The following is a 248,636-nucleotide window of genomic DNA, read 5'->3' on the forward strand; positions in this document are numbered from 1 at the left end:
CTTATAAAATATCTTTATAACTACGCAACGAATTTTTATGCGGTTTTTAATAGATGGAGTGATTCAAGAGGAAGGTTTATATGTTTACTTAGCACCCATACGAAGTCGGGGCGAGTCGCTAGTTTCAAATATAGCAAAGAATTTAAGAGAAACCGCTTTTTCGGTTGTCGGTGTTACCTATAAATATTAGACAAAATATTTTAACAATGAATGCTCATAAATAGCGCTAGACGAAGAAACGTTCGATAGAACACGTTACCATTTGCATTTTCATGCAATAGATCATTTTATTGTGTCTTGCAGTGATGAATTGTGCTTCCTAACAATGTGGGATTAACTAGTTTACTGGACATAATGTAACAGTTTTACAAGTGACTTGGTTTTTGCTTAGCTACGTGAATTACGTGATATCGTTAGATGTACGGCTTTTAGACCTTTTCGCTGTAACTTTTTGCGATCTTGTTCACTTTTCGATGGCGGTTCGAGAGGTGCTCGATCTTTTGTGCACGTAGCTCGGGCCCGGCCCCTTCAGCTGAAACTCTTTGATCTTTCGTGCGTGACTAAGCATTGATTAGGAAAATGTCTGCAAGTCCCGACGTGTCAACGCTCGGGGTGAAAGCTGAAATGTTGCTGACGAGAACATGAACGAGATGCGATTATTGGAATGTTTTAACCACGATTTCTAGTTCATGGGAAATAATATTTTTGTTGAATGGCGAAAATATAACTACATTGCATGTTATTCAGTAAATTGAGACATTATAACAATGATACAATCAGTTTTATGTAGCAAATAATAGGAGTGGGTAATTATGACTTGTTATGTATTTTTGACAAAAACAGAGCTAATTATTGATTAAATATAAATATAATTAGTAGGGCTGCGCAATAACAGATTTTTTTATATTACTTATTTTATGTTGTTTTATGTAGTTTTATGTGATGGGAAGGATGATGGATGAACTACGGGTCGTAGTCGTAACGAGGGGTCATCGTCGGCATTCTTACCCCTCGGCCAGAGCAGGCCCAGCAGCAGCAGCAGGCCCGCGGGCGCCGCCAACAGCGAGCGGCGCGCCCGCCACCCCATGTCAGCGCCGCGAGGGGGCCGCGCCGCGCGCCGCCGCCGCCGCCGCCGCCGCCCCGCCGCGCCGCGCCATCACCCGCCCGACCGCGCGACACCGACCCCCGCCTCCCTTTGCCGCACTCCCGCCTATTCGGAATCGAAAACGATCGTTTTAAAAATCAATCCTACGGTTTTCATATATCGACGATTCACGACCGCTCGCCGACGGCAACGCGTGCCGTCCGATCCTCGAGCATCGCCGACCGCCGCGCGTACTTGGTTCGAGTCACGGCGCGTATTTGAGCATTGTTGTTCAGCGGAGTGCGGCCGACCGTGGGGCAGCGGAGCCGCCGGTGTGCGGACTGGCGGAGGCGCCGCGGGCGCGCAGCCGCGCCGCCGCCCATTCACGCGCCGCCCGCCCTCGCCCGCCCGCCCGCCGCCCGCCGCCGCCCGCCGCCGCGCGCGGCTCCTCTCGCCGACCTTCGTCTCGCTCGCGGGCTCACGCGGCCGCGGTCTTCGGCCCGAGCCCGCACCCGCACCGATCACATCCCCGTCCCCCGCACCGCCGAACTCCGCCACTGCCTATTATTATGCTAATTATTTGGCCCTTTTCAAAATTTGCCTACCTCTCATTTTTCACTTTTGCTTGAAAAACGTTTAGAACAGCGTAAGATAACGCGTAAATGAATATTAATTAGGAGACAAATTGTCTTTTGCATCTCGTTTGTTCAAAATTGCACTAGTTTATACCCTTACCTACCTTACCTTATCACAACTTATCGAACTACATTCATACATTTTGTTAATTATGTCATTGCGTTGTGTTAATTGATGTAACAATTTATTCGTTAATACCTACATAGGCTTTAGCGGAAAATTTCTGAAATTACTTCAGACTCATACGAAATAGTAGGATGATCAGAGAGCATTTCAGTCAGTACTATTTCATCGCGCATTTTACGAGTGTGTGTAGAGCTCGTACGGAGGCTTTACACTGTTAATATTACTGCGCCCATTTTGTAGGTCGAGGACCGTGATGGGTTTTCGAAATCTAGCGATTAGAGGCTCAAGTATTGTGTGGTTGTTCAGCGGAGGCTGCGGGGATGCCGGGCCGCGCGGGGATGCTGCGCGCCGGCGATCAATGAGGGTGCTCTGCGCCCCCCTCTCCTCCGCTGAGCCCGCATACTCTACGTACCAGACACCCACGAATTTTCGAACTCGATCCTCGACCTCTGTAGGTGTCAGCTAACGAGGCGAATGATATTTGATAGCACATCCTTGGTAAGGGCTAGACCCGTAGCTCATCATTTCAGCGCAGCCGTCACTTCGACTTGATCCTCAATTTCATATTTCACTCAAGGTTTTCCGTAGTGAAAATATCAGCGATAGACCGTGTGCTGGGGATAGGATAAGTGTTTNAAAGTGTTTGATGTACTTTACTGATATTATTTTTCAAGCAGTCATGTTTGTGCATGAATATTGATTGCTTGATACAAATTTAGAAAATGATGTTAGGTTATACGTAGTTTTTACAAACCTGAAAGACTCAAAACAACTAAACTACAAAGAATAAAACTGCTCAAACTAGCATCTGCCCTCAGCTGTATCAAAATTTCCACCAGAACTTGAATCCCGCTACATTAACATTACATCATCTAACTAAAATACATAAAAACTATATCGCAATTGAAAACAAAGTAAAGATAGAAAGGTAAGTTAAGTTTGCAAAATTAAAGTCTATCGCGAACTCACAAACCATTTGCGGCTGCTCATGCATGCCGTGGCTAATGTTCTAGAACTGCTAATAAAGATTACCCACTCATTACCGTTCATACTTTCCACACCCGATATGATAACACCAATTAGAACACTTTTTGCTGACTGTGACCACCGATAACACAGTTTCTACTTTCGGAAGAAGAAACTCTATTATGTCACGCAGATTTTACCAGGAAAGAGTATAAAAAAGAGAAATGATATGATCAATTTATCTTGAAGGACTTAATCCAATCTAGACATGCCATTATCGCTATTGTCATTAAGAAATAGAGCCCTTTTAAGCTCGTCTCTAAAATGTGTGCGATTATTCACTTTCGGCAAAGTGTACGTGTCACATGAATAAATAATGAAGCGTTATTTAATGACAAAAGTAGACACTTTGGCACATCATTAATTAAACCACAGCAATAGAGGGAACAATACTGTTCTCGGAGACCACGCTCTAGTTCTGTCTTTATTAGGCGCTGGATGTGTTTGGTAAATGGCAAATGTGTTCAGAACCGGGAAGTTTGCGAAACTCGGAGAAAGCGCCCAAGGAGCGCCGTTGAATGGCGCACTAAGAACAAAAGCGGTTCATTTGCTAGAAACTAGGCGAAATAATGAACGTCCTATACCAGAGTGAAATGTCAAAAGTAAAGGTTAAAAGTTACGAGTGCACGGGCGCGGTTTCAATAGACTGCTGAGTACCCGCCGCATTTGTAGTGCCATATGCCAACGTGCCGCTAGGCGTTATCCGAACTAGGCTGTCTCTAAATGCAAGAAAAGCCCATACACACGGCGCAAAATGCTAATGTGTTCATTGACTGCAGGTAGTTGGAATTTACTGCTGGCTCAAACACCTTCACGACCCAAACTTTCTCGATTGTATTGCAGCTTTGATGTTACTGTCATAAAACACATATGTTTTACGAGTTTATTATTTATTTAAAATTGATTTGCACAGAATGGGGCAAAGGCGAACTTAATAGCATCTGGTGTTCTCTTCCAGTTGACCATTGGGCTAAGCCGATAATTTAAAGTAGGCGGTGCATAGAGGTTTAATGTATAAAGCCATTTGATATCTAATGTTAGGTAAACAAACATACATTTTATAAATTAAACTTGCATTAAGTAGGTATGTATGAAAGTACATTATATCTAAATTATAATTCGTGATTAAGACGAAATCTCGCCGAAAACGTTGAAGCTGCGGAAGTCATCAAAACGCTATTCATATCGACCGCGTCTACCTCATTAATGGGTACACTAATGTCCCGTTATGTTGACAAAATCGAGTGGACAGCCGCATAACGAGAGTCGTTTGTTTATTGTTTTTCTTAAATGCTGGCTGAGGTTATCGTGATCGCGAAACACTAGCGCGGGCGTCACGGCGTCGCGTGACCACTCAATGGCTGGCTGCAAATTGCACATTACACGCGGCGTTCGGCCTGCAAGCGACCATTAATGCATTCCTGCAGATTACTTCATAGCGAGCCGAGCATACAATCTGTTACAGTTTTTACAGTCCTGCGAAATTACTTCAAGATTCCTATCTATCTGACCGACCAGACTATACTACCCATTGTAAAATTCAGTTGCATAATAGGCACCCCAATGACCTACTTGCTTGCTTCATTGAATTGTATTTTACGACGGATTGTAAACTATACTAAAATTAAAATAAATATCTATTGAAAACAACATCCAAACTGAAAAACATCAATGACTAAAACAAATTTTGTGGGAAATACGGAAAATTCATCCACTTCACGCATCAAGGGTATATTTTCCTCTATTACTTTATTGCACTGTATAGAGTAACGGATGCCTCCATTCCATCTCTCCTATGAAATAGGAATGCGCTATGGCGAGAACTATAAAACCAATACGTTTCCTAGAATGGGAAGGGTTTCGTAATCAATATTGCATGGGCAAAAAATATTACAGTTTGCTTTAGAGGCGACATAAGCTGTGAGGAGGGCAGCACTGATTACTTATTGATGACTGCGGGACCACCGACCCTCGGCCGTTGATAAATCTGGATCGAAAATTGTGTCACTGTAAAAGTCATATAACCTTTATTTTCCTAAACGAAATTATTTCAGGAATGTGTTTTTAGGTCACCCACTGCATTGGCTAGCGATTTGGCCGTCGATGCCGTTGGATTTTAAATTGGAGCTGAAATTTGGCCGGCATTTATTTTTGACTAGTAAAACCTGCCGTTTTGCTCTCTTTTAAAAGTATTCAACTTATCTACGTTTGTAAAAAAATAAGAAATGAAACGGTGACTGCATTTACTGCACCATCAAAACTAAACTACTAACAAACGTATCTTAACAGCATCAGGCTGTAAAGTTATCTCATGTTACTATAAAAAAACCCAATCAAAATATAACTAACATTAGTACAAGTAAGTACTTATCCCATTTATTTATTTATTTATTTATTTATTTTCCATATAAATACACACAGTAAACATTAATATTTTCTGCCAAACTGTGACACAGTTTGTCGGCAGCAGTTCTCACAATACTGTTATTACATAGCCTCTAAATAACATTATACGTATAGGTACAGACGACGGCACGCCAAGTAAAACACTTAGGTTGAATTGCACCACCCCACCCCAATCGCGACCACAACAACCGGTGCCTTCTATATGGAGTTTGACAGACCCTTGACGTTTGTATTTCAGTCAACAGCTGAACACGATACTTTAAAGATTAATAGGTAGGTAACAATTAATTTTATAACGGCGAAAGCAAATGTAAGTACCTACATTAAAGGAAACAATATAACGTTAATTCCAAGAAACAGTTACCAAAGTTAAGAATATATCTTAAAACGAACGAAGATATTATAATGATTATAAGTTATACCTATAATCTCTAAGCATCACGATTCAATAATTCTACCTAAATATGAAAAATAAATATGTAATTCTTAAATTGTTACGTGATCACGATCAAGCAATAAAGAGTAATTTTATAATATTCAAAGGAAAGCTTTCTCTATTAGAGATTAGGCTTACAGTCACTACCGAAGGGTTTAAGTTCCATGTAATTTTATGGTTTAATGCAAAGTAGCCGCGTTCCGCGTCACGTATTTAATTGAAATGGAAATAAGATTATTAAGTTATCTAAATATTTGTTGCAATAAGTCACGTGTACTTAGAATGGTCGATAAGTTCAAATTTTATTGCTTTAACGATTTTTTTCATCATCACAATATTAAGTTATATTCAGATATATGCTAATTGATACAGCTAATATGACAAGGAAAATCATAAAATGTAGGTTTTAAGTTTTAAAGTTTATAAAAGTCCATGAAATGTCCTTTTTACAAGCGTCTTGTAATGAGAGCATCAACTTCAAGGGAAAATGCCAGCGGTAAAAAATCAGGCCTCTGAATATTTTCCACATGTAAGAACGTGGGTAAAGCCACCAACCCACCTTACCTATTTGTTCCTGGCTCAATAGATCCTTATCGATTTTGGCGTCATTTTCAAGCTTGATTAGTGCGAAAGTCAACGATTCTGGTGATATACGACGAAGATAATACATTTTCTCTTGGAAATGTTTATATTAAGGCGTTACATTTATGTTCCTTATTAAAATCGATCAGTTATTTTATTGAGTAAGACTTTTCAAAGTAATTTCAAGTCAAGATACTAGGTATATGTACCTATATGAAATAAATAGGAAGGAATGAAATAATGAAATAATTCAAAAAAAGTACCTATTTATTTGTAAGAAAAATCATATGAATTACACAAACCATTCAAATACCACGAAAATTATTAGGTATAGTAGGTATGTAGAGTTTTTTAGTTGTTCTTCATATGTTTCAGAAATGATTAGGTATGGCAAACATTGGAAGATCAATGCGACTTTCATTTTGAAGTATTGATAATCGACACAGACGCTGAAAACATATATTTAATGTTTATGTTTCCTTTAGGTAGTTTGAAAAAAATCACCGTTTAGGCAAGAATCAAAGACTAACATTTCAGTGTTAATTGTATGTTACAGATATCCTTTTCTAGGTTTGGGTTGAATATAGGTAGGTAGGTAAGTGAATTTTGCTTATTATACGTAAAGTCATTTCTTCAATCATCTCAAATTACTGTAGTTGAGTTAACAACGCAGTAACAGGTTCATAAAATGAATGTTTAACACCATGGCTTGGTGCATGAGTTTGCAAGAAACATTTCCATTTCGAAAGCGATCAATACGGACCGTATTTTACCCTAGTCATTTGTGTCATTTTACGTACAATATGCACATCGCAAAACCTTGCCATAAGTGTGCATGTGTACTTAAAACAGATTCCAAGAACAAAAATATTAATGTGCAAAAAAAAATGAATAATGAAAAAGGATCTCTATCTTTCTGTTTGGCTTAAACAATGCTATGGTTTGTTAACTAGGTATGTCAAAAAAAAAACGAAGCAAAATTTATTATCGAGGACCGCCGTAGCGAAAGTTTTATGGATCGACAGCGGATACCGCAGAACAAGATAAGCAATATGATAGAATCTATGATCGGTCACGATCGCCGACGACCGACGTCACACTTCATAAAAATCATAGACGGACCGTAATTTTGAATAATTGTAATTGGCAAAACTATGCGAAAGTACGATTCTTTCTGTATTTGATCATATTATTTATGAGCTATGAATATTTCAACTTTCTTCCCGATTGTAAGCTTTCGTTAAGGAAAAGTGCGAAGAGTAATTGCAATAAAAAACTAATTAACCAAAAAGGATAGAGCCTAAAAAGTGATTATGTAGTTTCAAATAGTTAACTACTAAACCAAATAGGGATAAATAAATACGATGTAACACACACTAGAGCTGTGTTGCATGTGTTGTTTCCAGTAAATATCAGGGCATAACTTGAGCTATGTCGTACGTAGAGAGCTAAAGCTTGTCGTAGCCTTACAGAGGTAACTGGGCGAGGCTCGGCGCCCGGTAAGGCAGCCGGCGATTTTCATTAACCTGAAATGAGAAAAATGCAGCTGTCGACGCATTCGTCCCTCAGATACGAGCGTGGAGACGAACGCGTTTGGGATATTAGAAGTTTTCCACTAACGCTCGACAGTGATGGATGACGAATTCGATTTCGAATGTTACTTAGTCTTCTTCTGTCACATTAATATTTCATCTAATTCTAAATGCTTTATTATATTCTCGTAGCTATGTACCAGTGAGATTAGAAAAAAAAGTATAAATGCTGTTGTGAAGTTGAAAATATGCCGCGATGATAATTATATCTCATCTTGTAGTGAAAACATAATAGCAAATAACATTAATAATGTAGGTATTTACATACGTCACATTTTATGTAACAGAGTGTATTGTAATTATTCGACATTATTTTACACGCTGTTATAAGTATGATTTGTATGCGTTCACGTAAGAAATTATAAACACTAATTTAATCAGATGCTAATAAAGAAAGCAATATCGGTAAAAACATGACAAAGTGCATATCGTATATCAGCTTTAAAATTAAATGCACGTAAATTGACTAAAGATAACTTTAATGTGACAGTAATAATATTAATTCGAGTTAATTTTATATAAAGACGTTTTACTCGGTACGTTTATTGAATGACAGACAGCGTCTGTATTTAGTTGTAATGCAATTATTCGTATCTATACAATTTTGTACTATGAGTGAGTATTGTATAATTGAATTATGGATTGAATAGATGATGGTCTAGCATGACAAGAAGGAAAAGTGGCTTCAAACTTTATCGTTTGTGTTATCTGAACGCCGAGAATTGGCAGGTATGCACTTTCACCGTCTTTCAGCCCGTCAACACCTCGTTCCTGGAAAGTTCTCAGTCGCCGCGATGTAGGTGCGGCACGAAGCCTACCAGATAGGTATTATAGCGTTACGGAATTACCTAATTCAATTAGAATTGCCGGGCTGGCTTCGCTCTCAGCTTAACAGCCGCCAGTCGAGCACGTACGCGGCAACGTTGACAAACGGAGCAGTCGGAAAACGGCCGCGAAGATCTAGGTATCACAGATTTTTCTAGCGTCAGTGGCATAGAAATGTGAAACTTTCTTGTAGTTCGAATGCGGCACGGTGTCAAGTGCGTTTATAGGCAACATTGTGGCAGGGCGATCGGCGCGGTGAGAGTGCGGCCCGGTTGCGACCGGTCGGCCCCACCGCTGCGCGCGCGCACACGCCGCTGTGCGCCGCCGACGTCGCGACGCTCGCTCGCGCTGCGCCCGTACACCCGGTCGCGCATCCCACTCAACGTTGCAATCGCGCTTTTCTGTTGACGGAACGTTACGAAAACTATCTTGTGAAAGACAATACAAAAGTATGCTTTGAATCAGTGCCGGTCCTAAATGTAGCTTAGTGGTGAATTAAACGAGAGTTGTAAACGATTTTCTGCTCGGAATCCTGGTGAGTGGAATTTTAATCTTTGCTTGCGACCTTACGATGGGATTTGTTGTGTCACGACGTAAACAATGTATGAGCGCAAGGTGCCATTATGCGGGTTTCTCGTAAAGCGGGGTAAGGTCAGCGGCGCGCGTGGTATGCGAGGAGATTAGGGGCGTCCCGGAGTCCCGCGCTCGCCCGAATGCCCGCTCGCGCCCTAGCGCGTGTGTATCCGACCCCTTTTCCAGTTTTCCGCCCGCCTTTGCACTGCAACTAACGTTCTTTTAGCGATTATGCGCTTGAACTAGTATTTGCTTTGCTATATTGGCATACTTGTTAACATTTATTTAGGGACACCTTTACACGATGTTTGGGGAAATTAAAGCTTACTCAAAGCTAAATTTAATAAACTGTGAAAAGGTTTGTTTGTTTTTAAAAGTCTTTAAGTAAAGTGACTAAATAATTATTGCTTACCTGTTTTAAATCATCAAATTAATGAAGTCATTTAAGTGTTTTTACAGGTTTAATGACTAAACGCTTTTTACATTAATCTTATTTCACAATATTTAGGTTTATTGATTACTAAAACGCTAGATAAGTACCAATTCTTCAATAATTATAAAACCAAGAATTGATTTGCTACCATTCTCAATGACATAAGTGCGAAATATTTAAGTTTATTATCAGTTGAATGATCAGGGAAACACTTGTGAGCTGATTTATCAAGTACGAGTAATTAATAGTTGTCTAGCAGTGCGAACTTCAACAATGAAGTCATCCCGCGTCCACTCATTCTCACAGCTCAGTTTGTTTACTTGTTATACTTTGATATATTCAATCATGATTCCGCCGGGACTCTCACAACGTTGACATTTCCCACACAATAAATATTATCAGTAGTCGATCGCGTTTGCGTCTGCAAGTAAAGTGAAAGCATTGATCCCACAAATTGTGCTTCGGCTATGTACCTTTGTTGCCATAATTAGACGATTTAAATTAGATAATCATTGAATTTAGATGTAGGAACTTTCTTTTCTATCGTTAAATTGATTGATAAACGTTTACGTGCAATAAAAAGTTCAAAATTTACTTTCTCTGTAATTTACGGCGTCAAGATAAATACAAACATTTTAAGTAAGTGGTCTTGTTTTGGTTTGTGGTGTAGGCAATAGCACCTAACATTAATTTCACACAAAAAACGCAACACACGTTAAATACTTATCTGCCTAATTTTTTCACAAAAGAATTAGATTTTGAGATGACAAATTGGCGAACATTTTTTGTTAATTAATGAAAAATTTCATTTATTTTCTTTTCAAATTGAAGATAAGAATTTTGATTATTATGGCCCATGTCTGAAATAAAAGTAAGTATTTTATTTCATTTAGGTATTTCAAAGTTAACAATATTTTAAAATTTTCTCGCCTTTGTAATGATAATTGCTGCAAAAACAATAATAATGTTTTATTTTTATACTGACTGAGACTGGAGATATTCTCTAATGTCAGTCTTCAGAGTATTTTCCACGAAATGTTTTAATTACAAAGAAAAACAAGGATAGAATGTAATTGTTTATGTAGATTTAAAGACGTCACGTTTTGTACAACGAATAATGCGTTTCGAATTCATTGATAATACTACATCAGTCGTTAAAGACTGGTTATCGGGGCCGGAGAAGATTTTGAATTATATCAGTCTGCTAACAAGATTTTTGATGCTGGTAGCTTTGGGTGATTTAAGCTCGCTAGACACAGATTATCGTGGGATGTTAACCTCTAGAGGCGTCCGCGTCCCTCTGATGTCATATGCAAACGATGTCGCCGCCCACCACACTTCGCGATAGTATAATGGTCATTTACATTTTAGTGATCTTCTGCATATCAGCCATGAATGAGATCATTAACATTACAATAAAAATGTAACGGTACTTTTAAACGAATGTTTTAACGTACTAATTAGGTAATAATGCCACATGCTACATAGATACCTTCATGAAAATTCAGCAATACGACAAACAACTTTTTAAGAAACAATATTTTGATTGGTGCCCTGACTTTATTTACTTTGGCACAGCCTTTTAAATATTGCGTTTAATTCTCAGTGCAATATACCTGTTAAATTGCAATACTATTGCTAAGTTACCTTGAATTAATGTTGACTGTTAATTTGGTAAGTAGGTATAGTTTCTATATAAAATGGCGACATTCCAATATTGTAATGGGTTTTACTGTTTAAATAAAGTTATTTTATTTAAAAAACCTTTTAAAGGCTTAATATTTTATGTCTTAGATTGGATGTTTTTGTAGACACAATTTAATTTTGCATAGCTACTTCCTAAATTCGTGGGCGCCATTGCTCAGCAGGACGCCATCTTATTAAATTTTCACTTTGAAAATTATTTTACCGAACATCGCGATGATATTTAAGATAACTGAAGAATGCCATATTAAAAAATATGTCGAACTTTTCGTTTACTTGCTCGTCAATAAATTATTCAGTACAAACTTGAATAACGTACTACAAGTATGAATTTTTGAAGTAGGTACTACTTAACATACCAATTACCTATGACAAGTGGGACAGTAGCCAACAGTAAAATGTTTCGCAATTAATTGTTAATTTCTTCTCAAAGAATCAATTACAAAGAGATCCGCCTTAACCTTTTATAAAATTCATGCGAAATAAAAGTCATTTCGGAGCTCATTTTGGATATCTGGGGTCGCGATCAGTGACTATCGTTGTTACGCCTCCCTGCGCGCTGTTTTCGGCGACACACATCTAGATAGCGTCCGGGACACTCGCCTTTTGCGGCCGACTCTTCACCGAAAGAGAAGATTTTATCCGACTTATTTCAATTTCGTGTACGATAACTTTGAAAGGGGGCGCTCGTGATAAACTGTGAGGTACTGTGTTCCGCCGTTCGCCGTTTGTGACGCGCTGACTCGCCGGGCCGCTATGTAAATGTCGCGTGCCGATGGAGTCATAGGTTCGAAAGTCAATACATATAAATTGCAAAATTGTGTAGAAAATGATTTTACATAATACGGATAACGGAACATGGAAGTGTTTTCGCAATCTTTAAAAATAGAATTCAAGAACCGAGATTATTCATAAATGCATCTGTGGGTAATAAACTGAGGATTCCGCCAACAAAATGCTATATTATTAAATATATCCGAGTTTCAGATTAAATATACAGTCTAGGAATACAAATATACTTTATTTAGATTAATACTGAAATTAATCTCGACTTAAAATTTACATCAGTGCAAACTCCTCATGAGTTAAAGCTCAAAACAAGATTAAAGCCTTTTTTGTTGGAATCAATTGAATCATTATTTAATATTAATTTAAAGTTGAGTGTCACTTAATAATTGCTTATAAGTTTTCTTGCTCTTGCTATAAATAACTTACAAGCTCACTCAACTTTGGAGTGCTAACTTCAGGCATTTTTCAGAACAAAGTAACTTACCATTCAAAATTTTACTATTTAAACATGGATGCAAAACAAACGTAACGTTGCTTGCAAATGCAATGCTTAGCTTATCAAAGAGTGGAACAATAAATAAGGCGAGCAATGTCGGCGGCAACGGCTGTTACCATACCGCTTGCACAAGTTGCCTAATTAGATGTTCCACTACGATTGGCTTCTGTTTACTACAAATATTGCTTTGTAACTGGCGTGGTCCTGTTTGTTTTCACGCGGCGGTTGCGCACCAACCGGTCATCGGCAAAACATTTGCACGCGGCTACGGCTTGCTAAAGGTTTTGCTTAGTTATACGTGTAGGAGGTTTCTTAGCTGGCACTAGATAGATTGACTAGTGGGCACCTATAGAAGGTTTTGTGAGCGAACATACCTATCCTGAAATATGAATAACCGCAGACTGCATCCAGTGTGATAATTCCTTTAAATTAGATTATTAGTACCTACTAGGTCCATCCTTAATCCCTAATCATGACGAAGTTGCTCTCCTTATGCAAGGAAAAGGGTATTGATAGGACCTATACCTCCATACATAGCTATACCTATTACGAATTGAGCCCGCAAACGCCACCTCGATTTTATGGCCAGTTCGGCACTGCGTGTGATTTCTAAGCCACGATACGGTAATACCACCTGTGCAAGGATGTCATGAACCTCATTTAGTACTCTGTAAACACCTTAGCTCGTAATTTTCAATAATATATATATGTACATGCCTGATATCTCTATCTTCTACAGACGTGCATTTTGTTATTAAATATTTGCACATTGATTTTATCTATGCCGGTCACCGGTACTGGTGTCGGAGGCTTTGAACTTCATTTGTTATTAAATACATAATCTTGATTAAAGATAGCACGTTATTAAGAACAATCTTGCAGTTTTACTGATAAGCCCGCTTGCATGACTGATAAAATGATAACCTGAGTGGCCTACAGAACAGATAAAACTTATTTGGGAAATACGGACGGATCCTTTTGTCAGAGTCGGTTTTTAGAACGAATGTTATGTGTAGTAGAAACAAATAAAAAGTAAATAAACAACGCACAAGTTTGAAGATTGCGTGATTGTCATGTGTATTAAAAATCTCAAGAAAGTGAGTGTTGCAAACTAAATGGTTTTTTTTAAATTTAAGACTGAATGTAAGTTTAATTACCCTTACCACATTGATTGAAGTTATGTTTTCGGTATATANTGTTAGGTACATAGTGTTTTCTAATTAACGCTTCTGTGATAGTTTTCGTCGTGGTTACTCGTAGTAAGGAGGTGTTTCCGGGTTTGTTTTTCGCTTTCGATATCGCAGGCTTGAATGGGTTTAGCTGATCATTAAAAAATAAGATTTTATGGTTAGTAGGGCACATAATAAGTCATTCCCTGTAATTGTTGCAGAAGAAATTCAGTGTGGTGAGCTAATTGGAATTAAACGATTGTTTATGTTTATTTTACATAAAACAATAGTCGGTATACAAACAAAATCGTAACTCTACAGGTGCTATACTACCTACTTAGATACCTACTTGCTACATTCATAACTGTTTACAAATGTCAAAACAAAAGGTGGATATTACACTTCACCCAGATGTGCACAAACTGAATAATTGCTTATTCTTATTCTAAGTTTAATAACACAATTATGATGCCAGATTACAGCGGGGAGCACATTGAATATTCGTATACCGTTAATATGACTATATGAATGGTTTTATTTATGATATGTCCGATGATGATATGTAACGGTGTTTTAATTATTATTCGCGATAGGGTAAGATGATTGTGTTAGTGATGTACGCCTATTTATAATGTTTTTTCAAATCAATATAAGGATGAGCTCTACAATTCATCGCATTTTGTTAGGTAGGTTAGGTTAGGTTAGGTTAGTGCTACTTTAACGTACAGAGGCAACGATATTAATAACCTATATGTAAAATCAGTCGAACAAATATGGTCAGTTCAAGGGAAAATAAGAGTGTTTCACAATATTAAAATAAAAGGATGTTGTTGATGTTAATACATTTCATGTTTATTGAGAACCCTGCCTTTGCATATTTATGGCACATTCACTTTTGCTCCGTACGCAAACTCATCGTTTATAATTTTCGTGTAATTAAGAATGTGTGTTCAATAAACATGACCTCACTCATTTTAGTAGGTTACGGAGTAAAGATTCAAATTAAAGATACGGCCGAACAATACTGAGCGATGGGGCAACCGCTCTTTGTTTACTTCTTCTCAATACCATACGTCAAATTCTATCAGACATTTGGATGCTTCACGTCCTTATGGTAGAGTCGTTAGTGGTACCGTACTTACTGCGTTTATCATAGTTCTTAATAGTGACTAAAATTGAAAAATAGCCTCGTCTAGTCCGCTTGCATCTGCATTAAGTACTGTTAGGCGTTTATGTCATCTATGATGCAGCGTCGGGTTCCGCGAATTTAGTCGGTGAGTACTTAACGCGAAAATTGTCGAGAGCCGTGAGAATGAGTGGCCCTTCGGAACGGGACCCGGGAGTAACGGGCCGGGCCGCAGCCCCGGGCGATATGCTAATGCGCCGGCTCCGCGGACGCCGAGACTGCCTCTGGTGCTACTAACCCACATCTCGCCACGCCGTGATGCGACTGTTTGTGGTCAACGCGTTCCCAAACACGCTTGTTATACTTTCATATCGATCGACGAAAGTTCTCAATGACCGTAAGTAAGATGTAGGCGTACGGCCATCGGCGACTAAAAATGATAGTTATTATTTTAACTATTTTATTATTGTAAATAGATACGCTACCAAAAACGTACCGAGCGATGGTCATCGCCCCAAATCTGTGTCCGTTTTTATTAGTTTCCAGAAATTGATTACATTATGGTCGAATTATATCCAATTATTTTCGTGGACGTGAGGCCATATTTGGCGGAGTACGATTGTCCCAGAATAACGGCGAGCGTTTCCGATATTGGCTCATCTCGAAATGTTCAAGTGCAGTGCAACGGTGAAAGAGAGAGGCCGTGCGCAGTCCTCGCGTGCCGCTCGTCGCGGGCGCAACTTCAACTATTATTGCATTTTTCTTACGCAATCTCATGAATATTTTTTTTGTCTACAGATAGCGAGCCTAAAACGGATTGCAGTCCATTGAAACGCGCCGGAGCGCGTTTCTCGCGGGATGGCGACGGACGTGGTGGCTGAGGACTTTGTCACCATAGTTCCGGTAGGCGAGGGCCGGCCAGTGCCTAAGGAAAACACCTTCGTCACGGTACTCACAGTGGGTGCCGCTGCAGGGGCGGCGGAGGTCGTGGTGAGAAGATCACGCGGGGAACGTCTTGGTCTTGGTCTTAAATTTGAAGGTGGTTCAGCGGCCGCCGAAAAAGTGCGAAGGCTATTGGTACAGTCATGCGCTGAAGATAGTCCTGCTGCTAATGCTGTTACGCCTTGGGGCAAACTGATACCTGGTGATGAAATACTAGCTATAGATGGCGTATCAGTTTCTGAGTTAACAAGAATAGATTGCGTTAGACGACTTAAAGATTCTGACGAGTCACTGACTCTTTTGGTGCGACACTTTGAATCTCCGGGAAATACTGAAGTAAATAATTCAGATATTTCAGAAATGGCAACGAATACGAAAGTGGTTACAGAATTAGTAAGACCAACAACGTTACCTCCACCAGTACCTCCTAGAAAACTTGGCAAGAAAAACTCATTTAAGGACAAGCAAACTCTTCAAACTGTAGGAGAACAAAATACTGTAAATAACGATGTACATATACTTGGCGAAAAAGAGCCCACGACTAACGGCCAGCACAATGGAATGACCACAATGACAAAATTATCACGAAAGTCTTCATTTGATAGTCATATCCATCGCCAATCTAAGGAAGGTATTGCTTGCCTAAAGAAGGGATCTCCTGAAGAAGTAAGACGTCTTGTACGTCGATTGTCTGATGGTAAAGCAATGCCTCCAGAAGCTGAAGTCTACATTGATTTATTGTCTACAGAATGGGAGCGATGTCTTCTACTTGCTGATGCCGAATCTGATGATACTGGAAGTTCAATATCAACTGTAGTTGATCGTTTAGGTTCCATGGCAAGTTCTGTAGAAAATAGTATACCCTCTACACCAATCATGCAACCTAAAACAATTGATCTGCAAAAAGTTTTAAACTGTGTAGAAAATATTGACTCAAATATTCTAAAAGATATCACAAGTAGTAAGTTCTTGGAAAAGCAAATAAATAAAGAATTGACAGTATTAGAAAAAATTACGACAGCAAATGGTTTTAATAATCATGAAAACTCAAACCAAGTGTCACAAATTTCAGAAGAACCTATACCATCACCAAAGAAATTACTGCAAAATGACAAGAACAACAACAACACTCTAGTTCAGAATACCAGTCCCGTTGAAGTCACTCATCAATCACAAACAAAAAAGGAAATAAAGATTGAACCGGTAATTGATAAACCTAAGCCGATGCCAAGAAACGCAAAAGTTGAGCGATCGGTCAGTGAAAAAAAGCTAAGACCAATTCCCGTGCCAGAAACTCCGCCGCCTCCTGTACCTGAACCTTTATTGACTCCAACCAAAAAGAATTGCATAGAAACGTGGTTGCAACGTTCTGAAGCTGAAATGAATAACAAAAATATTGAGAAAGTCGAAGAAAACGCTTTGCCTGAAGCCTTACCTCGGCTTATAGATTTTGTGCCTAAGCCACAATTCAAGGAGAGAGAGCCAAATGATGTCCCATTGACGCGGCCGACCACTGCACCACCTCCTCCACCGCCAGCGCCTCCGGTGGAGACCCGGGAAGATGGCTCTGGGGCATCCCTCGACACCATCGGTGAACTGGATGAATCAATCGACGTCACCGATAACGTGTAAGTATTTTTATCAACTTCCTCAAATTATTTAATAGACGTAATAAATTTAAGCCGAAGACTAAACGTTTTTGAAGCGAAACAGTGATTCTAAGAGTAAAAATAAATTCAAACCGCGTTGAAAAATGGACATCGTTGCGCGACAAATCAGGACCGTCAAGGGATTTGTTGCGGTGTGTTCGTCACCGAGTCCGTTTACTTGTTAAAATAAATTCCCGTCATTCCGACGTAACCGACGTAAACCTGACTATCCGTCCCCGCAAACGGTCGTTTCTCTCATAAAGTGTTCCTTGTAGAAACTTTAGTATGGCACACGGTGTTCTTACATAGCCGTAAAGAAAATGATATGGAATATGTCTCTCGTAAACAGAACATAATACTGCATGAAAGCCTTGTTGAATATTTTATGTTTAGAGGATGCTACAGCACAGATTTCAGGTTGTTTGTTTTTCTTTGTAAATTATGCTACACATACGAGTATGTATGTAATGTAAGGTATTATTAAATGAAAGGGATCTCAAAGAGTATTTCGAGTATGATGGTAGACAAGCATAAAATACTTTAAATGTAAAAAAAACATGAACTCTTATTTTTAGGTTCATATGACTAAACTCTACATAATTATTTCAGGATGTGCATATGGGTAATTTTTAGAATGGGTAATTCTTTGTAGCTTCACTAGTAGATCAATCCATAATTGATGTGCAATCAAGAACTCTATTAACATAATTAAGCTATGAACTAATAATCGATAAATAGAATAATCAATGCATTTAATTAAAAACTGCTGTTTTGTAGAGATCCATGATGGACATTATGAGGACGTTGATTATGAGCAAGGGTAGGTAATCGCCCAGTCTCATTTGAAAACATCCATTCAAACTCCAGCTTGTGGTTAGAAATAATCGGCCATTTCTAACGGTGATGGAGCTGATTGGAGCTAATGTGTTCTTGGTTCTCATAGGTAATGCAACTGGGCATCGGCCATCGGGCAGCTTGAGCCAGTAATGAGCTCACCCAGGGGCTAAGTGTGTCAATGTTTTGCTTACTAGGAACTTATTACTCGCCGAAGAAACTCATTTTCCTAGCTTCCATCACTAATACAAGTTGTAGCCGCCTATATAAAGTTCTGCAATTTTAAAAAAAAGTACCTCTAGCTCTACACATTACTGAAGATACGCTTGTGTTTTTCTTGATTTATATATCCAAATCTTTATCAAACTTTAAACACTAGAAATTATTTTAATTAAAGTTGGTAAAAGCGCTCGGGAATTTTCGAAAACTGACTTCACAATAGCTACACATCAGAAAGTATGCAAGACTTGGTAAAACATTTTGAATACAAAGTGCCTAAGCTCCGTTCAGTTTTATAAAAGCATAGCTGCAAGTTTGGCGACCCCTAGCACTTGCGTAACGTCTGACACTCGAAGATTTGGAGAGCAAAAGGTTTACTCATACTCGTACATGTACAGTTCGCTTCTACGCCACTGCGGCATTTTATGGCACGTCGCTTAGATTGATAGATAATGAAGATCTTACTTTAATTCCATACATGGAANACATGGAATAACAATGCATGTTAGTAGTAATATCATAACCGCGTAATTGGAGAGAGAATTGATTCATTATATTTCAATATTAATAAGTTAATTGTTTTGCCAAAACAAGACTTTCTGTGCGCAGCTCAATGCACGCACCAGCTATAGCAAGCTTACTTCAAATCGTATCAATATAACTATGTAATTTAATCAGATTGTGTGTCTGAGCTTTTGATTCAAATTAAACACTGTACAAAGAAAATCGTAAAACAACCTTAAAAATAATAATTAAAAGAACATTGTACCGCCCAATAAACAATAGCTCGCGCCAAATGAGTTTTCGGTTCAAAAGACTAATAACTAATGATAAAAACATCTTCATTGTTTTCTGCAAACAATACATTTACCAGTTGTACAGGAACAACGGGTGTAAACAAAGAAAAGAATATTTTATTCGGAGCGGTGACACACATGGAGAGTTTTCTCTATTTTCATGCAAGTACAGCAACAATGGCGCGGTGCCGCAGCGGGGCGGGGGCGCCATCTGCGCCGCCCTCGTAGCTCGCTGAAAATGCAGCTGTCTGTAGGGCTGGCGGCGAAACACATCAAATATGGATACAAAGTAAAAAACAATTGTTGCCGCCAATAGGTACGTACTGTTNCGTACTACTGACCTATGGCAACGGCTTCATTCGTTTTCAAGACTGAAATTTTTATTTCAGTAAGATACTGTAAACTATTAACCTAAAATACCTTTCTCCCTACGCACGTCATCGTTCTACATAATAATATTATCTTTTTGTAGTACTTATTTATTGAAAGGGAAAATATTTAAATTTTGATGATTGAGGTAATTCTTAAAGGATTGGTATGAAATTCATTTTGAAGAAATGAATACGGGCGAAGAAAGCTACAGTCAAAAGCTTCCTGAATATAGGTAGCTGTTGCCAAATATTTTTTTCATTGAAGAGAAGTTATGCTAATAAATAATACTAAGTACCTACATAACATGTAAAATATGATACGGCACACTTGATACTCCATAATGGTAATTTTTTTGCTGCAGCAAACTCCGGTAATCTGTCTTCTAACACCACTAGTTTAGTAGATAGTTTAACGGCAACGATCATAAATTAAGTCTCTCAATCTCTGTTCCATTTAGATATATGTATTGTGTCGCATGTTAAAAAAAGGATGAAATTAAAAAGGCGAACTGGATTTTCTATGTTAAGATTGAAGGCAAGAAGTAGGTTAAAATATAATAGAGTTTTTAAAAATTAAATGAACTTGGTATCCTGTGCACAGAAACCAATTGAACAGCCCTAGCTTCTATCTTCAAACAAAGTTCGTACGACGATCGATGTTCGTAATCTGGTACCAAAATTTTGGAATAGAAAGGTACCTATATGAAATCAGCATCTATCCACACAGTTGAATATATGGAAATAATGTGTTGTTGCAAGTTTAATAGGCCAAGTAACAATGTTACCGAGAGCGTTCGCGAACAAGCAAGCTATTATTACAATTCCAAAGTATCAAACAGGAGTTATTGACCCTTAACACGTAACAAGTGCGGGCACTGCACGATCTGAACGATTATGTATTGCAAAAGAATATTCATCAGAAACAGAAAATGGTCACGGATTCAGAACATGAAATAGAAAGTCAGTTGCAATCAGTGTTCGCCATGCGGGGCGTCTGTCAATCGACAGTAATATCTTTTTTGGATCGAGCAAGTTTGATCGCCGTAACCTCAGCTGAGGCTCGTAATGACCTGTTATGAAGATCATGACTAGGAAATATTTGATATCAGGCCTCACTCCCGCTTATGGTCATGTGTCGCGAGGTGATTGATGCGTCTGCCTCTTTTTTTCCACCGCGTGATTAACCTACCATCCGAAAATTTTCTTGCAAAACATCAATAAAGCTAGATAAGATGACATATTGAGCAATAAATAGTGTTAATGCCCATCTATTTCAGTTGAACCAGCCAATTCGGTATGATAAATGAATTCCGGTTTTTATATCGATAGAATTAGTGTACCAGTGTAGGCAGGTATACTGTTAGTTTAATCATAAAACAGTAATAGTTTCAAGTGTTAAAATTGCCAACTAAAACTTACATTTAACAAAATTACTATTGACTTGACCTTACTACTAAAAGTTCCTACTACTTTTCTAACTTGGATGTAGCTACGACCACGGCAGTATATACCATTTAGGTAAAAGCGAATTAAAAACTCATAACTCATCATATTCAGGTAGCTCGTTCTCTGGGAAACTAGAAAGTTAAAAGCTAACTTATTTTGCACTGGGAATTGTATGTAGTGAGCGTGCAAAGTTTCATCTTTATGGGTCGACTCTCGTCGGCGAAGACAAATAGAAAATGTATATGCTCACAGATAACCCATACANCTGTATTGTCGATGATACTGAATAAACATTTTTTCTTTTCTTTCTTTCTTCTTTCTTTCTATTTCATAAAACCACTTTCTTGTCATTGAAAATAAAGTGCTAAGTTAAGTGATTAATAAGGCAAATTTATTGAGGATGTGTATCAGACTTATCAGTTTACTTTTACTAAAAGTAAAATTAGGTACTATTCGTGTTCATTAGTCTCTAATATATTTGCATGAACTAGAAAAATCAAATCAGAAAACAGCTATTTGTTTATTAAGAGTAGACCATGCTCCGGGCTATGATAATGACAGGCGTCCTGTTTTACACAAAAGAGCAAAAGTTATCGATTAATCGCTTTCTTCAAGAATGTTCGTAATGATGGTAAAAGCGAGCGGGTTTCGCACATAACATAGGTTAGGCAGTGATACTCGTTCTGTGTTACAGTTCCACTAACTCTTTGCTAACGGCTAATGCATTGGCTGCGGTTTGCTCAAACTTGTTCGCTCGCGCCGCTGCCGTGTGAATACATACTTAACGACTGCATACTAAATTCGACATTTCTAATTGCTCCCGTGTTACACCCACGGAACCAACGGTACTCATTTAACATCCATAATAACTATTATCATTTCTTGCCATCTACATTCAATTGTTTTGTTTATCAAACTCTCTCGCGACAGTCGTCAGAGATTATGAATGAGCACTTGATAGTTGAGAACGCTTTGAATCTTAGGAATGACAAGCCGATATTAGTGACTAAGATAATGTTTCTAAAGATGTTCCATCTAAATTAGAGTGGGGTATTGTTTGAATGGCCCAAATGGGCCAGGAGACTTTCAAGCCACTTGATTCAAGAACACAGTCTTCTGTTTGAATGAAGCTTTTGAATGTATTGTAGGTATATTTTTTATGTGAAACATCGTCAACTTATTTACGTGATTAATATGATACGTTTACGATACGATTTTCTTCTTGAACAATCTTTTAAAAAAGCTTGAATAAAACCGTTGCTTTCCATCTTTGGCATTATAAAAGCTCTCTTTTTAGTTTAAAGTTTCCTAAAAAACACGAATAGGTATAATATAGTTACAGTTACATTTTTGCATCTACATAATTACTTAACAGGTGTTAAAAGTGGAATAAAGCATCTAATGGCATTTTAAGTCTTATTCGAAAGTGCTGTAGCATATTTTGATATCACCGAATTAAAATTTTTGATTGAAGAGGAGGATCGACCTTTTATCTTGTACCGATTATTTTGTCAGTTAATTAGAGTTATGCCTTATTAACATTTGAAATTGTATGAAGTTCATTACAGTATAATCAAGAAATGTGGGCGTAACACACTAGTGATTAATTATAGCTGAAAGATATCTGGTGAATGCGGTTGCATTAATTACCGCAATGCGCTAGTCGTTAGCCAGTTTTAGGCAATCCCTGTAGGACCGGCTACTATATTGTGCCACTAAAGTAGACAAGTGTAATGGCCCCAGAAAACTTTAGTTTAATTACAGTACATTAGTCTCTGGTCATGAAAGCGGACGAAAAGTTTAAAAATAAGAAAATTAAGTAAAGATTTGGATTGATGGTCCAAAGTTTGACAATAACTGATGAAGTCCTTGATCGAGAGAGACATTGTGCCACTATTTTTTGTAATGTTGTAGATATTTTTGTACTGTCTGTGTTAAGTTTTGATTAATTAACAATTAAGGTTAACATTTGCAAAAAGTGAGTGATTAGGCAATCTTCATAAAATTAACATCAATTACTAATAAATGAAGTTGCCAAGGTCGTCGGTTATTTTTTTCCAAATGCATTTTAATGCCATTAATTCAGTTTAAAAGGCATCAGAATCAGGCTATTGACTTAATTCCATTACTAAAAATAAGGAGTTCCTGAGTAACTCTGACGAAAAAGCAAATTCCAAATACTTTAAAAGGCAAACCATACTAAAAAGACTCGAAAATGCTGCAGTAAATGCAGTTGTAAGTTATTTCGTATAACGTAAGGTGTCGTAAATACATGTGACACTAAAAGGAAGATTCCGTTCTCGGAAACAAAAATTTAAATTGGTATTTGGTACAATATTTGCCATGTTTATATGATGTAGTAGAAGTGCGGTGGTATTGCATTTTGCATTATAACTTTGACATTATTTGTAGGTACTACACTTACGATTGCTCCGATCTTGATCGACCTATATGTATCCTGAAAATAATATAAATGTTTATAAAAGGAAACTCGGTAAAAAACAAGCAGAAAGATTAATGTCATTATTTTTAGAAATACTAAATAGCAATCAATTTTAATTTTCTCAAATTAAGAAATGTAACCTAGTAAGTATTTTTTAATGAAGATATTGCTATTTTGCAAGAAACTTGCAAGAGTATTAGTAAGTAATGTACGACATAGGTTAAGGATCTTGTGAAACAACTATGACTGTGACTATGACTCTACTTGTATTTCGATATAACTTACCTAATAAGCAATTGACCGACTTTTCTCAGGTTTTAATAACGTCACAAATGTATTCGTGAAATGACTTTTGAGAATCCGATGTCAGAGGTCATTTTGGGTGTATTGGTTAATCGCCAACTGATCATTAGATATGGATTCGATTATATCACAAGCTCAACCGTCGGGGAATCTTAACGAGCGTTGCCGACTGATTTGCGTCGGTTCTACATTTTGATCATAACCACTTGTTTTTGTGCATAGACGCTGGTAATGTTCACGAAATGACCCACTTAATGGCATCTGAAAGAGAAAACATAACCATTAACGAATGCGGGACAATGGCAATGTGAACTTTCGGTGTTTTCAATCGATGGCTTGATAAAATTTAATACGTGTAATTTAAAGTGAATGATCGTTATACTAATATTGTTCTGTGCCAGAATGCGGCTGGGCGTGGCCGTTGCATTTAACCTATTAGAGCGCGGTTTTGTTTCTTATTAACGTGCAAGTCACTGCGGGCAAGGTGACGAAGCAGTGCTCGAGGTCGCACATTCATGTGTGCTCTGTAACGGGCCATCTTCTTAGTTTTCGAAGCATTCTGTGTGAGTACGCGTTCTAAATTATACGTATACTGTCTCTACATTCGGACAAATCTTTACGAGTAGTTCGTGTTTGATCAATTTCAAAAGCGCTTCTAATGCCGATATTGCTTTCGCAAATGAAACTGCGATTTAATTACACGGAATTTGCACACTCATTTCAGCGATATTTCAAATATAGCCTAAACCTAGAGTTTCTGTCTTGCATCGCCTCGCTCGCTCACAGTCTTGATCAAGAACGATTTCTTGCGGTTGCATGTTAAATCATGGGCGCTCAAAGTTTTAGACGTTATCTTACATTATTGGTGGCTTAGATTATCTGGTATTAAGTAGGTTGACTGGTCTGATCTCCGCGTGTATTGTCGGCTCGGCGATGCTCGGCCGCGGGTAACGGTATATTCGCCGCAGCCATCGGCCCTGCAGCACTCGAGCGATGTCTCTGCAATCCAATACATCTAATACTGTTACTAAATTTATGTTTTCTTTCTATACATACTTTCACTCATGTATGATGATAATCACCAGTATCTATCACTGCAACGATGCCGATATTATTTTCTTAACCACTTAACACACATTTAGCAACGGAATGAAAAACATTATTTGAAACAAAATAACGTGTTTTGTGATTGTAACGATACCAAATTATATCTTTTCATCGTAGAACCGTTATTGATGTTCCTATCTCATTCATTACAAAGATTTAACTGCATTAACTGATGATTGCAATTAAAGTAACTATAATTTTCATTAATCGCCGAAGTGAAAAGATAACGTTATTGCAGAAATGCGGCTGCTAATAACGAAGTAAACTTACTTGAGCATTCGTTTAATTAACGGCAATCGATGTTTTTACAATGTAAGGAATTTCTTAGGGTGTTTGCACATTGGGCGTTTTTAATGCGCGTTTAAAATGGCCTGTCCTATGGTGTTGTCAGAATCTTGTCAAGCGGACGTGCGCTTATGATCCCGAATACCAACCATAAGCCAGATAACGAACATACTGACTGACCCAAATTGGTTCGTGTGGACGTGCATGAAAATGTATATGGGCATTGGGCACTTAAGAGATTGTTTGTTGAAACGAGTACACACCTACTTAAAAGCTTAAAATAATTAACTGTCGTAGAGCTTGCGCTTCAAATGACGCACAGTTTGTATACCGCCTTACACGAGGGCGGAAGTCGCTGGGGGCGCCTTGATCTTCTACAATTTACGTTCCATGTGTGTCACACACTTCAAGAATGTCATAATACAAATTTTCTTTGAATTAGAGACTGTTCCTAATTCCTCGCGGTAGGTATACATTGCTATTGTTATGGAAATAACGCTCTGGCATAAAAACTAGTCACCAGTCAAACAACAATACCTACTGACTAGTAACTGACATTAGGACTTGTATTAATATGTATTAAACTTTTTGCACGTAGTCTACGACCATGTCATTGGTTTCCATAAATAAATCTCTACCGGTTACAACCAGGGTTAGAAGGTAGTATTCATGAATAAAAATTAATTTCTCTACAGTTGTTCTGTTAACTTTTACAACATTGCAATTAAAATGGATACCGTGCGCGTAGATAATGATTGAAAGTTGGCATACAATGCAATGAAAAGCGCGTGGGTATCGTCTGCAAACATTACTCGTCTAGGAAATATCGCGAAGTGACGTTGCGGTGACAATGGCACGTTTGACCCTATTCGCACGCTCGTCCCTGTCTCCATTATCGACTTATTCACTGCCCTGTTTATAACAGGGGCTATTTAGTTATTTACACATTCGGAGTAGCTCAAGCGGCAGGCGGCCGCTAGTGGTAACCCAATTAGTTTATATTCTCGTTCATCTAGCCATTACAGGGGAGCTGTAAAAATCTGATACAACCAGTGTAACAGGCCTAAGGTAGAGCTTGCGGACACAACTTATTGTAATGCAAAAAGTCACTGCCACGTCTTAACATAAATTTAATGCGTCTATTGAAAACAGACAAGTTTATATAAACAAACAGAAATATCTTTATTGCGTTTTAAAATGTTCAGGATTGAAATGTAGAGTGCTCGCGAACGATGTCAAAGAACGTGTAATGCCAAATAAGTTCTAGATTCAAGGTAAAACATGTTGCAAAATATGCAAATTCACATAAATTCTCTCCGCAATAGTCGTCTAGATGTTAACGTAAACCCGTCTCGTATAGTTTATTTGAACGGGTTGTGTAGTTATAAAATTGAGATCAATCTGTATGGCGCATACAAATAAAGCGTGTTCGTTAGTGGCTGCCTTATATTATGTGAGGGCATACGTGTACGGACAGGCTGCAGATAATGAGCCCTGCGCGGTTCTGCGAAGTGTCGCGCTAACGGGACCGCTCGTCCCGGCCGCGCCACCCGCAACCCCCTACGAGACCAGACACCCACGTATTTTATTATCTCATTATATTTGATCGTCATCTCCCACAATTATAGACCAATGCCTTATTTACGACAGAGGCTGCGGCCTAATGAATTCACACATTTAATTACCAGTCCACGAACGGTTAACGTCCAGTTGAAAGGTTTTTTGTAGGTTAATACGATGTCAACTACGAGTCATCGTACAGAGATGATAAATTAGTAAAAAACTTGACCGGCTTCTCGCCAATGTATGGATGTAGAATAATCACATATTAATTACTACAAAACAATATTTGTGTTTGTGTGATGTTCTTTTTATCCAGAGAACAAGACTGTCCAGTCTCTGTGGGAAATAATTCACGGGTTTTTTGTTCTGTGTTTGTGTTGATATAAATAAACTGGTTAGCATACCGAACGCTTTAATGGTGTGCTCGTGTGGGAGGACTCTTCTTATGAATTTAGTCAGTCAATACTAGAGCAAACAAGTTTCTCGATTGCCAACGAAAGGTTTTTAAACTGTTTCTGTCTGCTTAGTTGAACTGTTATTATCTGTTTATGCTAATACGCTGTAATAATTATGTTCGAGCCGGGTTGTTACTCAACCACTCTTATTAAAATGAGCAACGTCGAAATCAATACGTTGATTAAATGAAGGTGAAATCAATTAGTAGTAATAAGTCGAGAGAAATCTATCGAAGCATGCATTGCCTTTCATGGCCTCAAAACTATTGGAACAAAAGGGAAGGTTGCATTTGCACTGGATCGTAAATACCGGTTTTGCTAAAGCTTTAGGTGATCTGGTAGCTCGATGTAACTGAATAGCGACGTGAAGGTTTTCCGGAGAGTGACGGGCGCGGGTCCGTGCGCCGGCGCCGAGGAAAGAGGGCCGCGGGGAGTCACGACGCGCTCCGCCTGGCTAGCCTAGGCCTCGCTACAACTTGCCTTTCGCGGATCGCTTTGTCTTTTTTGCCGATCACAAGTTTCAAGTCTATAAACGCTCGCGAACCACTTTAAAGTCCGATGAGCAACTTGTAGAAGGCCGGTCACTGATTCTAATGTGCCTGAAATAACCTTCGCTATACGAACGATCGATTTGTTAAAAACAGGTTGTGCATCAAGATTTTGGTGAAGCTGTTGACATTCTTAATACTAGCTGCGATGCCGGCGGCGGACCCTGACATTTCGATGAGGCGCCCGATGACCTGCATTCGAAGTTATTCGCTGTAAAATGTTTCCGAATACATTCCATTAATGTTTAGTGCGCATTTTTGTTTTAATTGAATGACTGCTTTGCGCAACGTATGAATTTATCATAGCGATATATCGCTGCCCAGTTTGATTCTAAATTCATATACTACCTGAGAATACTACCTAATTTAATTAACTATTTATTTTAATAGAGATAATTATAAATGATGTACATTTACGGTTGACAAATTAATAACAGTTAACCACAACATGCGTGTGGGCAAGCAGACACAAGACATTAATAACAAATCAATAAATATCTGCTCACGCAGTAGGTATGTCATTTAATAATTAATTATTTCTATTTTTATTGCTAACAGAAAAATATTAAATTTAACTAAACTCAGTAACAACAGTTTTTTCCATAAGAGAAGATGAATATGGACTCATTCTTTGCAGTCACGTCAGCAGAAAGTTAAAGATAAGCCACTCCGTATGTTACCTATGTGATTAAGTGTGTCTGAGCACTTTAATTGTTTATCATAAAAACCGTTTTATAAAATGCATTAGCTGTTGTATGCTACAGTTTTAATAATAACATGATGTGGGATGTCTGTGTGACACAGACCGAGAAATAATTATGTAGGTTTACAAATTGATTTGTCTTTTAATTATGATATCTATTTTGTTCACTAATTACGTGTAGTTGCTTGATGCTTCGTTAATCAACAATTATTTTTATTTTAAGGTAACATTGGTAACACATTTATCATGTTTTATAATATGTATAACACGTGTTTCCTGTAAGGTGTCAAGTCCAAGCCAGGTGAAAGGTGAGGACCACATACCATGTATGTTCTACGATTTTTCGTAGTTTAGAAGTTATCGTTAATTTTGAAACTTTTTAATTTTTTTTTGATCTGATGTCTTATAGGCCATATCAAAAACGCAAATATGCTCATCAAAACGAACAAATATTTGAGAGTTCAATAAAAAACCCAATCAAGTCGCATGCATATCATCGAAGAGCGTTAATTTATATGAGCAGGTTAATTACGAGTTTTGCTGTTTAAAAATTCATCCGATTAATGAGCTCATTTGCCCCCATAAATATGCCATCTAATGAGATCGGAACCCCTTATGTGTGACACGAGTAAATTGATGTGGTTAATGACATGTAATAAGGAGTAATCATTGTCGGACGGAGAAATGCTTAAGACGGTGGCGCTTCAGTAATCGTCGACATTAAAGAAATTGGACACCCAAGAATGTCTGCATAAGCGTCATTTAAGCGTTTATAATGTTCGCATTTTAAACTCACGTAAGCAATATCAGTATTATAATATTTAATGTTTTAATTTTTAAGGAGCGAGTCCAATTAAGTGCAAATAATGTAACTTTTAAATACTTTTCTCACTGAGAAAGTCAACAACTTTAAAGAATAATAAATACATGGGAAATGATTTAAAATAACAATGAAGCCTTACTTCTAATTTATAATAAAATGTTTTGTACAAGTTGTACCAACATAAATGACAAAAAATGTCTGGCAACATTACATTGTTTGATTATAAACACTTTAAATGAAATAATTATCTAATAATTGAATGTTACTGAAACACGGTCATAAAACTAGATATCCTATTTGTTTCTCATTTAGTTAAACTAACTCTACTAATAATTACCAATTAATTGGTTGCACGTGTTTTAGTACAATTAAATAATATTGAAACTATCCACCAATGTAATATTATGTAATAAATATCGATAATTAAGTTTATATAACTTAAGTTATTTTCTTTGAAAAAAAAAAAGATAAATAAAATAGCTTTAAGCCTCATTAGAAGATTCTCGCAAACAACGTTTTTTTCAATTGTCTTTATTTTTCTCTACAATAGTCGGTACTGTGTGCCTACCATGAGTTTACGTTAGGTGTGCTCGCTAGCGACTGCGTAAAAAAATGACATTTAAATGTATGACATATTGTGCAGCGCCCCTAGCGGCTACTTTCAAGAAATAAAATCTTCATAGAATTTTTTGACGTATTCGCTAGCGAGCTCACCTAACGTAAACTCATGGTAGGCACACTGATTGTTATAACAAATACCACACAAATGTACTACACTTTATTCCGCTATTAGTTACTTACTATGAACCTGTCATTTTCTAAGGCCAACTAAACCTGGGATTTTGTGGGGTTAACGATTATGTTCAAAGCTCAGTGGAAGTGCTGAGTAGAGGCGGGTGGCGGTGCACTAATCGTCGTTATTACAGAAATTGGTCACTTAGCTTAAGCTGAATTGCGATAAATCACTAGCTAGCGACGCCGGCCGGTGACGCTTATACAGCTACGCCCTGCAAATAAAGCACTGACGCTAATTTTGTAATTTTACTTATTATGCCATTGAGGTTTACGTTACAGTGAGTCACTAGGCATAATTTAAATGCATAAACAACGTCCGCAAACAATACTTAAGATATAAATCAAATTAAGCTAATTTTAAAGTGTTTATGTTTGAGCGTTAAACTGGCTATTAGTGGCAATTTACTAATTATATTATTATATCTATAGCTCTACTCTAGGCTTAGACCTCACTCGGATCGTAAATCGATATGTGCTAATAATTTATGTAATTTGTTAAGGGCGTGGTGTGGCACAAATTATTTTCTTTCGAGTTTGAGTAGAGTTGATGACGATAAGTGTAAGGACATTTTCACAGGCTACACTTTATAGGTATACATCGTTTATCTGTAGAATTAAATTCGATAGCTCTAATTAATTAATCTAACGTAAGGCAATCACGGTGCAAATATGAAGGTACTAGGTACTTACATAGATTATCTCAGATAATTTTCACCATATTCGTTTGTTATTACGAGTCGAGTTAAATGATTTATCGACATTGAGGATTAAGTACTCAACAATTTAAACCTAATCGAACTAAACTTTTAGATGCTAGAAATGGATTAACATTATCTACAATTATACGAGTTTACCTATTTTTACCCACACCTGCATGTGAAAAAGCAAATACTAAGGTAAATAATTTGATGTGATTTCAAATAAGACCTAAGTTTTTCTGGTACATAAAGCTACTTTCTAAAAAGTTTTATTACAAGTAGGTAGTGTATTTTCTATATTAAATGTCCTTATTATGCAAGTCACGATTATTTACGAAGGCGTTCAATGCCTGTAATTTAGCTAGCACGCCTATTTCCATTATGTAAATTTTATGCAGGTATTTATTACATATTTGCATTTATTTGTTTCAGGAAACCGATTGCGATAGAAAACGAAACGAAAGATAGAAAAACGTTCGAGAGGAGCTTTTGGGAAGGTAAGTGTTTATGCGCTACCGCAACGCTGACTGATGATTATTATTGAGAGTCTGCATTATAAGGCCTACATTATATATATAACACTGGGCTCCATAGTTCAGTAGATGAAAAATAATTATCAAGAGAGATTTTGAGATTACCATAAGTTCTGAGTTCATTTTCTAGGCTGATCACACGGCAGTAGGTAGGTAGGTGTGGTAGTAGTATTGTATGTTTATAAAAGATTACTTCTTGTCCGCAAATAAAATATGATCTCATGCATGTCGGATTATTTATAAATTCTGACGGGTTATGACCTTTATTGTTACAGTTCACATAAATGAAAAATACTCAATCATATAATTGTGGCGAAAAATCTGTCTGGAATATACAGCGATTCTTTAATTAATAAGTATATCACAAATTATAATGAAATATACAGGTACCATGTGGATCTTGTTACACCTGTAAAACTTTGGTTAATTAAAAACTATACATGAAATAATACTAATCCTATAATTACAGTATCCGTCCATGATCATATCGGCGGGTATAACCAACATTTTGATTGGCTGACGTAATTCCAAAGCTGACCACAGATCACATAACTGAGTCAGCTAAGAATGATTTACAGTCAGGAAGGTGTTTTAATATGTATGAAATTAATTTCGCTGAAGTAATATGTATAGTTTCTAAAATTAGGTAGAGTAAGCTACCGCAACTCACAAGGTGGACAAGATGCCCTTATAAAGGTTACAGGAAGGCGCTGCATGCAAGTTAACGAAAGTTTGTGAAAGATTTGGCACAACCTCAATCACAATAAATTATTGTACTTGCTAATCAATTAGTTTCGTTTAAGGTCAAGTGCATCATACTTGCAAATGTGTCGTTAGAATTCCGATAGAGTCGTAGGTTGATAATAATCGTAGTAATCGTGCGCACGCGCCAGTATTAAACGCTTAGCATATGTAATGGTCCCGCCTTGGGAGTCCTAGGGGATATCGAATGCAAATGATTTTATTGTTACCAATTACACATATATTCGTAACGGTTATATTAAAAGTTATATTTAAATGTATTTACGTCAGCCCAGCTTGAGCAGACTTAGGCTGAGTTGCACCACCTTATTTTAACCGTCACAACAACAATAACCGGTGCTATGTATGGAGTTTGACAGATTTTTGACGTTTGTCAAAGTTAAAGTAAGATGGTGCAACTGGTGCAAGTCACCCTTAATAGTATAAATATTTAGGAGTACCTTTCGATTTTGCCCGTCACTTTGCCTTCAGAATTCAAGTATTTACTAAAATTAATTATGCAAATATTCGTATGCACCTGGTTGCAGTTATTTGACCTTGTAATCCTCTTATTTGTAAAAAAGAACCTTATGATTAAAATATTACTGAGAAACGAAACTTCTACCCTTAATATAATTTGCGGGTAAAACTAGTGAAACATGAATCAGCAGGAACACATTTATTCATATTTAATGCTCTTATACGACTTGGATATAACTATGCAAGTATGCAACTCCACGTCTTTGGGAATGTATACTGGTTTCCCATTCTATTTGTGACCATCATTACCTGGTTATGTAATTATACAAATTATATAACTGGATATAAAGACACAATTATATAAGCGGACTTGAAACCGTTACAGCCTTAAAGCACGGAGACGTGCTCGACAGACAGACGACCTGTTTGAAGTTATGATTCCGCTATTAGATGCAGGATGGCCATGGATGGTCTATTACCTTCGAAGTCAATAGGAGAAACCCATAGAATAGGCTACGTACGATTGAACTGATGGTGGCGGTGGACGATGATGACAACCATACATCTAATTATAGGAATACCATATAGTTTGTAATAACTTTAGTCATTAAATCACACCAAGGTACCAGTTGTACTTAATAGCGATAATTATTTAAAAATTGTTAAGAAAAGTTAACCTTGGTGGTTTTATAACTGTGAAATAAACCGTTTTTAATTATCCAATTTTAAAAATGTCCGCGCAAGCGCGTATTAAGGCCATGATTTCCCAAATTGTCGATATTTGACCGNAACTTTAGTCATTAAATGACACCAAGGTACCAGTTGTACTTAATAGCGATAATTATTTAAAAATTGTTAAGAAAAGTTAACCTTGGTGGTTTTATAACTGTGAAATAAACCGTTTTTAATTATCCAATTTTAAAAATGTCCGCGCAAGCGCGTATTAAGGCACGCCTCTGCAAACTTGTTTCGCGGGCACTATTAGAAAAAGCATAATCGTTGCAAAATTATGTTTATGTAAATTTCTTAATAGTCGTCGTGTTGTTGAACCCATGGAGAAATTGGATATTTATCGAATTCCTATCATTTCCATATTATGTATAGTATTATAGCTGTGTTGAAATCCTTGGGTCGTTGTGAAAGTGCACCTTGCATGCGCGGGCGCTGCGGACGTTGGTCGCACCTGCTCATTCTTTGCACATGGCGTAATGCAGTTTCGGCGCAAGCTTGGACTGCATTGCGGGGATGCCTTCGGACTGCTAAGCCTTTGAAGTGCCACGGTCAATTATCTCTCTTCCCTACTTTGTTTCCATAAATATTTTATGAACGCTTGTGGGATGTTACTGAACTCGCTGTGACAGATGTGCGACAGGTAAATTCCTTTGCTCGCTTCCTATTCGCATTACTTGTTCGAATAAATTAAATGTGGATAACCGAAACCAGATTTTAGATTCTGAGACAAAATCTAAACAATCCTTCAATAATATCCGGAGGCTATTAATTAAATAATTAATCAAATCCAAATCTCAGAATAATTTTACCTGAAGCATCATTAAACTCCCACCTAATGGCATATGACAAAAGATCAAGGAATAATACTTTGATTTAATCAATCTTGGATTAAATCATCAAGCTAATTGCTTAAAAATGTGTATTACCTATATGCAACTAAAGTCAAGTCAAATAAAAACTAAAGTCAAGTCAAGTGCAGCTTGAAAAAAATACAGCATTATTTTTGTAAGTTAAAGAAAATGTGACCATGTAGGGCATCGTGCTCGGCCCAACGCGGAACTTACAGGACAATACCTTATTATACCAGCGCGTATAAAGCTTTAAATAAATATTTTGATTGCGCAAAATACCAGTCACTGGGAATGTGAGTGTGTATTTAAATTCTTTGTTTCGCCTGAAACGAAATATTGCAATCATAAAGTGTGCTTACAAATGAATTCCCTCGTGGAAAGTATGCCGGACAGGCTGGCATCCCGACGTCATGACGGCCGCGACCTGTCCATCAGCTTTCATTGTTCGCCCACCGCTTTGAATGCCACGGCATCAATTTCAAACACTCACTTTATGAATCGAAGTCGTTTTACGATTATGTGCATGACTCTCATTCATTTCGATTACCCATGTGGAATCATTTATTGGGTCTTCGTTTGTGAAATCAAGATAATCCTCAAGTCAAAGCATTATTTAAAGTTTATAAAAAGAGTTTTATATTAATTTAAAAATAATGACCGAATAAAACTACACAGCTGAGGATGTGGGCTACATTCCTCGCTGAATGCCTCTGAGCGAGGAGAGCTTGGTTTTACATTTCTATTTTTAGTGTTATTATTATCTAAGTAATTTTACTTTAAATTCCCACGTTTAATGTTCAGCCATCTTTTGAAAGTTGATCACACTTTTTGAACCATAAACATTTAAGGTACCTTTTGTTTGAATGTATTTTTCTTTTACTACCAAACCAAATTCACGTTTTAAAACTTTTTATAATTATTGCAATAATACTAATTACTGCAATAACTTTTTATAATTACTTAGGTAGTAGGTACCTATCAAGAATCTCCGAGAATCATCGAAAATTGACATCCCTTTACATACATGTATTTTGACAGACTTTCTTTATTTGTAGCACAGTTGAATAATCAATGTAGTACAACTATTTCTGAGTAAAAACAATGATTGTAGTTTAATTATACAGGGTGACTGGAACTGAACCCGCCATAGCTAATACGCGTATAGAGGAGGTCATTTGCTACTTATTGAACCTTACTTTCGATGGCTAAAGTTTTATAGTTTAGAAGATATGTCAATTTTTATAAATTTTTCAGATTTTTCCGAAATTGGACCTAAAAACTGCTTAATTTTTTTTTCTCACATGATTTTAACCGATTTTTTTATCTGACACTAATATCGAATAAACTTTTAGTCAAATAAAATAAATTTCAGATCCAGATAATGATTGAATAACTAGTTACGAGCCGCCAAAGTTCAACAAAAGTACAAACAACGATAAAAAATTCAAGTTCGAATTCGATTTGAAAAAAAACTGATACTGATAATGGATTGCCAATGACCTTAAAAAAATCTCTACTTTCTCTTTTTTCCAATGATATATCACACGTAGTAATTAGATATTGAAATTTATTAAAAATTCAAAGTTTATGGAAGAAAATGGAGTAATAATACGAAAATTATCCATACAAAGTTTCTTCAAACATCTCATATTTTCTGCTATACTCCTTTTCATAACTATTTTTGTGTGTTTTTTGAAAAATGAATTTAAAAATAATAATCACATTATGAAGAAAAGAGAATAAAACAATTCAAAATCAACTTTGTATGGATAATTTTTTTATTATTACTCCATTTTCTTCCATAAACTTTGAATTTTTGACAAAGAAGAACGGTCATCTGTGACCCAGGCCCGACAGAAACGAGCCATACCTCAGTTTTTTTGTCATGTCTTAATTAGTTAAATTATATATTTTTTATATTCGAAATCTATGTATAACACCAAAATATTACCCTTTGTTTTTGTTCAGGCGCTATACAAAAACTAATACAAAATGCCTATTTATCACCAAAATTGGTAAATGTATGTACCTAAATGTCTATTACAGCTGCTATGGAATGTATCTAGGTGACCTGGAGATACAGCCGGATTATACAGGGTGGAAACGAGAAGTCACAAAATCCAAAAATTCAATGTTACCAGCTTCCATAATCTATAACCTATTATTGGTACCATTTGAAAGAGCTCGTGAAGCACTTTCAGAATCAGTAACTAGTTTTTCGATATCTTGTATAGTTTAGAAGTAATCGAGTGAGAACACTTATCGTTCCATGTGTATAACAACCCTGTATAAACCGGCTGTATCTCCAGGTCACTTAGATATGTTACTGTAAAAGCTCGAATTGCAGTAAATCCTAAGATATTCCAGTAAAACCTAAGATCTACCAATGTCTAATGGTAAATGTCCCAAAAGGTTTGCGATTCGAACTCTTACCACCATTTCGTTGGTAAATCTTAGGATTTACATTAATGGCACGGTAAATTTTGAAAATGTATTCTACTCTGCCGTCACCACACGGCTAACGGCATTTGTCACCAACCCCTACTCTTCCCGCGGGTGTCGTAAGAGGCGACTTAGGGACTACACATCAAACAGAGAATGGGCAGCAGCGCTCTCTGAAAAACATCAATATTTTAAACTGCGATCTCCAACCCGCCTGCCAAGCGTGGAGATTATGGCAAAACCCTCCACTATAGTGGAGGAGGCTCATAGTCCAGCAGTGGACTGTAAAGGGCTGTTGATGATGATGATGAAATTTTGAAAAACAAAACATGTCATAACGTGCTCAGCGCATCTCATCATCAGAAATTACTTCCATTGAAAAAAATCGAATCTATCTTAATATTGAAGTTGCCCTCTTTGTATTTCTAGTCGCTCACTTAGTAATGTAGTCGCACGGACAGAATTTTAATATCTAAAATGGATTAAACATAACCCACTTTTTGTAAGCTCGTTCTGCATTTGATTATATTAATCAATATTCGTCATTAAGTTAATTTTTCGCTTACTCAAATTCATACCGCTCAAGTTATTAAAACAGTAAGTAGGTATGCCATCATCAGTCGCTAAGTTATTTTTTAGTCGATCGTGCTATAATTCCCCATTAAGAATTACTCATTGTTTTATTCCTAAAACCAACATCTACCAGCTGACAGAGGTAAAACCTAGCATATACTGAATTCGAACGGTAAAAGCTCGAAAAAATCGTCGTATTTTCAGAAATACTTACATTTACCAACTCATGTCGGTAAATCCTAAGACTTACACTTAAATCTTAAGATTAACCGTAGTTCGAGCTTTGACAGTAACAGATACATTCCATAGCAGCTGTAATAGACATTAAGGTACATACATTTACCAATTTTGGTGATAAATAGGCATTTTGTATTAGTTTTTGTATAGCGCCTGAACAAAAACAAAGGGTAATATTTTGGTGTTATACATTGATTTCGAATATAAAAAATATATAATTTAACTAATTAAGACATGACAAAAAAACTGAGGTATGTCTCGTTTCTGTCGGGTCTGGGTTTTTTTTGTATGGGACGTGACCGTTCTTCTTTCAATATCTAATTACAACGTGTAATATGTCATTAGAAAGAAGAGAAGCTAGAGATATTTTTAAGATTATTGGCAATCCATTATCACCATCAATTTTTTTTTAAATCGTTTTCGAAGTAGAAATTTTTATCGTGGTTTGTACTTTTGTTAGACTTTGGCGGCTCGTAACTAGCTATTCAATCATTATCTGGATCAGAAGTTTATTTTATTTGAATAAAGACATATTCGATATTATTATCAAATAAAAAAAAACTGTTGAAATCACGCGAGAAAAAAATTTAAGCAGTTTTTAGGTCAAATTTCGGAAATATCTGAAAAAAGTATAAAAATTGTCATATCTCCTAAACTATAAAACTTTAGTCATAGAAAGTAAGGTTCAGTAATTAGCAAATGACCTCCTCTATACACATATTAGCTATGGCGGCTTCAGTTCCAGTCACCCTGTATATGTTAAATTATGAAAACGGAAACCACAAAAACGTCGGCATCAAGTAGAGAGTTGCTGTCAAAAAGCGCTGATGGTCTTTTACTTATTTGGTCGCCATTTAAAATTGCAAGTCTTGGAATTTCCTTTAAGGATGTAACAAAAACCTTTAAAACGTTCAAGGTAGGGCGGTCTAACCGTCGTACATATAAAGTCGATTATCATAAGCGATGGCAGGAATGGTTGAATCGTTTGACGGATTCCAGGGGGAGCGAATACCTGCACAGGAATTCCAATGGCATTACCTATATGATTTGGGATGATAAACACCATTCACTTTACGAAAGCATCTCAATAAAAAGTCGCACAAACGAGTCCTTGTGCTCATGACGATTCAAGTTTAATAATTATTGCGGCGACAACTCGTTCACATTTTAATCGTTTAATATTTTCTGTTCGTGAATGAACCGGTCATTCACTCAGGTTCTTTCCCAGGAGATGGTAATTAGAAATTCCATCTTCACAGTTTCCGCTATGCTAATATAATTGTATGTGTGAGTTTTTGTAGAAAAAGCTAGACCAGCAAGCGGGTCACCTGGTGGCTGATTTACAGATGCCCATTTTCTATTAGCACTGAACAAACAATTTTGCGTAAAAATCGTCAGATAGGTATTATTATTACTTACGAGTAGGAGGTAGACGAACTTCTAGTATGTGGGATGTGTGTATTGGAGTACCACTTTGTGAGTTCTCATAGCCATAACAATTGATATTCAATAAAATTGTAACAGTTCCACCTAATCTAAGAAAACATTTTATTTGCAACCGAATAAAGTGGTACTTATTACAATAGACTCACAATGGCTTATTTAATTGGCTAAGCTTTGGCTGGCACGACTATTGCGATACCACTTGGATAAGACAAAATTGAGAAGATGGTACTCTTTGGGCAAGAGGTCGTCTCGAGCACAATGCTCTCACAAGTTGTTTTGGTCGGAAATCGGCAGATGATCACGTAACAAAACATTGAAACGTTTTGAATTAATAAAAGCTGCCCGACGACCTTTACAAGATACAAATGTTGTGGTTATGACTGTCTTGTCTTGTTCATATTACGTAAGACATGTCACTGGAGAAAGTTAATTTAGTTTTGAAAGTGAAATCGATTGCACTTTCATTCACTTATCCATTTTATACTTTGGCTATTCGAGCCATCGATTATTCAAAAGATCCCAAAAAGGTGTTGTCAATTTATTCACATCTTCAGACAAAACAATCTTATTTAAGACTCATTAAATTAAATTACTTCAAATTCACGACACGAAACGAATATTGTTATCTACTCCTTTTGAGGAACGGCTATCGATCGAGACAAATGAAATCCAGTCTTAGAAGTTTCCAGTGGCCTAGCTTACGTACCGGTATTTTCTTGTTGCATATATGGACGTTGTTGTATGAGAGTTTAATAAAAGGACGGGAATGTAAAAAAATGTGCAAACAACTCCGCAAACACGTCGGGGCAGTTTAAAGGCCGCGTCCGGATTGCGAGGGGCGGCGGCGGAGGGCGCAGGCAACATTCCAGCCTCCCGCGGCCGCGGCGACGTCACTCCTCTATCTACCTACGTGCAGCTCGCCGCACTACGCGAAGCTTCTTGTTGCTTCATCGCAAAATTCGAAAAGCGCGTCTGAAATTCCGCATACAGATCCCGGATCTTAACTTGGGGAGGACAAAAGTGGCTTTCTCTACATCGGAAGTAGGGCGCGATGAGCATGGCGGGCGCCACGACCCTGACATCTGTGGTGCGCACACCGTCTGCACTGCGCGAGCGCTTACGGTCGCCGCCCCCGACGCCTTTGAGCTAAAAATAACCTAAGATTTACCAATCGACTGCTTACTAAACCTAACCACACAGCATTGAAATTAGAGTACCATCGTTAAGTATGCGTGTTGTAAGGTAGTTCTCTTGGGTTATTTTTGGATTTTGAATGTAAGCTACCATCTTGGTGGACTAGCTGTGGTAGAGTTAGAATTGAGGCTCGGCGAACAGGCGTTTGAAATGGGTGAGGAGAGGGCGCCGCGGCGGGCGGTGGGATGCGGGGGAGCGTCGCGTGCGCAGCTCGGTGTCCGTCCCTGGCTCGGAGCAACGCCCCCGTCAAGGGCGGCGACGCTGCAAATTTCTGCAAGTCCACCGCGACTCAGTGCATCGCGCCCCGCCGCGGCGGCTCCGCGCACGCCGCTCGCTACTCCGCCGTCCACCGAAGCACGCGCACACCACACGCACCGCCCTATGTTAAATAACTGTTATTTCGGTCGTTAATGGACACGTTCCGCATTCTTAACTCGATCCTCTTTTCGCGAACCGGGAGAAACTCCGAATTCGTCTTGCCGGTTAACAAAGTGGACTGCCTTTTGTTCTTGTGATGTTGATTACGTTGTGTTACAGTTTTATTAATGGTACAATGAAAGTATATTTTTTCTCATTGATCAGAAACCAGAACTGGTTTGATAAAACGTATGACAGTGCTGTGATATGAAATAGATAGTCAGTGTGTAATTTTTCATCATGTTGGAGATGAGGAAGTTGCCCAGGCGATCAATGTCTCTTCACGGTTTGTAAACGTTATAAAACTTTTCTATGCTTGATCTATGCTTGACCATGATTAGGTATGTGAAAATCTCCCAAGCACATGGTTAAAGTTATTGGCTTTTGTAGAAGCTACTCGTTAAAAATCACAAATAACAATTACCTATATCTCATTAGGTTTAAAATTGAATATTGTGTAGGTAAAACAATTTTACGGGATGTTTCTTACAATTGAAATCTCGAAATGTTGAAAAGTTTAATTATTTTTCTTTTGTGTTTTACTTTCATTATTAACTTTTGTATGCANTATCTCATTAGGTTAAAAATTGAATATTGTGTAGGTAGAACAATTTTACGGGATGTTTCTTACAATTGAAATCTCGAAATGTTGAAAAGTTTAATTATTTTTCTTTTGTGTTTTACTTTCATTATTAACTTTTGTATGCAACACCACTGTCTCTGTTTTAGACTTAACACATGGCCTTAGAATTTCCGAAGCTTTTTATTTTTATTCGATGAATAAATAGGTAGCTTTATGGTTAAATAGTCGTTCAGAATAGATTTTCCACAAGATTTACCAATAAATGAATGAATTGGAATTCCCAAGACCCCCGATCTCTGATATTTATTTCAGCTTACACAATAATAATTTTACGTTACGTGTACATCGAATATAAATCGTTTATTTGCATACCTATTAGAAGATTGAAATTGGAACGGATGTTGCGAAATTTCTATTTACATTACTTTGCTTCCTGCAGTGATAACATGGCTTTAAAGTTATTGGATTAATACTCAATATTTGTATATTTTATTTTGAATAGTCTTGACATGCCTCAAGTTAGTGGAAAATGTTAAGTTCAGTTTCTGGAGTGCAACTGATCAAACCGATTCAATGTCTTTGTTAGTTAAATTTTTATGACAAAACTGTTCATTTGTTGGAAATTCTGTAGCCTGTCCACGGCCACATGTAAGGCTAAATTTCAGATACACCTGAGCAAATAAAATAAAGCGTGCCATGTCTGAATAAACTTATTGAAGATTACGTACATAGGTACCTACATAATGTACGCAGTTTTAGGAAAAACAGCAGTTGTGTTCAATACTGCTCCAAGTAAGCATTTAGCCTTTGTTTAAATTGTGATGTATTCGCAAAATGTAATAGTGCTAGACACGACATCATACAGTATTGTGAAAATTCGTCATTCCCGTTGTTTGCATCCGATAGAAGAAGAGAAGGAAGGTTATTAGACAAATTAGTTATATCTACTTATTAATATCTCAATCATAGTATTGTGAAAAAGTGTAGTGTAGAGCGGATGGATGATCACTTCTACTTTCAATTATGGTGTTTGTATTTTATCATCCGTTAATTGAGCTAAATGCGTATCTATGCCTCGATGGAATAGATGACGCATCGTTTAAGCTAATATTACGTACATATTGGTCATATGTAATAGGACACGAAATGCATGATTCATTTTATCTCAGTCTCTTTGTTGAAAACCTCTACACAACCTTCGCATAATATTATGACTTCAGGGATGTGACTTGTCATTCTGTGTGATATCATTTCTTAAATCACGTAAAACATCACGTTTTTGCTGGTAAAAAGTTTACAAAAGGTTACTTTTATAAAATCAGACGTCAGCTGACTTTGTAGACATCGCGCAGACACACCATGCGTGCTGATAATAGCTCAAACGTGGTAGCCGCGCCCCGAGAAGTAACCCTGGAGAATTATAGTAATTTAGTTGCTCTCAATATTGCTTGTATATTTAGAAAGATGTTGACATTAAATGTTTGTTTGTTTCAGATCGTATCAACAAAAGTGATGCGGAAGACAAAAGCCTCTCAAATGATGAAACACCATTACCTTCGTGTCCGCGGCAGCCACCCGATGGAGTGGAAACTCCATCAGATGCCGTTGAGAAGATACCTGAACCTCCGACGCGTCTACCGCCACGCCTGACAGCTGGGTGGCCCACTGCCACTGGCACACGATCCCGTTATTCTTATTCATCAAGATCCCAAGATGCAAGGAGTGAAGCAAGTGTTAAGGACAAAATTGCGATGTTCTCAAACGGACGCGCCACTTCTTCAGAACGCTTGGATAAATGTGGAACCTTACCCACACGAGTACTTTCCACTGTGAGAAAAAGTACAGTCGCTTATACAAGCAGCTATCCTGAAGTTTCATCTTTAGACCGACGACTTACAAAGTCACAGGATAATTTGGATGAAACACCTCGATCTTATAAGAAGCAGATATCTGTAGATAGACCTGAAGTCTTAGGTGCCATTGAAAGCACGGGAGCGAGCACCTTCAACATGACAAGAAATAATAAATCTCATCAGGTTGAAAGCAAACCTTTCTTCTATGGGAGTACCACTACGTTACCATCGAGTATAGATACATCATTTAAACAACCAATTTACCATGCACGAAGCATAAGTGATGATAATACAAATGCAAAAACTTCTGTACATAAATCGAATTTAGAGTACTTAATTGAGCAAAGGAAAAAATGCATGTCAAAACTAAAAGATTTAGTGATACCTGAAGTACAAACTCCAATAATCGATTTACCTGAAATTAAAGTTCAAGATACTTTTACGAAGTCATTCCTTGCTAAGCCTAATCAAACTAACATTAGCAACCAAGACAGTAAAGCGAATAACAACACACCGGCAACTGCAAATGAGATAAAATGGAAAGCAAACCTTTTGCCAAACAATCTGCCCAAGTATTCACCCGCGTTTAAACGAAAATCTTTACAGGTGTATACTCCATCCTCACTATCAAAGGAATCTACGCCAGAACGTAAATTTAATGATAAGGTGGACCTTATTAATAAAATGAATACTCATTCATATGTAGCAAAGCCTTTTAGAACGTCGTTTGATGTAAACAGTGAACATGTAAGGTTAGGTTCATCTACGTTACCTTCAAAAACTACATTGCAAAATGTTGGTAATATGCCAAAAAAAGAATATAAAGATATAATGAATTATGTGAGAGATTATAAAAATGTTGAGATTAAAATATGTACAGCTACTGATGTTGTAGATAGTGACAATGATTCTGCAATGAGTTCAACACAGTCTAGCTACAGATCATCAGCATCATCACCCATGCATAATCTTGACACCATTGAATCTGATAGTTCACGTCTCTCTCCAAGAATATCACATTACACGCCTTATTCACTTATCAAAACTGACGCTCCCACTAAGTCTTCGGTAGTTGAGAAGAGTTGTGAGGAATATATGAAGCGAAAAGTCTGTCGATCTGTATCATCTGATACGAATGTATCACTAAGCTCATCAGCAGGATCAGCAGCGACTTCCGGCTCCCAAGCTAGTTGCAGTTCCCTTGAAAGTTCTGTTGCTGACTCAGATAAGAGAAAAGTTTCAAAAACGTATAATATCGATACAATAAATAGGAGAAATATTCTAGCTTCAGCAAAATGTCGAAGTGGTAGAGACGCGAAGCTCAAATCTCCTGTTATTGAAACTAAATTCTCACACGAGTCGTACGACAGGTCTCCAAGTCCGACCGATAAAGTCTCTGATCGCCTTTCTACGCTCACGTCATCAGTGAGTGCCGTATCTAATAAAGGCGAAAATAGACGACGTAACAAAATAATAGCCGAATCTGATTCTGATAGTGATTGTGATATCAGTGTTCGACAAAGAAAGACTGATTTTAAAAATACGAGACTAAAGCGGAATTCAAGTTCAGCAAATAAAGCTAAACCAAACGAGATTAATTCAGAAGCACCGAAAATAGAAGATGGGCCTAAAGTTATATCGGAGAAAATTATAAAGGAAATCAAAAAAGCAGGATTGGACAACTTTAACAGTAAGGTTACTAAGTCAGCAGATAAAATTAATAATGAGCCCATAATTAAGCAGAGTATGACAAAAACGAAGCAAGAAACGATTAAAAAGACTGCAATTATTGACACTCCGATACAAAATAAACAAAATGATGTTGAAAAACCGGTTATATTACCGCAGGATACAAAAGTACATGTAAACAAAAAGAGCGATGTCATTGCTGTTGACAAAATCGACGGCCCAGCAGAAGATATTAAGATACAGACTCATACGATACGACTAAAGCGTGGCGCCGGTACTGGCGTTGGTCTTATTTTAGCTGGTGGAATAGATTGTGAAGCTAAGGACGTTACGGTACGTACATATTTTAATAGTTAACATGTAATTAAGTAAGATATACATATCTTTTATTACCTTATAGTGAATTGCAAAACATTCTGTCACAGTGTCGGTTTGTTATAGCCTAAACGACATGACGTCTTCTTGACTGATAATTAAGCATAATTATTGTTAGCCATGAATAACTAGTTTATTTGTGTACATTGTCATTTGTTATGTATTTACACATTTTATTCTCATTAACTTCTTATTTATGGATTGTAATCATATCATGTTTTAACTACATTATTTTTAGCAAACTGTCCAGCTTAATCTTTCAAACACAATTTGTATGAATACGACACTGTTTCAACCGTCTTTTATTTGTTCATCAAATACATTCGGTACATTACGTCTTATAACACATGCTAACAATACTTTAAATTAAATTACAGGTTCATAGAGTTTTGGCTGATAGCATCGCAGCAAAGGCCGGACTAAAGCGCGGAGCTAAAGTGCGAAGTATCAATGGCTTCGCTATGACTGGAATAACACATGCCCAGTCTGTTACTATACTAAAGGTAATTAATGCCTATAAGTTACGTTATAGTCTAACCACAGTCTTCAGTCCAGTTATTTAGTTACAGATGATCTCATAATAATAACAATCTACTCATGGCTATTTAGATACCGATAATATTACATTGTATGACGGTTCTGCGATTTTAATGTTTTTGATGTTATTTTTCAGGAACAACGTACAGAAGTTGTTATTGAAATAGAGAACGAAACTCAAGAAATCGCAAGAGGAACAGGGTGCGGCTCTGAAAATGGTAATTCATATTAATATTTATATTTATCAAACTTTAAATAATCTGAAAATAATTTTATCCATGCTTATTGAGATTTTATAANGAGATCACTTAACGTTTCCACCCTGTATAGTTTCATTTTTCATTTAGAACACGTTGACGCACCTTTCATTTGTCGATTACTTGATACAATTTATAAGCTATGTACCTACTTAAAATATTATTATATTTTTGTGTATACTCTACACATTTAGTTTACCAACACAATACCTTATATTGTGCGACTTATTTATCTTATACATATTTTCACCTGTATCTACCAAGTTAGGCATCCATATACTACAGGCGTACCTACTATTTACCTACTAGACAAACATTATAGTGGGTCGTGCTCCTGGAGCGGAGTCTAAATGACATTGTCATTGTCATAATAATTAATTTATAATCATTTGACATTCTTATTCTAGCGGAGTCGAAGGTCCGACAAGAGGAGGAGGCTGAGGATAGCGCCGGAGTGGTGTCCGTGGTCTTAGAAAAGGCCGGAGGAGGCGCAGGCCTGGGCTTCGGCCTCGATGGAGGCCGCGACTCGCCGCATGGAGACCGACCGCTCACGATCAAGAAACTGTTTGCAGGTAGATACGCATACTATATTACGTCAGTGTTGGTGGTGCTCTTTGTACACATAATGTACTTTTGCCTACTAAATGTCAATGAAAACTAATGTCCAACGCTATTTTGCAAATAAAGTTTGCTGATTGCTTGCTTTATTTGCGAGAAATCTCTATCTGAGACAAACTTGTAAATTGCAAAATATCTGACTGATAACTTTCTAGTAGGCTATCAGGATCATAACAGGAAGTGATGAAACAGTCCTTTAGACAAGATAAATGTAAAAGTCGTCATTGCTCTAGGTAAATCATGGAGAGATTTATTTTCTATATAATTGATAGGTAACTTGATATTCTTGAAACTTTTCGGTTATTATTATTTGTCGGCCGTTTGGTGTAGTGGTTCAGAACGGACTACTATGCCGAGAGGTCCCGGGTTCGATTCCCGGCCGGGCAGAAATTGAAATGGTGAATTTTAATTTCTGTGACGGGTCTGGGTGTGACTATGTATAATATTTATGTATTTACAAAAAAAAAGTATATAAGTAGTATATCCGTTAAGCTAGCACCCATAACACAAGCATTAAGTTGCTTACTTTGGGGCTAGCTGGCGCTGTGTGAAATTGTCCAAAGATTTATTTATTTATTTATTATAAAACATTAATTTAAAACATGGTTATTAGAATATTTGTTCGCTGTGTATAAGAAAGAGAATATCAGGGGCTCGTGTCTCACCTGAAGCAATGCTCAGATACTTATGGAATCATGCTTAGATATGGAAAATGCTAGCTATCGTTTCTAAGTCGCTCTAAAGTACACGTAGGTACGCAGAAAGCATCAAAATTGGAAAAGCAATATCTACAAAATGACATTCCTATCTGGTCTAGGGAGACTCTACCTCTAAATTACTAAGAATATTAGGTAGGATCTAATAAAATGCACCTGGAATTTTCATCTATTGTGTCTTTAAATGAAATCTTGGAATAATTAACATCATTCAATGTCGTATCTTTTTTGTGCTGCCTAAATCCTGCGAAGAGATGATATAGGTAATAAAATAATTTATTTAGTTTAAATATTAATATCTCGCACATAGCACGACTTTGTTATACGAGTAAATACATAATCGAAAACCATTCTTCAGTTGTTTTTTTTTATGTTTTCTTAAACTTACTTATTGAATTTCAGGAGGTGCCGCCGCCCAGTGTGGTCGAGTGCTGGTAGGTGCGGAGTTGCTTTCGGCGGGCGGGCAATCCATGGAAGGGTTCACCAGAACACAGGCCTGGGCCGCCCTAAAGTCACTCCCCGTCGGCCCCGTCACGCTCGTGCTCCGAAACCCAAAGACCACATAACTTATTCATCAGAAACAACTGACAAACGTGAAGGTTTGATTCAGCTTTTCGACTGCCGAAATTACACGGAACTGTTCCGCCCGCCCACGGCCGAATTAGCCCGGTGACACGTGAACACCTTTCAGAATTTCGTTAACGCTCAGGCTAACAAGAGTCATTTGTTTGCGAATGTTTGCCGAAGGATAAAAAATGTTGATTGCTAACAATGTTCAATTTGGCGAAATGCGAGAGAGGCGGCAAACGCTCCAGTAAATCGCACCTACAGCCTCACTTCGTTAGTCAATAAGGTGCTCGGGTTGGCGCGCTACACCTTGCCTCGAGTAAGTGGAATAAACAAATTGAGACTGAGACTGCGTCTAATCTTTTTGTTGAGTTATTTATAAATTCGTTAGAATTAGTACTAGTCTGGGACAGTAGCTGTTACAGCAGTTAGCTGCAATGACGTAGCGCTGGTACTTAAAGTACACTACGAGTTTCAAAATTTCTTTGATGTAGTTTTGAGTGCCATCTTTTACAAAAATCACTTTTAGATCTGTAATCGAATGCAAGGACATTTTTGTAATTCATAACGAACTACATTAAAGATTATATTGGTCTAATAAATTATTATTTAAATTATAATTCAGAATGCCTTTTACATTCCTTTTCAACCTAATATAATAAAATAATGATACATCTACATAAATAATGTATTCCATGTATACCTAAACATAATATGCAAAATCGTAACGTATAGACTAACAATATATGAACGTATACATACAGATACTTATTTACATTTCATAAATATCTAAATAAGTTTGTGTATAGTGTAATAATAGTCAAAAATACCCTACAATAGTCAAGACATAAAAATAATTGTAAATTGGTGCTATTCGTTACATTAGTGTGGAACATGAATAAAATTTATGTTACACTCTTAACCCTTTAATATATTATTCCTTTGAACGATATTATTGGTAGATATTTTGTTTATGTTTATTCAGTTATTATAAAGACAAATCAATACATAATACTTATACACATAACTTTTTTGAGCTTTCTCAGTGAACTTTGAAGTGAAGTGAAACTAAACTTTGTAGGACTGAAGTAAAAAATATTTGATACATAATGTATTTTTATGCTTGCATACTGTAGGGGAAGAACACATTCAATATTTTTATGCCATGATTAAATTATAAAAAGCCGTATCTTACCATAATATATTTTATCGTATTATTAATCTTAGCCTTTATTTTAATCTGCTATTTATAAGTTGGCAAGTGTAAATATTTGTTTTTTATTATTAGTTTTGTACTAATTCTTGTCATAGTTATAGTCTGTGTATACTTTTAACATCGAGAACATCAACGAAATGTTATTATCTACCTGTTTAATATAAAATATCTGTATTTCTGATTGAAATAAAATATACTCTTTATACATGAACATGGCTGTTCTTATTTTAAAACGAAGGGTAAATAAAAAGATCATCATCATCATCATCATCATCAGGTTATTTGACGATCGTTAGGCGACCACTACCACGAACAGAAACGACCCTCTCTACACTAGATACAAATAGAGGGTTTAGCTTTATGTCACCACTACGTTTTTCAGCCGGATTAGGGAGGCCTGATGTCTATATAAAAAAAAACATTTTTGATTATAAAGCAGTGAGCAGCTTCAGAACAGCATCAGTCTATTCGTATCTCCGATGATCTGAGCTTCGTATGGTCTGCAGAGATACCGCCATGTGGACTTTTCTTCTCGCCTCTTGATTTTCTGTGTTTCTTTCTGTTTGACTTGACTTGACTTATACAGGGTGTTAGGTAAATGGGTATATGAACCGACACTAGCCCATGTTAACATGGGCATATAAATGGTATGGTGAAGTCACAAAATTGATATCTTCATTTTAGTTATTTTAATTTTCATACAAATCGGATTTTATAAAATTTATTTTGTATGAAAATATAAAAAATTAAAATGATGATATCAAATTTCTGACTTCACCATACCATTTATAAGCCTATGTTAACATGGGCTAGTGTCGGCTCATATACCCATTTACCTAACACCCTGTATACACATACGTGACATATTGGTCGTATAAGATTACTTACATAGTAGTGATGTTGATGATGATCCATCCAACCGATTTCGGCCATGGCGACCACTCCGACTCCTAGTTGTCTTGGCGGTGTTGGTGTGCCCGGAGATGGCTTACGTAGTACGGAACCACGGAAGGACACAAAGTTAATCACAATCAAATAAAAAACCTACAAAACTGTTAAGTGCCAATTTATTAATTTATTTAAAGCTATTGTACAGCGTTAGAAGGTTGTTTGTATATTGTGACAAATGCAAAAATATTTTAATGTTAAAATTAACATTAATTTACTACAACCGTAGCACGGATATATAATAGTTTTACATTAGAGACTAAAGAGGCCTACGAAACTACTATCCAAGAGGCGCAACATTGATAGAAATCATATTTTATTTAGTCAGATCTAGGTATATTTATAAAAATAGACAATAATATTAACTGTATGGGGCAGGAAAGTTCTTGAGTGGCGACCACGAGCTGGAAGACGTAGCGTGGGCAGGCCTCCCACTAGGTGGACCGACGATCTGGTGAAGGTCGCGGGAAGTACCTGGATGCAAGCGGCGCAGGACCGGTCTTTGTGGAAATCCTTGGGGGAGGCCTTTGTCCAGCAGTGGACGTCTTTTCGGCTGAAACGAACGAACGAACGATAAACTGTATACCTATGAAATCTTTTAGTAATTTGAGAACATAGTATTACCATGATAAAAGTCGAGATAAAATACGGCATCGCTCGTTTAATTCAATTTTACTTAGTAGCAAAAATATCTTTAAAAAAAGTAATAATTGTACGATTTAATAAGTCAGACAGAATAAAAAATACTTTTATTAACGGCAGCTGCCTGATGTTTTCTAAAATGACCTACAATCTTTACAAGCGTTGTTAATCATCATTATGTTTTTACCTAAACCGTTACCTAAGTACATGTTATTTTAGAAAACGAACTATCAATGGACCTATTTTTAGAAAGATCTGTTTGTGTAAATCATTTAGTGAAATAAACGACTTGGTGCTATCTCTATATCAGAAGATTAGAGATAGCACTTATTAGTTAAAAGATTTGGCTGTTACACAGCTAACTATTGTTTAAATTCTATAAGGAGCCAGTTATATCGATGGGTTAAGTTATTCTTTATATTTCGTTGAACATGTTATTAATGTAACTCAAATCATTTAAAGATACGATGACAGCACTATTTTAATGATAGGTATGTTACTTACATCATTTATCATGACATACGTATTTTTTTAATTGGACTGAGAAACTTGAGTTTTTCCAGCCCTTTAACTAGTTTTCTTTCAAAACTATGCAAAAAATATTTCTTACTGATGAATTCTTACACTCACATTGTTGGACCGCATTCACTTTGCCTTTAATTATCACATTTCTTTGCAAAATTTATAATAATGTCTTCCGAAAATAGTTTTGTTTCAAAATTTTAGTTAAAATTTTGTAAAGTAGTTGCCATTATTTTTTCTCAATTATAGTATAAAAATAGGTCTTTTTAGATTTTTGGTTGTTTGATTTGCCTTTTTATATTGTTGTGCTAAGTTATCAAATAAGTATTGTAAAGGAAATATTAGCATTTGAGAATAGACCAAATATTTATGATGAAATAGTAAATAGTTGGGCCTGGGAGCCAGTAAGATTCTGTTTCATCATTTTGGTGGAATAATGTGAATTCTTATTTGCAACTTGGAAGGTTCTTTAGGAAATTATATTCTATCTTGTTCTCAATTTTATTAATTTTGAAATAGTATTTAGTTCAATAGATAATAATCAGATGAGTTACTTTTTGTATAAGTAGGTACATATTTCAATACTGAATCAAAAAATATTGACAATATTTCAAATGTGTTTCTTCTTGAAATACTTATTGCGTGGACTTATTAAAGGCAGATATTAGTCAAACCGTACATACATCATATAAAAATACAATAAACTATGAAATATAATAATGTTACATTTATCTCTAAAGGACAGTGCCAATCCATGTATGGAAGTTGGACCAAGTGCTGCCCAGAATGAAACTATAGTGCATTTTGTTCCTCAGGCCAATACTAATTTGTAAACCGGAGCGCACTGAAATCTATCCCTGGAGTTAAGAGAAAAAAAGAGTTTTGTTTGGAATTATTTACTTACAAAATATCATCGATGTATACTTACTACCCATAAGATTTCTCGATTTTGGCATTAAATAACACTCGTTATGTTAAACTTAACCGTACTACATCCGTACACCTTACTTTAGAACGACTTCCACATTATTTATAAGCGATCAAGCGCTGTTGCAGTAGTTTGGTTAGTTGACCGAAATTAATTATTTCCAAAATAGAGCAAGAAGTTTTAGCTTACAATAACTTCAATAATCGATTGTAATACACCAATAAAGTGATTTTTCGCGAGGATAGAGAACTAAAACTTCTTGATTCGTTTTGGAAATAATGATTTCTGTCAAGTAACCAAACTATTGCAACAGCGCTAGATCGCTTATAAAGAATGTCTAAGTCGCACTAAAGTAAGGTGTACGGATGCAGTATGGTTAAGTTCAACATAGCGAGTGTTATTTAATGCCAAAATCACGAAATCGTATGCGTAGTACGTATACATCGATGATATTTTGTATGAAAATATTTCAAAACAAAACTCTTTTTTTCTCTTAACACCAGGGATAGATTGCAGTGCGCTTCGGTTTACACATTAGTATTGGTCTGAGGAACAAAATGCACTATGGGTTGATTCTGGGCAGCACTTGGTCCAGACCCTGGCACTATCCTTTCAGACTAAATCTAGGTACGAATATATCTAATAAATACCGACAAATTAGTCTCGTACATATTCATTCTTATCAAAATCTATACATTTTCATTGTTTTTGAATCTTCATATCACAGACTAATTTTAATTTTGTCAAATATGTCATTTCCTTATATTTTCATCATGCTCTTTGATAGGTACCTACCTATTTCTTTTTTAGTTAGAATTTAGTAGTGTTACCATTTTTTTAGGATCTTTGGCACTATATTATTTGTTACACTTGATATAAGTTTAGTCGTCGTCTAAAAGACGAGAAAAGTTACATACAGATCTTAAGTAAGTAAATATTTCTTTTCGGTTTTTGTGTTTTCTATGTGGCAGAGGTGAACTAACCTTTTCAATGGATGATATCTGTTTTTCTCTTTACATTCATAGTCTTTGACCATTAAATATTTTACTATCGGAGCGGGTAATCTAGTTCATCTAGTTGTAGTTTTGGTCAGTCATGTGTGATCGATCAGTAAAAACGACCACTAAATTATGTAGTGGACTATCATACTCGTACACGAAAATTATTTACCTAATGTTTTACAGAAAAGGCAATGTTTCTCCTAATACCGCCATAACTTTATACAACCTTATGTTGCATTAATATCAAGGGCACACCTTAATTACTTTTTAAGCCATTTCAAAATGGTGGCACTGTCTCGACTGCCAATCCTTGGCTTCATTGAACGCGTTAAATATGTCGTGTTACATTTTAATGGTTACAAAGTGGAGTAGTTAGGCGCCTGCGCGGTTTGACCGCAGCAGGCGCAGGGCAGTCAGCGCGCAGGAGACCTCCGAGCCACTCTGAGCAGCACTGGGCCAGCGCGTACGTCCTTGAATAGCCTGATGGCCTCACCGTGTGTCAGGCCTGCAGTGCCACGACCGTTCACTGACACGATCTCGTCACCTGAAATTGATTAAGACTTTTGTTAAATGGGTTCCTAAATAGTTTTCAAGCAGCTCTTGATTTATTACGATTAGTTAACTAAGTTATACCTCTGTACATCTTTCAACAGAAAAGTCTAGTTCAATATTATTTATTTAAAACTTGTATGTATTTAAACTGTACATAAATATCTCTGTTTTGCTCAAGGTTAGCTGGTAGAGAATGACGTATGGCATTAAGCTCGCCTTTTTGTACAGAACATTGTTGTGTGTGCAATAAAGTCTTTAAATAAATAAAATAAATAATAAGGCGGACTTAATGCAATATTACGAGTAAAGTTTTACAAACGTGTAACTTAAAAATTTACAATGTTATTCATATGAATATCAAATGGATATTAAATAAAATAAATAGTATGTTTAAAATTGGTAAGAAACGAAAATGATCGATGCAAAGTGAAAAGCTCCTGAAAAGTTGTTGTAATTAATAGGTAAGTCAATTACGACTACCTTTTATTGTTGTTGCATCAGTTTTTATTGTTTGATACTCATGTCATTAAATTTAATGTGCAACACCATAACTCGTACGTTCTACCATGGTGAAAGGTAACTTAAACGTAAACGTAAGGCTAACAATGCCGTAAACAATTTAATCGAGCTATTTATCTACTGCGAAGTTTTACAGTTACCCAATACCAAATTTGGAACACCATTCGCTGTGTCGATTAGCAAATGTGACATAATGTAACCTTTATGACATATTAATAGCACAAGGGCAGGTGCTACGGTTTGACCTGCGCCGGCTTGCAGCTGCGCGTAACCGCCTTCGAGGAATTTCGCTGCACCTTTCTATCATTAGCGTGCTTGAAAATGCAACTATTGAATAATAAAATATAGACAAAGGATCGTTTTAAGATAAAATTGGTCATGAGATGGATAACGGGACTGGTGGAAAGCTGATTGGTTAAACATTCATGCAATTTAAACATTTACCGTTATGCAATTAAATTACTATAAATAAATTATAATTTTTTAAGGTGAGTGTTACCTTCTCTCAGTAATCCTGATTCAGCTGCCTGCCCATTGTTGAATATAGTCTTTACGAAGATGCCCATGTCACCTCGTGGAGAATCGCGTCCTCCAACTATGCTGAACCCAAGCCCCTTGCCGCCAGCTGACTTAGTAAATCGAACCTGAAACGTAAATATTGCACGTTAGATTATTCCTGTCTATACAGTAGCTTTCATTGTTTTCAGAAACGTTTTCGAATAAAAAGTTAAAGAAGTGTTAGATGCATCACGAAGCGTAACATAACTAGCAATTACCTCAAACGTGTGAGAGTCTCTCGGCTCAGGTGCCGGGGGTCGCTTATTCTGGGTCGTTGACGGCGGCGCAGGCGGCGGTCGTGCAGATCTTGGCGTTGCACTCACGCGAAGCTCCGCTACACAGTTGCGTAACTGTTGCATTGGCTCCTGTCGAGCCTGCACGCGAGGTAGTCGGTACGGCTCTTCCCACAGCCGCTGCGACGCTTCTGATGAAAGGCGGCTGTAACCATTTCTATAAACTGGCACATCTAACTCTACGTTCTCACTATACGGCCTCCTGCTTCTCCCTTCGCTGCTATTCTTTCTCCTTTCAGGGACGTATGTGAAATCAACAACGTCTCTACTTTCATCTTCTTGATTTATCAAAGGCGTCCGCTCCCTAGGCGCAGGAGAACCTTTATTCGCTCTGTAGACGTTTGGGGAGCTACATCGCCTCCTCAATGTTGCAGATTGTCGAGGTGGAGAAGGTGATGCTGGCTGTCGGACAGCTGTCGGGCTAGGAACATAGAATGTAGCTGGCTGCTGCTGGGGCGGTGCTAGCACGTCGTGCGCTGATAACGCTCGCCTCCTCAGCCCTCCACCTAGTTTTCCGAGGGCTCTTAATAAATCAGGTGCACCACTGGTAACGCGGAGGGATGCTGTCGTGTATACTTTTCCTCGGTGTCTGAAAGACAGTTTTGACGGTGGGGCGGGGGAGCAGTGGGGTGGTGGTCTAGGCGGCGAAGGCGAGCATCGTACAGGGCTCGGTTCACGGTTTCCCGAACCAGGGCGTAATCTGGAACATCTGCGCCGTAGTTTCCTCCATCTTTGTGACAGGTTTGCGTTCCAGCTGTCCTCTGAAATAGATAAGATAGATGTTTTAGTCATCGGAACCTGTATTTTTTACTACGAGTAATATTATAAATGCTTAAGTGATTCTTGCTGTCTATTACTTTAATCGTAATCATCATTAACTATTCAGCAACAGAACGTCCAATGCTGAATATAGGCCTGCCCCGATGATTGCAGATTAGATGATAGCCACTTGGAAGCGGCTTGCATCCAGCGGCTGCTAACCTGAGGTTTATTACTTTATAATGGGATTTGTAAAGGATTTTTTTAGATTTTGTGATCAGTGTTTGGATTGTCTCACAAGCAGCAACGAAGTACGAGCAGTGTGCTTACCATGAGTTTACGTTGGGTGAGCTCGCTGGCGAATACGTCAAAAAATTATATGAAGATTTTATTTCTTGAAAGTAGCCGCTAGGGGTGCTGCACTGGCACCATATGTCATACATTTAAATGTCATTTTTTTACGCAGTCGCTAGCGAGCACACCTAACGTAAACTCATGGTAAGCACACAGAAGCCGGTATGAAAATGTAACGTGAGAACCAGGCTTGCATGACTAACATTTGTTTGTCATCGACAACTACATAAGCAAACACTTCCCCACCTTTCTTGTTAGTGTCCGCATCGGAGGCGTAGTCGTGTGTGCGGGCGGGCGGCGCGGGCGGGGACGCGGGCGCGGCGAAGCTGTGCCTCAGCGGCGTCATGCGCAGGAGTCGCGGCCGGTCGCCGCCGCCGCGCGAGCCCCATGCTGGCGCACCCATCTTTTAGGACCTGGAATGATGGAAATTGCATTTATAACTTTAAGCTGCCATTATTATGTAGAAACTAGCGGCCGCCCGCGACTTCGTACGCGTGGATCCCGTTTTACCCCCTTAGGGGTGGAGTTTCGTAAAATCCTTTCTTAGCGGATGCCTACGTCATATCATCTACCTGCATGCCAAATTTCAGCCCGATCGGTCCAGTGGTTTGGGCTGTGCGTTGATAGATCACTATGTCAGTCAGTCAGTCAGTCACCTTTGAGTTTTATTATAGGTATAGATGTAATATTAATTCTTGAGTACAGACCACATCATAATATCAGACTATACACCTAGGTACATTGTTTTACTGTATTGCAAAGTCACACCTATTGCGACTAAATAAAGTTCCACAAGATAACCTTAATATTTCGATGTGCCGTATCGTTCGTAGATAAGGCGAACTTTTTCTCTGCTAGTACACTTTAGGACTTAAAGGTTAGAGCCCGGGATATTGAAAGAAAATAACATCACTCAATAGTTTTAGTATCAGCAAGGCAATTATGTACTCGTAGGACATACTCGTACATAATATTACATCTGTCGTTCAAGAATGCGTAGTTAAAAAAATACTTACTCTTGAATTAATAATTGACCGTCTATCGTTTAATTATTTTAACTACATACCAGTTAGTAGGTAACCGGAATAACCCAATTCTGGTTACAAATTATTCTATCTACCGTAATAAGTTATGTAACGTGCCACAGCAGTTTTTAAATGATATTTACGAGAGACAGCCAATAAACACAATTAATTACAAAATTTATAACCCCTAGTAGAGCGATTTGTGGAATAATTAATTTAAAAGGAGGACACAGTTAAAGTGTATTTTATTTAACTGGTTTTAACGAACCTATCAATTAAATACTGTAATTATTATTTCAGGAAGTATTAATGAACCTATTAAATGTATTTCTTCAAGTTAATTGTGGCTACTTCTTCCAATTAATAAGCCTACTACAAGGTACGATGATAGGTAATATNTAATAAAAAGCTTGTAAAAAGAAATGAGATCCCATCAAAAACAATACTTGTCAAAAAATCCAAGTCTCGCAACTCAGTTGTTATACGGAAAAAAGTTGTGAGATCCATGTAATACCAAGTCCAGGCCAGGAAATCTTTAACGTTTTACATAAATATATTGACTTGGCCATCGCATGAAAACACGTGTAAATTAAATTATTTAGTGCGATGGCCAAGTCAATAATTTATGTAAAATACATAGTGCCTTCGAATGTAGGTGTCTAAACATATTATTATTATATAAAATAATGATTTAATATGCCTAGTTATTTTTATAATTAAAAACCGACTGGGAAATGATTAATAAATTCTTTAACATCCACATCGTTAAAATAATACAGAGTATTCTAGTATATATTACCAATATATTACCAATTAAGAGTACCTACGTACCTACTTGATGGTATATTTAGATACAACTGAATTAATGAATGCTCATATCCTTCAAGCCGTTTAATCTACTTTTCTAAGTCAAAGTGGGCAATGGGAGTTAGGGTACAGAAAAACTAGAGCAGACTATCTTCATAGTGAAGACAGTCTCGAGATAAGACAATACTTACTTACTGGTAGGTAAGTAAGCCTTAACTATACTTATACATTACCGTAATGAATTCTATTAACTTTAAAACAAAAGAAAATAATTAACATAAAACCAAATTCAATTAAGTAAGTCTTCTGTTTTGATAGCCTACTCCTGCGTCATTAAGTGCTAATTACAGCCTGAGCAATAAAGTCAGAAGTAAATAATTAATTAGGTATTGTGAGAGAGTTCAGCATCTACTGGCTGAATTTATTGAACTATGGACTTAAGACTACCATGTATAGAGTACAAACAGTGGCCACGTTTTGCCTCCCACACGGCGTGGGCTTAGGTCGGCAAATAACCAACGTCCGGTGATCAAAGGGCTTTTAATGCATTGCTTTAACCTACCAGCCACTATGTAAGGTTAAGAGGGTCCTTATACATAGTATAAGTCATATATTTTTTACTGCAGGTCGTTACTTTTTATTTGAATGGTGGTTTTAATGCCAATCATGAGTCAAGGTCGGAATATAAGTTCGATGAACAAAAAATCAAGACAGTGCTGTTTTAGATTCTAATCAGTAAATACCTTGTGGTATTGTGTAATTGTATGTAGGCATGATTTAGAAGTTTGTTGTTTTAGAAGTAAGTTTATTAATAATGTAGACTACATTTTTATAGAAATCTGAAAATCCAATTGAGTTGTAACTATAGAAGTTTATCACTACTTCTAGCGGTGCAGCAGCGGCGCGAAGAAATTATTACGTATTAATAATTGCTTAGGTATTAAGAAATATTATTTGCTACAAATTATTATGGTAACAAATTCTCATTGGCGCTTGTCTATAGGCGCATGAGCGCGCTCTGTCTGTACCGTTGCGGATATCCGCCCGAGCGTGTGATTCGCATCGCTCATACTAAGTACTATGTAGAAGTTAGCACATCAAGCTAAACTTAGTTGCATCTTGTGCTGTTATAATAAGAGCTATTTAACATGTAACAGCAAGTAACAGTCTGATGTGCTGTCGACTGTACAATGCAAGAACTACATGTAGGCACCCTTTCTTATCGATTTTTACGCCCGTTAAAACACTTAAACGCTCGCGTGCGCGCGCGCATACTGTAAGGTATCGAATCATTTAATAGTTTTAGCTCGTAATTTCTTGAATAGCCAGTTTGTTGCGGTCTTGACACGAATCACCATAAGTTCATTTGATAGGTAGGTCCAGCTAACGACGGAGGCTATAGGGGTAATGAATGGTTATTAATTTCGTTTGGAGCGTGGATGTACACCGCAGCGACGTTAATCTCTCAGGAGCCGCTAAGCTGGTGCGGATAGGGTTACATGGTTTCGGGTTTCTAAATGGACAGTCGGTTAATTTATGTTGTTGGGGTGAACTTTTAAATTGTTTTTGCCAGATAATAGAGTTTTAACGAAAGGTGGATGGAATGGATCAGAAGAATATACTTTTGTTCCTTTATAAAAATTTCCTTTCCTGTAAAACCCTGGTTTTCCTAAATAAATAAATAAATAAATAAATAAATAAATTATATTTGTTTCATAGATTGATTTTGATCTAGATTTTGCTCAAATTCAAAATATGTATAGTAGGGTTTCTCAGAAACAGCTTTTGGTAAATAATTCTTGTAAAAAATATAAAAATACCTTTATGAACATAATTTCAAACATTTTTCCTCATGAAAATTCTCTATTTCGCTAAATAAAATCTAAATGCTTTTCGTCTCGTGTTACTTATGATGTGATGACTGAAGCAATATTTCCATAAAACTAACATAAATAATAAATACATGGTCACCCTAAAAGTGGACACGAGCAGTAATTAAATTCCGAGACCCTCCGTAGAGGGTGAGTTTATTGCTGATAGACGAGTCTGTGGTCAGACGAAAACATGAGGACATTTTGTTTGTCCCCAAATCGTCCGCATCCGATCTCACTAAATGAGTTTGGTTTAGCAATTCGATTTAGATTAGGAAAGTCGTTGAGAAACACCTACTAGCTGACCCGGCGAACTTAAACTACAATAGGTATAGGTATTTTGTAAGTAATTTACAAATAATTGAATTGCAGTGGAATATTAATTATTTATTAGGTCAATGCATGTAACTTGGGTAAGAATTATTAATTAATCTGGTAGGTAAGTAGAATAATATTTAATTGTCACTAACTATTAAAGCTAAAACAGAAATGCTAAGTAGAGTAGTTCAGAGCACCCAAATATAAACAAACACGTTAATTATTGTGCCTTATTTGGCACTTAAACAATAAGATGTCGACATCTATTATACTCAATTCCAAATTATATTTTTTGGCTGGCCCTCATCATTCATACCATAAAAATTTAACAAAAAAAAGATGTATAGCTTTTTGCAGACATGGACCACTTTCACTTAGCCTTCCTACCTACGTATTTAAAAATATATTTGTGTTATGACTCGTGAGTCATTGTCGATATTTTTCATAACTAGGTTGTAGATACTAGGTATTGGGTTTGATACTAAAATTATTGTTTTGGTATTTAGGTAACAAACTAAACTCTTTCATACGTCTACCCCAGTGCAGAGTTATAGAGGCGGCCCAAAATTTTATCATCATTGTCAGCCTCGTTTTGGATAATAGGTACTCTATTGTATTTGTATGTAGATAGGTATGCACTGCCTAGCTGTAAGAACATACATATTCATAAAGTTAAAATCCACATTGTTGTGCTGCCGCGGAAGTGGCACTGGCTCATCTAGCTGTTAAATCGGAGGTGCCATTAATTTTCAGCGAGAGTCCCGTTGCGGCCGAATTTGGCTTCGACTTTGGTCACTGCTCTTCCGGTGCTGCGTCGGCGCAGGCCAACAAACTGTCGCTACGGTCTAGGAAAATCGTTGTGTTTTAGGCTATTTTGGAAGGTTTTTGCTATTAAAAATGAATGGACTTGTAATTAAACGACAATATAAAGTCTGAAAAAGATTATGTTTTTTGAACCAGTGGTAACAAAGTAATAAGAAAAAGAAAAATTGTATTGTAAAATTTAGTGCTGAATTTTGTTGGTTACATAAAACACTGCAACTTCATGATGTTTGTTATTATTATTGAAATCGGAGTCTAAAGTAGTCGAAAAATAATGATAATAAATGATATTTTTTTAAGAGTGATATATTAAGTCGTTTTTGTCACTTTAAAAGAAAGTGATGTAAAATTCTTGTTCCTACATGTTTATCAATTGGAAAGCGCATTGAATGAGACAGGTTGTACTCCCACGCATCAAAAATAATTATCCTAATTAATTACATGTAGGTGTAAAAAGCAGTGATATCACAATAATTATGTTGTACTCACTTCCTAGAAAAAGCAGTTAGAAGATCTGCCTGATAGTTGATAATGCTTCTAAACAAAAAAGCGCAAAAATGTGAACTTTTATGTAACTGTGTAATAATTAAAATGTGTTTCTCTTATTCCAATGTATTTCTATCCCTGCACTTGGCATATGTTCCCCAAAGTCCAATATGTTGCGATAATATCAAAAGCCGAAACAACAATTGTGAAGGGTGCATTGATTGTTCACAGCGCGCCGCTTTCAGCTCAAGTGGGTACCGATCGCTTGGTATGATCAACCATATTGATTTATTAAAAAATGGTCCACGATATTTTGGACCTTACTGCCGCAAATACAGAGTAGTCGTTGCAAAAAATGGTTCCAATGGGGCAGCTATTAGGCCCAAAACCATTAGCCGTTAGTGGCCCTTCTCATGGAAATTCAAGAGCTGCGGCAAAATAAAAGGACGTGAAGTGGCAAAAAATGCACCATGTATCCGTTACTGATAGTCCAATTAAGAACTTCAAGTAGGACACTTGGCCACTCACGAGGGAACTGTCCGTAGATACTGCACGTTTCCCGGATATCGGGAGATTCAATTATCTTCAACTAGAAGATAGTCTCAAGTTGTCTGGCTTGGTAGAGCAGCATAGCAAAGTTATCAAGATTAACGGCAATACTAACCCCAAGGCGAAAGATCCAAACAGGTGCAGTGAAAAAATTATCTTGCCTACCTGACTCTACAACAATACGCAGCTACTATAACTTTATTTATCTTTAATGGGGTGTGAAATAATCTTCCTTTTTTGTTTATGAGAGAATTCTTGAGAGGTAGAAGTCTTCGTTGTTTTTTAAACATCTTTCATGTTAAAGTAGAGCTTGTTGGGTCATAATTAATTGGACCGCAGACCACCATGTGCACTAACTACGAGCAGTAAGTCACAAGATTACGCAATCTTAGTCATTGTGGTCAGCCGTTTAGTCGCGTTCCTCATCACGCAACGACTGTATGCTTATGCTTAGACGGAGTGCATTGTTAAGGAATTTATGGCGTGAATTGTAACGGGTTCGTGCCCATGTTGCGCCCACACTTATTAACGAAACCGAGATTTATGCGTAACTGCGCGAGCGATAGTGGTACAATAGGCCTTATGGAATGTGACCCATGTCTCGCTCAGACTACATTATGTTAGGCTAGTGCCTTGAACTGTACGGAGGCAGGACCCGGTAGAGCTGTTACGGTATGTGAACGCCAAATTAAAAACAATACCCAGATGTTAAAGTAATTTAATTAGTAACAAATCTTGAGCAAATAATGACCAAGAGAAAAAATAAGAAGTTGTACCAATATCATAGANTTCATAGAGCGTTACAACAATCGAAGATCTGAAACTATGCTTCATCTATCAACTCAATATTATTAGTATTTACATCGATCATTAACCATTCAAGCCAATTACCCTCATGACCCTATGAAAATGTTACGGTGAGATTACAAAGAGATCTTCAGTTGAAATAAGTATTTTCGCAATTTAATTTATATAAAACATAAAACAGGTTTCTAATCGATTATAAATTCTAGAACAACTGTTTCTATGTGTAAATAAACATGATTGGAGCATACATACATGACATACATAAGAGCAGTCGTTTAAAGTAATTAAAGTGCTAATAGGTAATTTAACTCGTAGAAAATGAGTTATTTTTGATATCAGAATTTTAATTAAAAATTATCTCCAAATCTTTAAATACTCTTTTAGGCTGGATTCGACCAAACAAGAGTGAATATTTGATCAGAACAAATCGTCAGTTTTGACATATTTCCCATACTGAAACTGTCAATGTGCCAGTTATACCTGGAGTTATTCTCGGATAAAAGTTTGGACGAATCGGGCCATAATAGTACCTACATATGGCCACTATCACTATGTGTAACACCATAGCATTTCTAAAATATTCCAGTAAGTCACAAATAGGCGAAACGAAAGTGAACATTGTGTGGTCCGTTTTTAGCGCACTCTATTGTAATAACTTCAAGCTTTGAAGCGATCATTGTTTAGTTCTAAACAATTTGGATGCTCGATAATGGTTTTATTTCTACTTTCGTGAAACAAGTAGGACGAGTACGGTACCAGCCATCATGGCAAATCTCAGTTGATAATACTGTTTGCCAGCGAATTAACGAATGCCGCGTTCTAGATCTTAGCTCATCGAACGAATCTGGGAAACTGTTTTGCTGTTTTGCTATTATGATGTCAAACCTCCTTTATTATATTTTTTCCCAAGAGAAATTGCCTGCTCTGGTTCTATTATTCTGTAAAAGCATCGTTCGTTAAAGGCATTTTTTATATTAATGTAAGTTTATCAGAACGCAAGAAATAATTGTTAAGATTTTGAAATAATTGCTTTTAAGGAAAATCAGTCTCAGACAGTCTAGTTTAATAGCACTTCTTATGTTTCATTTGTATGACCTTTAGTTTATGTCCATAGCAGTTCTTATTAGCTTCTGGTTTATAAATAGCTATTGTTTGAAACTTATGAACTCATATATTTACATTAGGTCGAGTTTACGTTCCTGCAATTTATTTAGGTACCGAAAACAATATGAGAACAATGGCTAAAGTAGTCGTGTAGAAATTCCTTATGCCAAAGCATGTACGTAATCGTTGGCAAGCGTTTCTTTAATAAAATTACTTGGTGACTATTATTATAATTCGTTAGTTATATATTACTGGATAATATTTTTCGTACAATAACAATTCATACTTCATTTGTATACTCATAACTCTACCTTGGCTAAGGTAGGTTAGATCTTTATTGAAATCAAAAGAAGTTTCCATCAAGTTTCAGACAATAGCATTTCCAAAACGTTAACTCTCTTATTAAAAGAATTGGAAGTAAGATTTAGTTATAGCTTATGATAAGATTTGAACGGTATTTTTGGAGAATCTGACGTCATAGTGGATAATCGTTATAAATATCTTTTTAATGCATCGTTGATTGAATTAACAACATTAACGTGATCGTTTAATTCTGCATCTAGTGTTTAAGTTCTAACATAACTGCAGAGTAAGGTGGTAATTTCATAGTAATAACGCCATTAAAGACCGCAAATAAAATGGTGGGTAACTGATGGATGATTGACGGAGCCCAGTATCGCCACGCGATGTCGTATGTGGGACACCATTCAAGGTTTCGCAACAGTAAAAGTACGTAATATGGAATTCTTCATGCTTAAACATGATAAACACTGGACACGTGAATCTTATAAAGAAGCCGACGTAATAGTCATGGAGTATATGATTCTACAAGCCTAGTTTTAAGTTAAACTTTAAGGCTGAGTTTTACCACCTTACTTTGACCGTAACTATAACGATAACCGGTGCTTTTTGTATGGAGTTTGGCAGATTTTTGACGTTTGGCAAAAGTTAAAGTAAGATGCGGCAACCTAGCCTAAATATGACTTAATGAACTTCATAATCCTTCTTTCACTGTTTAATCATTCAGAATCCCGTTAGAGTACTACCACTTAACTGTCTGAAAGGTTTAATTTAAAGTAAGTTACAAGAGAAACGGTTGACCAGAAGTGTTTTATCTATCTGCTGTGCTTCCTCACATGCCGGTCCGTTAGTCAAAGACGGCATTGTCTCGTCTTCATTATGTGGCGTGGGAGACCCGGAATACACATCGTTGTTAGCATTTAATACACTATGTACCTTCTCAGACATAGATCAGATACATTAACCATACTTACAGTTAGATCAAGTCTTATAGCTATTTTGAAATATATAAAGTCTAAAGCTGAGTTGCACCATCTAACTTTAACTTTGACAGACGTCAAGTCTAACTCCATACAAAAAGCACCGATGGTAGTTATTGTTACGGTTAAAATAAGCTGGTGCAACTCAGCCTAAGAAGTTTGCTGTCGTAAGGACCGTTTTCCACCAAAATGGAGACGAGACAACAGAAAACGAAATGCGTTATGCGTTAAACAAACCATTGAATCTCGGTATTTTATTAATATTGTCAAGAGTAAATTAACAATATTCTACTGGTAGGAAGCTGTGATGGAAAATGGTCCTAAGTCTTTTCAAAAAGGAGAGCTCTGCGGGTGGACTAGCTCCTATATTATTATTTTTTTAAATTGCATTAATACAACTGGACTTAGTCAAAATATTATTATAGTATGATTGAAAACTAGATATATCAAGTCTGCAGCACGACATACGATAAGTGATACAATTGAACCAAAACGTGATAGGTTGTGAGTCGAAATAAATACACTGTCAGGCGGGCAAGCTGGATTAACATGACAGATCAAGGACTTTTAATATATCTATCGAAGCACGAATAAAAGGAAATGTCTCAGATGAGAATCAAATCTCTGACCTTTTGCTATGCGGGTGACTAAAATCTTCGTAAGCTCAGTGCTGCTAAGTAGGTAATTAGTTTTACCAGCTATTTCATGATATATTTTTAATGTTATTACCGGCTTTTTAAGTCTTTACTGTACTTTTGAAAAGCTGACTTTCTTTGCTTAAGAAATGTGAAAGTATAATTTAAGTTTGGGTCCATTCCAGCGAGTAATAATCATAAATTCGTTGCAAATAAACATGGACCAACTCTACGTATCCTGGCAATTTGTCATTAAAAGAATCGACATAGTGCTTTCAGCTGTTTTGCTCACCTGGAAACATCATATCTATTGCTGTAGCAATACAATTTCTAGAATAGGTAACTACCTAAATAATTCTAAGATTCCGCTTGGTTAATGTAATCAACATCGAAGGAGGTCTCTACCTTGCGTAAAGTACGCCATAAATAGGCTTAGCACATTAATAATTCTGTTACTTTAGTAAGCAATTAGAAAATATGAGGTAGCAATCATAGTTCACAGGTTAACGGATGTGATCTAACGTATGGAGTTCTCTGTTCAATATTCACATCACCTACTTTCTACCCCCAGTTAAGCGTCATTGGCATTGCCAAGCTTTCCACAATGAGAAAAGCATGTACAAAAACTTAGCAGTCAGTAGGTGTTCTTAGTATGTTTAATCCTGTCTACATATTAGCACTTCAAAGGCGACCGTTTAAATTCTTACTTTCGTTTATCGGAACCTGTTTTTAATCTACCACGAAGAGGTCTTTTGAACAAACCGCTTTTTTGGCAGAACTTATCTGAATTCTAGACTCTACCACAATATTTATAGAAATAAATAAAGTTTCAATAAATAAGTCCCGAAATAAATAGGTGTGAACTTATGTTACTTTATTTAATCGAATACAAGTAGTTATGTAAGAATGTTATTTTTATGGAACAAGTCAGTTACGATGCCAATCCCAGTTTCTGGTTTAAAATGATTTTTATTACTATTCATTCGATTAAGTAGGTATATACCCGCCCATCTTGTTATGGCATTGCTTCTAATCCGAAAAGCCCACTCTTCTTCCATGTATGTATAGTATGTATTGTGTCTTTGGTAATGACCTTAGCCGGCCTTTTTTGGAATTACAAGGGGCAGCCCAAACCTCTGAGAAATAACGTTTGGTTCAAGATTTAATCAGTTCGAAGTATTTTCTTTGTTATAAGCTTCGTTATAAGTGGCATAATATTTGTTTTTTTTTTCATAATTGCAATTATATTTAGTTACATTAATAGTTAGCTGGAGTAATCTAACAATAGTTTTGTATTGTTTAAAACGGTAATATGTAATTATCATTGTTCACAGCAAGACCCCGAAACAGCTGCCCCATTTTATTTAATTGTTTTATAACTTGTCTGATAGTGTATATCGTAGGATCTAATTCCCTAAAATTTGCACAACAATGAGTTTCTATAACAATGAATCGGATTAATCGTCTAATGGATTGATGCAAGTAACAATAGTTCCGCGGTATGCATACTGTATAGGTAATAAAGTGAGGGTGTGGGATGAATGTACGACGTTGCCTGTGTCTGCAAAGTTATGAGAACAGTGGGTTAGACAAATATGATCCTTATTTTATTTGGTATAAGATGTCTGGAAAAATTTTGGTGTTGTGGTGCATCAGTCTGCCGGAGTGTGGCGAGCGAGGGTGCACGCCGAGGGGAAGTGAACCCTCGATCGCTGCAACGTTGCAAACGATGTTTTTTTCAACATTTACTTATCACCTTTCCAGATGACTAACTACACAATTACAAATTAAAATCGCGAATGTAATTAGATCACGCCTCTAAAGATATGTTGTTATCATTTCAACCGACTTGCATTTACAACCTAAGTACTCGATAAATGTAGAGCGATATTACAACGGCAAAGAAGTAGTAAATATTACTTAATTTATTTTATTTATTTAGCCAGTGATCAATATTATGTAATAAATTTTCATGCACTGAAAAATATTTTTTATTCTCATCAACAATACATTCGGAATTGTATGTAAGGTAGAGTCAAAGTTTTTCAGAGCTATAAATCAGGCTTAGTTTTTTTATTTACGAGTAAGTAAACTTCCGGTGTAGTTAATTAAATAAATAAAATAGAAATTAAACTGTTGGTCAATTAATTTTAAAACCAGTTAGTTTTGATAGTTAACTACCTGTAAAACAGTGGATCAATTCATCTTTCTGAATATGCAATCGGCTAGCACTTTAGTTCAAAAGTCACGAGCATCTCAGTTTTGGCAATTATCCTTTCACTTCAAATGCACGCACGTATCTTCACCGACTGCACCAAGTTCACAATATCGATCGCGAAGTAACGAATGCACACTCGATCGCTGCCGGCGCGAGCTGCGGCGCACGTTCGGCTCTAGCGAATGTCGAATTAATACTAACATAACCTCAAAATTACGCGCGCTCCGCTCAAGAAATTGTTTATGCTGTCTGTACAACCGTAAATAGGGTTCAGCTGTGAACAGGACAGAAATACAAAAACCCAGTCGAGAGACAAGGACAGAGAAACGTCAAAGGTGCTTGTGGGGCTGACTACAATAAGTTTCTCGTTGACGCGGACGATTCGACGTCAACAGACGTTACAAATTAAAAACAAAAAACTTGTTTTATTTACAAACCTATCTCGTACAGGTTCCGATAGGAACTAGCTGTTGGATAACAGTGGAATGTTTGGGAATTTGGAGGTAATAATGTTAATAAATGAATACGCTACAGCAAATGCATGTTCCACATAAACTTTTGAGATAAGACCATGACTACACGTGCTGCGAATTGGTTACAGTTCAGATGAACCTGCTTATCGGACCGATAACCAATTTTAGTTACAGTAAAATTTGTTTGACAAGTGAATATTTACTTTTCAGTATAGTAATGTGTGCCGTTGTCGAGTAATAAAAAAATAAGCATAAACTTAAGATACACCTTCCTATCACATATGAAGAAAGATAAAAAGCTTCTTCACTGGCATTGGTTTTGTACCTGCGCAACGTCTCCCCGGGGTCCTTCTCCCAATACAAACCATTGAAGCGTGAAGAATGAATGATTTTAAACTGCCGCCTACAAAAAACCTGCTTTAAATTCTCACCACTTCAGTGTCAATGTGTAGTGGTTTCTAATATTGTTCTGCTCCTTTTGTTAAATGCTTTTGTCACAGACCTTTTTATGTGTATTGATTGTGTTATCAATTTTGGTGTTATGTTATTTCATTTTTAATCACGAGAGAAAGTTTTAAATCAGTACGAGTAACATTTCTATTTCACACTCTCCGCAAAATGAAATGTCTGTTTATAGAGCTTTGAAAATATTCTTAAAATATCTTTGAATCTCGATAGTAAAGTCCAATGTGTTGTTACATCTTCAATTACCCGTTTGAATTACCGGCAACGTGTCGCCTCTGGCGCCGCCGTCATCAACTTGAAGAAATCTCTAAAATTATTATAATTATGAAATTGTTCATAGCAATAGTTGTGTATGGCACGTACTCGTACTGAGCGTCTCGTGGCTTCATAAGTGTTCTCACACATACCGATTCCAAGTACTTTCCACTCTGTCATCTCTTCAATTAGCATGGCCGGGCAGGGCTTGTGTAAACTAATATCTATCTCACGTTTATAATCATCAGTTGTGGCGTCCCCAGTTAACAGCCTCTCGTCGCTAACGAACTCAATGAGAGGGCTCGTTGTCCAGTATAGGGTTACCATTCATCCAAAATTGTCTGGACTCCACGTACCTACATTGACGGCCTTTTTGCCTTGCTGAAAAGTACACACTTGATTTTCATTGATACGCTTGAGTAAAGAGTACACGCAACTTATAGTGGTGACTGAAACAGCATGTTTTTTCTGAAATATGAATATTTTTGAGAGGGTGTAACTTTCATAGATGGTAACCCTAAACGAGTAGTAATAGCAGTAATAGGGCGCATAATTTTTTAACAGATTCCTCGCTTGCATGCCGCAACGGCCATTTGCCTTTTCATTAGTGCAATTTGTAAATCAACGCTTACATAACGTGCTTCAGTAAGACCAATAATAATAGTTGCAGACGAATTACGATTTTTGTAAAAGTTAATATGAAATCTCTGCAAGAAATTGGCTCCTCATACAATATTTTTTTTTACATAAATTAGTTATTAGATAATAGACACGCTTGAGTAAATATGTGTAGCTAAACTAGATGTAATATTCACTTGAGAAAATACATTTTTCATGAACTGGTCTTATTACTTTTTAACTAATTCAAGTTGTATAACATAAAAAGTAATGAGCTAGTTAGTCTCAGGGGCCTGCTTTTCAGAAACTCACTCTTGAATTGTCTAGGATTTGTTGTGTTAGCGCTGAAATTGCGTGTATTGATTTATTGTTTTGTGATTTAAATATCTCAAACGAAGGTCTTTGGAGAGTGGGAGAGCTCACCCACGCCCGCACTTTGATGCGGAGTGTGCAAGGCTGGCTTGACCTTATAGTCTACTGCCATTTCTAAGAACTTATAAACCGTCTTGTTAATAATGAATTAATAATTTTTATTTTCATACGATAATTAGGTACTTTATTAAATAAAAAAATATTTAGTACTGTTTAAGTACGATTTGAATCTAAACTAATATTTAGTAGGTAATAAAATAGGTAAAGTTACGAACTGTAGGTTAGTTTGTTTGTAGGAAGTACTGTTTGGAACTACTGAACCGATTTTAAAAATCTTTTACCAGTAGAAAGCTACATTACCTGAGTAAAATAGGCTTCCTGAATGAGTATCTTCATGCGGAATTCTGAAATTCACGCGGCCGTAACTGCGTAAATGGTCACTTAAAGATNCTAATAGATAAAATTTGTCAGCACATTTTCAAATATCTTGACTGAAGAGACTGAAACCTAAAAGGTTAAAGCTTCAGGAAAAGTGTTTTAGGTTAGCAGAATTGTCGCCATGTTGGTAAAAATATTATTGGATCGTAATATTTGTCAAGCAAAGGTGAGCTTGGGGCTGGCTCGGCTAGCGGCGCGTGTTTCCTGCGCCCGGGCATGTCTGGAGGACTGCGCACGCGCGCACGCGTCATGCGTAGAATTCCAATGGCGGCTAGTAAGCTTCTATACAGACCGCTTCCTTATTATATTCTTATACATTCTAATGAAAACTCTAGTTAAAAACGCTTTCTGCACCAATAATTTTGTATTTATTCATTTGGCACAGCTCTACATTTAGGTTAAGTTTAATAATATTTGTTTGAAGCGAAGCAGAAAATTTTTGCAAAAAATTATTACCTAAGTAATTAGTGCTTTAATTGTATTATTAACGCGGTGGTTAACAATGTGGACGTTGTATTTTATAGAAAGGGCTTTTATATAAAGAGCTTTTTACTTTTTCATTAATGCCTTTAAAGCCTAAAAAGCTCATTACATCCGTCTGTTATAAAATACATTTTAATATGATCATTTCTAATCTTGAGAATTATTTAGATTAAGAAAATGAAAGGCTGGGAAATTGTGTCATGTGTTACACATACATAATTATATAAGAGACAGTATTGCCGTATAAGCGTAACGAAGTCGTGACGATTAGATTTTATCACCCTGTATTATGTTGTGGTTTCGTGCCACGATCGGCCCGTGTGGGCGTTCATAACAATTTGTTTTCTTTGGGCCTTTTAACCGTTGTTACGCATTTAAACCCGATAAATATAGGCAAATTAAAAGCAAAAATATGCCTAGTAAAATTTTCGCTAACAACTTCTGACTATGCTTATTTAGTTATTTTCCAAAATACGTGTAAACTTTTATACCTAAGTTCTTGATATTTCTGCACTTACAAAGTTAACAAAATTAATAGACTTAGCTTTGTAATAACATGGTTGTTAGTTGGTTATATACATTACGTTTTTCGTACAAGAGTCATTTAAACTTGAAACAACTCAAACTTTTTATAGACATTTCAAATAAATGTATACGTACTCGTATGTTAAAAAAATAAGTTATCTAAGTACTTTTCCAGCATCAGCCAACGGCTTGAAGGTAGTTTACAATACGCGTTAGCATTCAATAGCGGTATTTCTTACACCTATCGGGGCAACGTTCTGAGCGACATTCTATAGCGTAGACCCCTGCTTTGTTTTAATTCACAGTCGGTTGTTTTGGTTCCGGGCGGGTGCGTTGCTCGGAAGCCGGTGTTCGTGAACAAGCATATGCGCCCCAATGTGCATGCTAGTTTCTGATTGTATATTTTAGGCCACGTGCCTTATAAACAAAACACAATTAATTGCCTGTTTGTGTGTTGTCAGGAGAAAAAAGATTTGAAGTCCGTTAAAAATTTGCTTCATTTTCAATTCAATTTTGTGCTGAAGAGCACGAATGTCGATAGGTAATAATTTCGAAAATGATCACACAAAAAAAAACCTTAATTTTTGTAACAAAGTAATTGTAGAGGATATTTCGGGTTCTCCTCCATTCTTAAGAAAAAATAGAACTTGCTTGAGGTATCATGAGAACTAAATCCAAAAGAGTTCCAAGTGTGCGTTGTCTGGCTATATTTTTAGAACGGCATTAACACTATAATGACACGCACAAAGTGTTACTTCAAAGAGTTCTTTATGTTACTCGAGCTTTCTGCAAACATTGAAGACATGAAAAGTATGGTGTCGACTCATAAGAACACTCGAACACCCACAGTCGTCTCGCTGAGATGGAGACTAGACAAAGGCCATCGAGTAAACATCTCCCGGTAAAAGTTCTACGAATTGGCACGCCCTTTAACATGCGCTCATTATTATTTTTTACATAAGTAGTAATAAATCAGACATAGTTCGTCAAAGCTCTTTGGTTGCGGCTACGCTCTTGTGAATTTCCAAAAGCTACATCCTGAATAAGTAATTCAGTAGAGCGATGAAGCAGTGTAAGAAAGTCAGTTAAAATACATTACATTTGTCAGTTGTTTTTTTTTTCATAAAGTTAACATGTTGTTAAGTTATGAACATACTATTATGAATCATTCGATTTAAGATACCTATGTTTCATTTTTGTCTTCTTTTGTTATAGGTAGGGATAATTTTCCTATGGAAAGAAAGTTTTTTTAAGAATCAGTTCATTTTCTTTCATCTAAGTTAGATCTCTATGTATTATTATTATGACATCATTAAAATTGTTGTAATGAAAAATAGCAGTAGTTAAAATATCTAGATTGTATTAAAAAAAGTTATTGCAGTTAATCGAATTGGTATTTAAACATTGGTACACCATGCTGTCCATGACATAAACTACTGAACTTATAATTGTGTGGCATTTCTGCAAATATATTGCGATGGGAAAAAGCTTAATTTCGTTCACCTTTATAATGGAGTCATTTATAAATGTCTCAAGAAATACTCGTATTTACCTAATAATTACAGAGATTGTACAAGCAATGAAACTGTGTAATCAGTTTTGTTAAGTGTAGCAACTTTTTGGGAACTTTAAATTGAATGGTCAATTTTATCGGTCAGTCATCAGGCCATAAACTTTTGTTGCAAAATCGCAACTATAACTACTACATAAGCTGCTATAAGTTTAGCTTGAAGTGTCCTAGTTTGAACATCTATTGAAACAATTAAGATGACAAATATCAAATCAAATATACAAATTAAGTAAGTAGATAACGTTTTCTCTTATCGAAATGGCCAAACTTTGTATATTTTTAGCGCTCTCAAAATTGGCTAATGCTGTCGCCCTCCAATGGCCTTCTTCAATGTCATTGTCTTTGAAAAAGCAGTCGAGCTCATCCTTGCGAAAAAACAAGACAAACCAAAAGAAAAATGCTTAATTACCTGCTGTGAAACAATGCGTGTACTTAATTTGACGCCTAATTGAAGAAAGGTCAATGTTCCGCCGTGTCAATTGTGATAAATTCTTGGTGCAGTTCTTGATTATGTTTGTGTCAGTTTTATGTGTATGTAAGCATTGTAACTACTCACGAAGTCGTAAGGTACAACCAGTCATGATGTGTACTGTACCGTAGACAGACGAGGCGCGGCTCAAGGCTGCACATTGTTGTGTGACCTTTAGACAAAATTACCTCTATAAGCATAGGGAATAGGATACAATGACTAACCTGAGTGGGAGCGTAGGATGTACCTTATACGTACTTTCTACGAAACTGTCTACATTAATAGCTTCTAATTTAACCTTTAGCTACTGAGGTGGATTTAATTTCACGTAAACACTGACGTGGGGGCCTGAGAGGCCCGTACATATGTGTGCTTATATTTAAAAATATATAATCTTTTTAGGGTTTCATGTTTAATAATTATTAATAGTGGTTATATTTAAATACAATAAAACGATTTTTATGTAAATTATTTGTTAATAAGTAAATACCGTTTTGAAACAATACGTATTTCAATATTTAGAAAACATGTAGCATTTTTAGGCAAAAATCTCATGAAATCATGATTCACAAAGTTAACATGAAAAATATTCATATATTTAACAAATCAACTTAGAATCTTAATTTTCAATAGTCTTTTTAGCTAATGATATATCAGTAATCCTAATATGAAAAAGGGGGAAAAGAATTGCACACACCAAATAGTGCGAATTAAACACAGACTGGATAAACTTGCTTTGCTCAGTGAAGGAAGCCATACATGTTTTTAAAATGTAGATTTCATTTGAATCCTCAAAAGACATGTATGGGACTTGGTTTTATCGTTTAAATCTTGATAGACAGGTACAGGCATATCATTTCCTAACATACGTGCCAAAAACTACTGTTCTTCTATTTTTCGTTAAATGCTGGTTATTTTTACTTCCGAGATACCGCTTTCTCTCGGACGAGGTACTATGGGCTCCATATTATAGATTTTTTCAAATTATTTCAAGAAAAGACGACAACTAAATGAAAACTATAGACAAAAAAAGTTACGCCATTACTGAGGTGGGGGCCTGAGAGGCCCACAAGAAACTTTAAAATTAATTTACCCACTGAAATTGCGCGTGCAATCACGTGCACAGTTGTTGACAGCCTCGGCGCAATGAAACTCGAAGGTACTAAAAGATTCGCGTGTGTCGTTCACGTGGGAGAGGAGAAATTCAACAATTTGACTTTTTCAGGGCCTGAGAGGCCCCCACGTCAGTAGTTAAAGGTTAAAAGTCATATTTTAAATCGACGATGGCAACAGAAATCTTCGTGAAACCAAAGTTTAATTTCGGAGAATTTATCATAAGTGCTGTTATTGATAACTGTTCGATCAAGAAATATAATTTCTTTTACTAAAAAGCAAATTAAACTCGTAATTCATTCGCAATCATGACGCCGCTGATACCTGTCTTCCATAAAATGCCAACTTAATTTCATTTAACTAACTTTGCAAGTCATTCTGCACTGAAAAGAGTTCAACGCTCGCAACAGTCACATCATATTCCAAAACCTTTGTTATAAGAATTTTTGGGCAATCATTACGAACGGTACCGTTGCGGTAGTTCTGATTTACAAAGTGTTTTATCATAATTATTAAAGACTCTACAAGTAATTTTATTGCCGTCGATTTAATTAAAATCGGCAATTTCTATGCAAATGAATTCGTCTTAGCTAAAAACGGCTTTATGTGAACGAGTTTCATACAAAAGCATAGCCATTTCAGTAAATCCAAGCAAGAAAAGGCAGTCCCACGGTTGCTTTGAAACTTAATCTCAGATCTATGAATGATATCATAGCTCTTGATCCGGGTCGCGTTGGCTGAGGCGCCAAATATACTTATCGACTGTTTATTATCTACTGCTCTTTTTGTCTGCACTTTAAACTCGACTAGTTTTAAACAAACTGCCAATCGTAAACTAAATTGGGGCGTTGAAGATAACCATTTAAATATGATTGCGTTAGTTGTATATAGAATGTTGTTTTGTCAAGATTTTTTGTGTTACTTTTAATTATATTTAGAGCAGACAAATAAATAATATATTACACCTGTTGAGAATATACAAATATCGCCCATTTGACATTAAAGAACACCCACATATTATTTGCCTTATTAGATTCTTATTTAAAGTAGCAAAAAATTACCGGCTACTTTGAAGTTTTGAATCAATTAGATTTTGGTGTAACATTATCATTTTCGTCAATAATACTTTTACAACCTCATAATGTGGTAATAAGGACATTATTAGTATTGCTAACACACATCAATCATAAGTTATGTGTCAGTTAGCCAACGGACTAAAGCTAACAACGTTTTTTTTACAGAATTAAAACAACTTGAAGAATTAGCTTCATTATTTATTTTTGAAATAATGATGTCATGTGGTTCGTTAGTTGTTATTGCGTTTTACATTTTGAACTGTAAGTGGATAAGTATTTTGCATTGTACGACATGACAAGAGTTTTCCATTACAGGTGCTGTACGGCGGATACTAACTGTTCCGTGTGAAAGAGGGCAACACCGATACTATAAAGAGTTTTTACAGTCTATTCTCAAAGTGAAGAACTTCGAAAACGTGTGAAATTAACGTTTCGAGTGACATCGCGTGTCTGCTTTTAACAAATAAACTATTTATGTATTTTCATGATCTAATGTAAAGTTACGACCATGTCGACAATGTTATGATGCGAAAGTAGACATACGTACTCAATCAATAAAAAATAAAGTTATGAATCATGCAGGTATATTCTTAACAAGTATGAAAGTCTATAAAGTTATACTTTTGATTTATAGATTTGATTTACACTTAAGTTAAATACGTAGATTCCATGTTGAGACTATATTTACCAGAAACCCCTTGTATAAACCACATGAAAAATAAATACCTAGGTAGGTACTTACTTTGACTTTCACTCTGAAATAATCTCAGTTGCATATAAGTTATCCATAACAAAAAGTTTGTCCTCAAATAGCGATATAAAATCATATTACAGACGGATTATCTTACAATCTCGAACGTGCATAACTACAATGAAGTGAATAGATAATTAATATGAGAAGCGATCGTCAATCAGCCTCGACAACAAATATACAGTTTCAGCATGGGAACGCCTTCGGTTCCAGCTGATTAGCCTCTCCAGTTGCATGTGGATACCGTTACACAACGTGAGTATAACTAAACAATGTAAGAACCACTGTAACACCATAGTTAAATAATAAACACTAGACTTATTAATTCAATACTCTTGTACAATGAGATGTTTTCATACGAGAAAATAATGAATTCGCATAGCCTTGGTTGGAGGCAACAAATATGTTGGTATGAAACAAATCACCACTTTTCATTGCTGAATCATTAAGCTACTGTTAATGTAAACTCACTCTTGTGGGTATAATCATACAGGTAGACCAGGGTGCCTGAGTCTGATTTGGCTCTTTTTCAGTGGATTTGACGACTTATGTGAAACTCATTTTTGATTTTGCCTCCAACTTTATTTTCAGGCTGCTTACAATGTGGATCTTTTAATAAATGTCACACTTATCGCTATATCCACAGAAGGATTTTAAGTGTCACCTAACTCGTAACTAATCAACGACAAAGAAGCCTCTTACACCAAAAATTAGGCAGATTTTAACCACGCTTACATTAAGTATCCATGACAAAAGCAATTAGAGATATAATAAGTGACGCACATGTAGGTACAGACATTAATTAACTACTTCCTGGAGTTTGTATCTCTAACGTACTTATTTGAGCATGACTGAGTGGTCTATATTAGTTTCAACGCCCTGTCAGAAATAACGTAAAAACGCTAAATTGATTGGTATCAAAACATTGAATTTGCACGAGCTGGAGCTCTTTTTATAAAACAATCAGAATTTTATAAATAAGAAGTATTACATTCACTGGTTTGTTTGATTTTTGTTACAGGTAAACAAGTGCAATTTTACAAGGAACACGTTTTGCAGTTAACTCTACATTCTACAAACATGTACGTACAGCTGATGTGTGTAGGTTATGCTACTGCTCTTACACAGCTCAGCCTTATCTTTAGCCTTTATTGTCTCGTCAATTTTACGAAATGACCGTACTTTAGTGTTGTAGCACACATTGCGTAGCCTATTAAGAGCCATGCGACTACAATGGCTGACTTTCACTATTAGTCCGAACACGCACATCTAGGCCGGACGCAGTTTCTGGACCAGAAAGGATGTGTAACGTATTGTTCTTAAGCTTTCGTTTACGTTACACCTTTGGACGTTACATAAATAGGTACTCATAATATGTTTATTAATGAAAGCGGTAATCAAAGTTGCCACAGATGGTGTTATTTTGCCTTACATTTATAAGAAAAATGGTCGATAATTTGAAAACGTTCGAAATATTTGCATAGAAATAAGGTGCTCCAATCCACCAGTGTTTTAAACGATAATTGCTTCCTTCGGAAATTCCTTTTCTTAGTCGTTTTCCTTATGCCTGAGGAACGTGATAAGGTAATTATGCGAAATGATACGCAAAGTTAAGTATATCTACTTACCGACATGTAGGTCGATTTTTATTAGAGTGATATTGCATACCAACAATTTTATTGAGAAAGTTTCGTTGCAATTTTCTTTATCAGTTAGGCAGTTTATATTTTTTTAAAGTGTACTTTCCAGGCTCCAGTGTGAGTTTCATTTTTTTGTCGATGTCCCACCTAAACGTGTTAACACTTTCAAAATGCCGTTTATTCTGTATTTTCAAATTATTCAGTAAGTAACCATGGACTTTCCGTTACATAGGTATATTTCAGTTTCATCATCAACAACACTTTGATCCTTATTATTTTACTGGCTCTCCCGATGAATGGTTATGAAACGATGACCTCACAATACCTTTGGACGAATGATAACCGTGAGTAAACACTTACCATGTTAAAGGTTCCCAGTGACTCAGTTTGTGGTAGGCGATGAGCTTCAGGGAGTGCTGATTGAATACAAATACCTATAGAGACGTTACAACGCTCTACATGACTCATACTTGGGAATGAAAGACGTTATACTACAAAGTCCTATTAAATAAATTAGAAGTTGACTCATCTATTTGCATAGTTTAATTTCCTTAACTAGATTAAAACAACTCGTAATTGTAATTATTTTAGTGACTATACCTACATTAATACTCTACATAGTTGGTAGCGATTCAACGCATTTTGTCCCCGTAAAAAAAAGGTTTATATTTGTGTGATAATTAAGTTAATTAAAATTATTTTTCTTATGATAGAGTCGTTAAATACCTACAAAAGCAAGTTTAACAGGATAACAAAGTAGAACGAATTAATTCTTTCTTAAGCGTGAAGCGCTATCTTTCAGTGTTGTGCTACACTATTTCGTAGCTCGTAGCACAGGTGCCGTAGTTTATCTGTATACAATTCAATTCAAACTAAGTCAAACAGAGGGCGTTGAATAAGTTCTCCTGATCCTCAATAGACAGCGCCACTGTATCAAGCGGCAGTGAACACAGCCGAAGCGAGCTTTTTCTCTCCCACGCAGAGCACAGAATGCTTTAAACCACATTTAATGTCGCTCTAACGAAAGCTTTGCTTTTCATCGCCGAGTGAGTACTGGGCTTACTTTGGAGCTTGTTGAGTAGCGGCATTGGATATGATGTAACAGCGAGAGCCGTGTGTGTGTGTTGTTACTGGTAAGTGGTGTTGTGGACGTGGGACCGGCGGCTGCCGCCGGCCCGCCGGCTGTGCCTCGCCGGCAGTAAGGACGTGTTCGCCGCGGTGACAGGTGCCACGCCGCCCCTGCACGCAAGTTGCGCTCGCGAAACTACCCCATTGTTTATAACACTTGTTGTCTTCGGCGTCCGGTGTTGATATAAAAACCTACTTATTCCCAATTTATTGCTGATAAAAAATGTGAACTTAGTGACGTGAAGTGGTTTAAGTAAATACCGGTTGGTTATGTTGTCAAGTACGACTTAAGTGCGAATTATTTTGTTAATTGACGATGTACACAAATCCCGCATGGATTTCTCTTCAGTGAAACGCTACTGAGATCTCACCTGCAGTTTATATGTAAGTGCCTGTCAGTAAATTCTTCTGTGGTTTGTCTTGATTTGTTTTGATAACGGGTAGAATGTAATTTATGTGTTAAGCGAAGCGTGATGACAGCTTCCACTTATTTTTATCCTGTATCTTAGTAGCATCCAAATAAAAGATGTAACAAGTTACAGAACAGTTGAACTTGGTTTATTTATGTCAAAATCAGTTATGAAATCGACTTCGGTTATAAGTAGGTATGGTCAATGCTAGTATTTATTCTGGGGTATGGTCTAAAAGGTTTTCAATAGCCATCAAAAAATTACTAAAACTTATTTGCTTAACAATTGATTTCATACATTCCAATAAGAAATGTAGAGCTTTAAAAAACGGGTGTCATTTTTTAACAGAACACCTCATCTAAAATTCATCTGTCAAGTTTTTTCTGAAGGGCCTGTCCAAGTTTTCTGGCGGTCCATTAATATGTTTGATGAGTAATACTATTAGGGTCCGTTGTAGCGAGCACAGCCGAGGCCGCGCGGGTTGAACGGCCTGCGCGCGCGCCGCCTTGCATCCAACCGCGACTCTACTCACCTTGGCAATAAACTAATATCGTTCTTTGCATTGTTTTAAACCTGCTTTGGACTTAATGCTCAGTAACGGTGTTACGGTCGACCTGATTTGAGGGCGGCAAGCTTGTCGACAACTCCAATGTTATGAACATTACACAGGTCTGCAATGGTTTTCCTCTTTGAAATCTGAGTAACGTTTTCTATAGTTTCTGATGTGCTGATTACGAGAAAAATAATAAAAAAATCCATCACGTCAGGATTTTTTTATATTGAATATTTAAGATTTAGCTCACAAATGTCTGAGCGCCTACATTTTAAAATTTATAAAACATCATTAAATTACTTTAGTTTTATTTTTTTGTATTTAATTAGTGTAAGGGGACATATAAGTTAATGCAAATCAGTAATTTGTTAATTACTACATAATGAGTATTAGTAATTCGCATGAAATATGTCAAAAAAGGGGTATTTTGGCTTAATTTAGTAATGAGCTCATTCATACATAATGATTGGGTAATATTACTTAATTGTTGCAAATATTATTAGAAAAGGGTGTAATAAAGATAAACCAAAGGGTTTTTGTATAAGTACCCGCACTGATTTATAAAATTAACAGTTGAACTGCGGATCTTGCAACATAAACTTTAAAATGTCATTGTTTAAATTCTCTGAATAGTTTTTGTAATATTTGCGGGAAATTTATGGTGATAAAACAACGAAACAGCATTACAGACTTTGTAAAAAATATTTACGAAAGTTATTTTGGATACGTTTTAAGTAACCAAGACAAAACTTGGACTCCTCATAAAATGTATACGACTTGTTTATTAGAACTTCGCAAGTGGTCAAAAGGACAGAAAAATTGCTTCAAAATCATTTCGCCTATGCTATAGATATGCCTATGCTCCGACTGTAAAGAAATAGTGGCCAAAATGATTACAACTTTTGGTGTAACGGGTTGTAGTATGAGCATTAAACTTCATTTCCTTAATTCGCGCATTGATTACTTCCCGAAAAATTTAGGAGCCGTTAGCGAAGAACAAGGCGAAAGATTTCATCAAGATTTGAAAGAGCTTGAAGTCCGGTATCAAGGCAGATGGAATACTAGCATGATTGCGGACTATTGCTGGTTATTGAAGCGCGATTATCCAAACCGGAAATTTAAGCAAAAATCGCACAATCGAAGCTTCCAGGAAAAAAGGATCAGGTTCCACAAATAAAATTTACATGTAATTATGACTAGTAACAAGTTTTTATTATGTTTTAGTAGTTTTTTCATTTAAAAGTAATGTACTTCTTTAAAGATATATTTTTTTTATGTAAAAACTTGTGATTTTTTTCCTATTTTCAGTCTGTACTTTTTTTGAAAAATCTGGAGGTGATGGAGAAAAACTAAGTACATATTCGTAATCAGCGCACCAAAATACCCTAGAATCAGCTATCAAATCCTAGAGAGGAAGTTATGACCCTCATTTTGCAGGCCTGTGTTATCCGTCATGGTAGCCGACTCTACATGATGTGAATGTAAAGTATAAGCGCTACACGGTATGTAAAGTTACGTTGCCTTTTTATATTAAAGGCGAATAGCCTCGGCTTCGGTGTGCACAAATTATTTGTGGCGGGCTTGTATTAAACCAAACATATTGGACACACTTATTTAACCATTAAGGAAGTTAACTGCAGTTGTTATTTTTTGATAACAAATATTTATTTAGTTAAATATGTTAGATCATGATGAAACTGATTAATACAGGATATATCAGAATAACATACCAATTTACTAATTAAAATTTGTGAGACTTTGGAGAAATTAAACTTTTTGAACTTAAGTCACTGATGTAGGTACCTTTTTACAATTGGTTTAGGGTTAAAATTGTCTTTAGAATTAAGAAAACTTTTTTCAGGTGAAGGGTGATTTTTTTCAATCATTTTCTCAGGTCCGTATTACGAAATAACACAAAACTCGACACAACTCTATTCAACTTATACTTGAGGTTGAATTGCAAAGGAAAGCGTGTCCCTCCCTACATGGCTTAGTGTTTGCGCTTAATAATAATAAGTAATGTCTAGTTTATGGTATGACCCAAAGGGACTCTAAAATATCGCACGGTTTATTGTTTCAGTTGAATAAATAATTTCAATACAAAAATAGTTCATAGACGACCTACGAGTAGTGCATCTCAAATAGTAAAGAAGGTAATAGACTATCTTAACCATAAAGTTAATATTCCTCCTTCGGGAGGAGGAATGTTAACTTTATGATCTTAACACTTATTATTATCCGCAACACTAAATATTAATAAAAATATACTTTTATGAATATGTATGTACGTACAGGTATAAAAAGATTGTCTCAGCAATGCTCCACACGCATACCCGTAAGAATCCTATAAGTTTCTTTCAGATGGAAGACGGTCCCTGGGGACAGCCATCTTTCTTCCTCCCGATCTGCTACTGTCAGTGATAACGAGGCCGATCTCATTTATTAGCTTTCGCTTCAAAACGAGCATTTTTTGTGGAATCTTTTCGGGGATTACTTATTCTTCGAGGTAACTTTCTACCCAATTTTCTGGCTCATTATATTTTTGGCACAAATTAGAATATCTCACGGAGTCAACAGTGAATTGAGTCATACCTCAGATCTGGATTGTGATTAGAAAGTTGGGAGCGATACGACGGACGGAGGGTCAAGTGCCCTCTTGTCGTCGATAGAGATTTGCAAATCTGGGTCCACTCGCCGAGCCACCCACTTCAAACGCTCCTACATCTTTTGTCCCCTGCCATGGAGGTATTTAAAGCCTTTATATTGCTGTTTTATTTAATTCGAAGCATTGAACATTCATTTATTTTAATTTTATACGTACCTTTTCAATTTAAAACTCAATTTTATGCCAATGCTTTCAATATAATTAATATTTTACTAAGTATAACGATAACAATACTAACTCAATAATTTAACTGCAGATGTTCTCTCTAAATTTTAATGACAGCTTTTTCTAAGCTTAAATAAACTATTTTCATGTAATTTGCACTTTTCTTCAGTATTCTTAATACTATATTTTTAATGTTGCCAAAATTATAACAAGATTTTAGTCTCATACAATTCATGGAAAAGAAAATCGATTTCCTTCAATTCATCAATATGCTACTTACATATTTATATCTGTCTAATTCTACTCTACTCTACTCTACTCGCATGTATTAGTGTACGTTTGTTAATGATAATAATTAAATCAATTAACGTCTCTAATCCATATTACCGAACCTCTAATTAATTTGGACACTAACTAAAACAGGTTATATTGGAAGCTGGCTAGCAGTTGTGCTAAGTACTACTAATCTGCATGTGTGTGTCGCCGTGATCACGAATGATCATGATTTCATGAATATTTGCGGGCGGCGGGGCGCGGGCGCGGGCGGCGGCCGAGGACAATAGATCCTTTGTTGCACAATGCCCATTTCCGATTACCAGATTGAATCGTGTCCGTCAAAGCGCTCCCGGTCCAATAATCGCCGGCGCGGAATGGACGTCATTTTTGTATGACGCTATTGTCATGTTCCGAAATCTAACATGAGCTAGTCAAAGCGGGGTCTGCTCCGAGCGGTCCATAACCGCTGAAACAGACAGCGGCAAAGTGGCCGCGTTGACGCGTGATAAAACGAATTATAATTGCCTTCGGTTTATGTATGATTAATAGGTTATTATAGACAATGCAACTATTAATTAACGCGATGAAAGAAATTCACAAAATCGGTAGAAAACTTTTAATCTTTGTACACACACCTACTTAATTAATTTCATTGATAATTAGTTGCGCGTGCCGTCACACAATTACAACAGTAATATTTTGTGAACAGCGATGACAATGCTATTTGAAGCGTCGCAGTTTAGTAGCTGCCTGGCTATATCTTTTGACAATTCTATTGTGAATGCTATCAATATCAATTCAAAGGTTCGTCTCTTCTTCGTGATTATTTTGTATTGCTTGGGGTTGCAGATTGGAGAGCCCGTCAGAACAGTTTGCGGTCAGGAACTTCCAATAGGAATCGAACTAATATAGCGCCGACGCTTCACGCTATAGCACTCCAGAGGCAGACTCTGGGGATTCTCAAAGTTTGGTTGTTATTTAATTTAACCTCTCGTTATGCGGGCGGGTGAGTAACGCGTAGTCTGCGAAACGACGCCCGGCGTACTGTTCATTGTTGCGGAAATTTAGACGAATTTGCGACGATCGCGTTTCATTAAGGGCCGTTTTAGTACGGAAGGAGCGCCGCTTTTAATTCACAAAGAGAGTGCGGTGCTAACGTAAAACAAAGTTTTAGAGGGGTTCTTCGTTAGTTGCTCACTCACAGGTGGAGCGCTGGATCGCGGTGAATATGTTAATTGTGATTACATACTTGAACGTGCAATCTCCGCACGTGCGAACTGACACGTGAAGAAGGGCGGAACTTATTAGTTCTAATCTATTACCGAACGTAAAAGGGAAACACTGACTGACGGCTGCGAGTAGCGAAATCAGGCCAAACGCGTAACATAGAAAGCCTTAATGTTACGAACACTTGATCTTAGGGTAAAAAGAAATCGGAACTGATCCGCTATATTGGATGGTTAATGAACCAGAATTGGGCAGAGAAAGAACAAACCTTAATTAATGACAACACTTACATTTAATTTTGACGTTGTTATGAAAATATTTATTTAGTTTTAAGTTTTAACTGAAAGCTTTTTTTAAGTTTGCTGTTTTTGTAGAATTTAATATCTCGGATTAAGTTTATTAAGTCGTTCCTGAAAGTGGATGGTATTCTAGCTATCTAGGGTCCGAAATACAGATGCTGACAAGGAATTCTGTAGATAGCAAATTGCTACTGAGTTTCAACATTTAATTGAAATTGTAAGCTTCATACCAGTCTACTTGAGAAATGCGCATAATAAAGCTATACTAATCTGTATTTTTAGGCGTCGGTGTTCTTATAGCCAAGTACAATGTAATGCAAAAGTTGTCCTAAAACGATTCCACTCCGGTTTTTAATAGGGCGAAACCGACAAGTCAACTTTTCTCTCCTGCATCTAAATAAAGGCAAGCGGTGGCTTAAACATGGTGGCAACCGGTAAAATGTCACCTTATCTGACTTTCTAGTCACAGGCTGATTGTAGAGAGTGCGGTGCCAAGTTGGACTTTGATAAGATTATTATTCATAACTGTTTCAAATAAATAATTTTGTTTACTACTTTTTTTTTTATCCACAACGAGGAAGCTCTTGGCCTGTATCTCACCTGATGGTAAGTGACGATCAGTGTGCCTACCATGAGTTTACGTTAGGTGAGCTCGCTAGCGAATACGTCAAAAAATTCTATGAAGATTTTATTTCTTGAAAGTAGCCGCTAGTAAGTAGGCGCTGCACAATATGTCATACATTTAAATGTCATTTTTTTACGCAGTCGCTAGCGAGCACACCTAACGTAAACTCATGGTAGGCACACAGGCCGAAAGACTTTCACAAAAACGAGCTTTAGGTTAACTTTATTACGTTAATTTACCCTTTATCCTTTTGCTCGTGCTATTATTCGACTACCTATCTACTTTTTTCAGTGCACAAGCAGAATAATACTTTTTTCTAACTTACATCGTTGAGTCGGATTCCTAGGAAAAATACAATTTAAGTCCTAAGCCACTAAAATCAGATTAAATTATGTATAAGTAAAATCAATATCTCAACTACGTAACAATTCAACAGTTACCTATAGACTTTGCATAAAGCTTTAGCTTCAAGCAAAACCTGACTTCCTGAGACCGAACTTACTTCACACTTTCCAAACTCTGCAAGATCAGTTTCCAGATACTACCAAGTGAGGGCAAAACGTTTGTAATGGTAAACCTGACTTCAGCTTAATGTCCCAGGGAATAATTCAGCACCTACACTATCTGCAATCTTCATACTAAATGTCGCCAAGGGTATGGAAATGATGAAGTGACGCGAGTCGGCGCACGCTTCCATGCACCGTTCATATCTTAATGCGCCTCGCCTCGACTGAGGCGGGCATTATTAAAATTCCATTTAGTGGCGCCTAGATTCGTACTAACGTTAGTTGCCAAACCCTCAGACCGAGGAAAGTGCTTTTCAACACTATTTCGGCAGATATTACCTACATATAGGTAGGTAGGTACTATAATACTATTACAAAGTCCGTAACTGGAATCGCTTTTCATAAATCATGCTGTTTTCGGAAAACGTATCTCTCTCATTCACTTGAAAACACTATGAAAATTGTAACTTTTATTATGTTTTTTCTTTGTTTCTTTGTAGAACGCAACTGTTTGATTACTAATTTAATAGACTGACCGCATCAAGCATTGCAAACAAACCTCAGTGGTTTATGCCAATGCATTTAATTGTAATATGTTTAAGAACTTCCTTTGTAAAATGATAATAAATGAAAAAAAAAAAAACTTAAAACTTAATCGTGACCTTGTCTTATGAAATTAAAACTTTGTAAAACCTAAAGTCCCAAATTATTCATTGAGGACTGTTTTTAATGTCAGTTATTAATTTCATTCATTCAGAGAGCCTTAATATGATGGTGAAACCCTACTTATTATGAGGCAAAAAGTGCACTGGAACTTTTAATTATCGACATCAACGCATCCACATAAAACGACAAGCTCTTAATTTCCTCTTTCCTATGGTTTCCAATGAGAAGTAGCACAGCTTCCCCGCCATAATTAATAAGTCTGCGAGAATACTTATAATTTTTGTCGGCATTGTTATTTTCTATGTCATTGACCCCTTCCCATTACGTGAATAGAATAACAATAGAACTGTGAAACGAGTTCAGATAATTCGAAAATAATAATGATGGTATAATTATTGTACTCTATAATAAACAATACAACGAACTAGTATTATTTCCCATGCGAGTTGAAAAATGTTAAACTGTGGGCGGTGCCGGTGTGTTCGGAGGTGAGCCTTCACATGGGCCGAGGCTCTCCTGATTGCCGCGGGCCGCCGCCGCGGGCTACCTGCCGTAATTTGAGACTCGAAAAATTACTCATAATAATAAATGTACCTACTAATTTCAACAAAAACTGGACCTTTAACTTCTTCGGTGAAGCGGACGGAACCTCGGAGTTGTAGCAGATTATCTCTGACTCACTCACGATTAAGAATAACATTGAAAGCTCCTCAATTGTGAAATATTTTTCCTGTGAAACACACCACTTATGATCTTACCTTTTAAAATTCTAAGCACTTTACACAGTTTAGCAGTGTTGAACGTATGTGCACTCGGATATCGACGATAATATGTCATTCGCAAGCAATTCGCAACCCTGCTTTTTGGCCCGACTCCAGGCAAGCACTCGGATCCAAGTCATCTGTTAACTTTATTTCAGAGCAATAAAATACATTATATCAGGAGTTGAAAAAATGAGCTGCGTATGGTATAATAGAATGTTGGAGGGTTTATTTTGCTCTATATTTCCTAGGAGATTGCGGTTTGGGGATAGTTTTGTTGTAGTAAAGTGGATTAGTGTAGGGGAACCGCAGGATATCATTTCCGTGGTGGCTTGGTACCTGTGTTCGAGAGAATTCTTAGCGGCTGACTTTGCCAAGGCAGCTGTAGGGTGTCGCTAGCGGGTTCGCCGTCTAGAAGCGCGAAAAGTGCGGCTTGTGTTGTGCAAACTTTACGACGTCCGTCCGTCCGCCGAGATATGGCCTCTCGGCTCGGATCAATTTATTCTCTAACGTTTAACATCACACGAGTAGACTCATGTCTACATGCAACTTACGAGCGTGCGTGCAAGTTATGGCCTTATAAAATTTGTGCTGGATCATTTCACTTAATAGAAAAGCGTGTAAATATATATGCTGGAACATATCTTTGTAGTTCCGTAATGTGAAATAATATTAACGCAATAACAATAAAAAATAATTAACAATAACTGTGAGATTATAAGCGTTCCATTTCATTTGTACCAGTTTTCAAGGACCTCCTGCTATCGCTTTTAGTAAAAATTAGGTATTATATTTTTATTTAGCTACGTTTTCATTTATACATAGGTATGAGTACACTGTTCACATTAGAGTGGATATACGTGTATTATGGGATTAAGATGGAAACAAGTTTATATTTACCGGATTATTTAGATAACCACTTTGCGTCTGAAATAATTTATTGATTTGATAAAAATTTAGGGTATCCAATTAAAAAAGTTTCAACATAATATATTGGGATTGGGAATAATTTAGTTTCAAAGCACAAAAAGCTACCGAGCCATTCATGCGTAGAGTTGTTTATTTGTTTGAACTACCAAAAATACCAATAAATACTGATGCCTAAATATTTTTTTTGCTTTTGGTGATGGCCCATATTTGTATTGTAAGTTTGAGTACGATAAGTTGATGACACTTCAAGTTAATAATAAATTACAACAAATATTCTTTGTTACTTTGATGAAAATAAAGCTAAGAAGTTAAACGGGGCTAAAGTGGATAAATGATAAAATAAATAGATAAGGAGAAATAAGTAAATTGTGTGTAAACAAACTGAGTCACACACAATCGTAGTTTCAGCTAGACTAGTACTACGCCGCGCCTACAGGTGATCTCAACCGTCTTTGCGAGCTATTAATAATGTAATAGCATGGATCTAGACACGCACGGGCAATAAACATTATTAACATAGTTTTCTAATTCCATGAATAGTTGGGGACAATTGAGGTTTATTTATACAGGAGAAATAGTGAGGCGCGCGAGCGTCACGAGTCGCGCTCCGCCATTAGTATGCGCCGGCGGCGCGTGACGGCATGCGCGCGCGTCCGCTCGCATCTACACCGCGTATGAGTAACTTAATCTTAATATACTACTAGCCTAAGCCTGAGACTATATCTATAAGGAAAAATTAGGTCTATAGATTTATGTTAAGCAATAAAATTTGGGATAGAAGTGATAGAGTAACATACATAAGTTACTCCAAAACCTTAACGTTTGCTAATTATCTAAAGAATTTGTAACTCCTTTAAACTTAATCAATCAAAATCATTCCTGAATATAGGCAGGTAAAGTTTTTTTAAATCTTTTGAATCGACTCTACTTTTAATATTTTTTTACTTTAGACAGTTAAATTGACCATAATCTTAAAATACAGGTGGTAAAAGTTTGTCAGTCACCATCAAGATTCAAATTGAGAGCATTGTAAAACAACTGGTAGCCCCAGTCCCACCGCCAGCACGGTAATGTCTGACAAGTCAGCTTTTCCACGAAACAACTGCCTACGGTGCAATGATAACATTTCCAAAGAATGTTATTTTTAGACGAGCTGTTGATTCCAATTTATGGCATGGCTACAGATACGAATGTGCTTATCGAAACGAAAAACTTTTACAGTCCACATGAAAAAATAATTACTTACTAAGTACAGATATTTTATTTCGTGACTTGTCAAAGTACAAAAACATTTATATGAAGCTTTCATCATAATTTCTCAACGGGTATGTAAACGCTGGTAATAAGTAATAATTATCTACTTATGATCATTTATAAATGCACATCGAAATTAACTCTATTTAGCTTCAAATTAATTCCGACTTCCAGCTATAAACTTAACGTTTTACTTTTTCCTGTAATATACTCGACAAGCTCGATTATGATTATGATTTTAATCTCTAAACGTCGCGTCCATTAGTTAGCCGACATGTTTCAGCGAGGTAGTTATTATGGCCGCAGGCGACTAATTGTTAAAACTATTGCTCGCTTCCACCTTCGGCCTGTACCTCTAGTACGAAAAACTTTCGAGTTCGTTTCGTTGCGTATTCAAAGTGTCATCGAAAAATTTTGTATGAAAAATTAAACAGCGCCCCCTAGGGCGCCTATAATATAGGGGGCGCTGTTTAATTTTTCATACAAAATTTTTCGATGACACTTTGAATACGCAACGAAACGAACTCGAAAGTTTTTCCTACTAGAGGTACTGATCATCACTTACCATCAGGTGAGATACAGGCCAAGAGCTTCCTCGTTGTGGATAAAAAAAAAAAAAAAAAAACTAGTTAAACATCTTTATTTTATGCTCTGATAATCTTTCACGTATGACTTCGGAAATAAATTAATAGCATATGTTTGCAAGTGCTGCATTCTGATATTAGAAATAGTTGGTTACGCACGTAACGCGTATTCCGTTTGAAACTGACTTGTAGAACCGGAGAAAAACAGGCGAACTTCATTTGTTACTTTCCCGGTTCGTTACTCGATGCATATAGGAAGTGACACACGTGAGAATATGAGTGATTACTGTGAAACGATGTTATCGTGGGTACGAGGCGGGAGCGTGGGCGCTATGCTGTATCTAATTGTAGATAGCTATCTCGCGTGCATCCTCTCGAACAAACAAAGGGAAAAATCGCAACGAGTGAGATTCGAGGGCGACCGCCACGGAGCGCCGCTCGTCGCAGAGCCACGATGTCAATCGCGACTCCTCTTTTTGCTTCCTGCTCAGACAATGACGGGAAAATGTTTTCTACGTGTGGGGACGGGGTCGGAGCGGGGTGTGGGGTCAATAGCGGGAGCACTAATCTCTGCCGGGATCGTTCGGATTAATGGTTCGTACTGCCGTGTCTGTTGTTTGTTTCCTTAAAGTTCTTAGTTTGTCTACTTGTTACAAGGTTCTTGATGCGCTACATTTGTGGTGTTGCGATGCGTTTTCTTTTGTTTCCGCGTGATGTTATTGTTTTACTTTGCGTTTTGTTTTTCCAGGTGGACGTTTTCTGAGCCCAAACTAACGGCTACTTGTTTTGTTTACTTTTGTTCTTGTTTTGTGTGCCTATGATGACCGAGTTTTGTACTTAAAACTTTGCTCTACAAAAGTAATAAGTATAAGTAATTTTTATAAAATATTAAAATAATAAATCTAAGTTATTTCTAACTTAAGTTATTATTAACAACCTCGGTTAAAAAGTGTAAAGTTGTATAATTTTTAGAAAATATTATCGTCCATATTTCGTTAGCTGTCGCGTTAAACAAGTTTTATTTTTATTGTGTTATATGCATGACGTGTATGAAACCCAGCCCAGCTGCGCGGCATGAAAATGAACTAGCTCTTGAAATGAAACTTTTTATCAGCGTCGCGGTGTAATTGAGTAACAAATTGATACATCCCCCGGGAAATCGGTTTTGTAATGAAATAAAAAAGTCTCTCTTAACGTAATTTAACACTGATTGGGTTGTTTTCAATGTTTCTTTTTATTTAGGTATGTTACATTACTGGTAATTGACTGGAAAATAGGCCAAACATTTCGTACAGCTTTCGTCGTCCTGTAGGATAAGTATGAGTTCATTTCGCTGCTAAAGTTCGTAACAATAACAACAAGACATACGAGGTCGTAGCGTCGCGACTCCGTAGTTAGTAACTTTGATACTTATTGTGGCGCTATTTGTGGGCCGGGTTGAGGAACGCAAAATATTGTGTGATATCATGACAAATGAGCATGACGGTGAAAGTGTTGCCTAGTTATTCTACTACATACCTATTTGTTCTTACGTTTTAGAAAAATAATCGTACCTATACGGGATGAAAAGTACGGTAATGTTAAAACAAAACTCAAACAGCGTTTTTAAGTATTTGCTTCATGTGGTTTACAAAAACAGTCACTTTAGTCTACGACCTAATTTTCAATTTGAAGTATGGTCGTGGAATACCTAGTGGAATTTTCTCCTGAATATAACTTCGACAAAAGATAATGTCAAATAATAAAATATTGATTTGAACTCACAGACTACTTTACTACTCTACTTTGTTTTTGTCAACATTTTATTACACAAATACATAATAATTTTGTTTTACGGCTTACATTTATTTAACAGAAATCTTTCATGTAGAAACCGTAAGAACTGGAGTTTCAAAATAAAAAGTTCTCAACCACTTGCAGAAAGTCTAAAAATATTACAGTTTTCAGCTTCGAAATTAAAGCTCGGCATGTGAAATCTCGCTTTAACTAATGTTCGTAGCGACAACTACGAGCGCTTTGAGCCGAGCGTAGCTACACGTTTGATACTTTACGCCCGCAGCTTTGTAAACTGAGCTACTACAAGCAAAAGTTAAATAAATCTAGCCTCGGACAATTAAGTAAGCCTGTTTTATTAATAAAACAAAAACAATTCTATTTTCAATCTCCTAATGTTTTCGTTTTCGTTTAATGTTTCTTTAATGCTAATTTTAGCAAAGCCAAACCTCCCTCGAAGTAATAAAGGGTTTTGCAATTAAGGAAAACGCGGCAAGCCTTTTTCTGTTTGCACACAAACTTTTCTGTTGCTAAATTTATGAAAAGTTACTTGATTGAAAGCCATATAAGTTACCCAGAACTTGAAGTGCTACGTGAAACGTAATGAAATTCTCACAGAAACAAACATTCGCTGGAATTAAAACGAAATTGAATTGTATTCCAGAAAACAGTAGAAACTTTGCCAAGTAAGTAATTACTAGATTAACCTAACAGAATTTGTAACCGCGATTGTAGAATAGTGTTAGTTCACTTTTCTAGATTAGCAATATCTAAATTAGTTACATTAGAGAAGTAACGTGTTTAAACTATAAACTGAAGTAAATATACATTTTTCCCGACTAAAAACTACAATACGCGCGCCTGCTAAAATAAAAAACAGTTGTTAAAGTTTGGTCCAGCAAATCCGCAATCGCGCACAGCGACCAGCGCCCTCTGCACTCATCAAAACACACGAAATGTATTTGACGCAAAAAAGGCTGTAGCAGAATCAAATCCGCCTATTAAAAGGGGCGCTGCTACTAATTAAAATAAAATTGTTAAAACCGACCCTCAATGCTCGCTCACTGAATCTCCCCGGACTAACTTTTAACGAGGATATATTTGGTTTCGACCAACCCTTTGGTGATTTTACTATTGAGTCTGACTGCAAATAACTCAGTAATTGACTTCAAACAACTTCAGGCTTTGTAGAGAGTCAAAGGTAACATACGTATACAGCATACAGCTAGGTATCCAGGAAAATTAGGAGCTTTGGAAATGTGAGAGATTGAGCTCTGTATTTCGGAGCTCGGATTGGTCAAGTTTTAAATTTTCATGACATTGACTCTGTCTGCGAGTTGGAAGTTACATTCATTTATGAATTATAAGTATTTTGTTAATATTTGTAATTTTCAAATGTTTTAACTTCTTTCACTAAAAATAATTGCTTCCAAGTGATTTCGTTGATGAGATTTCTCATTTGATTTTATAGACGTGTGTGTAATGTTTTCTTATTGGATAAAATAAATGTTGTGAACGTCTAATAAAAATAATATTATGCATTAATAAACTTGCATAATAATTCATAACAATACGCACATTTATCAACAAAACTCTTGACTACAAACTATTTATAAAAATAAATTTAACCAAAAAGTTTAAATTTGAAAAAAAAAACAACATTCTAATTTCAAATCTCTTTGTTACAGAGGTCGGCGTCGGTGGTGGGGCGGGCCAGGATGATGGAGTGCCTGTGCCCGGCGCCGCGCACGCTGGCCTGCCGGGTCGTGCTGCTCGACGAACGGGAACTCCTGCACGAGATACAGGTGAGATGTTATCTGTGGTGACGCGTGACGTGCAAAAGAGCGGGAAAATTTTTGCGCGTTTCAATTCACAATATAATAGTGAAACGTTGTTTTCCTTGACAGAAAATTCGGAACGTTTGCCAATTTTGTAGTTAAAATATTTTTTTATTTTCATACAAGTCTCGTAACATTGAATTTTATTAAAGTGAGAGTATTATGATGACGATGACAGTATACTATTAGAAGTGTTACCTACTACATGTGAGCTGAAGAATTACCATTTTTAGGATCGTAAATTATATGCGTGTCATATTTTCATATTAAACAAAAGAAACACTGTGTACGTGAAAACAAAAGGGAAATTCGAGTCAAAGGTACTACTTTTATTCTGGTATAATAAATGCAGGACGTTGTTATTACTTCGTAATTTGTTTACGAGGGAATCCTAAAACAGGTTTTTCCACACTTTTCCTGTGGCCGAGATTGCGAGGGGATTATTTCTAAAATCGACCTGTGCCGTGGCGGCGTGCGGCCGTCCCGGCGGACGGCGATAGCAGTTTTCAATTTTCGCGTATATCTACGAAACAACGGGGTTTTTCTGCGCCTCCCGTCCTTCACATATGAAGTGTTGCTATTCTGAAACGAATTATTTGAAGTACACCCGGGGGCTCAAGGAAGGTCTTTTATATGCGAGGCTCGGGTCCAAGGTGCGGATGAATTCACTGAATCGTACGTCGTCTCTATGAATATTAAATTCTATTTGGCTGGCATTGTCGCCGCGCGGTGAATGTGAGAGTGGCTCACGAGTCGCGTCGCGGCCCGCGACCGATTCTGCCCTCACGTGTCCTTGCTCTTCACATACAGTTATTATAATGTGTACATAATGCTTAAAGCTTATAAACTGGAAATTGATGAATCATTCATTGATTTATTATTCTATTTTTTTTTAAATCCTAATAAGTACTTACATGATCATAAAAATATATTATTAGGCACTTGACATGATATTTACGTTGTGTGCTCTTTCTTTCTTAACAGACTCATCACAGTTACTTTTTAAAGCTTTCGTAATGGTGCTTGTAACTTTTGATGTCGTAAGACATATCTTGTAAATTAGTAATAAAAGTCAGACTTTCATTGCAAAAGTTGTTTGGTAAACACGAAACACAAAACATTTGCTCCGAAAACGCAGAGTGAAAAAAGTTATTCAAAGAACCATCGCAGTAAGATTTAGTTACAGCCTCACTCCCGGCCGTATAATGGTCCTCCGTCGCCGACCTCACACGCAATCTCTATTATCTTGGAAACTCTCGCAAACTTGAAAACACATAAGACTGCCGGCTTCGAACGAATTCCGCAGTTATTCAGATAATACTTGCATAAGTCTCTGTCATAACCGTAAACAACGGAGGAATTTATCCCTGAAATGCTTTTGTTTGGGCCTCCGCGAAGACCCGCGACTTGTTCGTCAAACAAATTCCCAAGATATATGGAGCTAGAATCATCCAATTTGGTTAAAGTGGAAGCGATGAGACTTCGACGTTTCTAGCTAAGTTGTATATAAGATAAATCGCTATCCTCCCCTTACACTTTTCGTATCACAAACGTATATTTGTCTTATATGGATCAACTGCTAACTTTTCTCTATTCACATTGCAGAAATACCAAGATTTATTGTAAAGGAGACGGAATGGAATTATTTTTATTCCTTTTCAACTTTTTATGTTACTTGTTCAAGTAGGTAAATAAAATTGTGATAAACGAATGAATTAGGCCAGTAGTTGCTCCTGATGTAGGACTTTACAGTAAACTTTTTAATGTACGATATTTTTACATACATTTCCTATTTCACAGGCTGCAAAAGGCTTTATTTAAATAGAATATTTAACTGGAAAATATTTTATATGAATTTAAGCGACATAATGTTCAAAGGATTTTATTCCAAACAGGATAAAAAACAGTTTTCAGAAACGGCGAACACCGTAATCGGTGAATTTGTGCTCCCATTACGTTTATTACAGAAAATTATAGATCAGTCCGATCAATGATCTGTTGGCAGGCATTGGCCTTGGTATTTGAATTCAAACGAACTCATACAACGGGACACAGGAATGGAAAATCACGCATATTGTCTTTGTTTTTAAATGAGTCCTTATACTATTTGGGAAAGTGACTGAACAATAGAGATGAAATATCCAGGATTGCAATCGAGGTGTTGAAAGTTACAAAGGGTTTTGTTTCACCTGAATTGTGAGGCGCCTCGACTCTACTTTATTTGGTTCAAATGGAGAATGGGGGAAGGCAAGGAATTGCACAGCAATTTATGGAACGAGCCTAGTGTCGGCGGCAGGAGGTCATTGTGTTGTCGCGGCGGCAAATTGACTCGACAGCATTTCACGGTCTGCTGCGCAGTGCACCTCCTGCTCGTTCTGCTTTATTGATGGCGTCTTCATTGTCCTCGTCCGAGTGCTGCCTCCTTTGTAGCTGCAGCAAATATACGTAATATAATTGGCATCGTATAAAGTGCTTTTTTTAGTTGACAGGTATTGAATCAATATTCATACCCGATTAATTTAGTTTGTCTATATTAATTGATTGTAGAGTCAACAACACTATTGTGTAGTGTATTTTGCATTAAGATATAATTAAAGTCATTTGTCTTAGGTAGGTACCTATGCATTACATCCACCTAATATACGGCAGTGCTTAGCTTGTTGTGTTGTCGTCAATACAAGGTCTGACGATGGTCTAACTAACGAATAACTCATTATAATGTGAAACGTAGAGCGAAAACTTCCCTAGTAGGGATTTTAAAAACGTTTTCTAGAAAAGGACAATAAATTATCCGTATTTGTATGCCGAGCAGTGGACGAGATTAGGTCGAAACAAACGAAAATTCGTACGTTTAATTCTACACCCGCCCAATTAAACCCAAACACATAGGGCAGGATGTCACCACAATTTATTTTTGCTGATCCTATCGCAAAAACAATAATATATGGCTCTGGAAGATTGATTTACAAGCTTTGTAGGCAATAAATTGTAATATGTTGAGGGTAAACAAACAGCACAGCCCTGGCGGCCCGCGGGCGCGTCAGTCGCGTCCCTACATCAACTCTGCCAGATTTTCAAATCGTTTGTTATTTTTCGAGCTGAACGTACGCTGGGAGCAAACAGGCTCTGTTATTAAATCATTTATTATTCAACCCAGCGAACTGTTTCGTAATTTTCCCACAAGCCGAAGGTAGCTCTTAAAGGCGAAAGCTTATTTGGTGATATGCTAGTCTCACGATTTTGTTAATTACGCATCCATTGCCGTACTTTATTCTTGCTCATTCTCGTGAACATTATTATGTATTTTTATTTAAATCAGGGCTAGCTTTTAATGTTACTAAAAGGCATTCATTTAAATAAATAAACAAAAAATAAGTCCTTGGACATTTTACATTGCGCCATTTAGTCTCATAAATAGGAACCTTTTATACATGGAGGAATAAATACTTTACCTAGAAATAGATATTTATAGACACGAATATTGAGTGGGGATCAAACACGCAACTGTTGGCAACAGGCGACCATCGCGTAATTTTTTATCACATGCGAAGGCAAAACTAAATAAAACTGAAGTATTGTATTAACCTGAGATTGGAATTTTAATAAAAGGTTTACGCTATCTCTACAATGTATCAGAGGTTAATGTATCAGAATGTAGACATTTAAAATACTTAACAGTCAATCACTCGCCAAATTAACTGCTTGTGTTCTCAGCGGTTAAATTTCTAGAGAGCATTTATCGCCTCACACGCAGCGGAGGCGCACGCAAGCCCTTCGTGCAGCGCAGCCTCTCATTATGGTGCCACTGCGCATCAGTGCCGACTACTGGTCTTACCAGTCCGCATGCGTGCGAATCCGTCTAATCGAGGAAAGTCGGTTATTCAGAAATGCTAATTGGCGACCGCGTGAGATCGATCCGAATTTTGTTGCTTTCTAACTTTTTTATTTAATTTGAAAGTATAAATAATTTATTTAAAACTTTTTCTCATTATCATTTATTAATTTACGAATGCTTTCAAGCGTGGAATATATTATNTTATTATTATTATCTATGTTAGTATTGATTAGTGTAGTGAATCGATTTTCAAAACGGCCCCCTTTCTTGCGAATGGATGCATTATGCCATATTGTTACAATTGCTAGATCCCCAATTCACTCAATTGAGTAGTTGAGCTTCAATTCACTATGATTATCAAGATGGGCCTATTCGCCTACTAGATTTGATAAATTGGTCTTGTATGATTATATTTGTCATTTTATTTTGTAGGACAACAGCACTGGACAAGCGCTTCTGGACGTGGTTTTCAAACATCTCGACCTTCTGGAAACGGCCTACTTTGGATTACGTTACGTCGACCAGGATAATCAGACTGTAAGTACAAAAGTAGTAAACTAGATTATAATTGAGTTTTACTTATTACTTTAAACTGCATTTTTAATTTGCTGTAAAAGTAACCCTTAAAACTATGGCTGAGTTGCACCACCTAACTTTGAACGTAACAATGACGATAACCGGTGTTTTTTGTATGGAGTTTGACAGATTTTTGATGTTTGTCAAAGTTAAAGTAAGATGGTGCAACTCAGCCTTAGTGTTCAAGAATAGCACCGTAACATTTGACATTCTCTACCAAAATGTCATCTATTTAAAGATCCTACTTTTTATCTCACTTTTAAGAATCACTTTCTCAGAAATACGTATTTAGAGTGAAATCTATTTGACCACTAAAGTAAGAGCTCCAAATAGAAATTCTTCTAAATAAATTGTTTTTTCCGCAGCATTGGCTAGATGCTGGGAAGCGATTACGGCGGCAGCTCAGAGGATCGGACCCTCACACCTTTTACTTCGGTGTCAAGTTCTATGCTGCGGATCCTTGCAAGCTGCTGGAAGAAATCACAAGGTAAACTATGCACATTTATAATGTGATTTAAATAATTCTCAACTTTCAAAGAGGCAGTGACCCCAAAGCGACCATATCTAACAAACCAATAGACAAGTAAATTAAAGTATGTACTAAACCCTTAATCAGATATTATTTGAGAGCTTGACGAAAAAAAGGTATAAGCAACGTCATATACGAGTATTTACTTAAATATTCCATTACATATCATTTGATATGCATTAGTGTTTTACTGAACCAATTTATTGCTTTCTCTTTGTACATCGCGGCCGCCATTAATTATGAAAATGTAATGCTACCTTCACAAACACACATAAACATTTCTTATCCAAAGAAGCAGATCACAAATTTCCTTTGATACAGGGGCACTTACCTAATTAGGTATTTGGTATACTTATTTTCGTCGCTATTCTTGCTATGTTTTTATAAATAAAGAGTAAGTAGGTAGGTACCTAAACCACGTTTAAAACCGCAATCATTACGAAGCCATCAGTGGCTTGAGTTCGTAGACTACGTTTTTGGAGACGTTTTGATAAATTGTAGTATTAACATATTTTCCAATTTCATTTAATCTGTAAGTTTTTATTCAATAAACAATAATTTTATTATATATAAACTTAAAATTACTTAAAAACAAAGTTTCATTTAATTAATTAAAACATTAATAAGTATGTATTTATTTAATCAAGGTTATCGATATCGTTTAATTAACCATGATACTTAAACACGGGCTTAAATGAAAACATATTTTAAATTTATAACCACGAACTGCACGTGGAGGTGAAATTAATAATGGGATTTTATGATTTAAAATAATTTGCAGCTGTTTTATGGATGTGGTTTACATCAAAGCAAGGTGTTACGTGTTGCGGTAATATGTGAGTGCTGTTAACGCATCTAATGCGTCTGTAACATCAATCGTGGGATACATTAATATCTCCCCGGGGGCTGTATAGGTGGCGATAAAACACATCTGTGCTAAAGCTCTACTCAGCACTCCGCTACCCTGTCGATTTCAATTCCTTCCCCTTACGTTTGACACTTATTCGATCTCAACTCGAATATTTCAAGACTTTTTCTGACACATCTGATATTGTCTGAGAAGGAGACGCGTGAATTTACATCAATGTTGCCCGTGTATGCTAAGTGAGCGCTTTATTATCTCAAACTTTGGAACATTTCGCTCAGTGTATCTTCTTTATATATTTTATTGAATTGAGACTGCTAGGAGACATAACATGGAATATTGCGCCGTTTATTATCCACAACAGTATCTGCCATCTGGTTCCAAGTATTCTTCGGTGACATAGTACGGCAATAATGATTTCGATATACGCTTCCCAAGCGCATTTTCGAGTTTTCTGTTATCAGATCGTATCTATAAAGTGTGACGGTAATGTTCAATGTGTTCGTGTTATTTCATGTTACCAAAGCGCTCTTGAAATTCTTTACATTCCAACAAGAGTCGGGATACAGCTGGCAAATAGATGTTCACACATGAAAAGCGCTTGAGCGCTTGGAGAGAGGCTTGCAGGAGTGTTATGTCATGAGAACCGACACCGGCGTCGCGATCACTCCGCAGAACAATAATAAACAGTTGCGTCATTACGAGTACTGGGTACCGCGGGCTTGTGTGCGTGCGTACGTTTGACACATTTGAATACACCAAGCTTTCCGTGCTAAAGGGCATTTATAAACAAAGCAACCACCGTGCAGTTACAGCATTGTTTAATAATGCTACTTTACTGACTTAGTGTAAAACAATACAAACATCGTCGATTCGTTTAAGCTAATGAAGAAATATTGAAAAAAAAACCTTATTAAGATCCCTTTATTATGTAACATGATTAATAATAGAGGTAGATTGCAATACGTTCTATCATAAAGGGTACATTCAGAATGTCGACTCTAGCTTTACATTCAGCAATTTCTTTCAGCTTTATTACAAACTGTTAAATTTCCATGACCATAAAAAGAAGTTAAGCTGTGTGAGAACAAAAGAAGGTCTAGTGCTCTCGCAGTAAACCGTGAGCTCGTAAACCGAGCCAGGTACCTCTGGTGAAATGAATGGGGCCAGCGCCATGCAGCGACGACCTGTCAATGCCTGAATAAAAATCTCCCCAGGAAATTTCATTTTGTACACCGTTTTAATTGGATACACTTTGCAAAATAGGCTTATTCATTTTGTCATTTACAATTCACGGAGCCACGAGCCCGTTAATTTCACTTTATTTTTCGTTTGAAACTTTTACATCAAACTTGTGTTAAAACTCACAACAATAGCCACAATCCACCATCGAAGTCAGTACTAAACTGACTGAATGTTTAAAAAGTTTTCATTATTCTTTATCTTATTATCTTAAGGAAAGACAGGGGAGGAAATGCCGAGATGTTTTATTAAAATTTTGTTATTACGGTGTTGACGCGGGCCGCGCTGCGCCCTCGCGTCCGTACGTCTGCCTTTGCTGAGAGCTACCGTTTAATACTCGTAAATTCTTTGAAACCTTTGCTCTGATGGTTTTTTAATATTTAATTTCCTTTTAAGGGTCTTCCCCTACAATGCTTGTACTAAGAGTATTCGAAGGTTAGAGAAAAATGAGTTAAATAAACGAGCTCTATTTTTCATGGAATTCCTTATTGCACTAAAGGAATGCCTTTTCATAGAAACTCTTTGAGTTCCAAAGATGGGTCTAGACGACTTGCCATTGTCCTTGTCTCTTTAAACATCGTTTGAAACATATTTTATTCAGTTCCCGCTCGTCGTCTTCCGCGTACACGCAAGTGACGCGAGTCAATTTAATTGTAGCACGACTCGTCCCTGTACTTTGCAACATGCATTTAATTTGAAGCAAAATCTTGACGTTGTCGTTGAAAATAAAGTTTTGATGAACATGTTTTTATAATTTAGAATACTAACTTTGCTGCCAATTGGTTGATCTTAAGAATGTTACACGTTATACACGTATCTAACCATTATGTGTACTTCCTTATTGCTTTAGAGCTGAATTTCCATCATTGAATATTGTCTGATTGCTTTATTACCTACCTACCAATTAATTTCAAATATAGAGTACCACGTCTGTCTGACATGAACTAATTTGTGTATTTTTAAGGCAGTTCGCTTCAATCGTGATTTCAAATGCTATTTTTCTAAAATGCTTATAAAATGCATTATAATACTCGTAGTAGATAGATACAGCGTGTTTGGTATTGAGTCATTACATAAAATACAATGTTCGAAAATACTAATTAGGTTAGCTTTTAAGCCAATTTGATACATGTGTATCAAAATTATTAATAACGATTCTGACATAGTTTATTTTGAAAATTAAATGTGTGTAACTTCTGTCCAGGTACCAGTTGTTCCTGCAGCTGAAACAAGATGTGCTGCGCGGGCGTTTGCCCGTGGGCTTCGACCTGGCCGCCGAGCTCGCCGCCTTTGTTCTACAGTGTGAGTACTAATAAACTGCTGGCTGGGTTATGGTTAAAGAAATTTGTTCTCAAAAAAGACAAATAGTCACTTACATGAGAACATCATTTACATGAGTATTCAAATAGATAGTTCAAAACGCTTATTTTATTGTTACGCCTAGTTTATGTACTCATTTAGTGCATTCGTATTATTTTATTTTAATGTTTTAATAACCAACTGCTTAGGTACTTTCTAAAATATGTTGAGCAAGTTTAATTTTAAATCCACTAAATGAGCTTACATTTTTTTATTTCTGAGGGTATTTTATTACCACCATCTTAATTTAAAAAAACTTTAAAAAACGTTAAAAATCTGTCAAACTCCATAAAAAGCACCGTAGCGTTATAATTAAACTGTTTAAGTTAGGTGGTGCAACTCACCCAAAACATAATTAAACAGACAACAATAGGACATTGGCAGTATTCGTCACCTGTGGTTTCCTACACGATTTGATTTTATCAGTGTAGGCTGCTAAAGAGTTAACATGCTGCTTGGTGACCTATGATGGCGCCTGATAAAAATAATGGATAGTGAAAACATACAAAAAAGGTGCGACTAGGTACTTCTGTTTGGTAAATGTCAATATTACCAATTGAATTGAATGGTCAAATGGTAGGTACCTAATAAAATAATATTTAGGTAACTACGAAAAAATATTTTCCAGAAAGCTCTTGATTGTAACAAATCTAATATTCACCAGTTCTCCCATAAAACAATAAAAGGAATTCTCAAATCTATTCTATGAAGTAAATATTGTTTGTTGTATTGGTCCATCTTTCCCCGGAGTAAAGGGAAAATAAATTAGTTCTTGAACTTTTTGCCGGTTCAATCAATATAAGCCGTCAGAAAGTTATTACGGGATTAATTGATTCACATTTTCTTTGTGAAATGTTAATATTCTTTGAGCGGGATTCTTCCACGGAATACTAATTTGAACGAAGGTTAATTGTGAACTGAGCCTTCCATACGTTAATAAGATGGTATGAGTAATAATAAGTAACTAGTCCTTGGAATAAAAGAGCCAACATTTTTGGACCGAGCAGTACAAAATCTGTTCAAATAACCAGCAGCAAAACTGTCGTTTAAACAATGAAACTTATGGCCTTTGGCCATACCCAGCAGTAAAGCCAAACCTAAATATTCCAGTACCTAGTATTTTGGTAAATAAGGACACGGATTAAAGTTGTTCTTTGCTATAATAGCGGCGAAATCCGCAACCGCCATCCGTGCCCAGGGTACAAAGTGGACGCGCGGCCACTCACCCGGCGCTTCCCACTTGGCGCCCGCAACCTTTACACCATTTTCACGTAATAGCCAAGCTATTTTATTAACCTGATTGTAAACGAGAACGTACCCCATACGCCTTTACGGTCAACCCCGTGATAAACGAACTGAATGCGCCAGAATATGCCCAAAATCGACTGCCGGATTTTTATAGGAACATTTCTCACGCGTAATGACGCTAGCATAATATACCTATTTATCAAACGCCGTACGTAAGTAATTTTGAGAATCACCTTGATGGATTGAGGGGACAAAAAATAAACATCGCGTGTGTGATGCTCCGGTAAGACCCGTGATTATTTCGTCGTAAGCTAAGTATTTTTCTAATATATAGTTACAAAAATATAAGATGATGTAGCGCTGCATGAAGTAGGTAAATATTAGGTCCACCTATATGAAAAAAAAATACTCAGGTACGTACATACAACTTTAACATGCGGTTTATGCAACGCTTTTTATCTAGGTAGACACTTTGAGTCAAAAATTAAAAGATAAAATCGCTGGTGGAAGTCAGAAAATCACGGTCGCAACTATGAACCAGTTGCTATCTGCATGAACGTATTCAAATGTAGCATGCACTAATCTAATAACATGGCATTTGCTTCACACAACACGTACTTCAGTGCATGACACAAAGGAAATATCTGCAAAATGTTGTCAACTGTTCGCGTTGCATGTAAAAATCAATTTATTCTATTCAATTTTTAACAAAAAGTGGAAAACGTGAATCTAGCGCATTCGTGGTGAATTTCAATTGTTAGTTTGATTGATATTAAATAAAAAAATAAAGCACAAATTTATTGTCGCGCCACTTTATCATAATTAGGTATAGACATTCTCATTTGTGTTCGAGTAAAAGTTTTGTGTAATTTTTGTATTGTTTCTAATATACAGGGTGTCAGGTAAATGGGTATATGGGCCGACACTAGCCCATGTTAACATAGTCATATAAATGGTATGGTGAAGTCAGAAATTTGATATCATCATTTTAATTTTTTTTAATTTTCATACAAAATTAATTTTATAAAATCCGATTTGTATGAAAAATAAAATAATTAAAATGAAGATATCAATTTTCTGACTTCACCATACCATTTATATGACCATGTTAACATGGGCTTGTGTCGGCTCATATACCCATTTACCTAACACCCTGTATACATAAATATCGGGATATCCACAAATCCAAAGATAAGATGCACCACACCGTTATTCTGTGCCCGCCTATCTTATTGACCTAGAGCTATCCGTACAATCGTACTAGAACGTAATAAAACCAATATTGAACTGCTAGAAGATCTCGTATTTTCTAATTTACTCAATTGGCTTAGTAAATAGCCAGGCGAGTACTTCAGTCGCGTTCAATTCAGCTCGGTAGCAATAGTTAGAGCCATTCTTCTCGGGGCGGCGAGATAGCGCGACGCCATCTCACCGCAAATGCAGCCAAATTATCGCGCATTTCGCTTTTGAATTTCTGCAAACTAAATTATTGAAATTTTGCCTGACATCTGTAACGTAGATATCGGACTGTTTAAAAAGACGAACGAAAAATTCAGCTCTTTGATTTTTAGTATGAATTTTTAATTTACGAGTAAGAATGTTAATTAAGTTCGCCGTACCTACCTACTCTCTTTGAAACTTAAAATTAATTATTTTTATTTCAGTCATCTACATCCATATGTATGACTCAATAAAATTAACGTTGTTTAAAGCGAGTATAGTTCTCATGGTATTGCATGCTTCTATGAAGGTCATTTATTATGCTAGCGTCCAATCAATAACTGACGTGGGGAGTTTGAATTCTGTAAGCTGCAAAATAGGGTTGTAATAAAAAAAGTAAGGGAGGGCAGGAGGGCGGGCCGCGAGGTTGATATCGATGCGTTATTCAGGAGGTAAATGAGCCATCAGCGGCGAGCGTCGTTTGCATCTAATCTCGCTCGCATCAGCGACCCACGACCTAGGGATGTGCGGTACATCAATAAGCGTGTTTTGTTCAAGAGTGGTTTAGTTCCTAAACCAAACAAAAGAAAATGGTGCTTATTAAGTCAACTTTTAGTTACTGCTTAAATTAAAAAGTTACCGCATGCACAACAATGGATTAGCGTACTGAAAGGAGCTGACAACAAAATTGTTTAAATCAAAATATAACAAAGAGCTACTTACTTATTTATTATGCTTATTTCAATTCTAATATTTATTTTTCGTATGCTGTATGTAGACACAGGTCATCTAATTACCTACTGTAAAAAAATAAGAAAATAAGGTTGGTCTGCATATTATTTTCATTATTCAGAAGAATACACAATTCATCCAGACACATAATTATATTCAAATACAAACAATAATAATCACACTTAATTAAAAAGTGGAAAATAATCCCGTTGTCCGTAATCCAATCTTCAAAAGTCAGGACATCCCGCAGCTGTCCCCGGGGACACGGGGCCGCCGCTCGTTTGCTTAGTTAATAGCGTTACGCACTCTAGATGTAGGTATGCGAATTTCATACAAAGATCGGCTTAGAATACAATCAAAGCACCCCATTTTGTATTTAATTCTACGGTTCTACCTGAATAGGCAAAGTAATTCGTGATAGTTTTATGTAGCTACGAATAACTACGAGAAAAAAACGTAGCGAGTGAAACTATTTTGGTATTAATTAAAACTACATGGCATTTTACTATGTTTAGGGTAGGTAGCTGCAGCCTTATTAACTAGCATCATAACAATGGTAGAATTTGATTATCGACTAAATTAGAGTAATCAATTTTGAAGTGTTTGTCAAGGACCAAGGTACAGTCGAAAATTTAGGGTTTAGTTACCATGATAATCAGTTCAAAAATACTTTCTGAGTACAATCTAATTCTTCTAACGTTAAATTTTATGGCATTTAGCTAAGGCTTCTGAATTGAAATTGCCCCGAGAGCTTAGGAGATTGCGGATAATATAATGAGCTGAAACTAATAAGCAAGTCCATAATGAGGCTGTTTTAGATAATATCCTCGAGGGCCCGAAATAATTATCGTTTTCATGTTTACATTACATTTAATTACCTGTTAAAATTTTAACTTTGTTTGGTGCTTATTGTGTAATTTTGTTTGGTTATAAACATAAATATCTATAAAAATAGGTATGAAAACCTGCAATAAATGTAGACATCTACGACAGTGTACAAAAAATAATTTAATGCTACGAGTATTGTACGAATTTGTGTGAAGTATCGTTATTTTGAAGGCGGTTCAAAAAAAAAGGTAAAACTGTGTATCTAATCAAGCGGGAATACGAGTAAACTCAAATAGAATAACGTTCGTAATGCTCGTTTACGTGTATGTGGTAAACTATGATAACAAAATAAAAACTTTTCTCGCTTCTGTAATCATAACTTTTTCGTTAAAACAAACAAAAATATCGACGTTCTTCGTAGTCCTCAATGTGTCATCGGGATTATTTTTAGACCGAATCTCGAAGTTTAGTTATTGCTTTACTTGGAAGTCAAGATTCTTAGAATAACAATATCCATATTAATCTTATTGAATTTATATGTTTGTTTAGGTATGGTTAAAATTCTGAAGTCTATATTGTATTATGTATACCTATTGTTTACCTACTCTTTACTCAGATTTAATCACTTATTATCTTCTTAGAAGCTAATAAGTAATTAAGTAGTAGTATTGTATCTTTGTTCAATTTTAATGATGTTCATACACGCTGAATTAACTACACTTAAAAAGTCATGATAAAGGCATACCATAATAATTCTTAGTCAGTCATCAAGTTCGTTTGTTCCACCAGCACTTAAGTCGTGGTGTACTTTAGTAACACGCTTGTGAACCATAAAAGTGTTTTGCTTTCGCGTGTCGGTAGCGGCCGACGCCTGCAACATTTGTCTGCCAGCCGCGAGCGCGGTTCCCGCCACCACATGATAGATGTTCCTCGCTCTCAGATCATTCACATCTAACGCGAAACAGATTCTACCTCTCACTTGTACCAACACACGAAACGGTTACATATTTGATGGGAACCATCAGCCGATGGATTTCTTTGATGTTCGAAAATAAGTAATAACGTATTCCGATCCTGTTTAAAGTTGATTACATTATGTCTTCACATCGATATTCGTACACCCGTTTTATTACGGCTCTTATTTATCAAAAAACTGAAATGAAAAGCATCGCTGCTTTTTCACGTTAAGGACTACTTAAATGAAGAGTAATTCTGGGAGCTCGTAAAAATTGTGAGGGAGGGAGTTAAAAATATCAGATTTATGAGCGTCCTCAGCCATTATTATCGGAGATTAAACGACACTAATAAATATAAAAGAGGGTGTAAACGTAAGTGTAAAGGGCCCTCGACTTTGACTTTTTAATCATTAAATCTATTTTTTGTGTAGAAAGTTTGTAGTTATAAATTGTTGAGAGAAATAAGCACATCTTGATGTCAACTTCTGTTTGTTTTAGTTACCTACGGTTTAAAGGTAATACTTATACTTAAATAAATAATAGCATCAATATGTTTCACATTTTGTCATCCAATAGGATGGTAAGTAATAACTTTTGACGTTGATAAAGATACAGAAACGAAGGATGTAATAAAAATATAAGTTTCAGCATATTTTCTTCGGCACAATATCAGTGCTACGACGGCGTTAATGTTTCTTACGACATCTCTTGTCACTCTAGACAACCGTGAACGGAACGTCTGGGAGGTCCGAACTTCTTTACGCGTTTATCGATCTGGGTCAAGCAAAGGTTACATTCACATCATTCACTTACGAAGATAGGAATTATTATTTCATCCCAAAATAGTGTCTCAAAATGACTCAAATCAATTTCGTATCCTAAAATAACATGTATGAATCGTAAAGAAAATGCAATAACAAAGGAAAATATCAAAAGCAACTACGAGTACAATTAACTTCTCGCTTCCTTTTTTGCTATTCATATTTAGACGGTGCGGATCGCAAATAAAATTTATCTGCCGCTATAAAAATATCTATCGTGTGAGAATCGGGCCCCAGATGGTGCGATTTCCGTGGACAAAAAAAAGATCTACGATGGGAAATGACTGTCAGCCCCGCGAACGAGAAGTAGTTTTTCAGGATCGTCACTCGACCGTAGGTTGCGTTTTCAATGCTGAACTACTGGTAGATATGTGAACTGGTTTTCTGAAAAGATTATACCTACAACGTACATGTTTCGTTAAAAGACAGTAAAAAATATCATTTAGTAATGTTTGTAAACGTTTCATTGGAACTAAAGATAAGTTTATTTATCACTAACTAGATAAATGAATACTTACGACTCTTTTTTGTTTTCAAGATATTTAAAACTATCATCTATACATATACATATATCATCGTCACACGGAATAGAAAAACAAAACAATTATAAGGTATTGCGTATGCTTTATCTTATTAGACATAGAGCTGACGAGCAATCTATTTCACAATGCAATTACATAGCGGACATCTATGCTAATATCTTTGTGAAGTTTCAGGTGTTGAGTATCAAATTACCGTTATCTTAATTCGGAACCGACACCTTACATGGTTACATCGGCCGTGTTTACGCAAGTTGTTTGTTTAGGACATGTGCCCTCTGTCTTTGCCGAATTAATTGCTATTGTTAAATAGAGGTTTTGTCATAATAGGGTAGCTCGGGTATTTAGTTCAAGATATCTCGGTCGGCTACATGTGTCTAAACAAGTATTTGTTCCAAATACGGACACTCTCCCTCGTTTATTTCTATCTACTGTTTGAACTGCCGCTTCAGCTAAATGAGTTTACCGTGACACGTTTGTTGTGTTTTATTTTTAAGATTAACTGCGTTGCCACGAATCATTTACAGTTGAAGTGCTCTCTACTTTTTAATGTGTTTTGTATGTTACCTATGACATTGATTTTTGTACTTTGAGCTATAAATATTTAAATGAGTGCCCTTATGGGTGCCATAAACTAAAGTAATGCAACTTTTTATTAAGCGTTACATATTTTTTACTATAATACGAAAATAGGTTGTTGAAGCATAAATTAATTTTACAAACTGATGCTGTCTTTCCCGAAAACTATAATCCGGGCCTCTTCAAGGCGAGAGTGAATAAGCACTTACAGGGCAGATATGTACCATCCTAGACTGCATCCCACTTAACATCAGGTGCGATTGTGGTCAAATACATGCCTTGTTATGCATAAAAAAAAACTTGCTCACCATTTGCATTGATTTGGTAGTCATGCATCTAAGTTTTATGTGATGACGTATAGGGAAGCATCATAATAAGTACTTAAATTGTACTTACGTCTTTCAGTTTTGAAACGATTGATTTTCATTCTTTTTGACGATTCTAATGAAAGTTTTCCTTTTATACAGCGGAGTTGGGAGACTACGACCACAGGCGGCACGCGCCGGGCTACGTGTCGGAGTTCCGGCTGCTGGCGCATCAGACGCCCGAGCTGGAGTCCCGCGCAGCTGAAATACACAGGACGCTCACGTGAGTACACAAAGACTTCTATTCTGTTGATAGGCCAATCTATAACATTTGAATGTGTTTTCAGATAATGTCTTAAGGATGTGTTTGTCATAAATTGCGTCCATGCAATGGCATACTACTTATTTACGCTGTTTCATTCTGTTTGTGCAAAAAATAGTAATTCTTCGAACTCGAATTGCACATTCATTCACGTTATTTACATTCAATCATACTTGAACATTGTAATATAACTATTAGCATAATGTTAATGCTATAAAGCAACTTCGCCGATAACTACATCATATCTTACGATTAACGATAGCAAATCTTCATTATAGTCTATTTTAAGTAATAGGTAGGTACAGCAACCGTTCACTGGCCCTGGCTAAGTTTCAAGTGGTGTAAGTTGCCCTGATAATATGTGAATTGAGAGGACACAACCAAGGACTTGCAAACTCACGAGCTCACAATGGCACTTGCCGGTTTGGTAGCCGGCCAAATTTCCAGTAGTGCCTTCAGATCACGTGTGCTTTGATATACTGGATGTCGTGTTTACGTACGGCAGTTGTCTGAAAGGACCCTATTCGGACCGTACGATGTAGAACATGCGACGCATGAGCTATAGATTCATGTTTTGTTCGCTTGTAAGCGGGTCGGACATCCGAACTAGGGGAAATGTTGTGGACAGACAGACGACAGGTAGATTTTAATGCCAACCGAGCGGTTCACTGCACTGCACTGCACGTACGAGTATCAGCGTAATATAATCTCTTTAACGGTGTTTGTGCTCTATGCATTGCAAATAAGTGTATAATAACGATTCAGGTATAATGATGATAACATACTAAGTATCTTTTGCCATAAAAATAATGCGCGATAATATTAGTACTTAACACAACTTTAATAGAATATTCCGTTTTATTCGCTTTTGACGAAAGCCTTAGCCAGACACGTGTGTAGATATAGGTACTAGGTAAGTTTATTCACTCATAAGCTGAAACTCGAAACAAGTATCTGCACATAGCTCACAAGCATCGTCTGAAGAAAGTGAGTTGCAGAAATTAAGCTCTCAAATGTAGCAGTTTCACGCCGTGGCGTTTGCTACGCGGCCGGAAATTAAACTTCGCCGCCTTTCTCGCTTAATTGAATGAATTTTTAACTGTGCAAAGATGCAGACTGCGGCCGCTGGCTGCTCACAAAGCCGCAATTACATGCAAATTATGTGTACCTACTTAACACCAAGTGAGCCGCAGCTCGGCGCCTGGATCCCGTGATTATTCACTGTCACTTCGGCGTCTTGCCTCGTGTTTATCAGGGCTAACAATTTAATTGGGGGCGTAAAGTCGTTATAACGCTTAATCCATTGTTGCAGAGGAATATCTCCGGCGCAAGCTGAATTGAGTTACCTGGACAAAGTGAAATGGCTCGACATGTATGGCGTCGATCTGCATCCCGTTCTGGTAAATATTTTATTTAGTGCGCTTTTGGGCTTTGTACGGCCCGCGCGTTGGATGATTTATAATAGCCCGTGGAACACATGTTAATCCCACACCATCAATGCATACGGATTTATTTTCACAGTTTAATATCCATTTGTACTTTGATGGAGAATTTAAAATTCCTTGTATTGAAACAAAAGTACACAAACATTTTAACATCAAAAATATGAATCTGAATATTCTGTTTCCGCAGTAGAATGGTAACGGTTAAGACTTTGCAAACTTATTATATTATACAAAGAACTTGAAAGAATACAAGACCGAGAAATAGGGGTGGAAAGGTGTGGGGAGACAAAATAAATGGTCTCAATCTAACCTCGATTGTGTTCGAGCACTTCAGCGTTTGTCGCAACACGAATGACGTTGTTATTATTTGGTAAAAGTTGTGTAATTGAGCGAACATTTTGTGGTATTTCAGTGACTTTTGGGGGATTTTTTGTAAGATGGAAACAAAACTGAAAAGACTTATTTTATCTGAATAATTATTTCAAATGATATCTTTATGTAGGTACATTGTATAGTTATCCAAAACATTAAATTAGTTATCTTTAATTTATAAGAAACATACAAAAGTCAGCTTTATAAATAACAATAACAGTGGTAAACCAATATTTATTAGTCCTAACACCTACATATGAATGGATAGCCCATTTGAAGTAAATTAAAAATGTAGGTACCTTTCACACTATTACCATACTTATTATTATTCTGTGCTATTACTTAAAATGTTTGAATGACCTAGATAGGAATATCCTGTATTTAAGTTACTTTAACTTCTCTTTGATTAATTATTTCTGATGTTGTACGGAAGCGTGTATTCTTAGATTGTGATTAATAGGTAAAACAATTCACCGTGAAACGATATGTTTTCCAGAATCCCGAAAATCCCTAACCGACACTCCAAACCGCTTTGAAATCCAAGTTGTGGCTGAGAGCTCCAACATAAATCTGCGCAAGTTACCTCTAAATACACAGTCGGTAGCAACAAATCAAATTCTGTTTAAAAAGTCATTCCTGTAACTGACTCCACATGTTAATTGTTAATTCTTGCTTTGTAAAATTTAATCTTAAGAAGTGATTGCGTAGGGATTTGAATAAAATTGAATGAAAACAAAATTGTAGAGCTTTTATTTCTTAGCTTTATTTTTTATTTTATGTATTTTTTAACTTCTGTATAAAATCACAAAGTTCGTTCGTTTCAACCAAATTACGTCCACTGTTGGATAAAGGCCAACCCCTAAGGATTTCCAAAATGACCGTTTCTGGGCTGCTCGCATCGAGGTACTTCGAGCTAGATCGTCGGTTCACCTAGTGCGAAACCTGCCCTCACGTCTTCCGACTTGTGGTCACCACTCAAAGCTCTAAGCTTAACACAAAGTTAGACTTAGATAAAAAATCCCATTAAACGTTTGTCAGTCAAGTAAGAGCTTTCGTAACCCGAAGTTATATGTCATACAATGCAATCGCTTTTCTACAGCCAAAAGCTGTTTTTAAATTACATGAAGTTTTGTGTATTCCGGATTTTCAAAGTGTGTATATTACAGGGCGAGGACAGCGTGGAATACTTCCTGGGTCTGGCGCCGAGTGGCCTACTTCTGCTGCGCGGGAAACACACAGTGGCCAACTACTACTGGCCACGCGTCTCCAAGCTGTATTACAAGGGCCGCTACTTCATGCTCAGAGTGGCCGATAAGAATGTAAGTGGTTTTGAGAAGTGTTTTTGTCAATTTGCAGATGTCAATGTATTATCAGGTGACCTACATGGTAAAAAAATGAGTGAACTCAATTTCGTTAAAGTCACACTGAGTACCTAAATGGCAACTTTTTAATACCTGTACCAAAAGTTTTCAACTAAGTTATGTTTCAAAGAAAAGAGTCACAAAAAGAAGATCTAACACTACCTACCTGTGAAGTTATATTATAAATATTTTAATTGTTAAGTCTTGCATTTTCAAATAACAATAAATTGACTTGTTACTCGTCAGACTCCATCTTCCGTTTAATTAAATAAATTATCAAACGAATTTCCACGGCACAAAGTTCGTGACGCATTGAAGAGTGCAAAATATGGATGAAAGGGCACCCGGCGAATCATTTTGAATCGCAAATAAATAAACATCAAAATCGGTCCCACTCTTGACCTGGATTCTCGGATCGTTCGTACTGATAGCGCACCGTGAATGGTGGTGCAAGATGGAGTCCACCTTGCGAGCTTCCTTGAAAGACATTCGCAGCCAGGCAATTACAGATAAGTCGCACAGAACTGAGCGCAGTATTTACAAGCTGTGGGCGAGCGCGATAGCAGCCGAGCCCCAGAGACGCCTTCCTAGCTTGTTATTTATTATTTAACTGGCTACCCAGTAAAGGAGGTTAGGTATGATTCGTTACAGTATTCTCATTGTAGGACCTTATTTATGGATATGGCGCATGATCCAGTATAGATAGCGTGGAATAACCTACTCTTCCAGATTAGGAGGCTTAATTTATTAGACATTCGCTCCCGGAGGAATAAATGTGATTGTTACGAAACCAGGTAAGTAAGTATCTGCACGGTGGAGAGAAAGATTACGTCACGTTAATTTGATCAACAATCAATTGTGATGATTGGGTGGAATTAAATTACTTTTATAGTATTAATAGCAATTTTTAATTTCTCATTCTGTTACGTCTGAAATACAGCTGTTGCCACCTCATAAAGAAGCTGTAGTACATACGTGTCTAACTTTGTATTGCATAATAAATACCTTTGTGTGAAACACATCTCATTATCTAGATATTTACTGGCTATTTGAAATCTAGTCATAGTTGTAGTTCTGTATCGATTTATGTTAGTACACATGGGTATTACGTTGTGTGTCATGAAAATTATTCACAATTCGAATTCACAGAACTTTGTGAAAGGATTTGGGAGATACAAAGTTTAAGAGCGTATATTTGAATAACAACGCTGAATGCCAGAATGTGTATACCTGTCTCATGTATGTGCTTGTATTTAATATGCCCAGAATTACCTCACCTGGACGAGTACATAACTAACTCTACATCTCTGCCCTAACAAAATTGTAAACTTCTTGAAAACTTGCCTATTTTCCTTTGCATCTTGTTAACGTAAATTAAAACTAATCAATCAAAAGTTTAAGCTGAGATAGTGATTTACGCCCGTATTCACAAACATTACTATGAGGTCCCACACACGCGTGGGCACACAGGGTGACACAAGAACCAATCACAGAGGTCTATTCAACGGTGTGAGTTCGATTTGCTGCTTCACTTAAGCAAGCATGGTTTGTGAATACGGGCGTGAGTTACATTACCTATTTCTTTTCACAAACATAATTTTATTATGAAAGTTATTATTAATTTTAACGAGTCGCGCATTTCTATAGGAACCAATTATTATTATTTCCGTAAACAAAGCGGGAGCCGATCGGAAATCATTGAACACGTGAATGGCGGTAGGTCAGTGTATATCAAAACAACCGCAGGAGCCGTTAATTGGATGCACATTGAAAGTTTTCAGCGGATTTCAGTGCTGCTCGTTAGAAGCTTTTGTTTAGTTTTATAATTACTTCGGCTTATAATAGCTTTGAATAACCCTTTATTTGCAAAACGTCAAACTCATTAGGGAAATCTAATCAGGCATGTTATTGCCCTAATCTGTATATAATGTGCTTGAAGAAAAGTTGTCAATTAGGAACATAAAAGCCTGTAACTCTATATTCGTAGGATAATTTGGTTAGGTACTGATTTTTGTTGGTTGTATGGAACTATTACCTTCTATGTGGAATGCTTGTAGGTATTTTGAAAGTGAGAAAGAAACTTTTATGTCTATTTTAATTTCTAACCAAAGTAAAATGTTTTAGAACGAAACATCAACATACGGCTTCGAGTCGCCAACAAGATCGGCGTGCCGGCACCTCTGGAAGTGCTGCTCAGACCACCACGCCTTCTTCCGATTGCAGCAAACGGCTCCGGCCTCTGCTGACATCTTCGCGCTGGGCTCACGGCTGAGGAACAGGTATGCCTATGGGACTAGAATCATGATATATCTATAATTAGCCCCTATAGAAACTGGCGAGATAAAATGTTATGTGATAAAAATAGTCTCAATCAGACGTTGAACTGTCTTAGTATCATAACATTACGTTATTTTTAAATCGTTATAACAGTCTATTTAAAGAAATAATTGGCTTTGTTTCTATTATTTAAAAGAAGATAAACAAACATTATTTTTCTCGTTAAACTTAGAGCTCTATAAAGCTAATTAATCTAACTTGAAACATCTATATTTATCCGTTTTGCAGAAATATTTATCAATGTAGAGATACACGTTTCAAGATTTATTTATTTTATTAGCTAGAAATCTGTGCGTCTATATAAATCCATTAGTATTCCAGACAAATTAGCCACGTCTCGTTGACTCGACATTGAGTAAAATGGCATTTCAGTGCTTCGGGGCTTCTTTATCCATTTCAGTAATAAAAAGAGGCTATAACTGGGACAGTTGTCGGCCCAATTTTTATATTAGGTATATGTTTTAGTACAGGGAGCTTATAGGCTTAAATATATAGCAAACATACAGTTATACCACGCTGTTAAAAATCTGTCCATAATGCTCTACAATTTTGCACAGTTTGGTCAAATGACAGCTGTGAAAAGTCGAACGCGCGCCATGTTTCGCATTATCTGCCACGTCACCGTATGTGAGCGTTACGTGTTGCGCCTCATTGTTGGCCGCTACATGACTTTATTGAGGTAAAACCGGCATTTTCCAGTAGCTTCGCCCTGTCTGATATTGGTGAAAAGACATAATTATTACACATCTCGGGAAATCGGTTTATTTCAGATATAAAAGCTGATAAGGTAAAACCTTTCTTCAACCTTCATAAAATAGCATAAGTTTTGCGTCTACTTACATCAAACCTAATATATTAAACTAAATATTTAAATGTAAGTTATGGATACCGTAACAAAATGATTCGCTATTGAACCTACTTATCTAAACACCATAGTAAGATATTGTATCTATGAACTCACAAAGCCTATAATATCCGGTTTTTAAGCAGATTGGCAAAATTGAATTCGATTTTCATTCTTAATTAAAGCGGTGATTAAAACGGTGAATAATGGTATCTTTGGGTATCAAATCGTTTAAAATTTCTAGCATGGATAGGTATAATAGCTTGGAGTTATATGTATGAGTTAGAACTTTCTCAATTCTTGGACTAAGTTTTCAGGTTATTTTTCCACAAATATTTTTGTGTTACTATTGAATGGAGAGTTTATACGATAGAAGCGGAGCAAGTTTGTTCGGAAGTACCTAATGCCGCTCCGTGTAGAGCGCACTTGTATGACGTCTTCCTGGCTTTAAGCCGCATTTCCATTATGCAAGTAAGTTGCGAGGGCGCAAGTTTGCTCGTCTACCTGCACACAACAAGTCGCGAGCACAACGAATCGACTAACATTGAAGTTATGACTTGATATAATTTGATAATCTACACAGATTAGTGGGAAAATAGATGTTATTGCATTTCTGTCTACTTTTAGAACCTGAAATAGTCTGAAAATATGTAGGTACTACTATTTACCACCAAATAGTGAACTAATGGGTTATCAGATATGATTTTGATTGTACCCTTTGGAGTAGGAAATTAATTGTGAAGAGAAACTAATGAAATTAAAGCAAGCTTATTAAAAAACCGTTTCATATTTACCTTACAACCTACCTACGTCCTATTAACCGTCCTTCTGCGAATATTTTGACTTTCATTTGTTATCATCTGATAAAGTTTGCGCCAAAAAGGGCGGATTCCACTTCAAGGAATCAGAATTTATTTTACACAGAACGCGAATAAATGCAAAAGACAAAAAAAAAGAAAAATGAAAAATAAGCATACAAATTTTGCTTTCGGTTTGCTTATTTATTTTTCTTTTTTCCATGAACATCGTTCAAGAATGTTTTTGTCCACAGCGGCCGCGGAGGCCGGCCCCGTCCGCCGCCCTCGTTCACGCGGACGCCGTCCCGCCGCATCGCCCGCCCGCCCCACGCGTCTCACGCATCGCTGCATGACGGTATTAACTTCTGTCTCAAGAACAACATGTTACTGCTAGCATCTGTTTTAAATTAGATAGATACAAAAGCGACAGGTTTTTATTTGGTTTCAAATTGGAATTTGCAATAAATAAAAACACAATTTTAAAGATTAGGTACGTTTTGCTTCAATTTTTTTGTGTACGGTTTAAGGTACAAGTTCGTAGCCGACTACACGCAGCAGCAGCAGACGACGTGTCGCCGTGACACGTCACTTTCTATGTACTTATTTTTATGAAATACTTCCAGGCGACGTGTCGCTTACTACGAATGGTATTTCATAGAAATACACAGAAACCAGTAGTGTCGTTGCGACATGTCGTCTGCTGCTGCCTCATGTCGTCCGCTTCCAACTTGTACCTTTATTCTTACTTGATTTCGTACGAATCATATGTATTCGTTATTTTGAGTCTCTTTGCTTTACAGGAGCGCTCTATTAAAATTTTCTTTCAGTGCCAAAACTAGAAGACTTGAGAATAAAAGACTGCCTACCGGAGATGAAACAACCTACCTCAGTACACCGACCTAATTCGTAAGTCTTATTCAATGTACCCGGCTCACGCAGGTGCTAAATATTTTATGGGCATAGATATGTACCTTTATATGAGCTGTTAAATTTTATAGCCCCGCCATATTTTCCGGGGTTCTTATTCGCGGCTAACCATTTGCGATTTTTGTAACCTAAATATTTATTGATTTACTCAGAAATATTTCTATTAGAATGTTAAAGTTCTTTAGACTCAATCTTAGATCTATAGTTATAACAGACTGTATTCACGTAGAATTACTAGGTCAACGTCCTGTCATTTAACATTATTTTTATTAGATAAAGTGATATTTAACTGTAAAGTTAAAGTCAGGGCAAATTACACTTAGCAGTCTGTCGCTGAAAAGTGAAAACATAATAGCTAGAGCCTTGAGAACTTTTATTATTTGAGTCAACTAACTTCTGAAGAAATTCAATTTTCTAAATCTTTTTATAAACATCTTCAAAACCTGTCTTTACAACTGGCATATTTTTTGTTTTTTGAATAATGAGTTTTGTGTGCTAAATCTAATGGTGCGTCCACACTGGGCGGATATGCTCGCGCGGCAAACTCGACATCCTGCTCACCCTGCTCTTGAGTGAGCAAGATGTCGAGTTTGCCGCGCGAGCATATTCGCCCAGTGTGAATGCACCATTATACAATCGCCTCAGAATTAGCGGTGAAGGCGGCTGCGAACCGCCAGTTGGACCGGGCGGGTCACCCCGGTCCACCCGATCCGCCCCGACGCGGCGCGGCCTCTACTCCGCGTCGCCGACTAACACCCGCCCACCACCAGCGCCGCGGCATCGGTCGGCGTCAGTCGACTCGCAAAGCTCGAATGACTCGAGGTCGAATCGCAAGTAAGTAATCATTTTTCTACAGGAACTTCAATATTTATTTTGATCATCATCATCAGATCATTTATGCTCTAACTACAGGCGGATAACTCTCTGACAACTGAGTATTTGGCCTGCACTCTCATGTTTTATTTATTTTGATACAATTGAAAAATATGGCGACAAGCTTTAGGTCACTTGTAGGAGTGCCAAAGTTTCAATAATACCTACAGGGACAAGATCACAAGAGTAGGTAGGTAACTGGAAGATAAGCCTGCTTCATACTAACTATTGGCGGATCAACATCAGGCATGTTATCTTTAATAATACACAAACAAAGTTGTGTTTTTTTTGTCTGTATTACACCATTTTTACTAGACAATTGTAACTCTATTTAATACTCTATCTATTTTTTTTTTCATACAATGTAAGATGCTCACATAAAATGCTAGCAACTACGTACTTAGATTTGCTATACTACTCAAATACCTATCTAGTTTTAGCTTCGATGTTACTAGCGGACGTCGCCTAATTGGTTGATTGATTGCGTGGGTCCAAGCTCTGCGCTCGGAAACGAATCCGCGCTATAACATGTGATATCTATATTCTAAATATAGAAAAGTTACACGGGAAATTCAACCTTAATGAAATTACTAGATGTGAACTGAATTCCAATATCGTGTGAATAACTACCGAAACGAACATCTGCACACTATTTAGCGTTTTATTTAGCACGTTCATAAAATTAACACATGGAAGTAGTTTTATATCTTACTATGAATAAATAATCATATAATATTCAACATCCTCTAGTTATCGTACTTAGAACGTTTCCATAGTATGTATGTTCCAATATTGCGATTTCATGTAAAAGTAATTGCAACACTATGTGATTAGTCGCGATGCAGCAACCTCCATTTAATTTCGATCGATTACAAGGCTTTAACTCAAGTCGTAGTCTTGATTTGAAATTTATTTTCAGGGAAATGTGGCTTATTATGTATTAACTTGTCTCAGAAGTAATTAATTCCACCAATAAAAGTTGGTACATTTCACTAACTTACTTTTTACATATTTGTCGCATAAAATATTATATGCCTAGGCCGGGAATGCACTTTACCATAATGTACTCGAAGGTACATAATGTTTGGGCTTCAAAGCCCCTTACACGGGGATATTTGAATAGATAGGCAAATTGAAAACGTCAAGGAAAATATTTGGCGGGTCTTAATATGAGCGCTTGGTTGGCTTCTGGTTGCAATAAAGCGCCGATATGAAATTTACTATTCTCGTTATATCTTTTCCATGTCGAAAAAGTTTCTGGGATAAGTTTAGATGCTTATTGGAACTCGTAAAATTATCTTTACACATACATATGTAGATATCGACTTTGCACGAGTAATTTTATTATTTATGAATGAACAGAAACAGACGGGTGGTAGAATCAGTAACTACCTACTCAATGAAAGAAAAGTATAAAACATCTGATTTAGCGAGATAAGGACGCCTATACAATACACTGAGACTTGAAACACGCGATATCAATGTCACAATTTACAAATCTCCGTAGCACAAAGTGGGTGTCAGTTTACTCAATGATATAATTACCTTGATGTAAATCATGTTCTGTTAAATTATTGGTAACTTGGTGGATATAATCCGACCCCAAGATCACATACTAAATGTTTCAATTAACTTTCCACAAATTTTCAAAATTACTTGGCGTACGTTCAGACATCTTTCAGCTTTGGCAAACTTTAAAAGTTAAACAGCTTCTGGTCCAGTAGTAATTTATTTTCGAAAAATGCAGAATTAGCGTCGAAGTGTCTGGTCGCGAACTCCGTTCGTCTTCGAAAGTTTTAATCACTTCCAACAAATCGTGTTCTCGACCCTATAAAGATACTGTTGAATTTTGTTCAACACGAAAAATATCCCGAAGTTGACTTAAGTATCTCGTTATAAGTACGAAATTATCTATGCTTAAGTTACCTTGTGTCCTTGCTCCAGTTTTAAGCTGAGTAAAAGCTTTAGTGTTTGTGTATTTATGGTCTATCGTTTTATCTGGAACATAATTCTTTTGACTAAATTAAATAAATAAATATCCTTGGACATTTTACACTACGCTTCTAGTCCCAAACTAAGCAAAGCTTGTACTATGGGTCCTAGTTTTTTTTTTTTTGTAAATAGGTACATACATATTATACATTGTAACACCCAGACCCGACACAGAAATTAAAATTCATCATTTCAATTTCTGCGCGGCCGGGAATCGAACCCGGGACCTCTCGGCATAGTAGTCCGTTCCGAAACCACTACACCAAACGGCCGACTTTTATATTTACAAATTATATTTAATATACAAAAAATTCAAAATGCAAAAGAGTGTGCGATAAGCTTATCTGTTAGTTTCGAACGAGTAGGTTATATGAAATGAGTATGAGTAGGAATACTCATAACTTCTTTTATTATAAGAAAGTAAATTCTTGTCTTATACATAGGTACATTCACCACAGTGTATTTCGATGAACATTGTAGGTTACCTACAAATTGTAAAGACATTAATTGCAAACAGATGCAGATTTTGAACAATGTTTAAGCAACAAACTGGACTTGAACTGTGCAAGCGAAGTGCTCTCTAAGCAGGTGAAGCTTAACGGGGACTTGGAAAGTTCTTAGTGCACTTTATTAGCACGACAGAACTTCGCACAATAAGCCTTTGTGCTCCCCGAATGAGACTTCAATAATGTCAGCTCCAAGCAAATGAACAACTTGCAATTACTCATTTTGTCTTGTTGGAAACGCCATTTCAATTAAGGGGAATTTAATCATGGTAAACAAAGGATATCAAAAGAACTTAAAGCGACACAGGCTGTTTACTTTGAAATTACGGGATATCGTTCGTAGAAACAGGAATTATTTTATTTTAAATTTGTTTGTCGATGAATTTTGTTGACTACTTATTTTATTGAGGACTTAATAAAAAGTATTTTTTTTACCTTTGTAAGAATAAAATCCGTGTGGCTGGTAATAACTATACCTACTTTTTTGAGACCATCTAAGAGTTTTTGGTCATTTGTGCTATAGTAGCAAATACTATTATTTTCTAAAGAGTACCCTTTAATAAACAGAAGTTTAATATCACTGAACTCTAGGTCCTTGCTCCAATTGTTCACAATCCCTCTTTATTGACACCCCAACACCAACAGGCACAAGCATCGTTCTCGACGGCAGCAGTCGGATGCTGAAAGCGAGCTGTCTCGAGGCTCCGGCCGCTCCGGGCGGCGGCATCGCCGGCACCGCTCGCGACACAAGCACGAGTCCGGATCAGAGAGGGACGACTCGCAGCCTGATGCCAAGTTAGTCCAAGTTTATATTTATCATCATCAGCTAAAGTGTTTTATTGCCTATCTACCAAGCCTGATCCTAGGCTGATTTTCTCGTATTGCTGGCAAATGAAAACATGTTCGCATTTTACAGCTAGCTCCGCGTGTTCGTAGTCGATTTGTGTTTATTTTTATGTGTTTACGCGAAGGGTGTCTGTGATTTCGTTAAAAATAGATTATTATTATTTATATTGTTTCAGAGAATACGAGCTAATTGAATCGGAATCCCAATGGAAAGAAGTATTACGGCAGACAAATAATACGGGAAGCGGCATTCAAGTATGAATCATTCATTTATTTAATTGTTAAGTTTATTGAGTACTTTTTCCTTAACTTATACTTTTATCTAGGTTGCCAACGTACGCCGTTCACAAATGGAGCCAGAGACTGGTACTCATAGGTCGTCTCACAGGCACCGAAGGCATAGAAAACATCGGTAAATAACCCTTAACGACGTTTTCCATGACTATTATTTTTACAGGTCGTTATGCTAATTCAAAACGTGCTTTATCAGGTCCCGATCAGGCTCTCCAAATGATAAAAAATGGCTGCCGACTGAACTGAAGCAACATTTGGAGTTCTCTTTAGTGGACACAACGGGTATGACTGAGGAGCAGCTGAAGGAAATACCCTACACAGTTGTCCAGACTAGTCATGCGCGGCAAACTAAACTCAGGACTTCCTCTAAACATAGGCAGTAAGTCAATAAAGAATCTATTGTCAATATGATATTAATTTAAGTCTTCAAGCAACTAATAAATAATGTTTCGTTACGTAGGACGGAACATGGATCATTAGCTAGGCGAGAAAAGAGTTCATCGTCTCACGGAAAAGTTATCCATGACAACCATCATCAGGGATCTCTAAGGTCGAGCTCAAGTACTCTGAGCACGCACCGAACAGGCACTGAGAAGCATGGAAGGTGAACACATTTATCTTAACACCCATTTATTTCAAAGAAAGTTAATAGTGCTTTAAAGGCGAGTTTATAACTATCAAAATATTTTCAGGCGAATCTATCCAAGTTACGATGACACTTTAGGTCGCAACGGGGATGATTTCCTTACCAACAACGGGTACAAGGGAAATGTGACCCCAGTTTCGAACAACAACAACCCCTACAGTCCGGTCACAAATAGCAACAGCAACAGTTCCAGTGGAGAGCTGATTGGCAGCGCAAGAGTTTCGCATGAGCATACAGACTCAGGATTGGGAGCTGATCAGGACTACGCGTATTCTTCTGAAAGGTATTTTGTAACTTTTATTTGATGATTTTGATTATTTTCGGATGTGTTCGTTTCTTGGATAGAGTAAGTTCAAAAGAAGTGGGCAAGTTTACGAGTCAGTCCAGGATTTGAAAAAGCTTTTAGAAATATCGTTTTATGAACTATAGCTTCTCTTATTATAATATAATTATCTACGATAACTTCTCCTAGTCTTAGATTCTCAATTATGTCCTTAAGGAAGAATACATCCACCAGGTCAAGCGACAGCGCCAAGTGCGGCGCGGGCAGCTCCAGCGTGACAGCGCCTGTGAGTAGGCAGTGGTGCGGAGCGACGGGCACGGGAGGGGGCGGCGCGTGGGGCGGCGGGGGCAACGGCTGGGGCGGCGGGGGCAACGGCTGGGGCGGCGGGGGCAACGGCTGGGGCGGCGCGGCTGTCTCGCGGCGCCCACCAGCCGCCCCAGGCCGCGCCCGCGCAGTCTCTGGCTCGCAGCGCTCGCTTCTCTCCGTGGCGAGCGACAGCGCAGCCTCGCGGCGGCCGCGCGACCGCCCCACTCGCGCCGCCCCACCTGACGGGGGCTTTTCTCTCTTCGTGAGTGGGCGCTTCGCTTATTAACATACTTCTGCAGCCCGACGGCCTCCAGATCATAGCTTGGTCATGGACTTGAACTGAAAAAAATGTGGTCAATTTACACGGAAATTTTCCGAAAGTATATACTTACAACAAAGATAACTAAAGAATAAATTTATACGTAACATGTGTGTCCATGGCCAAGTAAAACAACTCATGATTCCAATATTTCAAAAAGAAAATAATGTTGTTGTTTTATTATTTAAATTCCCATTTCCATCCCTTTCAATAATAATTACGTTCGTTAAAACAAATTTGAAAATAATAAAATTTTCTCTCATTTATTTCTTTAAAAAGCTAAAATTTTAAGTTCATATTTAAAAGTAATGCGACTATTAATGATTCACATTCTTTCCAATAAATACATAAGTTATGAAATTCTGAAAGCATTCCTTTGCTATGTAAAGAGAATTTAAATGAAAACGCACTTTACGTACCTCCTCCAATATTTTATTTGTTTACCTGAATCCCGAATGGGGCTCGTTGCAAAAAGTGAAAAATGTTTTCGGAATTAAATAGGCTTACGGGGGCCGTTGGGAATAATCCGCAGCTCCTGTTTCTGGCGCTGATAAAGCTAACCGTGTACAGGCTGCTGACAACGTTCAACATTTACCATTTCCACGGGATTAAACGTCCTTTGAGCGAGAACTCAAAGGGATAAACTGTTGTAAATGATTTTCCACGGCTATCCACAAATTAGCCATATTTGAGTAGGCTAGTCTAATTCACTGACGATTATTTAGAATATAGAAAACATATCTCTAAATATTTATTGTTTCTGCCTATGCTTAAGGGGCTTCTTTGAAAAGACAATCAAAGTGCTACAGTGGTTTTAAATAAAATTGCAGCCAATCATTTTGCTGATTACTTATTTATGGCTAAACAAATTGGCATATTCAAAAAACAATACCACTTTAGTACATAAATCTGCGGCTAAATCATATCTTCAAACGTGTCTGTTTCTACATATTTCCGAGCTTGATTACATAATTTATTATTTTATACTATACTTATGTGTGTAGCAATTTATGGTGTGCACCGGTAGTTTGACTGGCGTTTGATTATTGGGATACGCAGAGACATGCTAGCAACAACAACATTATGGTGGGCGAAAGCGGGTCGCTGGCGCGGCGGTACGCGCGGCCGGCGCGTGACTCGCGGGAGGCGCGCGACCACAACGCGAATCTCGCGCGCACGCACTCGCGCCTCGCCCACGCGCATCACGCGCAAACGCACGCGCGCCACGACAACACCCTCGACATTATCCTAAAACCTCTCATAGAAAGCACGCAGTAAGTAAGGCCCCGCACTGGACCCACCGTCTGTGTCGCAACCACTAGCTGAATGCGTAGCTGCACGCACCCTTGGTTTGTTGTTATGTATCCCTCGTCGAGGATTGTTTATTGTTTGTGTTTTGCATGCGGTTTAGTTAGAGGTTTAAGATCTGTAGACTAACACTAATACACTAACTATTTGTTCTAATGTTTTGTGTTGTTTCTTTTCTAATTGTGTTTGTTTTGTGTCGCACAATGTGTTGTGTTAAAATTTTAACTTTGTGTTTTAATTTGCATACAAGTTTGAATTGTTATTTGTTGAGATTTGTTATTGTAGAGGTCGTCATATTTACAGTAGTTTTGCTCGAATTCAGGCTCCAGAGCAATTGAACCCGTCCGGCGAGGCAACACCTGGCGAAGGGTCCTTCGGCGCGGGCAGCAAGCCGGCCGGCGCGGAGATGAGCACCGAGCTATGAAACGACATCTAACTTCATTTGTTTTGTTCATCTCAACCGTCACTCATCGTACCTATGTTTATGCAGACATAACTCCAATATTGTGTAAATACTCAGCAAACATTGTAATATCGTAAGTTGTTTTGTAAGCTCCTATTGCAAAATATAATATTTCACCTGATAATAATCGCTCACCTGGAACGAATCACCGGGAGACTTACGGGAAATAATCTTATAAGAAAACGTAAGCAGAACGGGTATATTATAAAGGTTCTGATGGTGTATCTTTTGTAGAGGCGGGGAAAATATTATAGGGGAGATTTATGAGGAAACGGGAGATTGCGGTAATCTTTGGTCTCTCCAGGAGGCGCGTTTAGTCTGTAAGCCGCGTGTTTGTAAATATTTATTTTTGTACATAGATACTTTGCTCCGTTTGATGACATAATCTTTTCATGTAAAATCTCAATTATTTGATCTATTTAATCAAAATGTTGCTAATTATATTTTGGGACGCACGATACGGCCGTGACTCGATTCATTAATAAATTAATATAACTTCAATTGTTTCTTGTTACAATGTGTTAAGAAAAGCTTTACTTCAAATATACGTCTCTTGTTGCGTCACTCTTAAAATAAGAAACAAAACAACATTCGTCGTAATAAAACGTAAGGTAAATAGCATCCGGGACATCGTCAACGCGACAGCATGATTTCCTCGCCTCGCACGACCTCCTGCGTCCCGAATTAATCGGATCACCTATAATTTCCTCCCGGAACATTATAGACCAGGTGCCTGGGAAATTAAAGTGTTTCTACATCGAATTAGGAAAATTCACATGTAAATATTAAAATTTTTATGCATTGACAACATAGAAATAAAAAAATAAATAGCCAATGAAGTCATTTCTGAATATGGTTTTCTTAAATTGAATTCAGTTCGACGGTTAATATCAGAGTTCCGGATTTTGTAAGCTTTTCCTGTTTGAGTGGGTACCTACCGTTTTTGGGAAATTTTCATGATTTGAGTATAGCAACACTTTAATTTCCCGATTTCGTAATACAAACGGTATTGCAAATTCGTATTCTAGGATAAGCGCGTTGTTTTATTTATTTATATCAAGGTCAACAACGGGTATTAATGTATCATCCTCAATTTATATAAATTACCTACTGATGTACAGTTGTTATGTAGCTTAGTGTACAGCTAGGATTTTTCTGAGATTTCTCAATTTTTGCAAGCTCTATGTAGAGTTGTCTCTTATTCAATCGATTTAATTAATCACAAATGACTCTTTTATACGTATATGATTATGTAATAAACGTATTTTAATGTATTATTGTAATAATAATTAATTAATTCATATGCAATTATTGTAATTTACTTGGATCATTTTTGTTTTATCTATTGTATGTACAGTTTGCGACGAAATGTTTATAATGTATCGGTTATGATAATATGTGGCATAATGTCTATGTAATATTTAAAGTTAGATACATCTGTAGTATTTGGAACATAAACAATGCTCAATGAGTATTGAGCGAAACCAAAGTTGTTCCTTATTTTGATATAAACTGATACGGTATTAATAATTTTCGTAATTTCATATCAGAGAACGCCGTTTTATAACAGTTTTAATTCCTATGTATAAGGGATAATAAGGGAAATTTCAGAATAATTCTATATATAATTGTCCTGAAATTTTTACCATTGTAAAATTTTGGCAGTTCGTATGCTACTTTAAAGTCACAAGTAACTAAACGTAGTTGGTCAATTGTACCGTGGTAAGACTGAGGATATGACGTGTGTAATAATTCCTGAAATTACCATAAAATTTGTATCCAATTACAGTTTCGTATGTATTTTTCCAAAATTGTTCCCATTGTTCGCATTATACTATACAATTTCGAATAAAGTCTATTATTTCTAGTGTTTAGTCCCCGAAGCAGTCTTTGGTCTAGTTTTAAAAGACAATCTTGCCAGCTCTTTTCACCGTCTGCAATGTGCTTTGATTTGAACGTTAAAAATAAGTTCCTTCTTTCAGGGAATGCACAAACGTAAAATGACTATCTTTAGGTACTCGTCTCTAGAGCATACTTTGAAATTCTTACTAGCGCCAGATGTCGTCGTTTATTGAATTTTTCGAAACCAAATCCTGATTATCGGGGGATCTATTGTATGTATTATCTGACAAAGAGGTTGTCTTCAGTATTAATTAAGCCGTTCTGGCTCAGATATCTGGACCGACCGCCATTACCGCTAATGAGGATGGTGGGCTGAGCACGCCGACATCTTTGCCTTTAAATATCATCGGTGCGTGTAACTAACAGCTTTATAGCTCTGCTCTTTTGACGAGAGGATTTAGAGGGTACAGTGTAAATTACTTTTCAACTAACGTTTGAGAACTCCGTTGTTTTTATTGAGTCCCAAACTTCAAGTATTAATTTTACATTTCAAGAGAGCTGATCCAAATAATAATCTCATGAGTAGTTTCATAATAGGAGCTAGGTAGGTAATGCGTCGTTAATTTCTAACATGATAGAAGCTAAGCAAGCTGTACGGCAGTATGTGGCTATACAAGCACTAAAGCAAATTAATCAACGTCCAGGCGCCTAATTTACCCGCTTAATTGAGTATACGCCGGTGCACGGCAAAGACAAAACAAGGTGCACGCCGGCCATCACAGCTCGGATGTCCACCATCCGATGGGGTGAAAACTCATTACCAGTGTTTGATGAAAGGGTGCCCGGGGCGTGTATGATTACTGATTAATTGAAAGGCTAAAATCAGAGGGCGAGGAGACAAAGCTACCTTGTAAATTGAAAGTGAAATTGTGCGACAGCACCTGATCGGTGCGTTGCCTGGAGCCACTGCCGGTTCAATAAGGAAGTTTATTCAATAGACACAAATTTTCCAAAGGTATATTAGTACCTTAATATACCTTTGGAAAATTTGTGTGTATGGGTACAGATGAATAATCCTTTAAAAAGCAGAGAAAAAAGAGAGCCTTATATATGCTGAGAAGTTATTATGCTGAGTAATTTATAGTAGAAATCTCTACTTTACTATAGTCTTCCTCGACAATGAAATGATGAACCATATACCTACATACCTATAGATTCACGCATTGGTGTACCTAAACGTGAAAATTCACAATGGCTTTACCAGTAAATCGCAAAATCGCAAGCTACGTTAGTATAAATCTAATAGTATCCAGCTGTAATCACGCTGAGTGCTTGTCGCCATATATTTAGTTCAGAGCAGGGGTTTATCCGTATTCAAAACGTTACAGTATCTCGAAATGAGCCCACAGACTAAATTTGTAGCATTATCATTACGGAAGATATAATAAATTATCAGGAGTTTTTCTTAATTACAAGACATTTAGCTGTAAAACACAATCCTAGTTACAAGAATTTTATCAAAATATTATGAGCTAATTAACAAACAAGGCTATTAAAGCTTGTTTGAATCTAGGTTGATAATAAATTCTAAGTACTAACTACCTACTCTCTGCCCTTTAATTAGGAGGGAAGCAAAAATGTATTTAATTAACTTAATAAATAGAGCGTAAAAATAATACGAACCAATTAACTTCATTAGTCCTGATTTTCGATTTATACTCTGATGCGTCACGTGAACGAAAAGACATATCGGGTAATGTGGCTTTTGTCGCCCTCGCATCCGAATATATCACGCCGCTTATTGAGCAATTAGCCTTTGATCCAACGTCGCCGAATCATATTGCCTGTTTCCACTGTTAAAGGCAATTTAGTCAGACATATTGCCTCGAAATGGAATTTACTTGGCGTCAATTTTCGATTCGCCTCATCAGACTTAATGTTTTAATTAAATAAATACAACACAATCAATTATAGTAAGGCTTATTAACAAGAAGCTCGTCTGCAAAACTTAGAGACACTTGGTAGAGCTGTGACTAAACTCATTCAGTCTTGATTAAATTGAAGTAGCAACTATTTGCATTAGATTCTTTTTATGTTTTTAATTAGCAAATGGGAGATTCAAGTTTATCTGCACTTTTAAACAAAATTACTTACGCATATTACATTTAAAGTTTCCTGTGTGCTTACCATGAGTTTACGTTAGGTGTGCTCGCTAGCGACTGCGTAAAAAAATGACATTAATTAGTATGACATATTGTGCAGCGCCCCTAGCGGCTACTTTCGAGAAACAAAATCTTCATAGAGATTTTTGACGTAATCGCTAGCGAGCACACCTATAACGTAAACTCATGGTAGGTACACTGAAGTGGAATTTATTTATAGTAAGTACTGCTCTCAGTTATTTTCAAGTACCTACCAACATAAAGTTTCCCCTATGAAACATCAAATAAATACAGGTACTGGGACGGATACTGTATAAAGTATCGCAAAGCAAAGCTGAGAGGCAAAAGAATTTAAAGTAATGTAAGCACGAAAAGTTTGCTTTCGAGTTGAGGCAACTCACGCCAGAAGCGCATTTGAACTCAACTGCCTGGAAAAATTCATTCGAAGCCGCGGCGACGAGGGCACCCTCTGCGAGCAAACTGCGTGCTCCCACCTTCTCTTTTCAGGATCATTTTCGCTCTTCATAAACGAAATAAACAGACCTTAAAATATCATACTGGGATTCCTTTGTGCGAACACAACTCCGAAGTAAGCCTTTCCGTACCTAAGAACTCGTCAATTTGCATTTTAATACTCATTGCCGCACCCCGGACGGGAGAAACTGCTGGAATAATGTAAAGATGAAGAAGTAACAACATATTTTTTTTTTTTTTAAAGATTATTACCAATTTGTATTGCCCAAATTACTAATAGTCCCATTAGCCCCTCGTGTTAAGCTAAATAAGCTTGTGTTACGAGTGGGCTCACCACAATAGTCGAGCGGTGGGATTCGAACCCGCGTTCCTCGTATCTCGAGTCGGCCACTCCGACCCCTTCACCGTTCGGCTATCGTAATTATTGTGTATTGGTAAGTACACATAAGATATTTTATAGTGAATTGGAATTTAAAGATAATAGCCAAAATTATAAGCAAACAGAAGTTTAAATTGTTGCCATAATGTTTATCAACGTTTTTTCTACTTTCCCGCTCACAGATAAGTAGGCAAGAGTGCATGTGCTTGTGCACTGATAAGTTAGTAAATAGTCCTTCAACCAACTTATCTTTGTGCACATATGTAGGTGTGCTGGTAGAACATATTATGCATGTATGGTGCAGTTAAGCTCCGGCGCCAATTAGCACGATGACAATGACATTCAAAACGTGTGCAAATAAGCGGCCGTGCGTCGGAATAAAATAGTCGGCGAGGGCTCTACATGGAATACAAGCATAATTCGCTTAATAGGGGAGAACTCCATGAGTTTTCATTGAATATTTTCATAACTATTTTAGACTATCTTTGCGATAATACTGTACAAAATAAAATTAAAAGTTAAAAATAAGGAAAATTAATTTACTATTTGTAGCATCGAAGTTCAACAGAAAATAGCATGGCTGCAGCCAGTAAATAACATTAACTTTGGACGCTGAAAATAACGTTCTTAAGATGTCAATTAAATTCCTTTCATCTCTAGTAGGAGACAATTCATCCGGAGATCGTAAAATATTATAGCGCCGAGGCACATTCGGCAGGTCGTTGTCGTGAAAGACACATAAATTTTATTGGAACAATTTCGTACAGTCAGACACAATGCCAATGGGAGTAATAATTCAGATAATACCGTTGGAAGTGACATTTGAAATTGAAAAAAACTAATAAATTACCAGAAATATTTATAAAATCCGAAATGTGGGTCTGAATTCGGACGGATTAATATGAGCAAGTTCAGTTCCAAATAAAGAAAAAAGTAGGAAAAAGGAAAATTAATATCCATATTATAGGCACCTACACTTAATACTACGGTCAAAGTATTGTAGGTAAAAACATCAACGTTACTACATCCTACAAATAGTTCATGAAATTATATCGGTCTGTAAAGCTTGTGAACATAAAGTGCGGTCAAACGCACAAGAACAAACTTCTCCAATCGCGGCGGCAACAATGGCCGTTCAACATGTCCACCGGAACGAACCGATTTACGACTCACCTCCGTAATATGTGCGATGTAGGTTCACATAATAGCGCAGTTACACTATGCGCAAAATTGCTCCAATCAGATAGTGTAAACACGCAGTTCAGTTCGTTTCGCCGTGCGATTCCCATACTTCCATGCACGGATTTGCGCTACTGTTCGACCGATTTCGCGCATAGTGTAACTACGCCATAACATAATCTACAGAATTCATGCAGCATTATTCGTTCATTGTGCATTAATTGAGGCGTTTTTGTGATCAGACTTTCCTGTGTGGTCCTGTAGGTATTGCATCAAGGAAATGAGTTTCATGACCTTTTTATACATCCCTTATCCAATTTAGACATGTCACTCACAATATAAAATTCTCACTCCTAAAGGAGTTTTGCTCTTTTAAACGTAAAATTGTAAGATAATGGTATTTTTACATTTTTGTTATTTATGTATTAGTTCGTTCGTTCGTTTCAGCCGAAAGACGTCCACTGCTGGACAAAGGCCTCCCCCAAGGATTTCCACAAAGACCGGTCCTGCGCCGCTGTATTAGTATCAGCCTGTATCAGACTTGTAGGTACCAGCTTCTGTCTTGAAATAGAGGGTGATAGAGTCTTCAAACCGTACCTTATATACGAATGTGTATACTAAACTATGTACTAATATTGAGTTCTGTCTATTTTCGTCGGGCGTTTTGTTAAGTATCATCATTATAACTACATATTTAAATTGAGATCCACATATTTTCCTAATCTGGAAACAATGTGGGAAGTTTAAGTTCCTTATTTTTTTTTGAGGAAAATTTCTGATTACCTTTAAGTTATTACCTATTACATTTACCAAAATCAAATGTTTATTCCAAAACATAAAACAAAAATCAATAGCACGCCACAGGAGTGCTAAAATTTTAATCCAATTAACGCGAGCGCTCTCTCCCCTTGCTAAATATTTTACCGTCAAAACGAATTTAACAATAAATTAATCCCCTCCTTAAGTTTATCAGTGTACATTGTTTTCATCATGGAATGTCTTAAGATTTTTACGAAATCTAAATGGCGCCATTAAAATTAAAAAATAACCGAAAAAGATGGAAACTGATTTTGAGTTATTTTTAAACCATTTAATATTTGATGTTATATTATTATTCGTTGCCGTCGACAGGAATTTCAAGTAGATGTACTTTATGATTTGTATTTTAGAAAATGTACAAAGAGGATATACGCCCGTATTCACAAACATTACTATGAGGTCTCACAGTGCGCGTGGACGCACAGGGTGACACAAGAACCAATCAAAGCGCTCCATTCATCGTTGTGCGTTAAATTTGCTGCTTCACTTAAGCAAGTATCGTTTGTGAATACGGGCGTAAATTAAAATAGCAAAAGTACCTATGTATAAATAGGATTCACGGCATTTTTGAAAGTAAATTACCTACATCTTATAGAATAAATACGTACTAACATCATACTACATCTTAGTAGGTAACGTTACTTTAAAGAACTAGAACCCGACTCTTATATAATGTTGTTGCGTTTGACTAATTAATTGCGAGGAAAGTTATAAGAGAAACTTGTCAGACAGATAGGCACCCAAAGTCGAAGTCGCGACTCGTAGACAGAATGTGCTGAAAATTACCTTGTTTGTATGTAACCGCTTTATGCTCAGACGGCAAGAACTTTTGCGTCTCATATAGATATCTGTTGATTGTAAGTACCTATTTTTCTTTATTAGTAAAAGACAGACTCTTGTCTTGTCCTATTCGACATTGTCTAAGCCGTGCCCCGACAAGGATCAATGGCATAATCCCTTCAAACAAAATTCATTCAAACAAAAGAAAAATGTTCTAGTTACGTACCTAAAATGATAAAATATAAGATTGGGTACAAAGTCGTTACTTAATGGCAAAATATTTTTTTACTGCTTTATTTCATTATCAATGTCGTAATTTTCCGTATTTTTCTAATTTTCTTTTTCCTTGTGTGTATGGGTAGGTAATATTTTTATAATGAAATTCTATGATTGTTCATAACGTATTACTATTACGAAGTCTATTATTATCTCTTATCGTGAATACTTCTGAAAATATCTCAAAAGAAAATCTGAAATATTTTCATTTTCACAATACGTCGCGTATAAACAGTGTTGGTAAAAATGTCGGCACAGTCGTGCCGTTTCATATTTTGTATTACACTACGGCTAAAATCTAGAGCAAACAGCACTATGTGAAACACACATCTTGTGAAACAATGTAATGCGCGCCCTGGCGCTACTTTGTCTCCTCATACCAGCCGATGACATTGCTCTGCTCGTAAATAAAACACGTGACCTCATGACGTCAAGCCTCTACATTTCCACTAGATATAAACCTAAGATAAACTGCCCTACTGAGATTTAACACACCCCACACACTATACAGACTTTTTGTCGGCTGATAGTTCGGTTAGGCTATTAAATAGTATGAGCGTAATGGAAGTGCGAGCGGATGGTATGCGCGTACATTACACAGATTTGCTATTGACTTCCTCAAACAAATTGGAAACCGACCCAACTATCGACCGACTAAAATTATGCAGTCTACTGCGTATCTAAAAGCCTACAAACATCAGAATGTACTACAACAGACGCACACTTTTGCAGACTTGTTAAAATGTCTCTTCTGAATTTATCATAACCTAGCGAATTCTTAATGTTTTATTCATACCATGGCCACGGATTTAAACCACTACAATTACACCAAAACACACTTGAGTGAGTCTGCTAAACTTCTTTCTTTTGTTTTCATTGCATTATTCAAACTTAATTAACATTAAACGTCTTCTGAACGCGCCACCGCAAACACCAACAATTTGCCTTCTAATAAAAAATACGGACCGTATTATGAAACGACACCCAGATATGAATTTGTACTCAGAATAGATTAAAGTTTGTGGATTATCTAATTATTGAAATTCGACTATTATATTACGCATATAATACCTAAGTCAATATAGGTACTTGAGTTAGATAGAGTTTCATTGGAGCATTACTAGCTTTGTTGCATTAGATCGATCGGTATACTTACCCTCAATCAGGATTAATGTGAGTAGGCATGTATGTACTTAGACAGTGCGTCCCTAGCGCAATACATTAAGTATAAATGCGTTCACCTCAGTAACATGCTCAGTTTATCAAAGGCTGCGGGTGATTAAGGGCTTCAGTGGAAATGACGTTTGATTTAGCTTTGTGGCGACATTCTATACGCAGGGCTATGTAAGCCAACACTGCCCTCTCATGTTGCAATCATGAGTGGTTATTATGTATGTGCAAATGGTTTCACACTGAATATAGGTGTTTTATTATTAGATCGCAGATTTATGATGACTTATTGTAGTGGTGATCGCAAAAAATGAGGTAACTTACATGTAGAGTTACTCCAACTTGTTGGAAAATACTTTCATAATAGCGTTACAAGTTCATCACAAACTGAAACCGAATCTAAGCCAAGAAACATATGGGCGCCTTGTTTTGTACACAACCCCTAAAAGCTAGTTAACTAAATAATAACGGGAATAATTTGACTAACGTAATGAAATAGGTCTGTGACAGGGTCGACCTTGTCACTTCCGGAGCGAATCTCAACCTGTACCTCGATTTTCCTTAACAATATTACCGGGCAACGGGAGTATCCTGTAACTTTATTACGATTTCCTTGTTTCGCGTATAACGAGCGGGTCCCGATCCCCTTAATAGGTATCTGTTTTGTTATTAATGCCCTTATACGGATCTGCAATTATATCGTTGCGTATAATAAATGACGCTGTTTGCTTTTATGGGAATGTAATTGATATATTCGTGCTAGGGGAGGTTGTGATCGTTTAAATAAGTAATTTGAAGAGGTTAATACAATTACGGATATAATTGTATTATTTAATTTTCTCTCACTGTTTTTGATTGTAAATGGAACAGGTAGGTAAGTAAGTGTGCCTTAATATGCAACAGACCTAATTAGAAATTATAGAGAACCTATCACAGATTTTTAATAAATTAGGAAACCTTGTAATATAAATTGCAATATAATATAACTTGCAATATAAATTGCAGATTTAGAACTTGTTTGGTCTTGTAAAAGTAATAGCTACATAGATTATCCTTATAAGGTCAATAGCTATTGGTTATAGACTTATTTTGTTAATATATTTGCACATGTAAATTTTAATAGCAGACGGCAAACTAATATGCGGTCTTAGCATGCAGAGAAGAGATAGCTAAAGAACATATTTATATTCTCGGCAACCAACGGCAAACAAAATAACGCTGCGGTAAAATTTCATTACTACGGCCCTAAGAACTTTTCCTATTAGCACGAATATCCCTAAAAGTTCACGATGCATAGGTAGGTACTTTGCTAGTATTTTGTAAGAAATGTAATACGTACCTACATATTACAAGACTGGCAAGTTTTCCTAAAGTTTTAATTACTAAAATGCAAAAATTCAACTTCTAGATTTTGTCCATGGCTTCACTTGCGTGAAATCATTTTGTTAAAGATCGTTAATACATTATGGCCTTTATGTCAATTCTAATGTATAAACAGTAGCATCTACTGAAGTTTTATTAAAATTCGTGTAGTAGTTTTTCCTTGAAAGAGTAATAAACATAATTCATAACTTTCGCGTTTATAATATTAGTAGGATTATTTCAGGCCGTTTTGGTAATTATTTTGAGTACCTAATTAGGTATCCTTTGTATAGCTGGAAAGGTATTCAAATAGAGTCTTAATGCCCTGACATGCGTATAAACAGATACAATAGCAAATTAATCGTCTCTACACTGGCTGGTGCGTGTAGTGCTTCGCGCTGCGAACTATAAAGCCTGCCCGAAGCCCTTCTATTCCTTTTGTTACCTAAATAATTATGAATATATGAATTTATTTATTTAATCTGACACTTATATTAATTCTAGTATGTGAAATGAAATTTTAGGGTTAAATTAGATTAATTTTATTTTAATTGAATTGCAGATTGTGTGAATTTTAATGTCTAATTAATTTTCCTATACAATGTATTTTGTTTTTGGAATAAATAAATTGAAATTGAAATTGAAAATTGAAATTGAATAGGCTAAGCAGTAAGAGATGGAGTGTCTGTCACAATTAAAAAATTAATTGTAAAAGATGCCAAAACTTAATCACATTCTTAACTAAATGTTATCCGCAGGTCTACAACCTTGATGAGTAATGTAAGGACCCAACTTATTTATACTGGCTCTTTTAATTTTTTCGTTATATAACGCTTATGACTCACCGACCGGTGAGTGTCCCGTCACAGGCAATTTTCTCGGGACGTTTTTAGATAAACCGCCCGAGGATCAAAATGAAAGAGGTTTTCCTATGTGTCACTATTGACTCATTTAATTACCACATTACAAAAACCTTTCAACAATTACTCTGTTTACATAACAATGTAATAAAGCGTAGGTACTCGGTACTGTACTGTACTCTGCGATACAGGATATAGTCGACAGCGCATAATCCTGTACAATTTTGTTATAAAATAGCATCTATTACAACCGTATAAGATTGCAGTGTTTATTTTGATGTACCGTCGCTGTACAAGCGTCTCGCACGATCGCATGTCTGAAACGTCGTCGCTAACAAAGTCGTCTGCAATTTGTCGCGCGCTCCGCGCAGTGATTGAAATTCTTGCCGCTCCTTCAGCCGCGCTCTGACGTGACTGCGACTCGTGTGAGGTACCTACTTAGGTAGCTAATCATAATCATTTGAAGACGAGAATACAGATACCATCACCATACAGAACGTAAAGTAGAACAAAAACAAAAACAGTCCATAACAAATTCGATGCGTGTTGTCCTGAAAATGAGTGACCAATATTTAATTTTTTTCACTCCTTCCTCTTTGTGTCAAGATGTAGATACATTCAGCCCATTTTATTGAAGTTCTTTCCGCCTTCAGCCGCGCTCTGACGTGACTGCGACTCGTGTGAGGTACTTAGGTAGCTAATCATAATTAATCATTTGAAGACTGTAACGTAATAAACGTAGAGTAGAACAAAAAACAGTCCATCCGAAATCCAAGTCAGTACTGTCCTAAAAATGAGTGAAAATAAAATGAGTGACCAGTATTTTTTAATTCATTCCTTCCTCATTATTTTAAGAAGTAGAAACAATCACCCTATTTTTACATACATAATGATATGTATCTATATATATAAAAATGAAACCCGTTTTCCGTTGTCACGACATAACATGAAAACGGCTTGACCGATTTGGCTGATTTTTTTTGGTAGTTTTCTAATACTTTGTACAAGGTTTTTACGGAAAAAAATATAAAGAAAATCTCTACGCTAAGGCGGTACGAAGTTCGCCGGGTCAGCTAGTAAAAAATAAAAATTGTGAAAAAAAATTCAATTTTCCCGGAAAATCCACCGAATTTCACCTGAAAAGTAAAATCTGTATTGACAGATACACCAACTGAGCGATTAACAAAATAATTGCAATTTGAAATTTCATTATAACGTTTTCACAGATTAAACTATTGATTTCATAAAATTGTCAAAGTAGAGCCTAGTCAGTTGTTGATCGCGAAGCTCCAACAGAACAATTTCAATAAAGCCAAAGAAAGATAATACCCATTGATGCTCTATCAGCAAACCAATTGTAATCTAAACAATTTAGCGTTTTCGCCGTCTTTTGTTTTTTACGCCGCAATCGAATCTGAGTGAACGTTTAAATGCAGCGTCTGAGTGTTTATGAAGTCTAGACTCCACGGGTACTCGATATTGAATTAAATTGAATTGAATACAATTACGAGTTCCGGACTTTACAGCTAATTTATAGCAAAACATGATGCAGTCCTCACTATTTGATTATTTTAGATAGAATACACTAGAGTTGCAGCGCTGGGAACAAACGAGAGGTTTGGTTATTTTGTATTGCATGCAGTGGAACGAAAAATTAAATATCACAATAAACAATACCGAAAGTTTTTGGAACGAATAAACACAGCATTTGGACGGAAAATATAAACTGTATTTGTACAATACAATAACGTGACGTCACAGACAAAGGTGCTGGAGCAGATATTAGGAGTTATTTCCATTTGCGTCGTCGCATTTCCATGGAAACAAAGCGGACTTTGGAACTGGCCAAACAGTAATAAATAATTTACAAAAGCGGTCATGTGAAAGAGAGTCCCCTCTTCGGTGGGGGTAACCATGCGGTGGTTAGGTATTTGAATTGCTAATGACTTCCCCGGCCGAATAACTTGGCGAACGTTAACTGGTTTGGGGACACTAGATACATTGCCACTTGTTCCATTGCCAGCCCCCCACCCCCATCTCGCCGACTATCTGCAACACTAAGTGGTTGGTTTACCGACCACCTAACTTGACCTCGTTGGATTCACTTTTAGTTTTACGTAAAGTTATTCTACATTCACGTTTGACTTCGAATTCAATTGTTCTAACATTAAACAGTGCAGCTTTTAACAATGTATAATATTTATTTTACTATGTCACTGCCACGCGTAAACAATCGTAAAGGCCGGCGAACGTGACCCACGCCCACGCGACATGTTCTTAATTAACCTTTTAAATTATATCGTCACCAATTCACCATAATAAGTCTGAAAATGTTCACTCGGGAAAATTCTCTCTGCATGAAACGCTTGTAAACACGGCAATTAATTGCAGTGCGAGTCCATATAATTAATCGCAAATACATCGCTGTGTCGTGTAAGGTTCCTAATAGCAATAATTACGTTCGGAACCGGCACATAAATCAAGAGGGCATTTTTATTAATATTGGACAGAGTTATAAATTAATGCGTGGATAAGCCGCGTGGGCTGCCCGTGGTCACTCTTCGATTAATTACAAATTGTGGTAATTGCCGTCGTGTGCCGTGGTAATGAACGAATGTGTCAAACTTGACACCCTTAACATTTTCATGCGTGACTGTTGGATGTTACAACGTGTATATCACCCACAAGCGATTCAGGATCGAATTTTATGGCTTATGGACCGCTTGTGACAAGACAACGCATTCTAAGGCTGGGTTGCACCATCGTACTTTAACAATCGTCAAAAATCTGTCAAACTCCATACAAAAATCACCGGTTATCGTTATAGTTACGGTAAAAGTTATATGGTGCAACCCAGCCTAAATTTGTTACGTTTGGTTACGTACTCGTGTCAGATTCGTAGAGCTTGATTAATCAGAGGTAAGTAGAGACTGCTGTTTTGATCTTCTAACGTTAGTTGTATTTTATTTCTTCATTATCGGATTATAAATTATACATACAAGAATTAACGTCATCCTGCAAGCAATTCAAGTTCACTTCAACGATAGTAAATTATGATAATGCGCCACTAACATAGTTCTTGGCGCTGACGAATTCAAGTGATTAGTAGTGGCCGGCATGAGTTTCATGGTGGAAGACAGGCGGATTTTCATCAAGAGATCACATATACATCAAAAATTTTCAAAATATTTGGAAACAACCACTTAATCGTTGTGATCCTATTTTGAGATCAAGATCATTCATCTGGGGGCACGGCAGTGCCCCCACCAAATCGAGCAAAAAAGCGGCACGGCCGAACCATCCCTTTCTCGAAGCAATTCAGGCCATTTTCGACCGCCTGTAACTTCGTTGTCAATAAAACTAGAAGGCTGAATTTTCATTAGCTATGCAGGCATTGTAAAGACACGGTATATTTCAAATTTCATCCAATTTGAACCGGTAGTTTAAGAATTATAACGGGTCAAAGTTTCTTAATTTTGTCACTCACTGACTGACTCACCGATCATCAAAATTCTAAGGCACTTCTAGCAGACCTAGAAGCTTCAAATTTGGAATATAAGTAGTGTTTGGTGTATGAATCAAGGAAAAACTAAAATATTTGGGGGCACGGTAGTGCAACCGCCAAGTCGAGTAAAATTTTTCAATTTCGGTCCAGTTTTCTAGATACATAACTGCTGTCTACAAAATACAAAAAGAAATGAGATCCCATCAAAAACAATACTTGTCAAAAAAACCAAGTCTCACAACTCAGTTGTTCTACGGTAAAAAGTTGTGAGATCCATGTAATACCAAGTCCAGGCCAGGATATCTTTAACGTTTCACATAAATATATTGACTTGGCCATCGCATGAAAACACGTGTAAATTAAATTATTTAGTGCGATGGCCAAGTCAATAATTTATGTAAAACGTTAAAGATTTCCTGGCCTGGACTTGGTATTAAATGGATCTCACAACTTTTTACCGTAGAACAACTGAGTTGTGAGTTTGTGAGACTTGGTTTTTTTGACAAGTATTGTTTTTGATGGGCACAGTTAAATTGAATAACAATAATTTTAATTTTTCAGTACTGTAAAAACGTAAAATGTCATTCTATTTTAGGACAGTACTTGTAACCAGAAACATTAATAATGAAAAAGTGAAAAGGCGGGCAGACAGCGGCGGTCACTCTGCAATTAATTGCAAATTGCGGTAACTGCAGAGTCGCGACAGCAGATCGTGCGGCGGCGGGGCGTCGCATCGAGCAACGCGTTTCAGCGGAGCTTCTGTCAGCCTGAACAAACAACTTTTTATTGGGCCTGCATTGAGGTAATATTTATCAAAAGTTCTTTTAAAAAATATGGCCCGTTTTAGGATGAGGCACTTAATATTTTTTATCATAGTGTATTGTAGGCATTAGGCACGTATTTCTTATGACATGTCTTGTAAAGGCAGGTCACTCTGCAATTAAAATTGCAAATTGCGGTAATTGCAGAGTCGCGACAGTGGATCATGCAGCGGCAGTGGCGAGCGCGGGCTTCGCATCAAGCAATGCGTTTTAGCGGAGTTTCTGTCAGCCTGAACACAACAACTTTTTATTGGGCCTGCAATAAGGTATGTATAAACTGCCTGCTCAAAAATCTTGCTATAATCTTTCACCAGTTTTTGTAGGACGCGACATATTTAATATGTAGGTATCTAATTATTTTAAGTAGATTTGTAGGTTATTGTTAATTAAATTGCAATCATAACTTGCTCGAATGTCCCAACTCATCCACGTAGGAAAACACAGTCATAAATAGCCAACCCGATTGATTTAGATGTTTACTAAGAAAGTGATTGAATGATGATGATGAGTGATGGATTCATAAAACAGATAAAATGTAGGGCGATTAAGGTTAATGGCGCTTAATACTGTAATAGAATGTAGGATTTGTGGCCACTTCACGCTAAGAGAGTCATTATAGCCATAATCAATGTTTGTAAATGGCCACTAACAAACTCGGAATGGAGCGTGATGTCAAAAACAGGGCTATTTGTGGGTGGTCTTCCGCGGTTATATAACTTGCCCCCAAACATGGCCGTTCCCACCACGTAGACAAACTACGAGGTGAGCTTTGCATAGTTACACGTAAAATTAAACCCCGACCAATTCATTAGTCGACTGCAGTTTGATTTCAATTAGACAAAGTCAACAGTTGCGGAGTGGACATAATTGATTTTCTTCCGACCACTCGTCGGGAAATTTGATCAGAGTGGCTATTAAAAAGCGAGAGGCGCCTTTCTTTTAATAATAAAAACGCGGAGTGTTTAACCGGACTTGGAAGTCTTGAAACAGCCGTGGTTTGTTTACTTTGAGGACAGCGATGACACTTACATTAGCGGGGACTTTTAAAAAATGCTTAACGCGGAGTTGGAGCCTCGGCAGACGGTCGTAATTATTGTGGAAGTGCTAATTATGCAAATTTTATTAGAGAAGCTGAACAAAAGCTGATGTTAACCATAACAACAATATTTTTTTACCATTTTTCTTCACCTCATTCTTTGAGTCTTAAAATTACATAAACGCCTTTTATTTTAACATCAAATTAGTAGCGGATTTCCGATTATTTAATTATCTTGTAACTTTATTAGCAAAATACGTTATCAAACGATGAAACTCCTATAATTAGTGATAGGTAGCTCCTCCAAATTGGAAATTTTATACGACGAGATATTAGGTTGGTGAGCGAAAATTAATTGCGGCGCCCTTAATTAAATACTAGACCGAATATTATTTCATGGCACAAAGGCACACGTAACAATATTAAATTTTCATCACAAAGTAAAGAATTTATTATAATATTTGAATAAAACCATGAAAAGAGGGTCACATTTCACTATGATGATTTAACAATTGTGTAGCCGAAGTATTTCCCGTAAATTAAACCGCGGCATAATTTTACAAAGTGATGTGGGCATGTCCATTGTGTTTTTGGGGATCATGTTACTTAGTAAAATAACGAAAATTTTAAATACTTATACTTATCATTGAAAGTTAAACTAATTGGCCAATTTGCATGTTCATCGTTGCTATAAGGATGCGTAGATTGAATCAATATCTGTTACAAAGTAGTAGTCGTTAGTCATTTATTTATCGAACTATTAGGTCACAACTTATTGCAATCCTTCAAATTTTCTAGAACTTCACAAACATCTTAGTGAAAAGTATTTCTATAATGAAGTAGAGCTTTATTTCACCTATTTAACTACAAACAAGCATAATTTTACTAAGTGCAGCGAGTTGCTTTATGTGGAACAATTATCACACCTTATCTAAGCATGTTTTTATAAAGCTTACAACTGCTGTTGCGGCCAAGCTCTGCTGTAGCTTTAAGAGTCAAGTTAAATTGCTTGTGCCAAGGACATTTGCGGAGTTAATTCTGTATAGTCTGCCCAATGAGGGTTGGTAACTAACGTATTGGCCGTTTGGGCGTACCTCGAGATTTATAACAGCATAAATAACTTTTAGTTCTTTATACGAGCACGTTCACTGCCAAGTGCTATAGGAGATATATTCAAGAAAAAAGCAACAGTAACACTGTTTAGCATAGGTACACTAGCTTTTGCCCGCAACTCTCACTCGGCTAATTCAAATTCAAATTCTTTATTGCTCCAATGTTGGTATATAATTCCATCTGTCACAGAAAGTTTTTATAACAGGGATTAACTACCATTTTATTTAAACAAATAACATTAATCAAAATCTATCAGCAGTGCAGAGCTTTACCTGTAAATCGTAACAGACAGACGCTACATACTTTAGCATTAATAATATTAATTGTTACTTCAGTATGTGTGTTTTCGCTGCTCAGCAAGAATTTCTTCAACTAAATTACTGAAATTGTCCTTCCCCAGAAATCCTTCAATTCAGTATTCAATAAACTGTTATTACCTAACTACAGTAGTGCCACAGGACACAGGTGGACATTGGGCCCATGAAGAGATTGGTCCGTTTTCACTCTCCATAATAGAACCACCCATAGCTACGCTATTAGTTTAATAACCATTTTGTTCGACTGTGTACTAGGGTGTCCCGTCGTTGTATGGGAAAAAAAAATTTTTGAGCTACGGTTACGCAAGAGGTATCAAAAGTTGCGTTTTGACATATATATTACGATTAGCATTAAATTTAACACTAGAGTACACGCGTGGCCTACTATAGTAGACCAGGGTAACATTTTACGCTATAACTTTTTTAAAACTTGCGCCAGAGAGCTGGCATTCCAGGAAAGCCTCGTTTACTAAATTTGTCAATAAGCCAGTAAAGCTTGGGTTGCTAGCGCCTGCGCACATTTTTAAAATTGGCCGTCAAAACTGCGGGTCTAGTCAAAAGCCCGAAATCACTCATCAAAAAAATTATGGAAGACTTGCAACTAATGGATTTACCACGTGTAACAGGCAGTAGAAAGTGTTGAATACTATGACAGATAAAAAATAAATCATATTTTTCCAGTAAATTTTGTTTTTGTTAACATGGATCTCAGAGTGCAATTTCGGCCAAAAAAATTTACAACTTTTAAATCTGATTATAATGTTTGATCCCAAATAGTTATTTAGAGAAACTTTGATTATAAAAGAACTATAATAAACACTTTTATTATTTCCATAGAAATTTTATTCATAAATTGCTTACAAACTGATTAACAGTGATTTTTAATTGGCTTACCAGAGTAGGCCGCGCGTGTATTGGTGTAAAAAAAGAGGCGCGTGTACTGTAGTGTTAATGAGATATCTGTCATCTTGAGGCCTCTACCTGTCCTTAAAAAATTTTTAAATTGCTATTTTAAGGGGTTTCTAACATAAACTATTAATAATACAAAAATAGCGTTTTTATGAAATTTGAGGGTACACAATGAGTCACAGCAAGGTTTAAAATAGTTTAAAAACCAATAAATCCATAAATACTTTCAAAACAGAATTGGCTTTTTGACCAGAACTAGGCATTTACGCGCGCGATTTTAATGTATTCCTAATTAATCCATGGGTCAGCCAAGTTATCGATTTAATTTGAGGATACTCAATTCCCTTCTCACAGCAGGTTAATAATTTTATTACGCTATTATAAAACAATGATTGGCATCTCTAAGTGGAAGCTAACAAAAATGGCAGTCAATTTTAGAAAATCAACCATAACTTGAAAACCATATGTCCGATTTTATTACTTTTTACTTATTTAAATGATAACTCTACGTGTGCGTGTGCGCTTGATATTTTGTATAATAAATTGTATCGATAAAATCAACCTTTAGTTAGTAATTAATCACTCGTNCAATTTTATTTAAACAAATAACGTTTATCAAAATCTATCAGCAGTGTAGAGCTTTACCTGTAAATCGTAACAGACAGACGCTAAATACTTTAGCATTATTATTATTAATTGTTACTTCAGTATGTGTGTTTTCGCTGCTCAGCAAGAATTTCTTCAACTAAATTACTGAAATTGTCCTTCCCCAGAAATCCTCCAATTCAGTATTCAATAAACTGTTATTACCTAACTACAGTAGTGCCACAGGACACAGGTGGACATTGGGCCCATGAAGAGATTGGTCCGTTTTCACTCTCCATAATAGAACCACCCATTGCTACGCTATTAGGTAATAACCATTTTGTTCGACTGTGTACCCATGAATATTAATAGCTGTATGTATTAAGCTGCTTCAGTCTTTGCAATATAAGTAGAGACCATTATTAATTACAAAGAAGAGAGTTGTGTCGATTTAAAAAAATACGTTACTTTTTAAACTATGTAGTTATCTACAATGTTTCACTATAAAATGTAAACCGTATGTTTTCAATGGTAAGATAACGTATAATATGTTATGCTTTATTAAATTTCAGTTTTAAAATATGTAAAATACCTGAGTATAAAGTGATGCAATTTTTAGCTCTAGTCTCTCGTATTTTATATAGATTTTATGGACGCTACCGTTGTAGTAATCGATTTTAATTATCAGCATTCCCGGTTTATAAATAGGTACTTAAATTTATTGGTAATGTCATTAATAGGCGATTGGGGAAGCATTTGAGGTTTGTTGATCGGCAATTCATAATTTAATGGAATTAAATCACCATAATACATCGAAATTAAATTGAAAAGCCAACAAACTTTCATAATAAATGTTACGATTTGATCGATTAAAAGCTCGTCATACTCCGGCACTAGTTAATACATTGACATGGATTGCTTGATCGTTATCATATTTTAACGCAGATGGCGTATCATCAAAGTAGTTCATGAACAACCATTTAGCTGGTTCATTACTTCTGTGTTGTTGAAAAGTTGCTCAATCAATTTTATTTAACGTAAACAATTAATTACTGTTTACCGGTTGCAGCACGAGATAAGAAGGTAAGTAGGTACTTTACTCTATCTTGTTGCCTATTATTGATAGAGCTATAGTCTACCTATCTGTCAAGCAGAGCCAATAAAGAACGAAAAAGTCGTCATATTCTTTTTCTTCATTACTGAAAGTAGTGACTTTTAGTCCAGAATAAATCTCACAAGCTCGTAAAAGTTCAAGAAACGATTCACACCAGCCGCACTACATCACAATGCTGGTTTAGGGAGGCTTTGTTTCACCACACCGATAGTTCCACCTTAATCTCATTTCACAGGTTACTGGCCACATTCGGAAGCGTAATAAAATCAGACGGCTACCTATTTATATTTTAATTACTTTTGTCTGCGTTGTTATTTGCGACCGTTTGATCTGGCCAGGCAAACATGTGCATAGATTAAAACAACATTATGCGTAAAAGTGGTAAAAGTAAGTCCTTAAAATGAAATTTCAAATAAAAAAAGAATGATGAACACAGCTATAATATGAAAGATAATGAATATTAGAGAAAAAAAGCTAATTTTATAGGTAAGAAGGACCTCATATTTACCGTAAATAGACTTGTAATTTACCAAATTTACCCTCAGTAACCAGATCAAAAGAAACACCCACATAAGGTTTGGTTTAACAGTTGAGCTTACCCGAGATTTATGTGTAAAATTGTATCTACTAAATATGTACATTTCTTGTCTACATTAACATAATATCGTCGGTGATTGGTTAATGCGAGAAGTTAATTATCACATTAATTGGACTTCTAATGTCTTCTGGTGTGGCGGATATCAATGGGGGATAATGATCGCTTGCTATCAGGAAGTGAAAATGAAATTATCTTACAAATTAGTATAATGATACGGTTTTCATTAAAAAAAAGTTTTGCTCTCGCATTACGCGCATTATCATAAGACAACCTATAAAACAAGTTATACTCGTATAAAATAGTCACCATAGATAATTTGGATTTAAAAACAAAAGTGGCAGTTACTTATCCTTATTCGTCAGGTCAGTGGCAGCCAGCGAGAGCGATCCCTCTCTCGGTCGGCGTGGTTCTGGCGGAAAATTGAATTGTAACCTTTACCACGCCGACTAATCCCGCTGTGGCGACTGCGACCCCGCCGAACGTAAACACCTATACAATTTTCAGTCACGTAACGGGCTGCCTAAATACTTCCCGTTTTATTTATATCGCACTCAAAGGGTTGAGTCGGTGAGGGCTACTAAAGCGTTTTGTTGCGATACAAAAGAATTTAAAGTAGACTTCGCCTCGGACCCAATAGATAGATTACAGTAATTTATTACGCGCCAAGCTATTAGAAAGTTTTCCGAAAAGCGANGTCCTTTACTCGTTTCGAGACATGAAACAACAAAACGATATTTTTCAATTTCAGACGGCTCACCTTTGCCTATGGGCGCATTGAAATCAATTAACCTTTGCGAATTAAAAGGGAGAGAAAAGCCGCAACAATAAAAAGCGGCAAGATTGAAAAGGTAAATTAAAAACTCATCTGCGTCCAACAGGCTGGGTAGACAGTAATAATGGTATTTAGAGAGGCGAGGCAGAGGTACAGCGTGAGTAGATGTCAGACCCGCCGACGAACTTATTGCAACTTGTTTACTCTCCGTCTTCGGCGCCCTTTGTTCTCCAACAACTTTGCAGACGCCCGCGGACAGTTACTCCCTATAAATATAATTTACATTCATTATTCTCAGAGCAACGAAATAATAGGCTCAATATTACAGTGACTATTTACTTTTAGTCAGACATATGCTGAACATTTTTCAAATTAAATCCCTCGCCGTTTCTTAATAGCACGCGGAACTTAAACGACACTGTGTGCACTAAAAAGTTATTTACTTTTAGGGAATTATGCTGGCAATAAAGTAGCATTTTGCTTCAGCTCGAAAGTGCTCGTAAAAAGTGTTTACAGCGACGAAGTACGAAAGAGCAACAATATATCGGCCATCCACACTCTGCTGGTATTACTGGTATTACTCTACACTTTGGGACGTTAAACAAAATGATTTCTAATACTTAAGTAAAGATTTTGTCACCGCTGTAAAACAACAAAGTTTCTTTTAGAATGTAGCCGACTTTACTTGAAATGTTTGAAAGATACCTACTTATTGCCCACGACTTTCCACTCGAGGAGTCGTATATCAAATGTTTCCGTATTTATGTTTTAAAGGTTTTAAACTACATAACTTTATCAAATTGAATCCAAAATTTTTTTTTCGCATAATTATAAATAATAACTTGTGTATTAAAGTAGACTCAGTAGGTAACTGTGGATGTTAGTAGGTAAGTCAGTTAGTCTGCCAGAACCTTTTAGACAAAAGTTAAAAAGCAAGACATTAAGTATAAATACGATGCTGCAATGGTTACGATAAGGCACGGATTCAACAAAAGAGAAGTTTTAGAGTAAAAATGTCCAGCGGATAAAATAAATGCTGTGAGTTTAGTTCCCGGCTCTAGACTCTCTGCTGTGGCCTTTTGTGCGCGAACTAAACGAAACTGCTATAAACCGATTAATTAGAGAGGACGGCACATCTCCTTGCTGTGTTCGTTTAGACGACGTAAATAACTTAGGATTTTACATATTTAAGAGCTTTTAGAAAGCACTTGTATTTGTAAAACTTAGTTTTAATTACTTATACTCGTACTAGCTTTTGCCCGCGGCTTCACCCGCGTGAAATTTTGTTTGTCACAGATTGTCATAAATTGTAGCTTATATGTTATTCTGGGTTATAAACAATAATACTGTAAAGTTTCATCAAAATCCGTTCAGTAGTTTTTGCGTGAAAGAGTAACAAACATCCAGACATCCAAACTTTCGCATTTATAATATTAGTAGGATAGTATGCTTACCAGAACTTACCTATTATACTTATACGTGAAAAAAACTCATATTTTTAGCCTTACTCCATCTAGCAACCTATCACTTTTGTTTTCAGGTGTCTACTCGTTATTGTTGAGTTCAGGTGTATTTTTAGTCCATTTTCCTTTTACAGTTACATAAATAGACCATCAGATAAGTATATTATGGGGACTATGTAACAGCATATTCTATTTATAATGTTTACACTCTGAGGAGTGTTTTAAAATATTGTTTCTTCCTTACAACTTCGACTTTGGAATAACCATGATGATACATCGGAAACTACTTTTTTGGGTAGAATATGTTTAAAAGTTTAATATAAGACTTTCACCGGCCGTTGCAAGTAAACGAGGGGCAAATTTATGGGCAGCAATAAAGCTAAATCAATCGTACTGAGGCAGGGGATCTCAATCGCCCTATCGCATCGTCTCGGTCCCGACTGACCGACCTAATTCCTGTTTGCAATCCCGGTGCACATTAACCGTGATTGTTCCCAGTAAAGCAATCTTTGCATCAAACGTATTAGCTATATGGAGTTTCCTAAAAGAGCTACAAAGAGCTAAAAATACTAACTTATGTAAAGTATGTAGTATTTGCTTACAAATTATTATGCCAAGTGACATGATGTTAGCATTCAAATTAGCCTTAATCCACATGAGCCATATAAAAACACGAAATAGAGTAGTATTCCCAGAGGAAACTTTAACCTGTAACCACTTTAATTTAACAAAAACTCTCCACAGGGACACGTTAGGCTCCGGCGACGTGACTGTGAACACACATTAACATAATAACTAGACACTTTATGAAAAGGTTACCTTTAATTACAAACTTAATTTAAAAGTACGAGCGCGATTTTGTGTAACAAGAGATAATACGTTAAGCCCAACATAGTAGTTTGCAGTGTAAGCACCTTTCGTTAAACCTGGTCTAGCAACAAAAACCAGAAACAGTCCCAGAGCTGTTAACTTGTGTAGAATTCCAAAGGTCGTGCGCTAAATGTGTCGTAATTCTTTTTGCAAAGACCCGCGCGCTAAGGAAGTGCAGCTAAGGCTGCATTTACGTAGCTAAAAGCGGAGCTAGACGTGGAGCGCGAGCGGATGTGTAGCTGGTTTCTTTAGTTATATAAAAGCGTCAAAGGTCTCAGAATACCTTGTCAAGATCTTCACACTGCTGCTGTTTCTTTCACTGTCCGTCTTCTTCTTGACAACAAACCTATATATACAGTGACAGCCCAAAACTCCGCTACAAGAGTGGCATTGTCAATAGCATTCATTAAATCTTCCTGCGTGCAGTTGGTTGACCTGCGTCCGAAGTCTGTTCGTTGTTTGTTATGTTTAACAAGTTTTTGTATCTAATTCATCATACATCAAACCTGCTGAAATGACGTATCGAAAGTGGGAACTATTGATTATTCAGATGCAATTTCTATCAACCATTGATTGTGTTAACCGGTAGATAGGTACTTGCCTTACGCTTCACGCTCCGCGTATGTATGAACGCCCACTATGAGAGTAGGTTATAGCGGAGCCCGAGTAAATCTTTGTTTGAGCACATTTCGCGGTCGGGCGCGCGGATATCGACATAATGAAGAACACTCGGTGCCCCCAATACTGCACGGCTGGTGCAAGGAAGTCTAATAGCAAACCATTAAGATATTACTTTAATTATGATAGCGTTTGATGCTGAGTTAGCAAAAGTGGAATGCACGTGATTTAGTGACAACTTATAAAATTAAATGTCTACTTATAATATGACATAATTAGACTATTTGATTACCTTGTCAAATGTATGGATGTTCTACCATACAAACATACTCGTGTTAGTAAGATTTTATAATTTTCAATTAAGACAGTCGAAATACCTACCTATATGTGTAAAATTTTACACAAACAATGTTAAAATAACACCTTTCAGGTTTCTTTCAAAAATGAAATGAGAGTCTCCCCTTCCAAAATCTTATGCTCACGTCCACTACCCTCAAGTTGATATAGGCCGCTCGTCCCATCAGGACTCGACTTAATCAAGTACACTCGGCCCCTATTGCCTTAACATATTGCCTTCCTCGAGTCTCGGCTCACTCGGCTGGCTCCTTGCGTGCCCGCAAACAAATACGCCGATTTCTACTAGAATGGGGGAAATGAGACGCTTAATCCTAAAAGCGCTGTATAAGATAAACGATACATCGTTTTTCTTTTTGGCGTTCGTCAATTGTTATGTCCAGCCATTAGCAAACTTGTCCAGTAGTTAAAAGTTTCCGGAGAGTTTGGAACCGAGATTGCGTGGAATGAAAATACTCATATTTCATACGGCGTAATCTCGAATCTATGGATTGCAATTCGGTATTTTTAATACGGTCAAATTAAATTGGTGACTCGGACGGTTTTATGAGTTTCTAATTAGTTCGTAGTACATACCTATTTATGTAAAAGTAAAATATAATTGAAAAGGAATACTACTAGAAGCAGCTTTAAAAGGACACACATTGCCAAATAATGGTAAAAATAAAATCAGTTTCTATTAGGACCAGGAAGAGTCAGAAAATTTTCTTGCAAAATATTCTGATAATTTTTGCGTTTGCAGAACCGTTAGGTAACGTAATAGCAGATCTGCTAGACCGGAATTTCTACAAAGAATTAATATTAATGATTAGTTACATAATAAATCATTAATTTGTATCTTCATGTATAGAGCTATCTTCACTTGCCTGTAATAATTAGATCATTATGGGGCTATTGCTAATGTATTCAGTGGTTTAGCGCTAATTATAAACGGCTCAGCACACTAATATCTTAATGACAGCCGCGTATCAAGAAGAGTTCAGTGTGTGAGAGTGTGCAAGATAGTCAATTCTATTGTTGCTATTGTAAACCCAAACAAATTCAAAATAACATTTGAACAAATATGAACGTTCGCTTATTCATCTACTGTTTGCGGTTTCACTATCGACTTGAAATCAAATTCAAACACATTTGCAAAGTAAATTAAACTGCGTTTTCGTTTCACAAAATACACACTTCGATATCTAAACAGCGATTTTGTTATTTGCTTTGTACGAGCAATTCATTCAACGCAGCGCCTGTCTGACCTGCCGAATTATAGAGTCGGTCAAACAAACGCGTGGTTACAGCATTAATTGAAGCAAACACTCCTATTTATTTTCCATCAAAACGCGTGTGTGGACGCGTGCAAAAATGCGTTTTACATCGCCATGCCGCTCATTAAACTTCAATCGCATTCAGCTTAATACAGGGAAAAAGGGAAATATTTTCGCGGGGCCGGCCGCGGAGGGGAGATAGCACTCGCAAATTAATTCCGGCGCAGGTCTTTGATCTCGCCGCATTGTCGGCTTGTTGTACAAATAAGCAGCAGGCCTGCCTCTACCTTCATAATTCCTCCGTCCCAGGAGGGCTGCAGCGAGGAATCGCTGAAAGCCATTTAAGCCGTTGTACCACGGTCAATCAACCTCCGTAACTCCGTGCTGAAGTATCCGAAGCACGAACACTGTTAATAAGAAATTGAAATTATATAATGCTTTCTCGGAATAACACTCACCTTAAAATTAATTAAGGAGCGAAATGAGAAAATAAAGCGAAAACTGTTTTCGCAGGTGGCCCTTAAATTATATTTTATTTACAATCCAGTTATTGTTTTAGAAGTCTGTCGCCGACGAAGCCGTCGGCTATTTACTTTATTTCTATTACGAATTTAATAGGGTAGTTACGCAGCCACGTGAATTTTCGTAGTTCACGCTCGAGATAATTATTCTCTTGTTTTTATATTAAGTACGAGGACTTAATTTTAATAACTAAGCATCTATTTAGTATTTCTGATTAGTATTCTTATCTCTAAAATAATTGCTTCACTACGCTTCTAAGAAGTCTATATTGTTCGTTTATTATAAACAACAATATGTAAAAGATTCAACGAACACGAAGAAATTGAAATGAAATACCTAAAGCTTATGATTAGGTTTCTGCTAGATTCTCAAACTTTTATTTTACCAAGTGAATATGGTACTATTCATAATAAAATAATGAAAATAACTTTTAAACGTTTCAAATTAATAAACAACCAAAATAAAGTCAATGGGTGATTGATTATATTATACACTCTCTACCTTACCTAATAGACTAGGTGCTAAGTAATATTCGTATCACTATCTCGTAGTCACGTAGCACGTAGCAAACAAGTATCTGATGAACTGAATGAAATTCTGTACTATAAAAAGCCTAAGCATTTTCTATGAGCTATATTCTTAACATTAACGACCATATTACACAAAGTTTGAAATTTTTTAATGACATGAAATATTTAGCCGTGTGCGTCGTCTAATAACTATTTGTTTTTTTTTATACTCCTATTCCAAACGAAGATAGCAAGTATAATAATTATAATACCTACCCTAAGGCTCGATAAAACAAGCTCAGCAGAGGCATGTTTAAAGTTAATAAGGATTTTGTGGTAGCAACCAACTTTACAATTATCTTTGTAATAAACGTGCTACGATACCTTAGGCTACATAGCGACCTTGTAAGAGATAAAACAATGCCAGAAAGTTATAATATTTCACGAATGAACGCTTTTTGTAAGTATCTTCTAAGCTGTCTCTTGTGTGTCGTTTCTCATGGATCGTTTATTCTTTCATATTTATTTTGTTGTCTATCTTATACACGAGTATTGGAATAAGTTGGCAGAAACTTTGACACTGAATTTAGGCAATTCTTCTGAGCTAAAACATGGCAGAAAAATGTTTAGTGTGTCATAAAGTCGTTTACTCAAACTTACTCCAATTAACTTATTTATTGGTTATATATTGCAAGCCAATCAAGCCAATAAGTAGAAAACTTTCAGTTTCAGAAAACCAATTTAAAATCTTATGCGGTAATAACTAAGAATGTTGTAAAAGCAGATTTTTTAAAAATAATGAATAAAATGTTGAAAATAATTAACAAACGACAAACAAAACTGTACTAGTTTTAGTAAGAGGTATGTTACAGACGCGGTATTAAAGAGAAGGAGGTTGTTATTTTTCCGCCACGTGGCGCGCTCGCCCAACAGGCTGCCTTCAACGTAGCAATTCCATCCACCGTTTACTTCACATTTCTAACATAAAAATTCAATTTAGAAAACGAAACCCTCCACTAAGATCTAAGTTAAGAATAAAATTAATTTTCGTAATAGAACCCGGAACATTAGACGCCGGAATAGATGCTAAATCTAGACGATATCGTATATCATGCTAAATCAGGTACCAACTGCTGAAAATACTTAGAATTGAGAGGCTTTTCTAAACGTTTTATAAGGTCGCTGATCTATCTGATCCTTTGCGAAAATTAAAGATGCCTTTAGTAAGTATTATTAAAGCCCCCATCCATTCCTATTGTTAATAAAATAAACTTTTAATACTACACCCACCCTCGTCGGATCTTCAAACGAATCCCTTTCGTTAGCAAAAACAAAAGTAATGTGATTTATACAGTGACGTGTTATAGGGCACAAGGGGTTGTATTAAGGAAAATAGCCTTATCACTGATCCGGTTCCCGCTAGCGGGAATAAAAAATAACAAAGTATCTGTTACACGGGGATAAGCCCGCAAACGGGCAGCATTCAATTCGCCGCCACTATCTCTACGAGCCACAAAAAGATCGCCCTAAGCCCCAAATCTTTGAGCTCAGAAAACGATGTCTATCCCCGGCACCGTCAGATTTATACACAATTTTTTCAGCTTACATTTACATGTAATAAGAAAACTCCACCCACGACAAACACTTCGTAATTAGTTTCGTGACCTATACACAATGAATTCCAATTAAAACTTGGACAGGTAAGTTATGGATACAAAGTTCAGCTACATGAAACTTCTTTGAATTGCAAAATACTCAGCTTATAAGCTACGTGACGTTTCTCTCGGCGCGGCGACTCTGAAGTTGGAATTTGGACGTAAAGTCGACAACGACGCGCTGCGCTTGTAGACGGGGATTTAGCGTCGCCACACACTCGGCCATAGCTGGGCATTAACTCGTTAATCCGTTAATCGTTAATTAACGAAGTTAACATTTCTATTAACGGATTAACTTTAAAAAATGTTAACGGACTCGTTAACTTCCGTTAAATTATCCTAAGTCCGTTAATCGTTAATCCAGTACCTACTATTTACCAAAAAGATACGAGTACAGTAGGCACGCTGAAAAACGCTAGAAAAACGCGTTCTGACAAGTACGTTCGAGCTTCCAGAACTTCTAGAACCCAAAACAACAGTTTTTGTAACCAGATCACTAACGACACTTACTTGTTAGTATGTGTGTGACAACTCTTGCAACTGAATTTGGTATACTCGTACTTATGTAGGTACGATGACAATGCAATGTTATGGTACCATTGAGCTGGTTTGATCATGGAGTCATGAGGTGGCCATAGGAACTCCTAAATGAAACGGCGGCATCGCACCGAATTTGGGTTCGTTGGATTTGTCTTTTCGAGCACTTTAGTACTAGATGATGTCCAGGGTCCTGATGATGGAATCAGGAGGTGGCCATAGGAATTCCTAAACCAAACGGTGGAAACCTATCAAGTTTGGGTTTGCTGGATTTGTCTTTTCGAGCACTTTGGTGCTAAATTAAATAGGCTAGATGACAAAATTTCAATTATTTGTCCATCAGACAGATAATTAGAAAATATTAGACTCATATTTTTTATTTTCTTTCATAATTAAATAATAACAGTGCTACATGGAGTTGAAATGGCGTGAAACGTCACGCTTGAGTAGAATTTTTACTCAAAAGTGACGTCACGCGACATTTCAACTCAATACACGTGTATAAACGCATTACACACAAAAAAAAAATACAAAAGAAAGTGGAATTTTAGCGAATATTTTCCGTGCTAAATCAACTGTACTGCGGCTCGCAATACTGTAATAGCTTACACTGCGGCACCATTGAGCTATGCGGATGACGGATCGCTCGCTTATCATGTCGGATAGCCTACTGAAGGAAGCCACGTAAAGTAGGTAGTGTAAATAGGTATTTTTCTTTGACTAACTAAAGTTAAAGTTGGTTTAATTTTTTTTAGAAGTCAATTTTTTTACTGATTCGTTATCAGAATAAGCTACTTAATCAACTCCCTAAATATGGCGAGTATTGAAATCAACACCCTGTATAATACTGTAATTATTCGATTATGGAAAAAAAATATGAGTCTAATATTTTCTAATTAAAAAACTTTTTTAAAAACAAGCTTTTATTCTGAAATGCAGTTGTACTAAAACGAAAACATAATTGTACCTACTTATGCAATGTTCAAAAGCGCAAACATAAAAGAGGAATAAATTCCAGGCGCGATACAAGCTTTCGAAATTATTGAACCTTGCATACAATTATTTTTTTCGTTTTATTATCATGTGTTAACGGATTAACGATTAACGTTAACTTGCGTTAAATCTTGCGAAATGTAACGTTTTAACGTTTAACGAAGTTAATTTTTTTATTAACGGTTTAACGATTAACGAAGTTAACTATTTGATTAACGGTGCCCAGCTATGCACTCGGCCAATGTGTGACGGAGACTAATCGCGGCTAGGAGTGGTTACGCTGAACCACTATGCGACCACATTCAGTCAGGAGCTGTTTGATTTCAGATTTGGAACGAGTTTAGCTACCCGCCATCAAAGTAAAATATAACGGTGTCGACCCAACATGGTTTTAAGTTGTGACTTTTCATGTTATGTTACAAAGTACGGTATGTTACGTCTGCCATGTTCTTTGTAAGAAACGGCAAATATCTTCCGCAACAGTGGCTGTGATTTGTGGCCACGTTGGCGGCCGACAGTAAATGTAATAGTGTGCGCGACAGCGGTTACAGTGGAATTCAAAAGTGAGCCAGAAAGCATTTCGTGGCGTTCTACAAGCGCTTGACCATAAGCAGTACCTAGCGTGTTTCACATTACCGTGATTGACTGCCTAGTCGAGTTGCTTAGTAGGTCACATGTAACATTCGATACTATCTGATCTATAGTGTCTAGGTCGCATTAGAGAATGAAAACACCGTAAAGTAGAGAGTAGAACTCTTTTTCACGGTGTTTTCATTTATTAAAAATGTCGTAAAAATATTGTGGCACAAATTAAATCTATGTGACTAGTACTTAGTGAATAGTTTACCAGTGTTTGGTATTAATATAAGTGAAAATAAGATGGGGAAAATATTTCATTATCTTTTATGCAATTCAATCCAGTTCTCCTGAAAAGTTCACAAGTAAGTATATTAATCGAATCCAAGAACATAAAAGCAAACGTTTCTAAATCTCGGCAATAGTGGGCGCTATCATAACCGAAGTCATCCTATTTGGGAAATACGCAATAACGAAAGTTCGCCGCCAGGCAGGCTCCGCAGCCCATCCGCCTATTTGCTGGAATGGCATCGATATCCTCCGCTAAACAGAGCCCCAACTCTCTAAGACGATAACCGTATATTCTACTCCATCTATCCCTTTCACTCATCTTCAAATGCTAATAAGAGCGAGAGTGACAAATCACTGAAAATACAGGAACTGCCATGCGGAATACAGCCTCCGATACGAGCGTGATCCCGCATTTCATTAGTTGTTTTGCTCCAAATACTTATGTAATGACCGCCAATTACGCTATTTCTATGTGGCTACATTGTTATTGACCTAACAGCGGTAGCAATTGTATTGAAACATTATCTAAACGAAACGAAACTAAGCCTATTATTTTCTTTGTAGTGAATGAATAGAAAACTTCTAATTTGCAACTAAAGTTATTCTATATTCATTCTAGGCAACTGTGTCTGTATATTTTAAAATTGCGTATTAAGTTTAAACAATTTTGTTTCGAAAAAAGGCTATATTAAAAATATTGCAGAAAACATACTTTAAATTCGTAACTCGCAAATTAAATTCCTGAAGGCGAAACAAAAGAAGAGTTAGAAGTCATTTGTCCTTTGTGCTTGCCAATTTACATTAAAATGTAATATATTTAGGAATAATTAAAATCTCTCAATCTAATAGAAATAATATAAAATATGGGGATATCACATCCTTTATAACGGTGATTTATAAAATATTTTTCTTGTCAAAGACTTCTTTCAATATTTGACTTCTAATACACATTTTCTCCTTTAACTCATACATAAAAAAATAAAAATACCATATACGACTGAGCACCGCCTAATAAAGCTTTAAAAACAGAATTCTCAGATAGGGCACGAATAATAGAGGGCCCGGCACAATAATATTAATACCTACGACGACAAAGCCCCTGTCGTTTCGTTCTTAATCTGATAATAATTGAACTCAATTTCGTTGTTATTATGACGACAAACGAGTCCTCCAGTCACAGGCAACGTAAATAAAGCAGATTCACTGCATTATGTTACATATTCAGGCACAGGCTATAATTATAAATAGATAATATCAAATGATGAGTTATAACATGTACCTAATTTTGTTACTACAAGAAGTAATTGTAATTACAGAAAAGTAATGAAGAATAAATACTTTTTCACCTTACGCCCATGCGCCATGTAACAACTGCGAAACGGCCATGCCACATATTTTACAAAAGTGTAGAGTTAGGGCATGTAGAGCTAGAAGCTGAAATCTGATATCTTTTTCACAAAGCGAGCCAAACGGTTCGTTCGTCTGGCAACATTTCACATGAAAATTTTGTTGGTGGAATAAATCTGTCCTAAGAAGAGTCTACTGACACTATCTTCCTTGCGTCCGTTGGAGTGGAGCCCCTCGTGCGGAGTGACTATTGTGTAACCTGTAACTTATATAACTCTATAGTTACCGGTTTATCTGTGACCTTTACAAACATTTCTGACATGCTGGAGGGTGAAATTAGTTTTCCGGACTGTGCACTTCTTTGTGTCAATTGGGATCTCCCCCATTCACGTACCTACACGTACTGTCACAAACATAAAATACCCATAACACAGTTTTTTTACTGTGATGGAAAATATTTATTACATATACACTATACAGCCCTCAGTTACTCCACTTTGTAAGGACTTCCTTTTTACTGCTCAGTCACGTAAATATTTTTCGACATACTTTATGACGTCACTTCAAATATATCTTACAAAGAGCACTCTGTAATTTGTCTTCACTACCTCTTCAGTCTTAACCACCACTTCGTGACTATTTTGGTTCACTGGCTACCAAAGATCTTGACTTCTAGCTAAGTATCACTTCAGCTGTGTAATTCGTTTGTCGACGTCTTCGATCTAACTTTTCGTAGTATTCTCGATGGTTCATTGTCTAGTGGAAGTAATGACGAGCCGGTGCTTGAAGCTAAAATAACATGGGGATATCTAAAATCTCACTGTTCAATAAATTTGATTCCAATAGCTTCAATTTTAGTAGGTTAGTAATTACATTGTGAACAAACATGAATAAAATATGCATGCCTTTGACAAAATCTAATACCTTTATTGAACGAAATATGTATCAATACATTGAAACCAGCTATAGTGGAATGAATTATGTGTGCTTTACGGTCCATTGGCTATGACAAGTTTGATCGCCACGCGTCCAATTTCACAGTCTCCTTTGATGCATATTTCAACAAATTTCGCGATAGCCAAACGTGCGGCCGGTGATTTTACTTTAATTAAAAGCGAACAAGTACTTTCCAATATTAATTCACGTGTTGAGCGGATATTATTCGATTAAAACTTGGATGAAACATTATTAATATGAATAAAAACGTTTAAATTTGATGTCATAAACGTTAAATAAAATTCCTTCAGTATTTCAAATTACGAAAATTTTCTATGAGGTGAACTACTTGTATTATATGCTATGCGCTTTAAGAATTGATATTTTCTTTGATAATTGAAAAATCTTCTTGTATACATATATTGATATCTATTGATGTAGGTACGAGGTAAACTTTATTGGTTACCGTACCGTACCGTTGGTAGGTACTACCGTAACGCGCATGCATTAACGGCTGTCTTTTACAAACAGATCCAGTGGACGAAACTAAACATTTTGTACAAAAATATTAATATTTTTATGATTCTAAGTATAGATATAAATATAGACAGCTTATTGAAACGCCTAGTCCATTAGCTAAGCTGGTGACGGGCGGCAGTAAGCGGATCAGAGAATAGGTTTACGCGCGGATAAGACGCCGAAGCGAACGCGGACGCGGACGCGCTAACTTAATGGAAATTTTCACTTAACATTAATAGCAACGGACTCATAACATCATAACGTTTTAACGCGTAACGCTGCGAAATACCGATTTCCTTCGCTGTAAAATTTTATAGATACTGAATGAAAACATCTACGGGTTTTTCAAAATTGCGATTTTTAGTCCATTTTACGAATACGAATTTACTTGTACATTTTTTATTCGCACATACAAATATGCAATGAATATTTATTTTACACGATACGACAAACCGGAGCAAGTTTGAATATTATTTTAAAGTAAAACGCATTTTCTCTCAATCTCTAAAACCTCGGACCTTACAGTGTAGTCATAAGTTTATACCTACAACCTTTTAGCCAGCGTTTTACGAGCTGGATCCCAGTTTTATGGCATAAGCAGTAATTTTATATAAGGACTATATCTCAGTTTTAGGTCCTCATCATTTATTGATGTCAGACTAGTGTCCCCAAGGAGAAGTATTCAGGAAAACTAAGGGTTCATTCCTGACGCGTGATCCTATGAATAATAGATAACATGACTAGTGTGACATGATGTGTAATGTGTAGTAGAAACAATTGTTTTTAAATTAGGTATGTTAGTTGCTGATTGAACAATATTTAATTTTCTTTTGATAGATGTTTGATGATGATAATGTCAGCGTGATGATAGTTTAGGTCTTTAAACTCTATTGGCTACGAATTATTTCATTAATCTTAGGTAAAAAAGATAGATATTTATCTTTTTTGCGTAACTAATTCACTGCCTTTTGCTTGATAAATATTTTTAAGTGTTTACACTACCTGCTTTCTTTAGTTAAGTCAAATTCTCATGTTACTACTCTGAGTAAAGTTCTATTTAACAAGAGGTCCTTTAATCTTTCATCCGAAATTTGCTAAAATAGGTATATGATAGAGTAACAAAGCGTCAGATTGTCGAACTGTGGCTATAGGCGGGGCGGTTTCAAAGAAACTCGGCTTAATGAAGACGCACGCAATAAACTTTGTACGACGACAGGTGTGGCGGGAACTCGACACGGGTTTCATTTTCAATTTCGAAGAGGGCGCGGGTGCGTTCCATACTTGTACAGTTTTCCGTTTGACTTCAAACTTGCATGCCTTTCTAATAAACATTTCCAACGTTCTGAACAAACAAACGTATGGCACGGTCAATATACCTAAGCTTTTTACGAGTAGGTATTTGCAGCTTTTTCATCCTGAAAAACGGTACACTTTCATAGACTGTCTGTTTCAAATCTAAATGTCCCACTCGATCAGTCTGCGCGAGATATAAATATTTCAGCGACCACTTATTTCGTTTTATGCGATCCCAACCTTGTGAACCGAGTAAAATTATTCTCTCCCGAACACTGATAGTTTAGATTCGCCGTACCCGGTCGTGTTGGCTCAGACAGGCCAATATAAAACCGTTTCACACGTCGGCACAGCGCCACATCTACAACTATAGTAGCTACATACTCGCTCAGTTTTTAGCTGGTATTTTAGCAATGTTTTTCATATTGAAAATAGAGTTCGGTCACTGAAACAGCTTGATTAGACGGGGACTCGCAACGAACGCCGCTAGCTACCGTTGTTCCGCTGCTTGGTCACAGTGTAAATACACGCATGATCAGATAGACTTTGTTATATTTCACCCTGAAATAATAGATTTCAAAATATAGAGGTATTTTAAACAGTACAACAGTAGAAAACATACGATTATTTTTTAAAGTTTAGCAGTAAAAAGTAAATGGCGCATGTTAATTTACTAAAAGTGTAAACGGATTGGCTTCCATGCAGATATTGCCTGTCTTAATAAAACTAAGTGATTTCAGCATTGGCGGATTTTCGGAGCGTTTTCAGGAGGCGTGGGTAATCTCCGCTCTCCCATGGGAGATTGCGGGACTTCACGAACGGAATTGGGATCAAAAATTGATGGGAGATGTGGATATCTTGGAGTAGCGTGATTGCATTCCCGACGGTCTTGGAGCATTTACTGAGAACGATTGAGCTTGAGATTGATTAAGATCCGAAGAGGAATTTGATATTTTAAATATGGATCCACGAAATGGGCATGATAATTGGAATGGTCGTACTGTAAACGTATGCTATGTCACATGTCGTGGGTGCATCACGAAAATTGTGTTCGTCGCATACATGCGTATTAAATCCCGCCCCGCGCACCCTCCCCCGCCGAATACAATCTGCGCCGCTCGCCGCGAGCGAAGATGCAACATTCGTACCGCATAACTGGCATTTGCATTCATTCATTGCACTGATATGTTATTATCCTATGCGATATTGCCAGCGTTGCCTTAGCAGTGCTAGCATAACACATTTATTATGAAATACTATCGCAGACTATGTAGAACGCCGGAAAATAAAGGTTTTATTTGAAACCGAATGGATTTTCAGTTCGTGCTGTGGTTTGTTACGAGCGGAAAAGATTTTTCTTGTAAAAAAGAGTACCATGTATAAAAAAGCTTTCGTACACCAAGATGCTTTTATATTATTTTCAGTTTGTCAATTTTATTACTTCGATTTCTTAACCTGAGAGTTATTTTTGTCGTAAATATTAAAATTTCGTGAAACCCATTACTATAATGAGTGAGGTGTCGTAGCATGACTACGACTTCTGTAGCTCCGTAGCAACTATCAGCTACAGCATCGACCAACGCTAGGCCCGTTGCTGAAGACAGTTTGGCTTGTATTGCTCGAATATTTGAGCTTTACTTTAGAATTCCACGGAGTATACCTTTCAAAACCGAACATTGTCTACGAACTAGTGGATTAAGTCTTAGACTAATTGGTTGAATCCGGGAGGATAACTGGCTAAAATGTAGGTAAACTTAATAAATTAGTAAAGGTATATTCAAATTCATGCCTCCAGTAAATATGTATACCGCAGCCGGTAGATCCAGATTGGTTTAGATGTAATAATAAACTAATTTGCTAAATTAAATTGCGATAGGTCTATTGCTGAATTACAGAAGATAATTTATTCTGGAATAGACTTTGATTACTCGACTACTGTGAACATAAAATCCAAGCAGAATACTTAATATCTGTACCTACAAAGTAAGCAATTTTATTGCTTATCCCAGTATTTTAGCTTAGCAATGAACCTAAATTTTCTCAAGGGTAGGAAAGAAATAGGGTTGAACATAAACTATGAAGAATGGGAATGGTAGGTAATATTATTAGCATCCCCTATTAACCGAGCGAGTTTATGTCTTATGAAAGTGGTATCAAACCCGTAATATTTGGTTCTTCACTACATAGTATAAAACAAAATCGCTTTCCGCTGTCTGTCCCTATGTATGCTTAGATCTTTAAAACTACGCAACGGATTTTGATGCGGCTTTTTTAATAGATAGAGTGATCAAAAGGAAGGTTTATGTACACTTAGCACCCGTGGAAAGCCGGGGCGAGTCGCTAGTTATGAAAATAAAACATTAATAACACTCGTAATAAAACTACATACTGTATTACAATGAATGCCTCCATAAACTTACCTTACACAAACGCTCTTGACGCCTGCTGATTGCAAAATACGATTATAATACGTACGCCACATGAATCGCAATAACTAAAGCCATCTCACACTGCGCGTGACGTGCTGGGAGCCCGCTGTAATTGTAAATAGTGCACAATGGGTGAACGTTAACATTTAGCCTTCGGTGTTCTGATTGATACACCTATTTACATAGAGATTGGAATGGATTTATATTGGCAAACAATGGGTAACCCTAACTAGCAATAAGCACCTACTTTGAATAGGTACATAAAATTAAGTTCAAACGTCTAATAGTAAAATGTTAATTAACTTGACTTGAAACCGAAGATCATACAGCTCCAGTTAAAAGCACTAGGTACGAAATACAAATAGGATAATGTAGGTTACACAAAATCTAAATTGCTTCTCTAATTAATTGCGTAGGCGCTTATAAAGCAATCAATTTCGCAAAAAACCGGCAGCGTGCTCGTCAAAACATACACGAGTTTAAAGCGACATAAAAAACGGACCATCATGAAACAACGACACTTCACGCGAGTTCAATTCGCGCATCGGTTTTTATCTGCACTCGTCCCTATTTACAGTGCATGAGTGCTGCGCGGCGTGAAAATAAAAATTAACAATGTCGACTATTTACACTCGGGCGCAAATCGGGCGGATTGAAGCCCAACTTTCAGACGGGCTGACTGCGCGCCCATTAGTGCTCTGCTAATTAACAGAACTGCCCAAGCCTCGCTCAGCTGCCCCAGCCGATTGTTGGAGCTTTATTTTTTGTCAATAGCCCTCGTCGATATTGAATATACGCGTACACCCGACACGCAGGATCACATTCGTTTTATTACTTTGCGTTTCAATGTTTCTACGTAATTTTGAAGCTCTACATTTTGAATTGCGAAACTGGTGCACATAGACGATCAAGCGCATAAAATAAACATAGAATAACACATAAATAATTCATTTCCCTTTATTCTTCGGTTGCTTTACTGAGGTAGGATATAAATAGATGATTTCAATAAAAATAAAACAGGCGGGCTGAAAAGATACGCAAGGAAATTGATGGAAGGGCGCTATAAGGACGAGGTGGACATAACGACGACAATTCCGAAGGACAAAAGGGACAAGACAAAAATGACCGACCACTGGCAAGAAGGGTTTGTTTGCGGTGGGCAGATACGAAAATAAAACCACAACAATGAAGCAAGTTTGGTTTTTAAGAGTAGTTTTTTTATTTATAACTAAGGGCTGTTTCACTTTACCTGGGAAGTAAATAAACAAGAGAACTTAAATGGACCACGCTTTTAACACACTAATTAATTATATAATTATAGGAAAACCTGCTCCTGAAAATAATTTCATAATATGAAGTCCGTCCAACCTTTAGTAAAGTATTGATTTTAAACCCGATTAACTATAAAAGTACTTAAGTTAAACCATTGAATACAAAGGAAGTATTATGAAATAATTTTCAGTATCGTTACATTTCCTGCGGTTTAAGTTTTCCAATTACGAAGCAGAACAATTTAAACCGGGGATCTTATATCTATAGCAATAGGAGCCCGATCCTCTCCGCTTTGAAATTCAGACTTCATTATAAAATCTTTGTTATAATTTACTCAAAATAACCGAATCACTTAGTTATTTAAAAATAGCATTTAACAATCGGAAGCTATTGTATTCTGAGAATTTCTTCTTCAAAGAATATTAAAGAAAAATGGTGGCAAAGTGTAGCGTTGACAGAGGAACCTAAGCTTCAAGTACGGAAGACGACGCATCAAGGTAAAGACTGTACTTTATGTAGTTGTAGTAAAGGTGATTCTGCAACAGAAAATGTTATAGTCTTATGTGCCGCCAACTGTACTAAGCGGAATCTCGACTTGTAAATTCCAGAGCAAGAGTTCCCGTGATTGCTGTCTCCGCTGCAGATGCTAACTGCTTATTACGCTAACAGTTGTGACGATTCTATTTATTTGCCCGACAACGTTGCTTTAAACTTTGCTGAGAAACGATAAATCTGGCGAAGTATAATAAATTGTCTGAAAACAATCTAAGAAGATAGAAATAGCTTAGAATTCTCGCAGCTATGATTTCGTAAAGTGATACTAAAATTGGTGAAAAATCAGAACAATAGCTTACTATTTTCGTTGTGACACTTCATATTATTGACTAAGTTTTGCTTAAATGAAAACTGATAAAGACACATTGCATCGTCCGTATAACGCCACTTTCAAAAGTAATTCGATAATGCCAACGTACGAACAGTACCTCTAGCATGAATAATTTTCGTCTTCGAATCGTTTGCGTATTCGATAAAATTCGATACTCAATCTTCGAATTAAACGATAACGTGACAATTTTGATTCTCAATACAAGTTTCGTGCAACCACATCTCATACTAAGTTCACTTTACGACACGTTCACAAGGGCGTTGTTGTAGTTTTCTTACTAAATCTTTTTATGGCGATTCGAGTACGCAAACGATTTGAACTCGAAAGTTTTTCGTGCTAGCCGTACAGGTACGTATATTACACTCGAAAAACCTTTACTCTCTTTAACAACTGGCTGCAAACTTTCTCAATTTCTTCATGAAACCTAGCCTTTAAGTCCGATAAAATAAATCAGCGACGTGACCAACCAGCAAATTCCCATGTGTTTACAAACTTTAATCCGTGTTTGTTGCTAAAGAGATATCGCCCCGGGTGACCGATAGCCGCGATCAAGCGGTGCCTGTAGTGGCTCGATTTCCTTTCACATCGACACCAATAAATTCCCCTCTCCCTTATTTACGTTACATCGACGATGTAGATTCTTTCCTTCTTTTAACGTCTTCGTTGAAATGCAGTAACGGAAAACGAAGCGACGTTTAGAAATACGAGCGAGTAGCAGCTTTATTGATAAGCTTTTCGCGAAATGTATTATTATAGCGATTGTAATATACTCGTATTCTGAACAGTTGATGTGTCTCTATATGTACGAGTATCGTGGCAATATTGTGTTCTGCGACGTATTATTGTTATATTTATTACCATCATATTATACACTAATGTTTGTTTGTTTATGTATACGTTGTTATTATTATTAATAATCATACTTGTAGTAGTCTTATAAAAGCATTTAGTATTCTTATTGCCTTAAACAATGCCTTACAAGCTCAGTCACGTAAAGCTACGGCACCGCAAGTGTGAAGGACCATTAAATGCACATTGCTGCTTCATTGACCCCGTTAGATTTTTCTCGCCAAACTCATGCATATTCATTGAGAGGTCAAGCAGCGAGGACACTCAATTTATTTTGGCAGATTACACAAAGATTGTTCCGAGGACGAAACCTTTTATGCAACCTTTTGGAGATGTCACACGCCTTTTGACTTTTATATTTAAGGCTCATCTAAATGCATGGCAGGGCCGCATGTTGAAGGCAAGGGCCAACAAATTCAAATTACCTAGTTTCCAAGAAAGGACCGCAAATATAACTGTGGACGGCTCAGTTACTTCCTTATTTACTTTAACTATTGCTATTTCAAGAGAGTTGATAAACAAAACTTAAGCATACCTAATTAAAAAGGAAAACCTGCCCATCACGTCGTTACCTTCTATTAAGACTAAAAAGAGAGTTGGAGTAAATAGGTAAAAGTTAGTAAACATGTCGATTACTTAGATGCTTTCCTTCAGTTTTAGAAGTTCTTATCTTTCCTCTTTTACCTTACACTGTTTCAAGCCACTTTAGAACACTTCATTTTAATTAAGTTCTAACATTTATTATACCTAGTGGTTCACAAAATGGATAATATTATAATTCCCGAATTTTATCTACTGAGATTAATTTTGGAAAAGCTTTTATAGAACGAGATCAAAATATAAATATTATTATGTTACTTAAATTAATTAATCACAGTCGCTCTTCTTGTGGAAGTGATTTAAAACTATAAATTGCAAACTCTATGCTTCTACGTTGCATCGTAAACTGGTAATAAAATTCATTCATCCTACGCTCCTTCACCAACCTTTTAAAATAAGATAACAAACTTCGCTAACCCCAAACTAGGTGGGTAAGCGTATCCCTGTTATCGTTCTGAATTATGTGGGTGCTAGGTGAGGAATAGTTAAAGTTCACTTTGAGGCGGATCCAATTTAGCCGGGTGTTCGGCAGGCCGGCCCGCAGCACCCAATCAGCCGCAAAGGAAATTAAACTGTTGAATTATTAAGCAACCCTTGAAAATAATAAGCTCCTCTTTACCGATTCCAACGCCGCATTTAATAATTTAGGCGCATTATGCTCCCTCTGCTAAACTCGCAAACTAGTAAATAAATCAATAATTTCTAATATGATGATTCATTTTTAATGGCCGCTTCGGTTTTCGGACAAATTGTTGTAATATGAGCATTACCTATAATAATATGTATATTTCTGAGTCGTACATTATTTTATTTTTTTAATAATAAAATTAGTATTTTGTTGAAGTGCTATCGGTTAGCACTTACTATCGGAGCTAATGGGTTACTCCAAGTTAGTTTTGAAACTTCTTATTTAACAATTCTTCGCCTCTCACCCAACCTGTTAACATACCACAAAGTTAATTTTGTATATTTATTTTCTTAATTAATCCCGCAATGGAAGTTTATTAGGTACATTTAACCCTTCGGACTATTTATCACGGGCTTGTTACAAAAGTTTAGTAAGTGGAAAGAGTCTTCACGGGACCCCTGTGTCGTCCCTGCCAAGATTGATGGGTTTCCTCAGTCATTGGTGCGCAGTGCCCGCTCTCAACCCAAACCTTTGTTGTCGGTATTGTTTAAGTTTTACAATACTCATTAAGCACCTCCTCCGCGAATAGCATCCGTATTTAATTAAACAAACGATTTTGGACTAAGTCCCTAAAAACTTGGAGGAGTCGGCAAATACAGGTATATTAAAATAACGCTAATATTGAAACAGTCCTTGACAACGCTGTTTTTCCTTTATTGTTGTTTTCGCAGAGGCAATTACTTTTCTGCTTATAAAAGATAGTAATGTAAATAAATATTTAGAAGCTTTTTATAGGCCACGGACAGAAATTATACAGTTCAGTAACTTCAGCGATATGATGGCTGAAATTAAATTACCTGTGTTGACAAACTTTTACACTAATGAAAGCGTCTTTTACTTTTTAACAGTGTCGACCATTTGCTTTGTTTCAGATGGGAGATAAAATTTCCAGACGGGTAGGTGTCGAACGTCTATTCCCTTTCTATCAGGCGTGGTGTTCAATTTCATAGATATTTACCGCCAGTATGAATAATTCAAACGGAGTGTAGCGCGAAAGCCTCAAAGGAAAGATGACGGTGCTTCGAGGTGCAACATGACATAACTGGGACTCCTTGTAGCGATTTGCAGGAGATTATTGTTTCGAAATTCAGTTTGTCGTACAATAGTCACATACTTTTGCAAGTATAGATAGGGTAAATGCTTCAATTGTTGGAGCTACTAAAAACACAGTGAAATTGTATTTATATTATAGAGAAATCACGTAAAAGTCAGAGAACAAAAGTGCACTGACAATTTAATATAACAAAGCAATAAAATAAATCTGACATCACTGAATGATGAATGGAATCCTTCGCTTCCAATAAAGCGGACATCGGAAGAGATTTTGGCTATGACGTCCCAACCGACACATAAAACGATTCAAATATGATATAAAAGTGGCTGTTGGTGGCATAACCTACGAGTGGCGACCCTAATAACACTAGAGGCGCTGGAACTAACGGTAATAGGACAATAACACTTACCCCAGGATCTGGGGGTGAACCAGGGCGGTGCGGCGCTAACAGCTGATTACGCAAAAAGTAAACGAACTTAATCGACTGGATCTCCACGCTAAATACGATACCTTAGGGTTGGAGTAATAGAGCAAACTTAATTCCTAGATTTTAAAGTCCGTTAACCTATAGCCCAATTACATATTATTTGACATTTTCAAATATTTTACAATGTGTAACGCCTCTATGGTATAAGTAATAGGTATTTGGAGAAATGGACTCTGTCAATCTGGAGATAGGGTTTGATACCAGAGTGGGCCACAACAACTGAAAGTCTGAACCCGGGCACCCTTTCTAACCTTCTAGGATGCATCTCATACTAAAGATATCAGGTAAGATTGCAGTTCAATATCTGTTAAAGTAATCACCTTTTGTATCTATATTTTTATGCAAAAAATGAGACACTTATTTTGAGAAACCTCAGCTTAATACATACATCTACCAGTAACGCTATATTCGTCAAATTACCTCCATCAACAAAAGTCACGCCATGTCTTTCCATTCCGCCATAAATCTACGGGAAATTCGTGAATAATCGAGTAGACATTTTACTGCTCTAGAAAAAGTTTCGGGAGTTTTGAAACAGGCTTTGCTTCTTATTTATCTTTGTAAAATTGTATTCATTACGTTCGTAAGATTTAACATTCATGTTCTTATTGTATCAAAAAAGTATCTTGGTAAAGAAAGTTGTCTGGGACAAAACGGATAGAATGAGCAGACCGACGACAGAAGGACACGCAACTATGCATGTTTAAACGGATTATTTCAAAGGTCTTAATAAAACCCAAACTTAGTGCGGTGTAGACTTTAACCATAATTTTACCTAGCAATTTATTAGTAAGTACAAAGACTTTAAAGGGTGGTTAAACTAATTAAATAAACAATTATAAAAATAACAAACTTGCCTTCCCATACAAACTCTATATGGCAAAGCAATTTTTCTTTTGCGATGTGCTTTTTTCATTTCTGTACGGCTAGCACGAAAAACTTTCGAGTTCGAATCGTTTGCGTACTCGAATCGCTATCAAAAGATTTAGTACGAAAACTACAACAGCGCCCTTGTGAACGTGTCGTAAAGTGAACTTAGTGTATGAAATGGTTGCACGAAACTTATTTTGAGAATCAAAATTGTCACGTTATCGTTTAATTCGAAGGTTGAGTATCGAATTTTATCGAATACGCAAACGATTCGAAGACGAAAGTTGTTCATGCTAGAGGTACTGGTGAATATTTGATAGTTTCATAGTCACCTATAGTCATTGTACTAATTAAACATGAGTGTATACTTACATCAAGCATAGAAAAGCACGAAATATTTTACTCTCATTTATTACTCTAGCCACAACCATTAGCGAACTAACCCTAAGGGAATGCCATTACTTTTACAAAAACTCCCAACTCCAGCCTTTCCGCTCATAGTATGTGCCCACGTAACCACGGTCAGGCCATGTTTTCTTTTCCCGGGTAAAAACATAAAGTACTTACATGTACACTGACAAAAGTGATTTATTTATGTAGTGATATTGCTTGAAGTAAAATTCTTTCTCTATCGTGTTAGAACTTAACAACTGAGTTTAGAAACCATTGTTCCTGCCTTCTTCTTATTGACTGTAATTTGAAAAAATATTAACACTACTTGTTTTATTCAGATTATGTTTTTTTTTTACAAATTGTAAGTATTTTAATTTATTTAATTAATTATTGAAGAAATGAAGTAGGTAAATCTTTCTCTCCTAATCAAAAAGCAACTTAATTTACTTACTATCAACAAAGTAAATAAAGACATTAAAACGCTGCCGTACTTTACAACCATTGTTGTCAAGTACCTACTCATAGCACTGGAGCCCCGTAAGTCATCCATCGTTTTCGACTAGTGCTATTTTGAAAGTGTACTACAAATTGAAGCAAATAATTAAACTTAAAAAGAATGAAACAAAAGAGTGTAGACCGCGATCGCACGTAAGGCACATTCGTCATCCCGCACATTCATCACCGAGTTCGTGGGAAATCGCGATAACGGTGTCACGTACCTATTTATTATTTAATGAATATTAGATATACTCGTACTTATATTCTTTTTGGGTTACCTTTATATTAAACCTTCCAAGCACAGCAACGTCTCGCTAATATGCCCGGAATTTGTACCCGTAATATTAATAGCTTTACACGTGTATCGGTTATTTAATGACAAGCACTTACGAGTACATACTCGTATAATAATATGATCTTTGTTTGAAGGTTACCCATGAGAACTTTAGCTAAACAAATTAATATCATAATCTGTTTTATAAAAAATAAATGCTATTATCTATAGTGAAAACGGGAAACGCGTTACTTTGCCTATCTTATAACCCTTAAATGTAAATTGAATCTATTCGCGTATGGAAAATATTTGCGCGAGGAGATCTGAAAATAAGCTTAGAGGGTACTACGGAATTGGCTTGGATACGTCGATATTATTTAATGTACCGCACCCCCGGGCTTGTTTGTCGACTGGAAAATATTTATTGCACTTTACCTCTATTACAATATTTTCGTCCGTGTTCTACATAATGCGCTCGTTAAAATATTTTTATTGCCACGTCGCCTTTCTTTCAGCTAAACCGTCCATTTTCACCATAATCCACGGTAAAGAATAGCTCTGTAAATTGCAGTTATAAAAACCTTTTCAAGGTGTGTTTACCTTTTCTTTGAATAAAATATTCCAAATTACTACTCAACTAGTCAAAGTACTCCTACAATTTAGAAAAGAAAAACACCCTTTTAAAATCATAAACTAGGCTTGGGGTACGGCAAAGTCGAGAAATAATTTGGGAATGTTAGTTGGTTTGTAATGTAAAGTTTTCGTATCTAGCGAATTTGCATAAAAGGCGCAGAAACGAATAATACTTATCGTTTATATTGGGGAACTTGGAGCTGCCTTTTGAGCTACCTCCGTATTACCAGAGCTAATAACCTCACCAAGACGCTCGATATTTGCTGAACATCGCTAGGGTTGTCAAAACGTCAACAAGGCTATTATATACTTTTAGTAAACTCTTAACTGCTGAAACTTAGGAGTTAATGCCAAAGTGTCACTAAAAATTCCTTGAATATCCTTCAAGGCCAATAAGGAAGTGTAATAAAAATATTAGTTACTAAAATTGTTTTATTTTAAATATTTATACCTACCTACTCTAGTAGACATGTAAAGTACCTACGCCGTAAGAAATAAGATAACATGATTGTACCCTATCTATCCTATCTAGCTATATCTACTTTGTTCGAGAAACGAGCTATAAACACATTAGAATCACAAACGTAGGCATGATTACTGAATATTTCCCATTTAAAAAAAAATGTAACGCTATATTTTTCAAATAATGTATGACAACCATGAATTTCCGCCGACACATGATGTTTGTCTAGACTGCTGCTATTCGCCTAATACAAATATTTTGCATCAAACAGATACGTCTGAACAGCTTACATCAGTACACGTGCTACAAGATGATCTGCAATATGCCCGGACAAGAAAAACACCTTTAATGAAATATGCAATATGTTGCGAAACGGGAACGGACGATTGGCAAAGTCATGCATCGAATAGTACCGAACGTAAGCTAAATATCTCCGGGGAAATAACGTAACAATGATAGAAACAATCCAGCGTGGAGAGAATATTTTTCAATCTCGTCTGTGTTGATCTGTGGACCGGCGTTTTTCATGGTTTCATTTCGATGTGTTTTTTTAATAGGAAAGAGTAAACGGGCATGCGGGTTGTTGTAATGTTGAGCCATGACTACCATTGGATAACATCAGTAGAGTTGTTTGTTTAGAGTTTGCTTAGGGCGCTTTTTTCTCAAAAGACCATACATTATATTCGGTCACATTCTACAACGCGAGTTATGCGTGGTCAGAAATTTCAAATGAAATACGACGTAAGAGGAGGAAGTAACTTTGTGGCGAGTGTAACTCCATTGAACCAAATAGAATAGGTAACTTCTCAGATCCATTCCCAATGTTAGGACACTTCCCCATTCCGAAAGTAGAGAACACTTTTCAATCTCGTCTGTGTCGGTCTGTCGTCCGGCGTTTTTCACGTTTTCACTTCGACGTGTACACAATTAACTTGATTAAGAGTGCTCGTACCCTGTGTTTAATTAAGATCGGAATAAGCATTGTTATTTGTTATTTGAATAGTATTCTCTTTTGTCCAGAAAAAGTAGTGTATTTTTACTCTCAATAACACTTCTTTCTTACCTCTTAAAACAATTCATCCTTCATTATCTATCTCTACACAGTGAATATCTGTTTCCAAATAATATTTCGTAACTTACCTTAATTTACTTACACGCTTTACGTTATCAGACCCATGTTTAACATACGAGTAACGTAACTAAAAAAGTATAGTTGTAATAAATTTATTAACAGCCTCATGCTAGCGTATCAGCTCGGGCCTCGGGTTTCCCTCTGGCGCCGTGTTATGACCAACATGATTACTTTATGCCTCATAATATTATGTACTAACGTAATATCGCGTAACATACCGTCATACTAACGCCTCCCTTATCTGGAAAATAGTCTCCGTGTCACGTAAAATGTACCCTGTTTCCAATAAAGCCTTTGAGTCACTAGCGTTACAAAGCTGTACTGCGTTGAATTCCGAGTCTGGTTATCTTTGTGCCTGACGTAGGTACCTTAGGATAGACGCATTCCGCACTCGTGTGAACACAAAGAAGCCTATATGTTTAGTATTCGCAACTCTAATTTTACTACCTCACTTTGTTTTGCGTAACAGTGTCGAGTAATTCCGCTGAATATAAATGAACTTCCCCTTGTTCTATGAATAACATTTACTAAGAGCACATTTGCATTTATTTAGAGCTATTTGTATCGTATTCCAATTCCAATAAACGCGTTTTTGCGATTGCGTGAATTAACGCGTGACTCGTTTTCGTGGTTGGAATAAATGCATGAAAACGGCGTTTCATAGGTCTACGGATACAGGATGTTGATTTTGAGCATATTGGACCCGTATGCCTCGAAAGCACATGGGTCGTAACAGATGCACTGCAAAAATAGTTTATATTCTACTAGGCCTACAGGCAATCACGTTGGTATGTTAGGTAGGTACGTATGCTTTATCTATATGATAAGTACGTTCTGTGGTATGCAGATATCAAAGTGAGAGCGTTCACTTAATTAAAGGTGTGACACAAATCTTTGCTCTTTCATCCCCATATACATAATTACATCATGATACATTCATCCTCCAGACTGGCCCATACAAAGCTACCTATATTGCCACCTTAACAGCGACAGTCGTCAAGAGGGCAAAAATTACCTGTCTGAGTGATGTCCTCCCTTTATTAACAGCTGGAAATATTGCCGAGAACAGGCATGATGAGACCGAAAAGATTACCAGGAACGTTTTTCAAGGGAAAATAAGAACACATTCATCTTCGCCTCCAGTTTGATTAATGGTTGAAAATACCGTTCTCGAACTATTTTTGAATACCTAAATCGAATATTAAGTTCAGCGTGATCATAAATTATAGTATCCTCTTGCTGCTCATAGTTACACGGGCAATTTTAGTAATTGCTCAAATTATCAGCGTCTGTGTATTGTTCAAAATCGAGCAAATCTGTGGAATGCGATGATAACGTTACGCTAATAAAAAAGTGTTTTGGTTTAATCGTAATCTATGATAGAGACGCCTTCTAGAATAATAACAATAACATGTACTAAATCAAATGCAAAACAACTTTCCAAAGATAAACCAACAACCTTAATCAGTCAATAGGCGAAATAATTAATGACTTTTAAAGAGATGAATACGAGTCACATTTCTTTGAGACCGATACTTCCATATAAAGGTAACAAGAATCGTTGTGAACCGAGGGCTTGTCGTCTTCAGTGCGTTGAAGGGCCCGTGATAAGTTTTAATGATCTCTGAACTTCTGGGTAGGATGATCACCTGCATGCAAATTATAGCTCTTCGTTACCAAGCAACAAACTCCACAGAATGAAGGTATACTTACATTTTTTGCGAACATAATTTATAACGGAGGCACTCAAATTCTTTGAAGGAAAAAGGAAGTTAAAATGTTTCTTTGCTTGGGGATAAATTAATTTTGTGTTTTTAAAACGCCGCCTTTTCGGAGTTACGGTGCGACAGCTCGTTTATATGTAAGTAAATGTAAATGTGAACGTAATATTATTTAACTTTTATGAGATCTCTCGGCTCAAACGAGATAATCATTTTACTATTTGTGTCAAGGAAATAAATAATGTTCTCTATGAGCATAAGCACGAAATTGGCAGGAATAGATAGAATTATATTTTTTGACAAAAACTCTGTGTGATAATTAACTAGATAATGATAATAAAAAAATAATGAGAGTCTTAACATATATGATATTAATAAATATATTTAGCTAACATTATTGGAGTTAAACTCCACTCACTTATAATTCTACTAAAACGCAATTTATCTATTATTCTATTACGTTTCTGAAACCAGTACCTCTAGTACGAAAAACTTTCGAGTTCGTTTCGTTGCGTATTCAAAGTGTCATCGAAAAATTTTGTATGAAAAATTAAACAGCGCCCCATAGGGCGGCTATAATATAGGGGGCGCTGTTTAATTTTTCATACAAAATTTTTCGATGACACTTTGAATACGCAACGAAACGAACTCGAAAGTTTTTCCTACTAGAGGTACTGAAACCTACCACCAACGGAAATCGAACCCATAAACTCCCAGTCAAGTAGCCAACTCCTTACCACTGAGCAACTTAAGCCTTTCCTTTGAAAATGAAGCACGAAAATAATATAGTTCCAAAATACTGAACTGTCCTATCCATGACATTGACAGTGGGGCGCCACCGTCAATACCGGATCGCTAGTTTCGATTTTTGCCATGTTGGAAACCATTAGCGCCCTCCTATCATTGAGTTTGGTGGGACAGTTCAGCGTGGGTCATCTATATCATGAGCAGTTGTATATTTTATTTTCTAAAGTTCAAAGGCTGCCTGTAGATTATTCCAGCCAGCCATAAGTTTAAGCAACTAAGGAGTCTGACTTACTGTTGTTCCTTACTTAATACCCATTCATAATCGTTTTCACGATACTTACAAACAAATGTTATTGTGAAACTGGGGCCATGAATTATTCACGTGGGAAAGGTTGCCGGCTAGGGCCAACTGTAACAATCTACAGACAACTCCTAACAAAAACTTTTCAGTTTTATGTACGAAACAATAATTTGATGTTGTGTAAACAATTTTATCTGATTTGTCGTATTAGGTATAACTAAAATATTAAATTCAGAAAAACATAAAGCGAGTTTTTTTTTTACTTAACGCCTCCGTGGTACAGTGGTACACAGTGACTCTCTCAACTCGGAGTAATTGGTTCGATTCAGGTCAGAAAAACGCTTGTTAAAATTCACTTGTATTTTTTCTGTTTGGTCTGGGTATTTGCAGGCTCGAATTTACCTTGATTGACCGAAAAAGATATAATTTTGTGCTTCGCAGGGCTCGGTGGATGATAGTGCGTTAAGCAATGTCAGACAGAAAAAAATTTGAAAGCCTAATTACTCACCCTAAAGTAAGTAATCTCTGCAAACATGACAAAAATATTTTTTATCCATTAAAGTTCCAAGTCACTTATTTTAGGCAGCAAAAAGTAGCTTCATATAAGTTTTCTATGCTCTAGAGATTCTCGGCACGACAAGCCAGTGAAGGAGGATTTTCAGTATTTTAATTTCAAGGTTGGTTAAACAAGTTTCTATGTATTGGCTATACACAGGCCCAGCTAGGCAATTCACAAGATAAATGTGAGTGTTTAAAACGAGTTCGCACACAATATAACACCGTAGTCGGCAACGATCCGAACATCAAGTGCCTCCTCTGTCGCTACGATAAACCTTTGTTCTGCCTGTGACGAGTTTTTAGAAATGTTATCCATTCTATTGTGAACCTTAATGAACGACGTTTCACAGGAAGTGGCCCCTGAACACAGATAAATGAGGGGTGGCGCGGGTGTGAAAATTGACGATAATTATAACATTTTGTCGCGCAAACGACGGATGGTATCAAAGGAGGCTCGAACAACGATACCCCCACGCCGTTCGTCAAAATAGCACACGAGTAACCCAGATTTTTCTCAAATTACTCATCGTTAATATTTTACCTGGTTTTTCATGTTCCAGTTCTTGGAAAGCTACCTATTGTCGGTCACGGTAGATACAAAGAAGATATAATTTTAATTAGGATTTTTATCTTTACGATTTCGTACCTACCTACTTTAAAACAAGAGATTTTAACCAAATTGTTTTTCTCTAAAATAACCTCGGATAATTGTTACCTTCGTAACTCCGACCCCTATCCGTTGTAATGCACAACAAAGTGTAAATTGTACCGCATTCAGAAATTGGCCCATTGTAGGCACGATATCTCACTCGGAGGGCAGATAACCTCCGGTAAATACACACAGAGCGCTGCCCTCCGCTTGTGTAAGCGAAGTGGGTTAAAGAGTATCACCCTCGTTTTGTATATTACGTGCTTAGCTCTAAGAAAGGATAAGGCTTATGAGGTGTACACAATGCGCCGTCCCAATGGGGCTGAACNTTACATCTAAGATCGCAATTATATAGCCCGAATTTTGCAGGGAAAGTCATTGGTTTGTTATAACAAATTACATGCAACCGAAGTTTTTAGTAGAGGGACTGGTACACTTTGAGTATATTTAGGCGATGGAACGGGTCCGATAGGTATTTTAATTAATAATTTTAATCAGTTACCTAACACAAATCTTACAACTACTAGTAGTAGAATAAATCACTATTGACCTTTGGGTAAAACTAAGTATCTACTAATACTAAGATGTTAGGTAAATACAATTTATTTGTCTGGCCAGAGTTCAATCATCATTCTTTGTAACAAATACCCGTCTTAAGCTCATAAACGTAAGATATTACAACAAACATTTGCACAGTCGTAGATAAAGCTAATACCATTAGCAAGCATGGTCCGTCGCAGGATCGCTCGTGTGTCCCCGGGGTGCTGTCGTTAGGGGACTAGCAGACACAATGTGCGGCGCACACGGAGAGTGGAGGACGAGAGTGCGCAACTAGTCGGAGTGTCGCCCAGACGTGGTCCGCATTCTTAACTTCGTGGAAAAGTTACCCTAGATTTGAGGTAATGCATGAATGCTACGGGTATTACAGAGATACCTAGATCCTATAAGTAGTTATTGTAAATTTATTACAAAACGAAAACATATTTCTACCAGAAAGTTAACACAAAGTAAAATAGGGATAAGTACCTAGACAAAGGATTCATCACTTACTGAGCTTAACACGCGCCAAGTAAGTACCTCAACCTACTTACATGCATCCTTACAACGTTTACCTAATTATCCTGGTAACTTGCTTCTAAAAAGGAGGTAGGTAAGTACCACTAAATTGTTTCACCTTTCCTCGTCATTACCATTAACTGCTTGAATTTACTAAAACTTAGATTTACTTCGCACCTATTCTGAAATCTTTTTCGTGGTAACTCGCATAAATTATGATGTTTACACTAGCAAACGAGTGGGATAAAACTAAAACGAGACTGGCAACACTGGAACCTGAGTGACCTGTCCGGGACGTCGCGTCGCTCTTAAAGGAGATTAGTTTCTGCACTCCCTTTTGCCTTTTCATGGCTCAGATAAGTATCGGCGCGTCCGGGCTGCGGCTAGTCAAGAATGAGCAATCCTATTAGAAACTAGCGGTTCCTTTGCAAATTCAATTTCGCTTTTGCGAAGGATCTTAGCGAGATATAAACCTTTTTAAAACTTCAAACGAATAATTAGTCTATGGCTTATGGATAACTGGGTGGATTATTCAGCTACGTAAAAGGTAAATAAGGTTTTTCTGGTTCTCCGCCTTTTGTCTTTCTTAACATAAAATGTCAACGTCGTGGACTGATATTTTTAAAAATATTTCTACCAAAAACTCATAACACGGTCGTCTTTGTAGAACTAGCACGTAATTGCTTGTGTTAAAGTTGCTTGTTACAAAGGAACACCAAAACGAGATTACCTACGTATTTAGCATGCGTAAACTTTCACAAAGTCGGGGGACAAACTAATTCAATTTTCATAACACTTGGAGCATTCTTCGCGGGTGAGCTGAAACTGAATGAACTTGTAGTACATGACAAACAACCCAGGGTACAATAGTGCTGTGCAGTGTGCTTTGGATGAATTATATGTTTAACGTGTTAATTACTAAGGCACCCGCCTTATACAGGATGACTTCGGGAACAGAAAATAAGACTAAACAGCTAGTGGACCGTTTCAATCTACCAAAAATAATAATCTCATGCATGGCTCCAAAAATCTAATAGATGTTATACATATATTATACATGTTACTGTAAAAGCTCGAATTGCAGTAAATCATCCAGTAAAACCTAAGATCTACCAATTCCTAATGGTAAATGTCCCAAAAGGTTTGCGATTCGAACTCTTACCACCATTTCGTTGGTAAATCTTAGAATTTACATTAATGGCACGGTAAATGTTGAAAAACAAAACAAGCATTTTTGACAGGTAACAATCGGTCTTATCCTACGCACTGCACGAGCGCAGCCTTTTTGTATTGTTTAAATGTACGAACAATTTAAGAACTAAAAAGAAAGACCACGGCATCACTTCATTTAATACAATTAAACAAACCATGATGTCACTGCCTTGTTTTTTCTTTAGCAACGTAAGATCATGTTATATAAAATACTAGCTTTTGCCCGCGGCTTCACCCGCGTGAAATTTAATTTGTCACAGATCGTAATAAATTATAGCCTATATGTTATTCTGGGTAATAAACAATAATACTGTGAAGTTTCATCAAAATCAGTTCAGTAGTTTTTGCTTGAAAAAAGTAACAAACATCCATACAAACTTTCGCGTTTATAATATTAGTAGGATGCATGCAGTACAAAATTGCAGTGTCCTAGATAGGTTAGATATGATATTTACAGGTAGGTATGCGCTACTATCAATGCTGGGTTATTATAATTCCGATTTTTTCCACTTCACATTTCGTCCATGCCATGGAGTCCATGGTATTATCATTTTTGTTATAATCTTACTAATTAAAAGTGCTGTAAACTTTTACGAAAACAACATCGTTGGTAATGAGTCAGAAGGAATAAAAAAAGGAAACAGTAAAAATGTGAACACCAAAACACAAGAAAAAGAAATTATTGCAAATAATTTAAATAAGTTGGTATTAGTTTGTACTTATTACTATCATAATATGATACCATTATAATAATATGTAGGTACCTGTTTTGTCTAATAGTTGATGAAAGTAAGTAATTAAGAATTACTCATTGTTTTATTCCTAAAACCAACATCTACCAGCTATCAGAGGTAAAACCTAGCATATACTGAATTCGAATGGCAAAAGCTCGAAAAAATCGTCGTATTTTCAGAAATACTCACATTTACCAACTCATGTCGGTAAATCCTAAGACTTACACTTAAATCTTAAGATCAACCGTAGTTCGAGCTTTTACAGTAACATACATATGTAATATGGATAACAAACACACAGTTGGATAATATTGTTACATCATACAAGTTAATATTAAGTTATAAAAAGAACCGAGCCTCTTATTACAAAGTATTCAATATACTTCAAGTACCGCACCGATCAATTTCAATTCACCTCGTCATGGCCCTATAAAACAGATCGTCTTTAGGCAGTCAGTCACGTCGTATAATCCGTAGTTACAAGTTCGATAGACGAAGCTCGCCGGAATATGAAGCAGTTCCGATTTCATACCCATCGATCGGGATAAGTACTTCAAGTTGCAACCAGGCGCGGATCTAGGGCGACTGATTAAAGGAACTAGGTCTTGCAATAAAACCTATAATATCTACGAGTACCTCCGTATTTTCTATTGTCACCACAGAAGTAGATATTATGGTGAATGTGTAACCTATTTCCAAGGAATTCCATAAAACGTCGAAAAATAACTTGTGAATGTTGTGAAAATTATCAGAAAAACAGATCATTTAACCGAAAACTATACGCTACATAGTGTACGGTGTTTAAGTGAAATTATGTCATCACGGATTTATGGAACAATAGAAAGGAAATTCGGAAAATAAAGAAAATTCTCCAAACGAAACATTTTTTTCAATCACAATGGATCAATTAGACTCTAATTATTAGAGCAATATTGTAATATGAAACTATGGTTGCACTTGCTAAGATTGGAACACTTCAGACTTCACTAATTGGTCCAAATAGATTTGTACATTTTTGCTTTAAAATTAATGGTGCAGAATCTGGAACAGCAGGATACTGACGAACTGTCAATTAAGATCTAGAAATCAGGACGCATCAGAAAAACAAACATTGGAGAGGCAAATCTAACTGATATAAGATAGCTCTTGCCCTGAATACATGTCTGTATTTCACTAGACCAACTTTGACTAGGTTACTCTGTAAGCTGTTTATTGCTGTAATAAGCATACCGAAATACCAATAAACATAACATGGCAAGCTGCAAGACCATATTATGACGTAAGTCCCAGTAATATGAATAGGTAGAGATAGGAGTGTATGTACTCAAAGTGATGAAAATACCTATATACCTACTATTAAAGCCAGTTCCCAAGAATTCTGATAATCCGTATTCATTGTGTTTCTCTGCCTTAGGTATGCCTAAAGTAGGTAACGCGAAAACGAAAAGATACGTGCGAAATACTTTATGTCGGCCGATCTGTTTATGTAAGTTTATTGGATACCAGAGCACTGGAATTCCGATGTTGGAAGTATCGAAATTAATCAATATTTTAATACAAAGATGTTATTTACAGAAAAAAAGGATAGCTCATCAGACTATACATTTTTGTTGATGCTGCCGCACGCACATTGAGACGAAGCTCGTACGCATGTGCATTCCAAGCGAAAATTCAGTATTAGCATATTAGCATGGATCACAATAGTTACCAGTAACAAACTTTGCGCTTCACATGTTAAATTGTCAACGTGATCTAAAGCTGCAACGATTTTGTCGTATTTTATCGATTCGATATTACTATATCTCGAATGGGGTGGAAATAGAAAACTGAATAAATCGTTTCCATCCCAGATAAGCCTACTTTATAGGCACCCTTTCCAAACTGATATTTTATTCCCGTATGAATCCGTGTTGCTTGTTATCGGGTGTAACATGAAAATAAAATATTTCCGTTTCGACGAAATTTTAACTGCAAGGTTTGGATTAATTAATACGTTGTGAGATAGGTACTCAAAGCTTTTACATTTTCCGTTTTGTGTGTTGACCCAAAATATTATTTTAATACACATCGATTCATTTAAAATACAGAATGCGTAGGATAATAAAATTCGCATCAGTCGAAAATTATTGATACACCCACCATTAATTTAAAATCGAGTATCGAATAAAGAGGAAGAACGAACGCATAACGTTGGAAACTGATCTGTATTTGAACGTAATGTAATGTAACAATGTGAGTATTCCAGCGTATAGTTATTACAGCGAACCGAGTGAAACGAAGCTGAATGTTTCAGTAATTTTATGAATATGGCTGATACTCGCTCATGATATGATACTTCAATAATACAAAGTCACCCAACCCTGAAGGAAATGTTTCTTTGACGATATCGTACTCAGTACAATGGGACTTGAACTTGAATGAAAGTACGTATCTCATTATAGGAAGCTATTCGTTACTCTCTCGACTCTATAATCAAAAAAAGGACGATATAAACTTCCTTATTTTTTAAATCAGTCGAGATGTTGGATATTTTTTAAAAACATAATTATCGTTAGCATAATATTATGTTTCTTTTGATAGTACAATTAATTACATTTTATTATTTGCGTAACACCATCCATACATAAAAATAATTATGAATATCTCTACCTTTTGCGTTAAAATTCTTGTTAGGCAGTATTTTATTTAGTTATTATACTTAAATAAGTGGTAACTAATATTACGAACCATATTCAAATAATTTTAAATTCCAAAATAGATTTGCAATAAAAAATGAACCCCCATTTTTCCCCCAATCTCTCCTTCGACGCTGCTGTTTTAGAGCAATTCTTGTAACGAAGGTTATGACTTATTCATGTCATAAGTATGCCTTCGGATCCGTCGTATAATAAACGAGACAATAACGAAGGCCAGCTATAGACTAGGTATAGATTACTATACACAACGGCTATAGATACATAGGTAGGCCTTCACCAACAAATGCGCTGTAGTTGAAATGAAAGTCATCAAGCGGCAATAATTACTTCGCAATTCACTGAACCGAATTCAAATACACGAAATACAAAATTTGTAATTAACTGGCGATCGGCGTATAGATCTGCCAGATATTATTGGGCGTCTCTTTGCCGTAAACATCCAGGCAGGTCTTCATTAGCGGAGCACAAATCTGCAATGGAAAATGTAATAGGTGGATCTAATCAAAAGTTTCAAATCGTTCTGGGTATTGAAAGAGACTTGTGATTGAAATTTTAATGACCTGTCTGCTAATTCAAATACTCGCACCTACATAAAAGACAGCAATATTATTGATGTTATTAAATTAAGCTTTCAGTGCACTGGCTTGAATTTGAACCGATAGACAATAGTGTTATTCGAATGACTAAGCACCGCGAAGTCAAGCACACTCATGAATGAAATAAATTTAAAGCAAGCAACTGAATATTTTATTCGTAAAAGTAAAACTAGCTTTCAAACTAAGATATTGTTTACCTTGCCATAAAATCCCATAACCCAGCAGCCGATATTTACTCCCAAGTTGACATTAGTCGCGCAATGGTTAATAACAACATCTGTGTTAACCTGAAAGTAAGAACGCGTTAATTAAATTCCTACGGAATATGACTTAAATACATGATCTCTGAGAATTTCACGTAGCCCGTGCTCTTTGGATTGTATTATTTAATTAGGAACTTAATTGTTTTCATTCTAACATCAAACGCGGAACACACAAACATAGCTCAATACAGGTATATTGTGTTGTACGTAGATATTTTGTTTCATCATGACTGAAATCTGATAAATGTGCGTCAATCCTATTTTAATTAAGTAAGGAAATACGATTTCAAACATTAAGTACTTATAATTATTACAATCTGCAGAATATTATTGGAAAAACATTATTATTTGTACAACAGGTAATACTAAAGCAATGCTCAAAGTTAAGACTCTATCAATGAAACCTAGAATATAATTGCACCATTTTGGGAATTTTGAAGTTACTGAAACTGAAACACAATTGTTATCTCACACTGATTGGTTTCCCTTCTTGTTCAAAGCGCGTAATATTGGGTCCCTGCACTGGCAACACTCGCCAGCGCGTATTAGACACAGCATGCTTGCTCAGGTACAAAGGGTACATTCCACACAGGCCCGGGATCGGATTCGGATCGTACCTTATGTAAAGAGGCTGAAACACAATCTACCTTTCACCGATAGCCACTGACACAACATAATGTATATTTCCAATACGTCTGCGTCTGCGTAGCGCGCAAAAGGGACGAAGCTTATTGACATGAATGGAATTTTCGACCCTCACAAAATGCATGACGCTTCCCCAGATTGAATTTTTCCAAACCCTTGCTACTTTTGAAATAGCCGTATTCTCAATGTAGTTTATAAAGATTGAAAGAATTTTGCATGAAAAAGATCCTTTATAAATAGTTAACGTTCTGCCCAGTTGAAAAATAAAATGGAATCATGATCAACTTTATGCACAAGGGATTCCCATCATTACCTTTCTGCTAAGGGAAGACGACAAAGTTAGTAGAAACTCCTGGTTATACTTGAGTTGTTCACCATCTCGGTTGCAATAGTCCGCACTGGTTATGACGAAGGTGCTCTTTTCTGCTGGCTGCAGGTCCGGGAAGCCCATCAGCGCACACCCATCCTCCAACTGCTGGGAGTAGCTGATGTCGTTTGAAGATATTCGCCCACCGAGAAGAAGGCCATTTTTTCCCTCTACCGGTGGATCTGACGCTGCAAATTGTGTACTACTAGTTTGTCAAATCATTTGAGATTCATGAGTGACCATAAGTTAAAAAAACTAGAGTCACAATTTCTCCCAATACCCATTTTAGCATCTACCATAGCTCAATTAAGACCTAAATATACAAAGCCTTAAAATAAGTGCAGTAAACTAACTTAGAACATACGCTCTCAAACACTAGTGTGTCCCATCTGGCAATCGAACAAAAGTCGAAAGATTCCGACTCTAAGGTCCAACTGTGTACCTATAGAACTTTACACGATACATCTTACTTAATGCTTCCAATGTCGATTAATCATGGATGAAACTTTAAATGAACGGCGTTTTTAACTTATTTAATTAGATACATGCCTGGAACGTGAGGCGCTAGCAATGTTATTTTAGCACCAAATCCAATGGTACCAGACGATTGCGTTAAAACAGTGGGCTTGTTGAGATTCTCTCCCATTTTTCGATACCTTGCTAACATTAGGTCACCTTTTTTCATTTGCTCCAAAAATTTGTTCAATTTATACTAAAAGTAATATCAATGAAATTATTTGCTATTCATGGTTGTTAATCCCTTAATCCGAAACATAAGCCGCAAACCAATTTTTACATAAGTATTACCTAATACTTCTTCTACTAACCTCTTCCAATTTAGTAGCCTCATACCAATTCCCAATACGCACGCGATTACAAAATACTATTCCTTTATCTTCGTCCAACTTCGACATGATTATCGTAATTACAACTGAAAAAGTTAATAAAATAACACAAAAAATGCTCTCGGCACAATGCACAATGTTTCGTAAAATGACATAAACTGTCATGAAATTGTGTAATTGACGGCAAGTCAGCGGCAATTTGGGATGATTTTGAGAGTTTAATGACAAAGGTAAGGTTTTATAACGAATAACGAATTCATAATGTTGTAATCCGCACAGAAGTTTTGCCTGCACATGGGGGAGGATTCTTACAAGGATTTATCAGGCCGTACCTAACATGGAATTTTGTGGCGAACCCTCAATGGCACTAGACCGCTAACGAGCTGTAGACGGAACCCTTTGACATACCTTTGTTGGGACCGGGGTCTTCAAGAATTTGGTCTTCGTACAGCGGAAGAAACGATGCATGCTTGAGTAGATAGAAAAGCGTGGAAATATTAACGCATTGTATTTTAAATACGATTACTAATTAGACGTAGAACCAGTAGAACACAAAAACGCGAAGCTCCGCTTCTGTAGCGTTCAGCTTAGCACGCATAAGCGGGTGGCAAGCGACTTACCTACGTGTGGCACATTTATTTCGACAAATCGTGATCACTAAACACGCTTTAAAAGAAATAAAATGAAAATGTAGTATAATCATTTATTTTTCAACAATTCATTTCAAAAACAATAACAATAGCTTTCTTCTAATCCTTGGTCTTGGTTTCGACGTCGCTGACCAGTGTGAAGATGTTTTCAGCAGTGTGTCTCTTGTGGATGTCTATGTAGTTGCGACAGGTGACGCCGCATTCCTGTAATCAGATTAAACATTTAGTACCCGCATTCTCAAGCCGTTTGTATTAGCCAATATTAAGTCATCGTTTTAGCCACATGACGTCCACTCCTGGGCAAAGGCTTCCCCCAAGGATTTACAAAAAGTAAAACAGTTTTAAAGCTAATTAATTAAAAAACATGGAAAATTTACTTAAATAAGTGTAGACAATTATAAAACTCGTCTAGAAACATAATTTTTAAATTAACATAAATATTTAAATTAGTTACCGGGCCAAAGAAAGTTTGCATCCAATTTTGATTCATAACGCACAAACTCTTGTCTGCAATACAATTTTTCACTATTAACTTTGCTCCCGTCTGAAATTAAAATTACAGTTCGTATGTATTTTGTTTCAGTAGCTAATTACATGGGACTGAAACTTTCGTAATAATTTGAGAGTATTAATGTGAAGTTGCAGTTTGAATTTGAATTAGTGAAGGTTTATCCTACTAAAATGCCGTCGCATATAAAACTAACTTCTTTCGTTAGTATTTTATAATCAGTTAGGTATATCTTTTACCAAGTTTGTTCAGAAGAACGAACACAGAAGTCATGGGGTGGTTAAACTTCCTGCCTAGTAACTCATGTCGGTACGGTCAGTTTACTGTCATAGCTCATCTATCGAGCTTAATGAGCACCTTACGCTATGTTTGCAGATACTACGTGGTAGACTTTGTCGGTTCTTCTACACAGGTTAAGTAATTATGTCAGTTGTTGTTCACAAGTTCATATTAAATGCTAATTATTTTAACGTTAAGATTATTCCCTAAGATCCACGACTCTATTGTTCTACTTTTCCCACCGGGTCCATGAAAAAGGACAATGATATTCGCCAAAAAAAGGCACGATAATCAAATCATCACCAACCTTGACAGGACTCCCCAGGCCCTCGAGCCGCTCTCCTGGCAGGAGAGGAGTGGTGGTCCACCGGCAGTTGCTGTCCAGGGTGGCGCTGAGACGGATGGGCAAACGGTCTGCTGGGCCCGGTACTGCCTCTGGCGTGTACCGCACGTACAACGGAGCCGCCTAAGATACAGAACAAGACTAGTAACGCTTTCACATTTAGCCGACTTTAGCAGCGCGATTGTTGCGCGACTCGTAATTTCATAATATGACAGCCATTTTCAATGTGAATCCACTGCTGTCGCGCTTCTGACGCCCTAATGTGAAGGCAATTTAAGTCTAAAATGTGGAAAGTTTTCAAAATTATTTTCTTTCTCTTTATCTACCCTTGGGTAGGGTCGGTTCTCCTATTTCATTCCTTCTAATAAACTACGGTTGTCTGTATAATTTTAGAAATGACAAGAGTTCTCGATATCTAGGTACTTACGTGCTTTTGTAATAAAATCAGCCACAAGAGCCTCCTTTATAGCTAAATAGATAAGTCCCTACTTATACCTACTTATGGGATAATATGTTTATCTCAAAGCTTGTGTGCAGACTTTTATTTGGTAAGTAAAAGAAATGGTTACTATAAGTTTGCGTAACTTACTGTCTCAATCTGAAATACGATTTACGAAGTGACAACCCTAAACCAAACAAATGTTATTTCGTTCGACATCCACTACAAATATTATCTTTCATAATAGGTTTGTTAATGTCTCCCTCGTGTGTAACTTAATTGGAAATGTCATACGTTATTACTTATTAGATACTCACGTCCGGGTCGCCGTAGTTCTCAGCCCTGAGGAAAAATTCGTCGCCATAATTCATCTTATCTCCATGGAGAGTTATATCTTTTGCACTGTAATGTTAAATACGTATGCTTTAACTACGATACGATACGAACCAAGTGGCGCTTAATAGACAAAATTGGTACCTATCACGAAAGAGCACACGATGTAAAAGTACTAAGAAATCAGTTTCATTAGTTTGACAAGGGTTTACAGATTCGATAGGGCTTGTTTTTCCAAGAAGAAGAAGGTTTTTGAAGTCTCTATAAGTTATTTGACAGCAGTCTGAGCATAGTAACAACGAGTACCTATGCCAAAGCAATTGAAAGCAATTTACTACACTGCGACTGTTGTTAGTCGCCAAGTTCGGCAATCGAAAACTGTCCATAACCGGAACTCACAACTAGAGTTGCCATGACGGATACAGCAACTAGTTGCGCGTTGCAAGTTGCCAAAACTTGGAGATATGCTTCACCTGTGTTGGCGAATATTGGACTCTATACATATTGCTTTCAGCCTAAGGTTAAGAGGGAGAAGAAATAATATTGGCATAGATAAGTAAACCTGAGGATAACGAAGGTATTCCTGCAGCAAGGAGTGGTAATTGGAGAAAGAGTCATGAGGCAGCCGTCATTGAGGTTTTGCATGTAGTCCACTTGGCGTTCGCTGACCAAGCTCGACAAGGCAAGCCCGTACTGTGGTTTGCCCCCGGCCATAGTTTTTGCTTGAACCAACAAACGCGATTTAGGTACGTAATCAGAAATAGGTAACTTTTTCTACATGTTAACTACAACAATATTAAGTACAACTTATATTTAAATCAGGTCTTTGTTCTAAGATTTGTTCTAAGTAGAAACTACTTAAATCAAAATCCATCAAAAAGTTTAAAAAAATCGAAAATCCTACATAAGTACTTACTTCAAATAAAACTACTTATCTATTCATTTCATGCTTATCACAATAGTGTATAATATTATTAGGTCTAAGTAGGTACCTGGCATGTCGGAAGCTACTAATTGCACATTGAATCCGTACAACACAAAGGTGCCGCTTATTGCGAGAGGCCTCTAAAATGTAATAATAACTAACATTATAATGAAATATTCAAGCTACGAAGAACCAAAATGAAAAGCTATATGCTTAACATGTGGCATCTCTACATAATATCTCTATAATCTCTCAATACTCGCACCTCTTTCAGCAAATTACTGAAAAGATTCCTGGATCTTTGAAGAAGCAGCTCACGCCTGTCACGTTTTCGAAGAAACAGCTTAAATTCATACTGAAAATAAGAAATAGAAATAGAAATAGAAATGTTTATTTGTCTTTGAATAGGGTGTACAGAAGGTCGAAAATAACAAAATATGACAAACAAACAAAATAAGACATCAGGATCAAAGTAAATTGCAGTCGTAATTGATGCAATGCAAAATTGTTATTCCTGTACTGCTTCTAATACCCCACTAAATGTAAAAATAATATTCCGTTACTTAATGGAGAGTTCAACATAACACTAGGTAAGTAGGTATTTATGTATAATAATTTCTTACTTCATTTTTCAATCTCTCTTCGCTCCAATTTCCAACTAAAACAGAATTATTATAAGACATTTAAAATTTATTTAAAAAACCATAAAGGGCAAAATTATTAAGGTGCAAGGTGCATGCAAGTCAACTAATGAATTTGTCAAAGTAGTGTTTATATTACTTGACTGACGTTAATTGTGGCATTCAACTACAAAATAGTAAAAAGTATTTTGTGCAGATAAAAACATTATTTATAATTATAATATAATATACAGGGTGGCCAAAACAGTGAGGTCTAAAAGAAAAATTTAGATTCCTTACATCAAGGTGTACCTAAATCACCCCCATGTATATAATACGATTGTGCTTAGTTTAGGAGATAGAGTTAATTTTGTGATATTTTAAAATTTTATGACCTAGTAGGCTTTAAACATTTTTATCTTTTTTTTGGGTTGACTTTTTTCGGATTTCTTTTTTTTGAAAGATTTGTTATTAATTGCAGATGTTTGAAAAAAATAATCACCTTCCTATCTTTGATTCAAGATACAAAAGTTTTGCTAGAAACATTAAAATTATGATTTTATCAGAATACTATCAAATTTTCAACTTAAAAGTTTAAGTAAAAAAAAGAACTTCCATAGGTCCAAAATCATTTTAAAAACTGCGCCGTTTCCTGAACATTCATAATAATACAAAAAAACGTGTACTTAATGGGCCACTATTTCCTGTAATCGGTCCACAAAAGTGGTAAGTCGGAGATTTCGTTACATGTTTTTGACTTTCTTAGAGTGAATTAATATTGGGAATCCTCTAAGTTTACATTACGTAGAACAGATTTACCACAACATTATTCTCCGCTACAGGTAGAGACAATTTTAATTTTAACTAAAATGCTTATTTTACTTCGAAATCTTTTGTTTTTATTTGAAATCTAACTTGTCTTTATCAAAATTACAAATCTAGAGCCATTTTCAGTTTCGTTGTTACCGAAGCGTTGAATGGCGCGCCCGGAGAGGCTTAGTTCAAACAATCATTGCAAACGTAGTGATAAGGATAGAGACATGCGATTTTTGGTTTTACGAAGGTACTACGATAGAGAATAATACAAAGTAATAAAAACCACCGGTTATAGGGGCATTTTTTGGAGAAATTTATCAAATAACCAAAAAAACACGAATTTTTGAGCAGATTTTTTTCAAAAAGTATCATTTTTTATTATTTGTTGGCCTTTTTTGTGTATTTTATGTATTTTTTTAGTATCGCCTGTTATTTAGCATAATTACTGTTTTTATTTTATCAGGATATACCGCTTAGTTTAAAAGTTATTACGTTTTCTTTACAATAACTAATTGGAAGAAAAAAAAATCGATAAAAAATTAAAAAAAAATCTCAAAAATTTTTTGACCTCTTTTTTGTCGATAAAAATAGGTCTAGTTATATCTATTTTCATATGTACACTTTAACGTGACTCACACTGTATATTTATAATTTGTATCTCTCCTGTGGATAGGCGTCACGTGAGTCGCGAAGGCCGGTTTTTGTGGAAGGCATTCGTGGGGATACAGATCCAACCAGTCTCATCTGTGGATCCAACATAAATGTGTTGGGATGTTGTACACCTAGTGAATACTTTGAGGAGATACAGCCAAAGATAGAACCTGCTAAGTGAAAGGACTATTGTAACGAAGTAGGAACTAAATCAGATTGCTTTTACTGATTAGTATACCAGGATATTGATGAGACTATGGAACGCCTGCCACATCAAATGGTACATCTTGATAATAACGGCAGACGGAGACTAGCTGTTCCCTAAATGGGCCGCCCCATTATAAGCTACCTGATAGCAACAAGGGCAGCAACATTGGTATGTGAACGACTGAAGTTATCGACAGGTGAGACTACGGGGCGGATGATCGCGTTAACGGACAGCATGCATGTCCCCAGCACTATGACATTTTACATACTTGAGGGGGTGAAAGGTTAAAACGCCGACATTCACATAAAAGGACTTCTTGGCGGGAATCTGAAGCGTCATGTTAACGGTTTTGTTTTATTTCCTCAAATTCGTGTTTGGGCGTCTATTAATGTGTGATAATGGTAGATTATTAACCATTGAGTGTTCGTGAACTTGCATGAGTGTGGGCAAGTGAAGCAAAACATTGCATCGTGATTCTTCTGGTTCTCTCAAGTTGTCCATAGGAGGTCTCAGTGAAGCACCACAACTTTACTGAGACTCAAAGGGTGGGAAGGGGCATCATCTTTCATCCTTCATTAAATAATTACTTGATCTCATTTTGTAACTCGTATGACTTAAATACTTGATAATTAACTTTTAAAAAAAATAAAACCGACTTCAAATGCGTGAACACAAAAAAAAACTAAAAATTAAAAATATTGCGTATAAAAAAGTTCAACCCCAATTTTCCACCCTTGGGGGTGAAATATTTTCTTCAAATTCGCATGAAACCACCCTTTTGATAATACCTATTCAACAAAAAAATAATCGTTCAAATTGATTTATAATCGGCGGAGATATTGCGTATAAAAAAGTTCATCCTCAATTTTCCACCCTTGGGGGTTGTTTTTTCTATTATTAAATTTAAATGGGACCACCCTTGAGGTATTACCTATACGCCGAAAAAAGATTTGTTCAAATCGGTTCATAATTGGCGGAGTTATCGCGTAACAAACATAGAAAAAAAAAACATACGGGTCGAATTGATAACCTCCTCCTTTTTTGAAGTCGGTTGAAAATGGCACAAATCAAGTCGACCTCGACGTGTATTGCCAACATCATCAAAAAAGAAGAAGAAGACATTCACTTAATCCGCTGGCACTGGAAGCGTAGTACCAGCCACAGTGTTCATATCCATTATAATATCTTTGGCATTATCGTAGTTCCGAAATGCAAGAAAACATCACAAACAGCGTTTGTAAATTCACGTTCTTAAAATTAAATAATGATTCCTCAATGTAATTTATCAGTTTCATACAGTTCAACAATTTGGTATTATATCAGAGTAAATAGACTAGCGACTAGAATGAAATGTTAGTGATTTACGTTAAGTGAACCTTCCAATTTCCGTTATTTATGCTTGTAGAATGAGAATTCGGAACGTACTGATCATATTATTTACAAAATCTTTGGGTTTGTATCACAGTCACTGACATTCATGATGTCATCATGCTTGTCTTGTCACTCACGTCAGTTCAATCAGGGTGANAGAGGTATTGGCATTTGGCACCGATTTTATTTCTATTGTAATTTGTTTTGGAATAACTGGGAATAACATTTTAAAAAATGTTCAAAGATCATTTTTTTTATGTAACACTAACCATAGCTTGTATTGGAGTATGGAGTGTTGAGAGTAAAGTTTTATCCTCTATTGATAAAGTTTATAAAAAAGGTGTCTCAGCATACTCGGGTGAGAGATGGACCGAGTGTATAACACAATTTGAAGAATCCCTTTATTTGTATAAGCTTTACAAATCAGTTGCTGTTAACTGTAGGCTTAAGTGTAGAGCTGAACCATACGAAACTTACATTAAAGAAAACATAGAGGATTTGAAGATTTATGAAAAGTTCTTGAATAAAAGAAAATGCTTACTCAAATGTCTAGAGAAAGGTTTTGATGATGTCCGTGTTTCAAGTGATGTACATGAGTCAACACTCTTCAATATTCAGGCAAGAAAACCATATGAGTATTTACACCTTTGTTATTTCCAAATGTATGCATTTCAAAAAGCGGCATCTGCTGCATACACATTTCTTATAGCCAACCCCAAAGATGAGACTATGAAGAATAACCTTAAATACTATAGTGAACAACCAGAAGTTGATATAAATGAAGTTGTTGACCTAGAGAGTGAAGATTATAAAGTCCTTTACCATCTTGGCCTAAAATCCTACAAAAAGAATAACTGGGCTGAAACTGTAGCCAGCATGGAAGAAGTTTTGACAGACTATATGTCTTCCGAAAATGTATGTCGTGCTGAATGTGAGAGGCAACCAGAACAGGAATCAACTTCAGAATTTGTTTTGACTGTATCTAATAATGTTGCCTCACTTTTACATTGTCATCAACATTGTCAAGAAAAACTTAAAAGTCTGGAATACAACTCTGGCATAGAATTTCTTGCGGATGTGCTTAACTATTTACAGATATCTTACTACCATCTAGATAGATTTGAAGATGCTGCAAAGGCTGTAGCAAGCTACTTGGCATTGATGCCAGATGATGAAGATATGTTAGAGAATAAAAAAATGTACAGCACCCTTACAGATGCAAAATCATTTTCAGAAAGAGAAACTATAATCTATTATATGAACCGAGACCTGTATGAAAAAAAACTCATTGAATTATTTCATCAAGAATTTAATGATTATCACACTCAATCCAATGCTGTTTGAGTATATTTCATTTGTTTTTAAACAAATGTGAAACCAAGTGCCATACTTACTTTTATATCTAACTTTATTATTAAGTAAAACCAAAGTTGCAAAGTTTTTGAATCAATTAACCATTGAGGTGTAGTGTAGAAAATAACTTCTATTAACAAGCTTTTGGATGATGCTATTGACTGTACTAAATGATAAGAAAATGGAACAAATGTGATAAGAAAAAGTGCCATATTTACGAAACTTTAAATAATAATATTATATTTTTAAATTTTTTACTAGTACTTACTAATTATGAAAAAAATAACGCATTTATTTTTTCAAAAATAAATATTTTTTATTATATTAATATTATACCCAGTGTGTTCAATTGCTTTCGTGTTTTCCCAAGTGCATGTACACAGTTTCCCTATCAGTTGTACACAAAACTATTTTCCTTTTTTATCTCACTTTTTTTCACTTTATTTTTTTTATTATTGTAATTAAATAAAATTACTTATAGATGTATGCCATAAATTAGATTTATCATGTCATATCAAATACAAAAAAATACATTATCATCAATAAAGTCATTAAATACAAGTCATTGTTTAAAAAGCAAGCACATATCGTCATAAATTATATGACTGTTATTCTAAAAATTATTTAAAAAAATGCTGTACCTAAAGTTTCATCAAAATCCGTTCAGTACTTTTTGCGTGAAAGAGTAACAAACAATATTATATCCAGACATCCACACTATAATATTATATCATAACGTGCAAACCACACGCAAAAGCTAAATATTTAAATATAACGGGTGATAAGCGGAATTACCCTTTAACCCGCGTCTGCATGTTGGGCATCGTTTCTCAACCTTCAAAGACCGCTCTAAACATTTCAAGCAATAGACGTGGCCACATTTTGTAGAAGCTAAAGGATTACTGCCCATCTTATCCCAGCAAATGGGGCACTCGCCCCAGTCGTATGACTGAGTTTTCGGACTGCTTCTTTTTTCTTTGTATGAAGATCCACCACTCCCCGTTTTTTCAATATGTTGCTGACGGTGCTGAAACAAAGAACAAGTACCTATCATATCATGCTATGATTAATTTACCTTCGTTTCGTCAGGAAATGCATGAAATTGCATACCCACTGGCCCGGGGGAACCAGTGGGTTATGTAAGGCTCTCCCTGCCAGATGGGCAGGGCCTACTCACTAAAACCTGACGGTGTCCTCCCGAAGTCTTTGGGACAGTGCTGCGAGTTATTGTCCGAGCTAGACGGCCTAGACATTCTTTCGCGGCTCCGCCCCAGACTGTGCCTCGCTCTGTTTGAGCAAGCGACGACTGGCTTCAGGCACAAAATATAACAGAAGACAAACTCCATACTAAACGCGCTCGAGCCACGCACACATAGACACCGCTCCTAGCAAGACTGTCTTGGACGAATGCGAGCGCGACGTGGCGCGACAGACGTTCGCTGTGGTTCGCTTGAGTCACGCGCCGGTCAACCGCCTGTGATATTATTTTGTTTTGCGAAATTGACGAAAATGAGTGAACAGAAAAAGTCTTATTAATTGTTCGGTATTTGGTTGCTTAAACTCATCATTAAATACCGAATTTTCATTTTTTTAATTACCAGTTGATTCGGGGAGGTAAGTAAGTTATTTATTTGAATTTCAATTGAAATTGAAAGCCAACTCAATTATTAGGAATATCGAATTGTTTTAGAGAGGTTTTAGGAATTATTGGATAACTAGCTTTTGCCCGCGGTTTCACCCGCGTGAAATTTAGTTTGTCACAGATCGTCATAAATTATAGCTTATGTGTTATTCAGGGTTATAAACAATAATACTGTAAAGTTACATCAAAATCCGTTCAGTAGTTTTTGCGTGAAAGAGCAACAAACATCCAGACATCCAAACTTTCGCATTTATAATATTAGTTGGATAATAGTGTCAACCACTCAACTAAATACTACTTCCTTCTCGTGTATTTATTTNGCTTAAAAACTTGAAATCGAACCGCCCTTCCGCCACTGTAACGCATTGTAACGTTTTTCAAGACCTCCACTCCTCCCAGATTGCATTACGTAACACTAGAACGCCCCCTTAGCAACAAATACCACTTCTCACTTTAAAAAAACGCTATTTTTGTTTTCACCCACCAGAATGGGTGATAATGGGTAAAAACCGGGTTTTTACCCAAATCTCCCAGTTTAAACCCAATCGGGTGAAATGGGTTTTTACCCACTACCCATCTCTACCTACGGTGTCCTGGACGTCGGCGACGGTTCGGTGGAGCGTCAGGCGAGGCCTCTCGCTCCCTCTCCGCCGCTTATTTCTGCGACATGACCTCCTCGCAGAAGTGGAGTGCCGCATGACATGCAATGTAGGTACCTACTTACCTAAGTTAACAGGCCCTATGTACGTACATTTAATAATTTCTACATTATGTAAGTACTGTGTGTACGTACAAAAACTATTTTGTTATTTTTCAAGAGGGGCACCTGGGGCCCTCGCTCTGCGCTACTTCAGGGCGCCCTAACCCATAACCCTAGGCACGCCAATTAATTTTACATTTATTAAAGACGCGAATTAGGTATTAAAATATGTCTTACCTTTTTATTAGATATTTTTTCTTGTACAGAATTAATATTCCGCTCGTCATCGGTGTCCAACAAATCTATTACAACAACGTTGTTGGTTTTAAATTGGTCTTGATCAGTCGCAAAACTCACAAATGATCGAGTTAAATCAATTACAGCGTCGGAAGTCATTTTTATCACTATTTTACGCAGAATCTTGCGTGAAGTTGCGTGTGGTATTTAAATAAAGTTAAATAAATAGTTTGAATATCTACCCCCATAATACAAAAAAGTCAAACCCGGGACGAACAATGATATTTCCGTACTGAATTATCTCTTAGCAGCTGTTATATTTTTATGAATAAAGAAACGAGGGTAGGTTGTAGGTTTCTTCTTTAATATTCTGTTTAATGGCTATAATGGTGCGTATTTGAAGCACACTGGTTTCGCCAACTTCTTTTTTGATGTTGGCACAGGCAGACAGCTCTACCACAAGCTCTACTTTCTAATCTGTGGTCGTCTACTATAGTCAGCTCAGCTCCATGAAACTAAAGATAAAATGGAGGCCACACTTCGAATACCTACTTGAAGCACAACTTATGTATCACTATCTCACTCTCAGTGGGCATACTCTCTCTTTCTAAATAAAAAAAAATATATAAATTTGCTCAAAGTCAATGAAACTCAATGTGAAATCTTTATTTCTTGACATAGGTATAATTAAATAATGTGTAAATACTGGTAAAACGTTTTAGGAAGAAATTACTGTGAAAAATGTTTACAATGATCCAATGTCGGAAATCACGATTTCAGATTGTATGAAGAATCGGCCAAATCGAATCGGCGTAGTGTGCGCACTCCCATACATGCCCATACTTATCAACTGCTCGACTAAACTATCGGCCGACAAAAAATCAACGGTGTGTGCCTACTCTTACGCGTGGAATCTTAAGTCACTTCCGGGACACCACATACTACCGTAACCACGCACTACAAAATTTTGCACCATTTCTTGTGATAAAACAATGATTAGGTCCTCAGTCCTGTAAAAAATCTCAAACGAAATTAACTGCATAGTAAACAAAATAGTAAACAACCGCCATGATGGGCCGGATTGGGCCGATGTTGCCACATGGTACGGATTCCTCAGGAATTGGGATTGTAATTCCCTGATTCGCCAACACATTAAGCCTAAACGGCCGACAATTTTGTGATTTTTAATTTAACTAGGTAATCGTAGTTCAAATATTTAATTATTTATTTGTTTAACTTCTGATTTGGTTAGTGAATTGGCTATTTACTGATGAAGAATTTACTAGGAGATTTAAATAAGGAGATAGCAATACTACAGTCCAGAGAGGTCGGCCTACAGAGAGCGAGATAGAGATAAGTAGGTATTTGACTCAAGTTTTTGTTCCAAGTGTGGCCTCCATTTTTATCTTCAGCTTCATGATGGTCAGCTCGCTCCATTGAGGTACCAATTATGTGGAGAGGCCCTATTGATCTTTCTGTACAAAAATATATCAAATCAACATAATAATGACAAACATTTGTTTATCTCCTTCTTACTTGTAGTGTGGTGACGTATGAAAAAAGATGTAGATAATGTTTGGTAAAGCCTGACCAGGAACATAAAAACCCTGGCATAGAGGCGCGTCAATTGCATTTGATAGTGCAACACTGAGTACAGTCCTACCTGTGTTTAATTAATAGGCTAACTTTATGTACTTATCAGGATTCAGGATTATGGGCTAATTTGATATTTTCATAAATTAAAGAAAAAACATTATTATAGGTAATCTAGTTTAAATAAATTAAATGAAACCATCAATCGAGCCAGTAGGATTTATTTTATTATTCATCAATAATCAAATTCAGAACTTGAATATTTAACTGCAATGTCTGCTCATGAACGCTTCAAACTCGGTATTTCTTTCCCAATTCCATAAAATTCAACACTTAGAAAGTGACAAAATACTTTAAAATAAGTAGTTGAAACAAACCAGAGCTAATTTTCATAGTGGACTGTACTATATGATAAACATGTCAGTCAATTTGACAACCTTTGTCGGAAACATTATTCAATGAAAATATTGTCCGAACCCTTAGTATTTCTCTTCGACAAATACTTTAACACATTGTGAACCACTTTTCTTTCACGACTATAAAAAGATTTTAGCAATTTAATTCACAAAATCAATTGCGCACATTTAAAATAAAGTTTGTTTACACTTTGACAGCAATAGACTGACATGCAAGGTGACGTATCAATGAAGTTTTCAGTTACTGTTGCCATTAAAAGAAATTAGTACCATTAATTTTCCGCAACATGGCGAGGGTTTTTATGTTCCTGGTCGGGCTATAAATAGTACATTTTGGCAACTGTTGGCAACATTTTCAACTGACGTCACCCACCAACTATTTCTGAAAATTTCTTGATGTTCCTCTTTCTTTCCTAAATCATGTATGTACCTACTGAGTACGATTATTTTCTAAGTATGCCCGGTCCATAGTTAAAGGGTTTGTGCCTTGTACCCAAAGCCGAAAAACTTCATTTAAAAAAAACTCAGAGCTGTCAAAAATTAGTTTTCGGACATATTTTTATTTTGCTCTGTTTCGTGAATTCATGAAAATAATGCAACTAAATTAACGTACTGTAGAAATGAAAATGTTTATTTAGCAGTCAACCATCCACACCAAGCTATCAAACTAATGCAAGTGTAACTTGTAGTTAATCTAGTGCGGGACAAAAAGTTGTGATTTGTGTGACTGATTTCGCATCTATTTCGCAAAATCAATAGTTTTAGATCGAAATCTTGTCTAATGATTGAGGGCTCAGTATTAATCTACAAAGCTCTGTGCTCTTTATAAGGTTTCTGTGCTTTTAGTTACAGTTTTAATTAATTTCCACGTAAGTGTTTAATTTAATTGCAATCTCATAGAATTCATTTCTGTATTAATTTGTACTTGATAATTAAAACACACGTTATTTTTGCAGGATGCATTTGGGGGTAAATATTTCTAACGCTCTACAGCAATTGGAGAGTGTAAAGGCTGCTGTAGATCAAAGTGACGACCCAAAATTAAAGGTATTATTATGCTTGAGATGAACAAAATTGCTTGTGTGACTCATAAAAAGTACATGTAATAATGTAGCTATATTCATAGAATTACAACAGAAATACAATTTGTTTTCAGGCGGCCACAAGTGATGATTTGACTTTGCTTATCAATTTACTGGATAGCCCTATATTGAAAAGCATTGCTACATTACATGACTCAGTTGGAATGCTTGCCACTCAAGTGGCACATCACCCATCTATTCTGCCCAGTGATTTTGATATTACTCCAGCTGGTAATTATGAAACTTCTGTTCAAATTATGCTTTGATTTTCATAATGTTATCCCTGTATTTTTCAACTGAAAGACTAGCACAGCAACTAATTTCTATAACCAGCCCAGCACTGCTTGTATCCAGGTGGAGTCTTGTATGAATAACTATTTCTCAACAGAATTGCTGCTGAAGGATTTGCCACACTGGAGTAGTTAACAGTGACATTCATACATGATGAAGGCTGTAATTTGACCTGTAGGCCTAGCATGCGCGCCGCGATAGCGGTTATCACGCCGTTTTATCGATTTTTCCCACACATTTTGATGTCGATAAAGTTTATCACGGCGTGCAACCTAGCCTGGCAGATCACAGAACACATCCAGTGTAACAAATGCATTTAAACCAAACAAAAAATATTTTGGTTTATATTTCACTTACTTCCAGGTGACTTGGCTTTGCAAGCAAGAAATTTGTATGGCAGTAATGAAGGGGAAGAGGAACAAAGAGTGCCTCAGGTGTCTCCGCCTCAGAGCCTGGAATTTGGGTCCAGTTCTGATAACGAACGCATTTTAGGCCTTGACAGTGCCTCAGTTGATTCCAACATGTCACCAAAGCAGGTTATTACAGTGACTTTTAAAGTATACCTTACATTCATTATTGTATTTAGTAATTATCTTCCTGATTCATTATAGTAATGACTAATAATTTATACTAAACCATACACATAATTTCCACATTAGGAATTTACATTCTTGTAGAAATTCACTACAGAATGTATTACAAGCTTATGAAATACAAATTAAGGCCATCAATATAATTAAATTTCAGAGCCGTGGAATTTTGGATTTGTCTCGAAATGATGATTCTTTGGCATCAACATCACACAATATTGTAGCTGGTGACTGGGCTCAAGTTGAGATTATAAACCTGGTGAATGATGGAACTGGTCTTGGATTTGGTAAGAACATAATAATTTATCAATCTAAATGTGTACATTCTCAAACAGATTTTATAGCATGAAATTCGTTGTGAGTTGCTGGTTAATACAAAGTTCCTTTTGCTGTGATTTGACAGGTATTATTGGGGCAAGAACTAGCGGTGTTATTGTCAAAACGATCTTGGCGGGTGGTGTCGCGGATCGTGACGGCCGCCTGAAATCTGGCGATCATATCCTGCAAATTGGAGATGTAAGTTATTAAATTTATATCCTTGGACTTTTAAAACTGTCATCTAGCATGCACTATGAGTACCAGAGACATCAGACATAAATACAAATTCTAACCCGCTGTAGCATAAGACATAAATTAATTATGTGTATGAATTATTGAATAATTTATTAAAATATGGATAAAATGTATGAATAAAACGACCTTCTTTCAGCTGTCAAAGAGAAGAAGTTGATTTTATTTTGTTTAGAAGAAAAAGTAATAAAAAGTATAAAAACTCCTTGTTGGTTTCCAACATAGTCTCGCGCGCGAAATGCAACACGCACTAGAATTAAAGTTACTTGTATTAAACAATGAATAAAAACTTATGATTAAACTAACTGAACTTGAAATTATTACTCTTAAAATACAATTATGAAAGATAACATTTTCAGGTGTATAAATCAAAGCAATCATGAAATCTAGATTCTTAGCAATCTCTGGAAATGTAGCGGTCTATGTATAACATTATATTTTCGAATTTTATCAGAACACATAAGCAATTAAAACAAACACAAAACACTTAACATTCATATTGAAAGATAACTGAAATTAATGTAAATAAAAATAAACTTGGTTCAAGTTTCCTCACTTGTATGAATAAAAAGATATCATAATGTAAAAGCAATGAAAACCATCGAAACCATATTTATGAATGGATCAGAGTCACCAAGACACCCATCGAGTTTGACCCAATGTATGAAATACCTTTGTATTATAATATGTATGAAGACCTGGCATGACGACTAAGGCCTGATTACAAAAAGAAGCTTGACTCCCTGAGTCTAATACAGTCTTGACGACATGAGGCATATTATTTTGCCTGTGTGAATAAGTAGAAGGAAACAAATTATTATTTGGATGAGTATGTACAGTTTCAGATTGACATGAATTATTTACATTGTTGGATGCATGCAATGAATTAATATGTACAGGTTTTGATTGCTGAAATGAATTATTATGTATTAAAGAATTATGCGAATTCTCTTTGCATAAGGAACATGTAAAATTGTATCTACATTTTTGTGCATGCTTATTTAAACATATTTTACATAAATTGTAATTATTTACATGTGAAAGCCTTTCTGAAAGCGTCATTGATAAAAAAGTAGGGCATTTGTACAATTTGTGACAACTATTTTTACATAATAAACAAGGAATCGTTGTAGATTTTACATTATGACACTTTGGATTCGATTGTGTATTACAAGTGGAAATATGAAAAGACCTCGAAGCCCTTTCTGTACGGCTCGTGTCACAAGCCGAGCTAGCCTCGAGCGAGATAGCACGTCTCTCTAAAAAACTCAACAGCGACTCCATACTGGGCATGCTACGAAAGTCCTGCTCTGCATTAAACAATCTTACAGTCGGTGAATCTAATTTTTTCATCATAATGCAAACCAATATGGAGTCCCAGCTATCTACAGGTTCATCATAGCTACGTAGCGCGCTCATTTGCTGCGAAATCTGTGACACTAAGGAACGGATGGCCTGGGCAGTGCCACGCGTAATACTAGGCAGCTCTAAAATAGCACTAATATGCGTTTTAATCATTAGTCCCTTAGTGTCGTATCTCCTATTCAACAAAGCAAGAGCGTCATCATACGACTGGTTTATGAGAGGCAAATTATTTACAAGATTTAAAGCCTCGCCCTTTAAATAGCCCTTTAAATAAAATAATTTTTGAACATTAGACAACTTACAGTTTTTGCCTATGAGTGCCATAAAAAGTTCTATGAATGGCTTGTATGAACCGACGTTGTTACCGTCGAACGATTGGATCTCTATCGGAGGCAGCCTCGTAGTCTCGAACAGCGGCGTCGAAGCGTCCACGGCACTCGCAAACCCCAGCGGCGAAGCACTGCTGCGGCGGTCCAGAAGAGCGTCGATCCGGGAGAGGACATCGTAATAGCGTTCCTCGAACTCCTCTTCACCGTCCAACACCTCCTGGCCTTGTAGAATGGCCTCGTCCGCCAGCTGGTGGTAGCGCGCGAATGCTTCTTCTACTGCTTTCCTTCTGTTCGTCAACTCGAACACACTCGGGTCTGACTTTTTGTCCAAAAAAGTAACACATCGTGTTATAGCGGCCTTGCATTGTCCTTGTAATAGTTTGATTTTTTGGTTAGTGTCACCACAAACCTGGGTAGCCATAATACCTACTGCAATCGGCAACTATGCCGGCGTTGGCCCTCGGGATAATTTTCCAGCAGCACACAAAAAAACCAATGTGAACGATGTATGGGTTTCGGCACCAAATTTATGTAGCATAAGACATAAATTAATTATGTGTATGAATTATTGAATAATGTATTAAAATATGGATAAAATGTATGAATAAAACGACCTTCTTTCAGCTGTCAAAGAGAAGAAGTTGATTTTATTTTGTTTAGAAGAAAAAGTAATAAAAAGTATAAAAACTCCTTGTTGGTTTCCAACACCCGCTTGAATACGAAAACTCATTGATACATGTCGACATTGCGAGTTTACTCGTGAGGTGCATCAAACGAGCAACATACACTTCTTTACAACTACATAAGTTGACACATCACTTAGGCGATTATCACACTGCACCGCGCTCCGCCGCGGTACGCGGGACGACAGATTTAATCATTATATGCAAGTGCCTCAGTTTGTATAGAAAACACGCGCGGCACAACACACTGACAACGCGTTTGCGCGCGGGATTCGTTATATGTTGCCACGCGGAGCGCGGTGCAGTGTAATAATCGCCTTAGGTTATCGTGTTCTCGTTACAAGCCAAGATCTATTGTTTTAGGTGAGCCTAATGGAGATGGGTTCGGAGCAGGTGGCGGGCGTGCTACGCGCGTCAGGATCACGCGTGCGTCTTGTGGTCGCGCGCGCGGTCGACCCCGCCGCGGCGCACGCGTCACCCGCGCCCGTAGTGCCTGCTAGGTGAGTATAAGGCGTTGATGGAGATAGGTTATGACTAGTTCGGAGCAGGAGGCAGGCGTGCTGCAGCTCGGCTCGTTGTCATGCTGTTGACCCCGCCGCGTCACCCGCGCCCGTAGTGCCTGCTAGGTGTGTAAGCTGATGGAGATAGGTTCGGAACAAGTGGCGGGCGTGCTGCACTCATCATCGTCATTAAAAAACAATCCTATAATACTAACCAACCAAGGACAGTCTGCCTTGCCAAGGGTCTTAGGATCAAGAGGGGCCATTTTCCTATGAAAAAAAAAGTAAATTGCAATTCATTGAATGTTTCAGCAATTGCGTTAATATCCACAGGTGACTCCGCGATAATGGGATCCTGGGCAAAGTTGGAATTAAAAAGAGGCTTGATAATATTGTTTTGTTTACTATCATCATAGAAAATCTTTTTTTTTAAGTAAGAGTGTAGTTGCCTACATGCAAAGATTGTAAAATTTGCGATACAAAATAAGCTGGTATTCGTACGTGTAACAAATAACAATAGGAACTGAGTCATTTGTATATTGCACGCTGACATCATTTCTTATTTTACCAGGCTCCTATCTGATCCAGAGGCGCTGGATCGTTACCTCATGGATGCTGGTTTCGAGCAAGTCTTCCACACTCAGCCGACGCCTGTATCTCTGAACTCTACGTCTACCAGATTTGTCTTTGACAAATCTATAACACCACCTCCAGAAACAGGTAACAAAATAATCTGGATCTCAACTTATTCTTGATTTTGTCTTGTCTGAATTTGTTTATAATTCTTTCTGTTTTTACAGACGCAGAATCGCCAGAAGTTGACAGATTTACTGTGCAGTTAAAGAAAGACGAAAATGGCCTTGGAATAACCATAGCAGGTAAAATATCCACATAACTGTCTTAATAAAATGACAGCATCATCATCGTCTCAGGCATAGGACGTCCACTGCTGAACATAGGCCTCCCCCAATGCTTTCCATGTTGCCCAGTTGGTAGTGCCCTGCGTCCAGCGCCTTCCTGCTACCTTTATGATGTCATCGGTCCACCTTGTAGGTGGACGTCACACGCTGCGTTTTCTGGTACGCGACCACCACTCCAGAACCTTGCTGCCCCATTGGCCGTCAGTTCTGCGTAATATGTACCCTGTCCATAGCCACTTCAGCTTGCTAATCCGTCGGGCTATGTCAGCGACTTTAGTTCGTTTACGGATCTCCTTATTTCTGATTCGATCTCGTAAAGAAACATCAAGCATAGCCATCTCAATAGCACGCTTTGCCTCTCTTTTAGCCTCTAATGATGACAACCACAAGAAATTATAATGTTTCTGTTATCAACAGGCTATGTATGCGAAAAGGAAGAGCTTTCTGGAATATTCGTGAAGTCAGTGACAGCGGGCAGCGCAGCCGCGCTCAGCGGAAAGGTGCGGGTCAACGACCGCATCGTGGCTGTCGACGGAGTGTCCCTCGCCGGCAAGTCCAACCAGCGCGCTGTGGACGCGCTGAAACAGAGCGGGAATGTGGTTACGCTGGAGTTGGAAAGGTTAGTTGCTGTTAGATAAGATCCATAAGAATAAGAGCACAGCAGACATGCTACTTTTAGCATCGGCGATCGGCATTTGGCAGCTGTATCGATGCAAAATCGTGATTTCGCGACTTCATTTGTTGGGAAGTGGTATCGGAATCGCGCGTTTTAGCAACATCAGTGGCTGTATCGAACTTCTAAATAGCGACTCAATCGCCGCCGCTGCCTTAGAATGTGTGGTCGCTGTATTCAACTTCTAAAAAGCAGCTAAATCGCCGATCGCCAATGCTAAAAGTAGCATGTGTGCTGTGCCTCTAAAATAAAACTGTCAACTCAATCATCAATCAGGCGCGGGTCCTCAATATTGGGCACGAAGGGCATCTCCACAACCTCATAAGACTTGTGACGTTACACTTTCATGGTCTATTATAATAATAATGATGAGAGTTACTCAGCCATAGGACGTCCACTGCTGAACATAGGGCTTCCCCAATGCTTTCCATGTTACCCGGTTGGTAGCGGCCTGCGTCCAGTGCCTTCCTGTTACCTTTATGATGTCGTCGGTCCACCTTGAAGGTAGATGACTCACGCTGCGTTTTACGCGGCCTCCACTCCAGAAACTTGCTGCCCCATCGGCCGTCAGTTCTGCGTACTATGTGCCCTGCCCATTGCTGAAAACAACTTTTTACTATACAGATACCTCCGCGGTCCGAAGTTCGAGCAGCTTCAACAAGCGATCGCTGCAGGCGAGTCGGCGGCCATCGTGGCGGCGCCTCACAATCCTTTCCTGCACATGCACCGTCCTGAGTCGAGCGCCGAGCGCGACATACAGATGACGCATCTGCATAGCTCGTGAGTGTCAACAAAAGTTTCTTGAATTTATACCTTGTTCTCCTAGACATAGGGTCAACTTCACCTGCCTCGATAGGATGCGCGCCGTGATATTTTATCGACGTCAAAATGTATGGGCAAAATCGATAAAATGCGTAATAACCGCTTACCGCAGCGCGCATCCTAGGCCTACAGGACATATTTTATTGCAGGAGCATGATTAGCTCATTTACCAGAGAGAGTTAAACGGAAGTTTCAGCCTACATTCCCTAAGCTGGCCTCCCAGCTTAGGGGAGGCAAAGATTTTTTATTACATCGGGAAATGCTTTACTGATATCCATTGGCCGATAGACCATGCGGGACTCTTCCTCGCCAGGGCTAGTTCACTAAAGATTGAAGGACGGGGCTTACCCACCGGAGCATAAGTTATTGTCCTAACTTGAACATTCGTCTGTAGCTCCGTCTCTAAGCTACGGCTCGCTATCGAGATAGCTATTCCCGCTTCGAGGGGACCCCGTTGGCCCTCGGGAAGGCATAGACATAGGATAAGGCATACTATCTTTGTACAATACACCATTTGAGTTACTTCATTACCACCATGGTCTCAGCAACAGAACATCCACTGCTGAACATAGGCCTTCCCTAATGATTTCCACATCGCCCGGTTGGTAGCGGCCTACATCTAGCGCCTTTCTTTCTGGTACCTTTATGAGGTCGTCAGTCCACCTTGTGGATGAACGTCCCACGCTGCGTTTCCCGGTAACGTGGCCTTCACTCCAGAACCTTACTGCCCCATTCGGCCGCTCGTTCATCGGCTTTCAGTTGATTTACCTAATAGTGACTGAGTTTCTTGCGCTGCTTCTTCTCAGCACTGGCCCATTTATTGTCCTGAAGCAGTGGTAGGGTTAATACTGTGACGTTCATTCGTTCGTTTCAGCCGAAAGACGTCCACTGCTGGACAAAGGCCTCTCCCAAGGATTTCCACAAAGACCGGTCCGCCTTCACCAGATCGTCGGTCCACCTAGTGGGAGGCCTGCCCACGCTAAGTCTTCCAGCTCGTGGTCGCCACTCAAGAATTTTCCTGCCCCAGCGGCCATCAGCTCTTCGAGCTATGTGCCCCGCCCACTGCCACTTGATTTTAGCGATTCTGCGGGCTATGTCAGTCAGTCTCACTGTGACGTGTAAAAGTGTTTTTTAAAAGCCTAAATAAATGAGTTTTATGAGTGTTTAATCCTTCAAGGCCCGCGAATCTAGACACAATAGATAATCAATTGTTATGACATTAATGAATGCCGTCTGGGACTCAAGTGGTTAATACGCGATAGTGAAGTTGCATTCTGCGCAGGCTGGACAGCACCGTGGAGGACGCGCCGGCGTCGCCTCCGCGCAGCCCGCCGCCGCCCGCGCCGCGTCCCCAGCCCGCCTTCGAGATGCCGCGCTCGCAGGAACAGAAGGACGCCATCAAGCGCAAGTGGCAGGCCATACTTGGTATGTTAATGTAGTTACATAGATTAAATACATATTTTATTCATATTATTTTGCAGAATTTCTAACACTGCCTATAGATTGCTGGCATGTTTACTTTTTTTTTTTTCAGAATGTTTAAAAATGGTATCGCCGATAAAACTTAACTTTGTTGACTCTATTCTGCTCATGTTCTCAGGAGAGTAATAACACGAGGGTGTGAGTTTGAACTCGTTTTCTGGGAAAGAAAGAAAATCACGTTGTGAATTTGTACACAGTTTGGTTATAGGACATAGCAGGCCTTATTAAAGTTGATTATCTGAAAAGAAATACTAGATGTTTAGCAATTATGTATTCCGATTTTTGCCACGTTGGACAGCCATATAATTATGATATTTACAGGAGGGCACTACTATCAATACTGGGTTGTTAGTTTTATCCCTTGACGTTTCAGAATCGTTGGACTATACTATTAGTATTAAGCTATATCAAATGTCTATAGTCCCATTCTGAATTCAGAGTTAAATGTTGTGACCTGAATCAATACTGCATTATCTCAACATTTTTATCATCTCTTTTATTCTCTTATCACAGGTTCCGACGTAGAAATAGTAGTGGGCGTGGTAGTTCGCGGCGGAGGCGGACTGGGCATATCCCTTGAAGGCACTGTAGACGTAGAGGGAGGGAGGGAGGTCAGGCCGCACCACTACGTACGGTCGGTCCTACCAGAGGGCCCGGTAGGGCGCGCGGGCGTCCATCGCCCGGGAGACGAACTGCTTGGTGAGTGCTTTACTGTGTTTCTAGTTTAGGCTGGTTTTAGTGTCACGCGGACTGTCAGTGCGGATCGCTCCGCACAGCTGATTTGTATGAACTGCTAAGGAGCGGAGCGGTTCCTCCGGACCGCATTACTCTCAAACGCTCCCTAGAAGTTCATACAGATTGGCCGTGCGGAGCGGGTCCGCACCGGACGGTCCGCATGACACTAAAACCAGCCTTATGCCTGCGGCTGTCTGCTTAGATTTCGATAAAAACGTAGAGCCAATAAATAAGTTTTGTGCTATTGTATAACATAGTCGGCTCTTGTTCATCAAAATTAGTCCATTGGGTCTAGACAAGTGCACATTATAATCGCAAACCAGTCGAAAAGTGGTCGAAAGGCCTTTTTTTATTCGATTTTCGATTCGATCAAATCAAATCAAAAATATTTTATTCAATTTAGCCCACTAGTGGCACTTATGAATGTGCAAAAAGTGCATCTTGTCTAGGAAGAAGTTTAAAATGGATGGGTGATCCTCAAATGTTCCATTTCTAAGAAGAAATCTATTTTCTTCCTTTAATTTGCTCTAAGCAACAAACTTTATTTACCCACGCAATGGATTACACTGATGTGGTAAGATTGCGATTCAGGAATCTGCAAGTTCGAATCCTTTGATTTTAGATCAATGTTTAATTCTTTCGCGGCTCATCTGTTCTTTATCGAAATTCGTGCCGAAGCTAGAAATTTATTAAAACCGCAATATAACATTCATATGTATGTATCCATAGAGGTGAACGGCCACCGGCTCCTAGGCATGAACCACCTGGAAGTGGTATCGATCCTGAAGGAACTCTCGAGCGAAGTGTGTATGGTCTGCGCGCGGCCCCGTCCCCAGCCTGCGTTGGATCTAGCGCCGCCATCTACCACGCTTGTTAAGGTACATAGTAGTATTGTTTATGACTTGGGACTAAATAAACATTTTTTCTTTCTTTCTTTCAAAATGCAAGGAAAACGAATTTAATTTAAGAGTTGATTAATGCCTATAATTGATGTATAGTCACATGCAAAACTTATACATCTTCATTGTAACTTAAGTCTTATTACAGCAGAAAAAATTACGTACTACGAGCACTTATTGAATTTTAACTAATCAAACACATGAACGCTTGAATGTGTACAATATAAAACATGTAAAAAAAAGTACTGTTTGACACAATGACGAAATGCCTGGATAAAATTGTACAACATAATTATATTTGCATAATAAGCCTGTACATATTTTTTTCCTTTTATTAGTGACATGCATGACACATTGTAATTTTTGAATAGTAAAAGTAATAAAAAAATACTGTACACAACGTGAAACGACTCCTTGTATTCAAGCCGCAGAATGAGATAACCGATCTGAGACTGTCAATTTCACTTTTATAGTATTCTTTCATTGAAATTAGTGTTTGATTATCATGAAAATGAGTCTTACAATGTAGTGTTTGTTACAGGCGAAGTCTGATGGAAGCCTCGCAGGCGCCGGCGCAGAGGAAGGTGGAGCTCTATCGGCTGGAGGCAAGGTGCGCTCGCGCAGCCTAGAGCCGCTCACCGGGCTTGCCATGTGGTCATCTGAACCGCAGATCATAGGTACGCGACTTTATTGTAAGGTATTACGGTTGCTTTTATAATCAAACAAGCTTGGAAGCCAGTAAGGCGGCGCTGACAGATGGCGGTAAGGTGCGCTACCTCAGTCTTGAGCCGCTCAACGAACTCGCCATGTGGTCCTTCGAGTCGCAGATTATAAGCACGGGACCTTATTGCGAGGTGTTTTGACTAGAACAAACTTGGGCGCGAACAAAAGCGACGGGTTGACAGTCGGTGTCAAGGTGGGTTCGCGTAGCCTCTGCCGGTCACTAGGTTCTCTCTCTATCTATCCTTTTGCTATAAAACAAGTTTAGGTGCGTATGAGACGGCGCGCTGGCGGTAGACTGAAAGATGCGCTCGCGCAGCAGGTACTCAATTGACTTGGGAAATTATTCTCTCTATTGAACAAAATCACAATATCATTATCACCTTTTGAAAGGAAAGACAATACTATGCTTGTATAAATTAACTTATATCCAATTTTTTGTTACCCAGAGCTGGTGAAGGGCGAGCGCGGGCTCGGGTTCTCGATCCTGGACTACCAGGACCCGCTGCGGCCGGCGCACACGCTGGTGGTGATCCGCTCGCTGGTGCCGGGCGGCGTGGCGCAGCAGGACGGCCGCCTCATACCCGGCGACCGGCTGCTCTTCGTCAACGACCAGGTACCTTATGTCAGAGCTGGTGACAGGCGAGCCGGGCTAGGTTCTCGATCCTGGACTACCAGGACCCGCTGCGGCCGGCGCACCGCCTGCTCTTCGTCAACGACCAGGTACCTTATGTCAGAGCTGGTGACAGGCGAGCCGGGCTCGGGTTCTCGATCCTGGACTACCAGGACCCGCTGCGGCCGGCGCACCGCCTGCTCTTCGTCAACGACGAGGTTCTTATACTGTGTATACCAGGGGTGGCCAAACTTTTGACCTGTAAGGTCTATTTATGCTCGAAAATATTTCTTGCGATCGACTGTAAGGTACTGTTTAGAAGATTGAAATAAAACGTTTTTCATTTTCAATCATTCTGTTCTGTACATAAAACTCTCGCAGGCTACCAAAATCGTCTTCGCGCCGCGACCGCGGTCGACCTCTTGGCCATCATTGCTGTACATGCTAAAACTTGCGCAGGTGTAAGTAGCGGGTACGCGTAACGGACGTCGTGACGTGAAAACTCGTCTAATGCGCTCGCGCCAATCTGCGCTGTTCATACTATTTTTCGATAAAGACGCACGAGCATGCGCTTGCGCGAATTTTAGCCTAGGCCCTTACTTGTAATAAGAAGACCAACGTTTACAATATTTATTAATAGTCCCGTTAACCCCTCGTGATAAGCTAAATATGCTTGTGTTACGAGTGGGCTCACCACAATAGTCGAGCGGCGATGGGATTCGAGTGGTTTAATAATGTGGTCGTATTTCCACTATATTTGAATGAATCTGAACACTGTTTACACGCAACGCGTCCACTCTCCGGCGATTCGAATACGTCCCAAACTAAAGATTTTCTTTTAGGACCCGACATTTTTCAAAAACAGAACATAAAACACAAAAATCTACAACAATAACCGGCAGTTTCTGTCGGTTCCATAATCCATACAGTTTACGAACTCGAGTCAGAGAGAATTCAACTCGAGTGGGCTCGAGTTACGCCCAACTCGAGTTAACTCGAGTTAGGTACTCGAGTTGACCATCACTAATTCGAACTCGCGTTCCTCGAATTTCGATTACATTGGTCTATGTATTTTATGAATACTTATCAGTTATTGTATCAAGAGATCAGACCTAATTAAAAGATATGCTCGATTTAAATCAGCTGCTTGCTCAATAAAACTGTTTAAACTACGTCATGACATATTAAACATTAAAGCTAAGTTCAAATGTACGCTTGTCGTAAAAAATTATGAACTTTGGCACAAGACAATCTGAACTTAGCCTTAACCCTGCCACTACGCATGAAACTATTTTTTAAGTTTACAAGATTTCTGATGTATGACAATAGCGCCATTCAGAGGTTATGATCATTTCAGTACTATGTGAATAATAGAGAAGGTGTAAACCGATTTGTGGAGCCATTTTCTATCTTTGCTGGTTTACAGTTTCACGTATCTTTTTGCCTTTAATATCGTTTGCAACCTTGTAACTTATGTTCTAATATTCTTAAGTGCCATAACATCATGTGCCGAAATCCTCATTAGATTTAAGAAAACCGCTGTATGTATACTGTCCACTAACCGCTCTCATTTGCGTTTGGTAGTGATCTATGTTCAGCAACAGCTTTTAATATTGTTACATCAAATCAAACATCTCATTCACCCACAGAACCTCGAAGACGCGAGCCTTGAACAAGCAGTAGCAGCGTTGAAGGGTGCTCCGCGCGGTGTGGTCCGCATCGGCGTGGCCAAGCCGCTCCCGCTGGCTGACGCGCCGCCGCCGCTGCCCTCAACCGCGCCGCCCGCGCCCTTGCAAGCCCCGCCCACTCCTTAAGACGTACGTCCAACCTCAGGTAGGGTTGCCAACTATACTCACGCCCGTATTCACAAATGATGCTGCTTAAGAGAAGCAGCACATCGAACGCACAGCGTTGAATAGAGCTCTGTGATTAGTTCGTGTGTCACTCTGTGCGTCTACGCGCACTGTGAGATCTCATAGTAATGTTTGTGAATACGGGCGTTATACTTTTACAACAATGAACTATACATAAAATCTGTGGAACCCACCCTTAAAATTGGCAACCCTGAATATATTATAGCAGGGTTTCTTAACCTCTAATACAGCGTTGCATGAAGACAAATACGAGAATACAGTGTTTTAGACGTTTCATAGATGCAGATGTATGTCCCCTCTATGACTAATGACTTGAGGTTAAAAATCCTACGTTATAATTTTCAAACTACTTGCAACTTGTGTCTCAAACAAGTTGAATATACGAGAAACATCGTCTCGTGTTTGCTTTTGGAGTTAGGACCTTGAAAGCATATTCCGCGTCTTGCGTGACGTTACAGAATTATGTTTTTTTAGTGCATTCGAGACGACACTTAACTGTTTTATGCTAAAAGTTTAGACACGCTACTTGCAATCTTTTTTATTTATTCTACTTATAATAGAAACATTTTCTATAAATTATTGTTAATCAAAGAAAAACCGCCTGAAGGACATTGAGTTTTATTAACGGATCGATCAATTTATGAAATAAACTTTAGTGAAACGACGTGTTAGAAAACCCCTGACAAAAACTTTTTGTCTTAAGACAATAACTAAAAGCGTTACCACACAATAATTTAAAGTATTTCCAATCTGTATTATGAACTTGGTAAAAATAAACGAAATAATGTAGAATATAATATTAAAATTAAAGGTCAATCATCCCTATCTTATCAATGCATTTCTCAGTTGTTAAACTCATAATCTATTCTTTGAAATGCAATTTATTATTAATAATTTATCGTTTTGACATGCACTGATGCACTCACTGATCCCTTTTCCAAAACGGGCTTATTAGTTTTATTAGCATAGCATTATATTTCATGTTTACTCGTGTAGGTTACACTCTTTTTTGTCTTTGTATCTGAATGAATATGAAATAATGGGTCACCTAGACCAAACTATCCTTATAAACTCTTAATTTAAGTATATAATTTCCTTTATTGAAAGAAATCATTCCAATCATAGTTATGTAATAAGAAAATGATTTTATATTGTACTTACTTAAAACATTCGTGAAATATGGTTTAAATATTTTATGGGTAAAAGCGTCATGTACTTACTCAAACATCAGTATCATGTTTAATATTTGACTTTGTTCTTTTGACATTTATTAGAATTGTATCTTAGACTTAGGTTAGCAAAATGGAATTTATAAATAATGGAATTTACTGCCAGGTACTTATTCTTATATTTTATGCATTATCTTTTCAAAGTATTATCTAAATTTAAATATAAATCGATTTATATTATTGTTAGTTGTTAGATATCCATTCCGATTGAATTTACTATTATTAAGATTTTATCGTAATAGTTAAATAAATTTATATTATTAACGTGGTGTTTTAATAATACAACTTTTTTTAGAAACAGTATATTTTTCGTAACAAAAATATATCCTATGTACACCTCTACGCAATCACAATAAGTCCCTATTTGAGCAATATATTAACAGAATAATTTATTAATGGACGCCCTTTCCCTACTTACTAAACTTAATCCTATAGTTATTCCTTGTAAAAGTCTTCTATTATGTCTTTGTACTTCTCGTAGACTACGTTCCTCTTTACTTTTAGCGTGGGCCCTGAAAAAACAAAGTTAAATATTATTATTACGTTACTTAAAGTAGTTATTCTAGTTGGCAACAGCAAGGTGTTAAAATGAATTGTTTGTTGGGTTTTTTATTTGTGGTTTGTGACGCAAATCACAGCGTAAATGCGTCATACCGATGGGCAACGAAGATAGGCTTGTCATCAGACTTGCAAGTTTGGAAATGCTTATTACGCGAATTTTCCTCCTTACCTAATTCTCCCGAAGGCATTGAGAAGTCTGCGGGGAGGATGGTGAACTTCTGTATTTTTTGCGCGTTAGAGATAGCCTTCTTGTTGGCGCGGGCTAAGCCTTCTTCTATGGCTTTGTGTACCTGAAAATTGAATAAAATAATTATGAGTAATCATGCTATCTATTACTGATAGTAATCGTTCGATAATGATGAATTAAAATTTGGCGAAATCGTGCGTCATTGCGATTTCTAAAATTGCAAATTAATACGTAAGTGTAAGTAATCAATCAACACTATCACGCAAGTGTATTACAACTTAGTGATTAAATAAACTGATTGGTTTCAATAAGTGGTAAGTTGGGAATTTATTTTAATAATATCTGAACGTTATCAGACCGTTGTCATTGAATGCAGTAGGTTATTTATACTCTAACTAAAGTGATTAAAGACAGTTGACAACAGGCAGGCTACTAATTTGGCACACAGACGATTCATTTATTATGTAAAATGCATTATGTGATTACCATCTTATGATTAACTATTCGTTAATCTTAAAATGTTAAATAATATTATTATTAATAATAATTCATCAATTTATTTTACACAATTTATTTAATACGTAAGTATTAAAGTTCATAAGATAGATAGTATGTTTACCAGTTAGCGGTCATACAATGTCAAACGTAATAGCTGTTGTTACGGGTAATTAAATGAACTATTTTTTGAGTAATGATGATGTTAACCATCATCAAACAAACCGTTTGGCTAAAAAAATCTGCCTATGTATTTTTTCCTTCATAACTACATTTCAATTATGTCTATATTTTTCAAGGTCAGGCAGTAATACTAGACAAGGGAGATAAAATGCCGGATATTCAATAAAGTGTCACCAAATGGTGGTCAGATAATAGGCCCGTTCATATGAAATGATACTGAAAACTGGGTTCAAATTCAATAATTAACTCAACCAATCCAATGATCTTTGGACAATATCTTTACGAATAGCCTGTTGAGATTGCCTGTATCGTACCATTCGGGCAATTTATTTAGCGATAACCTATTTTTATACTTACAGCGGGGTCTTTGGTTTTCGATATTTGGCTAAGAGTTGTAGCGGTGCTGCCGAGGCTCTGTACCCATTTCAAGGTCTCGGTTTCTAAAGCATCGAGCGCTGCTCCCGTCTCGGGGTCCACTTTAGTCTGAAACAATATAATTATTCAATTCGGGACGGGAATAAGCGGCGTTCAAACGTATTGTAAAGAGTGAAGTTCAAGACCAGGGTCACATCAGCTGGCAAGCGTAAAGGTCGCTTTAGCAGGTTGAATAGTCGACATGTTGAAGCAAGCATAATTATGTGTTGGTTGGTTGGTGTTATTTCATCACGTATGATTTTAATAGGTTATTGACACCGTTTACGAATTATTCTAAGATAAAGTTACGTAATCTTAATTCTTTATAACACTTCTTTTCTAGCACTCTTTTTCTTTTCCATTTAATCTTGAGATCATTGACTGTCGAATTAACTGTAAACTTAGATTTTTAGATTAGGTATTTGCGATAAATAAAAGTCAATGAGTAAGCGTACTGTGACATCATACATTCCGAATATGTCTATGAGAGAGCCGTGTTTTGAATACGAATGGGCCATATCAGTTTTTCGAGTGGCAAAGAAAAGAAGTAACCAACACGTTTTTTTTTTACTAAAACGTCATAAGATCATAATTTTTTCTTGACTTTCGTACTATTATTATGCCGGGTACAGATCTGCGAAATGTAACAGGCAATGAAAGGATTTGCCGTCCACATTGTCACAATGTATCATGCAATGTAACAGAATTCCCATAGTGTGGACGTCACGAACCGTGCTCACTACGCGCACGAACAGATGTTACATTGCATGCTACATTTCGCAAATCTGTACCCGCCATTATACACCTTAATATCAGTACCTTTAGGGTGATGAACTTGCGTTTGTTATTCCGTACATAGGCCCTTACTAGGGCACTTATGCCTGTTTTCACCACCAAACCTTAATTTTTAGGTGACGCCTATGGTAACACATAAGAATTTTGATTTTATAAGGGTCACTTAAAAATTAGGGATTGATGGTGAAAACGGGTATTATACACCTTAATATTAGTACCTTTAGGGTGATGAGCATGGACAGGAATTTGCGCTTGTCTCCGATGAGCACGGCGTAGCCCACCTGCCTTAGCTCGGCCTGCACGACCTGCTCGATCGGCACGGGAGCCACGTTCTCTCCTCCCGCGGTGATCAGCAGTTCCTGTGGGAGTTTATTAATATTACCNCCCACTCATCGTAGCTAAAATCGTTTCATAGAAATACAACAGCACGTCTCGGAAATAGAGGAATAGAAAAGAAGAACGCTTTGAAATTATTTGTCTGCGGATTTTCGGCAACTAAAATGTTTAACACGATGATATTTTATCATTGAATTGGGCAGCTTCTCAATATTTTGTTAGTAAATTTTTAGTTAGTCTAGCCTAAATATTACTCCTTACACGCGTATTTATAAATGATGCATAAGTGAAGCAGCAAATCGAACCCACAGCGTTGAATAGAGATATGTGATTGGTTCGTTTGTCACCCTGTGCGTCCACGCGCAGTTAGAGACCTTTTAGTAATGTTTGTAAATATGGCGTTAGACCTTGAGCGCTTACTTTAGATTTGTGGATAGTTACTTAGGCTGAAGTAACATTACAAAAATGCTTACCTTTATTCTTCCAGTAATGTACAACAGGTTGTGTTCGTCAACTCGTCCGAGATCGCCCGAGTGAATCCACCCGTCACTGTCGATCGCGGATATAGTTTTCTCCTCGTCATTGAGATAGCCCATCATGAGATGGCGACCTCTCATGCAAATCTCACCGGGTCCGTTTGGACTCACGGAACCGTCGAATTTTGTTTCTGTACCGTCTAACAATTCGCCGACGGAGTCGATTTTCATTCTGGAAAAGCGAAGAAAAATATATTTATTTTCTCGTGGTATAGATATTCCACATACTTTGAGTGAAATGTGTTCTCTTGATAACATCTAGTAATGATTCTTCAGCTACAGTTACTCGTGACCTACATAGGTTGTTATTTGATAGCATAATTAAAACATGTTGCTTGCTCAGAACAATGTTATGTAATTTTGGGATGTTCTACTAGTTCTTATAACGATTGGTTTCTTTCCTAATAAAAATAAAACTTACTTTGGGTAAATGCTAAGAGCATGGGCTCCAGCCATCTCGCTCATGCCGAAAGCTTCCACGATGGGCATGTCGAGGGAGGTGAAGAAAGACTTGATTTCTGGTGCCAGGGGCGCAGCAGACGACACGAAGGTCGTGCACTGATCCAGCCCTAGGGCTTCGTGGGCCTTGCTCAGGATCAGGGACTTGGCTAGCCTGTATCCAATCGACGAGCCTTCGTACCTAAAAGCGGTCCAAAATTAAGGCGCTAGTTCAGAGTTGGTACACAGCAAGAGTTATGTTATAAATAGTTCGTGACACCCAAAGTAGCCAAAAAGTTCGCAACACATCTTTGTTACAATTATGGAATAAGATGTTATCAACACTTTGGGTGTCACAAACTATTTGACGCTGACTGTACCTAATGTAGTTGGAAAAAAATCAAATTTTCGGTATTTCCCTTGCCTGATTAGCAAGTTGATTGTTGTATTCATTTACAATATTAGTTTCACTGTTAACTTTTATGTAGGTACTTAATAAAATTATGGAGTTTACTATACAGTGTGAGTCACGTTAAAGTGTACATATGAAAATAGATAAAACTAGACCTATTTTTATCGACAAAAAAGAGGTCAAAATTTTTTTGAGATTTTTTTTTAATTTTTTATCGAATTTTTTTCCTTCCAATTACTTATTGTAAAGAAAACGTAATAACTTTTAAACTAAGAGGTATATCCTGATAAAATAAAAACAGTAATAATGCTAAATAACAGGCAATACTGAAAAAATGCATAAAATACCCAGAAAATGCCAACAAATAATAAAAAATGAGACTTTTTGAAAAAAATCTGCTTAAAAATTCGTATTTTTTTGGTTATTTGATAAATTTCTCAAAAAAATGCCCCTATAATAGGTGTTTTTTATTACTTTGTATTATTTTCTATCGTATTATCTTTGTAAAACCAAAAATCGCATGACTCTGTCCCTATCATAACATTTGCTATGATCGTTTGAACAAAGGCCTGCCACAACATTATTCTCCGCTACAGGTAGAGACAATTTTAATTTTAACTAAAATGCTTATTTTACTTCGAAATCTTTTGTTTTTATTTGAAATCTAACTTGTCTTTATCAAAATTACAAATCTAGAGCCATTTTCAGTTTCGTTGTTAANGCGTCCAGCGCCTTCCTGCTACCTTTATGATGTCATCGGTCCACCTTGTAGGTGGACGTCACACGCTGCGTTTTCTGGTACGCGACCACCACTCCAGAACCTTGCTGCCCCATTGGCCGTCAGTTCTGCGTAATATGTACCCTGTCCATAGCCACTTCAGCTTGCTAATCCGTCGGGCTATGTCAGCGACTTTAGTTCGTTTACGGATCTCCTTATTTCTGATTCGATCTCGTAAAGAAACACCAAGCATAGCCCCCTCCATAGCACGCTGTGTATCTTTGAGCTACTAATGATGACAACCACAAGAAATTATAATGTTTCTGTTATCAACAGGCTATGTATGCGAAAAGGAAGAGCTATCGGGCATATTCGTGAAGTCAGTGACAGCGGGCAGCGCGGCCGCCCTCAGCGGGAAAGTGCGGGTCAATGACCGCATCGTGGCTGTCGACGGAGTGTCCCTCGCTGGCAAGTCCAACCAGCGCGCTGTGGACGCGCTCAAACAGAGCGGGAATGTGGTCACGCTGGAGTTGGAAAGGTTAGTTGCTGTCTATGACAGGATGTCCACACATCACTACCGTTCGATCATTCGGTTCGCGTGCGCGTTTACTCTTCCATTCACTGTATCCCCCTCTCGCCTATCAGCCACCGAACCGGCTTGACGTGCCGGCCGGCACGTTAACTCATTCCAATTTCAATGTAATATTTATTGTCTAAAGTACAACAAATTCTCAAAACTCAAGAATGTATTTCATTAATTAGTTCTGCGTGAACAGTTGCTATTAGATATAACTGTCTGTTATCTCGATAAGAATAAGAGCACAGCAGACATGCTACTTTTAGCATCGGCGATTGGCATTTAGCGGCAGTATTGATCAACAATATGCAACATCGCCATTTCGAGACTTCATGCGTTGGGAAGCGATATCGGACTCGCGCGTTTTAGCAACAGCAGTGGCTGTATCGAGCTTCTAAAAAGCAGCTAAATCGCCGATAGCCAATGCTAAAAGTAGCATGTGTGCTGTGGCTATAAAATAAAACTGTCAAGTCAATGATCAATCAGGCGTGGATTCGCAGTAGTGAGCACGAAGGGCATCTTCACAACTTCGTTAGACGTTACACTTTCATGGTATCATGGTCTATTATAATAATAATTATGAGAGTTACTCAGCCACAGGACGTCCACTGCCTTCCAGCGCCTTCCTGCTTGCTACCTTTATGATGTCGGTCCACCTTGTGGGTGGATGTCCCACGCTGCGTTTTCCGGTGCGCGTCCTCCACTTTAGAATCTTTCTGCCCCATCGGCCGTCAGTTCTGCGTACTATGTGCCCTGCCCATTGGTCAGGTGCCCAGGTGGACCGACGAAAGTCATAAGTCAAAATTTCTTTATTTGTTTAGACTAATAAATAGTTCTTACAAATCGTCATTTTGCTCTTAAGGAGCCTCTACATGTCTCATAATCTTTTTACCCTACCAGTGCTTCGAGACCAACATTTGGCAAGTGCTGAGAAGAAGCGCCGCAACAAACTCAGTCACCACTGTCTGCCGGTTAATATAAATAANACTTGTCTTTATCAAAATTACAAATCTAGAGCCATTTTCAGTTTCGTTGTTAATAAAGCGTTGATTGGCGCGCCCGAAGAGGCTTAGTTCAAACAATCATTGCAAATGTTGTGATAGGGATAGAGACATGCGATTTTTGGTTTTACGAAGGTAATACGATAGATAATAATACAAAGTAATAAAAACCACCGGTTATAGGGGCATTTTTTGGAGAAATTTATCAAATAACCAAAAAAACACGAATTTTTAAGCAGATTTTTTTCAAAAAGTATATTTTTTTATTATTTTTTGGCCTTTTTTGTGTATTTTATGTATTTTTTTAGTATCGCCTGTTATTTAGCATTATTACTCTTTTTATTTTATCAGGATATACCGCTTAGTTTAAAAGTTATTACGTTGTCTCTACAATAAGTAATTGAAAGAAAAAAAATTCTATAAAAAATTAAAAAAAAAATTCAAAAATTTTTTGACCTCTTTTTTGTCGATAAAAATAGGTCTAGTTTCATCTATTTTCATATGTACACTTTAACGTGACTCACACTGTATAATGCAACACAATAACAAGTGTTTAGTACAAGTTTCTAGCAAAATAATCTAATTGAAAAAACATGATTATGTGAGTATTTAATGTGACATAATGATTTATTAGAAATCACACAAATCCGGTTTGAGTCATAGCTTTATTAATCTTATGATAAATTAATTGCATTTTGTGAAAAAAATGTCACTTTGGGGTAGATTAGTTTTCGTTATCTTGTTATCTAAGGATTATTTGGCTGGCTGTGAGTGTATAGGATCTACTAGGTATCTACAATATCTACACGATTAAAGGCTGTCAACCTTCTCTGCTGGAAGTCACACGCACGTACCAATAGTCTATCATTTCGCTCGTTGTGAAGTCTATAGGGAGACCCGCCATTTTGCTTGACAAAGAACTGGCAAAACATAATACACTTTGAATATGTACACATTCAATATTCCGTACGTAATCTTGCTAATTTTAACGTTGCTAATAAATCATGTTTCACTGAAACCTACAACTAAGTTGCGTCTAATCGCAATGGGATTCCGATGTTCTATTTTAACGATGAGGGAAAAACCAATTGCTGCCGTTTGATAACATTCTGATGGAATATAGAAGGCATAAAATATCAAGGATTTAGATTACTTGCAATAATCCCAGAAAACACAGAATTCGTTTACAATATTAAATTATGGGATTGTCTTTTGCATTAACAGATTAAATGATAATGCTGCTAATGCTTTTGTGTATTAGTGCATTTTGTTTTGGCATAGCTAAGCCAGTTTTACAGGTTTTTCGACACAAGCCAACCTTTTTCTGTCCTAAACTTTTGCAAATATCGAGGTTTTAATAAAACAAAACTTTACCCGTTTATTCTGGCGAGGTGGTAGGTCAGGGCTTTGTCCTTCGCCCACATGGCGAGCGAGCGAGTGACGGCGCCCCGAGACGCGCCCACTGCCACTATTTTTTCATACATCTTCTCATACACTCTTGGTACTGCAAGGAATCTGTAGAAGTACGTTACAATTAATTCATACATCACCACCACTAACGATATAATTTAGAAAAAAATGATACTACTTACAGATATAAAAAATCACGGGTAAATTATTATCGCGCATCTCTCGCAAAATTAGTAGCATTAAATTAAGAGAAAATTTGACTAACAGTTTTAATAGATTTATTTGTGCAAACGTTACAAACTTTTAAAACAATATTTCAACCGAGTTTTCAAATAGTAGAGATACTCTAATAAGCTAAGTGAATATACAAACCTCGTTGGTCGCACATCTTTTAAGGTTTCCACGAGAGAGCCCTTGAGTGCGTCGGGCTGTGCAAAGTACACTGAGATTCCTTTGGTCATTGTGGTGTAAATGTCCACAACCTGTAAAAACAAATAATTTTATTGCCTACTCGTAATAATAATGACATTAATTTGTACGAAAATAATTTTGTTTAATGTTCGTTATTTAATGTATTTTGTAGAGGCAACGTAATGTAGACTCAACTCATCCCGCGAGATTAGCTGACTAAAGAGTCCTATTTTTTCCACTACTGCGATTCCTCTGTATGGATGGAGCCAGGGTCATCAATAATACGAGTAGGACATAGGTAATGCATAAAAAACTGACTTCAAGGTACAGTAACAGTCACAAAAAGATGACGTTTCAGTCATAAAAAGAGTACGTACTTAAGTCAATAAGGCCTTTTATTGTTTGCAAGTCGTAATTTGTATTGGCACGGACTATAACTCTTTGTTTGCTGCCACGGAGGAGTAAATATTCATAAATTTCCACACAAACAAAACAACTTTACATATTTCAGTAAAATCTTGCGTTCACAGGTTAAGAATAATAAATGTAAAGTAAATGTTGACGCTGCATACTTAAATTTATGGAATCTACGTGATTTTGGCATAGGTAGGTACATTATACAATACTTACAATAAATTTATCTACGTTGGAGCTAATTCCTATCTAACTATCAGTAAATAAATATTAATTTGAATATCTCTGTCAAATGTTAAGTTAGGCACCTATTCACTTAGATAGATTTACGTTTATATTTTATGAAAATGGTCCTTCGTCCCTTTATCATTTTTTTCCATACTGTGCTTTTAACACACGCTGTATGTGTATAATATTTACCTGTGCAGCAACGTGACTGAGAGGCAAGAAGGAGACGAGTCTCTCCGAGTCGGGGCACTGGATGTTGCCCACCCTTTCTGAGATGGAGTGGGCATCCCACGTCAGGTTGTCGTGGGACAGCATCACGGCTTTTGGAGGCCCGACTGTACCTGACTGAAAATTATCATGAACATTAAAAAACAAAAATAAACAATCATTAACCTTATAAGCAAAGCTTGTACTTTGGGTGCTACGACAACGAATATAAACAAACATAGGTACTTTGTAAATACATACATATTATTAGATAGAAAACACATAGACAATGACAACAAAATGTTTTTCGTGGGTTCCGGGAGTAATGAGCTAATGTCGTTTTTCTTTGTCTAGTATAAATTACAGTATAATGTTTGGCAATTGAATTTTTGACACCCTATATTTATTTATTTATTTTATTTATTTATTTACACTTTTGCACATGCATATGTACAGTGGCGGAGTTAATGCCAGGTGGCATTATCTGCCAGTCAACCACAGGTCGAGTAGAGAGACTAAGGCGGTGTAATAAATATGACGTTTAATTAATATACTATATTCCTAGTATTGAACTATGTATTAGTAAGTTAAATGTTGACTTGGATAGCCGTTAGCATTAAGAGTCTGGTGGTCCGGCCCGTACCTACGTCCAGACTACGAAAACCCGTAGTAGTAAAAATTTTCGTAGTAAACTTTCGTATACCCGAAGTCTAAGTTTTCCATTTTTTTCCAGGAATATTACTTATTTTTATAACACAAATACTAAGTTAAATACTTGTGTTTACGAATGGACTAACCACCATAGTCGAGCGGCGGCGGAGTTCGAACCCGCGTTCCTCAGATCTCGAGTCGGCCTGCGTGACCCCTTCACTGTTCAGCAATCGTGGCTTCACATAATAATATTATCACTTGTGTTTATGTTATAACTTATAATATTTATAGTTTATTACTTTGTGTTTTAACTTCTGAAATTATCTAAGGTGTACAGAACAGGGTTCGTCGGATGTATTGTTTTGTCATGTAATATTAATTTTTATTGTGTATTTTAAGTTTTAAGCAATGTTAAAGTACCTACACAATAAGAAGCAACGGAAAGAAAAATACTCAAATATTTTGCGTTTGCATGAATAAAGTACCTACAGCAAAAAATCTAAACGCTTATTGCTACGCTCATTATTATTATAATGACATTATACGTTGATATTATGGCGCACCTAATCATTTCCTGAAACAATTTTGTTTCAGCTTACATATTACAGAGTACCTATAGTGTATGAATGAAATACATACGATATTAGCAAAAAAAAAAAAATAAAATGCAATTATTCTTAGTTACGGAGTTAAGCGTTTTGTTTTCGTGTCGAATATAAAATGCTTAATTTATTGCTATGCATTAGCAAATCCGAAGTCCTATTTTCTGTCTATGACTTCAGGCTAAAATTAATCTATGCAGAAATAGCGTGCTGAAACTGAATCTTACCGTGTACACGAGCGTGCAGCACTCATTGACGGCCATGCTTTTCAGCGTGTTTTCGAGCTGCACGTCCGATTCATTGGCTCCCATTTCCATAAGCTGGTCCCACTGCAAACAAAATTATGGTCTTTATAAACATCCATAATTCCATCAGTCATCCTAAGATTTAAAGATACTGACAACGCCACTCTTGCTGCGGAGTTTTGGACACTGTAGGTTTGTTGTCGACATGACAAGAAGAAGAAGAAGTCATCCTAAGCTCTTACGAGAGGCGTAGAGTGGTAAATGATCAATAGGTAACAGGACGGTTCTTTGCTTAATTTCGTTTCGCTTTTTAGCAAAAGCTAAATTTTTAAACTATAGAGTGTTGAACTATTTATTGAGGTAAATATTAATCGTAAATTAGTGCCCATTTTATGACCCCCACTAAAGATATCAAAATGATTATGATATCATTATTTATACCTAGTATGTATTTGTGAAAATTTACATGTGATTAAAATTTCAGAATGTGACTGCTTTATTATATTGGATTAAATTACATCGAACTATTTACGACTTGTGGATTATTTGACTAGATTATAAACGGAGATCAATAAATCAGCGATAACAATGTCTTGAAGAGGCCAGTACCTCTAGTAGGAAAAACTTTCGAGTTCGTTTCGTTGCGTATTCAAAGTGTCATCGAAAAATTTTGTATGAAAAATTAAACAGCGCCCCCTATATTATAGCCGCCCTAGGGGGCGCTGTTTAATTTTTCATACAAAATTTTTCGATGACACTTTGAATACGCAACGAAACGAACTCGAAAGTTTTTCGTACTAGAGGTACTNAAGAGGCCAGATAAGCAAAATTATTTCTATGCAGAGCGTATTTGTTTACATTCGTATACTTCAACACGGAGTTAGCTTTTGCTTGGCACATGGTGGCGTAAAGCCAAGTTTTGGCATGAATCTTTGTTTACAAACATATACCTGGGTTTCCACCTAATCTAAACACGTCGAGTGAGTGAGACAGCATGATCAATGACTAAACATTTCAGCTGGTGTTTTAGTTTTCATCGACATGGTTTTGAGATCATAGGAATTTCGCATAGGTCTACTTAGTAGTAGGTCTACCGAAGATCTTACTTATTATAAAATTGATCAATAGAAATATGTATATTCTTAAGATAAGTTAAAAAAAATATTAATAGGTCAAACCTGCCATAGTAACAGATTAGGTAGAGATGCTAAAGTACCTAACTCAGATAATTTCTTCCGTAACATATAATCGTAATAATTCCTAAGCTGATTTAGGTAATTTTCCTAACGGCCGGTTACCTTGAATGAATCGCTCATGATTACGATAGCCAAATCTGCAGCGCTTAATATTATCACCATTATGATGNCAGATAATATAATACTAGTAATCACCATTATGATGAATGAATGGATTTTATACTCTGGATGACCTTTTAGATAGAAACAATTTTATAATTTCAGTAGGTACTTATAATAAAGAATTCAAATCTAATGTATAAACAACATGTTTCATGACCTTGTATAAATAATTGTTTATTACGACTAATGCCCATTTACTACCAAATCAAATCTATCTACATACCTAATACCAACCGCGAAAGGAAAACTAACACTAGGTAACTGCTAAATCTAAACCTCGAAAATTATTAATGTGAATTAATTTAGTAACAGGGCAAGATTAAGATATGAAGAGAGTTTAACAGTCATCGACTTTTAAAAATAAATCAAGTGAGCTTTTTGTAACATTGAAAACTTTACTCCTGAAAACTTAAAGGTGCGGGAAATCCAACTTTATGCGAATGAAGTTAAGGAAGTCTGCTAGCTTTTAAGACGTATTTATTTACTCTTATTCGTTATCTATCTAGACACTTTTAGCTTTAAGTTATTTTAGCGTATTGTCTTTTCACATTTAATTGTGTGAACTCATGGTAGAAGAGACGGGTAGATCGTCGAGTAGTGGTGCTCTACCTTGACAACGTGACCGACTTCATAATTTGAATTGGTAAATAAAGTTTTATTTTAGCCTAGGTTAGCCAAGTTCTTTAGCTTGGATAGAAATAACCGCACTAGGTAAACCATCTGTTAAACCAGGCATTTATTATCGATCATTAGGCGACCTTGATCTAACTACTCGTTACAGTAATTAACTAATTAGCATACACTTGTATGCCTGAACAATGATGGAGCTAAGTATTAACACTCCTATTATGCAGGTAATGTAGAGTCATGCAATCAGTAGATGACTTGATAGACGTTTGCATAACCGAGTACTGGACTCTTTTAGATACCATATCAAAAGGACTTTTGCCATGGAATAAGCTATTATAAGTTACGTCGTATATAAAGTTCCTATTATGTAGTAACTTAAATTTTATTATAAAAGAGAGAACAAGAAGAAACCTATCAGACAGGATGCAACTCACGAAGGCGAGTAAGCTTTCTTGTGTATGTACGTGTAAATGCACTTAACGAAACTTTTGAAAAACAAACAGTAGCGAGCCACCACACATGTAAAGCTCACTCGCCATCGTGAGTGAGTTGCAACAAGTTTAAAGAAAATTAGCAAAATTAAATCGACTTACGCTGTACACTCCAGGAATAGAGGTATCTATTGGCGCCTCCCATTGCACAATGGCTTTCAGATGCGGCAGTCGACTGCGGATTTGCAGGATTTTATCCAGCTGTTTCTTGTCTTGAACCACGCAGATGTTGGCGCGCGAAGACATCAGGCAATGGAAGCAAGCCTCCGGGGAGTTGGTCGTGTAGATGCCGGCGGCAAAGCCACTGAACAAAAATAAAAATAAGTCCACTTTGTTGAATTAAAGTATACAGGGTGTGGTTTTGTAAAACAACGCACATCTCAGGGGTGGTAGCTAGTACACATGAAAGTAATTATAAGAAAAATATAAATACAATTTTAACTATTACTTTATTAGTAAAAAACCTTGTTCAAAAGTCTCCTAAAACTTTCGAGACGGCGGGGATGGAGCGTCTTGTTACCACCCGCACCACCCCCGCGTACCCCACTACACCACCGAGCACTCAGCACATGCGGCCGCCGCCCCGGGAGAGCGGGGGACTGACCGATAGCTCGCCCGCGTAATAATACCATTTTCCTGATTTCATGAACTTTTCCATGAAAATTTAAGGTATTTTTTTGGCATCAGTATCGTGTATACTACCACCCCTGAGATGGGCATTGTTTTACAAAACCACACCCTATATAATGCTCACATTATGCTCTGCTCTACACGCAAGTTGTATGCAAGTCACGGCTTAGATTACTACGTGAGAACTAATTAGGGTCTATTAGGTTTATTAATTGGCTAACGAACAGGTAGTGCACTTGTGACCGCGTAAAGAACTACTTATTAAGTAGGTACCTAAGTAAATAATGTGTGCAACTGTGCAGCCGCCCTATGTTGATATATTTTTTAATTATTAGGTAACAATAATTACCTAGGTAGTCGGTAGGTGCGTGTAAGTATACTGATTTTATGAAATTATGTTAACTGTTGGTTTAATTAAGTATTTTACACCTACCTAACGCGGCTATCCTAAAAAATTCAGCCTGTTCATTTGAGTTTTCAAAATCGCGTGACTAAACCTACTTTTTACACGTGCCGTGTTATTTGCAAATTAATAACACAGACGACTAGGTAAGTATACTGAACTAAGTCGATATTATCATTGCAGGTGTCTATCTTTTTAGTATTATTTTCCGATATTGCTGTACCTACTTCGTTTACAAAGAAAACATCTTGTAGGTATTAGGTAGGTAGGTATTATAAGTCGTAATAATACTTAGTCGCGTGAAAACTTTCGGTCAAAGTCCTTTTTTAACTAAGAACACGTGACGCTAAACATAATTATGTAGATTTTAAACCCGACATTCACCAGTTTGTTTGTTAAAATAGTAAATTCATAAATAAAATACTGTTGCTATTGTTGCGAATAAAATATATAATTGAAAAAGAACCTTTAAAACTCGTCATCGTGTTATCTTCACAACTCTTGAGCGTCACTTTTATGAAAAGTACCTACTACTGTACTTTTTAATTAATTTGACGTCCACTGCTGGACAAAGGCCTCCCCCAAGGATTTCCATAACGACCGGTCCTGCGCTCCCCGCATCCAGGTTCTTCCCGCGAACTTCACCAGATCGTCGGTCCACCTAGTGGGAGGCTTGCCCATGCTACGTCTCGGCCCGTGATCGCCATTCGAGAACCATGAATACCATGGATCAAGAAGGTTAATCGTGGTCAGGAGCAGGGCAAGTTTGCTATAGGTAAAACTATTTTAATAGTGACTGAGTTTCTTGCGCTGCTCAGCACTGGCCCATTTATTGTCCCGAAGCAGTGGTAGAGTTAATATTGGGACGTGTAAAAGTGCTTTTTAAAAACCAGCATTGTTGTGTTCCGACAGTTAGAGGTAAGATAGCCAGTTCCTCCGTGCTTGAGGATTCCGGGTGAAGCTCGCTTCCACCTTCGGCCTGATCATCACTTACCATCAGGTGAGATACAGGCCAAGAGCTTCCTCGTTGTGAATAAAAAAAAAAAAACCTATTTGCAAAAATAAATGAGTTTTAAGTTAAGTATTTGTAAAGCTTTCTTAAAGTTTGAAATTCTGACAACTCTACCTACAAAACTTATACGCCACGCCCAGTTTTAGCTTATCTGTAAAATAATTCACAATAACTTATAACTCACGTGATAGTAAAACTAAACCATTCTCAAAGATAATACAAACCTTAGGCTTATGCAGCAGGTTTATCAACAGATAAAAATTACAAAAATAGTAATTTTATCAAATTGATTAGACGAATCTTTACCTAACATCATTCATGTACTTATGATTAGGACTAACATTTTAATCACGCGTAAATTATCTTACAATCTAAAGATTTACGTAGGCTGGGTTCTTGTTTAATTCATCCAAGGCTGAGTTGCACCAATATTTAACTTTAACTTTAACAAACGTCAAAAATCTGTCATACTCCATACAAAGACACCGGTCAAAGTTATACATAGTTACCGTGAAAGTTAATGTACTTATTTATATATATGCACATAGAACGGTGTACATAAGGCGGACTTAATGCCTTCCGGCATTTTCCTCCAGTCAACCTTAGGGCCAAACTGAGAGTAAAGTAGGCGGTATAAAATTACTATGAATATAGAAAAAAAAAATACATAAATAACATATGAATACATACATAGATACATACCTACTTATTGTAACTGGGTAGTAAGTTTCTTCGTTAGTAAGTATATGATGAACTTAAAGATGAAACTGTCATTGCTTTAGGTAGGTATATGTACTTTTTTAACTAACCCTGCATGAATAGCGCCAAGATCAGCCAGGAACCATTCCTGCGAGTTGAACCCAAGGATGCAGACTGAGTGGTACCGCTCCAGGCCAAGTTTCAAGAAACCCTTGGCCACTTGTCGCGCCAGCTCGCGGTATTGTCTGAAACGGAAAAATCGGTTGAAACCATCTTGTAACCTACTCGTATTTCTAAATCATTAACGCTGAACTTTATAACTAAGCAGTTTACTTAGCTTTTACGTTTACTTAACAAACAAACGAGCAAAAATAACGTGTTCTATGCGAATGTAACAAATCTTAGGAAAATAGGAAAGTATAGTAATAGTTCAGCGAATAGGTAGAGTAGGTAAATCAAAAGACCATAAATCCTTACGGATTTCAGTTTGCGATAAATTATATTTTAACACTTGAAAATTTTCTTACTATTTAAACCCGCTAGAACTATTTTAAATTATAATGAACAATAATTTAAATTAAAAGTTACTTCAAATGTTAGATAGTTCGTGGAACAACGTCCAACCTTGAGCTATTAACCTATTAGGGACTTGAATGAACCGGACGTCTTTTGCTTGATTTATAAATAGTCCACTAAAATTCAACAAAGAGCATTTTTATCGTGTAACTTTTATTTTCAAATATTACAGCGCTGACTAAAACTTCAGGACTTGATGAACTGAAATAAGAAGAAACTTACTTGTAAGTGACTCTGTGCCATTTTCCGTCAGATTTCTTAGATGCCAACGCGATGGAGTCGGGGTAGATAGCCGCTATGCGCGTGAGCAGTCCAGGGACTGACACTGGAGGCTCCGCCGCTATTCCTCTGGAGGTAACTCGGAGCTTCACCGCATTCTCTGGTATCCATGTTACGTAGTCATTGGCTGGCACTACTTGGTCTGGCCCTGAAGGTTGAGAACAAATTAGTACAAATCCTATCTATCCTAGGCTAAGCTAAAACTACAATTTTACTAAGCTTCAGCTAATAAAAAAGCCTTAGAGACTGAATCTGTAGCAATTTACGACTAAAATTCAACGTCTTGCGAGTGCTTAAAAATTCATCCAATTTCATGCACGTCTGAATCTACTACTATAGATGCGTTATTAATAAAATAAGCAAATTACTTAAATGTTTAATGAAATTATTAAATTAAAGACCAAATAAGTACCTAGTTATAGCGCCTTTTACTGGAGATAAACATTGAAAAGATAATATAACTGTAACTTTTGTAGGTAAGTGATAAGTTCAGTTAGAAAACATTCATAATCATACGGACATTCTAGATAACAATGTCAAAGAACGAAGCTACACAGATAAGCAATGTCATTTATGTAAGTTCCAATGTGTTTCGTAATAAAGCGACCAGTATTTTATGGCTGTGTAAAGACACTTTATGTTCTTTACTTAGGTACTTATTTAATAACCTTTGAACTTGTATCCGAGTCAACTATTATTAAAACTTCTTCAGCTTAATTAAAATATTATTATACCTATTATTGTGTTAAGTCTAGGTATGGAGCCAAATGTAACACTTATAAAGTGGTACTTAGGTGTCTTAAATTATCTTAAAAGTAACGTCAAGGTAAGAATCTTGACGTTACTTTTAAGATTATAGATACTTTTGGTTGCGTGCAAAGGATAGAGATATTATAAAAATTTAAAACCACTTATTTGTGGAAAAATAAAACTACCTACTACTACTACTATAACTCTTATAAAAAATAACTTTTTTAATAACAAGCTTTATTCTGAAATGTAGTTGTACTAAAACGAAAAAAATAATTCGTTTTAGTACAACTGCATTTCAGAATAAAGCTTGTTATTAAAAAAGTTATTTTTTATAAGAGTTATAGTAGTAGTAGTAGGTAGTTTTATTTTTAGAAAAAAATAATTCGTTTTAGTACAACTGCATTTCAGAATAAAGCTTGTTATTAAAAAAGTTATTTTTTTATTATAATTTTATTTTACACTTTTTAGCTGTTTATCAATCTCAGGACCCTGAACATCATCTAGCACTAAAGTGCTCAAAAAGACAAATCCAACGAACCCAAATTCGATGCGATTCCTTCGATTCGTTTAGAAGTTCCTATGGCCACCTCCTGACTCCATCATCAGACCAGCTTAATGGCACTATAATATTTGCATTGTCATCGTACTTACATAAGTATACCTTTCAGCTCAATCGGTTGAGGAGAACTGGTCTAAAATTTAGTTGCAAGATTTGTCCCACACATAACAAGTGAAGTCAATATAAAGCTTGTAATAAAAAAATAGAAGAATGCACTTATTATAACATTTAATAGGTAAAACTGAAATAAGCAATTACCTACCAATTGAAATATTTTTCAAACTTAATACCAAATTCTACTCAAAGTCAAATTGATTTTTAAGATCGATCACGAACTTTATGTATGCTCGATCGTATATTTTATATTATTGTATTACATCTTATATTTCATTATAATTATGTAAAATAGACTAGACATTTGAAGACCTAACACTAATTGTTTATTCTGAAAAGTATAGTTAAAACTTTATTTCCTTACCATCCATATATTTCTGTCTGGTAATGCCATTTGGTAAGTGTGAGGGTTTATGGGATTCAACATCGCCGTTCTCCATTACAGTGGCCTGCGAGTGAAAAAATATCTGTTAAAACTTTATTACTAACTTAGACCAAATATTATATTTACGAAACCAGTGCTGCAATTATGCGACTTATTTTATGAAAGATGTATCCCTGGTTTTTTATAAATTAACAGTTGTAATAAGTAATCAATCATCATTTTAACTGAAATAGACACATTTCTTACTTTGATCAATATTGGAACAAAATGTGACTGTTAAAGAATTAACGCATTTACTAATGGTGATAAAACCATTTTAAACTATAATGATTAAGAGGGTTTGTACTCAAACACACCTACATTAAGCCCCTAGCTATACTAAGTGCCCTTGAAGTCAGGTGTTCACTTTTCGCAGGGGAGAAATCAATAACTTGCATTCTACGTTAGGACACTTACTACGTAGGAGGTAGATGTGTATTGTATCAATGAATCACATGAAAGTACGTGGAAATGAAACATGATAAAATATAAAAATCGATGGATAAAATTACGGTGTAATTGTTTAATCCTAAAGATAAAAATCAAAGTTAGACTATGACTAGGGTTATCGATTGTAGGTAGATATTGACCGTATCTGTTGAGTTCAGGTTTTTTTGCACCTAGGTGTAAGTATATTGTACGTTTGTTTTTCTTAAACGTTCTCATAATAGACCTACATACGTCATTATTATACAACTGCTTTATCCGTCTCTACATACATAGAGGTCATAATATAATTAAATTACAAAACAGATTGTAATGTTTCATGTTGCTGATTTTCAGTGCCGTAACTAGCCTTTTATGCGCCCGGTGCGAGCTTTCAAAACTGCGCCCTTGAAAAATGCTTGGTCTGGTCATTTCTGCGCCCCTCCAGGGTCTGCGCCCTGTGCCTGGGCACCGCTGGCACCGCCCTAGTTACGGCACTGCTGATTTTTAAGTTCTCTAAGACCTATGTACGTCAATGCGAAATAAATGGAACTGCTTCGTCTGTCTCTACACAGAGGAAATAATTATAAAGCCATTTAAGTAACTTGTATTAACGAGTTAATTTTGTTAACTAATATTTCTTTTTTCGTTTTATTGCATAGTCAAAGATAAATAAAAATAACGATCGTTAGTAACAACTCAGCATACAAAATAAATAATATTTAATGCTACTGGCAGGAAGCAACCCTAACTAAGTAATTGCGTGACTTCGTGGCTCTCGTTTGCGCAGGCGCAGGTATACTGATCAGCGAGCACATCAGACTATACATTATCGATTCAAAATAGCACTTATTACCGCTGCTTAAGATGCCACAGTATTTAGCTTGAAGTGCCATCTTCATAATAGGAGTGAGTTGTCGCAAGGAACTGTTGCAATCGCCATGCTAGAGTACGGTTAATCCTTGAATTTGCACTATAATTATAGAGATAACTCGGCTGTGTTGGAAAAATTACAACATTAAAGGGCAATAATGACAGCAAACTCGTTAAATGTGCAAGAGTCAGTTAATTACTCAATATTAATAGGTCTTTAAAACTGTCATAAAACACTAATAAAACATTTCTTCATTTACATGTAACCATTATACCCGTAAGTAATAGTAAGTAGGAAAGACGCACATGTAAGGCATACCTACAAGAGTTGTTGATTACTTACTATAATAATTTACTTAGTTCTAATAAGTTTTATTGGCTTCGTTTTGTCACCTAGGTAGTTAGATTGACGGCATTTTAATAAATGCAGGTTTACTAATGTTTTAAATCCGTAATGTTTATCGTATTATGTTGTTTGTGTGCTTTATTACTAAATTAATTTATCAGTTAACGCAATTCCACCATAAAAGCGTAGAGCATTTTATGCTGCCCAGTTACAACAGCTATAAAATTTGGGGAGATAGTAAATGATAGCGATAGTGTTATCAGTACCGTATATATACCATAAGTACTATCCTATTCGGAGTTCAGTTTGTTGAAATCGAATCTAAATATTTGTACGTCGATATTACTTAGACATTGTTAACTATTCCATTACCAATTACTTTACCATTTTCAAATACTGGTCTTTATTTTTTTCTTAATTAAAAAGTAGTGCTGATAGCCGAAATAGACCAACTACATACGAACTTAGGTTATCTCAAATTTTAATTTAACCTACAATTTATAGGCCAACTCTGGTAGAGCACCACTTTATAGGCTATAAAGTGGTGCTCTACCAGAGTTGGCCTTAATCGAACTAAAATTTTGTGTTTTATTCTTTACTATCAAAGAAAGACTGTCTTGGACTAAATACAAACATAGATAGTATCGTTTATAATTACGCTCGTAAGAAAGTAGTTTTGTTACATAAAAGATTTTCTCTTTCGCTTTAAAGATTGCATCAACAGGCAAACATGTAAAGAGAGAGTATTTATATGGATAATATGGATAATAAGTAAATAAATGGTTGTAGTATTCATGAACGACAGTTTAATTCAACACTAGGACAAGTATCTGACTTTGATTTGTTGACATTTCTGATAGACTTTGACATAGTGACGCACTGCGCGCGAGGGCATATGTAGAGTTCGCGAATAGTGGCGCTAAAAATACCTACTCTATTAACTCTAGCGGACTGTTTACATACGTACCAAACCTATGTTTGTTAGGATGTACCAGGCTAGTGTGAATTCCAGATAATTAAATACTAGCGTATATATCCAAATGTAGCACACGAAACCGTAAGGATTTAAAGTCGCAAAAATTCCGAAATGATTAATTTATCTCAGTTTACAAAAATCGGATGATGATGTTGATTGCTTGAACTTCTTTCTGCATTGCAGTGTTGGTTTATTAATGCAAATGATATTCTGGTTTAGTGAATTTGTCGTCGCGGTCAGTTAACGGTTAGTAGGTAACGGACCGGCTTCGACCAAATGTATTTTGTGCGCGCTCTTACATTTGAGACGGTTGTGTGCCGTTTAAAATCAATGGGAAATAATATTACCTATGACTCAACTAGTTGAGTCTAGACTAGGACTTAGTGATTCCTGTCTTGTCTTCGTGCGTCTACTAAGCGGATATAAGTAGATTATTATCATCACATAATACGCAATATGTCCTATCTATCTACAGAATCAGATGGTTTCAATAGTAAATTAATTGATAACATACATCTAACATCTTTTATGTTTAACGATTTAGATTTTTTTGATTAAAAGGCTTGAACTTATCAAGCAGTTTTCAAAAGACGTCTTGATCCAGAGTGGTAGAGACGACACTCGTACTTTGGTAAATGTTACTAGGTCGCAAGTTTGCAACGAGGTAGAGTTCTAAAGCAATAAATATAAAGACGAATGTGCATTTATCTACGTCACAAAATGAGAATAAGAAATCAACACTAAAATATTATCTTATAGCTTGACCTTTTTTCAAAATTATCGATGTAGAGCGTTACTTCGCAAGAAAAACGCTTTCACAGTAAAAGTTGTTCGTAATATCTAATGATTTCGGTACATATTGAAAACAACATTATGGTATGTATAACACTTGCTTTAATATATCAATTAGGTACGTTACCTACTCGTAAGTTGTGCACCTAAAATAGGTACTTACTACAGTTATAAATGCGTTATTTATCTTATCTTCCTACGATGTTCCGATGACTTTAACTACAGTTCCATTAATTCTGATGACTTACATAATTTTGAATAAGTAAATATCAATTTAATTGTATAGGTACAGTCGAGTTCATAAACAGGTTGCGGTAGCGCAGTATTGACTGCTCTACTGCGCTATATTTTGAAATATTGGAACTTCCAATGTATTTATGAACTCGATTGTACTCTACAAAATAACCAAGTGTGTAAGCATCGTCTTAAATTCTAACGCGTACAAAATTAATAGTTGCGTAGTCTCTATCATACCAATACTCATTATTATACTATGATCATACCTCGCCAAGAACGTATTTACAAACACTATCAAACAGATAGCTATTATAGTAGGTAATCGAAATAGTTAAGAGTTGTAATATTTTGATGTCTCATTAGAGCCTTGCATGTTAGCTATGATGTTAGGAAACCTTGAAAGGCCACGGACGAATCCGGTCCCGCTAGAGCTTTGATTATTTTACTAAAAGAGTTCAATAAAAAAATTTTCGTACTGGTTAATGCAATAAAATAATAACTAATTTATTTTTACATTCTTTTTTTGTAAAATTACAAAGTCTGCGTCAGTTATATCGTAATATTAATAATGCCACTATCCTTGTGTACATAGCAGTGTTAGTGTTGATTAAGGAAACATTGATATTTTAAATTAAATAGGTACACACAGTTCATTAAATAGAAATCTTACGCCTGTATCTAGAACGCCTGTGTCTAACCTACGTGACTTACCTAGTTTGTCAGTAAGAATAAAATAATGTAATTAGGTTTGATTTTAACAACACTTCACAGATTAAAGTCACTTAATGCTATCACATTTTAATGAGCGCGCGTACAAAATTATACCGTGCGCAGATGAACACGACGAATACCGGGAGAGCGGTCGTGAAACGGAAAACGTCCACCTCCGTGACAAGAGCGGTGCGACTACGGACGCCAACTGGCGATGTGCCGGTATACCTTTACGTAGCAGCAATCATACGATGTCGACGGTCGAGTGTAAAGTTCATTTCCACACGCGACCTGCGATTCGCGCGTTTTGTGACTACATAGTTGACAAATATAAAAAACATTATTTGTTACATACCGTATTTTTTCTCTGAACTAGTGTCGACGCGTCGCTCCCACAAGTAAACCACTACTCGAAAACGGCTCTTATGTGTAAATGCGTGCGATGCCCGCCTGCACACGATTCTGAGTCCGCACTGATAATAAGAATAACCACCGCGGATATCAGAGCGATTACCTCATTACTGCTGGAAATGTTTTAATGTGGCTAATAAATACTGAAAATTTTATATTATCTTATCGAAAATCCAAAATGAGTGTTCATAAATCAATTTTTAAGACTAATTTAAGCACTTTCCTAAGTATAAACAAGTTAAGTCGTTGACTAAGTAAATTATATTTTTTTTGGTATTTAGCGATAAAAATTATTCGATAGGTACATTAAGTAGGTAAGTAAATGCTATTGAAGAATCCGTATTTATTAGATGAAATCGTCTAAATTTATAGAATGTCATTTACCTAGTTTTCTACACATTAATCTATTTAAAATGTTAATTTAGATAAATAATTATTGTCCCGTAAAGCTGGTTAAAAGTAAGTATTCCATAACTGGACCTGGTTCTTATTTCTAATACATCATATTCATAACACAAGCATAATATCCTTGTGTTACGACGAGTGGGTTCACTACAATAGTTCATCGGTGAAGCGGGTGTCGAACCCGCGTTCCTCGGATCCGTGTAAGTGTAAGTAACTACGAGGCACCTAGTTTCTAAATGGTAGGTAGGTAACAGATCAGACCGAAACTTTCTAGAATCTCAAAGGTAAATGTTTCTTAGCACGTAAGACTGTAATTATTTATGAAATTAATATTCAACATTACAAACAACAAAAATAACGTTAAACTTAGTTTGATGTTTTAGATAGGTCGTACCTACGTACCTTGCAGTCGTGCTCTTACGTCAATACTGTAAGCAATCATGAATTAGACAGTGAATAATTAATTATGGAAAGTTATATCTATATAAATAAAAATGAATTGATGTTCGTTAGTCTGATTAAAGCTCGAGAACGGCTGGGCCGATTGAGCTGATTTTGGTTTTAAAATGTTTGTCGTGCGTAGTCNCCCCGGTCTACCCTACGCGCGATATTGTTTTTCTGTGACAGACAAAATTCCACGCGGGCGAAGCCGCGGACGGAAAGCTAGTTCTCAATAAATAAATAAATCTAAATTATATAACTTAAAAGTAACTGACCCAGATTATCTAAGTTATGGTACCTACCTCTATAGTTTGCTAGTACTTAAGGTCTTTACTTACTTAACTTATCTTAAGTTTATTTTCCTAGGTAAGGGGAAGCCCGGGCAAACCGAATAACCCAGGTAAAGCGGATAAGCGATTTTTCTGGAACACAGTAAGAGATGGCTTTACAAGTTGCGGCTGCGTAGGCGAGTGACCCCTGTGACTACACCATGACAGTTGATTCAAAGCGACTGGTGCCTTTCGTTTATTTTTGTGACAGAAAAATTGTTTAGTGTGTTTTTCTTACGATTTTCAATCAGGTTTGTTCTCATTTAATTTGTTTTTACTGTTAGCTAACTCAAGAACGATTTAGTTTTGCAGATTAACAATGTTTTCTAGTAATATTTGTGATATTAGTATTACATTAAACCGGTATTGAAATGTTAAGAAAAGGCATGTTTAGAAATACACGTTTTGGGCAAAGCGGATAGGGCAAAGCGGATAACATATCCTTGTATGACTAACTTGTATTTTATTTTTCTTTTCTTTTCTTTTCAGGATAGTGTTTACGAGGGCTGCACTAAAAGTATCGGGAATGGAATATTTCCACTGTTCCAGTCATATTAAAATCTATTTAATTGCAAACTCCAGGGTTTTAAAAATCGTATACCATTTATTTATTTAAAAAAAGATTCTCGGTCGTATCACAAGGTCTAGTCAAACTTGTTTAGTCGTTGAGAAAATGGAATTGACTCGAGAAAATTCAAGAGCGATGATTTATTATGACTTTCGGAGTGGTTTAACACAAAAACAGTGTGTTGACCGGATGATTTCTGCATTTGGTAATGAAGCCCCATCCAAAACCACAATTTATCGCTGGTTTCCTGAATTTCAACGTGGACGTGTCAAGCTCAGTGATGATCCCCGTCAAGGTCGTCCANATGTGCCATAAATGAAAAATAAAGGTTGTTCCTAAGTTAAGTATTTCTGTGTTATTTTTTTGTTTTTCCTTAACTTATCCGCGCTGCCCGGGCTTCCCCTATGTGGTTGTTTATAGTTGGTAATGATAGGTCCACGATCATTGTTTACAATTGCATATTTACTGCACCAAAACATACACGAGGAAGTGTTAATTATACCATCAGTCCTATGATGTAAAGCATACCTACCGTCCACCTAAAGTTTACATTGTCTAATAATAACAATGCGCTGTTGTTATTTCGATCAGTAGAGTGAATTAAAAGTACCCAACTACTGTTGGGTTAGGTAGGTAAGTAGGTAACCTACTACTCTATTAATAGGTTTTTAAGTAAGTAAGTACCTACCTAACTCATTGGATTGAATCAGACTTTTCCTAGTAATTCATCAAACAAAATACAGATTAAATTTATATAACATGTAGGTAATGTATCGTGTAAAGAGCATGGATATAAATATTCAAAAGTTCTGAAAAGCTTCACACTAATAAAAGTCTCAAAATTAAGCTCATAAAATAACGCGGAACTAAAAAACTACAGTACAAAAGTAAATTAGTAAAATATGTTTCAAAGGCTTACAAAATCAATCAACTTCTTATTATACCTTAATACCTAATTTAACAACAAAAAACACCTGCACATAATTAATTAAACTTGTTTGTAAAGTGCAGACAACCAACTTTGAATGTGAATATCAATCAGGCGCGCAAGCAAAAGCTTATTTTCAAGAACGTTTCTTTCTTTCGATTCTATCTGTACATTGCAAGAGCGTTATTATAAAAAAAACTACTTATTCTATGTAAAATTACTACATAATATTGTTTTAAATTGTTATTTATAAAAAATATAATTAAAATAAATCCATAAAATATTAATTAAGGTTTGATGGAACGAAACGTTTTCGGTCGGCCATGTTTTCCCACAACAGCAACATCACGTCGTTTTTGGTAAACGTCAACGAAACATTCTCCAAAACTAATTTACATTGCTGATTTATCCACAAGTTTTCAAAATCATTTTGTTTATTACCTTGTGATATAATTAAATGTTAAAATGAATCGAACTGAAGGGCTGGTGCAGCGCAGAAATGTACTAAAGGATAGCAGTTCCGATGGGGCTTTGAAGGAAAATCATGATGTCGATGATAAGAAGAATGATAAAAATTATGATGACGGGGATTCTAAGGAAACTCGTTTGACTCTAATGGAAGAAGTGCTACTTTTAGGCTTAAAGGACAAAGAGGTATGGCTTGTGAATCTGTCGTAATTTAGCTGTATGTCGTGACTTGTATCAACATTGAGATACTTTTCAGGGTTACACATCATTCTGGAATGATTGCATATCGAGTGGATTGAGAGGGTGTATTTTAATCGAACTTGGTTTAAGAGGACGCGTTGAGTTAGAGAGAGCTGGTATGCGAAGAAAAGGTCTGCTGTCTAGGAAGGTTATTTTGAAATCAGGTAAGATAACTGCATCCCTGCATTACACTCTTTTGTAGTAGAAAAGAAGATCAAACATGTTAACTACTTTTTGTCAATATTATTCTAGTTCTAGGAAGTATTCATGCTATTATTGCTGAGTTTATCATTTTCCCCATCAAATAAAATATTTAAAATGCCATTTGAGGCATATTGTGGAGTTACTGCATACTTTTTGTGAACTTTGTACCACCTATGATGACGATTATAAAGATTTGATTTGAAAAAAGCCTAAACAGACTTTTAGTTGAAATTCGTAGGATTTATTGCAATCATTTGTTTACAGATACACCTACAGGTGATGTTTTACTAGATGAGGCATTAAAACATATGAAAGAAACAGATCCCCCAGAAACGGTGCAAAGTTGGATAGAATATCTTAGTGGTTGGTATTGATTTATTTCTCTTTCTCTCTCTATTTCCATTATTATTTTACTACAGTATAGAGTCAAACATATTTTTTTAACATATTTTACGAGTGAAAATACTTTTTATTCACCTTTACTTATGTGCCTTACTTTCTATGTCACAGGTGAAACATGGAATCCTATGAAACTAAAATATCAGCTAAAAAATGTAAGGGAAAGGCTGGCAAAGAATCTAGTGGAAAAAGGAGTTCTAACTACAGAGAAACAGAACTTTCTATTGTTTGACATGACTACACACCCACTAACAGATAATGTTGTTAAATGTCGCCTAGTCAAAAAGGTAAGAATTTATCATCTTTTTCTTTTGTTTATTGACTGTTATTGGTAATAATAACTGGTGGTGGTATAATGACATTTAAATCATAGCACCAAAATCATGGATCAAATTTTGGTTTTTGTAAGTAGTAATAGTGAGTTAGTGTACGATGACATATTGTATAAATAAACTATAATACAGTACGTAATTAACACCTTTAATAACATTCACAGTTGGTTAAACCCGATTACATTCTTTTCATATTTGAACTTGTTTACTCACACTGCATGCTATCAAAACATATTATGTTTTTGTCACTGGAATGCTGCAAAGTGCAAAATAATTTATCATTATTGATGATTTACTAACATACCGTTCGAATCAATGACTTCTCATGCTGACTTACAAAAATACAGTTTGGCTTAAAACTTTAGGCTATACTAGGTTTTTAGGACAAAATTTATCAGTTTGGCCTGAAATCTAATATACACTCCCAAGACAATCAGTGTTTCCTTATTACATTGTTTATTTCTCTATCTAAACACTAAACTATGAAGATATTTTGTACAATAAAAATACATTAGTTCCAATCAACCACATGGAATAATTGTATTAGTCATAGCATAATGTTATCACTAATTACTTAGATAATGAAAAGGATCAAGAATCCTTATCCAGGACATAGCATAGTGCTATCTGTGACTAATTTTGTGTAAATCTACTAGACTTGTAATTTTACGTAATTAGTATTTTCTGCAATTCTTTCGCCAATATCACTTCTATTAGAATTTGATAAGGTCATGATTAAAGATATGATGACATAATGATAATATGAAAAATATCCGAATTTACTTGTCCTTTTGGGATCCTATTTATCAAAGAAAATTCTGATAAATTATCCTGTTAGGTAAGGATAAACACATGTCAATGTATGTATGGAACATGCAAGGATTTTTTATTTTTCACATTTCAGTAGCCTTGGTATTATAAAATCAGTGTGCTTTTCTTCCACAAAAATTTCAAAAGATACCTAAGATATAGACGTTAGTGATCTCATGACGTCATTGGTCATGCTAGCTAGAATGACACGCGAGTCCCATACAAGTTACTATGGGAGGGTGACATTTGACGTCACGCTCAGCTATTTCCGTATAAAGTTCAAACACTTGTAACTTTTTTGTTTCCAGTCTGATTTCAATACTAGTTTTTCAGAAATTCTATGATTTAAGTAGTGTTTATTTATAATTTATTAACTTTTAAAATCGATGCATACTCCCCATTTCGGAATTGGAGATGAGGCTAGGCTAGTTAGAATAGTGCATGTCTTTTCGTTTCTGTCTAACATTATTTTGAACAATAAAAAGTATATCAATATTATAAATATGCGAACATTAGACACGTGGGGAGGCCACCTGTCTGGTCAGCATAGGGTGGAAGTGTAGGCCAATCCATCTATTTGCTTCTGGTTCTTCAGAGAGTCGTTCTTCAGTGGAGACAAAATGACCTGCGGGGTTACTTCGAAAAACGTTATTCGAAGTTTCGAATGTTGCCATCCCTCTCCCGCAAAGCGAGATGCCAGCGCAAGCGACAGACAGATAGATCCGAAACCACGTAAACACTAGTTTGGAATAGCCCTGCTGATGATGAATGTAGAGGAGTGATTGGAATGTCATTGCTTGCAGGTGCAAGAAGCAGCTTTGCGTCGTTCCATCACCGACGTGGCGCACGCTGACAAGCGCTCGCTGGCGCTGCTGATGCTGGCGCACTCGGCCGACGTGCTGGAGAATGCGTTCGCGCCGCTCTCCGACGAAGACTACGAGCTGGCCACGCGGCGCGTGCGCGCCCTGCTCGACCTCGACTTCGAAGCCGAGGCCATGAGGCCTGACGCCTGCGAGATCATGTGGGCGGTCTTCGCTGCGTTCACTAAATAACGGTAGCAGTCATATGCGGAGTATCTATTCGAAAAAAAGGATGGTTAAATCTTATCGAGTTTGCGCATCCGGGTTATGTTGACGTTGTAAAACTGCTGCAGTGAAATTAATCTAGTTCTATTAGGCGTGTACAATTTTAATGATACGAAACACGTTTTGGCAATAGATGTACCTACCTACTAAGAAGAGATGTTAAAATTATACTATGCATAAAATATTACTAAATTATTATTTCGGTAAAAATTTATTGTTCCTGTCTGTAGAAGTGTGTTACAACAATAATTAAGTTGACTTAAATATTAATTATTGGAGTTTTTGGCGGTCTTCACCACTAGTGGCAAATAAGTTGACAAAAAAAGAATTTCAATTAATGTATTATTGTAATGTTATATTCTTGTATTTTGAAAACGGTATAAAAATATTTTTATTCTTTTATCATAACTATTTAACTGCACAACTGTTAACTATTGTGTAGATTAATTATTTAAATATTGCTTTTCGTAATGTTTATGTGATTAATGTTTTAAAAATTAGTTTAATGTAATTGGTATCAATCATTCATTCTAAAATTTAAGTTTCACTAAAATAAACCATTATTAAAAATAATTTCAAGATTAAAAGGACTCTTATTTTTATAGGAAATGTTTAATAATATAACATGTAACAAACAAGTCGTTTGTTACATGGTAAATATCTAGAAAGGTATAACACATAATGGTCCTTTTTATTACTGAAATTTAAGCACTGAATGTATTTTTATTAACAGTAGCTTTGATTGTTACTTGTCAGCAACCACTTTTTATCGCAATACAATGTATTCATCTTTTTAAATAGAAAAATACCCGATACGGTTTATTTAGAGTGAATTTGTTAGTTGTACTTATCTGCCAATTCCTAGAGCAGTGCCTAAATGTTTTATTTATTGTAAAATTATAAATAAATAAGATTAGCACGATTTTTCCAGTTTTAATACAATAGTGTAACACGAGATCACAAATGCATTGGAAAACTATCTTTTATCATAGCCTTGCACTGCACTGCTAAAATCCTTAAAGTATCAGTTTTATAATTATTTAATTAATATAATTTACAACTTTTGTATGTTTTGTATGTAAACAAAACAATTAATGCATTAGTATAGTACTGTATAATTTATAAATAGTTTTGCGGGGTATATGCATTTTTGAGAAATCTTAAGAATCTTAACTAAGTCGAGGCGTTAAAGAAGTGTATAAATCGTGTACGCGTGACGTCACATGCCATGCCTATGAAGTATGGGCGTACTGCCACAAGTTATACAGGGTGGAAACGATAAGTGATTTCACTAGATTATTTCTAAACTATACAAGATATCAAAAAACTGCATACTGATCCTAATTCAATAATTAAATCTTCCATAAATTGAGTACTACCACAGAGATCACTTATCGTTTCCACCCTTTATACTAGAAGTGTGTTTGAACGCTTATAGTGACGTCAAATCAGCAATTAGCAATTCAGATCAACTTACCCCTTTCTAAAAAAAAAACCCGCATTTAAACGCTAGGTTAAAATGAAGCGTTTAAATTTTGTATTTTGACTTTATTTTGAAGGGGGTAGAATATTATATCTATGCTATATCGATTATTGTCACAAAAATGGAGCTTAAACCAGTTTTCTATATAAAATCATGCTTATACCCCTTAGAAAATGCACTGAGTTCTTTATTTTTCTAGTGGCAAACTTGTTTTGAGTCCATTTTCTATCTCATATGCTCAGTATTCACATTGATACAGTATAAACAATATTTTGTATCGAGAAGGCTCAAATCAAGCCAATTCTGTAAAAGCATAAATAATAAACCTACTATAATTTTAGTTTAAAATTGCTGTTACTGTTTATAACCTACTTTGTAATCTTTTTTTTTATAGTTGTATTGCTATTCGTGATTCATTATTATTATAACTATACGGGGATGATACAGAGATCAATACATTCCACAGGTATTATATTTCTGTTTTTCTTAAATTAACCCGTTGATATCCTTCGGAATGTACCTAAACATAAGTATTACCATTATTAGAACGATTCAATCCCTGTATAGATTAATTGATCATATAAGTTATTCATTAAATGCTTAAGGTTTGATTAAATATATTTAAAAAGGGGCACACATTGGATTATTTTAAGTTTGACTAATTTTAAATTAACTTATGATTCACTACTGAAAATATGAAATATTCAATCAAAATTTCTTAATCTAGAAGTAATTTAGGACTGACAGGTTTTAAATTTGAGGTGTGTATTTTAACTTTTTAACTTTGCCGAAAATCGTATTAAATTACGAAACATGATTTCACCTTGTACAAAGTGTAATAAAAAGTAAGCGAGTTATATTAAATAATTGATGCGTGTTGAAATAATAATGCTTCGTAATGTCTCCAATAATGGTGCATGTAACTGGAAATAAAAAATTTAATTGTCCAAGTTTCACTTTGTTGGGGTAAAGAGCTATATTAGTGCTTAAAATTAGATTGTATATAGATATAGTTCATATTTGATATAATGAAATAAGAACTCCAAGGAGAAGAAAATGTATAAAATTAAGAGATAATTATTAGAGATGAAACGGATATCCGGCAACTATCCGGTAGGCCGGATATCCGGCCTAAATTTACTATCCGGCCGGATACCGGATAGTAACTCACTATCCGGCCGGATACCGGATATTAAAAAACGACGACAATTTCCTATTTATAAAATCAAATGCATTAATCTTTGAGGTAAATATCAATAAAATGGCTTATAATAATGACGGCTTTTATTTAAAGTCCAAAAAGTTACAAAAAAGCCATAATAAAGCCTTTCAAAAAACTATTTTCTTTTTCTGGGCTATTCACGTTAATGACGAATTACATAAATAGTAAATATCTGTTAATGTCGATATATTGCCTAATAAAATAGGCGATCTTTTTTCACTGATGATCAGATGACAATATGATGCAGTTCAGTCAGATTATGCAGCAAGTAAACTAATTTAATTTTCACTATTCAATCACACACTCACGATTGGCAACTGAAATCGTCCGAATTGATCTACTCCCTAGACAAGTGGCAAAATCTGACATTCTATTCGGATGGATTCGATTTTCGAAAAGTGTGACTGACTAGTCCAGTCTACTAATAGACCCACTGATCGCGTTCGAAGCACCTGTGCGGCGCTAAACTCGTCACGACATGCAACGAGACAATTGGCCAACTATCCGGCCGCCGGATATCCGGCTATCCGGCCTAGCAGCTGGCCGGATATCCGGTATCCGGTATCCGGCCAAACAACTATCCGTTTCATCTCTAATAATTATTATGTATCATACACGTTTATAGTATTGAAAATTACTCAAATATATCCTTAGAAAATTACAATTTGGATTTTTAGTTATTCTATTACATTTATATTGTATTCTCGTATGTATTTTATGTGTTGTCATAAAAACTGGAGTCCCTCATTGTTAATATTTTCGATAGTACTTAATGTATGTCCTTTTTGTATGTATATGTATGTATGTAATTTATATTCAGATAGATCTATATTAGCATGTTTTTCTTCGTCAGTAAGAGGCTTTATTAGAAATCTAGAAACGATAGGATAGATAAGGCTGTTATGAGAATTTAATCCAGTACTTAATTGCTATTGTTAAGTGCGATAACGTTTTATTAACTACATACT

At 36.7% G+C, this 248,636-nt stretch overlaps 11 protein-coding genes across 18 annotated transcripts in view; 5 read left to right on the top strand and 6 right to left on the bottom strand.

The window, feature by feature from the left end:
• Nucleotides 1–1,129, bottom strand: part of nAChRalpha7 (nicotinic Acetylcholine Receptor alpha7) — an 8,137-nt gene extending 7,008 nt beyond the window's left edge. The window contains exon 1 of one of the 2 annotated variants that reach the window (XM_028300287.1): nt 1,009–1,129. In XM_028300287.1, the coding sequence (XP_028156088.1) occupies nt 1,009–1,087 (79 nt within the window). In that variant the 5' untranslated portion in view covers nt 1,088–1,129. The remainder of the gene's footprint in view (nt 1–1,008) is intronic. The other variant, XM_028300288.1, reaches the window with a different exon arrangement.
• Nucleotides 1,130–9,008: 7,879 nt separating this feature from the next.
• bbg (PDZ domain-containing protein big bang) lies at nt 9,009–48,852 on the top strand. The gene is made up of 8 exons (XM_028300236.1): nt 9,009–9,248; nt 15,802–17,573; nt 31,417–31,481; nt 42,708–45,088; nt 45,508–45,633; nt 45,804–45,885; nt 46,332–46,496; nt 47,661–48,852. Exons 2-8 carry the CDS (start codon nt 15,862–15,864, stop codon nt 47,822–47,824), a joined length of 4,695 nt encoding a protein of 1,564 aa, XP_028156037.1. The 5' UTR covers nt 9,009–9,248; nt 15,802–15,861; the 3' UTR covers nt 47,825–48,852.
• Nucleotides 48,853–52,898: 4,046 nt separating this feature from the next.
• On the bottom strand, nt 52,899–68,222 carry LOC114349782 (serine/arginine repetitive matrix protein 1). Its single transcript, XM_028300294.1, has 5 exons — nt 68,003–68,222; nt 56,364–56,530; nt 54,930–55,765; nt 54,653–54,797; nt 52,899–53,626 (listed from the first exon to the last, which is right to left on the bottom strand). The coding sequence occupies exons 2-5, from the start codon at nt 56,518–56,520 to the stop codon at nt 53,496–53,498; spliced, it is 1,269 nt and encodes a 422-aa protein (XP_028156095.1). The 5' UTR covers nt 56,521–56,530; nt 68,003–68,222; the 3' UTR covers nt 52,899–53,495.
• Nucleotides 68,223–77,691: 9,469 nt separating this feature from the next.
• On the top strand, nt 77,692–127,798 carry LOC114349761 (band 4.1-like protein 4). Of its 4 annotated transcripts, none has more exons than XM_028300251.1 (21): nt 77,692–77,729; nt 93,798–93,914; nt 98,215–98,319; nt 98,724–98,845; nt 102,199–102,296; nt 109,964–110,084; nt 111,436–111,523; nt 113,107–113,259; nt 115,426–115,580; nt 117,534–117,634; nt 118,107–118,185; nt 118,852–119,040; nt 122,223–122,372; nt 122,600–122,678; nt 122,750–122,835; nt 122,914–123,096; nt 123,178–123,321; nt 123,410–123,646; nt 123,881–124,214; nt 125,331–125,545; nt 125,902–127,798. In XM_028300251.1, exons 2-21 carry the CDS (start codon nt 93,828–93,830, stop codon nt 125,915–125,917), a joined length of 2,742 nt encoding a protein of 913 aa, XP_028156052.1. In that variant the 5' UTR covers nt 77,692–77,729; nt 93,798–93,827; the 3' UTR covers nt 125,918–127,798. The 4 variants fall into 4 exon arrangements, with proteins under 4 accessions (XP_028156052.1, XP_028156051.1, XP_028156053.1 ...); XM_028300250.1 differs by lacking the exon at nt 77,692–77,729 and adding an exon at nt 79,497–79,799; XM_028300252.1 differs by lacking the exon at nt 77,692–77,729 and adding an exon at nt 79,497–79,799 and having other exon boundaries at nt 123,881–123,932.
• Nucleotides 127,799–184,376: 56,578 nt separating this feature from the next.
• Nucleotides 184,377–186,983, bottom strand: LOC114349882 (cilia- and flagella-associated protein 161). The gene is made up of 6 exons (XM_028300476.1): nt 186,755–186,983; nt 186,477–186,639; nt 185,874–186,115; nt 185,388–185,546; nt 184,850–184,939; nt 184,377–184,526 (listed from the first exon to the last, which is right to left on the bottom strand). Exons 1-6 carry the CDS (start codon nt 186,935–186,937, stop codon nt 184,434–184,436), a joined length of 930 nt encoding a protein of 309 aa, XP_028156277.1. The 5' UTR covers nt 186,938–186,983; the 3' UTR covers nt 184,377–184,433.
• A 538-nt stretch (nt 186,984–187,521) lies between these two features.
• Nucleotides 187,522–190,972, bottom strand: LOC114349873 (cilia- and flagella-associated protein 161). The gene is made up of 8 exons (XM_028300465.1): nt 190,873–190,972; nt 190,515–190,604; nt 190,317–190,389; nt 189,887–190,046; nt 189,309–189,393; nt 188,517–188,675; nt 187,877–187,966; nt 187,522–187,626 (listed from the first exon to the last, which is right to left on the bottom strand). The coding sequence occupies exons 1-8, from the start codon at nt 190,930–190,932 to the stop codon at nt 187,522–187,524; spliced, it is 822 nt and encodes a 273-aa protein (XP_028156266.1). The 5' UTR covers nt 190,933–190,972.
• A 3,106-nt stretch (nt 190,973–194,078) lies between these two features.
• Nucleotides 194,079–195,829, top strand: LOC114349854 (cartilage-associated protein). Its single transcript, XM_028300438.1, has one exon. The coding sequence runs from the start codon at nt 194,150–194,152 to the stop codon at nt 195,257–195,259; it is 1,110 nt and encodes a 369-aa protein (XP_028156239.1). The 5' UTR covers nt 194,079–194,149; the 3' UTR covers nt 195,260–195,829.
• A 172-nt stretch (nt 195,830–196,001) lies between these two features.
• Nucleotides 196,002–198,173, bottom strand: LOC114349855 (uncharacterized RING finger protein C548.05c-like). Its single transcript, XM_028300439.1, has 2 exons — nt 197,848–198,173; nt 196,002–196,295 (listed from the first exon to the last, which is right to left on the bottom strand). Exons 1-2 carry the CDS (start codon nt 198,004–198,006, stop codon nt 196,026–196,028), a joined length of 429 nt encoding a protein of 142 aa, XP_028156240.1. The 5' UTR covers nt 198,007–198,173; the 3' UTR covers nt 196,002–196,025.
• A 2,155-nt stretch (nt 198,174–200,328) lies between these two features.
• Nucleotides 200,329–215,312, top strand: Patj (patj crumbs cell polarity complex component). Of its 2 annotated transcripts, none has more exons than XM_028300450.1 (17): nt 200,329–200,686; nt 200,813–200,903; nt 201,013–201,169; nt 201,593–201,765; nt 201,977–202,106; nt 202,223–202,335; nt 205,130–205,266; nt 205,838–205,986; nt 206,067–206,144; nt 206,604–206,805; nt 207,484–207,639; nt 208,964–209,106; nt 209,677–209,862; nt 210,628–210,776; nt 211,339–211,474; nt 211,967–212,133; nt 213,780–215,312. In XM_028300450.1, the coding sequence occupies exons 2-17, from the start codon at nt 200,814–200,816 to the stop codon at nt 213,942–213,944; spliced, it is 2,331 nt and encodes a 776-aa protein (XP_028156251.1). In that variant the 5' UTR covers nt 200,329–200,686; nt 200,813; the 3' UTR covers nt 213,945–215,312. The 2 variants fall into 2 exon arrangements, with proteins under 2 accessions (XP_028156251.1, XP_028156250.1); XM_028300449.1 differs by having other exon boundaries at nt 200,332–200,725.
• Nucleotides 215,313–215,547: 235 nt separating this feature from the next.
• Nucleotides 215,548–238,836, bottom strand: LOC114349864 (acyl-CoA synthetase bubblegum family member 1). 3 transcript variants are annotated; one of them, XM_028300452.1, is made up of 16 exons: nt 238,699–238,836; nt 233,923–234,007; nt 232,076–232,280; nt 231,388–231,522; nt 228,636–228,837; nt 226,037–226,138; nt 224,542–224,694; nt 223,669–223,778; nt 223,261–223,401; nt 222,741–222,806; nt 219,162–219,380; nt 218,678–218,912; nt 218,087–218,227; nt 217,017–217,142; nt 215,964–216,084; nt 215,548–215,745 (listed from the first exon to the last, which is right to left on the bottom strand). In XM_028300452.1, exons 2-16 carry the CDS (start codon nt 233,996–233,998, stop codon nt 215,669–215,671), a joined length of 2,109 nt encoding a protein of 702 aa, XP_028156253.1. In that variant the 5' UTR covers nt 233,999–234,007; nt 238,699–238,836; the 3' UTR covers nt 215,548–215,668. The 3 variants fall into 3 exon arrangements, with proteins under 3 accessions (XP_028156253.1, XP_028156254.1, XP_028156252.1); XM_028300451.1 differs by having other exon boundaries at nt 215,669–215,745; nt 238,344–238,708; XM_028300453.1 differs by lacking the exon at nt 222,741–222,806 and having other exon boundaries at nt 238,699–238,835.
• Nucleotides 238,837–241,740: 2,904 nt separating this feature from the next.
• On the top strand, nt 241,741–246,228 carry sau (Golgi phosphoprotein 3 homolog sauron). Its single transcript, XM_028300190.1, has 5 exons — nt 241,741–242,079; nt 242,150–242,297; nt 242,602–242,700; nt 242,848–243,023; nt 244,682–246,228. The coding sequence occupies exons 1-5, from the start codon at nt 241,891–241,893 to the stop codon at nt 244,928–244,930; spliced, it is 861 nt and encodes a 286-aa protein (XP_028155991.1). The 5' UTR covers nt 241,741–241,890; the 3' UTR covers nt 244,931–246,228.
• The last annotated feature ends 2,408 nt before the right edge of the window (nt 246,229–248,636 follow it).

Source organism: Ostrinia furnacalis, unplaced genomic scaffold (genome assembly GCF_004193835.3).
Source record: "Ostrinia furnacalis isolate ACB-3 unplaced genomic scaffold, ASM419383v2 OfSCF0710, whole genome shotgun sequence".
NCBI lineage: Eukaryota > Metazoa > Arthropoda > Insecta > Lepidoptera > Crambidae > Ostrinia > Ostrinia furnacalis.

Bases quoted from the DNA above. Each gene is read 5' to 3' on its own strand.
- bbg (XM_028300236.1), top strand. From the start codon at position 15,862: ATGGCGACGGACGTGGTGGCTGAGGACTTTGTCACCATAGTTCCGGTA. The intron at 45,886-46,331 runs GTAATTCATATT...TTCTTATTCTAG, and splicing joins AGGGTGCGGCTCTGAAAATG to CGGAGTCGAAGGTCCGACAA. The intron at 46,497-47,660 runs GTAGATACGCAT...ATTGAATTTCAG, and splicing joins GATCAAGAAACTGTTTGCAG to GAGGTGCCGCCGCCCAGTGT.
- LOC114349782 (XM_028300294.1), bottom strand. From the start codon at position 56,520: ATGGGTGCGCCAGCATGGGGCTCGCGCGGCGGCGGCGACCGGCCGCGA. The intron at 54,798-54,929 runs GTAATTGCTAGT...TTTACGTTTCAG, and splicing joins GAGACTCTCACACGTTTGAG to GTTCGATTTACTAAGTCAGC. The intron at 53,627-54,652 runs GTAACACTCACC...AATCAATTTCAG, and splicing joins ATCAGGATTACTGAGAGAAG to GTGACGAGATCGTGTCAGTG.
- LOC114349761 (XM_028300251.1), top strand. From the start codon at position 93,828: ATGATGGAGTGCCTGTGCCCGGCGCCGCGCACGCTGGCCTGCCGGGTC. The intron at 118,186-118,851 runs GTAAGTCTTATT...CAATCGCCTCAG, and splicing joins TCAGTACACCGACCTAATTC to AATTAGCGGTGAAGGCGGCT. The intron at 123,097-123,177 runs GTAAGTCAATAA...TTCGTTACGTAG, and splicing joins ACTTCCTCTAAACATAGGCA to GACGGAACATGGATCATTAG.
- LOC114349882 (XM_028300476.1), bottom strand. From the start codon at position 186,937: ATGACAGTTTATGTCATTTTACGAAACATTGTGCATTGTGCCGAGAGC. The intron at 185,547-185,873 runs GTAATGATGGGA...ATTGTGTTTCAG, and splicing joins CGTCTTCCCTTAGCAGAAAG to CCTCTTTACATAAGGTACGA. The intron at 184,527-184,849 runs GTAAACAATATC...TTTCCATTGCAG, and splicing joins TTATGGGATTTTATGGCAAG to ATTTGTGCTCCGCTAATGAA.
- LOC114349873 (XM_028300465.1), bottom strand. From the start codon at position 190,932: ATGTCTTATAATAATTCTGTTTTAGTTGGAAATTGGAGCGAAGAGAGA. The intron at 190,047-190,316 runs GTACCTACTTAG...TGTTGGTTCAAG, and splicing joins AGTAGCTTCCGACATGCCAG to CAAAAACTATGGCCGGGGGC. The intron at 189,394-189,886 runs GTTTACTTATCT...TTAACATTACAG, and splicing joins AATACCTTCGTTATCCTCAG to TGCAAAAGATATAACTCTCC.
- LOC114349854 (XM_028300438.1), top strand. From the start codon at position 194,150: ATGTTCAAAGATCATTTTTTTTATGTAACACTAACCATAGCTTGTATT.
- LOC114349855 (XM_028300439.1), bottom strand. From the start codon at position 198,006: ATGACTTCCGACGCTGTAATTGATTTAACTCGATCATTTGTGAGTTTT. The intron at 196,296-197,847 runs GTAAGACATATT...TCTTTGTTTCAG, and splicing joins AAAAAATATCTAATAAAAAG to CACCGTCAGCAACATATTGA.
- Patj (XM_028300450.1), top strand. From the start codon at position 200,814: ATGCATTTGGGGGTAAATATTTCTAACGCTCTACAGCAATTGGAGAGT. The intron at 202,336-205,129 runs GTAAGTTATTAA...CTATTGTTTTAG, and splicing joins ATATCCTGCAAATTGGAGAT to GTGAGCCTAATGGAGATGGG. The intron at 207,640-208,963 runs GTGAGTGTCAAC...CATTCTGCGCAG, and splicing joins ATGACGCATCTGCATAGCTC to GCTGGACAGCACCGTGGAGG.
- LOC114349864 (XM_028300452.1), bottom strand. From the start codon at position 233,998: ATGGAGAACGGCGATGTTGAATCCCATAAACCCTCACACTTACCAAAT. The intron at 228,838-231,387 runs GTTAGTTAAAAA...ATTTTTGTTCAG, and splicing joins CTTGGCGCTATTCATGCAGG to TGGCTTTGCCGCCGGCATCT. The intron at 226,139-228,635 runs GTAAGTCGATTT...TTTTGTTTGCAG, and splicing joins CTATTCCTGGAGTGTACAGC to TGGGACCAGCTTATGGAAAT.
- sau (XM_028300190.1), top strand. From the start codon at position 241,891: ATGAATCGAACTGAAGGGCTGGTGCAGCGCAGAAATGTACTAAAGGAT. The intron at 242,080-242,149 runs GTATGGCTTGTG...GATACTTTTCAG, and splicing joins TAGGCTTAAAGGACAAAGAG to GGTTACACATCATTCTGGAA. The intron at 243,024-244,681 runs GTAAGAATTTAT...CATTGCTTGCAG, and splicing joins AATGTCGCCTAGTCAAAAAG to GTGCAAGAAGCAGCTTTGCG.